At 51.6% G+C, this 277,282-nt stretch overlaps 7 protein-coding genes across 12 annotated transcripts; 2 read left to right on the forward strand and 5 right to left on the reverse strand.

Moving 5' to 3' along the window:
• Window positions 1-572: 572 nt before the first annotated feature.
• Window positions 573-18,893, reverse strand: GPAT4 (glycerol-3-phosphate acyltransferase 4). 4 transcript variants are annotated; one of them, XM_050910134.1, is made up of 14 exons: window positions 8,923-9,172; window positions 8,718-8,820; window positions 7,924-8,563; window positions 5,066-5,135; window positions 4,431-4,728; window positions 4,174-4,248; window positions 3,640-3,729; window positions 3,428-3,521; window positions 2,818-2,933; window positions 2,532-2,587; window positions 2,109-2,194; window positions 1,743-1,871; window positions 1,582-1,661; window positions 573-954 (listed from the first exon to the last, which is right to left on the reverse strand). In XM_050910134.1, the coding sequence occupies exons 3-14, from the start codon at window positions 8,086-8,088 to the stop codon at window positions 846-848; spliced, it is 1,368 nt and encodes a 455-aa protein (XP_050766091.1). In that variant the 5' UTR covers window positions 8,089-8,563; window positions 8,718-8,820; window positions 8,923-9,172; the 3' UTR covers window positions 573-845. The 4 variants fall into 4 exon arrangements, 3 of the variants coding, with proteins under 3 accessions (XP_050766091.1, XP_050766093.1, XP_050766090.1); XR_007767647.1 differs by adding an exon at window positions 1,071-1,270 and having other exon boundaries at window positions 891-954; window positions 7,924-8,820; XM_050910136.1 differs by lacking the exons at window positions 8,718-8,820; window positions 8,923-9,172 and adding an exon at window positions 18,874-18,893.
• On the reverse strand, window positions 11,085-12,560 carry LOC127025263 (protein phosphatase 1 regulatory subunit 3C-B-like). The gene has a single exon (XM_050910137.1). It carries the CDS (start codon window positions 12,558-12,560, stop codon window positions 11,694-11,696), a length of 867 nt encoding a protein of 288 aa, XP_050766094.1. The 3' UTR covers window positions 11,085-11,693.
• GINS4 (GINS complex subunit 4) lies at window positions 17,508-21,383 on the reverse strand. The gene is made up of 8 exons (XM_050910138.1): window positions 21,285-21,383; window positions 20,964-21,050; window positions 20,535-20,648; window positions 19,950-20,047; window positions 19,531-19,619; window positions 19,088-19,178; window positions 18,874-18,979; window positions 17,508-17,541 (listed from the first exon to the last, which is right to left on the reverse strand). Exons 1-7 carry the CDS (start codon window positions 21,381-21,383, stop codon window positions 18,883-18,885), a joined length of 675 nt encoding a protein of 224 aa, XP_050766095.1. The 3' UTR covers window positions 17,508-17,541; window positions 18,874-18,882.
• Window positions 21,384-21,809: 426 nt separating this feature from the next.
• Window positions 21,810-29,107, reverse strand: GOLGA7 (golgin A7). 2 transcript variants are annotated; one of them, XM_050910353.1, is made up of 5 exons: window positions 28,977-29,107; window positions 27,397-27,549; window positions 26,939-27,040; window positions 25,693-25,756; window positions 21,810-23,095 (listed from the first exon to the last, which is right to left on the reverse strand). In XM_050910353.1, exons 1-4 carry the CDS (start codon window positions 29,085-29,087, stop codon window positions 25,709-25,711), a joined length of 414 nt encoding a protein of 137 aa, XP_050766310.1. In that variant the 5' UTR covers window positions 29,088-29,107; the 3' UTR covers window positions 21,810-23,095; window positions 25,693-25,708. The 2 variants fall into 2 exon arrangements, with proteins under 2 accessions (XP_050766310.1, XP_050766309.1); XM_050910352.1 differs by having other exon boundaries at window positions 21,810-23,098.
• A 23,950-nt stretch (window positions 29,108-53,057) lies between these two features.
• SFRP1 (secreted frizzled related protein 1) lies at window positions 53,058-72,405 on the forward strand. The gene is made up of 3 exons (XM_050910208.1): window positions 53,058-53,592; window positions 60,076-60,153; window positions 70,188-72,405. Exons 1-3 carry the CDS (start codon window positions 53,058-53,060, stop codon window positions 70,508-70,510), a joined length of 936 nt encoding a protein of 311 aa, XP_050766165.1. The 3' UTR covers window positions 70,511-72,405.
• Window positions 72,406-77,312: 4,907 nt separating this feature from the next.
• ZMAT4 (zinc finger matrin-type 4) lies at window positions 77,313-190,475 on the forward strand. 2 transcript variants are annotated; one of them, XM_050910211.1, is made up of 7 exons: window positions 77,313-77,365; window positions 139,805-139,906; window positions 154,999-155,088; window positions 163,416-163,572; window positions 172,106-172,333; window positions 181,577-181,673; window positions 190,039-190,475. In XM_050910211.1, the coding sequence occupies exons 2-7, from the start codon at window positions 139,805-139,807 to the stop codon at window positions 190,052-190,054; spliced, it is 690 nt and encodes a 229-aa protein (XP_050766168.1). In that variant the 5' UTR covers window positions 77,313-77,365; the 3' UTR covers window positions 190,055-190,475. The 2 variants fall into 2 exon arrangements, with proteins under 2 accessions (XP_050766168.1, XP_050766167.1); XM_050910210.1 differs by lacking the exon at window positions 77,313-77,365 and adding an exon at window positions 111,902-111,971.
• A 71,830-nt stretch (window positions 190,476-262,305) lies between these two features.
• Window positions 262,306-263,513, reverse strand: TCIM (transcriptional and immune response regulator). Its single transcript, XM_050910212.1, has one exon. It carries the CDS (start codon window positions 263,511-263,513, stop codon window positions 263,193-263,195), a length of 321 nt encoding a protein of 106 aa, XP_050766169.1. The 3' UTR covers window positions 262,306-263,192.
• Window positions 263,514-277,282: the final 13,769 nt, after the last annotated feature.

The following is a 277,282-nucleotide window of genomic DNA, read 5'->3' on the forward strand; positions in this document are numbered from 1 at the left end:
TATATATGTGCATGTTGGTGCATAACAAGATCAGATCCCACTGTTTCCCTCAGGAGACATTTGAAAGGGGATCTCCTGCCACAGCCATGGAGATTCAGACTCTCCTACCCACCCGGGGCTCCCACCGTAGCACATAAGGATTCTTCAAGAGCCCCACCTGCCACACCAGTGACAACTGCCTGGCAGCTTGCAGTTCCAGGGGACAGAGGGAGGCTTCCAAGGAGGATGATCCTCACCGCTTGAGGAACCCCAGCAAAGAGGCTGTTACTCAGATGCTGGAGAAGCAATGGTCTGGGTCAGGCTATGACCGGAGGGTGGCGAAAGGAAAAGGAAAGGTTTCTCCTTCTGGAAGTAAACCTGGAAATGGCCGGAGAGACCACATACTGCTCCTAAGGGGTTTATGCTGCAGACGTGAGAGGCACAGGCTCATGAAGACTCCCTTGGTTGTCAAGGCAGCTAATTTCAGTGCAGCTCACCAGTTTCTGTGCTGTGGGAGACTTGTGACTGACACACATGCACATCAACACACCAGTCCTCCCCCTGGGCCTGTAAACACCATATGGAAGCACATGACACCATAAGTGTTTCATTTAATATTGCCCCTGCAAGGGGCTTCACTGTAACAGTAACAAGAAGGCATCTTTGCCAAGAGCTGCCCAGGGCCTAAAGACTCTAGGCAGTAATAGTGCCTCTGGGAAAGAACAGCCAGAGGATGAAGGAGCAAGTCCAAGCAGCTCTGGAGTAGCCAAAGTCCAAAGATTCGGAGCTGCTTCAGACAAGCCCTGGCTCGTGCTGGAGGCAGAGGGCTCTGGCCAGGCCCAGTAACAGTGCTGGAGGCAGAGGGCTCAGGAGCGGCTCCGGTCTTCATGGTTGCCTACAATCATTTTGCTGTAGAGTTTCTGTTGCTCCTCCTTGAACGTGTCTTTCACCTTCTCCCTCTTCAGTCCTCCATCCCTGGGGAGAGAGTCATATCATCAGAGGAGCCGCAGGCGTGCCCTGTCTGAAACTTCAGTTGGGGCTGCTCAGAGCAGGTCAGAGCTCCCGCAACAGCCAGACAGCTACACTTGTACCTTACGTTGCCAGGGCACACTGCAGACCAACTGTCCCCAAGGGGAGTTACTTTCACACCTTGCTCTGCCAGGAGCTGCACCCATGGCCCCGCACTGTGCTCAACATGGCAGCTCTGTCAGAAGGGTGAGCTGCTCTGATACCACTACAGTAGACTGCCTCCAGAGTCCCTCTGCCTCCCAGGCTCTGAAGATCTCAGTGCCTGAAAAAGGAAGTTCCCAAGCTCAACCCACTTTGCTGAGCAGCATCAAGTCAGAATCAGGGCATCCCAGTGCAAGCTGGAATGACAGAATGAAGCCCTGGTGCCCAACACACACAGCAGAAGCAAAGACTTTGGTCCCTGCTACAGAAGAGCAGTTTTGGAGGTCACAGGCAAGATGTAGCTCCGTTTCTCCATAGGCCTACTCTGCCCAACGCAAGACACAAACTTGGCTCTACAGCCCACGAGCACGTACCAGGACCCAGGAACACGGAACCCTGGCACCAGGAAGAGAAAAGCCTGCCTGGACTCACCAGAGCAGATCCACAAGGCCCCCCTGCCTGGCAATGGCTGACTTCACTCGATTGGCAAACTGGACAGCGTCCTCTTCAGGCTGTGGCAAAATAACACTGTTCAGCAGGAGCAAAGGGCCAAACAGGGGGCAGATCAGACAGGCCAGGTCCACCTTACTTACCTGCCTGGTCATTGGGGGCAGGTACCAGACACTGCAGACAATGGCCCAGCTGGTCATCATCCTAAGGAGGTAGGTTACCATGCCATACTTGCTGCTGTTCCAAAAGGCATCTCCAAACTGCGGGTCATACTACAGAGGCAGAAGAGCTCATGAAAGTCAGGCAGTGGTTGCACCCTCCCTGAGGTTCCAAGTTCCACCCCAAGCCCAGCCATAAGCCAGCCCTCCCAGAGCACTACACGGAGCGACCTCAGTTTCCCCATGCCCTCGGATGGGGCTGTTGACCCAGCAGTGCCAAGACTGGGCTGCCAAGACGAAGCTCTCACCCAGAGGGCTACTTGTGCTGTAAGAACGTTTGCCTTCTCATACCTTGATGGCTACAGGGTAAACCGTGGCTCCAATTTCAAAGCTCCCCTTTTTGAACATCATCACAGATGTGTTGTTGATGCAGGTTCCTGTAAGATGCAAGCACAATCTTCTCACCTTGACTTTGGAAGTCAGTTCAGAAGTCTAAGCTATACACCTAAGGGCTAGGCCACAGGCACCCAGCAACTGCCTCCTAACGCTCACTCCAAACCCTGTTCTCTGTGGGCATAGGATGTGTCACCGGGACATCATATATCTGACTTCCACACTCTGGGTTCAGTCAGCTCTAAAGATACAATGTCCCCTTTGTCTCAGTGAAGGGTCTCAAGGCCCTTGGCTGCATAAGGTGGCAAGGAACAGAGATGCGGTGCTGTCCCAATGTGCCCTCTCCACGAGGTGCTTGTCTGGCCTTGCTCCACAACTCACCTTCTGGAAAGATAAGAATAGGCAGCTTGCTCTTGTCCTGGACATGCTCTGTGAGCCTAAACAGAAGAGTGTCACCCATTAGCACAGGGCACAGAAGCTATCACCAGCAATCCACACAGCATACAGTCCTTATCCTGCAGTCACTGGGGACTATCTGGGTGCCAGCAACAGTGGCACAGTCTCCTGACACCCACGAGGCAAGGCAGCGTCCTCACCCGAGGGGAGTGGGCAGCCCCCCGCCCTTCCCAGCCTCCAGACCCCCCCCAGCAGCTAGCAGTTGTCACACCTTTTGGCGACGAGGTGACGATCTTTGACCTCAGAGCGTTCAAACCAGACGTGGGGGCAAGCCTTCACCATGGCTCTCTGTATCACACCCATGAGCCCTCCGTGGATCTGACCCACCTGAACAGGGCAAGAAGACACAAGTTACAAGACCTGGGGACACATGAAGGCCAAGGCAGCTCCTAGCTTCACAGCCAAGTCGAGGTTCATCTTTCTAGCCCTGCCCTGGAAAGGCTGAGAGGAAAAGTCCCAGGCTCTGACTGGAAGGACAGACGTAGCAAGCCCCAAGCGCTTTCCACATGGCAGGAGGTCCAGCTGGGGAAGTGCTTTGCTCTTCCATGGATAGCAAAGCCCAGAGCTCTACTTGGAAAGCAGTGCCCAGAGACCCCTGGTGCTCCGAGTCTCAGGCCAAGCTTGCTGGAAAGCCATGCACAACAGGGTATCTGTGCACAGTGTCTGAGAGCGCCCTGCAATGTCATGCAGGGGAAAGTAGTTCTGCACGCTCAAAAGCCTCTTGCTGCCTACTCTTTGTCCCACGCAATATGCTTGCTGCTCCCACCATGCATGCGGCCAGGCCCTGGCAGGCAGAGCTGGGGCTGGGGTGCAGACCTTACCATCGCGTAGTAGCCATCGCTGGCCAGGATGATCACATCAATGGGAGATGTGTGATTGGCCACGCAGATGCCTCCATTTCGAGGTCTGTTTTCTCTAAATGCGAAACAAAGGTACAGATGAGGAGAGAGGAACGAAGCGTGAGGCCTGCAAGAGGCACGGCATGGAGCAGCTAGCGGGAAGGGACACCCGGCAGCAGACAGTGCCTCCTTACCGGTCGTGGTAGGTGATGATGGCTGTGAGGGCACGCACGCAGATCCGGTAACACATCAGGTGGACATGCTTGCTCAGGAACTCCTTACACCTGCAGCCCAGGACAGAGACCATCACCCCCCAGTTCTACAATCTCCCCTCTAACGGTGGCACTCAGCCCGGCTGCCCCAGGCCATGAGATCCAACCGAGACTTCACATCCCTCCCACAGAAACACGCCTCGTCCTGGGCTTTGCCGCCAGCTTATGACCACTGATTCTTAACTCATGAGAACCAAACTTTGGCCTTTGCTCTCTTCTGTTATTATTCCTTTCAGAGCCCAGGGCTGAGCGCTCTGCCACGGGCTTAGGGCTCACATCTAGGCCCTTTGTTTAAAATTACAGGGTGTCTGTTTCTGAGAGGCTACGGATGCCAGGACCACCTGCCTTGTCTGCGGCAGGCAGAACAGATACGCCTTGCAGCAAAACTTCAGGATCATCAGGTCTCAAACTGCACAGGGGGCTCCCCATCCCCTCTTCCCTCAAAGACGAACTCACCTTCCATTTGGCAAATATCCCACCACTGTAGTACCAGTCACCAATAAGCTGATGCCAGTAAACGCCAGGGCTATCCTGCAGAAAGAGGGAAGCTACACGCTAGCAAAACCAGGCCACAGGCCCTACTCGTCAAGTAGCCTGTCTCTCCTGATCATGTTGAACAGGGTCCATGAGGCTTGGAGACCAGTTGCACTTGCTGCAGTGGGAACAGGCCATCAGCACCATCTTGGCAGGCAGGTTCGCACAGCAGCACTCACCTGAGGGGCAGAAGGAAGCAGTAGCGGATGAGCACACCCAGTCCCCAGAGTACAGTGAGGCGCAGGCTGATATACTGGAAGTTGTAGTTGGTCCTGCTGAGCAGGTTCCAGGACTCCAGCTCTTCAGCTGAGAACCTCTTGGTCACTTCATCATCCATGATGGTCTCAATGCCTTTGCGGCAGAAATAGAAGATATCTGAGAGCTCAAACTCAGGGGTGTCCAGGGCTTTGCCGCTGCCGCTCCGGCGGATCTCCTTGATCTCCTCTTCCAGTGATGTTGGCTCCTTTGCAATGATACCTGCAACATGCCGCAGGCAGCTCTGAGCAAAGTGCGACTTGCCCACTCAAAGACATCTGAGAGCCAGGGCCCTTACTCGCCCGCCCTCCACAGGGCCCCTTTCCTTTCTCCAGTCCAGACAGCCATAAACCAGTCCTCCCAACTATCTAGAAATGAAGCACTCCCTGGGTGCTTCCTTCCCCTTCCTCACGAAATGGACGTCTCCATAGCTCCCTCCAATCCATCTACATGGAAAAGGCTTCCCAACATACCTCAGCTGCTCAGAGACACCACATTTACCCCATCTCCCAAAAAGAATTTTGAACTTCATATGTACCCATGCGGGGCAGGACCTTACCATTGACATAGGGCTTGTATAACGGATGGTTCTTCTCCTTGGCACCACGCTCTATTCTCAGTGTCGCCCACTGCAAGAGACACACGTGACAAGTGAGATTCGCAAGGCCTGTAGGTCCACTTCATACTACCCCTGTTTTACAGTCGACCTCCAGGGAAGACCATGGTTAAGGGGAGAAGATGGGGCTAAAGCAGAAGGCTTCCGTACAGAACTGAAAGAGCGAGTGATGAACACAACTGAACCGAGGTGGAAGCAGAGACTGGCCTGGCAGGAACATTTTTACAGCAGAGATCTGCCTGCAATGGGACAAGAGGACTGACGGGGAGGTGACACGCACAGGCACAGGACAGCCATGATGTGCACACATTGGTGTGCCATTCTGCACAGCAGAGCCCCAGCGGGAAGCAGGGAGTGCCAGAGGGAAGAAGAGTGCTCAGTGGTGAGATGGCACCAGGCTTTCTGCAGCCTCCGTGTCCTGTAGGCTCTGTTGCACCTGGCACGCGGTTGCCACTGCACAGCTTCTGGGTGGCCCGTGCATCCTGCTGGGGTGGCCTGCATCACAGCGCAGGAAGCTGATCACGGGACTGGTGCTATTTTTCAACCCTGATTTCTTCCAAGCTCAAAGCAGAGACTGTTTTCAGGCTGCTGCTAAAAACATCAGGCTGATGACGGGACGGGATCCTTCCCTCCCCGATTCAGCTAACAGCTGCTGCTGCTTCTCAGCTCACCAGTCAGTCCAAAACAGCAGCAGCAAGCACCCTCAGACAGCTCTCTGGCAGCTGGCTGCCAAATCCCATGCCCAGACTACCTGTTATCCACAGAAGTCTCCCTCAGCTAATTCTCAAGGGCACCAGCTGCAGGCTGGATTTCTGGCCAGTCTTCCTGCCTGCCCTCCAAGTAACCCTTCTCAGCCTCACGCTCTTCTGCATTACACAGGCCTGGGAGAACAAGCTTCTAAAGGAGGACTTGTGTACAACATGCGTATTGCTCCAGGCTAGCTGCTCCGTCAGGGATCTGTGAAGAAGGGGAAGCTGCTGGGAACTCCTGGCATCCCGGTCTCAGCCCATGACAGCATCAGATCAGGAGGCAGCAATGTGGGAATGCTAATTGCATATGGAGTGTCCAGCTCATCTAGCAGCCTCCTCTGCCAGCAGAAGGAACTGCAGGATTGCAGAAGATTGTCTAGACACTGCCATCGCAGAAGTCAGAAGAGGAGCTCTGACCCAGGAGGAGCTGGGCAGCCTATGGAGAAGGCGTTCCTCATGAGCCCAGCACGTCTCTATCCCGACTGCGGTGGCTGAAAACCCAGACTCCCACCTGGGAAGCACCATGCAGGTCTCCCTCACCACCAACAGAGATGTGCAGCCACCACCCCAGGCCCCGCAGCTCTGGCTGTGTCCCACAAGTTGCCAGACTCGAGGGCTGCCCCTTCGGGCTAGGTTCGCAACACTGGCCTCTAGAGCTGGGAAAATCTTTCGGGTAAATAACGCTCCCCAAAAATAGAATTCTGCATGACCAAACCTAGTGAGTGAATTTTCCACCAAATCTGTGAGCAGTTGTGCCAGAGTGCTCCTCTCTTCCACCACAAAGGTTCTTTGATAAAAGCTGAAATAGACTTCAAAATCTTTTCAGAAAAAGTTTCAAAATTTAACACCAAAATAGGCGTTGAGATTAAACGTTCCTGAATTGGAGAAAGAAAAAAAAAATAAGAACAAGGTGAAAAGTTCCATTTCAGATAAACCAAACTTATTAATTTCTTCTCCCAGTTCAGTCACTAAATTCGAAGTCGGATCTTCAGACATCTGTGTTAACGAAGCACCTCACAAAGCCCAGGGTCTTCCCATTCACACCTCAGGCTTTTGGAAGGACTCAAGAGTTTAAAGAGCTGAACATCGCAAGCTCCAGGGCTGCCTTCCCAAGCCAGCCAATACAGAGATACTCCTGGGGAAGACCAGCCCTGTTCAAACAGCAGTAGCTGTACCATAAAACCTTTAGCAGCTTGAACTCCACATTCAAGAGCCTAAAACCTCCCTATCAAGCACAGGGCATCCCTCTTCCTTTTGCTTGGGCTGCCAGGGTAGGGTGGTGTAGGCTTTATCTACCAGAAGTTTGGCAAAAATTCCACCACGCCAGGGACTTGCTTCAAGGAGAGGTGTTGGCTGTGAGACAGCCCATAAAATTAGTCTGCCAAAGGCAGGCAAGGGAACAGCGTGACCCCAAGCTGGAAAATTCCACTTGGCCTCTCTGTGCCAAGAGGGTCAGCAAGGGCTGCTGGTCGTCCTCAGAGGTTGCAGGTCCAGACATGGCTGCTGGGCTCAGCAGACAAGCAGGCAGCACTCTGGGACAGAAGGATGTTGAGAGCTCTGGGTTCTGGCCACAGACCACTCAGGGCTTGCAGTACAGAAAGTCCTCCTGGAGAGGAGCAGCCTGCTGACTGCAGCTTTGTCCCTCCCCATCACACTCTACGCTCCTTTCGGCTTCTTTCCACATCAAACTGTAACAGCACTCTGCCTTGCCTGGGACATTAACCCATCCAAGCACACACCTCCTCTCAGCACGTCTACAGATCCTACTGCACTACTGCATACTTACGGGCCACGCTATCCCACTACTCTACTTGAAGACTTACTGGATTAATTACGGGGAAAAAACAGCCCCCGGACAGAGGTCTAGTAAACTGTGTTTGGCTGAGATGACCCAAATGGGTCATCTGGCACCAGCACATGGCACCAACAAACCAACCTCCCACCCCAGTCATATGCAATGCTCTGCTGAGGGGCAAAAGCCTCTCTTCCCAGCGCGACCATGCTTGACAAGACCCCTGTAAACACACAGAAAATTCGGAAAACATGACTTACCTGAAAAATCTTTAATAAAGTTTTCATGTAAACCTTGCGGATGCCAAAGGAGACTCCAAAAATTGCTGGCACAATGATGAAAACCAGAAGCAGAGTGAAGAGGACAGTTATGGAAATCCCCAAGAGATTAACAACTAGGCTGTCAAAGGGGAGCAGGAGGAACATGGTGAAGGGCCCAGGCAAGGCTGGTGCCCTGCAGCCAGATAGAAGGGCTGCCCGCAGCGACTAACCAGTCCTCCTGTTACTCAGCAACAGTCTCACACACGCACTGAGTCCACAGCCTGCTCACAGACCCCATTCCAAAGTTCACATCCTTTTTGGGCTCTGCGAGAGAGGGAACGCAAGAGGATCAGGGAGAGCAGCTGGGAAAACAAGCAAACAGTCTGCCAGGAGCCCAGGTGAGTTCCGACAGCGTGGGCTGAGGAGCTCAAAGAAGATGGAACACGCACACAGGTTCCTCCATGGGTGTGCAGTGGGCACTGCAGTGACACAACGGCGTGAATGGATATCCTCCCAAGGCGCCGCTGAGCAAGTCCTGCTGTGGGGCAGCTTGTGAAGAAACTGGCAGCAGAATCCCCTTCTGGCTGCTGAGAGCATGCAGAGTCTCTTCACAGTGACAAGGTGGAGTCCATCCCTGAGCCTGCATTGGAGGAGATTGAGGGAGTTGGCACTTGCAGGAGCCTACCGTATGTGGAGCTATTATTGTTCTTTCCGTGAGGACACAGGCACTAGCGCAGATCCTTGCATGACGCCTGGAACAAGTTTAATTCCAGAGGCCCCTGGCATCCACTCACGCTGAAGGGTTGTTACAGACACGAATGAAGCCTGTGTCCCTGGAAAGCTCTTCAAACAGCGAGTTGGCTTCTTGGCAGACGAGGCACTCACATGCCACCAGCACTAGCGGAGGAAAGAGAAACCAAAGTCAGGCAAGTCACGCAGCTCAGAGAGACGTCACCTCAGAGAGGGTGGCAGGAGGCCAGGGACAGTGGGCTCTGAAACCTGGAAGGCAGCGCTTGGGCTGAAGTCGCATCACTCAGAGCAGCTCCTGAGACACAGCAGACTCGGACTGGCACTCCAGCTACTGCCTGGCACTCACAGACTTGGGAATCATCCCCTGCTGCCACTCGTCCTGTATTTTCATACCATCCACACCTCAGAGCGAGCAGACTCGTTCAGAACCACGCCTAGAGCACAGGACACTGCAATCAGGTCCCAAGTACCGGAAAGGAGCCGATGCAGTGACAGAAAACCCTTCCTCATGACAAAGATCTTATTGCCTCTCTCATTTCAGAGGCATCCGAGAGCACTGAGCTAGCCAGGTACCCAGATTCCTGGGAAGGCATCACTTCCTCTGCTCCCATACACACATCTCGCCCCTGGTCACACAGGGCAGCTTTACAAACAGTTCAGGACAGGAAGTCAGCCCAAGGGGAGAATTATCGCTGATGATTAGCCAAAGTGGAACTTGTTGGGGCACGGGAACCAGTCAAAGGTCAAACACCCAGCACTACAGCCCTTCCGGGGAGGATGCCCTCCGCAGCACGGGTATGCACGAGGCCAACCAAGGCTAGTAAAAAGAGACGGGTCTGCTGGGGGGAGACTTCCCTCCGGATACCACCTTCACCTGGCTACAGAGCGTCAACCTGAGGATGGGATTTAACAGGTACCCGACAAGCACACAGGAGCAGAGGAGAGTCTGGGAAGATCCTCTTGCTCCCCTGTACAGTGTGTTCCAGCTCCTGGCTTAGCACTGCTATACCAGTAATGCTAAGAATATTGTCAGTGCTTCAAAGGAACACGCATACCTGCATAAACCATGTCCTGGGAGAGGCAGCTCTACAGCCACGCGTGTAACTGCCCATTATGCCAGAGCTGTCACTCACCAGAACCAGGACTCATGCCGGCAAACTGGTCAGACCGGCCACCTGAGCTGGCAGCCGCTGCCCTAACAGGGGCTCAGTTATTGCATTCCCTCACTGTGGCACCCAGCTGCCGCCCGTCAGGGCAGGCCACGCAGCAGGCAGCACGCATGGCCAGCAGCCACGTGCGATGAGCCCTGGGCGAGCGCAGGCAGCCCTGCCTGCTGGCTGCAACCTCTGGGGCTCACGCCAGGACGGTGCTGCCGATGCCCCCGGGCTGGCAGGACGCCTCTCCGGCCCCCAGGGCGGCCGCAGAGGCGGGCTGCCGGCGCCGCGGCCCGGCAGGCACGGCAATCGCTTCCCGCGCCGGCTGCCTCTGGGCCGCAGCCTCAGGTTCCGCACCCGGCGGCGGCGGGCGGCCCCCGTCCACCGGGCCCCAGATACGCGTTACAGCCCCCCGGGGCCGGGCGCGGTGCGGCTGCGGCGAGGCCGGGGGCAGCGGCAGGCGTCGTCCTCCGCTTCATTCGCCGGGAGCGCGGCGCGGCGCACCGCACCGGGACACGGCCCACGAGCGCAGCGAATCACGGCGGGGCCGGGGCTCGGCCCGGCGACCTTCGGCCTCGGCGTGCGCGCGCCAGGCAGCGGGCGCTCCGCGGGGAGCGCGGGGGGAGCTCCCGCCGGCGGCCCGCCGTGCCGGGCGGGGACGGCGGGCTCCGCTCCTCCGCCCCGGGCCGAGCGGCGGCGGCGGCGGCACCGGCGGCCGGGCCGCGGCACCAGCGGGCGGGGCGCTGCGGCGCAGCCGCGCGGTGGGCCGGGCCGGATCACACCCGGCGCGGGGGGGCGCTGCGGCGCGGCCCGCACCACGGCGGGGAGGCCGCGCTCCCCGAGGCGGGCGCCGGTTAACGGTCCGCGGCCGAGCCGGGCCCCGCCCAGGCGCCCCGACCCCGCCGGGCGCAGCGGGGGGGGGACGGCACCGCAGCCCGAGGCCCGTGCGGGGAGGCGGGGAAGAGGGGGGCCGCCGCGTCGGGCCGGGCCGGACCGAACCGGGCCGGTTACGCACTCACCTGCCGCCACTGCCGCCGGGCCCCGGCTCCGCCCCCGCCACGTGCCGTGCGCGCCCCCGCCCCGCGCTGCGTGCGCTGACGTCAGCACGCCGCCCGCGGGGCCGCGCCCGCAGGAGCGCACCGCCGCCCGCAAAGGGTCCCCGCCACCGCCCCGCGCCCGCCCGGCCCGGCCCGGCCCCGCCCCCGCCCCCCCCCCCCGCCGGCAGAGGCAGAGGCAGGACTCGCGAAGCGCCGTCACTTTATTAACTCCCCGTTACAGCACCAGCAACCGGAGGCGCCCCCGCCGCCCCGGCAGCCTGCGCGCTCGGTGACCCCCGCCCCGAGCTCTCCTCGGGACCGCGGCTCGGGGAGCGCCCGCAGCGGGAGGCCGGCCCCGCCGGTGGCTGCTGCCACGCCGCTGTCGCAGCCCGGGAGCGCGAGCTCTGCCGAGACCCCAGGCGCCGCGGGGGTGCGCGCCCCCTCCCCAGCAGCTCCATACAAGGCACTTGGGCAGCACCAGGACCCCCGCAGCTCAGGCGGCCGGCTCCCACCCGAGGCGGCCGACAGGCACCGACGCGGTCCCTGGGCCACGGCCGCTCCGTTGTCACTCCCCTACTCTCGCAGCAGCGTTGCCTCGAGACCCTACGGGCAGGAGTTACACCAAGTGCCGCTTCCAGCCTCTATGGCAGGAGCCAGCAGCGAAGAAGCTTCCGCAGAGACGGGCAGCTGCTCGCACAGCAGCAGGCCAGACACACGGAGGAGCTAACAAAGCTGCGAGCAGCATCTTCTGCAGCTGACCCCTCCCCAGAGACCCTTGTACCACAGTCGGGACATGGAAGGGACCTACACCTCTCCACACGCTGCTTTCCTACCAATAAGGAGCCTGGGTCTCTGAGCGCTGCCAGGTCTGCAGGTGAGAAAGGACCAGGGCAGCCGCCCGAGAGGTGCCAAGATGCTCCCAGGCCGCACTGGCACCCTTCACGGCATGGGAGGGAGGGCGGATCACGCCCACATGGCAGATCTTGTAGTTCCTCCCATGGTTGTTGTCCCAGTGGGTCTTCTGTCCGCACTGGAAGGAGATGCAGAACTCTGTGGCCCTGCGGGAGACAGATGGCTTGGGTAGGGCAAGCTCAAAAGAGAAGATGTCTGTGTCGGCCGAGCCGTATGTGCTATGCATGTACTGGCAGGAGATGTCCCGGAAGCTCTTCCAGCCATCGAAGGTGATGCGGACCATCACTTTCTTCTCGTACTCGATGTTTCTGACCTTCACTGTCCCTGACAGGGCACGGTCCTGGATCAGGCAGTTCTCCAGGCAGACAAGGTTGCTGTGTAGGCGGCTGCGGAATGTCATGTAGTCCGCAGAGGGCTGTGGGAAGTCCAGCACGTACCTGCACACTTCTGGGCGCGAGTCCCACAGCCTAGGTCGGAAGCAGGCAAGGTCAGACAGGGCATGCTGCAAGTCACAGAGGTCCTCCTCAATCTTTGAGAAGAAGCGGACAGCCGTCAGCGAGAGCCCCTTCATGTCAGCAAACACGACTCTCTTCTTCTTCTGGCCCTTGGAGCTCTTGGTACTATCTCGCCGCTCGGGCTCGGGTTCTGCGCTCAGCTTCTGGTTGAGACAGGATCGGAGGGGTTTGCGCCCCCGGTTGCCCCGCAGCTCCTCATACGAGTTCAGCAGCTTGCGGATGGGGGGCGAGTGGCTCAGGCAGAGCCGCACGGCCAGGTCCACGGGCATGGCTGGGGGGGCGACGGCCCTCACGCCGTACACCTGGAAGAGCCTAGAGGCGAAGAGGGGGTCAGGCGGCGTGCCCCCGGCTGCCGGGCCTCCAGCCGCGGCGAGCGCCCCCCCTTCCCTCCGCCCGCCCCCGCCCCGCGCTCACTCGCCGCAGCTCATCGCGTCCCGCCCGCTCCGCTCCCGCTGCCGGCGGCTCCGCGCTCTCAATGGAGCCGTGGGAGCGCCGGCGGCCGGGACACCCCGCGGCCGCGGCGGCAGCCAATCAGCGCCGGAGACACGCCCCCAGCGGCCAATAGGGGCTGGGGGCTGCCCCGCCCCGACGGGCTGAGCGCGCGCCCCCGGGCCTCCCCCGCCCCGTCGGCGCCCACCGCAGCCGGGCTGGGCCCGCTGGCCCCGCACCTCGCCAGGCACCGGGGGGGGGGAGCGGCGCTGACCCCACGTTGTGCCGCAAGGGAGCCCCCTCGGGCCGGGCCGATTGGCGAGGGCCGGACCGGAGAAGCCGCCGAGGGAAGCGGGCACAGAGAGCGAGCCGGGTAGCGGAGACCATCCTCTGCCCGCCGGGTCACGCTCCTGGCTGCAGCCTTCTCCTCGGGAGCCCAGCTTCCTGCCGCTGAGCTCAGCTGTGAGGTGGGCCAACAAAAAGCTCCTAATGCCAGAAAAACGTGAGTGCTTTTGGAAGGTCAACATTTACCGAGCTACCACCGCCCGGAGGAAGCCACAGGAAGAAGAGAGGCGTGTTCCTCTCACATCATCTTCAGTGGTGCGAGGTCTGAACCGTTTTTATGCATCCCTTTTCAGGTGCTTGTCCGAAGACAGCTACTTCCAGGGTATCAAAGCACAAAGAACATCCCAGACTCCAGGCTTGTCCTCTATCAAAAGTGAATCTAACTCAGAAGTTTCTTACCCCAGCTCCTTGCCCCAAAAAAGAAATTCACTCACACCTGAGCAGGCAAGAGACACTGTGGTGTCCCTGACATCTATATTCAAAATCACCTTCACTGTTTAGCTCACATGTGACTCCTTGACAGAAAAGACTGTCACCTAAATCAGATCACCCCTGCCCTGTACTACCTGGAGCTAATCTCTCCAGAGCTGTCTAGCCATTTATGTTAAGCAGCCCTGACTGTTCCTGCTGACAGCACAGATTTTCATCAGCTCATGACACAACCTACCTACCAGTATTTATACACGGCTTTCCATTGCCACTGTGTCCGAATGTCTCCAGCACAACGCAAGACACCTCTCGCAGGACGGCCAGGAGAAGTGAGCTTGAACCCAGTGCTCGGCTGGCAAAAATCTGCAGTTCAGCCCCGGCCTCAGTCAGCAAAAACATGAGAAAAAGCAGCAAGAGAGTCAAAGCGGCACCGTCCCCGAGAAGGACGTGTGGCACTCGCGTCACTGCTGGCCAGACGCTCCTGCCTGGGGAGGAGCAGGACAGCGGTCTTTGTGGGTGAGCGGGAGCCAGATGCACTCGTCTGGCTGGGCCTGCAGGAGCTGGAGGTGTCTGCTCTTGGCCAGTGCCGCTGGGTGCCAGCCCCCAGCATCGGAACAGATCCGTCTGCTGGGCCTAGGCCGGACCTCCTGCTGTCAGCACGCAGCCGACGCTGCGGCAGAAGCCTCGAGCTGAAGCCCTGGCTGGTGACCGTGCTCAGGCCCGAGCTGGAAGCAGCGCTCCCCATTTCTGAGGCCAGCCTCGGAGACAGGCAGCGCCACATCCTTCCACAGAGGTCAGCTGCAGGACCAGCTACCGCATACTCACCCCTACAAGGTTTAACTGTGGCTGCAACTGCCCAGGTTACAAACCCAAGCGACGTCTCCCGAGGTCATGACAGCAAACTGCCCCCCCTTTTCTCTGAACTAAGGGCTCTTGCTCATGGTCTCGCAAGTTGTCTGCTTTTGAACCTCTGAATACTTGAAACTTTTTCCCGCAGAATTTCCAGTTGTTTCCCCACTGTGTAGGAAAGTTTGTGTAGGTAGTTATTGCTACTAAGGAATAATCATCCTCACTGAATCACATGTTATTTATTTGAGATCATTTTCCTGTAGATACCCAGGAAAAAAGAAATAGGACCACCTTTGGATTACTTTTCCTAGACGGGACTTTCAGAGGAACAACTCCCTTGATACCAGCTCTAACGCAGATATTTCTCAATTCTGGGAAAGCTGCTGTCACCCAGAAGCACAGCAGCCTACAGCCAGGGTTAACCAGGGCAGTGGAAGAAAAAGCCCACAGAAAAATACCAGGGACAGGCTTTCCACACTCCACATTTCACACACGACTGGGGCCCAAGGGAAGACAGTCCCCCTGTGCACTGTTGCGATGGGTGGCATACTAGACGACTCCGCATGCTCACAAGCACAGATGCCCTCCAGCACATACAATGCAGGCGATGAGTCAATTTTCAGCAGTTGCTTCCCAAGAACCATCCTTTCATCACATCCTCTCAGGCTGACTGCGTTTCCCCCCACTTCAGTGACTTGGCGGAGTCAACACAGACATGAAAGAGTCTTCCTAGCAATGAAACCACTTGCCCCACCTTTATCCTGCACTCAGGAGAGCAGATCCGGCCCAGGCTGGGAAATCACAGCTCACCATCAGCGCCCTCCTTGCGACCTCCTTCACCATCCACCTCCTTCGCGTTTAGAGCTAATCACTCAGTAAACCCAAGCTATCTTCACCTTGGAGGGAGCAGAGAACAGGGGATGTATTTGAGCCCAAGCTTTACAGCAGACCCCATGGAAGCTGGAAAAGCTGCTCTCACTCTGCACATTCTCTTCCAGAGGGGCAGATTAAGGTGGATAGACTGCTGGGTCTTCTCCTCCATCTAAAAGTACAAGCCAAAAGCATCACTTCCTCGTAAAGTTGCAGACACTTCCCCTTGCCCCAACACAGACAGAACAGAGGCACAGCGTTAGCAGTAAGGCAGTATCCAGTCCCAGAAGTGTCCCAGCGTTTAGTCATGGAAGGACACAAAAAGCAGACAGCAGCATTTCAGGTATGCCAAAACTGAACCTCACTATGAGCCTGACTGGTTTCAGCCCACTAGCCATCTTCAAGAATCCTGCACAGCCTGTGATGACGTTGCCATATGCCAGCTGTCAGACTCCAGAGAGGAGCTGCACTGAAGGCACTCTGGAAACAACCAGATCCAGTTAAGATTCAGCTGCTAGAAGAGGACAGGCACCCCTTAGGCTCACATTGCTGCAGCCACGTGAGATGCAGTGGTGAGGCAAGGACTAGCTGTCTGGACAATTGTTCAGTCGAACTTAATAGGGCCAAGGAGAAAGTCTTCCAGACGTGCCACCTAGACATTCTCCAAGCAGCTCTTCTACAGCATGTTTCTGCAGCAGCGGATTAACAACGACTTTGGCTGGGAGCTTCAGTCACCTCTGTGAAGCTGCCTGGGCTGTAGATACGGGCAGGGCACAATCCACAGCCCTTCCTGGGGAGCTGTGCAGAGGTATGTGCTACTGATTCCTAAGGATTAAACCCAGCCTCCTCTTAACATCTATACTTAAAAGAATCTTCTTTACCTAAATGGATTCATTAGGAACTCTATAAACCACACACGCAAAGCTACTCACACTACAAGACGCGCTGTGTCACCCCCTGCCTGGCAGAGGAAGGGGAGTGTCAGAGGAGCACCAGGCTGTTCCTCACACAGACCACCATGCAGGGAAGACCCTACCCTGAAGGAACATGAGCCACTGTCTATCCATGCACCTGACAAGGCACTGAGTTGAGGTAGCACAGGACACCCTGGCTTCTCCTCCAACTAGAAGAGGCATGCACGGGTCGACAGGGCCAGAGGAGCTTTTCCTCTGCATGACCAGCACAAAGGAATTGCTTGTCCCCCTTGCCCCAGCAGCTGTTTCAGCAGAAGGGAGTTTGACAGTTTCTACCCTCACAACCGCAATCAGAAGCTGCACTAGAACCCCTCACTCTGTGGAGGGAGGGTTTTCAGATCACGCATAGCAGAAAGCTGCTTTCTCCTGAGCCCATGATTACAGTTGTTCTGTTTTAATGAAACTGGCCACCGTCTTCAATAAGGCATCCCAGCAGCTACACACTGAAGCCTTCCAGAAAATGCCCTCTGACTCGTCACTTTGCATTTGTTCTATTGATCCAAGTCTTCCTGCACATGGAGCTGAATGCTCTGCTGCAGAAATCAAATACAGAGCGCTGGCATGATAGGAAGCAGCACGAGTAACACACAAAGCGTAGAAGGTGATGCAAAACCAAGACTCCTATTCTCGTGCTGCAGCAAGAGACCGTTCTGGGAAAGCTCTGCCAGCCTCATGCTCCAATATCTTTCTAAAAAACATGAAGGCACCACAAACCCCACAAGCTTACAAAATTCCTCAGAGCTCTTCCACAGTGCTCAACTGCTGACCATGCAGACCATCCTGTACAAGGGCCCGACTTGCTCTGGAGTTCACTGACCAAGGCAGCCTTGAGCTTGAGGATTAGCTCTAATAGTGGTGCAATCTCCCTGAAGTCAGCCAGTCCAAAGAAGCAGGCTGGAAAAGGCTGGAAAAGCAGCAAGGCCTCTCACCCCCCTTGCTGGACTTGATCAACATGCAGAATTTCAAGAGGTGAAATAGCAGCACTTAAACCCTCTGTGCAGGACCTGCTCTGGTGCTGGCCTTATGCAAAGTCTGTGCGTGTAGCAGAACTGCAGACTGAAACACACATTTTACACAGACAGTATAAAGACTCAATGGCTCTGGCACAAACACCCTGAGCACAAACCAGTTGCTCTGGTTAAGAAGAGGTTTGTGACAAACCTGCAAATGCTGTCTGCCATTCCAAAGCTTTGATCGTGATTGCACCATTCACAATCTGATCAGAGAAAACACAGCTCCCCATGGCTGCTGGAGGCACTCACTCCTTGGCCCAGGGCAAGAAATGCCATTATCAGCACAAGGTCCGAGTAGCAATTCCAAATCCAGGCCTACTCTGCAGGCAAACCTCAGGTACCTGTAATGGCAAGGGTGGATATTTTACAAGGGTAGTGCTATTCTTGCCAAAATGCGAGCAAAAAGCAGCATAACTCCTCTCTGGCCACATTAGAAGGGGCTGTACTGACTGACACAACTGTGTCCACACTGGGACACAGGCTGCATAGGCAGAACAAAGCTTGTGCAGCCTGCCTTCCCCAAAGGCAGGGCCTTTCCAAGGAAGGACAGACTTGCTGTTTGGCCCGCATAACAATGCTACAAGGGAGAAACTCCAGGCAAGTAGAAACCCTGAATTCCTAAGCCCATGGCCATCTCCCAGCTCATATTGTCAGAAAGACAAAGGGAACAAACTTGGTAAACTCTTCACCCTCCCTTCCCACTGCAGGTAACGAGCTGGTGCTAAGCACCCCACACGGGACCCTATGGCTCTCCCCTGCTTGCCCGTGACATTCCCTTTGCTCTGAGCTGCAGTTTCCATCTTTAACATGTTCCCAATCGCTCCTGCTCCTTCTGCAAGAACCAAGATCTGCTCTGCCAGCAAGTATCTTTATACGTGGTGTTTTTTTGTTCAATGGATCATGCGGCAAAGATGGTGCAGAAGTATTCCCCCAGTTCACCTCAGAGCAATTGGCCCCTTGCACAACATCCAGGGTTGCGCAGATCAAAGCTGATGGGGCAAGGTGGAGTTTACATAGCTGGTTGCCACACCATTCGGTCAGTCAGTTTCCACCCAATAGCCTAATTTAAAGAACAGTGCTAAACTGGAACAGGAACAAACACACAGCTGCAGGTTTAAAAAGAGAGCACCCTGCTATTTACAAAGGCTGTATTCGCCTTTGAGGATAGATGCGCTCTGTCCACATCTGCTGTCAAACCAGCCTGGGATCTGGAGAGGCAGTAGCTACACTCGTCCCTCCCTTGGGACTCCAAGGGGACTGTGGCAAGGCTGCTGCAAAGCCTTGCTGGAGGGAGCGCTGTGACACAGACTGCCCTCGCTCAGGAGCACCAGAGAAAGGAGTCTGGCTGTATTCCAGGCACGTCATAAGCAATTAGGAGTTTGATAAGCTGTGGGGGCAACAAGCCCCTCTGCATCAGCAGAGGAAAAGATGTCCTGCTGGTTTACTTGCACGCTTTCAGGGGTACCCCTTCCAACAGCGCTGCTGCCCTGCCCAGCCATGCCACCTCCGAAGGGGACACGGCCCGGGCGGCCCGGCCCCCCCACGGCCCGCGCCGCCGCCCCCACCCCCGCTCCGCCCCGGCGCCCCCTGCCGGCCGCGCCCCGCCCCGGCGGCCGCGGAGGGTCGCGGCAGCTGCCCCCGCGGCATCACCCCGGTCCCGGCCCTGCACTTACCGGTCGCCCTCAGATGAGCTGCACCGCTCCCGAGGCCACCAGCGGGGCGATGGTCTTGTACCGGATCAGATGCTGCGAGCCCTCCTCCAGGTCGATGGTGTACTCTCTGCCAGAGACAGGCGCGAAGTTAAGCTGCCTCTCCTGTTTCGCTGTAACCCCGCCGCTTTTGTGACACTAACGTTTACGTGCACCGCGTGGGGAAGCACCCACCTACCTCTGCTCATCCGTCTCTGGCTCGACCAGGATGTTCTCCTGCCGCTCCAACACCCTCAGGAACACAAAGGAGTCCAGGTTGGGCTTCGGAACTGCAGACAACGGATTCAGAGCACAAGCTCAGCGCTCGCTTATGTTCCTCTGCAGGGCACGAGGGGTACAAGGGACAGCAAAGGGAACACTAGACACTTCTGATCAGCTGTAGCGTGCACTGCCTCAACGTAAGACAAGACTCGATGACGGAGGCCAGCACGATCCTCTGACAGCAGCACCGAGCCACGTACCGCACAGCAGAGCTGTGTTACGACACTGTCATCACATCATCTTTGCTTCTACTGAGTGCCAGCTGGAGGACGGGCCCTTAACATTTCATGCTCCCCAGAGCTTTCCCCACACCCCTGCTGCTGTAATTTCCAGATTACCCTGGAGTCTGGATGAACTCACCTGATTTTAGGAGAGACACTTTCTGCAGGTTGGGCGGCATGTGTTTTAGGGCCGTGTTTTTCAGGTAAGTCTCTGTGTTGGCCATGTACCTGAAACAAATCATTGGAGCATTTACTGGTTTAATCAAATACAAATTTGCAGGGAGAGTATTGACTCAAAATGCCAGCAACGGACATCTCCTGGTCCCACAGGCATGGCCAGAGACAAGGCTAATGGATTGCCCTGGTAACTGGCTCAGAGTTACCAGAGTTACTTTATTTCAGCTCTTTCCTTGTCCATAAGGAAACCTCCTGGTAAAACCCGTGATTCTTACTGCAAACCTGTCTAAGGCTAATGGTCTCAAGAACCGTTCAGCATAACACACAGGCGAGTTCTATAATCTATAAAAAGGGAGGGAGATGCATCCAAAACATACTCACTCTTTAGCAAAAGCAAACTCCTCTGGTGATAGAATGGAAGGCTCCCCTTCGGCTCGAGACTTCTCCTTCTCCAGGACATGGGGGAAAAACTTCTCTATCTGATATTGGAACAAAATCCCAAAGACTGAAACAGACCTCTCCCGGTAGTTCAGTGCCTACAATCCCCACTCCCCGGAGGCTTCCCCTGCAAGCAGTGGTCCCACTGCTGTACAGGTGTATGCAGCAGCCGCAGGCCTGCCCAAATACCTGCTCCTGAATTAATAGCGATATGGTCAGCTGGGGTCTCCAAGCTGCACAGCCGTATGTGTATGTGGCAGGACCCAGTCAGAACATGCAAGCATTCAATTGTGCCATCCTGGGCTTAGATGAGGCAAGAAAACACTCACAGCAATGCTGTGATCCTCATTCATCACAACAGAAAAGCGTGTCCAAGGAATGAATTCCTTTGGGTTGCACTTCAGAGGACACAGAGAGAGCGAGCGCGCTTTAACTAAGTGCCCTGCTGAAGCAGGAAGCTTTGTATGGGTAAAAATCACTCCTGAAGTCACCCTTTTTCATCCCCTGGGCAGTACAAGCAAGTATTACCTTCACAAGCCTACATCGCAAGTAGCTGCTGAGCACATAACGGATCCTTTCAATCTCCATGCGGTGAACGCTGACCTTCAAGTCTCCTCTCTTTGCCCGTTTCAGGTTTGCCTCCTGCAAGGAAAGGCAAAGAGAAATTAAATGGCTGAAATGTCGAACAACAAGAAACAGAAAGGAACACGGGTTTTGTACATAGGGCCCACAAAAACAGACCGCAGCTGCTTTTGGTGACACAAAGCACGCTATTTCCTTGTATCCCCCAGTCCCCTCTCCAAGACAAGCTCAAAGAAGGTACTCAGAACAGCCTTATCTCAGGGACAGAGGAGCAGACAAACCTGGCAATGCCAGAGGGACCCAAGCATGTATCTGCCAGGCCAAGCAACCAGGGCCTGCCTGCCTGTACCACCACCTTAGCCCAGCAGAACCTACCATATGGTCCAGCTGCTCCACAACACACTCAATGATCTCAGGTTTGCTCTCCAGCAGCTCTGGAGCAAACTTCTCATTCAGCCAGGCCTGAAAGAAGGCACACCACAAGTAGAAGCGAGGAATGCACCTGCTATACGCCCCAGCCCCAGAGAGGCCAGAAACTCAGCCCTCCCCACCTCCTCCGGCGAGCCGAGGGGCCCGGTCTCCAGCCGCCCCACATCTCCCCCAGAGAGGCCACGGCCCAGCTTTCAGTCACCCCCCCAGATCTCCCCAGGGAGCCCAGGGGCCCGGCCCTCAGCCGCTCTCCCCAGCCCACAGTACCTGCTCCAGGCTGCGGATGAGCTGCGCCGGGGTGAGCACCAGTTCCTCACTGCCCCCATCCGAGTCCCCCTCCGTCCCCTCACCGCTCGCTGCCGCCATCCCGCCACAGCCTCCCGCCAACAGCTACGGCCTTCCGCGCATGCACGGCCCGCCCCACTGCGCAGGCGCCCAGCCCCGTCCGAAGCCGCCCCACTGCGCAGGCGCCCGGCACCACCTCGGTTGCCCCCCGCACTGCGCAGGCGCCCGGCGCGGCCCAGGCGAGCCCCACTGCGCAGGCGCCCCACCCCCGAGAAAATGGCGGGGGTCTGGAAAGTAGCGGCAGAGCTCTGCTCGGTCAGGGGCCGTGAAAGGCTGCTGAAAAACAAAGCTGTGTTAGAAGCGGACAAAACGGCCGCGGCTTAGAAATGATCTTGAAATGATGCTAGCTCTGTTTGTTCACAACCAAGACCCTGCTACTGTAGGAGTTAAAATCTCCCCCATAGTGCTACTGTGTGCAAAGCAGTGCTATCAAATATGACACAGACACAGTTTAAGAAAAAATTTACTAATCCATTAGTACTTCTGCCAGTATTGCAACAGATGTGAAAGGCAAACACTGTTACAGTTTAGAAAAAACAAGTTTTATACAATTAAAATATTAAATCTCAAAAGAAAAAAAAAAAAATCAGTGGCTGAGTAATAAGCCTGGAATTTCAGATCCAGTATTAGCACCTACAGTACCACCAAATGCCAAAACACTCGATCTGTTCCGCATAAGTCTTCTCCTTTTCTAAATGCTTGAATTCCTTCTACAATTGGACAATGACGCTCAGAACCTAAACCAGGACATCCTTGCTTTGATAAGGGAAAAGGATATAAGAGAAAAATATTAAGCCAGCTTGGTTTGTAGGAACTTTACTTTTGCAGGTATTGCTGAGGAATGTTGATGCATGGGGGATACTAAATAACGCACAGTTCTACTTTTCAATAGTGTGCCAGCAGACAGAATTAAGAAACCATCTTACACAACATCTAACAGTTTGTCAAATCAATGTTTTCCTATAAATTATATATAATAAATCCATAAAGAAACCGTTTTACACTTCACATATTAATCAGAGTAGGGTAGGAATTGTTATGTTTATTGGTTCAGCATCCATTTTATTGTACTTACTGTTTTATGAATGAATAGGCCCCCTCTTCTGGTGAAGACTGACAGATGCAATAACAGCACAGATACAGTAGTAGAAAAAACACCAGTATTAAAGTCTGGCTATTCCTCCCCCTTCTAGGAACAACCAAAACATTAAAACAAGTAACACTTTGCCTTCTGGTTTTCCACGAGAATCAGCACAGGAAACGTAAAACGCTCGTTGCCTTGAGTCACTTCTCGCCAGGCAGAGGCACTGTGTATCCCCTCACGCCAATACTGAACTGGAGGGAAGGCCTCGTTTCTGGAAAATTCCCAACTCTGACTTGTAGCTTTCCAAAGCCCGATTGATGTACAGAAGGGTTTAAGAACTAGGGAGGAACAGCACTGCACTTACGTGACTAAAACTAGACTTCCGTTGGGCTAAGTGCCCCGTTTCTTTCAGAAGAGTACGCAGCTTTACCACTTCTGCTTTTTCTTGAAAAAAACTAAAAAGTGATCTCATTGCTTAAAAGTTTGCCACAAAATGGATGCTGACCAGCTAGGTCACCCCACGTGGAGCAGTTTTAGGAAGTTAGTCCTTGTAGTAGATGGCACTGTGGATCTGGCAGCAGAGAAAGGAATGATGCTCTAAAGTAGGAGGTAGGGGAACTTTGATACAGCAAGTCCACTGTTGAGCTATCTGCTAGAAAAGAAGTTTCATATTATTAGAAACTATTACTAAATAAAACCAACAAAACCCTACACAAACCTTTACAGGGCTATATTTTGTTATCTAGGAGGTATGTAGCAGGAAAGGTAGGGTTACCACGTGCTGTGGTGAGGGTAGCAGGAACAGAAGCCAATGCTCTGTTTTTCATTTGTGTAACAGGAAATAAAGACCTTTACTTCTCTGTTTCTTCCTGCACAACAGGCATAAATATTTCCAATCTCTTTTCTGCGCACATTGCCAACAACCTAGACTTGGACTACCATCCCAGGATCTGCAGAGTACCTAAGACAAGGGAGCCAGTTCAAATTTGAGCTTTTCAAAAGCAAAGCTTAATGAAGTTCAATAGGTACTCTGGAAACCCAGGGATAGTAATTTTGCAGTTCTATACTGCATGCAATTAGCATGATCCTTTATTTTAGCCTCTCTCTTTCAAGTACTCTGAGCACTCTTTTCACTTTGTGACTCTGCCACGCAGTATCACGAAAACTAAGTGCCTTTCAGCAACTTTTTCCAGTTAAAGCTACCAAAGCTAGAGGTTGCTGGGCAATCTTAGCTGAAAGCATCATGAGTAAAGATACCAAAGTGAGAACTGGAACAGCATCCAGCTGAAAAACTGCAATAAGACGTTTCTGTGTGCTAAAATACACTCAGGGACAGAGTCGTGCAAAGATTTTTCCACTTAAAACTATTGGGTAGGATAAGATCTCAAATGCAGTAGCAGATCTCAGAGTTCCTCTAAATTTACACAGATGTTGCAGAGACCATTAGAAGTCCTAAGATATGCCACCTATTGCTAACCAGAGTCGTATCCTCTACCACTATACAGGATAAAGAGACAGTCCACATTTTGTAGAGCCCATGTAGGCTGCATTCATGAACAGATCATCCAGGACAGTGTGCAGGCTCCAAATGACTAGGAGGAGACAAATACCTAATAAAGCTCCAGTTCCAGATCAGGCTTACTTGGGTACTCATACTGCTTTCAAAACAGATGTTTATTGACCACAAATATTTGCATTTCATCAAACTATCCAGAACTTTGTGACACAAGTCTGTCTTAATTTTAGACATTTCAGTTGTTTGAACACTGACAGAACTAGCCTTTATGTAATTGCTCAAAACCCACATCACCTAGGAAAACATTCTGCAGTAATTGCTGTGAAATGAGTCATGACAAATGGCTTGTGCCAAATATATGCAGATGCAGTCGATAAAACACAAACTTATTCCAACAGCAGAACACAAGTGCCATGCAATACAACAGATTCCCAAGTGCTAATAACCAGATAAAGGAGGATATTTTGAGACAGAATTGGCATCTACAAGCGATGCCAAGTTACAAGCCAGAGTTGTTTAGAAACAGGTATGCATCAGCAAGAATCTTCACCGTTTTGCTTTACCAGAACTTGTCATGGTTTGCTCCAACTTCTAGTAGATTAATCTGGTTTATATGCACTGTAAATATGGGTCAATCATAAACAGACTACCAAAAGAGAAATCTAGAGACATGTAGCAGAGGCAGGTTAGAAAAAGCACTGAAAGAATTCAGTAATACTACCAAGTATAGTAACTTGCATTTTCCCTTTAGGCTGTGTAAGATTTCACTCTTAGAATATGCCATATTCTAAGATTCAGGACAGCAGGTAAGATATTCTGTATTTCTACAGTATCTTATCAAATGTTTCTGAGCAGAAGAGGTTTCGAAGAACCCCACCACTTGGCACATGAAACCAAAGTGTCACCCCAGGCAACAGTAGTTCACTGTTCAGTCCCTTCTGGACCAGAAAAGCTGCCATTCAACAGTATATAGAAGTGAATCTTCTATACACTTAGAACCAAGAAGGTAAAATGTAATTACTCACATTGATTTGTTCAGGATTCTGGGGCTAATAATACTGACTTCTAGGCAAAATACAAGGGGATCCTTAACATGCTGTGGTTGTGACCTTGATTTCACAAGTGCTCGAAACACGGAAGCTCTTAAAACAGACCCTGGTCTGAGGTACCACAGAAAATGTTCGAAAGGAAAAGCTGTATCTTTCACAGCAGTATAGGAAGAGCAGATGCTAGTTTAGCACCATCAATGATTCTTCTTGAATATTTCTCTCATGCTATTAGTATGAAAACTGTTCGGAAATCCAAAGTAAGCATTTAAATAGTGACCTGGTTTGAAGTCTAGATTTAAGGGTCAGTCTTAAGTTTGTCTGCTCAGAACCTTATGACAGAAAGACTTCATGAGAATAAAGAAGATTCTTTTATCTACAGAATAGAGAACAATTTTGGACATAATACAGCACAAGTTCGGTTTATGCATATTTACACAACCAAGAGCTGAATTTCTCTAAAGATAAATCTGTTATCATCTGATCTGTATTAAAATTCAGTGGCATAATGCCAAGTATTGATATTTCAACTTATTCAGAAAAGCTAGTCCACACAAGATTCATGTGAACAGCCTTTGATCACATACAGTGGTGGGATAAATATTCTGTCTCAGGATGACAGAATCTACCCCTCTGAGCACAGGAAACAGGTTGAGATTGATCTAGTATAAGGTTAAGATGTACCTGAGACTCCACAGTTTTATCTTCCGCTGGTCATACCTCTGTCTTCATAAATGGTAATTTCAATCTGCACAGAAAAGCTGTTAGGGAAACATACTACAAAAAGATTATGAAAACATAACAAAAAAAAAGGTGGAAAAACATTAAGATATTAGAACCTTTGATCTTTCTGCTTCATACCTGCTGTTTCAAGGCTAGTTTCAGAGCTACAAAGCAAACGGAACGGTACACACAAGAGATGCCCTCTCAGGTCAGAGCAGTGGTCTATCCAGCCCAGGACTGTTCTGACAACAAGAACACAAGATGCTGTGCACGGAAGGTTTGTCAGCCTTGCCACCTTCTGTTAAATTTCAGGAAAGGCTACGCACTAGACAAAAGTTAACACTTCTACAGTTCAGCTACTAAGTCACTAAGCAAACTGAAAATCCTTTTACTCAAGTTGAGTGTTTTTTTTCCAGGAGGTGTATGCACAGAAAAATGCGAAAAACATACTGAGAATAATGAAGTCATGTAGGTGACAGCTATAAGCTATTTAGACAAACACACAGATAACCCAACTGCAAGGAATTAGCCTTAGCATGCATTTAATTGGCATTCTATGTTTCAAGTTGCTCCGGTTTCAATATTCTCAAAAAATGATACGTGTTACTCATTCTACCCCTACATTTGCTGTGTGAGGTCTTTACAACTACCAAGGTAGTAACTAGATAAAATGCCTGCAGTGCGGTTCAAGAGTTGAAGAAAAAAGGTTGAAATAAGCCGTGCTAGAACCAAGACCAAGTGCTGAGCTGGTATCAACTTACAGTGATGTCATATGGTGAAATCTTCACCAGAACCTGAGCTGAGGGGTGCAAATTAAACAACAGCCATCTCTTGCTTTCACATCATCAATTTCTATCCTACCGAGTTGGTCACTTTTTTCCAATTGGACAAACTGCATTTTTAGAGGTCACTGAAATAGAGAAAGCATCTAAAGCGTTGGAAGTACTCTGCTTAAACATATTGCATTTTCAAGGAAGGCTCAAAGGAGGGATTCCAATACTGCATTTTCATTGTCTTTCAATGTGACAAATCTGAATATACTAAAATCTGACTAGAGAACAGTACACAACGGAGAGCAACAAGACTAATCACGTATTCTGCCATGTCACAGACCAAGTATGACCAGAGGGTTCCACACTGAGATAAACAGGTAGCACATCATAGATGGACAAACCGGGAGACAATCTAAGAAACGACAGAAGGATACAACTCTTAGTCCTCTTTCAATGGGGTCTGTCAGAAGGAGGCCCTGAGGAGCATAGATCTTCTCGTTCTGTTCCTGAATGAACTTGGCAATTTTCTTTAGAACCTGGTAACAGAACAGCACAGAAGTCACAGTTCCTTCATCGTGTTTCCCTACATTAGAGTCAGAGCCCCAGGAATATAATAGATATAGCAACGTCAGGAGAAAATAGCGCACAACTAGAGATAGAACTTCCGTGACTCCTCTGAAGTACAAGCAATCGTTATGTTACTCAAACCGACTAATATAGACAAGTCTGTCTGATGTATATGTGATATCACTCTGCGGTAAGATCCAGAGTCTATATGGAATTTGTACGACAATGGTGCAAGTCACAGAAAACCTACCAAGAAATAAGTCTTTGACTGCAGTCTATGAGACATACTGCCTTCCAAGTAACAAGGTAAACAAAAGAAGTGCACCTTTTCATAATGCGTTTCCATGCACAAGAAGATGGTATAGGCAGTCAGACAGGCGAGACACCCTTCAAGGTAAGATTGGCCCCCAAGTTTTTCAGCTTCTGCATAGAGGTTATTCAGTGTTCGGACAGTCTCTTCAAACTGCTGCCTATCAATCTGCAAGAGAAGTCAAGTTTAGCTGTTATACTCTGCACATTTCAGAACTCACCGATATCTTCAGATATCTACCTTCATCTACTGCTTATTTGCACTTCCACACTTTGCAGCCACTGTGTTTACAGCCAAAGTCGGAAGGACACTGAGTTACAGACCTGTAGTTCTTTGTTAAATATCTGCCAAGTGACTAGACCAAGTCTGAATCCCAACACAATGTGAACACAAAACAATTGAGAGTAACATAACTAAACCAATGTGCAATTCAATTGGGGGAAAAAAAAAAAGCTTAATTCACAGGCAAAGAGATCTGCCAGATTAAAAAGGGCAGTTAGGGAGTGGATTGACAGAGCTAACTCTTAATATCAATAATGCCTCGCTGCTGCTGCAGTGCTGGTCAAACAAGCTCTCAACAAAACAATACAAAACAAAACAAACAAGGAAGAGAAGAAAAGCACAGTGAGAAAAACAAAAGGCATTAGCAAGAAGTGTTTGTTTTGCTATCAGTTGAAGATATTCCATCTGACAGCACAGAACAAAATGAAAGTACTTGAGACAGTACTTGTGAGGCTACTGAACAGGCTCAGCAGAACTGGCTGGACTCCACAAGAGAGGACACTGTTAATGCATGACAGTACAACAACGCACGCTTTATTCTCGCAGACATAATGAACACATTCTATTTTACTGCTACAAAAGACAGCTGCCTTCCTCAGGACTGAAGAAAGCACAAAACACCAGCATTTCATAAACACTGAAGAGAAGCGTTTTTTAACTATTTTTCACGTGGCTTTTCACTGCAAATTAAAAGTATTTGCTTACCGCAATTGATCAAAAATGCCATTTGGACAACAAACAACGCTTTTGTGCCAAAAAATAAACAATATCCAAAGCAGGATATGCCTTGAAACTTTGAAATCATGCCTCTCTCACACTGTGCACATGGCTGTAACAAAAAGAGAGGATTAGAAAGCGCTAGCCGCCTTAAACTTAAAGACAGATAGGAGACCTTAGCTTAGCACCCTTGGGGCGCGCCGGAGGGAGAACTGTTCCCAGGACTGCGACGGGGGGGGGGGGGGGGGGGGGGGAGCAATCCCACCTCCCTCCTACACCTAAAAGGACGGCGTTAGGTAAAGGCGCGGAGGTTTGCGCAGGCGAGCCCGTGCTCCGGGAAGACGCAGGACGGGCTGGCGGCCACGCGAGTCTGTCAGGTCACGCGTGAGCGCCACCCGGGCGCCAGCCGGTCCCTGCCCGCACGCCCTTACAGCCGTTCGCGGGGTCCAGCCCTTCCCCGCCGCCCAGCGGGCTCCACAGCGCCGCTCCCGCCGCGCACAGCGCCAGCTGCGAGCCCCAGCGGCCGCGGCGAGGCGGGCGGCGGGGGCCGGGGCCGGGCTGCCCGCAGGGCTCGGAGCGGGCGCGCCCCGCCTTACCCTGTTCTCCAGCTCGGCCGGGAACTTGCTCTGGAACTGGCACCGCGTCCCGCCGCTGTAGTCGCGCTGGATGAACACCTTGCCCGACACGGGCGCCTGCTGCGGCCTCATCGCGCCGCCGCCGCCGCCGCCGCCACTCGCGGCCGCCGCCGCCCACACCGCGCCGCGCCGCTCGCTCCGCTCCGCCGGGCGCCGCCGCTCACTTACGGCTGTCGCAAAAGCGTCGGGACGACTCCGGGCTGGGGAAAGGGCGGAAGTGCCGCCTGGCGCACGCGCCGCCACCTCCCCGACACGCCGGGAGCGGCAGTGCGCAGGCGCAGCTCCGCGAGGAAGCGCAGCGGCAGGTTCTGCGCATGTGTGCGCACCGCCTGCGTCCCATTGGCTGCGTGGCGACTCCCCCTCCCATCCCAGGCACGGTTACCCCTCGTGCACACCGCGTGGTACAGCCCGCATGACGGCCCCCCCCCCCCCCCCCAACACATGGTACAGCCCTGACCCCCGTACAGACACGGTACAGTCCTACACCCACCCCACCCCCCCCCCGCACACAGACATGGCACAGCCCTGTCCCGCGCCGCGCCCCGGCCTGCCGGTCCCTGCGGTGCGGGCGGGGGGGCCCTGGCTGCGGGGGGGGCGGCTCCGGGGGGGGGGGCGCTGCCGGGGGCTGCCGGGGGCTGCCCGCGCTTCTGCAGGCCCCGCCGCGCCGCCTCCCCCGCCGCTCGTCCGGGAGCTTGCGGCCCCGGTCCCGCGGTCTCCCCGTGCTACCCACGGCGTCGGCCGCGGCAGCGCCCGCCGGCAGCACGGCGGTGGAGCTGGCACTCGGGCTGTCCGGCAGCCTGCGGAAATGCTCGCTCCGCCGGCCTTTACTGCCCCAGGTGTTAATTTCACGATGTTTTCTTAGGAATTGGAGCCAGCGGGAACAGAGCGGCATTCACGCCAGCTTTATCCCGAGCTGATTTTGCTGATAAACATGCGATCATTTCCAGGCCCATTAACCTTTGACCTCGGGAGTCCTGCTTCTGCAAGGCATACGCAAGGTCAAAGATCGTTTAGTTTAAGGAAAACCTGAAAACCATTCTTGCCAAAACCAGGCGAGCAGCAAGGGAAATTACTGACGACCTCAAACCAGAATTTCGTGCCTTCTCCCCTGTTCGGGGTACGTCGTGAGACGTGGGCCTGTGTGCAGCCGAGCTGGGTGGCTCTGGTGCTGATCCCTGCGCCCCGCAGAGGCAGCCTGCCGCCCCGAGCCCGTGTTGTCCCCAGCCCTGCCGGCACCGGGCACGGGCGGCTGAGGGGGTCCCTGCTGGGCGGCGCTTGGCTGGGGCTCGGGGAGGTGTCTGCGGGGCTGTACAGGAGCCGGCACGTAACCTGGGCCTCCAGGCCCAACGCCGTTTTGGGGTGACGTCCTGCCCCGTGGGGCTCACCGTGGAGTTTCGCTGCCGCCTCCCGTTTGTCTCGGTGTAACGCTCTGCGGAGCTGCTTTGTCCTTCTGCCTGGGGACTGCACGGGACGGGGCTGGACTCGTGGATCCAAGGTGCTGAGCCGCAAGACGAGGACTCCGTGAGCAGCACCCCTCTGCTGAGGTCTTTTCCCTTTGTGTGTGGAGGATTGCGTTGCTGAGCAGCCTCAGAGCTGCAGCGATGGGCTTGGAACAGCACTGTACGTTTTCCAGAGGCTTTGGGAGCCCAGCGGGGTATGTTGTGGGCAGCAGGACGTGAGATTTGCAAAGCGATAGTTTAGTTTGAAAATTCTTTAGACAGTGGGAAAATTCACATGCTGCAGCTGAATGGCCTCTGGATCTAATGACATTATTTAAAAACATTTTAAATGAACAAAAACATAAGGCGAAGGTGAACCTCCGTGGGAGGTGGAATGCTTCTGTTCAGTATAACAAGTGCCATGGCCTCCACAAAACCCCTGAAAAATGACAGCACCCTTTCAGCTAATTCAGAAACCAGGGGAACTGGAGAATGATACAACTAATTGAAGATTTCTGAGGTCTCTATGGCAAGCTGTACCCACGGGATTAAAAAAAAAGCAGACGCTAATTATGGGCACAATTACTGAGCCTGGGCTTCAGCACAGTCCTCAGCGAGTATTTTCTGAGGTCACACAGAGCTCAGGTCACACTAGGAGCAAGCCTTTCTGCAAAAGCCATCAGTGAGTTGTTTAGCGTATGTCTGCGTTAATTAATGAAGTACTTCCACGGAAGTACTGCAGGAGCTTGAGGTCCAGTGGCAGCAAAGACTTACAGACACACCATCAGCCAGAACTGGGAAACATGCCTTGGTTGGATCCTCCCTGTGTAATCCTTGTTCCTAATGCTGTGACTTGCGCATATGAAGCTGATCTCTTGCCTTCAGCATTCCTGAGAGTCTTTTTCTCATCTGGAAGTTGTGAAATCATAGATGATCAGAAGATACTGTTCCAAGGTTCAGAAGTTAGCTAATCAGTGACATGTTTATTTAAACAATTATTGGAAACCATCACTTGGTGAACAAAAAGTAAAGGGAAGCAAAGCATTTGGGACATTCAGTTTCGTTATTTGCTTACTGCAGCTGCTCCTTCTCACTCTGCTGAAGCTTCCACTTAGAAGATGATATACAGGAGAAGAGTTCCCAGGCGTCCCGAGGGGGAATGAACTCAAGTGCAGACACGCTGGCTTGGGCCACGCTCCGTCTCTGCCGGGTCAGTGTCAGAGCCGACTGGAGGGCCTGACCTGCTTCCCATGAACCCGGGCACCGAGGCTGCTGTGCTGGACGGGGAGGCGTCCCCAGACCTCAGCGAGGCTCACGGAGGGAGGGCACGCTGCCAGGCCGTGTGCCACGGCTGTGCGGGAGCTGCCGGGACGCTGTGCGCAGAGGGAGCGGGGCTGCTGGGCTCGCCGGCTGCAGGACCGGGGGCGTGCGGCCGAGCCAGGCTGCGGAGCATCCCCAGCGAGCTGCTCGCACGCTGCTGTGCTGGCGTTTGTCCGCCTCTCCATGGACACAAACTCCTTTGCTGCCTCGGCAGGCATTACCTGAAAACTGTCTCGCTTCAAATCATAGTGGGACTTGTAGAGTGCCAGTGGGCGTGAGAGTCCTGCCTTTCTGTAGCCAAAGCCGCAGGGGAAGAAGGGGATGCACATGGGTGTCCTCCTTTGCCCAAGCACCGAAAAGAAACCAGTGCCTGTGTTCTCCCTCGCTGAGCAGCACAGCTTTCACCCGTCACTCTGCGGTGAAGTCTCTGGGTCACAGGCTCACCGTCTGTGCCCTTCATGCCCTTGCTGCAGTTTGTACAGATTACTACTTCTCCCTAAACCTCTTTTCTCTTGCGAGAGGATGACAGAGTTCCCAGCCCTGGAACACTGACCCTGAGCGAAGCGAGAAAGCTGCAAACCCTGGGGATCTCTCAGCTCGCAGGCTGTCTCAGTCCTCGCGTGGCTTTGCCCCAGTGCTCCCGCTGTCCGGCTGCCTTGGGGCTGGCATGTAAGGAAGAGGAGAGCCAAGGTCTCTCTGATGTCCAGGGCTCATAAGCCACAGCACTGCTCTGCCTGCTCTTTCTCACAGCAGTGCTACGGGCTGTTGAGCGCGACAGAGGTGTCCCTGTGCCGGTAAGGGACGGGGCACACCTCCAGAGAGCGAAGCTTTTGGGTACAGCAGGGGACTAAGGCCTGGGAGAAAAGACATCATTTTACTGGTTAAATCGGTCTTACGTTTTACCTCCAAAACTCTTGCTGTCTCAGTTGATGGGAGCTCTGTTAATAATTCTCAGTGTGGGCCTGAAATTATTATAAATTGGGAAATAAATAAAAAATGATGTTTCAAAACTTGCTTGTGAGCCCCTCTTGAGCACGTGTGTGTGAGAGACGCATTCGGAGGCAACCCAGCCTGTACGGGTCCTGCAGCGGAGCAGGCGTGGAGCATGTTCTGAACTGATGTGAGCCAAGATTTTATTAGGAGTTGCTGGTGCACTTGTTGGCACATCTGCAAATGTACACGGAGCCGAGTGCCACAAATGCAAAAATGAGTTGACCCACCTCTCTCGAGGAAATGCTCTGTCTTCATTAGTTCTTGGCATCACCCTGTTTAAAGCACTTCCTGTTTTTTTCTGAATCTTTTTCATTCTTGCTGAGAAAAGGATTATGAAATTTTACAATGCAGTAATAAACTATTATTATTTATTAAATAAGAAGGCCTTGTAAAAAATAGAAGGAGAATTCAATCCAGATGCTATCTATTGCAAGGGCATTTGAAATTCCAGATGTTGATAGTAAAATGTGGTCCCTAATTCATGCTCTTAGAGACAGAAAATGCTCCTGGCTGGGTAACCTGGCCCTGCTTAGTGCGGCTGTGTGTTGTTCCACAGGCCAGCCTGTGTTTAGAAGCAGCCGCAGTATCTAACTGTAGGGTTCAACTTTATTCCTTTGCTGAACATACTTTTCTGCATTTTTATGGCTAAGAGCGAGATTATAAGCACATCAAATCAATGTTGTACGTGTCTTATGAAGGTAATAAACCAACGGCTTGCAGAACTGGGCAGCCCTGTACGCAGCAGAGCAAAGGGCTCAGGAGCCCGCGGGTGCAGGCACTTGCACAGATGTCTGTGGCCAGTGTCGGAAGAAGAGTAACGGCAGCGTATTCGGGGCTCTTCTGTCCCCCGCCATTCACCGCTTGTTTCCTTTTGCACCTCAAGCAAGCCGCCTTCTCGAGGTGCCATTTCATGTTTGGTACTACTGCTAGAGCTCTGGCAGCCGGAGGGATGCTGATGCCTTGTCAGTCCCAGACCAGCTGAAACGTCTCTCCCCCCCCTGGTGTGAGATGGCCTTTCCTGGCTCGGGGCCACAGACCTCAACACTGCTGTGGGAGGAAAATCATTTGATCATATTTACCTTCAGTGACGATGGCCTCTCAGCTCTGCAACTGTTTGGAAAAGTTTGACCTAGCCCAGATTTTTGTCTGTGGCTTTATCTCTAGCTGTAGGTAAAGCTGATGTAAATCACCCCAGGAGTAAGGGCTGAACGTCCCCAGGAAGCACAGACTTGCTAAAGACAGGGGAAGGCAGGTACCGTGGTGCAGGTGGTTGCAGTGCGTGGCTGTTGCAGGCGCCTGGCTGATGAGAAAAGATTAGCGTGGAGCATTGGCAGTGCCAGATCAACAGGTCAGAGGCGTTTTGATGGTGTGGGGAAACAACAGATAATAGGTCTCCCTGGGTGGGGAGGCTACGGAGATCCCAGACGTCAGACTTGGACTAACCAGGACTAACTTTATTTCCTGTCAACACAGATGGGTTTTGTCCTTACTCTGTGTCCCCCAGTGCCACCCCTGAATAGAGACTGCAGCCATTCCCCGATGTGCAGGGAACTGACAGCTTCCCCGGACATCTTCTGGTTTTTCATACCTGCCAGAAAACGCTTTGTCTTTGTGCAGGATTTGTGTGAACTGGTTACAAATTTGGACACGTAGTAATGGTAAATCTCAGGTTAGTGAGTTCAGCTTTTGCCTGCAGGACCATGGCACCTCAGCTTGTATTCATTGTTTAAAAATACAACACAGCAGTGGCAGAAAGCGTGTTGCAACACAAGGTGAGTATGTGCCAGGCTTTCTTACATTCATCAGGAGGCAGTGCTGTAAATGGCCTTGAGCTATCGTCCTCATCCCTTCTAGGAGGATAAACCTCTGAACACCCCTGGCCAGGGGAGGAGGGAGCAGGAGGGGACTGTGCTTTGGCCATGTGCTGGGAGCTGGGTTTGCAATGCTGGGGTTTCAAGAGAAGAGCAGACAGTTCAGACTTTCTGTGGACATCCCCTTGGGAGCTTCATTTCCTTCAAACTCCCCAAAATGCAGATGCTGTTGCTAAACTCGGTGCTGGAAGTATCAGGGGAGCTGGATGCCTGAGTGCTTCCACATTAGGTGCATAATAGCTGTACAATTAGCAAGGTCCGGAGCAGCCCTCCCAAGGTCCATGGGAGACCCACCACCGTCGCACTCCGAGCGAGACATATTGAGCCCGGACCCGGTGTACGCGGATCCCGTTGCAGCATGTCTCCCCTCCTGCCGGCAGCTCTCTGGGTACGGCACAGCCACAGTCTGATTTCAGGGCAGAGTTCCTACCGAGATGGACTTCTCCGCACAGTAATTGGAAAATGCTAATGCCTAATGCCCACCCTCCAGGGAATCCCTCTTCAAAGCCCTCATGGGGCTGCGGCACTGACTCCTCTGGGGGAGCTGCAGCTCCACAGGGGAATCACCCTCCTAAAGATCACACAGAGTGTCTTTTAAGTGGAAATGACTGTTTTTTCACAATTAGGTGGAGCAGAAATAATTAAGCAGGGCCACAGCCATTGTTATCTTGTACCTGATTGCCAGAGTTCAGTCTGGCAGGGATTACTTCATTGTGCTCTTCTGCTAGTTTTTCATTTTCTTTTGCTAAAAAGATCATAATGTTTGCTCCTCCCATCACAAGGGATGTAGAAATCTGTTTTCAGAGGAGCCGCTCTTGCACCCCAAGTCAGTCTGTGGAGTTTGTGGGCAAATAAATCCCAGGAGTGGCTGCTAGGCTAAAAAGAGAATACACAGAGGGGTGGCAGACTGGGCTTGTGGGTGTGTGGGTGTGTGTGGAAAGGAAGCAGCACAACACCATTTTAAAGATACCTTTTTCTGTTTGCATTTAACCTTTGTCTTTTTGCTCTTGAAGTGGAAACTGCGCTAATTCTTCTGCGAGGCTGGGAAGGCTACTGGGAGAGGATGCATCCAGCAAGGGTGGATATCGCCATCCCTCTCTGGTCATATGCTGAGCACGGCTTGAGAGAGCTGGGGGGCCCAGCCTGGGAGTTTCTAAGACTTCCATGAACCCTACGTTTTTAGCATTTGCAATTTCCCTTTGCACATTGGCCGAGCCGGGCTGCTTCATTCACATCACACCAGAGCCTGGTGCAGCATTGTCCTTCCTCTGCAAGAGGACTTTTGATGGCCAAGACGAATTCAATGCCAGTGGAGCAGCAAGAAACATTAACCCTTAATCCTCAGCTAGGGGAGCCACTGAACAGTAAGAGGACCCTGGTCGGGGTGGCAGGACTCCCCGTTGCCAGGGAGGGGTCTACAGCTTCCCCCTTGGCTGCCCATGTGTGAGGACTGGGACAGCCCAGGCTGCACGGTCCCAGGCCTGGGGACATGTTTTCCAGATCTGCTGCCCCACCAGTGTCCAGCACCAGCTGCCTCAGAGGGGTGCAAGGTGCAGCTGGTGATGGACTACCTCTACTGTAAGCAAGGAAGAAGAACCCAGGCTTGTCTTTCTAGCAAAGCAATTCTGGGTTTGGATTTCGATTTCAGCCTTCCCCGGGGGAGGAGGGATGGATTCTGTTATGCCTGGCTAAGAGTTGGCACAAGGGCTTGCAGGTGTCAGGATAGCATGGCGGATTTGGATTTGTGAGGCTGCAAGTTACCCCTCTACCACGGTCTGTAAGTATTTACAGGGGGAGCAGGTTTCCGATAAAAACAGACAAAAATGTATATATACTGAGGTCAGCTAGAAGCAGAAGCTAGATGAACTCAGGCTTTAATGGAAGGGTGATTAACTGTCAAAACAGCTTGCTGGTGGCCGGCAAGCATTCTCCATCACCCCTTGTCTCCGTGTTTCCAAGCCGAGAGGCTGTAAGTGGTGGGTTGGTGCAGGAGCCCTGTGTGGGCTCTCTGATCTGCAAGGGTTCAACATCCTTACATCCCATCCGGTGCTGAGATTGACGAATCATTTGTTGTCCCCTGCCAACCGCACCACAATTCAACAAGGAAGAAATAAACACAAGAATGATTTATTTAGTTTAGTTTTTACAGAATATAATAAGCAGCCTCCATGTCATGCTCTGGACAAAAGCAGCAATTTTGCAACAATATAATACGATAAACAGTGCTGTCACTGTCCCAAACACACACTCCAGGAACACATCTGTGCCGGCTGGCTCCCTGGAAGGTCTCCCGGGCCTGTGCCCAGCCTGGTGGAGGCCAGGCTTCGCCACAAGCCAGGGAAGGGACACCTTCGAAGGATGCCCTGGTTGCTCAGGCGTCACCTCCAGGAGAGGTACTTGCCATTCTCAAAGGTTGCCAGAAGTCGGCTGGCCGCAGCCATAGCCAGCTGGGCCCCGGGAGGCTTTTGGCAGCTTTCCGGAGGAGCTGGGCACCCCAGCCTCCCCTTGCCCAGGCACTCTTTCTTGTGCTAAGCAGTTTGCAGATGTGATAATGACATTCCTAATTTGCTTAGGGAAGAGATAAAGAGGGGAAAAAATAGAAAAGAAAGAAACCTGGCTAAGTGGTGGGCTGCCCTAGGAACGTGGATATTCCACCGCTGCTGATCTTGCCTAAACCTCCTGCCCCCCACCCCCTCCCACAGGAACAGCCTGAACTAATTAACCCTCTAGCACTCCATAATGAAGGCTAATAAACACCTAATGGGTTTGCTTGAACAAACAACCTCCGCACAGACCATAGGAAACCCCCAGTCTGGTGGCGTGGCATGGCGTGGTGCGGGGGAAGACCGGGGAGTGCAGGGCTGGGGCTGCCCCCGGCTCTCCCCTCCTGCACACCTGAGCCCCAGATCCCCCAGCCCGGTCCCGCTGCGCCGGGGCTGCTCCACAGCCTGGCCCCCACCACCAGCCGGGCTGCTCCCGCACCACAGAGGGTTCTTGCTGTGCAAACTGTCAGTCGAGAGTGCTACCAGCCCTGCAGACCTGCAGTTGCTCCTCTTGCCAGCCTTGCCCGGTCAGGGTTTCCCTTGCGTACCTCCCTACTGCCTGTGGCTTTCTGCAGACTTTGTCCTTCCCCGCTCGCCGCCGCCAGCCGCGGGGCTCCGTCCCCTCGCGGTGGGGAGACCTGTGCTCTGCGGGGCACTGCCAGCCGGCTGGGCCCCAGCCAGCTCTTCTCCAAAAGCCACGCAGCTTTGTTGGCAGGGCGCTGTGCTTGCAGCAGGACTTTTGCTCCTAGCACGAGCGGGGTTCTGCGCTGTGCAGACCTTCCCTGCTCTGCCCCGACCAGGAGCTGTTGGGGACAAGCTGCAGGCAGGCTGCAGGGCTGCGTATTCCAGCGAGCACGGCGTTGTGCAAACTGCAGAAACCCCGTGATGCCGTCAGGTGTTGTCCCTTCTTTGGGGACCCGGGTTGTAAGCGTGGTGAAAACAAATTGGGCTCATTCTTCCTGCGAACGCTGTGATCAGCATCTTGGCCTGTGCGTCGCAATACGTCCACAGTCTGTTGAGCTGGGTTTGTACAGTATTATGAACCCAAGCTCTGAAGGAAATGCACTCAGAAATATTCTGCTTAAAATACTGTACCAGATGGACTGTGTTTTCCTAACCTTTAGCTGGTTCCAATGTGCAAACAGTTAAGATCATAATGTTAACATTTTCTCAGATGTTTTATGTGCATATAAAATATTCTCAAAGAATGTGCTTTTGAATGCAAGGTTTTATCCAATTACAATTTTACTGGAGTTTATAAAAACATAAAAATATGTTTTCAGGGTGTCTGAGATGCTGCTGGCCTTCGTAGTAAACTCTGAAGCCCTTGCAGTGGAATATAATTGCTACTACATGGGAGATGTCTCTGGAATTTTTATGATTAGGTAAATGTGCTAATTCTGCAGTCCTGTATCTGGTCACCTCTGAAAACAGTTAACATATTAATAATAAATATGTTCCATCTCTGCACCAAAACCTTCTTTTGCTTTCTGTCGGGGGCTAAAGGCTTGGTTTCTGCAGACATGAATGGATTTGAATCAGATACTAAAAATACAACTTAAGAGCTCAGGGCAGCTCTTCAATGGAGTAAGTTGCTTTAGCTTATCTCCCAGCAAGTGTAAGAATAGATCTCTCTCATCCTGCATGGCGACTTCAGCCTCTTGTAGGCAGGCTTCCAGAGATGTTAAGTGAGAATATATTTCTTCCCTGGCTTAACTGAAAACCTGAATCAAGAAAGGAGATAAATGGAATTTAATGGATGCTCATTTAAAGACATCTACTGTTGTGCTTTTGGAATAGAAAAGATGGCAAACACTATAATCACTGGGAATTTTCTAGGTTTGCCATGTGAACATGAAAGCTAAGCATGGAAATGCTGATCATGTAATCTGTCCTCTTCTGAAAGATCCATGTATTGCGTTACAGCATTTTATGATTCCATGTGTAAGTAGTTCATAATTTTAACAGGCTTATTCCTATTTAAAGATGGTGAATTAGAATAAGCCTGTTAAAATTATATAGCAAGCGTACATGCAATCATAAAGAAAGGCAGTAAATTACTCAGTTAAAGAGGGAGAACCAGGCTCTGTCTCCAAGCTGCACGCCATCAGCCGACCCGAAGTGGCTCAGCCCCTTCCAACAAAACCACGGTGCTTTCGAGGGCTGCACCTTTGGGAACCATCCTTGCCTGCACCGCTGCTGCAAACAGCAGGAAGGGAAACCCTGTCTTGCGCTTGTACCGAACCCAGGCCTTTCAGCCCAGACACCCCATGAAGGTCATGCAGCGGTGTATTTGCAAGTTGGGAAACTTAAACAGTCGTGTTAGCTCGCACACCTCCAAGGAAAACAGCGATGCATAAAGCCAGGGGGTCTGGAAAGCCTACATGCCCGTACCTCCGTCTTGTGGCGGTGTTTGTCATGGACTGCCCACCCTCAGCCCCCCAGTGCCGCAGCGATTGCTTCAAGGCCACCCAAACAGGGCGGCAGCTTATTCCCTGCGCTGGGGAGAGGTCAGGGAGCTGGCGGAGGCAAAGTGCCTCGGGGGAGCGTGCAGAGGTCAGCGAAGCAAACCCACGCAGCCCCCCAGCCCCGCTCGGGTCCCCAGAGCCGCGGGGGTGCCCCCAGCCCCGCTGGCAGGAGCCCCCGGCCCCGCTCCGGGAGGTTTCCCATGGGACGGGTGGGTGGTGCGGGCAGCAAGGCTCCCGCCCCGGCGCTGCCTGGGGAAGGTAATTTGAACCGGTACCGGTGGGTATCTCGCTCAGTGTTTACAAAGGAAAAACGAGCGCAAAGAACAGGATTGTATTTGTTATTTGTAAGTCAAACCAGCTGTGATCTGAAGGCTGCAGATCCTGCCTCCGAGAAACGCCGAACGTCACTGCTGCCTGCAGACGCTTTTCTCCTTGCGTCACCGCAGGCTGGGCTTCCCTCGCTCTAACCCCCAGGTGCCCGTTTGCGGGGCATCGCCGGACCCCGGCGGGAGCGCTGCTGCGGGGAGCCCCGCACGCTGCAGTGCTGCTGCGGGGAGCCGGCGGTACCTGCTCCGGGAGCAGCTCCGAGAAAGGGGAGGCTGCCAGGGCCTGTTTGCAGATGAGCTGGGACCCCAGAAGCCCAAGGCTCAGGAAAGCCTGGCTGACTCGGGCGCTGACCCTAACCCTGCTGCAGCAGGGATCTCTCTGGGAAGAGCCAGTGATACGTGCTGGCTCCTCGGCCAAGAGTGCCTGGGTGCTCCCGGGCACCCTCTGCAGCCGCTCTGATGTGTGGGGTGCTCACGGCGAAGGTCCTGCGTGCCGCGGGGCTGCACGGTCCTGCTCCTCTCCTGCTGAGAGCCGCGGGCAAAGCTGAGATGCTGGAGGGCCACCGAGTCCTTGCTGTTAATGAGCACAGAGTTTTCCTGCCTGATGTGACCGAATGCAGAAACTTGGGGCTCGTGGAGGAGACAGAAGGACTTTGAAACAAAGAGTCTTTCAGGCCACCTAATGCAGTATAGATCGAAGAGGACAAATCGAATTTACAGGCATAGCTTAGATTGGGAGATATGCTTGCAAAGCCAATTTGTTTCATTTTATAGGCTTGAAAGATTCTAAGTCAGGGCTCCCTGTATGGTTTGAATTAGGTTTGGATAGTGGTATTCTGGAAAGCTAGATCTGGAGAGGTTTTCACTCAGGGCGTTTGTAATCGAGTAGGGGCCATCTAGCATTTCTGCAATGCTTTCAAATAAAGTATTTCATGTCTGCCCAAAAACCAAGCTTCCGCGTGGTTAAGAAAATGATGAATACCTGAAAATGGAGGTATCTCTCTCATATTAAATATTTAGGAATAAGATTCCACACGTGTATCAACAGAGAAAGTGGGAATTTCAAACGGTGCTGGTTTAAAAAGAAAAAAAAAAAAGAAGGAAGCTGTAATGGTTTTGTTTCTCTACCAGTTTGTGCTATTAACAAGGTTATCAGTTTTATTGTCTGTGACTGTGCAAAACATAAAAGCCGTAGGGAGCTGCTGTGTGAAACCTCAGCAGTGGAAAAAAGCTTTATCGGGCAGACTGCAGGCTCCCCCAGGCCGTATGAAGGGTGCAGCCACTTTATTCTGTTTTAGCTGCTCCTGTCTCTGTGCAATGCAGCCACTGTCCAAGAATCAGACCCTCTACCAGTTCATACAGCAAAAATACAGCGTGGCAGTGCAACGCACCACAAGCTTTTCAGTTTCGGCCCTGCTCCCTTACATTCCTCGCACCTTGGGGTGACTCTCCCAGCTCCGCTGCTGTCATGGTTCTGGCACTTCACTGCTCCCGGGGAACGGGGCCGCTGCTCTGCCCGTGCAGCCTGTGGATCCCCGGCATGCTCCGTCCCGCGGGACCCGCTGCATCCGATGCGTTGGCATGAGCCACGTGCAGACCTGGTGGCGGCTCGCGATCATTTGGTTTCCACCATCTCCCCCGAGTCCCTCTTAGCCGTGGCAGCGTTCCCTCCTCCCGTCGCCTGTGAGGAAGGACAGTCCCGGAGCATTCGTGAGGGGCCACAGCATTTTGGTGGTGGTCTGAACAGGGGCTTGACCGCAGGGCTTGGAGCCGGCGGGTCCATGTCCTGACAGCGTCAGTCCTGGCTCAGGCGAACCCACTGAGATGCTCCCAGCACCCTTCCCCGAGCCAGGACTGCCTGCGCGCTCCATCTCATGCTGCTCGGCCACGCGACTCGAGCAACCAGCATCTTCCTCCTGGGCTGGTGGGAATCCATTGCACCCTTTCTCCAACGTGAGGAGCCACCATGGCTCCCAAGCCCGAGAGCTCTGGGATGCATTTTGTGCCCTGCAAGCCGAAAGCAGCAAGAAGACCATTTCAGCAGAGGGATAAGCCCCTGGCTCCCACTGCTGAGCTCAGCTGCCAGAAAAGTTCCCCGGGAAGTAGCACAATCTTTGTTTGGTCATTAAAGCAGAAAAAGAGAGAGGGAATCTTAGGAAATGCTTGAAACGATTAGGTGATCTTAACTCTAAGGAGCTAAACAAATGCAAAGCAATTCCCCCCCCAGCCCCTCGTGCTGCTGTAGAATGTAATCTCATTTCTAAACACACAATTACAGAAAATAAAAAGAAAAGAAAAGAATAATTAATTTCTGCTTCCTCATGCAAATCCTCTGACCAATCATTTAGGGATCAGGGGCAATTCAGCTTCTTGTGCAAATTCCAAACTGAAGGCCTGAAAAAAGCAAGTGAATGGATTTACTTTTCTAAGAACCAGAATTAACAAAGGTTCCATTTTCCATGGTTATGTGCCTGGCCAGACAGCCCTTGCTGACAAGCTCTCAAAAAACATGTGTTGGCCTGTTGAAAAGGCCCCAGTGTTGACTGACAGACAATTGAAGTGACAAATTGTTTCATTGTACTTGGCAGGGAGAGCGCTGTATTAGATAATTATGGCGAGGAGGGAAGCGACAGGTCACAGGTCAGAAGACACGTCTGACCCTGTTTTCTGAAAGCCCTGAAAGGAGCCCACGCCCGGGAGAGCAGCGTGACGCTGCCGGCGGTTTCTCTTTCCGTTGTGATGATTAAGAGCTAACGAAGATGGAGTGGGGACGGGCTTGCTCCCTGCTCGCCCTGGTCCTGGCTCCCGGGAAGCGGGTGCCAGGGTTCGGCAGCAGCTGGGTGCCATGTGCCGGCACGCGGTGCCACGAAGGCGAGCTCTCCCGCGGCACCCGCTGCCCCTCACCAGCTCCAGCGGTGCCCGATGCAGCGCCCGGCTGCTTTTGGCAGGGCAGACGGCTGCTGCTGCCCGAGCGTGCAGGGCTGCGGCGGTGCAGTCCCGGCGATGGCTCTGTCTGACTGCAGTGAAGGTGGGCGGTGGTCCCCGGCACAGCGCTGGGCGTGCTTTGGGGTCGGCACAGGTGAAAAGATGAGGATCCCACAGGAAAACAGAAAGCAAAGCGTAAACGGCTGAAACAGGCTGAGGAACGTGGTCCTCAGCTATGCAGTCTCACCGGTGCACCTCAGCCCCTTCGCTTTGGACCAGTGGTTTTAGCATTTTGAGGTGCAGCATCTCCCTAGGCAGGCATCACTGCAGTCAGCAAAGGCTGCAGCTGAAATGCCATTAACATCCCTTTAAATGAGGGCTAACAGCTACCTCAGTCTGTGCAGAGCAGATCTGCGCCTGGAGCTCCCGAGCTCTGCCTGGTGCCAGCCTGGCCGGCAGCATCAGCCACGGCCTGTGCAAACACGGTGGCTGCACAAGCGCCTTTTAGGCAGCACCAGACCCATTCGCAGCAGACAACCCGTGAGCATCTCAGCAGCTCCATGTTTTGAATTGGCAGCAAAATGCACAACGTCCAGCCCTGAATTCTGTCCCAGGTAGGTCTCGCTCGGGCACAGACACCTTCCTCCTCCAGCCCGTAGAGCTCAGCCTGCAAACACCAGCAGGACTAACCCATGCTCACTGGGGCCTGTTTTTTTGCTGGCTGCAACAGGGTACAACTAATAATTATTGAAGCCTCTCTCCCACCATAGAAATAAAATATGGCATGGAATCACAGCACAGCTACTCCATTGAGAGCACTGCTCAACTGAGTAATACCAATAATTCAAAACAGATGAGCCAAAGGCTCGAACACTATAGACTTAGTATCCCGATCTGCCCTGACCCCTGGAACTCGCTGAAAGTTACCTTGAGACTCGCCAGAGCTCTTTGTAACTTCTGTGAGGGTTATTTATTGCAAAGTCATAAATATTTGTTATGGATTTTCTCCATCAATCTACAAAATGAATTAGGTTAGAAAAAATTTATGTACTTGGAATTTGGGCATGTGTTTCTCAGGCAGGGGAGAAAAAGTAGGATCTCCATTGTGCAGAGGACGGGCTGCTGCACAGCTTTGGGCTCTGCTGCCTGCGTTAATTAATTCCCTTCCGCAAACGGTTTAAAATGCACAGTACAGTTGAGAAGGGGGGGAGGGAGGGAAGAGGTTCTTCTTTAAATCTCTCTTAAAATCTTCCATAAAATTATTTATGGGGGAAGGAAAAGTCTACTTCCCTCTCCTCCCTCCCGGATGCCCTGCCAGCCCATTAAAAACCTGAAATTCAGGGGCTGTTGTGCCCCAGGAAATCAACATCAAGCCAATGTCTCCCAGTCTCCCTCAGAAGCTGGCATCAGCACCAGCTGGGTGCAATAGGGATGGAGGGAGAGTGCCCAGCCTCTTCCCTTCCCACCCGAAGGCACAGCTGCCTCGGGGCAGAGCCACCCCATTTTCCCACCCCTTACAGAGAGGACGCGGGAGCAGGGCTGTTCCTGCCCTGCAGGCACTTTTCTGGTGAATTAAAAAGTTTTTATTCAGGAAGGCGCTTAAGCAAGACCTTAACTTCAAGGATGCTCCGAGGTTCCCTGGTGCGGCAGGATTTAGGCACTGGTGGACGTTGCACCCGGGTGGCTGAGCGGGGTCAGGGCGGGAAGCGGGGCAGGTCCCGTGGCTCTGCCCCGGGGAAGCGGGGGTCAGCAGGGTGGAAGGAGAGCATGGGTGCAGGGGGGGTGACCCAGGCGGTCCTTCGTCCTCGTGCTCCCACCTGGCTGCAGCGAGCAGCTGAAAGCATCGCACCCTCCCGGGGCGGCTCCTCCGCCTCCCGGGCCTGGCGCAGTCACCAGTGCTGCAGGATCCTTCTTACCAGCTTCAAACGGCACAAAGGATCTGCCCTGTTTTGTGGTGCCTGGTGTTTCTGCACTGCCATCCCTGCAGCCCTTGAGATTCTGGGTTTGCAACAAAATGGCAGGCTACCACGTATCAGAGCAGCTTTTTCATGTGCTAATGTGAAGTGAAATACATTTTTTTTCTCTTCAGGACTCAGGGGCTGTGTTTCTTAAAAGCCCGCTGTGAGGGCAGGATCCTGCACCTCCTTTTCAACTGCTGCAAAGTGACTGCACAGGACCTGGCAGCCTGTGTGTCCCTATGGCGATTCACACATGGACGGCAAGTCCTGCTCTCCCATGTCTGTCTGTCCAGCCACCCAAAAGCTCTTGAAAAGGTTTGCATGAATGAGCTGATCTAGCTTTGTCTCTGCTCCCGTGGTTTGCCCTTTACCCTTTGGCCTTTGCCCAGCTCCGTGGCCAGGGGAGTGAGGGTTTGGCCACAGATCACTGCACAGCTGGCCAGATGCTCTCACAGAAGCACAATGAGCCGTGGCGGGGGCTCGCAGCTCCTCCCGCTCCCTGGCCCCGGGCACTGGCATGCTTGGTAAAACACCAAACACAGCATTTTTCTCCCGCTGCAAGGAAGACTTCAGTGCGGGTCCTGTGCGTGGGCTGCACGCAATGCCGCCCCAGTGCCAGGGGAGATGGATGCTGCTTCCCACCGCATTCTTGGCGCTGCGCCCCATCTCCATCCTGCTTTTCTTCCACTGTGCCTGCGCTGATGCAGCAAACCCGAGGCTCTGCCAGCCCTGGCTTTCACTCCTTGGTGTGAGCTCTTGGTGCTGGGGTGGATCTGGCAGCTCTCAGCCAGTGTGGGGGGACAGTGCCTGTGCTGCTGGTGCAGCTTGGCTCTGACGGGACATTTGTGTGTGCTGCTCGGCTGACGTGCGGCTGCAGGCAGAGAAGAGCTGTCCTCTTAGGTCTGGCTTCATCTAGGACCTTTATCTTGCCTGCTGGTGAGGCTCCGGGGTCTCGGTCTGCCTGCAGTGTCTCCAGTTGCAGGATTACTCTCTTGATGCTTTTCACGTCCTCCTTGCCCCGCTGAGCTATGCCCACCAGCCCAGCCAGAAGCTGGCTGGGGCACTGGCCAGTGCCGAGGAGCTGAGCGCGTCCTGTGTGTGAGCACCGGTAAACGCCTGCCATCTGGCTGGCTTGCTGGAAGGCAGCCGACAGGCTGGCGAAGGCACTCCTGATTGCCTTCTCTGCTCTCATGCATATCCCTAGGAGGAAACAGCCTTCTCTCTCATTTCTTGCCCATTGTGTAGCTAGCTGGGACTCTGTCCTGTGCAGGTGATACCACTTTCGCTGCTTGTCGGTAACGTATAGATCAGCTGGGTGTGCCAAAGACCTCCGTGGTTTTTTTTGTGTAGGTGTGTGTCCAATGGCATCTAGATCACAGCGACAACCCAGGCTACACATATAAATCTGGGTATGTGCACGGCTGCTTGCTCGGGCACGTGCACACACGCCTGCCTGCGGGCTTGGCAGATGCCACAGAAAACAGGGTCTGGAGCAGATGATTCTGTGCTGGGTAACATAGTGGAAAAAGTTGACAGAGGGAGCATGACACCAGGAGCTATTTGTTCAATCAATGATTTACCAGATGTGTACACTGTACTAAAGGCTTGTAAACATACTTTAATGGCCAGCTGTAAATCCAGGCAGTAGCAGTGCCAGTTTCATCTCCATTGGACGTGTTTTAGGAACAGCAGTGTAAGGGCTCTGAATCACTTTGTTATAGGCTCTGTCAGCTCTGCAATTGTGCATGTAAATCAAAGAACCAATGTCCTTAGGTCAAAATTATTTGAATGTCAGGAAAGGTTTTATGACCAGCAGCTTTTCCTTTTCTGGGTTCCCTGCAGTTTCTTGTCTTCCACAAACGGCATCTCCAGAACATTGGGTTTCCGTCCCAGTGCCCCAAGTGCGTGGCTGTGTTTTCACTGACTATGTTGGAAGTCTCTTTTGTTAATCACTGAAGCAAAGCGTCATTAGTGAGAAGTGCAGAGTGTACACAAAGAGGAACTTGCCAAATTACTAATAAGCAGAAACTCCATCCATCTTAATGAGACAGGGTTAAGAAAATAGCAACCTAGAATATACACAATGGAGCCTTTCCACGCTATTTATTTATTCATGTTAGAAAGTAGTTCAGAACTCCATCTCTGGTGCTGCTTGGAGATTGTCGCATGGTTTCCAAACCACAGGCTGCTTATGCTCTTACAAATCATTAAGCATGAGAAAGATAAATAAATAAGTGGACGGATGGCTCAAAAAATTATTAGAGGGAAGATAAATATCTGGCCTCCAAACGAAACAACAACACAACAAAACGCTGGTTCCAGGCTCTCTTCACTGCTGAGCAAGTCAAGTTTGCACCGGGCAGCAGATGAAGAGAGCGCAGGGCTGGAAATCGTCCCTGCAGGTTGGGGAAGGGATGCCGCGCGGTGCCAGTCGCGCGGTGCCAGTCAGGCAGCGCCTGGCACGGGCAGCCGGCACTCCTGGGGTGCTGCTGTGCCGCCAGCTCCAGGCTTGTGCTCTGGACACCTGCACCAGAGCCATCTGCACTTTGTTACACAGCACAGAGGAGGGCTGGGAAGAAGCAGAGAGCGGCTTTCATTTGGGGAAAGCCAGGGGAAAATTACAAACCCATTTGTTTTCTGGTTTTTCTTATGGAGGGTCCAAAGAAGAACTCCCAGAAAGCCCAGCCAACAGCCTTGGAGGCCAAGAGACCCGGTGAGCTCTCAGACCTCCCAGATAATTCACAGACTTGCCCGGTGATGGATGTGGGTGCATGTTAAGGAGCCTGTGGTTCCCTTGGGGTTTGGTCTGCCAGGTCTGCAGGACCAGAGGAAGAGCTGTGATGGGCTGGTCCCTCTGTGATTCCTGCTGATGTTGCAGGTTTCAGCCGCTGGAGAGGACCCCCCCATGTGCACCACTGCGGGGAGCTGCTGCCCAACTGCCGTGCGCAGAGCAGATCTCGGCGATCTCTGGTGATTTCGGGGTGCGGTGGGTTGGTTCCTTGGAGAGAGGATTGCCACAGAGCGAGAAGCGTGAGGAGACGTTTCCTCGTGGTGGGCAGGTCTCCAGCTCCCTTCCTTTGGGGTCCTCACCAAAGCAGCCAAGGGACCCTGTGTGCTCCGTCACCACGGGGCTGCTCCTGGGCTGAGGCCCCCATCACGTCGGCCCGGCAGTGTGATTTATAGCTCCCCGGTGACTTGCAGCCCTTCCCCAGGTTACTCTGGCAACACAGAAGGGGTTTGCACCCACACCGAGGTGCCGGCACACCTGTGCTCCCCAGCCACATTTTTCTTTTGTTGGGTAAGAAATTACTTGCAGTGCATTTCACGCAAGCAGCTCAGCTGCTGGCTACTTTATGAACGCCGGCGCTCGCTGTATGTTATTCAGACAAACTTTATATACGCTGCAGACCCTCTCAGCAGCCTGCACCTGGTCCAGGGCAAAGCTGAGCCTCATAGGGAAGAATGTGCTGTAATGCAGCAAGTTATTACAGGATAAATATTTATAAGCCCCTGTAAATATTTGCCATCAGTTCCCTCCTGGGACTAGGGGCAGACGGTCAGAGTTTCAGCAGTGCTGAAGGCATTAGCTGTTGTAGTTCTTTATATGTTATCTCAGCTAGTAAACCCTTTGTTGATTGTGTTTAGTTATAGCATTTAATGGTGCTAATTTCACCCTAACAGGAGACATCAGCTGGAATTGTTGCATGCCTTGATCCTGGCCCTGCTGTGGGCTGGCTCTTGGTGTAAGCATCCTCTGCAGCCCAGGCGGTGCTGGGCACCAGGCTGGGCAGTGGTACAGGTCACCACAGCTGCAAAACCTCCCCGTGCAGATTCCCGTGTCGTAGGGCGAGGGAGCGTTCCTGGCGGCAGCGGTGTTATTGGAACCTCGGAGCTATCCGCTGAGAAAACCAGAAAACAAACACGGCAAAACTAACATCCTCCTCGGCAGGCTGACCCCGGCAGGGCTATCAGCTCTCAGCTGGCCGAGGGGGTGTCTAATCTAAAGCAAATATTCCCTGGGGGGTGTCCAGGAGCTCTCCTGCTGCAGGAGGTGGTGCGGGAGCCGTGCACCACGGCAGGGGTGGCACGGTGGGCTCCCCGTGTGGGGACGTGGGGGGTGGGCTGCTTCCACCGGTGCTTTCCGTCCCCTCCTCGGCGGGGGCACGGGCACCGAGGGGCAGTGGGAGCCCTGGTGCGGAGCTGCTGGTGGTGGTTTTCGTGTCGCCCCGCTTGGGGCAGGGAGAGCGGATGCCTGTGGCCGGCTGGTCTCATCTCCCCCATCACTGCTGCCTCTGTTGGGGCTGAGACGGGGCTAGCGCAGCGGTGGGAAACCGGGGAAGAAATGCCAGGGCAGGCAAGGCCATGACTCCTCCATGCCCTCAAACGCAGAAGTAAAACAATGGGCCCTGGGCAATAGCGCTTGCCGGATTGTTGCATGGGACTGTTTGGGGGCTCCACTTTGCTGCTCATGCACGAAAGCCAGTCATTTGGCAAAAATCAGCTCAGTTAGCAGGCATTGTTCGTAAAGAGCGCAGGGCTGAATGGGCTCAGGGCTAATATATTCTATTATCCCACGCCTGCCTGTTTTCCCGGGGCGGTGTGGAGGGAAACGCGCATTCCAGTGCCGGGCGGCCGGGGCAGAGCGTGCCCTGCCAGCCCCACGGCGCTGCCCGGCGTGGGCAGTGCAGCCAGGGAGGCCGGGAAGGGGCGGGAGGGCACTGCTGCCAACAGGGGAGGTGGGTGTCGGTGGCACGGGGGCACAGCAGCCTCGAGCCGTCCCTTCGACGCCGAGTGCCCGCCGTGGGTGGATGGGGAGGAGAGCGGCCATGGCGAGCAGAGGAAGCTGCGGTGGAGGGCAGAGCGCGTGGTCCCGCAGGCTGCGGGGATGAACAATAGAGCCAGAAATAAGCATGGTTAATTGGGCTGGGCTTTTCAAAGGGTCGGAGAGGACTGGGGATAGCCGAAATTGTGCATGTTGCAAAGCATCTCATTATTCAATAAGAATATGTTAGCCCCTGTGGGAGAGGCAGCAATAAATGGCTATAAAGCAAAGTTAAATGATGACATTAGAGACTATGCAGAGATTTAAGAAGCAGTGGGCTACATAATTATGAACGGAAATGGCTGCACAGGCTTCACTCAGAAAAGTTAATGCCCAATTTGGAAGAGGTTTGTTGGAAGAGCAGCCCATCTTGGGCAGCTGCTATTTAAGAGGCCTTATACTGTGTATTAAGCAATTTAGTGGTCTAGACCAGAGCTGTTGGCTTTTTTCTTTTTTTTCTTCCTCTTTTTTTTTTTTAAGAAAAAATGGTTTGCTGGGCAATTATATTTCAGTTTACAATTCACTTTTGGATTCCCATACAGGCGCTGCTGCTGTGAATGTGGGTATCAGATACAGCAGAGAGAAGGGAGCCAGCAAAGACCTTCCCTGGGCTGCGTTCAAGAACTCTCCAGGCTTTGAGTGTGGATGGATTTAGCAGCCAAGGCGTGCCATCTTGTAGCTTTCCCGCTTGGCTCAAGAGCACTGAACTGTGGCGGGCAGCCCTTCGAGCTCAGCGGCAACCGTACGGCGTGTCAGGGTTGCAGCCAACCCAGTAATCAGTGTGGGATGCTCCAGGTATGTGGTGGCACACATCTTTGGAGTGACCATGACAGCACATTTACCTTGTTCCATGTGATATTTGCTGAGCTGGGGATAACCAGAATCCTGACTGTAGTTTTATCGCAGTGTTACTGCTGTTGCCTTTGGAGAGCTCCCCAACTTTCGAACAAGAGTTTCCTAAGTCCCCATCTTGCCTGCCTACCTATGATGTTTCTATCACACTACTCAGCCTGGAATAGAAGGATTACAGCACTGCCAAGTAAAACACACCCGTTGCCACTCTGAAAATGGAGAGGCTCTGAGACTTTCTTATGATCTTGTGATTGAAAAAGGAGAGTTACTTGCACAATTTGGTTCTGAGTGCTCCAGATGAGCAGGGGTCACGTTCCGGACCAGAGACTCGTACCTGAGGATGTAACACTTGGATGCAGATAAAGATTCTTGAGAGAAATTCAGTCAAACAGCCCTCGAGCAGATCAGTGCCCTGTTCTGTGTACCACATTATGGCACGCTACTGGGACACTGCAGTATTTTCTACGTTCTCAAAACGAGGTGTTTCAGTGTTTCTAAACTGATTTTGGTAAAAGCAAATTCTAGGCTGTCAGACTTTCCCAAGGGATGAGAAGTCCATTTTGCAGCTGTTTCTTGATGCAAGCAGTGATCAGTGCTTTGCTACCATTTCCAGAGCCCAAGCAGCAGGAGAGGGCCTGCTCCATCCAATTGCCTCTTTCATTCACCATGGCACCTTATGGCGAAGATTTCTCTTGTTTACTGCTGAATTCTCCACTTCATTAGCGGTGCTAACTGGCTTCTCTCTTCTGTTGGCCCTCAGGTGAAAGTGGCTCTTTCACGCTTCCAGGCTGCAGAGCCTCTTCCATTTACCTCTCAATGAGGTGTAGTTCCTGTATTAAATGGCACAAGCTGTTTAAGCAAAAGGCAGCAGCAGTAACGCGAGCTTTGTGTGAGTCCGGAGGAGGGAGCTCAGGAGAGCTCCCTCGGATGTGGACGCGTGGGCACACGGGGGGCAGAGCTGCTCAATGGCCAGACCTTGTGCACATGGGGACTGGGACAGCTCCTTCTGCCTGGCTTGCGCCAAGGGGCACCCTGCTCTGCCCACGGAGCAGCCGTAGGACTGCACGCCTGCACCGGCACCCGGGTAGGTTCATGGCCACCGTCCTCAATGTGTCCAGCTCCTGGCTTTGGAGGGCAGCAAGTCTCTGCAGGCCTTCGGGAGCGCAGCAGCCTGTGCCTGCCCGCTGCGGTGAACAGGGCCGGCCTGTGCTCCTGTCCTGTCTCCCCAGCAGAGCCGTACCATGCCAAGTGTCTCCTGCTTGTCTCCGAGCAGGATGCGCGGCTGTGGCTGCAAGCTGTCAAGTTTGCTGTGGCCTAGCTCCCGCTCTGAGAAGCTGCCGGGAGCAGTCCCTCCACGGAGCTCTGGCCCCGCGGCAGGCAGCGCTGCTGGTCTGCTTTACACGTGCCCTTTTCTTGCAAAGGGTGGTGAGGGACTGGCACTGCTGCTGGGGGAACAGTGGATGCTGCTGTTGCACAGCTTCTGCTTCCCTGGCAGGACTGGAGCCAGGCGCGATACCTCTTTAAGAAACAGACCAACTCTTTCTCTCTCTCCTGGTTTTTTTTTTTTTTTTTTTTTTTTTTTGCAAATACCATAGTTTTTGTTGGAATTTGTCCACAGGGAAATGAGGTCTGCACGGTCCAGTCCAGGTTCTCAGAAACATCTGCAACCTCGGAAAAGCCGCTCAGGAGCGCCTGGGCCTCCCAGAGCTGCCCTGGCTCCGGCCCCCGGGGTGCCAGGCGGCGGCGGGCTCCCTGGCACGGCCCCGCGGGGCTCGGGCCGCCCACGAGAGAAGCAGCCGCGGGGCTACGGGGTGCGCTCAGGCGCCCAAGCCCGGGGGTCTCCCGGTGCCCCCGAGCCCCCGCCGGTCGCCCACGGCACCTTTCCGGCACCCCGTCGGGCCGGGCTCCGCGGCCCCTCTCCCGCCCGCAGCCCGCGCTGCAGGTGGCGCGGGGAAGCGCCCGCTCCGGCGCCGGGGCAAGCCCGGCTGGGCAGGGCCGTCGAGGCCGCGCCGGGCGCCGCGCCGCAGCCTGCGGAGCCGCCGCGGGCCGCCAGCGCCCGCACCGGGCCGCCCGCGGGGCGCGGAGCTGCCGGCCGGCCGCGGAGGCGCGGCGCCGTCGGGGCCCGCCCGGGCGGAGCGGGGCGGGGCGGGGCGGGCCGGGGCGGGGCGGGATTGGCTCCCGGGGCCGCTGATTGACACCGGCGGGCGAGCGCGCCGGAGGGCGGCGCCGTCCTGATTGGCTGCCGGGGGCTCACAAACCCGCGGCGCGGCGCGGCGGGGCCAGACCGGGGCCGGGGCCGGGGCCGGGGCCGGGGCGGCGGCGGCGGGAGCGGGAGCGGGAGCGGGAGCGGGCGGCGCGGCGGCTGCGGGCGTCCGACGGGGGGCTGCCGGCAGCGGGCATCGAGCCGGGGGCAGCGGGTCGGGGCCCCGGGCAGGGGTGGGGGTCCCCGGCGGCGGCCGCCGGCAGCGGGCGCCCGGCGGGAGCGGCGGGCGGCGCCGTCGGGGCCACCGGCGGCGGGCGCGGCGATGGGCAGCGTGCGGGGGCCCCGCGGGGCCGCCCTGCGGGCGCTGGTGTCGCTGGCCGCCGGGCTGCTGGCCTGCGGCGGGGCCAGCGAGTACGACTACGTCAGCTACCAGTCCGACCTGGGCCCCTACCCGGGTGGGCGCTTCTACGCCAAGCCCCACCAGTGCGTGGCCATCCCTGCCGACCTGCGGCTCTGCCACAGCGTGGGCTACGACAAGATGGTGCTGCCCAACCTGCTGGACCACGAGACCATGGCTGAGGTGAAGCACCAGGCGAGCAGCTGGGTGCCGCTGCTCAACAAGAACTGCCACATGGGCACCCAGGTCTTCCTCTGCTCCCTCTTTGCCCCCGTCTGCCTGGACCGGCCAGTCTACCCGTGCCGCTGGCTCTGCGAGGCCGTGCGCGACTCCTGCGAGCCCGTCATGCAGTTCTTTGGCTTCTTCTGGCCTGAGATGCTCAAGTGTGACCAGTTTCCCCAGGATGACGTCTGCATTGCCATGACGGCTCCCAACGCCACCGAGGTCTCCAGGCCCAAAGGTAAGGCGTGACCAGTGCTGCAGCCCTGCTCCTGGTGCTTTTCTGTGAGCTGATGGGGCAGGCATTAGCCCAGGAGGGGCCGCGTGGGACTGAAGGGGGTCTTGCGGCAGGAAGAGGCTCACCTGAACTCTGCTTCTTGGCAGCAGTCCTCCTCCAGCCTCCGAGCCCTCTGCGAGCGCTCCTGTCCCGAGGAAGGCAGGACACCCTGCCAGCTCCTCGCCTCTATGCCGGAGCCGAGCCTGGGGGCAGGTGGTGTGGGGCACGGCGGGTGCGTGGCTGCTCTAATCGCCGTGCAGGCACCAGGGCTGGGCTCCAGCCCCTGATGGACCAGGGCTCCGACCCTCCGTCCTCCAGGTGCTGCACCTCCCTGGCAGCAGTTTCTCTCCCAAGCCCGACTCCTGCAGGGCTGTTCTTGGCAGCAATAGGACGCGTGGTCCCCCACGGCAGAAAGCGCTGCCTGACCAGAGTAAATAGTGACAGTAATCCCGGAGGCGTACCCTGCTTCCCAAGCAGTCCTGGGGCGAGAGGCTGGGCAGCCCGTGGCTGCGCGTGCAGTGGAAGTCGAGCCCTGCCCTCAGGTGGGCTGTGTGCTGGCAAGGGGGCAAGACACTTATCAAGAAACGACTGGGGAAAGTAGACGTGGTTCTTCTTTGTTTCCATTACGTGCAGCAGGTCTGTTTGGTGCCACACTGGCTTGTTTGTGCGAGTTGCAATGAGTCTGGCTTGTTGCTGAAAACTTTTAAAATAAATATCCTGGTGTTGCTTTGGCATTCTGCATTGGAGCGCTTTGGAAGGCTGGCAGGAGGGATATTTGTAGAGGGGGAGTGTATAGCAGAGGGCTATAAAAGAGTGCAATGCCTTCCTCTGTCCGGAGCTTCATTGAAAGGGATGGGCACTCCTGATTTCACAGGGGGATAGTGCAGGCAATTGGGAGGAGCTCAGGGACAGGGGAGCTGCGCGTGAGGCTGAGCGATTGCTGTGGCTTCTGCGCTGTGTCCGGAGCTCATCTGAAGGGAGAGTTGCCCTTTGCAGTGGCCGCTCGCGTGCAGTTACCCTTACAGACAAAGGCTTTATGTTGTGCTTGGCTGGGAGCCCTCGCCCAGCCTGCCAGGGACTGTGCAGTGTTATCCCGCTCATCCCAGCGGGACTCGTAGTTCAGGGAGCCGTTCAGTTACGGGGCAGGAAGGGAGTGCATCCTGCAGCAGAGGGATGGCACTCTGGGGGTGTCCCCAGGAGCCAGTGCAGGGGCATGTGGAGAGCGATGGCTTCGGTGGGACAGGGCAGTTGCTGCGGGCAGGCAGCCTGCCTGGGGGCAGGCAGGGAGGGACACCGGAGCTGTACAGGGAACCTCTGTCGTGTCTCGGCAGTGGCATCCAGAGGCAGGTGGGGTGTGAGGTGTGTGCCCATGCCGGGGGGTCAGGTCTGGCTGCTCTCGCTCCCAGGGACCCAGCCTCTCCCCGCGCGGCGCTGGTGGCAGCGCAGCCACGCTGGCTTCCTCGCCATGGCTTGTGCTTATGATGTGATTGCTGGAGGAAGCTCTTTGTTTTCCAGGAAGGCTCTAAAATCATCTGTCCTGTGTGAACCTAGACCCTTGGTCAAGACCGCAGCCGCGTCCTGTGTTGGGGGTACAAAGGTCGCTTTTATTCCCCAGGGACTTGCAGCCAAGCGTGCTCCTGGGACAGCTGGGTCTGAGCTGCTTGCTGTAGAGCTGCCCCTTCCAAGGTCCAAAACAGAGTTTGAGCTGTTTGCAGGTCATTCATTTTAGAGACATTAATGACCCAAGACCTGGGAACAGTCTTCTAGATGAGCAGCATCTGCTAAGTTTTCCCTTGTGTAGTTTAACAACTAACTTTCTGATCACCTTTCAGACCTGTCTTGACAGCAGTGTTGGGCTGGGACATTACTGCTTTCTTTTGGTGCTGCTAACATGCCCATCAGCACAGTATTTGGGCACCATGCTGTCCTTCACAGGCATCGCTTAAGTGACTTTACTACAAGGAATTACATCAGCTCAGGTTTGAGTCCTTTGCGGATCTATTGCTGGTCCTGTGTGGGGTGCAGAGAGGCCTCATTCTGCACAAGCTTTAGGGTGTATGAACTTGTTCTTCGAGTGAACTGTAAATTGGAGCTGGGTGAATATTGCAAGGAAGTATTGCAGCCACTCAGATAAACCACTGCCTGCTAAATGGCTTCGCAAAACTTATGTCCCAAGTGCTTTTAAATGAGCAATTTGTTTGCAAGGATGCTTACAGAAAGTAAGCCTTTAAAATTGTTGTGCAAATGTGAACTCCCTTCAGCATTCAGTGAGAAAGTATAAGCAGCCATCTTCACATCCCCTGGCTGCTTGAAAGTATTTCAAGAGGAAACTCCTGCACGTGCTGTAGCTGAGCCCCAGCAGCTCCAGAGGTGTCAGGCCGAGCTCCCTGTGCCCGTTGCACTGGCTGGGGCACTTTTCTGTGAGGGGACGAGCAATCTTGCTAGAAAATGCTTCTTCAAGGTGAGAAGGCCAGGCCCCCCGGTAATCTGCTGGGCTGGACCTGCTGCCCTTAGGTGTGCCAGCTTTCATGGCATTAACCCTGGCTTGCAGCAGAGGGATCTGGCGTGTGTTCTACAAATAACCTTTGGTTGGTGAAGCTCCGTGTGCCGCGTATGCCGTATGCTGGGACGCTCTTGCCCCAAACAACTTAGAGCGAACAGAGCAAACTTAACTGTGACCACTGCTGTAATGTAAACCAACACAGCCAGGTCTCCTGTGCTGGTGCTCTTGCTCCGGTGCTTCACAGAAGATCCGCGAGTGGCCTGCAGTGGCGGCAGGGGCTGGACGCAGCGAGGCGCCCGGTGCTTTGTCCGCTGGCTGCTGGCACTGCCACCTCGTGCGAACGAGGGGTGCCTCTGTGTGAGCGTGCTTGTGCTGCTGCGGTTCAGCCCTCGTCCCTGTGTGTGCCGGGTCCTTCCCTCCGCCCGGGCCTCTGCCGCAGGACACCCTGCCCGCAGTTTGTGTGCACTTTCCGTCAGCGCCAGCTTCTGGAGCCCCTTCGGTCTCAGGCACTGGGGTGTGTTTCCTGTTGATTCAAAGAGGGTCAGAACCCAGCAGTGTCCCCCCTTTTCTCTGGGCACTAATAAGAACAAGCCCTTTCAGTATTTTTCCCCATTAACACCTCGAAATTGGAATTTGTTTCTACCTCTCAAAGAGCTGACCTGCTGAATTCCTTTCTCCTTAAGCACGAGGCGGTAAAGCCTGCAGGCCCACAGGATGCATCAGGGGAGTTGCAGATTAATATAGCATTACACATTCCTTCTCCTGCCCCTGGAGTAAGCTGGCTCTGAAGCCAGGCATTAGAAAATGGTCAGCAGGGAAAAAGTGAGCTGGAAGCAGGCTAAGGTTGTGCTTGGAGTAGAGCTGTCAGCTGCAGAAGATGGGCCCCAGCCAAACTGCAGCAGGCGAGGAGGCAGGCGGCTATGCCCGATACTGCGAGCTGTGGCAGCGTGCCGCGGGGTGCAGTCCGGCTGGGTGCATGCCGGCATGGCTGCCTCTGGGCTGCTGCAGTGGGGACTGCCTGAGGCAGGAGGACCTGAATCATGGATGGGCTGCTTGTTGGCTCCTTCAGCCTGGGATTGTGCGGGAAGGGGAAGGTGAGGTGCTGGGCAGTGATGTGGGCTGGAAGACGTTGGCCGTGATGCCTCGGGAGGTGTGGGAGGGCAGGAGGTTTCGGGATAGCTGTGGCTCCGCGGAACAGCAGTTTTCCTGGGGCGTAGAGCTGTGCGGGAGCTGGTCAGGCCCCTGGCATTTGTGTTCCTGACCTTGGCATGATGGGGTGTCCCATAGGAGAGGAGTATTTCCCTTCCCCTTGGCACGGGACAGTGTCCCCTAGCAACCCTGCAGGCATGTCTGTCCTGTGATGGGGCTGTGGGAGGCAGGGCTGGAGGATGCTCCCTGCACGTGGAGCTGCCTGGCACGCAGCTGGGGTGAGCACTGGGTGCCTGCTGCCACTCGCCAGGCCGTGGGGGTCCTCCCGGCACGGGGTGGCATGCCGGGGGCTTTACCCTGGAGCAGGGATGTGGCAGCCTGGCAGCGGGATGCGTGCATGGGTCAGGCTGCTGCTCACACTGCGCTGGACGGCTGGCAGCGCTTGCCCTGCCTGGGCGTCAGCAGAGCCGCAGGGAAGTGTCCTCTCCGTGGCGAGAGGAGCGTTGGCAGGACGTGCCTGCAGCGTGGCTGGCAGACGTGCGCTGTGTCGCCGGTGCGAAGGGCGGCTGACGCGCTGCCCACAAAAGGGGCTGCCCAGGGTGGCTGCAGCAGCTCCAGCCCGTGCGGGACGGCTGCTGGCTCTGGGCCCTCGCTGTAGCGAGGCGGGGGTCCCTGCCATCCTGGGTGTGCCAGAGCATTCCCAGGGGCTGCCGTAGCACAGCTAAAACAAAGCCTGTGTTTTCACCAGGGAACAGTGAGTCTTATTTTCCATTTTTTGATTTTTTTTTTTTCTTTGGTTGCCTGGAAAGCTCATAGGGTGGACACAGCAGTGACTTTCACGTTGTTTGTCTGGCCCGTGTAGGCTCAGCCAGTCTCCTAGCGTGCACTTTGGCTGCTGAGGCACATCAAAGTGCTGTGCGCACTGGGATGTGCGGAGATGAGCTAATACATGGCAGGTACCCCCTCTCATTCCTGAGGGTGGTCCCCAGCACAGTAACTAACTGTTGGCACTGCAGCAGAGACAGACCGCTGGGGCTGTCACCCTCCCGCCAGCATCCCCTCTCCCTCATCATGAGCTCATTAAATGTGTAGCCTGGATGGAAATATTCTGACTGCTGATTTTAAAAATAAAGTGTTGGGGACGTCATCATGTCCCCAAAGGCTGGCTTCTGCCTGTGTCACTCTGAGTTAAGATGGTAAAAGTGGCAATTGCGCATGAGGGTTTTGGAAGAGGAAGTTACCCAGGTGATGGGTGGCTTTCCCAGGTACCGAGGTACCAGGAGTGGGACTGTTAAGTCAGCTGTTGGGTGCTGCGAGGGTTGTGTTGTGACTCGCACATTGGGGCAATTGGAAGGCCAGTTACTCTGCATGTGTGATTAATAAAGACATGGTGCATGACCCCAGGAATTAGCATTTGGCACAGAACAGATTTGGGGGAGCGAGAGGGCGGGAACAAGCCACAGAAAACAAATGTCTTGCCTGAAACCCTGTGGGGCATCTGTGACTGAGGAGACTTGACTCTGTGGTCGGTGCGGGTCGTGGCCGTGCCTCCCTCGCCAGCCGTTCTGGCTCTGCACCCCTCTTGCTGGGAGACCTCTCTGTTTTTTCTGTCCAGCAACGCTGTGGGTTTTGCCGGCCTGGCTGAGGGCTGGACGGGGCGAGCGCAACGTCTGCATGCAGGGACCGGCAGATGTTTCGCTGCAGCGCCGTCCCCAAGAATAACTCCCTTGTGCGGGAAAGAGCCCTCTGTCCTGCTGGACCAGGAACAGAAGCAGCATCTCCCAGCTCAATAAATTTATCTGCCAGTAGCACAAATCTGCGTCTGTGCTGCTGGGTGGTCTCTGCTCCGGCTGGAAACGGGAACCTGGAAGCAGATTTTTATTCTCTGGGTGAAGTGAGCTTTCCTCCCAGGATGGATCCTGATGAAATCTCCTGGGCTGGCATTTCCCAAGAGGAGGATGTCGGCCGCTGCCAGCGGCTGGTGAGCCGAGCCAGCTCTCCTCCACGGGAGCTGCGAGGCTGCCCCACAGGCCCGCGGGGTGTAGCTGCGCCAAAAACAAAAACCAGAAGACGTCCGCTCTCGGGGTTGTGCTGGAGAGGCTTCTGGAGCGGGGCAACGCACGTGAGAGCTGTGTGTGTCCATCACCAACCAGTGCCGGTCTGGGCCAGGGTGGGAGGGAGGGAGGCGAGGGGCTTGCTGTGCGATGCCCGGGCAGCCTGCGGGGTGGTCCCCGGCACTGAGGGGGAACCTGTGCTGAGCTGAGCCGTGCCAGTTTGGAACCCCCCTGCCTGGCTCCAGGGTGGCTCCTGGCCGGGGCAGCCCCTCGGCGCGTGAGCCGTCCCTGGGCACCGTCCTCCTGCCGTGCCGGGGTTTAGGCACCGCGTGCCTGCCTTGGCACGCTACGGGGAGGGAACGTCAGCGGGCTGTGGGCCATGCCCCACGGCGAGCGGCTCCCCTCAGCTGAGTGCCTGGCCCTGAAAACCCCTTTCCTTGCCAGTGCTGTCCTCTTGTTCTTGGCAGCTGCCTGCCCCTGCCTGTGCCCGGCCTTGGGGCCTTTGGCAGCGCTGGAGTGGGGTTGGCAGGAGGCTGCCCACGGCCAGCGCTGCCCTGTGAGCTGGTGGATGGCTCCTGCCCTCCGGCAGGGTGTCGTCCTGTGGGGCTGGGACCTGAGACCCCATGGCAGAGTGCCTGGGCACGAGCCCCCCTCGAAGGCAGCGGTCTGACAGCACGGGCAGCCTAGCTCTATGGTGCTTCTTGAGCTGGCTCCTCACCACCTCTTCTCTCCTCTTGCCAGGAACGACTGTGTGCCCCCCTTGTGACAACGAGATGAAGTCGGAGGCCATCGTGGAGCACCTGTGTGCCAGCGAGTTTGGTAAGGAGGAGCGCTGGCGGCATGGGGAGGCTTCCCTGGGGGGCGCAGGGCAGCGTGGCTCCTGTGTGGGCTGGATCCTGGACCACTGCGTTTCCCTGCCTGCCCTGAGAGCAGTGTGGCCAGCGGTGCGGCCGGTGTGGCCACGTCGCCTGCGGGCAGCCGTGGTCCTTCCCCGAGGCGAGCGTGCCTCTAGATGTCAGTGTCGGCGCGCGGAGGCGGCTGGCAGGACGGGACTGGACGTGTCCAGGACGTGTCCGGCTCCTGCAGCCGAGCGCACCCGGGGACCAGTGCAGCGGGGGCCAGGACAGCGGCGTCCTGGCGGCAGTGCCTGCACTCCTGCATTGCCCCGGCTGCGGTGCTGAGCGTCTCTCCTGCCCCGCCTGGCAAAATGCCACGTGGGACGAGGCCCCCAAGCGCGGGATCGCCCGCCGAAGCAGTGGTGCTGCAGGCTGTGAGGCCCCGCTGCTGCCGTCAGCCCCAGCTGCGAGCAGAGAACCAGATGGTGTTGGTCTGGAGTCTGGGGATGGGGCAGAAGTGGCAGTGCCTGTTCCTTGGGTTTGTAACTTAACCCTGGTGTTCCCGTGCTCTTGTGCGCTTGCAGAAATGATGCGTAGCATGGACCCTTATTCTGCTTGCAATCATGAAGGAGCAAACCGGCTTCCTCCTTCCCCCAGATTGCTTGTACCACTGTGTTTCTTTTTAGCAAAGTTATGCTGCTCTTGTCAAGTCTAGGTGTAAAAAGTCAAAACCAGTCCTTGCCTAGCTAGGGCCAAGCAATGAGCTTAAAAAATGCAGAGCTACTTGAAAGCTATGTCCTAAATATACTATGACTAAGTGAGTCAGCCAATCATAGGTAAACAGAACTTCATTTAAAAAAAAAAAAAAGTATCACAGGGAAAAATATTAGCTTTCTCAGATCAAACCCAGAATTAACTGGTTTTGACATCCTTGCTGGTGTATGTAACTTTCCCGTAAGGTTATTAAAGGCATATTGAACAAGGTGTGCATTCCTCGGGGATTAGCACTTGAATGTGCCCTGTGCCAGAGCGCACTATGCAAACCCAAACCTGCTCTGCATGCTGGTGTATTACCCTTTCTGCTGGAAATGAATTCTCAACTCTCCTGCAGATTTGGTATGCCAAAAGTCCTAAGTTCAGCGCAGACTTTTTCTAACAGGGGAAAGCATCAACAGGAACACCTATGTAATAGTTTCCCAGGAATGCGCGTACTTCTAGCTGGGTCGGGTAACGGCTGCACAAATTTGGCGCGGCAGCCTGGCTGGGGAGCGGGATGTGCTGTTCACCCGACTGTTGGGCTGAGCGCTCGGAGGCGGGTGTGCCGGAGCGCTCTGAGCTCTGCTCCAGGCAGGCATGAGATGAGAGATGAACAGGAGCTGCCCCCTGCCCCACTGCATCCGTGGGGAGAGACTGGAGGGAGCTTCCCAGCTGGCGGGGAGGGAGCGAGCAGCCTCTGGGACCAGAGCACCTGGTTTGGGCAGGGGCTGTGTGCCTGGGTTTGCGGTGACGCAGAGGCATCGCCCCGGTCCAGGGGCTCTGGGCTTGGGGACCTCCATCCCAGAGGAGGAGCGAGGGCACTGGCCGGGTGGCAGCGGCGGCTCCGTTGTCGGTGGGTCGCTGCAGTACCTGTCGCCTCCCCGGAGGCGCGCGAGGAGCAAGCCGAAGTGGCGTCCCGCTGGTGGGCAAGTGCTGGGAAGGAAAATACAAGTTTAACCACATGCTTGTCATCAGCCTCTGCCGCTAAATATCCTCCCCGTGCTCTGGGATAGTTACACAACGGGGAGCAGAGGCCAAACCAGAAGTATTCACGGCCTTGGCGGAGCGGCTTGAGACATTGACTTGCCCACAGAGTAAGTTGGTTATTTGGAAGTTTTGTGGTGACAGCGTCCAGAGGATGGAAATATTTCCTGGCAGGCGGCTCCCTGGGTAGGGCTGCGGCGAGTGGCCCGATATAGTGTTACTGTGCACCACGAGCAGCAGAGGAGCAGCAAGTAGAGGAGACCTCAGCCCCCGTGCCTACCCCCAGTCAATCCAAAACGGCTGTGAAGGTTTTCACAGAAGCCTCCCTCCTGCTGTGGTTCCGAGTGGTGGGGATGGGTCCCTGTTCCCAGGCCAGCCATGCTGGGTCCCAGCACAGAGGGAGAGAAATGGGAGCCAGCTCTGCAGGCTTGGCTCGCCGGGAGGAGCTCCGCTCTGCCGGACAGCAGCTTGCACAAACAAACGTGGCTAGATTTGAACCGGCTCGTGTGATCCCTTGGGATCGCTTTACTTGTAATGTCAGGTATCATAACTGTGTTGGCGCATCCACCTGACTCACCCAGATCACCATGTTTCTCCAGCTTTGTTTAAAGTCGTTTGTTTTCTCTGCCAAAGTAGCGTCTGATGATTTTTCTGACCATTGCAAGGAATTTGGGATCAGTCTTTGTTCTGTGGATCAGCGCAACTCCAACATGTAACTTTATTTTTTAAAAAAGTCAGAGCTCTTGCTGATGCCGATGTTGCTCCCGTTCCTCCTCCTTCCCACTCCTGCTTTCTCTTTTTGTCTCAAAGAGGTTTTTCATTTGAAAATGAGATGACCTCCCTACTGTAGAGAATTCCAAAGGCAGCTGAGCAGGACACAGCTGGTGTCTGCTGTGTGTGAACCATTGCTCTGTCTTCACAATGGAAAGCTGGTCGTGTCTTGGATACACTTTTGTTCCCCTGCTTCTCCCTGTCACCAGACTCAATCATGGTGGGAAGCTCACTTGCATGGGTTTTCAGTGGTGTAGGTTTCATGTAGCTGCATTTGGTGTTTTCTTCCTTCTGTCACTCCTCCCCATCCAGGAGGGTCCTGGGTGCACGTAGTGCTGCCTCCAGATGTGCCCAGTCCGTAGCCAGCTGGGGAGCCGGAGCAAGGGAAGGGATGCGATGCAGGTCTTACCTGTGCCCTACAAGGGAAGGCAGTGCAGGGTGCTCCTGGGGATGTCCCAGCTGTGGAGAGCGGCCAGCGGAGGAGTCATCGACTTCAGGGAGTTTTCTCAAAGCACAGTGCATGGCCCTTGGATCTTTGTTTAGTCTTGGGGGGTTACTGTCATGGGGTGATTTCTCAAGGAGAGCTGTTTATCTGGCACTAAAATAAACTCCCAGCCCTTCAGACTGAGATTTCTCATGCACATCCACCAAGGTAAACACTGGCAGCTGACAGGTTACAGATCCTCATCAAAGCCAGACTTCTACAATAAATGTTTAAACTAACGTGTGCTGCACGGGGCAGCTGTTGGTGGGTCCTGCACTGATTCCCACAGTAACGTGACTGTGGGTTTCACTTACATCCCAGTGGCTCATTACAGACAAGGCTGGAGGAGCGCTTTGCCCATCATTGATGTGTGGCTGTGCCAGGGTGGGAGGTGGCTGCGTAACAGCCCTGGAAGCAATGTCGGTCTCGAGGACAGTGAAGGAAGAGAGCTGCATCCAGTTGTGAACACAGGAAGACTGTAAAGATAAGGGACCTTTCTTCCCTGGCCCAGGAAAGGACCTTGGACAAGACGCTGGGGCTTGGAGGGGTGCCAGGAGACCGCCAGCCTCGTGGGCCAGCAGGACTCTGGGTTTGTGTTCGTTTGAGCGGCGGTGAATGTGGGCTCCTGGGTGCTGGTTTGAGGCAGCTCCGCTCCCTGCTGGGCTGCCGGCAGCTTGGCAGCTCCTGCGAGAGCGGGATGGCTCTGGGGCGGCAGCACGTCTTGCTGTCCACACGGCTCTGGCTGGGGCTCACCACGCGATAGCCGCACGTGGGAATGGCGTGCGTGCTCCCATAACCCCGGCAAAGCCTTGGCACTGTCTGCCTGCTGCTGTGGCCATCCTGCCTGTAGGCAGAGGGGACCTGGGTCGGCACTGCTGGAGGCACTTGGAGATTAGCTTCTCCTTTCTTTATTTCAGCAGCATGCAGGAGCTGCCTCATCTCTTCTCCACCCTAGCTCTCCTTGGAAGCACCAGCCAAGTGCCCCCAGGAAAGGGAGAATGTTTTTGACCCAGCATCTCTGCGTGCAGCTCCCAGCATTGCACCTGGTTTGCTGCCCAGTTATGTGCCATAGCAGCAGTTCCCTGTCCCTGCGGTACGCAGCAAGGTCCTGTTGCACCTTTGGCTGTGCGTGAGTGCTGGTCCACATCTGTCTGTCTGGGTGCCAAGGCTGGGAGCAGGCAGCAGAAGCATCGCCCATGGCTTGGAGCGGGCCTGCGGGAGCACAAAGGGTGCCAGCGAGTGGTGCAGGGACCCTCGCCTGGGGCACAGACCAGCTTGGGGAGCTGGGCCAGGTATGCGTGGGCTAATTGCAGTTTAGATTTTGGTGCAGCTCTGGTGTGCTGGGGGCAGCAATGGATGGAAGATGAAGTGTGAGCTCGCCCTCCTGTGCCCCTGCAGCCGCCTCCCCCAGCCCTCCCTGGGCTGCAGCCAGGGTTTGTTTCTTACTTCTCGTGCAGGCTGGGCTGGCCCTGGAGTTCATTCCTCTCTCTGTTTCTTTTGGTGATTGTATTTATTGTTTCTGCCCTTTCTCTGGGGTCTGAGGGGATCCTGCCGAACGGGCTCTCGCTGCACTGGAGACTGCAGTACAATCAATACATGCTGTTTATTTTTTCCTGTGACTGACAGCTCCTTGCCTGCAGCCTTCTCCTGTTACAGCCCTAATGTGTCTTCTGGCAGGTTTCCTCCTTCTGAGTGATTTCTGAAGGAAGGAGCAATGAGGCTGAAGGAACAGCAGAGCTTTCCCTTCTCTCACGTTCCCTTCCCTCCCCCTGAGGTGCTGGAGTGGGGCCCCTGCCCGTGCAGGCAGGAGAACAGCAGAGATGGTGTCCCGGTCCCAGGCTCCTGTGTGCTGAAAAAGAGGGGTTGGAGGTGCCTGTGGGGCACAGTCATGGGGGGTGCGTGGTGGTGGACAGTGAGCAGGGTGCAGGGGCTCGTGTGTCTCAGCCTGCGGCCGCCCCTGCTACAGCACAGTCCTCGGAGATGCAGAGAGGGTGCCCGAGCCCTGGTGCTGGTGTCGGGGAAGGAGGGTGCTTTGCTCTCCGGTGGCACTAATGCGGTGCTCCCAGTTTGCCTGGGAGACTGGGTTTCCTCTTTCCCCATGCTGGGGGTGGGACTGGAAAGCTGGAACTGTAGGGACATCGATAAGAATTCTTTCAAGTGATGAAACGCGAGTTGTGCTTTGTCAGGCTGGACCCCAACCAGCTCTGCGGGGCCTTTGCTGCTCTTGGAGCTGCTGCTGCCAAGACTAATTTCACTCTGAGTGAGCAAACACTTTCATATACCCTGTTTCGTATTAGTAGAAATAAAAGACGACATTTTTATATCTCCAGCCCTCCCTACTCTCTCTGCATTAGAGATAGCAGAGCTGTGCTACCATCTGATACAAGCCGTTTGTAGTTGGGGCCAAATTTGTGGCTTGGTCTAACGGGGCTGCATCACCCCGGGCCGGGGTCTGACCCTCTGCTAATGGAAGCTGCGGCTGGTGATGGGGCAGCTGCGCATCCAGAGCCTCCGCTGTTCCTCTCACGTGTCCTCCCTGGGCATCCCGGGGTCGGAGCAATCCAGATGGAAGCGCGAGGCAGCTTGGGGCCACAGGAGAGGAGTACCTTGGAGGGGATGAGGCTGCCCATGCTGGCCTTCTCTTCCCGACTCCGATGGTCACTGGTGGCATGGTCCTGCTGGATGACGCCTTGGGAGAAGGAAGGGCTGGTTGATGCTGCAGTGTTGCGTTGGGAGCAAGGACGCTGGGGGAAAGCTGGACGTAGCTGCCGGCTGGTGCATGCAGGCGCTTTGCAGGAGTCTCTGCGCTGTTCAAGGGCGGTGCAGCTACGTCTAATTCTGCTGGCAGCTTGCTGTGGCAGTGGGCAGGGTCTGATGAGAGGGTCCGTGCCTGTGCTGGGCTTTCAGCACTGGCTCTCCTGGCCATGGCAAAATGCTGGCAAGTGGCTCGTGCCTGGGCAGACGTCAGCTTCTTGACGCTGGGGCTGAGCAAGGGCAAGTGTGGGTTTAGTGCCCTGGGAGGATTTCTGCTGTTGTAAACACAACATGGCTGAGAGCTGTTGAGTCCCAAATTAAATCCTGAAATCTGCCTTTGTTGTGTTTTGTTTTTTTTTTTTTCCCTCCCAGCCTGAGTAATGCTTTCACTTCTGTGTTTTCTGGGAAGAGCCTTTGAAGTGGGTGGCTGGACGCTGGCTTGCGCTAGAGGTCTCCTGCCATGACTCGCCCACGAGCAGATGTACCAGCAGTGCTCACAGGGAGGATGTTTTGGGACCATGTATGGCATGAAAGTAAAACCTCTCCCTGTGCTGTGCAGGAGTCCCCCTCTGTCCTGAGCACCGTCAGCCGCATGGCCCCGGGGCGCACTCGCTGCCGGAGGGGAGCGGAGGGGAGAGCCTCCTGCTTGGCCAGTCCCGCATGGTGGGGAGGATTGTCCCTGTGGGCATGGATGTCCCAGAGGGGTGTGCAGCATCCCTGGGGATGCTATTCACCTCCCACCCCAGCACCCAGGGGCTGCAGTCCTGGCACTGTGCTGCGCCAGATCCGGCACTGCGTCTCGGCAGTGCTGGTGATGTCGCAAGCAGAGCTGAGACAATGCCTGGCTGGAAAGGGCTTTCCTGGTTTTATGGGTGGTCCTGGCTGCAGCCAGCCACCAGCGCTGCTGGGACAGCAGAGAACGGGGCTCCTCTGCCATCACCTCTCTTGTGGTATAGCCGGGAGTTGGCTCCTGGTCCCATCAGTGCTCCCGTTCACAGGAAAGTTCATGGTCTCTCTGCAGTCCCCGAGGCTGCCGTCTGTCTACGGGTGCTCACAGCGGAGGGAGCGAGGGCCTTTCCATGTGAGCGCGTCAGCCAGCATCTTCAGGAACATGGTGGATGCTTCGATTAACAGGAGCTTGGGTGAAAGTGGAAGGTGTTGAGAGTATTAGGTGAGGAGATGTGATTGCAATTTAGTGAGGGACCATGGGTTTGATAAGAGGTTGTGCTGGAACGTGTGTGTATCACGTGAGAGCGAAGGGGAAGATGGGCTTGTGGCTGGCGTGCTTCCTCTGCAGCGACGCAGAGCCGCTGCAGCATGCAGGGTGGCGTGGGTCGATGCTGCAGCTGATGCCATGGCCGATGCTGGGGCAGTCCCGCGACCGTGGTGCAGGCAGGCTGCAGCTGCTGGGCTGGGAAGGCTGCACACACTCGTGTGTTATGAATAACCCTCCAGGTCTCTTCCTGGGGTCAGCTTCCTCCTGGCAGCAACGGCTGAAGATTTAGTCTGTGCGAGCAAGCGTGTCCTGGGGTCTCAGAGGCAATTTCGGCTCTTCTCCTGCTTGGCGCTGAGACAGATTTGGTGCGGCGCGGGGGGAGCGGAAAGGCCAGGGCTCCCAGGGAGGAAACTATTTGCTTTGGCAGCTCAGTTGGATCCTGGAGCCAAGACTCAATCCGTCCCGCTCGAGCCTTTCCCCCACTGCCTGCCTGCTGGTGGGGCGGAGGTGTTCCCGGGGCCGGGGGGATGCCAGGCGAGCTGCAGCAGCGTCAAGTCACACAATGGTCCCCCCTTCCAAATCCTTTATGTTTTAGGAAAGCCACAAGCCAAGGGGCTGCCTCCCGCTGTGTGGTGGTGTGCTCTCAGAGCTGGGTGTGCAGCCGGGAACGAACGTGCCCTCAGGCGCAGCTTTTCTGATGTGCGTGGAAAACGCCAGAGCTGTGTGTCCGGCCCCACTGCTGTGCGACGTGCCTTTTGTGCCCGGGAATCTCGCCCAGAAAGCGGGTCTGAGCTTAAGGAATGCGGCCCAAGTAGGGGAGCAAGGCAGGACTGGGGAGCCAGATCACTGGCAGGGCGGTGAAAACTGAGCAGTGATTATAATGCCTTTTGGTTTTTTTTGCTCGTGTGACTGCTCAGTCCACAGCAAGGCAGCCGAAACTTGGTAGTTCTTCAGCCAGGCTGCATTTTACCTGGGTAGCACTGCAAACTCCCTCTGTTGCTGATGACAAGGGCATCATTGCTGGGAGGAGCAGAGTCCTACACAAACTATTTGCACTCCTCATTGGTCTGCCTTGGCGTTATCTGATCTTGGCTCTGTGCGCTGCTTTGCACGAGTGAGGTTTGGATGAGTTTTTAGTTCACGTCTGGATTTATGGTTCACCTGGGCAGCTGCGGTGCTCCCTGAACCTGCATCGCTGGCTTGTGAACAGATAAGTGCTGCTGTGCAGGGAAGGGAGCAGCTGTGAGCTCCCACGGCACAGGATTACCAGACCCTCTTTGTCTTCCATAGACTATGATACTTGGAGTAGAACAGCACCTCCACTAGCTGCCAGATTGTTTTCTTCCTCTAGCAACAAGGATCTAAACTTGCAGTGATCACAGCAAAGCAATTTGCAAACAAGCCATTTTGAAAAACTCTCTTATTACTGGTAGTATACCATTCCTCTTGCACTGGCAACCACTGTGCTTAGTGCAAGAGTTCAAAGTCAGAGCGGATAAAGAAATTGAGGTTCACATTGAGGGATGCTGCTGCCCAGTTAATGTCATGGAGCTTAGAGCTGCCTGAAAACTACTTGCTTCATTTTCCAGATTTGTTGCAAATTGATCTGGTTCAGCATCTTTAGCTCCTTAAAGCTTGAGTCTCTTTAGCTCCTTAAACATCCTGAATTTGGAAAACAGATGGAATGAAAATTTCACTTGGGTTTCCAGTCCTGGATTACTTTCTTGTACAGTAACAGTATAACACGACAGGGCTCTTGGCAAACACAGCAGGCTTTTTTGGCACCCGGGCAGATAAATACCGTTACTCCTGTTGCCAGTGCAGTGGCTGGGAGCATGAGGGTAATACAGAGACTCTGCTGCCTTCTCAGGATTGTCATCGCGCTGTCCTGCTGCCATTCGTGTCTGGAACGGTGAGCAGAACTGCCGTCCAGAAAGCAACGTGTGTTCATTGCTACAAGTTCCAGCAGAGCAAGACTTCAAGGAACAATGCTGCGGGGACCCGTCTCCCTGCCAGAGCCAGAGGCTTCTGCATGCCGTCTGCTGCACACGCTCGGAGAGTCAAATGAGAAGGGACAGCAGACAATTAATCACCTATCCGAGCACTATTTATCTGCAGCTGTGAAGTAAACTCCCAAATGATGGAAATATGTTAGTAATTTTTGGCCATATGTACTGTTCCCCAAAAGTGAGGCAGAGCCAAATGGCACAGAAGTGATACTTTAATGTACAACACATTTTCATCATTTTTCCCATGTATACTAAATTCCTCTTCATGGTCGTGGCAAAGGAACATTAATTTTTTTTAAATTCGGGTTGTGATTAACTCGGGAAAATGCTGAACCCAAAGAGGAAAATATTTTCCATGGAAGTTGTATCAGATTAACTCCCCTTCTCCTGGGGAAGGTGCAGGCGTGTGGCTGCTCCGCACGGCTCTGCCTCCTGTGCATGGGTCCTGTAGACACGGCTGTTTGCCAGGGGGCTTCACTGCTCAAACGTAGAGATGTTCAGTGCTTGGAAACTTGTTTCACAGGCACCGGAGGGCCGGGAGTGACCACAAACAAATGCTTGAGAAGCCAAGGTGACCTTTTAAATGGCCCTTTCAAGAGTCTCTCCATGCATCTAGAGCAGGGAAATCACCTTGTTTACTCAGCTAACGTTTTGCTAGCAAAGAGCGTGGCTGAACAAGCCTCCCTCTCAAATAAAAAGCACCCGGCATGCTTTGCCGGGGGGAAGGGAAACAGAGATGTCCGTGTTTTACCTCGATGCTCTCCCGGGCGCAGGGATGGCTCCGCTTCAGGCGTGAGGGTTTTCATGTCGCGGTCAGCGGGCCAAGTCATTGCTGGGGTGATGCTGCGGAGAGGGGAGCAGGGGGACGTGGGAGCGGCGGTGCGGGTTGCTGGGGGGCTGCGGCTGGGCAGGGCGCTGCTGCCGTCCTGGGGCAGGAGTGCTGGTGCCCCCTCGCCCCCAGCCTCGCTTAGCGAAGGCTTTGTGCCAGCGAAGGCTGCTCAGGAGTCGTCTTGTTTTTCCCCTCCCTCTGGCTTGTTTTTCAGCTCTTAAGATGACCATAAAGGAAGTGAAGAAGGAGAACGGGGACAAGATGATCGTCCCGCGGAAGAGGAAGGCGCTGAAGCTGGGGCCCATCCGGAAGAAGAACCTGAAGAAGCTGGTGCTGTTCCTGAAGAACGGCGCTGACTGTCCCTGCCATCAGCTGGACAACCTCGGCCACTACTTCCTCATCATGGGCCGCCAGGTGAAGACCCAGTACCTGCTGACGGCCATCTACAAGTGGGACAAGAAGAACAAAGAGTTCAAGAAGTTCATGAAGAAGATGAAGTCTCCCGACTGCCCGACGTTTCCGTCCGTCTTCAAGTGATGTGGTGGGCGGCGGGAGAGCCGCCGCCTGGACCTCGCGCAGCCCGGCACGGCGGCTCGGTCTCGCTGCTCTGCAGCAGGGACGCTGGAGCCGAGCCCTCCTGCTCCTCCCTCATGCTCCTTGGAGCTTCCCTCGCTGACCCCAGCTCTCCCACATCCCTGCTGCCGGCATTTGCCTGATGGCCTGGGCATGCAAGCGTGACGCGCGTGCACCAAACAGGCACTGAGGTCACACGCGATTAGCGTCCGCAATATCCAAAGACCTATTGCTGTACGGATATGTACATTCATTTAAATAGCAGCCATCAGGTAAAGAGGGCAAGCAGAGGGGTGTGAAGTTATGTCAAGAGATTACACGCTTGCAGAAAGGACCCTTGTGACCATGTTACTCCTGTCTTCGTGGCTGCAGGATTGCCCTAAATTAATTCCTGTTTGAACCAGAGCCGGCCAATTAGAAAAACATTCCATCCTCACTATAAAAGTTAATAAACGAGTAGTGGAGGACCCGTTACAACCTCTGATAAAACCTCCTAGTAGCTAATTGCCCTCACTGTAAAAAAAATCCCATTGTAGTCTAAACCTGCTTAGTTTAAGCCTTAACCCTGGGGTCCTTGTGATACCTTGATCGGCTGGATCGGGGAGCCCTCCCTTACCAGCATCTCTTGTAAGGTGCCGCCGGGACGCCTGCCCTGCCCTCTGCCATGCCGAGCCGAGCTGGCTGAGCCCCTCGAGCCCGGCGCCATGCTGCTCCTTCTCCAGCCTCTGAGTCTCTCGCGGCCCTGCCCGGTTCAATGGTGCGGCAGCCCTGCCGCGGCTGCGGAGCCAGTGGCAGAGGGGGGCTGCCTCCGGCCTCGCGCGGACCCCCAGCCGCAGCAGCGTTCAGCTGAGCGTCCCCCACCCTCACGCCTCCCGCGTCAGCCTTCCGTGGCAGAGTTCCCGTGCACGTGTGGCCGGTGCTGCTTGTGCCCAGACGTGTAATTCAATTTTAGCCACGTGCAAACGCATTCCGTTTGCTGGCCAGCCCAGCAGCCCGGGACTCCCAGTCAGGGGAGAGCTCGCAGCCAGCTCCTCCAGCTTGTGTCACTCCCTAACTTTACCAGTGATATTTTTATAGTTTCTTCAGGCTGCTGGCAAAACACCAGATTGCAGAAGGCTGAGGACTTGTCGCTATGGAGCGCCACGGGAAATGCATCGTCTCCGTCTTTCCCTCTTTGCAGTCGCTGTGGGACCTATCAGTTTCTAGGTTTTTGTCTGTTTGATGTGACAACTTGGCTTTGTATCATTCTGGGGTTTTTTTCCCCTAATCAAGATGTCGTGTTAGTATGAGGTCAAATAGTTTATGAAAGAAAAGAGTATTGCATCCAAATGATTACATTTATCAACCAAGCTGAAATTCATTATTCAGTTAATTGGACAAGTTCTCTTTTCCGTAGACCTGTATTGCTCCACATTAATTATACTATCCTGCTTCCATTCAGTATTCTCATCAATCACGATTACTCTAAGAGAATGAATATCTTGCGATCTGAGATAATCCTGTTGTATTGCAGTTAAGTGGAATAACAAATCCTCATTTTTGAGGTTTAAAGCAACCCCACTCAAAGCTGGTAAATTAATTATTCTTTCATTGGGAGTGCTGTTTATTCCCCACGTGGGGACAGAGCCACAGACTTGATTGTAGAAGAATTCTGTGAAGAAGCCAAGCACACTGGGGAATGATGTTTCACAGCTAACAGAGAGATGGATTTAGGACGTGAACTCTGTAGAAAGTCCCACTAGGTTGTCTTAGACCACCATTTGTAGTAGTGTTGTTTCTTTGATGCAAAATTAATCATTGTAGATAATGTGCTTTATCAGTGAATTAAAGAAATAAATAAACCATGGGCTTTAACATCACAGATTGATGAGGTGAAATGATGGGGAAGGCTGACAAATCCAGCCTTGTCAGAAACAGGTCATGGCCCAGAGTTGGGTCACGTTGAGCTGAAAGGCCGGTTATCTTGGAGCACCCACAGCGACAGCGCCCGGCGAAGCCCCGCAGGGACCGGGGCAGGGACCCTCTGCCCCCGCTGCCTTTCCTTCCGCAGCCGAGCGGCAACGCGGAAGAGTTGTGCATGAGAGAGAGATGCTTAAACCTTTAGTTGGGCTGGCGTTTTCATGCTATCACCCAGGCTGCTGGTGGGTGTGCTGTCGGCCACCTCTAGAAACCTGCTGTGTAACGGGCTGTTGATTTACTATTTTAAAAATATATATTTCAGCAGGAAGCATAAAGTCAAAGAGCAAACCAGTTCACATGTGCTTAGAGCCACTTTCAGCCCTTGGCAGCCTTCGCTGCTCAGAAAGCCTGCTTTCCACCAGGGGATCTCGAGCCTGAAAGCCTGGATCCTGGCGAAGTGAGCAGGGCAGTGGCCTCTTTTCTTTTGCTGCAGTACAGAGCATGAAACGATGTACGTGAGTTTGTTAATACCGCTAGTGCTTTTTTCCGCACAAGTAGTTCAGAAAAACTAGCAGCAAGAGAGCGCCCACGAGGGATGTGTTTTGCTCTTTGTAACCGTTTCATGCATCGTCTCACGGACTTGGCCCAGCCTGCCGGGGAGCCCGGGCCCGCGTGGCAGACATGGTGCGAGGACTTCGCAATCCTTCAGACTGCGTCCCGGGGCTGAGGAAACCCCACACCTCAGAGCTACCCGTGGGAAGAACAAATTATCACTAATTACCTACTTAAAGCATAATACGATTGTATGTTATTAGTTGCTCTATCAGTTACTTCAAACACCCCTCTGACCCTGTATGTTTGTCCTTGAAAACCTGATCAGAGCTGCTGAGCAGATTGGCACATTGTATTTCAGACATGGTATTTTGGACATTTCCATGTACCTGGAAAGTAATTTTACCATTCTCTTGCCAAACTGCTCTGTGATCTGCCAGCCATTCCTGCGTGGATCCAGCAGGTAGATTGACCGGTCGTCACTCTGCTTCCCCATGCTCTCTTGGTATGTGGAGGCTTTTGATAAAAATAACAGCACTAAAAGAAATGCATTTGATGTAAAATCATGTTGTAGGCAGTTAAGGTATCTTTACATTTTGTTTTAATGTTATTTTAGATAGTTAATTTAGAAAAGTGTGGCAGATAAGAGGGGACTGGTTTTCTGTTTGGAAGTTTTGAGAAAGAGAAAATGTAGAAGACCAGTGAAAATCAGCACTGTAGAGAACAGCCTTCTCTGGGCAGCGAACGAAAGCATGAGGCTTTTCATTACTGTAGCTGGCATGATTTTTTTATTTCTATGAATATTCTTACCTTTTAAAGGCTGACAGATACAATGATTAGCAGTGTGAAGGCTAATGCAGCTCTTAACTCTAGAAAAGAAACCTGGCATGGAAGCACACGCTAAATGTCTGGAAATGGGAGCTTTTTCCCTGTCCTGTCACTTCAGGGGGAGCTTGGTTGCAATGAGAAGGTTTGGTGGGTGATACTGTGAAATCGCCCCCTCATGGAAAGGTGAACGTGGAGTCAGTAGGAGAGAGGCACCGAAACACCAGCGCCGGCACCAGGAGGAGACCCTGCGCACGCTGATGAGCTTGGAGGAAAGTAGGGTCTGGAGTTTGCAGTGTGCATCGCCTGGCCCTGGTGAATGCTCCCTCTGCAGAGGCCCAGATGTGCACTGCATGTTTAGGTGACTGCTGCACTGGCAAAGCCGAAGCAGAGCATTTCCAAGAGAAGAGGCTTTAAGAGAAAACGTCCAGCAAGTTTCACGCTCCCCAGAATACATCTCTGTCTCCTTTAGCAAACATTAATTAGTTAATAGCTGTTGATATGTTGAGGGCGGCAGATAACAAACACATAGATGTCTGCCCAGTGATGCACACTGGCACGCCTTGATGGACGGGCAGGAGCCAGTCTGAGCTCGGGGCTGCGGCTGCTGCCCGGGACCCCTCAAGCCCCCACCACGGCCACAGCGCGCCTCAGTCAGCTCCCCCGAGGGCACTGGAGAACCCCCAGCACCAGTGGGTTTAATTCAGGCCCGCAGTGACAAGCTCGACTCTGCAAAATCGGTGTCAGCTTCCACTTCTCCGATGTGTGTAAAAGTTCAGATACTGTGAAAATGTTCAGTGCTCTTGTTTTTTAACCCACAAATTTCAGCAGTGTGTTCACGTTACATTATTTTAGCAGTTGTTGTTGATGTTATGATTTACATTTATTTTCAAGTCTAATACGTTGGGGTTTTTTAATGCTTTTTCTCCATGTATCAATATTCACTTAACTAAAATTGCTGAATTAATGAATTACAATGTGATTTCCCTACTCGCCCTTTTTATGAAGAGATGTTGTTTTCTAACCTGCATTGGTGCTTTCGAGGGTTGCTGCAGGGTGACTGGTTTGAGGGTGTGCTGGGGTGAGCCAGACCCCAGGAGGCTGTCGGTGGTCCCGCAGGGGTGTGCGTGCTGCCCGCTCACAGCAGCGATGCTCTGGGCGTGACACTGGCGTTATTTGTCACACCAGTGGTAAGATCGAAACTATTGGTCCTGTTCAGGGAAATCTCCATGCGAGCTTTTTGGCATGTTCTGCTCTTGCATTCAGCTCCATTGCCGTTTCAATATAGTATGATTTACACAAGGAAACCTTTGGCCGTTCAGCCTTTCTCGTTATTGTCCTGTTCTCTTTGACTTCATGCCAGTGAAAAGTATCAGGGCCTCGCTCTGCCCAGCGCTAAAGTTTCAGTGTATTGAAGGAAGACTGCCATAGCTTTTCAATAGTAAGATGTTGGGGCAAAGTCTGGTGGTTCTTGAGTTCGCCAGAGTCCACAGACCCAGTGGTGACGGACAGTGCCTGTGGGTGCCCTCCCGGTCCACAGACAACAGGTGACGCTGCCAGAGCCTCCCGTGGTCCTGAGCCTGAGACAGCATCCTGCCGTACGCCGGCAAGTCCATACAGCTGTAACTTTCTGGACATGGGGAAGGGAAGATGCTTTTCATGGGCCAAGCCTCAAACTCCCCCGTGATCCATCCTTGCTGCAGGAGCCAAGACCGGCAGACTTTGTCTTGCGGTGCAGCCTGCTGCTCATCAGGTCTCCGAAGAGATTTGGGGGATGCGAGAGCCGCGCGGGGCAGGTTGTGCAGGGCTGGGATCAAGGGGAGCCCTGCAGTTAAGAACTGTGTTACCACGTGGAGAGTTGGCACATGCCAGCTTTCAGTGCGTTGCTGTCACTGCTGCGCGGCCATGCAGAGTACGGGATTGTGGTGCAGTGGGTTGCGGTGGCTTTGCTTCTCTGGCTGCACCCAGCGCGCTGGGTGATTTCAGTGAAGCACCCAAAAAGGGAGGAAGGCACTTGGGTGACCTGGCGGGGAAGGACTGGGGCTGCTGCGAGCGGGTCGAGGGGAGGCAGGTTCCCACTCTCGCCTAGGGTCCATGCCATGCACAGCTTAGGTAAGAGGGCGCGTCCTCGCCCGAAGGCTGTCTTCCGAAAACAAACGTGGGCAGCCTGGGTAGCGAGTAAAGGACAGCTGTGTTCCTAAATGCTTTGGGGCTTGCAATTTTGCTTTACTTTTTGGGAAAGTGCTTGGCTCCCGGGCTTCTGGGGAGGCGCTGCCAAGCAGGACCAACGTGCCGGAGGAGATAACAGAGGCAGGCGGGGCCAGGAGGGCAGCGAGGGAATAGGTTGACGTGGGCGTGGGGAACAGCCCTGCTTCCCCTAACGCGTCTGGTCTGTACAAATGCACCGGTGGGTATCAGGAATAAAAGAGGCAGAGGGGCTGTTATGCGCTTGGCAGAGCTCTGCTCTGATTTAAGGGCTTTGCTTACCTCATTTACCTCGGAGATGCGAGGAGAACAGCTCAAGCTACATGCAAACTATTTCTTGAAGGGCAAATACTCAAAATATAATTGTGATGGAGTGCGTAGAAGCGCACTGGCCCTGGTAAGGAGCATTGATGTTGTGTAAGCGCCTCAATGCAGGCACAAGCACACGAGCAGAGCAAGAAGACCTTGCTGTCTGTGGGAACCTCTTGCATGAGCACAATGCCTGTTACAGCAGAGCACTACTTGCTTTTCTCACAGTGTATTTTGATGAAGAAATCTGTACTTTATTGTTTTACTTTGTTTTAAACTTGTGGTTGATATAGAAACACATTATGGCTTCTGTTTGCTCTCTTCTGTGACTGGAACAAGAAACCCCTCAATAAAATGCCTTTTTTCTTTGAAAGTTATTTTTATTATTGCCTTTTCTGTATCAATTGCATTACTCATTCCATGTGATGCTGACATCCCAGGGCCCCAGTGCATTGTCTCCTTGTGAGAGACAGCATCTCGCCACTGCTGCCTAGCAAGGGATGATGTAAAAGTTTAAATCTTAGATCCACGGTGTTGGAGACAGAAAAGTCTACTGTCAAATTACTACTGCTGGATTACAGTATTTTATCTATATAGTTGTTCCCCACTAAATATCCCTGTTGTACACCAATTAGCTGAAGCTCATTTTAGCTTACACCAATGCAACGAAAGGAAAGCAGTGAAGCCCTTGTAGCAAACAGTGTTGTCTGCAGGAATTGCATTCCTGTTACCTCCTAGAGAAAGTCTGCCATTGCTGTAGCTGGTCGCAAGGAGAGCAGGCACGCTTCCCAGAAAACTCCCGCCCTCTTCGGCCAGCCAGTCCTGGCTTCAGCTCTCAGGTTATTTTGATCAAAGTAATTTACCCTCCCATCAGGTGCGGAATGGCCGAGGGGTGAATATGTTGCAGCCCAGGCTGGGTCCCAGGTGCATGTGGGAGGTTTGATAGCTTGGGGGAACCAGCAAACTCTCTTTCTACAGCGCTTTCGGCCAGAGAGAGTGGCTGCAGCAGCATTATCATCATGAGAGCAGGTAAGGTCAGCGCCTCGGGTCTGCTGCTTGGGGTCTCCTTTTCCCAGTTCGGAGTTGGCGTCTGGGGTAGTTCAGAAGTTGGGGGTGAAGGCTGGCTGTTTGCTTTGTTCTTTCCTGCTGCTGGCGTTTTACTGCTGGGTCTTCTGTAGTTACTAACCAAAGCATGAGCATCAGGTAGGTTTGAAGAGATGCAGGAAGCTAGTCGATGTTTTACTGAAAATTTACAAACTCAGTTTCTTTACTAGCTTCTAGTAACATCTGTGTAGAAAAGGGAACCGGCAGTTCTTGAAGTATTTTTAGGTCATGTAAAAAGTGAGACTCAGTCAACTGTTGCATGTGGGTACATTTGCTGTCCTTGTATTTGTTGTTTTGCTCTCTGACAAGAAAAGTCTACTGAAACCTGAAACATGATAAGTGTCAACTATGGGGAATGCACCTGAGAGATTGGAGCCATGCTTGTGCAGGGTTGTACGGAGGAGCAAACAAACATTTACTGAAATACGAAAGCATGAGAGGCTGCTTGAGTCAGAAATTGAGTGTCTGCTGAGTTAGCGTTCCCTGGGAGCGGAAGGACTGGTGTTTGTGCAGTTCATGGGTACATTTTACATTATAAATTGTTCAAATACTGATTGTTATAATGAGTTCTAGTTTAAGCTACAAGTATTCGCGTAAATGCTTAGTCTAAACTAAGACATACCTTGTTTTGCTGGGAGACAACCTCCAATTTTGCCTCACTGGGGGCAGTAGGGTGTTCTGAGAGATGGGAACGTGCTGCCTGTGGGATGTGATACTCCGAGTGTATAGTCTTGGATGTACCTGCTGCTTTTTGAAGCTCTGCTGTATAATAAATGGGGGCTGAATTTAATGCATATATTATGTACCCCCTCTCTATGTGAATACTTTCAGGGACGTTATGGCCGTGCAAAGCATGGTGTGTGCTCAGATCCTGCTGAACTCCTGGGGGTGGAAAGAAATGCCTCAAGTTAGGGAAGAGCTTCAGCTCTTTGCTGATCTGCAACTGAAGCCTGAATGCACTTCAGTTTAGGCTTCCGTGCTCGGCAGGAGCAAGGCCTGACTCTGAAACAAGTTTCAGTATTCAAGAAGTCTGAGAATGAGACATCGTGATGCTTGGGTCTTTGCAGGGCACTGGGACTCCCAGCAGTGCATGTATTGTGTCTCTGGGTTGTCCCCCATGGGAAAACTGCTGCTGATTTGGTGAGGGTTGCAGCAGCTAATCTGGGAGGACAAGGACGCTCAGGCTTGCTATTAGCCTGGGCTTGTCTGAAGTATGAATCTTGCATAAAATAAAATATTGTCCTTTTGTGACTCAATTTATCTTCCCAATAATGTTTATCTTGGTTGCTCCAGCATTCCTTCTGTTGAGTACCGCCTGTTAATTGAGTTTCTGGCCTCCAGTTTGTAGTTAAGTTATAAACAAATACAGTTTTCTTTCTTGCTATACAAAAAGTCATCTTGCATCCCTCATTTTTTTATGTTGCTGGCAGTCTGCGTTCTGCTTTGACCGCTGCTGGGAAGTGCAAGGCTGGAAAGAACAGTTGAGCAATTAGGGAGGATTTCCTCTCCTGGAGAAGAGCAGATACCAGCCTGGTGTGTCTGATGTGGAGCTCTCTTAATATTGTGCAGGATGAGGGGGCGATGCACCCCAGCTGCTCCAGGCAGCCTGGTGACAGTGTCTGGAAGGGAAAATGACCCCTGTGTTTACCTGCTCCTCTGTGAGCTGCAGGCTGGTCCCAGTGTGGAGCTGCTGCCCTCTCAGCAGGGCTTAACAGTAATTCACATCAAAGCCCTCTTCCCTTTTGGAGGTCCTCAGCCTTTTCTAGGACACACGCTGGTGTTGCAGCCTGGTGCTGCAAAATGCCGGCTCTCCCTTTTCACACTCCTGACTGAGGATCTAATGACTTCCAGGAGTGGCAGAGAGCTCTGTAGATCGTCTTCACAAACAGGGAAGATGTTTATGCTCTAGTACGGAGATAAACCCCTGCAAAGCAAGAGGTGTCTTTCTGCGTGTGGCCACGCAAAGCATAGACCAGGAGAGACAGACAGAGCATGAACAGGGAGCTTGTAATGACCCGAGATGATGAACAGAGCAAGAATAGGGAGACAAATGGTTCCTTTCCTTTCAGAAACTTTTGTGGAAAAAAGATCCATTAAGAATAGATGGATGCAAAGGTCCCACCTCTGGTTAAGTGAGCCCCCGAGCCGCAGGAGGGCACGTGGATGTGGGAAGTGTTCCTCTGTGCTCCCTCTGCTCCCTTCCCTGCCATCCACTGCTGCACGGCTGGGGACAGGAGGTGGACAAGAAGCCTCCATCCTGACCCGAGCAGCCGTCAGTACCGGTGTCTTGGCCATCACTCATCTCTCCAAGAAGCCAGGAGGAACATGCTTCCTCGGGGGTAGCAGCTGTGTGATGGCTACATCACACTTGGATAGCGGAGGATTTGCGGGCTGTGAGTGAATCCACAGGTAAATCTGCAGGCAGCATCAGCTGAGCCACAACGGGGGCTGGAAACACCAGGAGCTGGGCGCAAGGGCACTGTGGGGTCCTCTAGGTAAGTCTGGGACTGGAGTTGGCTTGTCGTCAGCTCACAGGCAGCTGATCTGGGCTCACCAGCCAGACATCCACCATTCTGTGCAAGTTCCCTATTTAATCAGCTTTTCTGCAAACAGGTAACCCCGATCCTGCAGCAATAATAGCAGAAATAACAGAAACACTAATAACAGAAATAAGCTCCTTCCTTTTGCTGGCAGATGGAGCTGCATTTACAGTGATCACTGCTCTGTGCGGGGTGTGGTGCCCAGGAGGGGGGGGGGGGGGGGAACGACTCCTGAGCCCCCCATGGCTAAAGAGATGGGCCAGGCAGCAAGGGGCTGCTGGGTGAACAGGGGAGGTCTGTTCTGAAATGTTCTCCAAAGCCACAGTGAAACACTCCTTTCCCCCCCAACACCGGTAGCATTGCAAAGAAAATGCTCCACTGTGTTTCAGTAGCTGCTCCTGCTTTCTCACTGAATCACGTTGGATGACCCTTAAAAAGGACACGCACACACATATGTAATTAAAGCCAACCTCCACCCCAAGGCCAGAGCTGTGTTTGGAAACCGTTGTTCCCTGACGCAGAGGCTCTTTTTTCTGTTCCAGCCAAGCAATACTCAGCCAAAGCCTGTGCATGCTGCAGCGGCACTGCCACAGAGAAGGGCCTCCATTAGATCAAGTGGGGAAAAAAGTCTTCCAGCATCTTTAGCAAGTGCTTTTAAAAATCTGTTTTGCAAAGGAACAGACATTTTTTGTTACTATTTCTTCCCCAGCTAATCCCATCTGAGCCTCTAAGCATGCTACCCGTTGGCTAAGCTGCTCCCTTTTGATAGTCCATAGGTGTCCAAGTCATGCTTGAATGCCCTTCTTGGAAGGGGAGTGGGGCAAGCTGGCTGGCTCCTCTGCTCTTGTAAGGCTTCTTGCCTGTGCTGCAGACAGACCCACGTGCAGGGTCTAGGGGCTCTGCAGCACGTGGCTTCCCTAAGCAAAGCCACATCCCGGAGAGCCGCAAGGGAGGGAGTGCAGATCAACCTGTCAGGGTGGCCGGCCGCTCCGCGGAAGCCTCCCAGCCTTTGGAAAATGAGGGCTTTGTTTCGAGACCTTCCCAGCGGAGGCTGGAATCTCCTCTGGACCGGCAGCCTGCCACAAGAATGCTGTCTGCGTGGCGGGAGCGGGGTCTGCTGCGCCCCTGCCATCGGGAGCAGGATGTGCCAGGGACCGCGAGCGCCGGCGGAGGCCTGGCCCCGTCTCCTCTCGGCGCATCAGAGTGATGGATCTGTCTCCGCTCACCAGCACGGGGGCATCAGCGCTCTGCTGCACAGCGGGCTTCGCTCACAGCCTGCCAAGATCCCGAGAGCTGCGAGCAATCGGCAGAGAGTCCCGCTTTTCTGCAGAAATGCGCACAGCCTGGAAATTCGCTGCTGTCTGTAACATTTTTCCTTTAGAGACATCCAGGAGATGTTTGCCAAGCCATTGCTCTAGAAAGGAGGAGGAAGAAAGCCAGGACATGGCTGGAAGGAGCTGTACCTGATAGCAGCCGTCACGGGCTGGGGCTGCTTGCAGTCTTTGGAATCCAGCTCCCCGCTCCCACCCTTGAGGTGCAGGGAACAGCTCTATTTGAGATGCCGTGCAGCTGCTTTGCACACGTTAGACCCAATTTACAGAAGAAAGGTCTGTTGGGGGCAATAGAAAGTAGCATTTGATGATACGGTGGGTGGTGCGTCACACAAGTGGTGTTTGTGGGTGTGCTCTGTCTTGATCCAGTGTGCACCTGGAAAAGATGTTCTGACTTGACTGTCCCAATTGCATTTGTGAGATCTTGTGATTGTTTGAGGATATAATTCCTCGCAACGTGGGCAAAAAGTGAAGTGGCCGTACTGCGACCTGCCTTCTAAATGATAGCCTGTACCCTGATACAGTGCTGTGGCTGAGGCAGGGAATGCATCTCTGATTGCAGGCAGGCATCGCCTACCGAGATAATATCCCTCCCGCAGCTAGGCCAGGCCTGACCTGAGCTTTGGAGGACTGAACTGCTGACCTTTTCTCTGGGCTCTGATCTGTACAAATCCGAGTAAATGGATTTTTATGGCCAGGATGGGCTGTTCTGAGACTGCAGCCCATGTTCTGGGTAGGGGCATGTGCCACAGAGCAGATACTGAAAGGGCACTTTGTGCCACAACGAGGAGTGCTTCACAAGCAGCAATAGGAAGGAGAGATGACAAAACCAGAGATGATTGTCTGGGTGCCTGTGTGCGTGTTCGGGTCCAGTGCTGCTGGTAAGCAGGTGCTCCCCGTGCTGCTCCGAAGCCATCGCCAGGAACCTTAAATGTGAAGGTACTTCGGTACAGTTACTAAAACTGTTCTGCTTTTTCTTTTGCTTAGTTCAGCTTGGGGCACGTTACACTATTAGCAACCTCTGCTTTTGCAGTTCACTACCTCAATCTAACTTTCTCCAAACTCTTGAGTTATTAATGTGGCTGAGAGATTAATTTACTAGGAGGTGTAGTGTTGTGTATAAATAAATTATAGCCCCAGAAGGATGGTGGAGAGTATCTCTGCTGTTACTTGAAAAGAAATGAAGAGATCAGGGCATTTGTCTTTGGCAGGCTAGCGAGCACGTGCACCGTCTCTCATGCACGGTACTCAGAACTACATTAAACCCCACAAATAATGAACTGCAACCCCTTTAGGCAAATGCAAATGTGATGCCTTTAAATCCGTCATCCTCAAGGGTGGATGATCACACCCCGCCCAGACGGTCTCCCTAGTTATTGTACAACAAGAGTAAATAGCAGATTTGGAGAAGGCTGAGCTCGTTCGTGGAAGCTCCGGGTAATTTAACGTGTGGTCGCGTGCGGCCACATGCCTTCTCGCAGGGCTTGTGCGATGGTGATGGCCGTGCTGTCCTTGGCAAGCTGGTGTTGCTGGCTGGCAGGGGACCCTGGGTGGTCGCCAGGCTGCGAGCTGAGCACCCCACTTCTTCTTCTCCATGAAGGATGGGATTTCCTCGATCCCATGGAGATCACCGTGCCATCCCGAGGCTGCTGCGGGAGGGTGAGCGGCTGGGATGGGAACTGCCGACTTGGCGTGCGCAGGCTGCCGGAGCCGAGCGTGGGTTTAACAACCGCGCTCCCAGTCTGGGCCGGCGGGGAGAGGCCAGGGCCCACGAGGGGCTGCTGGTGACTCCGCTCTGCCGAGCCGGCACGCTGTGGCTGCAGGCAGGCCGGGATGGCGTGTTTAAAGTTGCATGTTAAATGGTCTTAATAAAATGTTAATATCAGGCTAAATGTTTATGAAAGTCCCTCCCCTTGAATTAATGCTTGCTGGAGAGCTGAGGCGTAATTATGGGTGATACTACTTTAATTATTAAATATTGTGCTGCCCAGCTGAATTAGTGTAGCCCCTAACGGCCTGCTCCAGAGTGTTTACAATTTCTTCACCGTTTCATATTCTTTCCTCTCACTCACCCTAAATGTTTATTTAATAATCCTGGAAGACCTTTTAAGCTTCCTGGGTTTAACGTTTGCTAAACACCCTGTCACTTCCACTTCTATTGATAATTCCCGGGCTGCTGCAGAACAGCCGGGCTCTGTGCTCTGCCCGAAGGCTGTGCTGCAGAATGGGACAGCCTCCAGCCGCGCATCTCCATCCCCTGGGGCCTCGGAGCCCAGGCATCCACCGGGAACAGAACTAACGGGGAGGCTTGGAGCAGCCAGACCCACCCAGGATGAGCAGCCAGGAGTCGCGCTGCCGGGGTCCGGCAGGCCGGGCTCGGCGGGGAGCACGACCGCCGGTGACAAAGGATCCCGAGGGTGCGCATCGGGGCCGTGCGCCCCTCATCTGCGCTGGGTGACTCGGGGACCCGGCGAGCGTCCCAGGGCAGGAGGAGCCTCTGCCACGCAGGGCGAGCGGCTGCGCCATCCTCGGGCTTGTGTTGCTTTCCCGTCTGGTTTTACGCGTGCTAATACAGGCATCCGAAAGCCAGTATTGCACAGACAGTGTACGTGGAGAGCTAACGTGAGGACTTGTCAGCTGGATAATCTCGCCTTCGTGGTGCATTACCTCAGTCTCCGAGCTCTCCTTGGGCTCTGGCAGTATTAGTTTCAGCAAATTCGTTTTCCTTCACAAAAGCTTTTGGTTACTTTGGGATTAGGGACTGTTTAGAGTTCATTGTTTTCCCGAGCTGCCTTGTTTTGCTGTAATGCTTAGACGCCTGGTCTGCAGGAACGTAATCTCCCTTCTCTTCCAGCCGTTCTGTTCTGTGAAAATCTGTTCTCCGCTTTAGTGCAAATTGTTGATGGGAGATAGCAGCGGGTCTTTCTGCTTCTATTTAACGTGTCAGCAGAGAAAGACATCTGCTTGCAATTACAGGCATGGCCTTGCTGAAGGATTGGCGTGGTAGATTTTATAAGATAATAGGAGATATTTATCAATTCATAATTCCTGGTGTCATACAAAGGAATATATGTCATTTAAAATATTCATTTTTTTTATTTTACAAAATTATAGGATAAACCATGAGATTGATATCAAGGGAAAATGCCTTGTGCTCTGCGAAGAGCGAGTCCTGGGTTTCCCACACAAAAGCCTCTGAGCGAGTGAGGGCTGGTCTGGGGAGCAAGAGGGCTCTGAAGCTGTTCCCTCACTGCCTTCCGCAACGTGCCCAGAGAGGCAAATCCTTTTGGAAATTATTTGCTGCTGACTTTACAGCATGCTCCAAAACATGAAAATTGTCCCCATCACAGTGCTCAAAGCATCAAAATCTCTTAGATGGGGTGAGTGGCTGCAGACGAGCTGCTGTGCACCAGCACCTCTCCCGAGCTGGCGGGGCAGACCCTGCAGCACCCCCGCACGTCCCCGGTGGCTGCGGGAACAGCCGTGGGGCCAAAATGCTCCATTCTTGCTTTCTCCAACCCCAGAGTAACCGGTGCTGGTGGAAGTGATGGATGCCTGCCTGGGGCAGCTCCAGGCAGCGGTGCGAGGGGCTCCCACCCTGCCTGCGTGGTGCGTGTGCCTGGGGAGGGGAGCTTGGGGGACTTGAGACACACTGGGACAGGCTTGCAGTCACAGCACGGGCTACCCTGCAGCACTGGAAGGGGCTTCCCCCCATGCCTGGCTCCTTCCATCCTTTCCATGGTGCAGAGGGAGCTGGGTGGGAGCCTCCTGCCTGGGGCACAGGGAAGGGGCTGCTCCCCTCCCTGATCCCTCCGTCTCCCCTCGAAGGCTGCTCCTGGCAGGGCGTGCTGTCAGCGCAGCTATTCTTGGCCTTCCTCAGCCCATTTGTCAGCCCTCCGGGAGTCTGCTGTAATCTCCTCTGTGATTAAGGGTCTCGGAGCATGTTCAACATCATTAAAGAAACAAGAAAATAATAATAATAATGATCTGTACTCAGGAATGCTCCCGAGTGGAGTCAGAATTGCATTCAATGCCTTTCGGCTAAGAAAGCTATTCATGCTTCAGCCTTAGCAGATTAACAGGGGCCGCATTGCCTGGCTCTGAGAGCTTTCTGTGCTCTCTCCTCCTAGCAGCACCAACTCCTGTTCCCCACTGTATACCCTCTGCTTGGACATGGATCTTCATCTTTGGGGAGAGGTGGAGGGGTGTGTCTGACCGCAGAGATGGCGGGTCTTTTCTGTGAAGGTGGGAGAGAGACAGATACCTGTTGTCAGGAGAGGTCGTGAGGTCCAGGTCCTGGCAGCTGGTCTTCTTGCTGATAGGAGATGCTCTCCCCGCTCACAGCGAGATAACTAACACGGGGCTGAGACCCTCCCCTGGGGCAACTTTTGTGCCCAAAGGATGAGACTCTTCACTGGGAAACTTTGGGGCAAGTGCAAGAGGCAAAAATGCACGGCAGATCTAGAGCGCAGGGGATGCAACCTAGCCATAGTGTGGGCATGAAGTGTGCTGCGCATGGCTGCTGTTGCTCTGTGTCTCGTTACTGGAAACCTCTCCTTTCCTACCTCCTGGCTGGTACCAAAGCCTAGCTCTGCAATGTGTGGGCTGGCGTAACAAAAGGTGTGCTGCAGTGTGCAAGGATTATACGAACAGCTCTTGGCTAGAAGCAGTGTGTACTGTGTGCTGCTGTCAGGTTGTGTTTTTCTATATCCAAAACAAAAGGTCCAGTGGGAGCCTGACTGCAGAAACCTTTGAGTGCCCTGTGCAGACAAATGTGCTGCAGCTCTGCAGCACTGGGTGAAAGCACGGTACAGCTGGGTTTAAAAGCTTGGAAAGGCTGGCTGCTCTTCTGCAAGCAGTTGTTTCTCTGAGTGTGCTGCAGAGATCTGTTGTGCACATCCCCTGCAGTGTGGAAGGGTATCCCTCCTGCCATCCTGTGCTTCTGGTCCCCTGCTTTCCTGGTTGTAGGGCTGGCAAGGGGCTGCAGCTTGGCTTGTTGGCTGCATTTGCAGCACGTTCCCGTCGATGGGAAGGACACCAGATGCTGTGTCTGCAAGTGTGGGCTGGAGAGAGCCAACCGTCAGGCTTGAGGGGTTCCTCGCAGTCCCTTCTCTCACCCTCCAACAGCAGGAGAGGCTGCTCAGCACAGCGGGGTCTGCCTGCTGCATGGTGTTGAGAGATGCCCTGAGAAAGCTCTCGGGGCTGGGGGCAGGTTGGGGTTTCAGAGAGCTGGGTCTGGCGGAGCTAGTGGGGGCTTGGGATTGTTCTGCCAGAGCATCTCGTGTGCTCCAGGGACATGAAACATATCCTGGACTCTTCGGCTAATGGCACTACCAGTGCACGTGTGTGTGAAAGCACGCACACGCTGTCGCTAGCTCCTGTCACCCAGCCCAGGAAAAGCCAGCGAAGCAGCATGTGATTCAGACAGGCTTGAGAACAAAACAAAGAAATGAGAAGGATGGAAAATCCTGGGCTGATTTCTAAAATGCCATGAATTTCTGGGTGCTGCTGAAATGGCCAAATCTTCACTAAGGCAGGGAGAAAATGTATGGCAGGAGATGCAGGCAGAGTCTGTCCCACGACAGAGGACAGCAGCCGTTCAGCTCGGGGCTCCCGTCACTGGTGCACCCACTGGGCCCAGCTGTGTGTGACAGGGGACTGCCAGGCTCCCCGGGCTGGGGACGGGTTTTCTCCTTGCAGAGGAAGAACAGTCTGGTTTCATTTTAAGCTCCCAGATGTTGGTCATGTTACCAACATTTCTTTTTACTGAAGCAAATTCAAAACATCTATTTTTCTTTAAGTTCTGAGACATGAGACATGGGGAAGCTCATTTCTGTACAGCTCCCAACCCAAAACGCGGACCGGCCCTGGCCTGGCAGGGACGTGCCGTGGCATCCTGCTGCGGGGCAGACCATCTTCCCCCGGCTCATGCGCAGGGTCTGCAGGGCTGGGTGCCTCCGGGATGGAGTGGGCAGCCCAGGATGCACACAAACATCTCCGCTGCGACAGCAAGCTCTGGCAGACTGGCTGGCTCTTGCCCCTGCAGTCCATCTGTGGAGGACAGACAGACAGACGTGCCCCCCAGCAGTCCCCTCTGACTGCAGCTCTCCAAATCCCTGTGTGGCTGTGAACCAGGTTGCAAGTCTGGCCCTGCAGCTTGGAGCTTGGCTTGCAAGTGGGGGCCCGGCTGTATCTGGGGGTGTTCCTGCACTGCAGGGTCACCCTGTTGTCCCCCAGCCACCCTTCCGGCAGTACTAGGAGCGGGGTGAGATGCTCTGTGCGGTGGCACTGGTGCGCCATTGATGTAGTCCGCTGTCACTCGTGGCACTGCTCCTGTGGGAATTCACCCTGGTCTCAGTTATAGAGAGGGAAAACGTGCCAAGAGCTCTGGGCTTTGCATCTTTTTGCCATGCTGGGGACGTTGCTGCTCGTAAGGGCATGGGAGAGCCGTGCCGGCGAAGCTTTCGGAGCACCCCTGCAGCGGGGCTGGCTGCCATAGAGGACAAACATCCTTCTTAATCGCTTCAGATTTGGGCGTACGAGAAGCAGCTTCTACATTATAGTGTGAGGTGTGATTTTTGCTTAACTAAGACTTCCTGAGCTGTTTGATCTTGATACCACCAACACAGCGCTGGATCACTTGAGTTTCTTGCTGCTAAGCTGAAAAGTCCCTGAAAAGCAGAGCAGGTTTAATGTTCAAAGGGACCGTGAGCTCTCTCCTGTGCCGCTTACGCCCAAGCGCGCAGCTGGCGGGGCTTCTTTCCTGGCACAGAGTAGCCAGGTTTGGGCAGATTTTCATTTTTTTTATAATTTAAAAGACAGGAAGACTGGAAGCAGAAGCAGACTGTTCCTTGCAAACCCCGGCCCTCGTGGCTCAGCCCCTCGCCTGCTCCTGTAGTGGTTTGTCGGGGCCGTGCCCTGTGCAGGAGTCGGTCGGCAGCTCTGCGGGATGTGGCTGCCAGACTCAGTCTGTTTGCCCTGGAAAGGCAACAAAATGGGGCTGCAGGGCTGTGCGGTCTGGGGTGCACAGCCCCCCAAGCCCTCCCGTCAGAGCGAGGCGGGGGCGTCCGTCTGTCCGGCGAGGACGAGTGCGAGGTCGGGAGGCGATGCGCCCAGGGAAGGCGTGGGCTGGTGGCTTGCTAGTGGTCTCCTGCTGCTTTGGAACATTCGATTATGCAGGATTGAGTTTGATTTCTTGCCCCCTCCTCGGATTTTTAGTAGCTGACAGTTGTTACCAGCGTGAGGTACTAACTTTTTATTTTGAACGCATGAGTTCAGGCTCGTTAATCACTTCCAAATGCCCTCGTCTAAAGGCTATATTGTTTCAGCATTCAGCCACTAATTTTTTGAAATCTCTGAAATAAGACTCTGCTCTTGAACATGTGCTGGAGAGTCGTTCCTTTCCGCTGTATTTTAAAAATATACATGTGGTTTAATTCAACAAGAGGGCTGGAGGGGACATTTTTCCACCAGTTTTTTCCCCCTCTTTTTCTTCAGAGCTGTATCTGCCAAACCACCCGGCGCTGTGCCAACAGCAGCCCCCTGGACGATCCTGAATGCATCTGGGGGTTAAAAAGTGTGTTTCTGGGGAAGCCCAGCATTGCTGCCTTGTGATACAGACCTTGAGGTGCTCCGGGGGCTGTTCACGCTCACCTGCTGGCTAAGGACAACCGCCGCCAGCTCTGGGGTGCAGGTACCAAAGAGAAGAAGGAGAAGGGCCTTCAGACGAGGGTAGGGTTTGCAGCAGCTCGAGAGCACGTGCCACCTTGCAGGCTGTCTGGCTGAAACAGAAACAGCTGGACCAGACCTGGAGCCGTGCTCCCCTCGCATCCCTCGGTGAGGAGGGTTGTCTGTTCCCTCTGTCACTCTGCCAGTGCTGTTGTGCAGAGACAAAGCCGATGCAAGAAAAGACCGAACTCCAGGGCTTCATGATGTGGATGCAGGCTGCTGGTTTTGGAAAGGCAGCAACTGCTGCAAAACTGGAGGAGAAACGGCAGTGCCTTTCTGTATACACTCACGGCTCCGACAGACACTGGAAATCCACTGATATATCAAAGCAATGGGATATTATGATTCAAAAATGTGAAATGCAGGGAGGATTCCTGCCAGGCCTAAAACCCTCAAGGAACTTGGTTGTGTCTGGGCTCGGAGATCCCAAGGAAACACTTATTTCTGCGACTAAACTCGCTTTTATATGCCCTAGCTTTGGTAGGACTCTTGAAAAGATCTGGGTGCTCCACAGGGTCTGGCAGATACAGGAGTTGCTTTAAACCCAGCCATCAGTTGGAGACCTCTGGCTCTAAGCAGAAAGACATTTTTTAATTATTACCACTTGATTTGTAAAGAAGAAAAGCGGGGGGAGGGAGACAGGGAAAAGCTGTTGGTGCAGGATCTAGTGGAAACAGAGCAGGGGAGGGAGGCGGGCATGAGGCCGATGTTGGGTGAGGACCGAGCTGGGGCTGTGTTCTGCCTGGGCAGGCAGAGGTGGTGGCTTTGGCTGGGCAGTGCCCTGGCGATGCAGCCTGGCTCCCTCCCAGCGAGCGTGGCCACTGCCCGTGGGCACCTGAGCTTCATCCCCGTGACGGGGCCGTGTCCCGTGCAGCCCTCGCGGCGCAGCGCAGCTGGGGCCACCGCGGCGTCTGGGCTGAGCCGGGTCTCCTGCGCCTCCGTCCGCAGCCCGAACCACAAGAACCTCTCGCCTCTGCTGGGGAATTGCTGCTGGTGGAAACCCGCTTCTGTCTCAAGCTCTTGGAAGCTCTCGAGCGTGTCTGAGGCTGTTATGTCCTGTGGTTTTGTTGATATTATAAATAGATGTTGTAAATGAACATGAAAGAATTTGTGCTGACCAAGGGTTGTTCTTATTAGAGGTGATGAATGAGGAGGGGCTAATTCCTGCCAGGCCCCGTCCCTTACGTCATGTTGTCCTCCGATGGCCCTTATGCCCTGCGGCATCCCAAGCTCCCTGCAGATGCTGGGATGCTCCCTGCAGACCGGCTGCAGCCGTCGTGGTGGGACTCTCTCCCTGCCCACCTCGAGACCCCTGAGCCTTCCCTGGACACCGCTGGCACTGCCTGCAGATTTGGGTCCCGTGGGGGAACCTGCTCCCTGCAGAGTGAGGTGCTGCAGAAGAGGGGGGTGGGGAGAGGGCTGTCACCCCACCGGGTGCCATGGATGGGTCTGGACCACAAAGAGCGAGGTCTTAGGGTGTGCACAGGCTTTGAGCTTGTCCTGGCTCCCTGAGCCCCAACAAGTGCTGCCCTGCTGCCTTTGCTGGGTCTTATCGGATGGGAACGGTGACAGGACCTGTCAGTGGAGAGCACGTAGCTCAAATGAGCAGGAGCAAGGGGTGGGAAGCAGCCGTGTGGCAGGGCTTCCTCTCGGGAGGAGGGGACGGCTCGGCTGTACATACATGGCACTTTGGTATTAAGACAAAGATGGTTTTCTAAGAAGGAGACTTGTGGTGGAGCCTTTCTATAAAAGCTTCTGAAGTGAAACGTTGCTCAGAGTTTGTGTGGTCTCCCTATCCTTTCCCCTGTCCACAGAAACACAATCTGTGGCCAAAAAACTGCCTCGCAGCCAGCGGGGCTGCGTGAGCCAACCTGCTCCTGGGTTCCCGGCTGGCCGGGCATCGGCACGGCTGTGTGGAGCGGCTCTGCCATCGCTAACCATGAGCAGGGATCGGTGTTATCAGACCACACTGGCAAGTTCTCGTGAGCCTGGGGAAGGGTCTGCAGATGGCATCCCACTGGCACGAGACTGACCCTGTGCATGGGAAGAGAGCTGATGCAGGCTCTGCTGCTCACCGCCTGTCTTTGACCTTTTCAAATTGCATAGATGATGCGGTAATAAGCCAGCGAGGAGACTTTCCAGCAGCAGCACTGACAACTCTCGACTGAGCTCCCAAAGGAATATGTTATTTGTGTTGTCAAAGTCATAAATCCCCCAGGACTCAGATGAGAGCAGAAGCATTAGGATTCTGGGCTGTCTTGTGTATAATCACTGCACTACATTGATTTGTGATTCACTGGCCATAATTATTTCTGTTCAGCATCACTGACCTGTTCACCAAAAAAATATTCTAATGCTTTTTTTAAAACAAGATACAAAGGGAGAAAGTGGAGAGCATGCGTTGATTTGCAGCCAGCCAGCTTCCTACAGTGCCCAAAAGCAACAAATCTAGTTGGTTCATATTGATCTTTTCGTTGGTGATTTCACACAAAATTTTCTGCAATAATTGGCTGGTGACTGGTAGTTCTCCTCCTGTTGTTTGCTCTAAGCAATGTGTGTTCAATGTTTTCTTTCTCCATGGTTTGATCTTGCCCAACTTCGGGCCCTAAAGTCAAGGATCACTGGCATAAATTCTTTTACTCCTAGCAGGTTACAGTTAGAAACAGCTACTCTAGTGACGACATTTCCTACTACACACGGAGCAAACAATCCTTTAGTCATTTCTAAAATGCAATAACCCTGTGCTTCACACTTGATTTTTTTTTTTTTTCTTATAAAATATTATCTGCACCACTTTCTGCTAATGTGTTGAGTGTTTCTGATGACTGTCAGGTTTTGGGGAGGGAGGGTCGTGCTCTTTGTGGTTTGCCCCAGGTCCTTGCAGTAATTTCGTGGTGTTTTGGATGCCCCTGGGGAGCAGCAGAAGGGCGAAAGAGCTGCATGGCCCCGGCAGTGCCCAGGGATCGATGGAGTGGGAATTATTCCGGGGGAGCTACTGGCTGGAGAAGGAAATGGTGCAGGATTGGGGAGTTGGAAACGCGGCCAACAAGGCCTGGCTGGTCTGGGGACAGATGGGCAAGATTAGGCTGAGTGTCGATGAGATGGTGACAAGTCAAATGCAGAGGGGACAGGGGCTGAAAGCCCTGACAAACCCAAATGAGTCGCTGCAGAGCCCAGCTGGGAGGATGAACAGGATTGGGTATGTGCTGAGTGTAGCCAGATCAGGGGCAGTGTGTGCCTGCCTTCTCTCAATGAGGCTATTCATGCCCATTAGAAATATTTCCCAGTTTTTAATTCCCTCATTCCTCATCTGCTCGGAAACTGCCTGGCCCGGGGCATCCTGCTGAAAGCTGGCTCCCGGGGGGCTCAGCGCTGGTGATGGGGCTGCTGCAGACACACAGGGCCATGAGGGATGTGGTGGGGAGCTTAGCAGGGTGTCTGGGGCAAAGAAAGCTGTCCTACCAGCTGCAGAAATAAGCATATCTAAGATGAAAGCTGTCCTGACTTGTTAAATGGGGACAGTGCTGTGTTGGGATTGAAAGTGCCTATCAGCAACAAGTATGTGCAATAACTTACAGAGCAGCGTAAGGCACTGAGTCTCAGGCTTGCAGGGCTGGTCCTGTGCAACGAGAGATCTGTGCTCTGCGTCACGTCTGTGGACCAGGGCTCAGAGGATGGCACTGACTGATGGATGAGATGCCAGCCTGCTTGGCCAGCGCTTCTTTCTGCATGGCCGCTGGCTGCCTGTCAGCTCTTGAAGTCAGGTATTTAGTGCTGGGTGCCCAGCTACACACACAAGGAAACATCTTACTCCTCCTGAACTACAAGGGTTTTCAGTTGCATGGGGCAAAATCTGCTGAAGAGGATGGAGTGCTTCCTTTGGCTTCCTGCAGCAGGGTGGGAACATTAGGAGGAATGGAGGGGCATTAAATGGGCAATTGGGTTCCTACATGCTGATGTGAGTCTCAGGAGTAGCTGAAGCCCTGGCTCTGAGCTGGGCATACAGCTCCACACGGCCTTGTGTAGTACAGCCATCTGAAGACCCATTACATGCCATTGCTGAGAGAGCCTGACATGCTGTTTGCACAGATCATTACACAGCCCAAGGGCTGGGACCTAGATAGCATGTTATCCTGTTGGAAATGCACGGTGTCTTTCCAAAATGCCCAGTTGATGTTTCCCTGTAAATTGCTTTCTGGGCTTAAGCATCTCAGTCCCTCTGTATAGGCAAGTTTCATGCAGATTCCCACAAGCTCTCTGCCATTAGCGTAATCAAAAAGGCTTCCCTTCAGGTACCACGCCTCAAGCGTGTCCTCATGAGCAGCCCTTTCCCAGTCCCTCAGGAACACACACAGTTTTGTACAGGCTGAAAGGAAAGCCAGGAGGGATTCAGCCCAGCCCTTCCAATTTTTTTGCTTTCCCAGCAGACTCTCTGGCTTTGCTTGGCTTGTAGTTGATGCAAATGTCATTGTTTATCTCGATGGGAGGCTAAGCACAAAAGAACTGGTTTAATGTATTTCACTGCAGCTGTCTGGGCTGGTGTGTTGCGCAGACAACGCGTTGTTCCCAAGTCAGCACCTCGGCCTGCAGAGCACACCTGGCTCTCCAGGCTGCTGTCTTGGCATCTCAGCTCAGAGGCTTACTTCAGCTGGCCCGAGGAAGAGACTTTTCAGCCCCTAGGTTTTCCTTGGTAAACGTCTGAGCTGTGCTTGCTTTTCTAATGCACTGGAGATGTTAAACTGATGTGCTTGCTGCTGGTGCCAGGGCTACTAGCTGAGATGCCTGCGTGCTCTCTGCTGATGTGCCCTCCCGAAGTCAGACCTTGCGGGAGGATGCTCCGCTGCCAGTGGCTGTGCTCGGGGCAGAGATGTGCTGTGGCAGAAGATGCAGAGAGAGATGCCAGATAGCTGGACATACCCTCGACTGGGCAGCTGGTGGCACTCTGGCAGCCTTTCCCGGAGAACGCATGTGGCTGTCCTGTTGTCACCCTCCCCAGTTTGGTCAGGAAACTCCCAGTGCCTCAGCTGTTGGAGGCATCTCGTGCAGAAACTCCTTGTTTCCTCTGCTTCCTAAAAGAGGAAACTTCCCCTCCAGCAGGAGGGCTAGGAAAGCTGAACAAAGTCACTCAAAGGTTAAAAGGCAAAAGATGAATTTAAAATATGGAGGATCCAGGATTTTAAGTCAGTTTTCTGAGTCTGGATGTCCTGGTTTGTGTTCTCCAAGCACCTGGATTCAACATATGTGACTAAGCAGGAGCAGAGATGCTCCCACTTTCCCTAAGGTGTTTCTTGGCTCCCAGAAATGCAGTTTAATAGCTTGAGTGCCTGCTGCCAGTGGACTATGCCTGGGATTGAAAGCATGTGCCGGTTTGGTTTTGGTTTTTTTTTTTTTCTCCTTTGAGTTACAGGAGATTCACATGAGCCCCCTTAAAGGTAACTCAAGCAGAGGAGAGAGGAGCTTTTGAGCAGAGTTTTGTGCAGTTGCTCTCATCATGACCAGATTCAGGAGCCAGAATACGCAAATTCCCACTAGCTTTAACCAGAGGAACAATAAACAAGGGGATTAAGTGGTCCTGTGTGGGGACAGCGTGTCAGGCTCCGCGCTTCTGGGGCGCTGTGTAACAGGAGGCAGTTGGAGCGGTTTCAGCTCCGACAACAACGGTAAGCTGCGGAAAAGCAGCGTGTGCTTTGCTGGGGACGTCGGTGAGGGAGCGGGGCCGGCGGGGAGCGGGGCCGGCGATGCCCCGGTTGCCTCCCGCCCGCCGCCGGTGGGAACGCGGTGTCCGTCCGCCCCCCGCCCCGGCCGCCGCAGCCGCGGGAGGCGGGTGCCATCTCACGGTGACGGAGGGGAACGGGCCGGGGAGCGGGCGGGAGGAGCCCCAGCGCACCGAGACCTCCCTTGGGGAGCATCTCCCCTCGTCCCCGGAGGAGGCTCCGCGCCCGCAGGGAAGAGCGCGGTTGTGCTCTGGTTCTGCAGCTGCTCTTCTGATTTCTCTCTTCAGCTGATCCCTCCGTTGCTTCTCGAGAGAAGTCGATGGTCCTGCCTGCACGTCTTCTGCCCGCGTCCCGCCGCAGGGCCGGGACTGTGCCGTCTCTGTCCCATGCCGCTGTGACCGTGTTGATTGGAAATGGTGCTTTCTCTAGCAGACGGAGAGCCAGAATGGCTGCTCCGAGCACAAGCACAGAAAGTGCTGCCCTGAGCCGCAGGCTCTGCATTAACGGTTGCTCTGTCCCTTGAGGATGGAGATGCACCCTACAATGCATCAGGGGATGACTGCAGATGCAATCCCCAGTCGGTCTTCCAGCGAGGAGAGGGCTTGGGTGGACGGCGTTGTTTAGCAGCTGAACTTCTAAATGGCTCAGCAGCAACAATCAGGACTTTAACCATGCAATTTCGAGTCAGCCGAAGGGTTAATAGGAAAATCTCCTCCATATCCATTCCTGCGAAATGACCTCTGCAGAGCCCTCCCAGAGATGCAGCTATCTTGTCTCCATGCTCTCGGAGACAGTACTTATCCTGAGCCTGACAGTTTGCTGCTGTCTCCAGACACTTCCTCGGCAGCTGGTTTTCATTATCATCACTATGTGGTACCTCACCTGCTCTTGCAAACTTGGCACCATAAGCTACTGAGAGATTGAAGGAGTATCACATGGTGTCCCCACCAGGCTGGACAGGAGTTATTGCACTGGGTGTCAGCATGGGAGGCTCTTTCTAATACAGCTCCTCTGTGCATTGCTACGGCTTATGCCAGGTCTAGATTTGGCCCAGTGAACGGCAAACATCCACAGGAAACGCTCCTTTTCCCCTCCTGCAGCACTAGAAGTGCACAGGGTTGTGCAGTTCATTTCTGTGGATTTTTAGAGCGGGCTTGTGCAGCTCAGCTGGCAGGACCCTGCTTGGTCCAAAACAAGGAGACTGGCCGATGGACGTGCACAGCTCCTTCCCTCTGCCCCACTTTGCCGCATGGCTTTCGGGAGCTGGGGACCAAAATAAGCTCCAGCCTGGAGGAGAGGGCCCTTAACCAAGCAGTGCCAGGCGTACCAGGTCCCCTGCTCGTGCACGCTCCCCAGGACCTGCGAATCAGCCTTGTCGGTGCCAGAAGCCTTTCCAGTGATGGTGCGGTGCTGCAGCCACCACTGAGGTCGAACATGGCTGGGGAGGTGGGGACCACAGGGCAGTGGTCAGAAGGCAAAGCTGCCCGTGGCCCATTTTGCAGGCCCAGAGGCCACTTGTTTCCCAGGTGAGCCCATGCAGGAGATGCAGTCCAGAGCCCTGCTCCTTCCTCCCTGCCTGGATGCCGGAGCCGCGAGCTGCTGACGGGGGCACACGATGAATCATCACTGTGATCTCTGCTGCGGAGACGCACAAGTGTTGCGTGTGCAGTGCAGAGAGGCACTGCTGTCTGCTAGCGCCTTTCAAAATGTGTGTTTACACCAACCTGTCAGTTAATAACAGCCTTGAAATAAAGCAAAAGCATCCCAAGGAGAGGAAGGGAAGGACCAATTCAGTGAAGTTCACATTGGTTCCACTCTCTGGAAAAGAAACAAAGCCCCAAGCCACAACCAGTGCACTCGGAGCCTCTCGGTGACAGAATCCAGACCGCATTTGTTTGGGAGCAGAAAACACACTGACAGGTTAAAACAAATATTACAAGAAGGAAACTGCTCATCACAGGCTCTCAGACTGCTGAAGGTTTCTTCCCACTGCTGAGAGCATCCTTCTTTCCTGGAGTCCTAGGCTGGACCAAGCACCTCTTTCCTGGAGACCTTTCCCGTGCACTGCAGGGTCCGCATGGGCTGAGTGCTTCCAAGCTGCATGGGTTCTGCCCTGCTGCAAGGATCTGGCCTGAGCAGCCCCAACTGCATTCTCTGAGCTCTGTCCCAGGGCTACTTTTCTGGTCTTCTTCCCTAGCAAGTCCTGCCAGTCTCGCCTCCACCTGCCAAAGAAGGGTCATTGGTGTGTGTCTCCAGTCAAACTTGGTTTTTTAGCTGCAGAGAGCAGCAAGTGAAGTGGCTTTCCCACCCCCATGCCCAGGGGCTGTAGCTGGAAAGGGCTCTGCTGTCCAAGTGAAAGCTGCATGCAAGCTGAGGGAAAACAGATGGTTTCAAGATCAAGCCCATCATATGAATGAGAAGCCAAACTGCTGATGGATGGGGCAGTGTTTAGCTCAGGCATGGAGCCAAATGTAATGTTGTCCTTCCCAAACTGTAGGGTTGCTGATGACCGAGAACACAAACCCTTGTTCAGGTCCAGAAGAGCTTGGCTGTAAACAGAGCGTGACCTAGCTGGCGCGTGTGCTGCGTCTTTGCATTTCAGCTCTGCTGCAGCATCGTTTCACAGCATAGACTCTTAATGTATATTTACATTGCAGTCAAGTGGTAGCCACTGGTGCTGGCCTGTTTGAGGATGGTTTTAGCTCCCCGGTTATGGCACCATGACTCTCTGTAGGCTGCTACACTCTGTGCTTCCCCCCCCCCCCCCCCCGCCCCGAAAAAAAAAAAAGGCTGAGTTATTGGCCCATGGTGAGATCTTGGTAGCAGCTTTGGGTAGTCTGATGGCAGTGGAGATAGGCCCTCACTTTGTCTTCCTTTAGCCCGAGTCCCACTGCGGCCCCAGCCACCGGCAAAGCATCCTCCTTGGCAGTAGAGCCAAGGGATGGATGAAGGACAGTACTGTAGTCTCCCTGAGACTCGGGATGTGCCTCCAGCACTAGAGTTATTGACTTGGCTCCTGTGGTCAGAAGGACCAATGTGTCTCTAGAAGGAGGCCTGTCACCTCCTGGGATGGGATGCGTTCTGGCTGTTTAGTTTTGGAGGGCTAGCAAAACTTGAGCTGGGACCTGAGCTGTGGCTTTCTGGAGGCTGCCACGACCTTGCTGTCCGGATGCAGCCTCCTGTATTTACAGGCGTCAGAGGGCAAAGCCTCTTGTGTGCTATGCAAACTGAAGGGAGCAGAAGGGGCGGTGTGATTTCAGCAGCCTGCAAACGGGCATTGCAGGCTTTTGCAGGCCAAGGAAAAGGCTGACTGTGTCATGTCTGTTTAAAAAGGCTGAGAAAGGTGCTCAAAGATGCAAATGCAAATAGGCACTTTGACCAGCCAGACCCTTTTGGCCCCAGGCTGCTGATCAGCAGCTGTATTGGTGCACCAAGGCCCTGGCTTATACTGTAGCCTTAAGGAACAGGGAAACTGGCTCTGTTTTGATGAACACCAGACATTGCACTTGGGATATACCATGCAGCAATGAATCCTTCATGCATTGCTGCAGAAAGGCTACTGTGAAGGCACAGAGACAGGAGAGTGATTCCCGGGAGAGAAGAGTAATGGTTTAATTCAATGCAGAGCCTGGCTGTTTTCCCACTGCCCACATGCCAAAGCAATTAGCGGGCACAAGGCTGTTTTCAGCATGTCCCTGACTGTGGCAGAGCATGCGAGAGACATGCGATGTTGATTGGGAGGGAGGTGCCTGAACAGTCAGTGTATCTCCTTTGCAAGAGCAAAGAGAATTGCAGCAGGTTGTAACAGGTCTGGCAGTTACAGTGGTGGAAGCCTTGGGCTGCAACAGAGCTGCGGGGAAGCAGAGGTGGACCGAACCAAGGCTAGCAGAGGACAGCATGCCCTGCCTGCCACACAGCTGCCCTGGCAGCTTCCCCGGTCTCTCTTCGCCGGCCATTGGCAGAGCCAGTCCCTGGTGCATCGCCCCGTCTCTGCCACGCTGCAGACAGTTTGCTCGCAAGGAGCAGAGTGGCTGTGGAGGTGCAGGGCTCTTGCCTTTCCCTCTGCATCAGCCAGCAGCAGCGGCTGCACCTTGCCCTGTGCCGCGAGCTCGGAGTTGGTGGCTGTCCCTGCTCTTTGCTAAAGAGCCTGATGCCAGAAAGAGCCCTGAGCCTGCGTGCCCTGGGAAAACAGGACCTTCTCAAGGCCCTGGGTTGGCAGTGGGGTTGGGATTTGAAATGAGGGCAGAAATGCCACTCCACTGCTGCGCGTGGCCATCCTATGTAGTGACAGACGCTTGGATTAGGCGGCGAGGCTGCAGTGCAGAGCCAGGACTTGTGCTTGCTCAGCAGCGCGCTTCACCCCCAGTCTCACAAAATCTGTAAGAGGAAATTGGATTTAAAATTGTTCTGCCTGACTCCCAGGAGAAGGCCCAGGAGTGGAGGAGGGCTGAGGGAGGGGTCACTCATCACCAGCTCATTAAAGGCAGAAACCCAAAACCCCAGGGAGCACCGTGCTCTGAGACAGCCCTCTGCAACGGGTCATCTGCACAAACTCCTCTGCAGTTGCGATTTGGCAGTTGTGAATGCACACTGTGCTGTGCCCCGAAGTCATGTCCAAATCGGGACGTTTTTATTATTTTTAGCATTACTTACAAAGTATCCCCTATTTTCATCCTGTAGGAGAAAATCCGAGGTGGTATTTACTTTTGGAGATGTAAATGCTTTGTTTCTGTAAGGTCTCTGGGTAGAGTTGTGTTGTATTTTCATTTGCATTTTCCATGTATAAGTCAGTACGTGAGTCATATAGAGAAAATGAGCTTTGTGTTTGAGAGTGTGCATGGCCTGGGGGGAGGAATGTTCCTCACCGCTATTACTGGGGCCTGGATGGGATCAGAGCGGGACTGGCAGCTCCGTGGAGAACCAGCCTGGCAGAGGGGACTGACAGGATGGCTGGGTGCAGCCCGTGCCAGCGGGGCCGTGTCCCGCCGCCTGCTCGGGGCGGGAGGGATGCACCAGGGAAGAGGCAGAGCACATGCACCTGGCAGTTTTCCCTAAGCATCCTCTCCTAGCAGTGTCAGCATCCTGCACCTGCAGGCACGCTGCCCTGGGGAGCCGTTCAGCTGAGGAGTTGCCTCTAGTAAACTGTTTCCCCTTTTCACCAGTGAGCATCATCCCCTTGCTCTGCCCCTATGGTGCAGCTGCTTATTTTCGAAAAGGAAGAGGGAACCAGCCATTTGCACCCTCCCAGCCGCCCTGCATCCCTTCTCCCCACTGTCCCGATTTGCACATCAATGTACTCTCCCTTGTGGGGTGAATTCAGAAAAGTCACATTTGCACTTGAATATCCAAATAACATATGGGCAAGCAGTTGATGTCTCAATCCATTTCCAAGGCTCACTACTATAAGCACTTAACTTTACCCTTGCCCAGATGTGCGTGCATTTTATGTGCTGTGCATAAAAAGGCAGAAATTGCACGGGATGGAATGTGTTGGAATTGGCACTTTGGAAAATGCATGCTCTGATGGAATGTGCTAACATCCAGCTCGCACAGAAGGGCAATTAACTCTATTTATGTTCATGAGACTGAATCTAAAACTGGCTTCAGAAAGCAGCTCACTCACATTAAAGGGCTTTATAATCATTATGCTAAAGTATTTCTTTTGAAAACATTTTCAGTTTCTTAAACAGTTAGGATATTTATAAAATATGGCATCAATTACTACATATTTCTTTATTCACACTGATTATACAACCTATAATTATACTTAAGCCTCTTATTTGTATATCATGGCAGCATTAAGAAAAGCTCTGTGATTTGTCTGCATGTTATTCTTTCCAAATAGCAGAGGGCTGCAGTCTCTCCCCTCCTTGAGAGAATTAACGTGGTTGTGTTGCCCAAACAACAGCACACCAGGTGTCTGCTCCCCCCAGCCAGTTCCTCGCAGAACGTGGAGGCTGAGGCTGACAATTTATCACGACAGGTAACATTCGGCTTTGTGTTGTTTGGGCTCCAAGCGCTGTGTTTACAGCCAGCTTCTCACAATCATTTACTCACAGGAAAACATTTTCCTGGATCCCTTTCGCTTGCTGTAAAACAGTCAGCGTTGGAATAATCAAACTCTCTCACGGTCCATCATTAATAAGGGTAGCGTGGGCTCCCACTGCTGTTAGCCGTGCTGCTGGTGCAGTGCCAGGGACCCTGCGCGCTCCCCTGGGGCTCTGCTCCGTTAGCACCCGTCACAGGGATGGGAGGTGCAGCTGGGGTCCAGCTGCGAGGCAGGGATGGTGAAAGTGTCCTGGCTGCTGAAGCACTGCTGGTGATCGCTTTGAGTCTCCTTGTTGTAAGTGGCTGAAAATAAAGGCCCTGCTTGAATTAGGAAAACTGACCGTGCCCTTTGGAAAGCAGCGTTGGCCTGGTTTGAAATAGCTTGGCTCTTGTCGTGGCTCTTGTTAACTTCTGTTAGGGTTTCACTCAACGTTGAAGTCTTACTGCTTGTACGTAATTCCTTCCTTGAAAACAGCTTATTATAGATGAGACAGATCCCCTTGGCTCCTTCTGAGCCAGAGCAGCTGATTGCACAAGTTCATCTCTGGCCTTGCAGTGACTTGCAGGGGCCTGGGGACATGGTGGTTAAACCCCAGGCTGAGCCCGGGGCTGACTTGAGGGAACTCTCTGCAGTGGGAAACTTGTGAAAAACCTGCTTTCCTGCACTCTGCTCTCTGACAGCAGTTGATGTTTCCTGGCAAGCAGTTTACTGAGTCTCCTTGCAGACTGGGGTCCCGGCAGACTTTTCTTTTTGAGCCACCAAAGGTCCCCACCCTTTTGGGCAGCACAAGCAGGGCATGGAGCTGGACTCTGGAAGAGGAAAAAACTCTGAATGCACAACATAAACAAGAGAGCCCTAATGACTGAACTCGTGGTTTCTTTTTGACAAGGTAAATGGGAGAAGAAAATGAACACTTTGAAAAGGAGAAGCAATTGGTTTTGGAGCATCGTTTGTGACAAGGCGAATGCTCTGGACAAATTTCAGATTGATTCTGTGCAAAGATGGGAGACAAATTGCTCTCTGAAGGACAATCACTTTCCATGCACTAACGTCATACAGCCAGTATGTTTCTGCAGGAGAAAGCACTCACTAAGCCTATTTTCAACTACTGAAATACGGTATCTTCAGAAAGGCCTGGAAATAAGTTTTTGAGTTGTGGAGCTGCAATGTTTGTCATACCCTTCCACAGCCAAATAAATGCTTTGCGCTCTAAGTCTAGTGTCACCTCTCTGCAGACAAGTAGCCAAATCCTCATCTTTTGGGGGTGGGATCCTTGCAATGAGCTCTGGGTTTGGTGGGAGTCTCACTGGCTGCAAGCAAGGTCTGGGAGCCCAGTGTGCGTTGGAGAGGAGGTGGCTCCTAGTTCTTATGGTGCAAGTGGGAGAAAAGTCAGCAGTGGTGAAATTATACTTGGTAGTTGTCAGAAAACATGGGTACTGTACGAGAATCTCCTGGAGTGCTGTTGGGAAATGGTGCGGTTACCAGCTTGCCATATAAAACCTTGTATGAACAAAGTGATTGAGATATGAACTAGCTAAGGAGGAAGGATGGTCCTGTGGGACTGGGCCTTGGTTATTCTAGCTTAATTTCTGATTTGTTACGTGACCATGGGAAAGAACTGCATGCTGAAGGAGAAGAATGCCAAGGCTCTTCTGTACTGCAGTTTCCCAATACCACAGTGGAAAGAGCCCGGTTTGCCTGCACAGACTGAGACCACAAGCCCCAACAGGGACCTGTTTCTGAAGCAAACCCAGGGGCAGAGGGTCCCAAAGATACAGCACCAGCACTGAGCCCTGTTCCCAGGGAGGCTGGTCTGTGAAAGCCTTGCTGAAGCCAGTCGCTGTTGAAGCCTAAGGCTTTACAGCTCGCACCATGTGCTCCTTCCCAGATAGGACAGAAAGTGCAGGGCAGTGGGGAAAATACCCAGTCAAGGATTGACAGCATGTATATTAAAGGGAACTGCCTAGAAATAGTGACGAGCTTTTTCTGAGAGGTACAAAGAAGCCATCATGTGAGAGGAAAGTCTGCTATAATAATTATATGAACCATGCCCATAAATTGTACTAATAAATCTGCAGAGGTCCCTAGCTTGTTTCTAAAACTATGGGAGCAAGTTGGTGTTTAATCAAATGTCGAACAAAGCTCTGGCTGGAAACACTAAAAGGTGTGGCAAGACGCAGCAGATGCTGTGTTCAGTGAGTTCAGAGTATGGGATCGGAGCAGACAGAGGTTTCCGCTCGGATGGACGCTGGTGGGAATCTCTCCCTGTAGATGCGCTGCCCACTGTCACGTTGTTCTGGTTAAGCTAGTACTGTGGTGTATGAGCACATTAATGCCTTTTAAGGGATTTTACCTTTAAGCAAGGACTGTGGAAAGGAGGCAAAGAAATGTCGACTTGGCCTACTTCAGTTCTCACCAGTTTTTCCTATGCATGTGTATGGCACTGTAGGGGTTAAGAGAGCAGAGCACTGAAATTTCAGTGCATAAAGAAACTCCCTTGCAGTGGATGAGGCGTGTACACAGCTTTCCTTGTTACGCTTGACAGATGTGCAACAATAGACAATGAGTCAAAGTGGGGAGCCAGAAAAGAGCTCAGGAAAAAGCTGCTGAGAATTACTGGTGTGGCTGGGAGAGCGAAGCCCTCCTCTAACAGAGCATTGTTCTCCTGGATATAAATCTCAACTGAAATATGAACACCAGGCTTCCAAGGACTTCCCAAAGCTGGAATGGGCATCATCAATAAGCAAGCCCAACGTGCCCTGCACAGAATCCTATTTATCACCTTTATGCTGAGGCGTGAAATCCCCACCCTGCAAGGCTGGGATGACAGACCGACTTCCAACTGGTAGTAAAATCAGGGTCAAGCAACAGGAAGGGCTGGAGGAGGAGGTAGTGTGCTTTTCTTGGTAGAAGCAATGGCCGGGGCGTGTGCCTACAGCTCACAAAGGCCCTGACAAGCACATCCTACACAAAGCTGGTGCAGCAAGGCTGTGAGTCAGGGCTCGGTTAAGTTCACCAGATACTGAGCGTTTTGGGACAGGATTCTCTCGTGTCTGAAAGCACAATGCAGCATCACCTCTAAACCTTCAATGGCGGCTCTGCCCTTTATCTTCGATGTAAAGAGGAGCTGTGCTCAACTCCATTTCTGCTAAGCACTTCCTTCCTGACCAGCCAGTGCCTAATCTTGCTGTGTATGCATCTTTCTCACGCCCTTTGAGGTGTCTATATAACATGCAGGGTCCCCAGGACAGGGGTATTTCTGTAGTTACCCAGGACAATGAAACCATGCCTTGTTTACTTGGATCGCAGTGTCTGCTGAGAGAAGAATGGCAGAGATAAGTACACAAGGTCCTACCCCAACGCAAAGCACACCCTTAGCTGAGGAGGAATTCCCATTTTGTCCCAGTACAGTTCCTGGAATGTATGACTGGAGATGACTGAATAACAAACTAAATGAAAACGGACATTATCTTTGCTCCTTCCCTCACGCTGTAAGAAGCTATGCATTGTGCTTGTTCTCCCAGATGGCTGGTGAAAGTTTTCAGCGGATAAGCCTCGCTCTGTGGCTGTTTACAGTTGGCAGCACAGTGACCGTTCCCAGGTGGCAGTCTGGAATTCGTACTGTGCTGGCAAGTTATAAGCTATTGTTTCTCTCCTTGACAGAATGGCTGTGCAAGTCCCAGCACAGCATGGGCTATGGATTTTCTTGTTCTGTTTATGACTGTAAAGTTTTGCATTGTTTCTGCTGACCTCTGTACCCGAAATACTTTTCCACTCTTGTGAAACTGGTGCTTGCCTTCTTAGAAAATTTGCAAGATCGAGAAGGCTGTACAATGGGAGAATTGAAACCCAGTTTCATTCTTCCACCCTGTTTTTCTTCAGTGGCCCTTCTGTTCCACTCAGTGATGAAATAGGAAGTCTGATAACGGATATATAGCAGGAGCAGACAGATTGCTCCAACTGAGAACTTGACTCGCTTCCAAAATCCCTATAGTCTATTTCCCAAGCCACGTATGATCCTTGAAGCTCCTCATTCTCTGTGATTACACCTCCTCCGTTGTCTATAGTCATCTTGTCTTACCTGGGGCTTCTCCTAAGTGCCCTTGTACTGCTCTTTTGGCTTGTGCTGTGCATGTTTGGTACAGGTTGAGATACTTCTGGAAAGGAAAAGGGCATCTTCTGCTTATCCAGGCAAGCACACAAACGCCCTTCCCCATCTGAACAAGGTCCTTGCCCCTTCAGGCAGAATAGCTTAGCTCTAGCTGGGAACCCAGAGGTCCTGCTCTTTGATAAGCATCTGGTAATACCTGAACTGTTTCCTCAAAGTAAAAGGGACTTAATGGCAGGATACTTGTATCACTTTTGCGCAAATATCAGATTACAGTCTAGAAACCAAATTGCCTGCAATTACGTGACTGAATTAAAGGGAAGACAGACAGCAGCACGTAAAATATGAACGAGGTTCATTGTTTGCCTGCAGATACTAAAATTTCTTCAGTTCAGTCTCAGAAAAGCACTGTTGTGTCTTCCAGAGTGGTACAAAATTTGATCTGCTCCTGCTTTCAGCTTTGGGATGGCGTCCAAAATTAATTCCCTGCAGATCACCTTACTTTATGAGTAAGAGGAGCTCCTCCTGCAGTACCTGTGCTGAGAAAAAACAGGTGGGAATGCTGCTGGAGCTGCACGCCGGGACCAAGAGTGATCCTGGAGCTCGGAGACGCTTCTCCCAGCCTGGCAGGGAGCAGATGCTGGGTTGTGGGTGAGCTGCTAGGGGAATGGGCAGCGTGCAGCTGGTGAACTGCACTAAGGCAGAATGCCCCAAACTCTCAGGTTTACGCTTGACCCTCCAAAATGCAATTTTCCCTGTGTAAGGCATGTAGGAGGAGGAATTCTTTAACAGCAGGAAAGCATATGAGCAGTCAAATGTGGTTTGCCCTTAATTGCACAGCAGCTTTTGACTCGGATCCCCTGTGCAGCTGGGACTTTGATGCTCACACCTCTGGCCAGCACCCCCGACTCTCACAAATCCCACCGGAGAGAGCTGTCTAAGGACTTAAGCAAAGAGACTGGAAACTCGGTTTGTAACTTCTCCTAGTTGGCCGCGTCATCTTGCAAGGCTGCACCGGGGCGTCACGCAGGCACCTGCAGCTGACGCCAGCCTTGCTGCAGCGGCCGCGTCCTGTCTCGGAAGCCGCTCCTGCGGGAGCCGGCGGAGGTCTGGAGGGCGAAGGCGGCCTGCCGCCCCCGGGAGGCTGCGGCCCCGGGGAGGACCGGCGGTCTCCCGTGTCTGCATCTTCCTTTAGGCTGGGGTGCCTCCTGCTGACGGGGCTGCGCCCGCGGGCCTCAGGGCTGGCGCGGCGGGGCTGCCCTTCAGCCGCCCTGGGGGCCCCCCGGCAGGGTCCGGGCAGCCCCCTGCCCCGCCGGAGGCAGCGGGCGCCGCGGGCCCCCCGCCCGGCAGCCGCTGCCCGCGCTGCCCGCCCGCGCCCCTGCCCCGCCGCGCTGCTGGAAACCGCGGTTTCTCCCCAAACCGGCCCGCGCGCGCCGCGGGGTGGCGCGTTTGTCTCGGAAACGCGCGGCGGGAGCGGCCCCCCCCCCCCCCCCCCCCCCCCCCAGCGAGTCCCGCCGCGGGGCGCCGGGCTGGGGGTGCCGGGGTGCGCCCCGTTGTTTTTAGGGTGCTGCTGGTGCAGCCCCGCCCGGGAGGTGAGGGCTGCTTCCGCGGGGAGCTGGGAGGCGTCCTCGTCCCGCTGTGGCAGAGCTCTGGGGCCTCCGAAGGCCCCCTCTCCTCAGCTTGCGGCCTTTTTAAATTTTTGAAGAATTTATTTTTAATTGCAGCTCTTGAGAGAATCTTGGCAAGATTCATTTGCCCTAAACACTGCGTTTTTTAAAGAATAAGTCAAAATGCTGGAAGCAGCTCTTTGCGTGTCCTCTGCCCAGATGATAATGCGTAGAATGATTTATGCTGAGAGCGTCATGATGCTGGTGAGAAATTGCTTTTGAATTTTGCACATCTTCTGCTTTGCAGTATCAGGTGCAGCAGTCAAAAGCTTCCATTCTGGTCCAATTAGGATGGTGCCTCTTTATGGCATAACCAATCTGGACATACAAGCCGCTTCTTTATTCATTTCACTAATTGCTTGTGGCTGTTAAAGATCTTCATACTTAAAAAAAAAAAAAGTAAAAGTCAATCCCCAGAAAATTCAGAAATTGATAAGAGTCTCTATGCTGGAAGGAATGGAGATGAGAAGAATTTTGATTTGTAATTTGTGGTCTAATAAACTAATTAGGAAGGAACAAAAAATAATGGAAGCTTTGCTGCTTTTATTTAACATCTAACAGAAAATCTAAGTTGGTTAATTTTTGCTACGTGGCTTTAAATGCTAATTGCATGGTGACTGCAGACCTCCCCATCGTAACCCAGAGGGGAGGACAGGGCCGGAGTGTCCGCAGTGTGTAGGCACGTGAGAGGGGTGAGGAGTGGTGGCATCTGCCTGGTGCTGGTGTCACGGGGCCTGCCCCGAAGAGCAGGATGCTCAACAGGGAAACCAGGTCCTTTGGGAAAAAGGGAATACTGCAGCCAGGGGCACATCCTGCCCGCAGCCTGGCCAGGCCCAGGAGTGGCTCAAGGCAGTGACTTGGGTGTTTGCTGCGAACCGCGTGAAGGAGTTGCAATCTATATGCTGTTTTATGTTTCAGTCTCCCCTAAAAGTATGAGCAACGACTGGTGCCGTCTGTTTGAGTCTCTGGGTTTCCGCTCTGTGCCATTATGAAAATGAGCTGCGATGGGAGCCCTGAGCTGGGAATGGGGCTGGCGTCCAAGTGGTTTGTGTCTGCAAACACCCGGCCCGTCGGGGCTCTGGGAGCAGCCTCCAAGGATGCCTTGCCTGCGCCTGGGAAGGGCAGAGGATGGCCGGTGGTCCCGCAGCCACCGAGCCGGGGAGCGGGCGGGCGGTGAACAACCTCTGCTGAGCTCATCTGCTGCGGGCAAGTCGAGCGCCCGGCTCCGCTGGAGCCTCTTGCCTTTTCCTGTGACATGAGGGGAAATCACAGTCCATGCCCAAGGCCGCCGCACTGCTGTGGCTGCCGTCCCGCTGCAGCCGGCTTCTTTGGAGCGGTCTCCAGCACCTCCTCAAAGCCAGTCAGGATCAGGCCATCCGCCCCTGTAAAGCTTGACGTGTAGCTGGGGTAACGTGCCTGAGCATCCGTGCTCTGCCGACATCCCTTGGGGCAGCCACGAGCACAGACAAGAAAAAAAGCTTGTGTGGGTATAGTACATCGAATTAAGACCCTGTGAAAAAGGGAGGGCAGCCCCTGAGATGCGTTGTGATTTTGATCTTGATCCTTATTTAGCTCCATGTGTTGTTTCTCCTCACCCCGTCTCTGATATGAATGTGCTCTTCATCTCCTTGGTGGAGAGCAGGCTATCATACCAAAAGTCATTAAGTTATGGGGCCTGCAGCAAGGCTTAATGACAATTTAAATTAGGAACCTGAGTTGTGGCATGGTAACACTAGAGCGAATGCTATAATTAGGAAGGCAGCGATTTCCCTGTGACCTTTTATTTTTAAAGTGTTTTAAATGGCCCAGTCTCGTCTGCAAAGCTCCCTCCCCCTGTTAGAAGTTTCTCTCTAATGTGGGTCATGCCTCTGCTGTTTGCAGGTGGCACAGTACAGAATCTGCATTTTGTTTTTTCAAAGTTAAAGTGTCTTTGAAATATGATTTTTTGCATCTAACACAGAATGTAATAAAAATACTTTAAAGAGCTGCTGATGCCTCGTGGAAAACTGAAAAACATTCTGTTGAGAAACAATTCTGCCGGGCTGTCTTATCTGCTGTTCCCTTTGCTCATTTTTGATAGCAAGGGGCACTATAAATATACATAGTTATACATAAAAATGAGAAACCTTGGCAACCAAACAGAAGGTTAGTTGTTTTCTCGTGTTCATTCACTACGGGCAGGTGGGTGAGGGGAGGCAGAGTTCATCAGTTGGCATTTCATCTTTACAGCTACTGGACTGATGCTGTGGCCGTTTGTTGAGTGTTGGACTGAAAGGGAGTCGTGAACCAGTGGATTATTTTTTCCTAGAGGTATTTGTTAACCCTCTAAAAATAGCGGCAGTGGTTTCTGGGGCACTCTGACAAGGTTGGCAGTGGAACAGAAACGAAGCGACGCTTCGGAGCCGGAGGACAGTAGCTGCCATATGGCGATGGGGGCCGAGCCCCTCTCGGCGGCAGCGGGGCCGGTGACCACGTGCCGCAGCTTCCCGGGGAAGGCGCGAGAAATGCAGTGGTGCGAGGCTGTGGGATGGCTGGCCCTTGCGCTCACTTGCCTTGCAGCCCGAGCAGCGCAGCTCTACCAGGCTGCATTGGTCCTCCCCGGCATCACGCCGGGCTGCTCTTACCCGGCGGTGTCACCCGGAGGGTGCTGGCAGGGCGATGCCCCACAGCAGCCAGGCACGTGGACCGCACAGACCACTTCCCTGTGCCGACAGCCGAAACCCACAGCAGTTCCTTTAACCTGAGCTGCAGGACCTAAGGTATTGCCTCCTGGAACTGACAGAATTGTTATTGCCGTAAATTAGACCCGACAAAAGGCAGGATCTCTGCTGCAAGGAGTGACTTGTATTGTTTCCAAATGACTGGGCGAAATAACTTGCCTGATCCCTTCCCTTCTGACGGCTCTTGCAAATAAATGCTGTTTCAGAAGCCCAGCAGAGTCTGCTGAGCGGTGCTTAGCCTCTAGTACAGTGGATAGAAAACCTCGCTCTTGGAGCCCAGGCAGCGGAGGGAAGCTGGGCTTGTCTGCCCCTGCCACGTTGCTGGGGACCTCCAGATTGAAACTTTCGGTGCTGCAGTTGCTGAACGAAGTGCTCCTTGGCTGTAAAGTTTTCCAGTAATTTTCCCAGGCAAATTATGCACCTGCCATGGCCTCAGGAGAAAACATTTTTTGCCATAGCCATCAACTGTTCAGAAAATGGAGAGTTATGTTGGCACCAAAATACTGTACTCCCCTCTGAAACTGCATCTTGTTCATGCTGTCATAAAATAGGAAAACTGAAAACACAGAAGGTGGACTGAAACTACCATCAGGTGTTGCAAGATGTGCTTTCCTATTATTAGCATTTTTTGAAGTAAGAGCCCTTCTACAGAAATTCTTGTGTGCGCTATTAGCAAGTCATGTGGAAAAGGAACGTTTGGACAAAGGACAACGGGTTTACAGCTTGGGTCTGCGAGGGCTGCCACAAGCTGGTGAAACGTGAGCAGCTGTGTAACGGTACAGGGATCAGTCGTGCTGCGGCCTGGGTAGTGCAGGCATGTGAAAAATGCTCCTTTTCAGTAGGACAAAGCAAGCAGTTGCCTGGTAAATAAGGCAAGCCAATTTAAAATCAAGGGTTAATTGGGAAGCTGATATGAAACAGGCCTTCTGTATACTCGGGAGGAGTGGTACTTTGAGGTGGTACAAATCACAGATGTTTAGTTGAAAATGCAGCTCTGTGACATGCCACCCAAAACTGATAGGATTCCTTTTAGTAACTTGGAGTAGATATGGTTTCCAGATGTGTCTTATTTAATATTAAGGAATACCTCTTTTTTGCTTTGCTGCACTTGTGACTTGATATTCCTTGGAATTATGAAATGACGTACGGTTATGTTCTGCACAGAGCAATCCAGCCATGCACTGGGTGAGTGGGCTCAGACATCTGCACAGTATCATTCCCCTGTCACCAGCTGATGGTGGTATAATTAGAAAAGGCATTAATCCTTGCTCAGCAGTGCTAGAAGCTATTTATAGCAAGGCAGACAAACAGTACCCTGCATATTGGGCTAGGGTGGGTATGGAAATGACTCCTGGTGCCATATGTATTGTGGGGCCCAAATCAGAGTCATTTGCTTCTGGGAGGGAAATTCCCTTTCTGGCCATATCCAGACAGATGCAAACTGTCTACTCTGACCAAGGTATCACCCTCTGGACTTGCCACAGAGGATCACTTCGGACATCCCCTCTAGGCTGTCACCACCCTAGGCTTTGAGGTCCTGGTGGGAGTCCTGTCCTGCCGGTGGCCACAGGGCCCCTCTGCCGCTGGGACCCACCAGCAGCCAATGCAGAGCACAGGGCTGGAGCAGGTCTCAGTCAAGGAACAATAACAAATCGACTCAGCTCTCCTTTTCCTCAGTGTCCCTGGGGAAAGGCATTGAAACCAATCAAAATGGCCCTTCTGATAAATTAGCAGTGACAAATAGTATCTGACAGCCTGTTGTTAATACTTATGTCTTGGGACTGGGCTGGCTGTTTGCTGATACGTGTTCATCTCTTGTCCATGGAGCTGGAGAGCCCTGGTCCACTGGTTTAAATAGTGTTAGACAGCAGCAAGCACCCTTAGCGACTGATACACAGAAGGCAAACTTGGTAAACGCTTGGGCCTGCCTGGGGAGGATAATGGAGCAAGTGTTCGTGTAGCTGCTTGTAAAGCAAGCCGAATGTGCTGTGCCACAGCGACGGAGGTCCAGGCAAGCCTTGTTCAGTGTTGAGAAAACACCAATACTGATAATCTGGTGACAGACACGGCCTTTGCAGCAGTGCAGTGCATGTGGAGCTGATGTCAGGTTTTGCACAGAAGGCTCTGCGGGCAGAGCCCCGTGTTGCGATGTGCTCCCTTCCTAACCAGGTTGCCTCATCTCCCTGCTGCGCCAGCTCTGCTGGTCTGTTGTGGGGTGATCCTCCAGCAGCGCTGCAGCCTGTGTAGGGTAACCAGTTACAGGGTAACTGGGATCCATTTAAGCAATTAGCACCTAGGCTTCCCTCTCCTGTGCAGTCCTGAGCACCCAGGTGCAACCAGGATGACCAGCACAGGCGTGCTGTCAGCTGGGCTTTCTCAGGGAAGGCTCATGTGGGTGCCTGCCCAGCTGGTCTGCATCTCCCATCGCCATGGGCTGCCCTGGCAGACCGCTGATAGCCACTGGCCTCATTTCCCCCAGCCCCAGCTGCTCCTTGTGCTGGCAGTGCTGCAGCAGCAGCGGAGGGCAGGGGAAAACAGAGCGGGGAGTGCAAGCTGGGAGTGCACCTCTATGTCTGTGCTCATGCTTGGGGCTGGTAGCTTGTGCCCAGCTTCCATACACCGTCTCCTCACGCCTGGTCTCAGCCATCAGGGAGTTTTCAGGATGCTTTGGCAGGTAAGGGTTTGTTACTCACCTCTCTTCCCACTCAGGCACTCCTCTGACAGCCGTATCTGTTCCACTCTGTGTGTTATCACTCTCTAACTCTAGATTAATGCTAGTGGTGTGGGCAGAGAGATTGGTCCCCATGTCTCTAAGCCAGAGGAAAAACTGGGGCGTTAGCAATGCTTAGTGAGCTACAGGCTAAGCAAAGCTGTTACAAGCTTCCAAGATGCAGCTCAGCCTGGGCTAAGGTCCACATTTTCCCTGTGCAAGAGCCAATCTTTCTGCCAGGCTTTCCACTTGAGGGGGTCCATCTCCGTGCTGTCTCCCAGCGCCTGGGCTTTGCCCTCTGTGCCAGACCTCGTCTGCCCACTTGATGGCTCCCGGCACAAGGGCAGCTTTTGTGCTCGTCTGCTGTAAGAGGGGGTGGGAGAAACTCCAAACTTTCTGAAGCAGCAAAAAGAGGGTGCAATGAAGGACTGCTGGATGCTATATAGTATGTGAGGCGCCTACAGAACTGGCATAGAGGTAACAATTGCTGGGAAGCGGAGTCTTGCAGGCAGCTGCAGGAGTGGGTGTTGGCGAAGTGCTGGGGGAGCCTGTGATGTTGTGCTGGGGTCAGCTGAGGTGGCAGTGTTCGGAGAAATGCTCCTGTTGTCAAGTTAAACACTTCACTGGGTTTTGCCTAGTGAGGCACAAATTGCATGTCTGTGTGCTGGCAGTCAGACATCAGGGTAACCACAGGGGAAATATGTTTCTGTCTGGGCTCGCTGCATCTTCCAGGATTTGCTGTGAGGATTTCTCAGAAGAGAGCGTAAAATTATTTTAGCCTCTGAGATTAGCGGACCAAGCCTTCACGTCCTCAGGGACAGGACTGAAATTCCTCGCCAAGAGTCCTGGTGGGCACCTGGCTCCCCTCTGCATCATCTGGGGTTCAGCTGCTGGGGCATGCAGCGGGGAGGTGGGAGAGGACCTGTTGAAAATGTGGTGACCGCTGTTTTGTAATTGCGGGAAGTCCCCAGTGCTGGCTTTGGCTGACAAAAGCAGCGCTCAGGCTCTACGCTGTGCCTATGGTTTGCCTGGATGATAAAAGGTGACCTCGGAAATTGCATTTCCAAACATCTTCCCCTCTCTGTGAACGATGGCATTGTTCCCAGTGTTTCAGGCTGGGGCTGCCTGGGGCTCTTTGTTTAAGCTCCCTGGGTGCTGCAATTCTTATGCACAGAGCTAAAGATGCTCTGCCAGAGTCTGAGATCCTGGAAGGTGGCTACAGTTCAGCCTTTTGTTATCCCGAGGATTAAAAACTGCAGTTGAGGATGAGCTAACAAAATCAAAGTAACCTATCTAGGGACATCCCGCAGGCATGTTTAACAGTGTGATGGAGCCAGGGTCAGCCACTAGTTCAGGTTGTTTCAAACAGCATGAGCTGGCAGAAGGGCCCACAAACCTCAGTGAAGAAGCACGTAGTACTTTAAACACGCTTAGCAAACTTTGTTTTGCAAAAAACCTGCTGCTGCCTGCTCTAATTTCACTGCTGAATGTCAGGGAAGGAGAAGTCGAAAGGGCGTCATGCCTCAGAAGAGAATCTGAGCTGTTACCCTCTCAAAGGAGTAGGGACTGCCCAGGTCCAAGGAGGGTTGCTTGCTGCTGCTCTCGGTGCACGGAGGGTGGGCTCCTCGCTGCGCCCGAGGCAGCTGGGCAAGACCACAGGCTGCAGCAGCGCTGCTCTGCCAGGCGAAAGCTGGGGAGCGTCTGCAGGCGCCTGTGGAGCGGCAGGGCAGAGCAGAAAGAGCCTTGTGCGGGGCAGGCGTGTAAAGCATCTGGTCAAGGCACAGGCCTTTCTGATGGGAACTGCAGAGGCTTGTCTGGAGAGCCTGAGTGTGCTGGTCTTGGAGCCTGAGCCTCTTACTGTCATGCCAAGTGGCGTTTTCTCCCAGGGCAGATCCTCTACTGCTGAAGGAGATGGACAAATAGGGGCAGCACAATTAGGGTACCATTTTGCCCTGCTTCAGCTTTGCACCCTGGCCTCGCTAAAAGAGCGGCCTCATACTGCGTGCACGTGGCCGCAGGGTTTGTGAACTCCGATACAAAGCTTTGCTCCAGCCTATGTCTCCTTTCTCCAGATATGCTGAGCAGCTGCCACTCCCTGAGCCAGTGCTGCTTTGTGCTCTGCATCAATCTGCGATCTCTGCTCTAACCGGCAAAGGGAATTAGGTTTGGGAGAGGAGTGGCAGCAGAGCTGGAGGCTGCTCTGGCGAGTGCAGCAGCTTTCACCTGCCTGCAGCCTCCTGCGCTGGTGGCACACCAGGGAGGGGGGAGCGCCAGCAGCTTTGTTTGTCCCACGTCTCATTGGAAACGAGGTCCCAGTTCAGGCAGAGTTTGCTGCAAGGATGTCTCATAAACAACGCGCAGGTGACACTGCCTTTGCCTTCGGTTTCCTCTCCTCTTCACTCCCCCATGCCTGTCAGCTCAGAAAACCGAACGTGGATAACACAGTATAGCCCAAGGGAGGGAAGGGAAATAGCAAACGCCAAGAGGAACAGCAGATGTTGCTGTATTGCACAGTAGAGCATCATCTCTCCTCTCTCCAGAATTCACTCTGAATCCACAGGCTGATGTCCGATTAGTGGCGTTTCAGGGGAAGGCCTGGAAGAATGTCCTTTGCAGTCCCCTGGACAGCGTGGCATTCGCCACCTGTCAATTGTTTTACTGGAATGAGATAGAAAGTAGATTTTTAAAGTGCAAAATGCAGCTACTTCCAGCAATCCCGCCTCTGTCTGACAAGGTGACCTACACCTAGCTAGTCCTGGTTATGATGTGATTGGGCAGATTTTGCAGTGTCCTTTGACATGCTCTGATGTGCAGGCACTGAGCTGTGAATGCACACAGGAGCTGTGCCTGCCTGTGCCTTGTGAAAACACTAAGTACTAATTTTACTTTGCTTATTTCCCTTCCACCCAGTGCCTTTGCCATGCCCCTTGACCTGTGCAGTGACTGCTAATTAAGAAAATGGCTTTGAAGACAGCGGGTTTCTTTTTTTCCTCCCTTGGGGAAAGGGGGGCAAACTGAGCTTTTACACCAAGGGCAGGACTATTGTCCTGCAGGGCCTGGTTCTCATTCATCCTCTGGCCACGTCGTGCCACAAGTTACACTTCCACACTTGCCATAGTGCTAATGTGTGGTCTTAGCACAAAGGAGAACCAAAGCAATGGTGTGTTCTCCTGGGCAGCAAAGCAACATGGAGCTGTGCTTACAGCTGTGACAAAAATCTTGTTTATTTCTGGAGATTTTTATAATTATTCACTAAGCCTCAGGAACTGGATGTTGCAGCAAAGCAGTAGATTAGTAGCAGGCAGTCAGACCCGGTGTTTTGTTGGGGAAAGTCTGGTTTCCATTTTTGTCAGGTCACAAGTCTAGCAGCAGCGCTGGCAGCAGAGCCTGCCCGGTGCCCAGCCCGCCAGCTACGCATGCTCACGTCGGTGCAGAAGGTGCCCTGCCTCGTGGCACTGGGCTTTGGGGTCACCCTCACACCCTCCTGCACGAGGACTGGGGAGCCCCTTGTCCCCTGGCTGGTGAGCAAGATCTGCTTGGAGGTGTTTGGAAGAGCAAGGGGCTCATCTTCTCTGGTGAGAAGGAAGGTGACGGGTGCGGGGTTTATTCAGACACCTCGAGGCCATACCTCTCCCTTCTCCGGGGCTTTTGCGTTTGTGTTGTCCATCTCTTTAGCCTGCTTCAGCACTGCGAAGATCGCTGCAGGACTCCAGGTAATCACACCGGTCTGGAAGCATGAAATGCTATGTAAATGCCAAGTGTTCATTAAGTATGCTTTAGGCTGGACCAGCATGACCACGTTTGACATGCCTAAGCAACTGAGAACATTCAAGAGTTGAATGACTGTTTCTTGTATCTTGAGTGCACTGATGTGGAGAGGAATCCACCTGCAAAGAGGCGTTCCTGTTGCCAGCGCAGAGGCGAATGCAAGGGTGCAAGCTCAAAGCCTCTGGGTACCAGGGCAGGTGTCTTGCATTGTCCTTGCTGCGTCCGTGCACAGCAGGGCCCTGATTCAGCGGGTGCATCGGTCTGTTTGCTGCCCCGGGGCTGGGGGCTCCCGTGCAACTAGACCCGTGCGGTGCCGCAGCTCCGTACTGCACGGGGGCTGTTCCTGTAGCACCGCCGCGGGGGGCTTGGCTCCCTGCGCACCCTGAGGTTCATGCCGATTAATTGCTGACCAGATAACAGTTCTGTATTTAATTGGTGGTTGAAAAATATTTTGCTGAACAGCCCTGTGGGGTGATGGTTACTGTACTATGTGCTTGCTATGGACAGCACTTAGCTCGGCCTTTGGGAGGAAGCAGGGCTGGTGGAAGAGGCAAATTAATCAATGTGACTGCCCACCAGAGTCAAATTAGAGAGAAATGGATTTTTTCTTTTTGGAAGGGAAAAATGTAGTGTTCCCATAAAAATACAAGGAATCTGAAATATTTCATAGCTGTAATGTGCATGAGAGGAAGGGTAAGCTTCCTCTGGGTGAGGAGGTTGGATGGGAAATTAAATTATTCACTTGGCTGCAGGGCTGTCGGTGTCTCCCTGCAAGTGGGGGAAGGTTTGTGCCTCCCTCTTGCGGCAGAGAGTAACTGATGCCCTTTGTGTGCTGGGATTTTTAGCAGGGGCTGTGTATGCTCCTGTCCCGGGCAGCCCTCCGGCAGCGAGGACGTGCAGTGATGGGGTATGAGAGCAAAGAGGTCTCCCAGACAGTGCCCACCGACGGAAACAGGCTGGACCTGGCCTGACTGGGCTGCTCTGAGGGGGAAAAATGCCCTTGCTGGCTCATGCAATGCTGTGTGCATCAGGCTCAGGGTCTGTAAACAGCCGCTGAGGGCTTGCAGCCTGTGCAGGGTCAGGCCGTGCATGCTGGCGAGTGGTCTCCCCGTGCAGGTGGCACGTGAACATCTTGAGAACCCGGCCCGAGATGTCAGTCAGGCTGTTTCCTTCCCAGCCGGCGGCAGCTTGGTGAGTTCACTCATCTGTCTTGATCTCCTGCTTCTCAGAGGCACCGTACGAGGCAGCACAGCCTGTCCAGAGCCTCTCCCAGGAGAAAACGACCCTCGTTTGTGCTCTGCTTTGTTCCGTGGCTGCGGCAAGCTCTCCTTCTTTGGAGAATAAGATGTTAAAGAGCTTTTGAAAATGATCAAACGCTTCAGCTTCACTACTGTGATTAATCAATCACAGCTGCTGCTTTACAGCTCCATGTTTTGATGCGTTTCAGGTTGTTCCAAAGTTAGCCCAGCTCAGGGCCAGTAAACACATTCCTGAGCCCTGGCACGGTGCTGGGATGGAGCAAAAGCTGAATTTTCCAGTGCTGCACTTTGTTCAAAGCCAAGGCTGCCCAAGTCTATCGGGGAGAGCCATGGGGCAGCCTGTTTGTTTGGCACAAAGGAGGGTGGTAACGAATTACTCATTCTTGCCGTTATTTTCTGCAAAAGAGAGTTCTGCTCAGAGGCATTTTTGTCCAGGGTGCCTTGCGTGGGCCCCCCGGAGCTGTGCTGTGCTGGCACACCGAGCCAGCGCCGCGGGGACGCTGCCAGGCTCTTGGGGAGATCTTGGGGAGTGTCTGGGGCTTTGCAGCCCCAGGGAGAGGAAGGGTTCCTGGTCCCCGCATGGTAGGAGCAGCCTCCGCACGGCAGGCGTGTTTTCTCCTGGCCGGCGGGGAGCCGTACAGCCTGCTCCTCCAGGGTTTGGTTATCTCCGTTCATTTCTCTGCCGAGAGTGCAGATCTCGGTCTCTGGACTGGCCTGGGGATTCCCCAGCTGCCTGTGTTTGGGGTGACAGGGTGGTCTGGCCCCGCAGCCATATCCGCAAGGCAGCTGAGTGCCCCTGAAGCTGCCGCTGGATGCTGGCACAGAGCTCCTTCCAGCAACGGTGCAGTGCGTGAACACCCTCGTGTCCCTTTCTGGTGGCTGGGGAACAGGCAGCATCCCAAAATGCTCACCGGGTCAAGGAGCCACAGGCGAACATGAAGAAAGGCAGTTAGCGTTCTGCGACAGACAGGGTGAGTGTGCTAGATGGTGAGAGGGTGCACCTTGAAAAATTTTAAAGGATTTATTAACTTGTAAGTTGTTTCCAACATTTCTTGTGCTGATGCTGCCATTACGAGGGAGCATGGGATGCTCCTGGGAATTATATAATCCTAAAAAAAAAGTGAGGAAGAGATTTAAGAAATATCTCTTCCCTGGATGGCAGCTGCATCATTGCAAATATTGTCTGATCTGCCCTTAGCACTGAAGTATCTGAGGTTCCAGGTGGCAGCTCTAAGGAGCTCGTGTCAATTTTGGAGGCTTAGATGCATGGCTTAAATGCTTCTTAGCAGTTACTTTTTTTACAGCTAAAGAGCCAAGCAGGATCATGAAGCATCACAGCGCAGATAGTTTGTAAAACTGCTGTCAAGCAGATTAAGCTGGAAATGGAAAAATTGCTGGTGAAGTCTTTTCTCTTCTTTTTAATGTTTGTGTGATAGAGGGTGATTTAAAGTCCATTTCACCATCTAGGTGAGGCTCCAGATACCCGATAGCAGAAGTGCAGCAGTGTGGCTCAGCCAGCTGCTTTGCACAAACAAAATCCCTAAGACTGTCCGCGAAGTATATTTAATAGAAACAAATCAAACTAAATAGACTCACTTCTTAAACGTACTGCAGACACCCCCCCCTTAGTGACCATCAGCCATAGCTGACCTGTAAGTGCCTGGAGACCTCTCACCCAGGGTACCAGTCAGATTTTGCTATTATGTTATGTATGCAACATACGCTTTCCAATAAAGTGTGTTGCTTAAGATACAGCACTTTTTATCAGGCTCTGGCAAAGGTGATACCTAGACAGCAGAGCTCTTTTGTGAGAAAAGGGGGAGGCCTGTAATTGCTTTGATTAGCCAAATGTTCGGAAGGGGAATGAAGCATGCTTGGTTTTACCTGGCTTTGGAAGTGAAGGCATAAAGGAGTCTTTCCACATCTCAGCATGTGAGACGAGTATCCCCCAGTTCCTCCAGGGTGCAACCACCTACTGCCTTGAGCTGCAAAGACCTTTGAGATATCTCCCCTCCCCTGCAGAGACCCAGCACCTTCATCCCTGCTGAGAGATGTTATGGGAGCAGAGGGAGGCGGAGCAGAGCCAGATTAACTGCCTTTCCCCTTGTTGTTTGCGTGTGCATCACCTCACAAGGCTTGGAGCACAACCTCTCTCTGCTCCATCATGTCCCCATTTCTTACCTAACGTGCAAGTAGTAAGGCTCATGTGCTGGCAAATGAGGTGCCTGCCGATTCAGCAAAGCTGGGACAGAAACCCTCTGTGGTACCAAGCTGGTCCTCGCCCTCCTTATTTTGTTATAAGCAGAAAGGAGGGCAGTGCGATGACATTGCCTCTGAAGTTTTGCGTTGGCAGAGGGAAGGTGTATGAGATTGTGCTCATCTACACCCTGGTTTTCAGAACTTTCAGTCTGAACTCTGAAGTGGCTTTGCCTGGAGGATATTGTGCACAAAAAATAAGGAAAGTCCGCTCTCTTTCTAGATTCAGCTGTTACTGGATTTCAGAGTGGGGAGATCAGTTTGGTTTAAGCCTGGCTGTGCATTACAGACTCCTGGGCATGTGTGCGTGGTGCTGTATTGTCCCTCATCGCGCATGGTTTGCAGGGGTCTGCATCCCCCCGATTTCTCCTTCCCTTGTTTATTGCCTTTCCCTCCTCTGCTCTGCCTCTGGCCTTCTGCATCCCATCAGTCCTGCCTAAGGGAGGCCGTAACGACCCTTTGGCTGAAGGTGAACCCATCCCATTCCCTTTGGTATCTGCTTTCCTCTGGCCACTGCCCTGAGAAAGCTGTTCCTGCCCTTCATCCCCGTGTGGGGGGCTTGCCTCCGCTGTCCCTCGGTGCTGCGCGTGGCGGGTGCCTGCAGCGCGAGGCGTGCTCGCTCCATAAATCCAGGGTATTAAAATAATCGCATCGTCTGCAAAAGTATGAATCTGGAAGTAAATACGTTCCCCCTGGAGCCTGTGATATCCTTCACAGCCTCTGCCCTGCAAATCAGATTTGCACACCCTTATATTTTCACAGTGAGGAAAATCCCTCTCAGGTGCTCTGATTTAGGCTGCGTCGGGCAGCTCTGCCTTTCCCTGCCCTGCCAAGTCTGCCCAAGACCAGGGCCTGTCTCGGGCCGTGGGAATGGGTCCTGGGGAAGCTCTAGCTGATAGTAGGAGCTGGATGCGGAGGGAGGCTGCTGGGACCAGTGCAGCCTTGCAGAGCACGGCGGAGCCAATCGCTGCTGCTAGGGGTGGAGCTGGAGCGCCAGCGGAGAATCGCCCAGCGCCTTCCCAGCACAGTTGGCCTGGGCTGCTGGAAGAGCTGGTGGGGAGAGGAGAGCCGTGCTCGCAGCTCCAGCGTGCGCCTTCCCTGGCAGCATCGCTGGAGCAGCTCCGCTGTCCTCGGCGCGTCAGCCCGGCCAGCGGCACAAAGGTACCGACCCATCCCTGCCGGCTTGCGTGTTGCTTGTTGCTTGAATCTGTTGATTAGAGTTGGAGGAAACTTTACTGGGAAATCAGAGCTGTTTAATAACAGTGTTTGTGGGAGAGCAGTGGGAGGTGATCTGTTACGCTCGCTGGGATCGGCTGCCAGGTGCGGCGAGGCTGCTGGAGCCGTTTTGGTAATGCAAGCGCTGCTGCGGAGGGGGAGCCCGTGATCGGGGTCCGACCCGGCCCCCGCTGCGGGGGAGCTGGTGCCTGTGCCAGCTGTGCCACCCCCGGACCCGCGGCGGGAGGTCAGAGGTGACCAGCGTATGCTGTGCGAGTGGTCCAGCCCCGCGCCAGGCGTTAGGATATTTTCCCCGTGGAGTTTTTACTGAACGCTGCGTGAGCCGGTGGCCGCAGCCAGGCAGGCCTCTTGGTGTGAGCATCCCCTGAGAGGCAGCCCCTGGGCCGGACAGTCAGTGGAAACTGGGGGTGCTTTTACTGAACGGACTCTGCGCAGGCATCCCCACAGGCCAGCGTGGGAACGGGAGCTCCTAGAGCTGCATGGACGTCTGCAGATGCAGGAAAACAAGCCTATTCTCTCTGTTGTTTGGGAAGTTTGGAGAACTTCCCAAGTCAGCACCGCTTAGAGCGCAAAAGCACGTTTCCAGGGAGGCAGCTGAGCATAGGGGGCTGGGGCTGCCATCCCTGGGGACAGCCCTGACCCGACTCACTGCAGCACCCACGGGAAAGCAGCTGCCAGCCTGTACGGCTGCTCGTTGCCGGCGAAGGGGGATCGGTCTGTGCATCTCCATGGGGCTGGCTGACCCCACGTGTTGCACTGGAGTTGTCCGTAGGCCGAGAGCCTAAGCAAAAGCTGTCCCTTATGCAGCATGAGCGAGGTGACTGCTGTTTTGGGCTGCATGAAAGATCTCTAGTAACTGACCCTTGAGCTGTCTAAATTGCTGGCGATCCGTATCCATTGATTAGTGATACCAGACCTGGGCAGTGCCCCTTCAGTTCCTGATGTTAAACATGCTCCGATTGCTGCCCTTTGGGCAGCCACACGCTCCTTTTGCCCTCCTCTGATGTTGAAGTGACCTTAGCGTGCAGTATTGGGTGAAGAACAAGGTTTGCAAAGCCTTGAGGAGACAGTTAAAAATCACCAGTCTGCATTTTCTGCATGAGATTGTGCTGTTGGCTCTCGCATGAGCACGTGCAATCCATCTGCAAAACAAACAACCGGCTCTGGAATGTAAGAGGTGAGCCCGGGGAAACATGGGGTTGCTGCTGGAGAGGGACAGCTTGGAAAGGGGGGTACTGGACGGAGGGGTTTCAGCTTTGGGGCTCTCATCATTCCACAGGAAAGGGACAGTGACCTGGAGCATCTCCTGCTATTTCTCCTTGCACTGTGCTGTGGGGCGGGGCATGGCAGGGACTTGATAAACAATTTTGTAAGAGGTATTTTAATAAAGGTTCTAGACAGTGACTCATCTACTGTAGGAAGGGACGGGAGGGAGGGGCACCACAGGAGCTTTCTACAGTAAAAATGGGTCTTTCCCCTCGATTTTATCAGAAGCAGGAGGGCAGGAATCCTTTATTACTCCCAGAGCAGCGTAGACCTGTCGATTGTAAACCTCATAATCCCAGTGCCCCTGCACCGGCTCTGGCACCTCCTGCATCCCTTTCCCTGGGGAGGATCCTGCCTTCTGGCCACATCCTGGGGTGGGACTGTTCCAAAATTTGGATTGATTTCCACCTGTCCCAACTGATTTTATCTGATCATTCTTAGTCACTTCTGAGTCACTCCAAATAACGAATCCTTGTCCATACGTAGCAGTTTGCACCCCATTTCTGCATGTACCTGGCCGACTTGGGTGTGCATGTTTCAGAAGTCACTTCATTTGTCTCTGAGTTGCGCTGTCTTAACTTTCCTCCTGCATCCAGCCTTCCTCCCTCAGGCTTTTCTGCCCTGCTTTGCCCTCTCCTGTGCTGAAATAGCCCAGAAGAGGTGGAGTGCTGCTGCGTTTCCACTTCCCCAGGTATGCTATAGAGCCCATACTACACCCCTGACAGGCCTCCCTAGCTATTCACAGCATTGCTCACTAGCCCTTCTTGAAAAGGTGTTGTCTATGTATGGAGATGCTTTCCTGATATTTGCCTGAATCTGGTTTACTTGCTGCTTCCAGTTTGCAAAGGAATTGGTGCAGCCAGTTGATCCTTGCTGACTTAGCACCTTACTCCCAGTGAGCAGCCCAGCTTTCTCTTTCTGGGGGATTTATGGCTCGGTGTACAGCACTGCACCACCTAACTCCCCCTCCTGATTTTGTGCCCAGAGATTTACCCCGGAATGCTGATGGCCAGTCTGGTCCAGCTATGGATTTATCATCCCTCCCTGCAAGGGTTTTGCTGTTCGGGGGAGAAGAAAATCCCCAAGCCCACCAAAAAACAGCCCTCATCCCCCGCATCAGTGATCAAATGTAGGCAATAATAGTGGGGATTTTTTGAGAATTATTCCTTTGCAAGAAGCAACTTTTGACCAAAAGTTGGCATCTTTTTCAGACCCGTGAGTCTCTAATCAGACCTTTTTCATTGCAAGGTATTCTTCAGAGTCGGGAGGGCTCCCAGAAGCCCCTCGGAGATCGCTGCAGGGTCTGAGACGGCCAGGCAAGGCTGGGACTCCTGGGGCTGGTCCTGGCTGATCCTTGCACCGCGTGGCCTGGGCGCTGTCAGATCTGGGTGTCTCGCTTTATCTGGGTTAAGCTCCCAAGGAAAGAGGTGTGACTTGAGATCCAGAACTGGTTTGAGAGAACAGAACTGGGCCAATTTCTAGGCCAAAACGGGGCCACTGGTGTTCCCAAGGGTGGATTTGGGTACAGAAACGGGTGAAGGGCAAGGCTCCCACCTCCCTCCGTTGCACAGGTGCCTTCCCCGGCTGAATGCAGAGGGGGTCATCTCCCTGTCAGCTGCCAAGCAGGTAGCAGGACATATGGAAGCTTTATTATTCCTTACAAAGTGTGAAAAACACCCCTTGCTGAAAAGTACTGGAGTTGCATAGTACAGACGGGGCTGCCCCCAGGAATAGCAGCAGCTTCAGGAAATGAGGAGGAAGGCTTTCCTCCGTGCCATGCCATCTTCTCCTCCGCAGAGAGTGTTTACTGTGTTTGCATCCCCTGAAGGAAGGTTTAACAGAGCCAGGCTTTGCTGTGTCAGTTTTGCAGCTGTGACCTTCAGGCAGCTTGTGGATGAGGCTCGAGAGGCACTGGCTGAATGGGATGGTGCATCTTCGCCCCTTCGTTTCAGTTCTCCTGCAATTTCTTTGGCACTTTGTTGGCACCACACTCAATGTCCCCTGCCCTCCAGGGAAGGATGTGCCAAACGCTCCTTTCCAGACTTGCTGGGGTGGCGGAGAGGCGAGCCCAGGCAGTGCGCAGGTCGTGGGGCACCCGTGCCACCGTGGGCTGCTGAAGGCTCCTTGTGCCTTGCCCAGGGTGCAGCAGAGACCGATGCCCAAAGGGTGTCCTGCTCCTTTCTGCAGCGTACCTCAGCATTTTGGTTAAGTGGGTGCTTATCTATAGGCATATACATGGGTAAGTTTAAAAAGTCAAGAGGAATTAGATACGTATTTTTCTGGGCTGTGGCTTTTGTGGGAGCTGTGTGTAGGAAAACAAAGGGTTTTCCAGGGTCGCTCATGCTCTGCTGTTGGCTTGTGCCTGCTCAGCCTGGCTCTTGCACAAGAGCATTTGGGTCTCTGTGTTTCTGGTCACTTGCAACAGACACAGGCGGTGATTTCTGTTCTCCCTGCCGTTGCGCCTTGTTCTGCTGACAGCTGCATTTCTCCTCAGCTCGGAGGTGTGAACGCTTCTACCTGCCACCACCACCTGCTCCTGCAGAGCAGGAGATGGCATTTTGCAGGGGACTGAGGGGGAGCCATCCATGCCATTCGCTTCTTCATTTATTAATTAGAAAGAAATAAAGTTGCAGAGAGATCAGATTTTTGAGAAAGACCCAGAGTTCCAAAATGCTCCCAGAGGATAGATCCCTAATTGCTCTCTAATTGCATTAGAGTTTAATTTGTTGTTGTTTTTACTGTAATGTTCCCATTTTTCTCGACAGTTTGCTTTGTTCCATTAACTAGAAATGGCTGGAGATGAATATTCTCAATATTAAAACTTGCCTGTTGTGCAATGCTTGACAGCTTTTAGGCCTTTAATGTGCTGGCAGGGGACACGGGTGGCTTAGCCTGCGTTGGCTGTCAGGCTCCGCGTGCAGGGGAATTCACGCATGCGGCGCAGCGTTCGCCCCGTGACAGCGTTTTGCCCGCGTGTGCCAGGTTTGGTCCTGGGAGTTTCTGCGAGGCTTTGCAGATCTGGTGACGCCAAGTCAAGGGCCTGTTGGCCTGTGGGTAAGGTAGGGTCGGTCCCCCCGGGCAGTGTTACTGCAGGCGCCTGTGCAGGTGGTCACTGGCCGTGCAGCGCTGCAGGGCGCCCGGGCGGATGGGACGGCTTGCGGGGTGCTGCCCTCGTGCCGGGCAGATGCGCCGAGCAGAGGACGGGGATGCGGCAGGAGGGAGAGGGTTCACACTGGTTGCGAGGGGCTTGCTCTCGAGCTGGGCGTCGGTTTCGGACGGAGGTGGTGGCTGCAGGTGGGTGCACGGTGGGTGGCGAGGGCTGCCATGGGAGAGCGCCATGTCCCACATGGGCATGTGTGTTGGCTCCAGCCCCGTCTCCCCTTGGCATCTGTGGGATGAGAGGGACATCGGAAGGCAAGTGGTGGTTGCTGTCCTCCTTCCAGGACACGACAAAAAGCTGAGCCGAGCTCGCCCCAGAGCGGCTCACAAGCAGCGGCACTTCAAAGGGCTCGTTTAATCCATTTCTCCAGAGCACAGAGGGGGAGCAGGTCTGGAAATGCAACCGGGAAGCTTCAAAAAGGGCTTTCAGGAGCTTCATTTGGAAAGCGATGGGGGAGAAGAATATTGCTCCTCTTAATTCCAAAGCAGAAATACATTTATTTTGTCTTGTTAAAGGGGAAATGGGGTAGAAGATGTAGTTAAGCTTGGACCTGCTTCTTGCCAATAGATGTTTGTTGGTGAAACAAATCCTCAAGGCGGGAGAGTATAAATAAACCTTTCCAGTATATCAGCCTCTGCACTTGAGGTGTCACCTGTCTCCCCTTTGATCTACTTGCTTATATATCACATACATATTACTTGTCTGTGTATCACACAGGGTACCTGAACAAGGCCCTGACTGCCCATGAGCTGGGTGTGAAGGAGCTGCACGCGTGGCTCTCAAAAAGCGGTATCAACACTAGGAGACGCAGGGAACTGCACTGTGAACTTAAAACTGCTCCTAAATTTGATCCAGCTGCTTAAAAACAGTGGGTGGACTTGGTGGCAAAGTGAGACATTGGTATTTAAAGCTATCTTGAAGGATACAGCCACAGACATGACACCCAGCAGCTAGCTGTGAAGATGAGGCATGCACTGGTTTCAAAATTACATAAAGAAAATGGGAAAAGCTCTGAGCGCTGGATCTGCAGCACCCAGAGTGGCTTGTCAGAAACCCCAGGAACAGGGTGGAATTGAACACCCACTGCTTTTGAAGCCATAAATTAATCGGTTAAACCCCCTGTTGTATGGGATGCCGTGCAAGCTCCTCTATTATTTGAAATATAATAAGCACATGTGAGCTGATGGTATTAGTAAGAGAGGCAGAAACTTGCATGGCCTCTGTGCACGTGGATGCGTGGGTGCAGCGCGGCCAGCCCGAGCCCTGGGCTTCGATCCAGATCGCAGCGTGGAGGTGCTGCCCGTCGTGCCCGTGCCTTGAAACGCGCTGGGGTCCGTGGACGCGCCTGCACGCTCTTGGTGAACAAGCGGGAGACTGGAACGATTAGCGGGATTTTTCCTTCCCACCGTGCAAAAAAATAAGTCGAAGTGTTCATGTGTGGATGCACGTGCCCCCGGCGCGTCCGACAGCCGCGCAGGCTCCGCGGTTGGGTGCCACAGCAGCGGGGTGGCCGCAGATCTGGCATGGTTCTTCACAGCCCGGGCTGCTCCTGTGGCCACGCAGGTGCGTGGGGGGGTGGCCAGAGCCACACCGGGATCACGCCAGACCACGCACGGTGCTCGCGAGTGGCACTTGAGTTCCTGTGGTCAGAGCTGGGCTGAACCCCGGGAGCATTTCACCTGCTCTCAGCCGTAACCGTGCACCACAGGACGCTGGTGTCTTCCACATCCACGCTTACTGCCTCTTTGAGCTTTACAGAGTCTTGGCTTCAGTGACGGCATGTGGCAGAGGGAGCCAGAGTTTAGCTTGACTTAAAATGAAAACTAGTTAATTAATTTTGTGTTTTCCATCCTACAATGTCACTGGTGAAATCGTCATGATAACTGTGGATCCAACTGCTCATTTGAAAATATTGAGTGATTATACAAGTTTATGACAATATTACTTCCTGCCGCCAGAGATGCTTCACGGTACTACTAATTGTAGCAATAATTAATCCGTCTAATTTTCAAGCACGCGGCTGTAGTTCACAGGAGTCTGGCAGGGACAGGAGCCACGCAGAGTGTGGGGACCTGTTATTTTCTCTCTTTAATTGTCAGACGTTTTTACTGCAATTTCAGCTTGCCGTGCTGAGGTGGGGAGGCACCGGGCTGCGGCCCCCCGCACTCTGCGGTGCTGCGCTCACCCGCTCCCAGGGGAGCTGGGGGCTCACGGGGGATCCCCGCGTGCGGGGACCGGGTAGTGCTTGGACAGGGCGTGAAGACAGAGGGACGTGAGGATCTGATTTTTAGTGCACTGCTCCAACACCAGGCAAGAAATGACATTGCAAAGCAGGATGGAATCGAGTTCTCTGTGCCATCTACAGTTGTCTTTGCTAATTCGTATTTGTGAAACTCTTCAGGAGTTTCACAGTCTCTTTCTGCAATGCAGGCTGGTTTGTATGTCAGGCTTTTTCAAATTACCAAGCTCTGTTACGGTTTCAGAGCGAGCTCTGTCGCTGTTTGTGCTGAGGAGGTCATGGGGCTGTTTCATATCATCTCTGCCAGTTGATGCAGATCATGGTGAACCCCGTTACATTCAGTCTTCTCAGGAATAAGTCATGTTTTAATGGGCATTTCATTCTCGTCTGGCTCTGATTGTACCAGGTGATGCTTTACTTTGGGAATTTGGTGTTACCTGATGGATGCTTTCCTGTTTCTCAGAAATCCTCTACCACCAGGTCTTGACCTCTTTGCTTCTGGTAGGCGGTATAGCTGAGACGCCTCCAGTCCGCTTTTTTGGAGAAGTCAGCACCTTTTCAGAAGTTTTGGATCTGTGTGCGCATGATACAAAGGTATTTTCCTGCCCCTACCAAAGCACAGGGATTTTTTTGGTTTTGCAGAACATATGAAAAGCATTTTTCAGCCTTATTTCCTCTCTAGCCAGAAAGGAAGGCTGATGGCCATGACTGAGGGATAACTTACAAACCCCACTTTGAAAACTGATGTAGTATGAAACACATTAACTTGTTTTAATGCCTTTCTATTGCTTCTCGGTACCACAGGGGATGCCCAATAAATACTGTATGAATAGGAGTCCCCAGACTATGCAGAGAGAGGGAGACCTTTCCAAACCCTGGAGTCAGAGCCAGTCTCTGAAAGGAGCAGCCAGTGCCCAGCCTGGAGCATGCCTGACTCCGGCCCTTCTGCAACAGCAGTTTAATTTCTCACTGATGAAAATAGAATAGTTTGCGTTTCTGGAGACCTTTTCACACGCAGAGCTGGAGCGCTACAATGGGCACTGACGAACCATTTCTCATTGCTCATTTGTTGGTAAGGGACAGAATAGTGTTGTGGGTTTTTTTCCCAGAGGGGAAAATGAAGCATGAATTATCTGAGTGGCTTGCTGAAATGCTCCCAAATACAAGGCAGGTCTGACTGAAAAGTCCAGCATGCCTCTGCTCCATGTGGATGAGCATGGGAGATGCTTCTGCTTCTTAGAAGAGAACAAATGCAAACAAAAGAAGGGTTGTGTTTTTTCTTTTTTAAATCAAGGATGGGCAAAGAAAAAGCAAAGGTTGTAGGAGGGATGTAAATGTTTGATGTTTTACTTAAGATAAAGCTCCTTGTTGTTTGCTGTTGCACACAAAGCTAATTGACAGATTACACGATAATATGAAGAAGTTTAATGAAATCTGCTGATACCCTTTAAAGGATGTGGAATTTGGATGTGCAATTAAATTAGGCCAGGGGTTTAGCTGCTCCATGCTAACTAGGGGACTTAGATACAAAGCATTTGCATTCCTGGTGTCTTGTTTCTAAATCATTTCATTGATTACAAAAAGCTCTGCTATAGCAGGGGAGCTGTAGCTGAAGGGAACAGAGTCCATCAATCATTACAAGTAGGGAGGGCTCCTCGCCAGCGCTGCTTGGCTGCCTCGGGGAGACCTGGACTCCTATAAATCCTCACCGGGTGGCACTCAGTGAGGCAGCTCTGGCTGGCAAATATCGGGAGCTTGGATGACAGCGAGGATAACCAGAAGCATCTCTGCTTCTGCTGTCGCTAACTTTGTTAACCTTTGCTGGGCAGGGAGCTTTTAGTGCTGTCGGCAAGCAAGCAGTGACATTAAACTGATTTGGGGTTAGTGCTGTTGAGGCTGAAGCTGGTTTTGGTAAGAGGTGCTTTAGCTTAGCCAGCTAGGCCAGCGTGCAGGCTTTTATCAAGGAATCCAGTATTAAAATAATCCCCCATCAGTGATGGACAGATTTGTTCTCTGAAGGCTTCTTCTAAGCTCGTTGCCACCTTACATGGCTTTGCCTTTTGGGCTTCTGAGCTGAAGCTGATGGGGAATGACAAGCCCTGATTATGCAAAGTACCAGAGGCTACGAGCTGCAGGCACGGGATTCAGCTTGACTCGCTTCCTACTGTTTTGTATGTTATTAGGGAGCCACAGGAAAAAGTAGGTCCTGCTTATCCAAAAATAAATGTGGCGTCCTCATTGTAATTGCAGAGAAAGGCTGTGCGGGAGCTGCTCTCCGGCTTCTCCCCCCGCATCGGCTCCTGCTGCGGTGCAGCCCTGGCACCGACCCGTGGGGCAGGGCAGCAGCAACCCCCCGACTTTCGGAGTGCCCACAGCCTGGCAGCGCGGACCGCGCTCCGGGGAGGCTCGGAGACTATTTATGCGTCTTTTTGTGAGAAACCACCGTTTCCATAGCAACCGTGAGCATCACATGGTAACCCTGGCTCCGCAGCATGCGAGCCCGCAAGGCGCCTTGCTGCACCCCGTGCTCCTGGCCCCACGACGCCCCGATGCCTCGTGGGGTCCTTGGGGAGTGTGGGTCCCCGGAGAGGCTGGGACAGCATGGTGCTCGTGGCTGGGGGCATGGCGAGAGCTGCCAAAAATGCATCCCTGGGTGGCAGGGGCGGGAAGAATTGCGGAGGGGGGAGCAGTGGGACGATTTAAAAGGGGAGGCGAGCAGGAGGGAAAGGAGCGGGTGCCAGGGCTTTGTGCCAGGCTGTGTCGGACCAGGCTTCCTCCTCAGGGTGGGGCTTGGCCAGGGCTTAGTCGAGGGAATCTGTTTCTGCAGGGAGGTGCCAGCAGCAGAGACGTCCCGGGCCAGGGTACCTTGTTTCTTGCCCATACCAGCTCTTGGCATCCCAGTACAAGTGAGTCTCTCCCCTCTGCCATCTGACTACATCAGCCCCAGAGTGCAGCCTCTGCCTGAAGCCTGCATGGGTCTGTTTTAACCCCTTCTTTCAGGAGGTTTCTGGGCCATCCCTGCTGCTAAGGGGCTGAGCTGTGCCACTCGGCCGTGCTGGAGCGAGTGCCAGAGCCCCATCCCAGAAGTGTGCAGGATGCAGAATTGATGCCCTGAGGCATGAAATGTGATTGCTCTTCGTTCGGTTCCTACAAACTTTATTAAAGCAGTCACAATATATCAATCTCCTTTTTAAAATATATTTTTATTCAAGTCAGCACATGTTTGCAATTAAATCCTACCACATGATGTAGTGTGAATAATTAGAATAATTCATGTGTATAACCGGATACATGCATTTGTAGGAAAGGGATGGTGCCACTCTCAAAATTGCAGTGTAGCTCCCTTTAAACTTGGCAGCATCCTTCCTTCATCACCCCCGAGGCAATTCACGACATGGAGGGCTTGCTCTCTGCTGCACGCACAGGTCTTTCCTTTGCTCTCTAAATCTACACGCCTGTAATTTCCTCGGCTCTGCCCTTTGTTCCCACCTCAGACAGGCAGTAGGTCAAAAAGGCACCGGCTGGATTTTACTGCCACGCATAAGCTTGCGTCTCCGCTCCCGTGCCAAGTGGGTGCCGTGCTGTGTGGCGTGGTGCTGGTTAGGGGATGCAGAGCACCCCATGCACCAGGAGCCTTGGCCTTGCTGCTTTTCTGCCTGGAAGGCATCATCCGCCCCTCGTGGCTTCCCTCTGGCAGAGGGCACTGTTTTTCCTGACACGTTCATCAGGTTTTTTTCTTGCTTGGTTCTGCTATTTATAAACGGTACCTCGGTGACGCCTGTGAGGAGGTGGGAACATCTCCCCGCTCTCGAGTCTCGGGGGAATTCAGCGAGACACCCCTGGCGAGATCCTGCTCCCGTGGCTGAATCCCACGCAGAGGAGCATGCAACCGGTCCCTCTTTCTGTGTGCCTGTTCTCGTGGTCCCGTGGGGCATTTCTCACCCCTTGCGTGGAGCAGGGCAGCGCTCTCCCAGCGCGGGGGAATGAGCACCAACGTGGGCGCTCTCCCCTCCACGGCGTGGGAGCTGCGAGGCTCCTTTCAAAAACATCACCTCCACCCATTGAGAGGACACCGTTGCTGTCTGAGTGCCCCTTTCTTAGTCCTGGCAAACATCAAGAAGTAGGTCCCAGCAAAGCAGCAATTTGGCTGCTTACGCTGGGGGAAGTTGTGTGAAGTTGGGCGTTTGGGGTGCTCAGGTTGAGACTCATCTGCACTGAGGCTCCGTCTCCTCTGTGTTGCTCTCCGCAGCCTCTCCTCTGTGTTTTGACACATGCAGCAGACACGTGCAGGATCTCGCCTGCTCCCCAGCTCATGCCACACACAATCTTGTTCTGATTTTCCAGGCTCCAATAAAGTGTGTCAAAATGCATCAAAGGTTGAATGCAGAAGTGAAGCAAATTGACTCTGGAGAGGATTTCAGGAATGGAGGGAGTAGGGAGATGGCAGATAAACCCCAAACCAAACAAGAATTGCAGGGAAGGCGAAGCGTGGCAGAGACGGCAGATGTGCAGCACAGCTGGAGGGACACAGAGCATCTCTGGTTTGGCAGGAGAACAGGAAAAACTGCAAATAGCACACAGATCCTCTGAAGATGTGGCTCGTAGCGATCCCTTTGTGGGCAGGGACACTGCTGCCATCATGTCCGGGATGCAGGATCATGCGGGCTCTGTTACATGGCTCACTGGCGAGGGCCCTGTCCCACCTCTGCTGGGGCTGCAGAGGGAGAGCAAGCAAATTCAGGTGCTGGTACAGGCGGAGGCCGCAGAACCCGTGGCTGCGAATTCAGCCTCTTGCACCAGGCTCAGGGTGGGCTGCACGGGGTCCCGTCGTCACTGTGGGACGGGGCATCCCGTCCTGTCTGCTGCTTGATGTTCTTCCCTGGGGAAAGCCGGCAGTGCAGTGCTGCTCTGAGGAGCTGCCCCATCCCCTGCCCTTTTCTCTTGGTAGCCGGCGGGGCTCTCTGTGCTGGGAGGCTGTTGTGGTCTCCAGCACCCAGAGCATTCCTTTCTCAAGGCGATAAAAGAAGGGGAATTGCACTCGTGGAACAGGCTCAGTCATCCATCATGCTGATAGTGCTGGGAAATAAGGCACTTGAAAAGGCAGTATTTTGCATTTCTTCAGATGCCTTGTTGTAAGCGCAGTGACAGAGTTGCTAAAAGCACATTAATTATTAGTAAAGACTTTTTTTCTTGCAAGACAAATTAAACAACAGAAGAAAACAGGAAGTGTTACACGGGATGTTAATGCATGGGAGAGTGACAGCAGCAAAAGCCACAAATAATTTGTAACATGAAAATCAGGACATTTGATTTTTGGCTTGTTTGCATTTGGCATTCATGCACATGCTCAGTTGCCACTTCTCTAGTGCTCCAATACGGAGGTTTCGGAAGCTGTTAATTCTGGGAAAGGTGATTAAGGCCCCTGAGAGTAAACTGGATAAGGGACCACAATTTTTTTTTCTTTCCTCTTGACTGGAAGAAACCAAGTTGCTGAATTCAGTGCTTTGTCATAGAGCGCTCCTTGTCCTTGACTGTACAATAGGAAAAATGAACCTGTGCAGAAATTCCTGGTGCATCGCAACAAGCAGGTGATCGAACGAGCAGCTCGGTGGCAAGGCTCCGGACAAGGCGTTCGAACCCCCTGCACGGGGCAGCCCCGGCGCAGGGCGAAGCACGCTGGCGTGTGTCCAACACCACGGGTGGGCCAGGCCGAGGGGCTGATGCGCCCCAAGGTCTCAGATACCTGCTGGTTAAATGATGGTGCAAAAGCAGTTTTCTTGTATCAGCTGATGATCTCGGTGTGGCTGCTCTGGGCCCACGCACACGTGGGAGTGAATTTGCCCCAGTGTCGTTGCAGGCAGGGAAGTGGGTCCGAGCTGTCTCGGGGAGAGCAGCCCGGCACAGAGGGTAGCTTGGGGGATGCTCCCCTAAACCTGATAGCAGTGTTTGGGGGTGGGCTGGGGGGGAAATTTGGCACTGAGAAGCAGTGATTTTAAAAAAATGTTTAAAAAGTTCAGTCAGAAAGGCAGAAACGTTGCTGGAAGCAACCAGTGGGAGGCACGGCCAGCGGGGACGGCGGGAAGCAGTTTCCTCCCCGCAGGCGCCGGTGCTTTCGGCGGAGCGCAGTGATGCAGTGCCCAAAGCGGGGCAGACGGGCTCGCCTCTCCTGCTCACGTTTGGATGTGTTGCACAGGTCATTGCCACCTTCTGCTCCGAGTCCTCTGGGTCTGCGGGGCCTTGGCTGGGTGAGGAGGAGGTTGGGTTTGCGGGTCTGCGGTCGCAGTAGCCGAGTCAGCAACTTCTGGGATGTCTGCCTGTAACTTTTATCCTTGTACCTGAGGCATGTGTTGTAAAGTTTAGACGATGGTTACCCAGGGACTTGGCTCTGATCTCAGATTTAGATCCTTCATTTGCTGTCTCCATTTAACACGTCCCCTCCTGAGCTGTTGCTCTAAGTGCCGTGGGATCTGCCGGCGCGGGCGCTTGCAAGCAGCGCAGGAGGAGTGTTTGGAAAAGCTGCAAGCCGTCTGCTTCTGACAACAGGCTGGTTAAATGAGGGATGGTACTGCATTTTCAAACTCCCTACCCTGAAATGACATGAGGTCGTCTGCAGCTTCTCAGGGTTTTCATGGCTTTCTGCTTATTGTTGAATACAGAAATAATTGACAGTGAACAATACTAAGGTTAGTCTGTGAAGTGATATAAAAGGCAAAACTTGGAAATAGAAAAACTGTCTTGTTCATGTTTGTCACGTACTCTGGAACTTTTGCTACCAGTCGTGAATTTCCCGTTATTAAAAGAATCTTTTCCTATTCACTGAGCTCATTGCTCAAAAAAAGGGAGTGATGAACTTGATAACAGGGAGTATACAACAATAAAAATAGAAGTGGCTTGCTGAGGGAAGATTGCTGGGAAGGAGATTACAACAGTATTTATCAGAAACATGATGGGAAGTATTTGCTAGCAGCGACTGCAGATTGTGCTTTTGCTCCTGCATTGTAAGTGAGGACCCCGAGGGCTGTCGCAACAGCAAAGGGCTGCTGCAGCTCGCACGCATCCAGCTGGTGCTCTAGACCGAACTGAGGTCCTGGAGCAGCTTTACTGCCCTGGCTGGGTCTGGGTTGCAAAAGCATTTATTGCAGGTGCACTTCCACTGCTCTCCTTTGTGACAGGTACACATTCGGCACGTGTCTGTGTCCGGTGGGATTCAGCTGGTGCAAAGCATATCCTTAAAAAGGAATTTGGCTTTGAATATGTCTCTGATGTCAATATGTGGATTGCTGTCCTCTAAAATTTAATGCAACTTAGTTAGCATCTTTCTAGCAGTTGCCAAAAACTGGAGTCAGCCCCATCAAATTGATTTTCATTAAGCTGTTATAGTCACTGAAACTGCTGAGAAGAATCATAGCCATATGGCACAAGGTATTTAAAATGAAGTCTCTTCTGACACAGTTTGCCATTCCTGGAGATGCTGAGCTGACATGTGCAGAGGTTACTGATCTGAAGCAGGGACGGGGGCCTCAACACTTGAGTCCCACCACAAGAGGCAATAATAAACCCCACTGAAAGGAGACAAAGTGATCAGTGTTTGTGGTGGAGGCCCCGCTGTTCATGTCCCCACCTGAGGAGGAGGAGACCAAGAGTTTTAGATATTTAGACCTTGGTGTGCAGACCGAGTGCTTCTGCTCAGCTGAATGGTTTGAGTCCAGCTGGCAAGGCTGCGAATCGCACAGTAATTCTTCAACTCTCAGCAAGAAAAGCCTCTGAGAGCGTGCAGGGAACATGTCCCTCCTTGCTCAGCATCTGCGGTTCTTCTCGAGTGTCCTGGAGGCGCGCGGTGCTTTACAGCCACGGACACGCTGAAGGCTGATGGCTGGTGGTGGAGAAAACCCCTCCTTTCCATTCTGCTTTTTGACAAAGACGGGCTGCGTAGTGAGGGTCAGCCAAAGGCTGGTCAGTTCTAGGAGCTGTTAGGCACTTGTAGGCAGGGAGAGTCAGAGTGGAATTAAGTAATTAGAAATATATAAATATTAATTGCTTATGAACTCCCTTTATGACACTTGCAGGCGGAAGAAGTTAATAAATCACTGCTAGGATTGACCCACAAAACGATAATGTAGAGTGTATCTGAGACAAGACAAAAAGAGGGGGGGAAAAGGGAGCTTTTCTGGAGCAGGAGGAGGCACTGTTTTTAGGTCAGGTACCCACACAACAAAGCTGTTTTCTTTTTCCCAGGGCTTCATGTCTAGAGTCTGCGTCTTGCTGCAGAGCGGAGCCCTTGCAGTTATGCACAGATGCCGTCAGCCGGCCACCTGCGGTTGCCTCGCTGCTGGTACAGCATCTCTGTACCAGTCCCGTTGTAGGAAGCAGACAGGTCCTCGTTTTGTTCTTGCATTGTAACAGGGTCTCTGCACAGATACCCAGGGAAATATCAGCCCTGGACCTTTCCTATGGTCTGCATGCAAGACCAGCCAGTGGCACCCTGGGGACCGTGGCAGTGAGAGAGCCTGCTTTAAAACACATGGCGTCGAGAGATGCATGTTCATGCGTTCATTTCGCTTATATTACCTTGACATCCTTTTGATGTACTGCTCTAGCATCTGAGAAAGGAAAATAGAAGAGTACAGAAAAAAATACATTTTAAGAAAAGCAAAGGAACCAGCTAACAGCCACCAAACGTAAAAGCTTTATTCAGAGCCAGCAGGCTGCACCAGCCAAGTTTAAAGTGTCAGTCCTCAGGAAGGTCCCTGGGAAGTAAGGCTGTATGGGGGCTCTCCAGCAGCAGAGAGACAATTAGGAGGCTACTGAGAAGGGGAAGAGACTTTTGCTCTTCTATTGCATTTATGTGGGACAGGTAAAAGTCTGTTTTCTCAAGTCAATAGCTGGTACTCGAGTTTAAACTTATTCTCAGGCTGTCTAGGTTTTAGTGGCAGCTTTGCAAGGGTGATTTGTATAAACGGGTGCTGATAGTGGATTGCCTGTGTGGAAATCTTCCTGGCTAAGGCGAATCTGTTATTTTTGTCAAACCTTTCATAATAAATTTTGCCCAAAGCAGTGATTGTTACCAGAGCTTTCTAATTATTTTAAGTAGCCAAACTTACATATACTTGAATCCTCTCTACAGTTTAGCCTAATATATTAATGAAAAAACATGAAGGAGGCTTTGCTTCCATTTATTCTCCTGTTCTGCCTAATCCCCATCCCTCACTCCTCTGCCTTGCTGTCCTTTTCATCACTGTTAAAAAGCAATGCATTCAAAAACAAGCAGTGAAACCCTCTGCCAGGGTCCTAAGCATGAAGAGGACGCTCAGTTATGTTTCAGCTCTCTGACAAGGGCACTCTGCTGTCCTGCAAGCTTTAGCGATCCTGCGCTTGCTGCGCTTCACAGGGACGTGGAAAGCCTTCAGGGAACCATGATCTGCGGCATTGCTGCTCACTTGTGCATCCAGTGCTTGAAGCCAAGCAGAAAAGACCTGGTCCCTGAACAGCACCGAGGGCGAAGAGGGTCGCCTGGTCCTTCCGCCAGCGGCTCAATGAGAGTGCGGCAACTCAGAGACAACGGTGGGACCTGATGAGCTGCTTGAGGAGGTCAAAGCAACCTGGTGCCTGGCTGTCCTGCTGCAGAGAGTGGGGCGAAGGCAGCCAAGAGCTGCTCCTTGCTGAGATGCTCAAGTGACGGCTGGCCAGAGCAGCACGGTCCCGCCGGTGGGGAGGATGCACCCGGTTCTGAGAGCGGGGCAGGAGAATGGGAGCGAAGCAGCTGTTGCCCCAAGCCATGACTACGGGGTTTGCTGTGGAGGTAAGGGAAGGGACGTGGCAGGAGACAGTTCTTCCTTTGGGAGATGTGCTGGGGGCACCGGGCATGCGTGGCTGAACGCTGGTCCCGTGTGGATTGGGTCAGACTGTGTGCGGTGGTAGGAGAAGGCAGTTGCAGTAAAGAAGAGCCTGAGCCGAAGCGAGCGAGGGACTGAGTCATCCCTTGGTGGGACCCTGCGGGTGCTGGCGTTTCGGTGAGTGCCACTTGTGCTCCCGAGTCAGAGCAGAGTCATTGCCAGGTGCCAGTGCTGGCCGAGAGCTGCCAAGGGCCCGTGGCTGCCCTGAGCGGGGCAGCGGCAGGGCTTGGGTGCTGCGGCTGACGGGGACGAGCTGCGTTGCGGTGAGGACTTACTGTTCGTTAAAACTCTGCTTTCCGTGGCCTTGTACAGCAGGGTGGGACCCGCCAGTGCTCTAGTCACCTGCAGGGACAGCACACTGGGGATGCTCCTGTAGTCTGTAACTGTGCTCTTGATGCGTTCATTACTTGAGGGTCTGCCATTCCAGAGAGACTTTATTAGGTAACTTGAATAGTTATACATGAATCATGCTGTATAACATTCACATTGTCAGCATAATAACTGTACTCACCTGTTGCGATGCATTACATCCTTGTGTAGTAACAATGGCATATAAAACCTAACAGGCAATATTGAGGCTAACAAATCCTATACCTGTATCAGAAGTTACTGCTTAGAGAAAAGACATTAAATCCGGTTCCTGGATAAGCCTGTTTAGCCCCTGCTGCTGTAAAGGGGGGACAGACAACTCCATTCGTATGCACATATGTTAGAGGCAGAATAGACTTGAGATCTGTTATCAGAGCATGAAGGGCTAAGCTAATACTGAGCAGCTTTTGATTTACTCTGATTTTTGCAATGAGAGTTTATACTGTGAGCATTGCAAACTGCATGCAAATGAAGGCGATATTACCTGCCTCTGTCTTGGTTGCTGGATTGAGGTTTAATGAGATTCTTTGGTTTGCCTTGTGTCAATCTGTTGTATTTAAGTGAGATTTCTTCCCTCCGCTTTGTTTTGCCTTTGATGCAATTTTGCAACACTTCTTGTAGTCCTAAAAGGGTCTTTTGGTGTCTTTGAAAGTTTCTCAATGCAGCATTTCTCTAGACGGAGTAAATGACGATTAAACCTAGGCAGATACCAAGAGAAAACAAGCAAGTGTCTTTGCAGAATCAGAGAGCGAGGGCACCAGCAGAGGAGCTCCAAGATTTGTAGCTTTTGTCTGGTAGACCATGAACACCCGAATAAACCTTTTCCTGGAGCTGAGGGCAAGTCGGTCTCTCCAGGCTGGGAGCCTCTGGTGTCGACTCAGCTGCTTGTTTTCATAAAATGTGCAGGGATCTTAATAATCGTGAGACTGCAATACGTTTGGGGGTTCGGTGCAACCACCTCCAGCTCAGCAGCTCTTGCTGCGGGCTGGCAGGCAGACGTGCACAGAAAGCCTCATTCCCCGAGCCCAAGGGAACGGGCACCGTCAGCCCAGGACAGCGTCCAGCGGGGTCTGGGACCTCCCCAGCCGCGAGGCAGAGCGAGTGCTGCCCCGAGCCCTGCTGCACAGCCCAGCAATGACAGGTCTTTCTCCACCTGATTGTTTTTCTGCTAATGAGATCCCGTAACTTGTTCATTTCCATGTTGTTTTTCTTCCCAATCAGTGGAATAAACTCTCTAAAAACTGTATTATCAGTCTTAATTGTGCCCAGGTTTGTTCTGCTTGTGAATTAATAGACTTTATCTTGTCATTAGTCAGAAGGCATCGGCCTCTATTTTCCCTCTTGAATTGCACTGGGGTTTTTTGTTTTTAAATACCCTGTCTGTGAAGCTACTTCTGGTGTTTTCTGGCTCTGCCTGGGTTCAGTCTTTTATAAGCCTCAACCTTCCTGATACGCACCTTGGTTATCAGTTCAGAGTTGGATACCTGTAATTGCTTGCATAACCAGGAAGATGTGAACAGAGAACTAAAGTATTCCTGTGAACTGGATCATTCAGCGAGCTGTTTTTTGTAAGCGCAAGTGCCCTCGTTGGAAGTTGTGGGGAACGCACAAATATTTAAACAGCTGCTTGAGAACAGCACAGCCCAGTAAATCACCCAAGCAATTTCCTTCCATGTCTAAATTGAGAAATATAGCAGAGCACCCTTCCAGCTTAGAAACACCTTACTCCAGGTTGTAATGATGTTTGCGTTTTATAGAAAACTCTTTATCAGCTCTTCTGTATTGTATAACAAACGGTTAAGCGTGTTTCGAGCCATGAGTGATATATGCTATAGCTGGTTATGTACGTGGTATTTCTAGATGTGAAAGGTAATGGAGAAGAACAGCCATTTACAACTGTAGCTCACACGTGAAATATAATTGCAGAGCAGCACAGGAATCTGTGCCGTGTCTGTGGCCGAGGGTGTTCAGCGGGTCGGGTGCTCCTTGGGTGCAGGCGTGTGTCCGGCTGCCCTTGCCGGCAGGCGGGGATGTGGGGCCAGGGGAAACGCCGCTGGTCTCCAGCAGTGCCCGGGAGCTGTTGTAGGGCGAGGACCGAACGCTCGGCGCAGGCTGGTTGTGCATAAACCCGGGGACCCTGAATTGTAGATGTTGGGGATGTGGTGGGGACCGTCCATGTTTCACATTTGCACCTGTGTAAGGCTGGTTTCGTTCCCTCGTGGTGACAAGCACCGCTCGACTCAAGCATTGCTTTGCCCATGTCTCTGTAGGGACCCTCATCAAACATGTCCTGTTCTGCCTGCCTTTTGTAACTGATTCTGCTTGTTGTCTCTTCTCTCTGTCGTGAACAGATGAAATCGTCTGACATCGACCAGGAATTATTCACTGAAAGTTACTGCAAAGTGTGCAGCGCTCAGCTAATATCCGAGTCCCAGCGCGTGGCCCATTATGAGGTAGGATGCTCTTTGGTAACTCTGTTGGTTTGTAACTCCTCCGTTGCTGCCTCTTCCAGCTGCGTGGTTTACAGGGTGGCATCAGCTACTGTATTGCCAGCAAGTAGCTACACCAGCATTTAAAGTTCCTCTCTGAAAACTCAAGATTCAAAAGACTATTTTTACTGGTGGCGTCTTATTCTGTACATGATGTCACTGCAACGTTGTCTGCTGCGTGTCTGTTTTTTTCTTCTGTCTAAATTTGCAAAGTCAGGCTGCAATTTGAACATGACTGAAAGCTAGTTTTCAAAGAAACGTAGTTAGCAAGGAGATCAGTTAAGAGTTCAGCAAAACGAACTCAAGTTTTTATATTAAATGTGCTGCACTATGCTTTGCTGAGTAGGAATCACTGGTTGTGCAGAGAATAGATTAGTATTTGTGAATGTATTTAAGCACTTAAGAGGTAGGCAAGCAATAAACAATTAGAAAGGATATATTATTAGAGACATGTTAGAACAGCAATTAACAGCACTGCGTATCTTCAAAACAAAATTAAATAAATTCCTATTAAACAAGGGAGGAAATTACTGAGGAATATACTGCTGTGAAATCCTTCAAGAAAGGAAACCCACTGCCTGTCCGTGTCTCAGCACCCGCTCCCTGGGGCGTGGGAAACGTGTACCGAGCAGTTCTGCAGCAGCGTGGCATAAACCCTCGTCGAGGTGAGGGGCTGTCTCGGCGTTAACCCGACAGGAGAACAGAAATTTTCTCATTCATGTTCAGATGAAGAGGAGGGTGCAGGATCACTTTGTGCGATGGTTGTGCACAAGGGATTAGAGCGCAGTCAGTCACCCTTTGCGTGGTATTAATTGTGCAGGGAGCAGAGGACCGTCCTCCCCTGGTGATGCCTGGCTGTGCGGCCGGCGATGTGCGGAGGAAGGATGTGTGATACGGTCCAGTCTCTCCTGGAGGACTCCAGGAGAAGAAGTGATGTGTGTGGGGAGCCTGGGGATGAAGGACTTCTGCGCTCACGGGGGCTGTGTGGCTTAGCTGCGTTTTGCCCCTGCTTTTGGATGCACAGAGACTGTCAGTGTCTGCAGTATTTCAACAAAATCAGAATCTGTGCTAAGAGGCCTGGAAGATGAAGTTTCCCCGAACTTTTGCTCTGATTCAAGTGTTTAGCAATGGATATACGGGGGAGACACTTGTCTCAGTGTGGCCAGTGGAGACATACGAGAAGCTTAACCAATGTACAGTATCCAAGGATGCTGTGCTGCATTAATAAACAATGCGAACAATAATGCACATTTACTTGTGAGGCACTTTACATGTCTGTTTTGGTGAATTTCTTAAGACATCTCCTGTAAACGCTCCTCTGGCTGCCCTTGGTGTGCAGCAGAGATCCCTGGCAGCCACTGTGAAGCCTAAGGCTGCAGTTTTAGGGAAACCTTCCAGATCTTGATAATGGGCAATGCGGATGCCAAATTTTGTCTACAGGAGGCAGAAGCATTGCCGCAGAAACAGGAGTAGCGACTGGTGAGCAATGGGGTGCTCAGCCAATCTCTTTTCTTCTGCGCCTGTAATTGTAGGTATGAGCTGAATCATTAATTCATAGCAGATGTTTCTGAAATGTGGAAAACAACACAGTTTTCTGTTGTATGTTTCTAGTGCGAGGTGTTGTGCTCATTTGTCATCCCCTGTGAAATCCCAGCAGACGCTGTAGACGTTCGGCACAATAATGTCATTACCTAACCTTGCCTGCTGGGTTGTGTAACACAAAGCAGAGGGATGGAGAGAGCGAGCCGGGCGGGGGGACCGGCCCAGCCCCGGCCGGGGGTCTCCTCTGGTGGCCCCGCAGGCTGAAGGTGCCTCTGCCCTGCAGCTGTGCCGCGCTTTGCCACGTCCCCGCAGCAGCCTCCGCTCCCGGCAGGGAGGCTCGGCGCTTTGGAGCGTCTGTTCTGGTCACCGCTCTGGAGCGTAACACACACTGTCCTTGCACCCCAGTCCCACGAAACACGCAGTGAGAGGGCTGAAAGTCTGCCCCGAGGCTTTACGGGGAAGGTGGTGCTGGGTGACAGGCATGCCCATGCCAGGCACGGCAGAGCCGTGTCCCGGGTGTTTTCCTCCGTGCAGCCGATGGACGAAGCCTTCAGGCTGCCGGCAGCTTGGTGCAGCATCGAGCCTTGCGGGGGAGGTTCCTGAGTCCGTGTGCTTTGACTGCAAATGTGAACGGAAAACCACTCTGCAGCGCTCCCGACTCCTTCCCGATGCAAGCTGGACGGGGTTTTGAGAGACCTAAGCAAATAACAAGTGACTCACTACAAATTAGGTGAACTTGGCCTCTTTTTCTAGTCAGACATCGGACAAGCAGTATGCGATTTCCCCATGTACATTAATTGTGGAAAATTATTGGAGAATAATTTTTGCAAATAATTCTTGCTCTGACAGCGTTTCATAAGGAGTTTGGTCTGAGCATCTGCCCCGTGAATGGAGAAGGCTGTTCTTTCTGCCAGGCACCTGCTGGTAAGGTGTTTCTCTTCCCTGGCCAGATGAGCAGATCAAGTCTGTGGTCAGAATATTCACTTTTATAACCTCAGGATTCGCAACGTGACTGTTCTTGTGCAAAACTGTGGTGTTGAATGTACCTGAACTCCATCCTGCCTGAGACCGCCAGCCCTTGCTGCAAGCCAATTAGTTGATAGCAGGAATGTAAAATTCACTGTTTCTTCCTCATCAAAAAGTAGCTGGTCACAATTTTCACACCTTCTTCCCCCCCCCCTTTCCCTTTCTCCTTTCTTTTGAAAAGCACTCTATGGTCAAAACCGATTCTTTTCATAGGGAAAATACCAACTTCAGAAGACTACATTTTCTGCAAATAGATTTTCATTTAATCTTCTGAAGCTGCTTTGTTTCAGCTTTTTGATTGAAAAAAATACTGTCAATATCAAAGCACACAATAAAAACACAATGTAAATGAACTTTTTGCACAGAGCAAAACTTTTCATTTTGAATTGACTTGAGCTTTATGGGGAAAAGTGAAACACTGCAAAATAGAGATGCAGCAGTGCATGCAGCTTAATCAAAATAGTTCAGCATTTCCACCCAGCTCGGTGTGCTCGCTGGTGTCGGGAGAGCTGCGTGGGGAAACTTCTTGCGCAGCCTGGATTCCCCCGTGCTCCTGAGCGTTCGTTTCCTCTGGTTTTCTGAAGGAGGGACCAGCCGATGGGGAGCACCCGGGGCTGGGGCCAGCCCAGCTGCCCACAGGCACTGGTGGACCTCGGTGCTGGTGCAGCCCTGGGGGCTGCTGGGGCTTTGGGGCTCTGCCCGTGCCAAGGAGCAGTGTAAAGGGGCGTGCGGAGCAAGCTGAGCAGTGCGCTGAGCACACCGAGCCTCACACTCGGAGCTGGCGAAGGTACCTGCAGAAGGCTGTACTGGAAACCAGCAATTGCAAGCTCCTGGACTGTGCTGGTAATGCATCTTCCTCCATGGCATGGTTTGTTTTGGTCAGCAGCGCCCTTACCCTTACTGAGCCAGAGCTTAGAGAGGAAGGGAATTTATCTGCTGGCTCTCTAGCGCAGCCGAATAAGATCTGCAGCCTTTGTGCCAGGCACTGAAATCTTGGCTCCTTTGTGCATGCAAAATAAGACATTTCTCTGTAACAAAATAGAGGGAAACAGTGTATGAAAGGGGGATGTTTTTGTCTTGCCAAACAGGAATTGTCAGTTCCAATCACTGTCTCGTCTCCTTCTCCAAATCATCAACCAATAACTCTTCTTTTCTTCTGCACTACTTTGCCAGGAACAAAAAATAATTTTACGTCAGTGGCGCAATATTAAGCGGTATTACTTCCAAGAGCAAGTGTAGTGGAAAAATGACAAAACAATCAGAGTGTTTGCAGCATATTTTTGCTTCCAACTTGACATACAGCAAAATACTGCCCTTATTTTATGTGTTTTGTGCAACTGTGTCTCTGGCTTTGTCTGATATGTCTGCTGCGCCTTTGCTGCCAGGTACTGCTCTCCTATCCAGGATTCACCTTAGGGCAGAGCTGATCTGAGTACCTGGCCTTGGGATAGTGACTGGTGATGAAGTTGCAGGTGCCCAAATGAGAAAATGCCTTAACAAGCCTCTGCATACTGTGATGCTGAGTGTCACGGGAGGTTGCTTTAAAGATACTGGTTAGCTTCCACGCAGCGGTAAGTAAGAGACGAGACGGATCTTACTGGTTGTTGTCAATGCCCGAAAGATAGTACGTTTGAATATTTTAATTCTTAAAGCAAATGAATATCTTAACTTGTCCCCTGAAGTACCAGAAAACTCCCTTCCCATTTCTGCTACTGGAATAAAGCATCCAAATATGGACGCCTGATAAAAATCCCTGCTAGGTAATAGCTCGCTGTGCTGCTGTGATGTGCCAAGCGTTCCTCATGTGCATTGGCTCTCCCTTTCCCCCCATGGGAGGAACAGAGAGGAAACGGGATGACTGATTAGATAAAGAATCACAAAAAAGGGCAGAGTGATGCCATACGCTCCAGGCGATTGCTGGCTGCATCAGGCAGGCGGTGGCCAAACGTGCGGTGCTGGCTGGTGAAGGGAGGGTATTTCAAGCCTCCTCTCTTGCTCGCTTGCCCACTGTCAGGTGTGTGGGGACAACTGGCAGACCCCTTCCAGACAGGACGCTTGATCTGCACGAGGTTGGGACCAGGCTCTTCCTGATGCTCCTTATTTGTTGCTGGCATCAGCCAGCTCCTGCGGCATACGTGGAGCAGGGGGATGCCCGGGCTGTGCCACGGCAGCTCCTTCCTCGGCCACCTCCTCCTGGTGCCGTGGGTGGTGGGGAAGGTGGGGAGGGTCGGCTGCGTAGCGAGGGGCACGTCTGCCGGTGCCCTCCTCCTGGGGCACCTTCTGTGCCGGCCGCAGAGACGGGAAGCGTCTCGCAGCCATCGACCGTTTTGCTCTGCTTTGATGGCACAGACAGTGTGTGTCTTTCAAGCACAACTTTGAAATGAAGGGATTGATTTTTTTTGTTTTTAAATGACATCTGTGGGTGGGAGAACCAGAAGGCAGCTACCCAGCGTCTGCACCTTCACACAGAGCCCGGGGAGACGGGAGAGCCTGTCAAAGGGCTGGGATTCAGAGCGTGCGGCTTGTGCTACAGCAGCTCTATCGGGCATCAGGCTCCTGTGACTTTTATCAACAAAGCATCACTATTCCAATGCCATTCACCCCTCAAAGGTATTGCAAAGAAATAACTGAGGGTGCTGCCCTGTGATCAGAAGCTCTTGCAGTTGTGTGGCCGCTCTACCAGCTGCTTAATACACTCGGTAGCGCCTGCTGCCGTCTGCACGGGGAAGAGTGTAGGAGGAATCGGAGAGGGTCAGAGGGCCCCAGCGGTTTGGGAAGTGGCCGGTGCCACAGAGCTTGCTAAACAGGAGGAGAAGAAAAATAAAATGTCCTGTACTTGCTGCAATGCGATTGAAAGTCTGTGCCCCAGAGACGAGTTTTTCCTTTTCTGTATTTCTGCATCTCACCTTCCTCTGGAGTGGGAAGCCTCTTTGCTGCTGGATACTCTCTAGATCACCCATAATTTGACACTTCCTTCCAGCTCTGTCTTTGAGAGAGGTTGTATCAATCATTTTGGTGAGCTGCTCCATAAATTTAAAAAGCTAAGCTTTCTTAGTTAGCTCTGAGTCCTCATCTCTATATAGAAGTGTTCACAGCCATTAGGAAGATGTTACCATTTATTTTCAAGCTTCTCCTTGAAAATCCTGCAGGAAAATTACCAAATATGCAAAGTTGCTCTCAGATTCCACCCTGAGCTGCATATTCATCACCACATTTGCTCCTTAAGCTGCTACAACGCTTTTCTCCATTGTCATCTTTATTGCTTCAGGTGATCAGATAGTACTTTGCTTTTTCATTTAAAATTGAGAAATACACCAGGTCTGTAGGAAGAGAAGCCCAGGAAGGTGTCATGCAAATGTTGGTTCACCTTGTGAGATGAAGGGATGATGCTTAAACGCTTGCGGCGGAGTCTGAGCGGCAGGGGGAGGGCAGAGGCAAAGTGTATTAAAATTCAAATGCAGAGGAAGCTGGGGAGAACAAATAAAGTGCCGTGCCCTTTGGCTCATCTCTGGAGCTGAGTGCTCTTTGGAATTTCTCACCCTGTCTCCGGAGCGGTGTGGGTGAGCGGTATCGACAGCCTCATCAATACTCCTTGTCTGCGCGGGGCTGGAGTGGTGCTCGGGTTAATCTGCTTCCAGTTGGGCCGTCCTTCTCTGGGAAACTGCATAAAATGATGGCTTGTCTGAAGGAATAATAAACATTGTTTACTATTGGCACATTAGCGCCTTAAGGATCAAGATGTGTGTGCTCAGAAAGGCAATCCTGTGTCTGAAATATTAATGCAGTGGAAGAGCACATACTCTATTTAACAAAATAAATGCTGCACTAGAACACAAGGAGCTGGAATATTCTGTGTCTGGTGCCAGCTCCCTGCATGAGATGCTGCAGGCATTTCCACAATGGAGGAGCAGAAAGGACATGCTTCAGCTGGGAATAAAGACTATACAGGGCTCTCGTGTATTAGGGAGTCTGCTGATGTTAGGTGTGTATTATTGAAGGGAATGCAACATTTGCTAGCAATGCTCGCTCTCGTATGTTCTGCTGCTGCTGCTACTTACCTGCTGAGTTTTGGCTTGCTTTGGTGACAGTAACCTGTAAATACTTCAGAGGATGAAGAGATGTCCTACCTGTTGTTCTGTGACCTTCCCCACAACTGCTGAGAATCTGCTCTGCTGTGGTGTACGCATGCTATATAGTTTTTAGTGGCTGCTCAAACGTTACTGTTATTCTGCAGGTTGTGGTGGTGTTTGGTAGGAGAACCTTGGCTTGAGGAGAAAAAAAATCAGGCTAAAGAAAGCTTTTTTTTGTGGTTCAGTTGCAAAGGTGATGAAGGTGCTGTTCTGTTTTGTGTGTGTGCACACAGACCTTCTGCAGATTGCCTTGGTACCCAGTTCATGTCGTGCTAACAGCAGCAATTAAAAAATGTTGAGGTAAATGTGGCAACACATTGTATATGAAGGAGATACGTGGATGTCAGTGTTTTATGGTGAGGTGCTCGTGCTGCCTCTTATCTCTTCTACAGTAAGTATAGACTCACCAGGGCAGCATTAGCTGCTGGATCACAGTGTGCTTCAGCAAACCAATGTAGATTAAATGTTACTTTACAAGGCTCCATGTTACTACTCTGTTGTCAACATTAATGGCTAAACATTATTTTTAATGCACTCCCAGTGTCAAAATCTATCGCTAAATAGCAGCAACAGCAGAGCAGATAAAGCCCTATCACACAGCTCCCTTCCAAGGTACCTCTCTGCAGAGTCCTGTTTCTGGCTAAAAATAGCTGAAGTTCAAAGGTACTTTCACAGCAGTAGTAGAACGCACCGGGGATGAGACCCTGGGGTTAGCAGTAACGGAGAGGCACAAGGGATGTCACATTAAGCCTATGTGGAATAAAAGCAATGAAACGTTGCTCTGTTACCCAAGACGGGCCCGCCCCGGCCAAGCCGTCCCCAGCAGAAGTCCCGGCAGCTCTCACTTTCCCGCAGCAGCCCATTTCTGCTCCCGATGCACAGGAGGGCACCTGTTTGTCCCAGGCATTCACTCTTGCTTTTCTTTAATATTTTAAACTCACACCCTGTGTTTGGATTTGGGTTCCAGGTGTTTGAAAGCAGAGTCTTTAGTTATCGTCGTGTGTTATGACAAAACCCGCCCACGCGCCGCGCTGGGGCTGAGCGGGCTCTCAGAAGTGACTGGCACTGACGCGCTTTAAAAGTGATTTGTTTCAGACTCGTAAAGATAGAATGGGAGCAACGGCGATGCTGCCAGTGCGTGCTGCTCTGCAGAGTCGGTGCTGGGCGACTTGTGTGCGGAGGAAACATTATGTTTGTGTTAACTCTTCTGTTTCCCACTTGATACCAGGATGGTAGTTCTGTACCAGCAGTGAAGGTCATCCACACCTCAAGCATCGGCACCCAACGGCAGAGTGGCCTGAGCTGAGAAACCTGAGCTGCAGCTGCTTGACACTAGTTGGCTGCAGGTAAACAGCAAGGGTTTAGCTTGCTGTGTGAAGCACGTTTCAGAGGTTCCCACCCCACTCGCTCCATCCCCCTTCCCTTGGCACGTTCACAGGGAGGTGCACTGCCTTGAAAAAATCCCTAAACACCACCGGAGAAGTAAATTCATGGTTGCATTAGTCTAGGTGTAAGATCCACCTGCAGAAGAAATGCGAGGATGTGAAGTGAGAAGGGACTTCCAGTGCATTTGGGGAGGAACAGAAGCCTGCGGGTGATCCCGGGTGCTGGGAGGCAGGTCTGCGGGGCATCGGCATCCTGCAAGCCGGGTGCTGAGCCCTGCTGCTTGTGTGCTGCTCCGGCAACGGGCTGTAAAGAGAGTTATTTTCCTCTCCATAGGGTACACAGCAGTGTTGTAGGACAAGAGATACTTTGACTACAGTCAAATCAATATAGGAAGCGGTAAAGTTAAAGATCACATAGCTGAAACGGTGATTCCTGAGACAGAAAATTCATACCTTGCTGTTCTGGAGGTCTGCAGGTATCTGTCACGCCAGGAGCTGCAGAGCCGAGCCTGGATCCGTCTGGATCGGCAGTTGTGAGAGGGCAGGGCTGGGTGCTGGGGGTGGTGCTCCCGCCGTGGGAGATACCCTGTAGGTACCCGTGGTGCCCGTCCATGCAGGTACCAGTGCCATCCACCTGGTTTGTCTGTGTGATGGGGACTGCACCAAGGGGAAAAAAAAAACAAAGGTGGTCTTTTGTTTTCCCTTGAACAAGTGCAGTTTAGAAACCCTTTTCTCAAGGGCCTCCTGGGCTGGCTGCCTGAGCCCTCTCCAGCTCTTTGCAGCTCTAATATGTCAAGCGCAGCAGGAGGGAGGTGGACGGGAGAGGGTGTTTCTGAGCTCTCCTGGAGGAAACGCGTTTCATGCGGCCATGGAGCTCTGAGCTCACGCTGGAAAGGAGGATCTAGTGGGTAAGATTTTTCTCTTATGAAGGTGACTGAAGCAACAACAATGTTGATTATAATTAAAGTTGTCAGGCTTGGACTGGACACTTCGACCCCATGCGACTGCAGAGCTGCAGATGCAGCAGCCCCTTATCCCCTGCGAGTCGCTGCCTTTGGGTGCAGCAGGTCGCTGCGATTTGTTTTACTTGGAGCTTCTGAAGTGTTGTTTTTGCATTTTTTTAAATCGCAGTGATCAAGATTTGGGAGAAGCTGCTGGGGCCTGTGAAATGCTCCCGGCCATGCAGAACATCTCGGGAGGCTGTTGGTGACCCTGGTGAGGGGATCCGCACTCAGAGTCGGCTTGGCGAGCAGGGAGAAATGATCACAGATTTAGAGAAGCTGAAGTGAGCTAGTGGTTGCTTGGCTGAATAGATCATCAGTAATTGCCTTTATGTGTAAGCAAATCAATGTCCAAACCAGTAATATGTCTACCTGCTGCTTTGAAGAAGCCAGTTTCACGGGGGTGAAAATTCAGCTGTGTGCAGTTGGGAATTACGGACACGTATCTGTGTGCCCAGAAAGTCACAAGCATGAGCGGACGCTTTTTAAAAAATTACCTCACAGAGGAAAAAGGGGAAGTGGATAGAAATGACCATAAATTATAAATGACGCTTTGCAAAAATCACAAAGGGAGAAAAAAGACATTGGCACCCAGCAGCGTCTGGAATAACAGCCGGGAGTTTGTCTCTGCGGCGAACAACGGGGATCTCGACAATAGTGTTTGCTGGTCGTGGGGGTAGAAGAGGCAAAAAAGGGAAGGCGTTTGCTGAAAATACTTCTGTCCTCTATTTAAAAAAAAAGCAGAGGATGTTGTTATATCACAGAATGAGGAATAAAGTGGCTCTGTTCCAGTAGAAATTTGGAACTTTGTTAGGCAGCGATTATGAAATCTAGAATGTTGTTTTTTGAGTCAGCAGGTCCAGTAATTTGCAAGCAAGTGCTTGAAAAGAGCTGGCCATGCGCTCTGCATCGTCACTGCTGATCCTTCATGGGACTTGGAAAGTGGAGGAAGTTTCTAGGAGGAAGGTGAGCGCGGAGCCAGGCACGGCAGCACTGGGGGAGCAGCACAGGGAGCGGAGCCCTCCCAGCTTGGCATGGCTCCTGAGCAAAGCAGGCTCTGGAAAGGGACTCGAGTGCGTAGCTTCAGGAGGACAATGTAATTGGTATTCTGCATGAGGTTTAGAGAACTGGGTCTAGCCAAAATAACTTTATCTCTTTTGATGAGATTACAAGTAGGGCCAATACAGATAATAAAGTTGGTGTAATCATATGACTGCATGTTTCATGGCAATTTAATTAAGAAACTGCCAGCATACAAAAAAATCAACACAGTACACACTCAAAGGATTAAAATCCAACCAACAGGCTTCTGAAAAAGAATTTATTGCAAACTAAGAGAAGCCACAGCCATTTGGGCTGCCATTACAGTTCCTTTCTTCATGTCCCGCCTGTGTGTCTCTGCCTGTGCTCGGCATGGCCGCGTGTCCCTCGTGCGGTGGGTCTCTGGTCTTTGGCTGGAGAACAGGGCACAGAGGAGGGAGAGCAGGAGAGGAAAGGCAGATCGACCGAAAACATGATGCTGCCAGCAGAGGAGTGAACTAGCAGATGATGAAGGGAGCTATGGGGAATAGAGAAATTAGATCAGATGCAAGCGCAGTGTGAGAAAGCAGCAGAAACAGTTGATTTGAACCTGGCGAGGTGGTTGGGGGTATGGGAAGAAGTCCCTCGCAAGATGGTGAAATGTTTTAGACTGTCAGGTCAGCTTAAATCAGTGGTGCAAAGTGGGAGCAGATCCCGGGGCCAGCGCAGGCAGCTGAGCTCCAGCTGACAGGAGGGCTCCCCGCATCCCCCAGGCAGGCTGCGGGGAGGGAGGGATCTCTGAGCGTCTGTGCAGCCCAGCAAACCCCGGGCTAAAGCCTGCACCGGGGACTTCTGGCCCTGTAAAGGGAGGAGACGTGTCTCAGCCCTCCCCAGGGACATTACTACTGTTGGTAAATTTACAGAGAAGCTGTTAAGTTATGATGGTGGGGAGCAAACCCTCCATAAGCCAGGGCGAGCAGGGCTGCTGAGTCTGAAACCAGCTCGTCCATGGCTCCCAGGGTCCTGCCAGCTGCCACTGCTCCCACAGAGACGTAATTGTCTCCTCTCACCGCGCTGCTGCTTGCTCTGGGCAGAAGTGTGCTGCAAAACTTGATTTATGCAAAATCAAATTGCATTTCATAGCACAATTTAGCTCTGCTTTGCCCTTTTATGTTTTAGGGTTGAATTGCTGGGACTCTGCTGCCTCTGCCACAATACTCTGTATTGAAATAGATTTGATATAGATAGAAATGATCCGTTTATTTCCTTTTATTGATGAGCCTTCTTACAATAGCACAGGAGCTTGCAATGCAGAAGTCTGCAGTTGCTATGTGAAAACCGGCTCTTTCTAAGCTTCCCCCCACTCCCCGCGTAGAGAGGGTTGTTTTTAAAGCATATAGTATTAAGTTAGACTTCTTGCCTTCTAAAGGAGCTGTTTCCAGACACTAGAGACAGAGAATTTAAGTGAAAATGCCTTTGGCCTAACACTTTGTGAAGCTACAAAAGAAATATTCACAGGCACAGAAATACTCTCTTAGTGCACCCTAAGATAAAATTGTGGTGGCTAGTGATGAACAGGCAGGTATCTCCGAAGGCAGTGTTCTTGTTCCAGACAGTGGATTTACAGATGTGTCAAGGTTTTGTCTTTTCTGAGGCTTGTACACGTGGTGAGACAGATCAAAATGGGAGCTGGATGTGCCCTGATCCCACTTTATCCCGGTTTCCTGACTCCTGTACGTGGTTCTTCCTTTGGCCCCTTTTTCCCTGTGTATCTGTAATAACTTGGATGGCGGTTGCTAGCAGATGCTCAGCTGGCCAAGCCAGCCCCTGCTGCGAGCTGTGCTGCAGGGACCTGCTCTGCCTGGGCTGGAGGGCTGGGTGGCCGGCGGGGAGGCAGCGATGCTCTTGCCGTGCTCGCTGCCGTGTCTCCGCTGTTCTCAGACGTCCTCCTGGTGCTGCGTCCTCCAGAGCTCCTTCAAACACGCGGGACCTCCGAACAGGATGGCGGAGCCCGGCTGGAGCTCAGGAGCGCGGCGAGTCCCTCCTGCATGGCAGCGGTGCCGGCAGGGGCTGTGCCACCCCTGCCCTGGCACTTGCCCTTCTCGCGCCTCAGAGCTGCAGATTTCAAGTGGCTTTGTGGAGGGGGAAAGATAACCCGCAGGGCTGTTTGCGAGCAGCACGCTAAGAATAATCACTTCGCTCTTGCCGTGGTGTTAGGATGATAAATACACATGTAAATGTAGAAAATACCAGAGATAAAATGGGTGACAAATGGGCTGCGCTACTGCCGCTCCCTGAGAGGGAATGAGATGCTCACTACGTACTTGCAAAGGCCAGGGATGATTTTAAGCTCCGCTTTTATAACCGTAGGATAATAAGGCTGCATAAGGAGCCATGTAGCTTTAAATTATGCCAAACATAAGTTATTTCTTTACCTTAGCATTCATAAATCCAAACAAATGCATAAATAAAGGTGAGAGGTGTTTTACAGAAGGCTGAAACTTCGCTGCCTTTTAATGCTGACATTTGGACATCATTTATGGCACAGCTGAGTGCCACGGAAAAGAGCACTAAAAATGATTACTGTTAAAATCTTGCCTTTTCATCTTACAAAAAACCAACAAAAAACCCACAAACTTTTTAACCTCTAAATTCGGCAGGCTATGGTTGTGTGCGAGTAGGCATTGTGAAGTGCTGGATTAACTCACCCGAGGGAAGAGCCTCGTGACTGTGGGAAGGATGATTTGAGGCTGGCTGGCTGCTCCAAGGGGTGTAAATGTTCAGTAAAGGAATTCAGCTGAAAAGCTCTGGCCACGTCGCCTTTATTGTGCATTTGACTCTCCTCTATCCATAGCGTGTGCTGCGAGGGACCACGGTGGCTTGCCCTGTCCCCTGCCCTGTGCGAAGGGGCCAGCCGTCGCCTGCCTCCCCGCGCTCTGCCCGGGGCAGGGACTTCCCGGCGTGCAAATCTTCACGCGTGAAACCAGCTGAGCATCCCTTCAGGCAGAAAGTAGGAGCGCTGCCAACCTCTGAGACTGACTTCGCACATCTGTCCTCTGCATTTCAAACATTTATTTTGTCATTTCTTAATTACGCCATCGCTGTCTGGACTGCTAATCACTGATAGCTGAAGCTTCTGGTGTTTCCTGTGCTTAGCTCTGACTACAGCAGGTCACATTTTCTAAATGCATGCAGGAAGACAAGTTAGGGAAAGATATTTGACATTATTTGTCTTGACTGATTTGCTCCATTAAAAAAAATTATTGCATAGTCACATTTATGCATACAAATATAGCTCTCTGCAAATTTAGCTCCAAGTTCACACCACAGGAAAAAGAACGTTCCAGAACATGCTAATGATAATTTAATATTTTAAAATTGCAAATCTGCGTTCTGAAATTATAATATTATGGTGCCATTGTTCTGTGAGGCAATCAGAAATGGAGATTCAGAGAAAACATTTGCATAATAATAGCTGCTGTGCATGTCTGGGCTCTGGATGCAGGTATTTAGTAGTTGCAGTCTTTTCCCCCCCTTACATCTACTGGAAGACAAGAGCTGGCTGTAAGTTAGTGTTTTGAAGGTTTATGTCTGTGCTGCTGCTGCAGAAGCTTTTAAATCTTCCTTTACGTTTTGCAAATCACAAGGATTGCTTTGTCTGTTGATGCTGGCATGACCAGGACATCTCTCCGTCCCTCCTTATCCTCACCTGCTGGTAAGCTCTGGTCATGCCTGAAGGCAGCGTGAAACCTGCCCTTGCTGCCCAGTGTGTCCCTCACGGGCCGAGTCTCCTCCAGGCATTCCTCAGCTCTTCCTGATCCCTCTACGAAAATAGAGGTCCCCTGAAAACTTTCCTGTGGTATAAATAATGTTTGAAAAGCGTGTGCCCACTCGGTGCCTTTCTCGGGAGAAAGTACAAGAAGTACCTGGTCCGCTTTGCCGTGGGAAGCCAGCCCTCTGGCTGAACGGGGGCTGCTGACTGGAATTCGGTATGAAGGAGCAGAGCGGGTTTTGGGACTGGTGACCACCACCGATGCTGAAAGCACGGTCTGCATCCGTCCTCGGTGGTGGTGGAGGGTGATGCTGGGCAGGACTCGGGAAAGCGGAGCGACCTCAGAGCGGTGCCCGGGCTCCTGGGGCTGGTTTCTGCAGCAGCAAACATCAGGTCAGGCCTGGGCTTTCCCCTGCTGGCACTGCTTAACCCGGAGCACAAACCCTCCCATTTTCATGGTGTTCAACTGCCCTTAGAAATGCTTGAGAGAGGAGAAGGGGCTCAGGCTTGGGATCCACGTAGTCCTTATGCCCTCTCTGCAGGGCCAGCACCAGCTGTGTATGAGGAAAGCATTAGATTTCATAATGCACAATTATCTGATAATTTACCCATGGGAGAAATTTCTTTCAAACCTTTGGCAGGTATCAGTGGGCTTATTTCCTAGAGAGTGAGGTTTTATACCCCTTATATATTTTATTCTTTTGTAAGTGTAGGAACTGTGGATTTTTGTTTGTGTGTGTGCATCTGATCCCTCGTGATGCCATCCTGTCTCCGTCTGAAGCTAAATAACCCTGATCTTTTCAATCTCTCCTGCTATGGAAATTGTCTGATAACAAATGTTGCTCTTCTCTCTCTGCCTTTATTCTCGCTGTATCTTCAAGGGGCTGCAGGCAGCAGGACTTAGCAGAGAGCGGCGAGGGTGGACCATTTCTCCTGCTAATGGCAGGTGTCATAACCATTCCACAGTTCGTTTCAGCTGGGTGGAGAGCTCTGTGAACCCTCCTGAAATGCAAATGTTCCTCACCTGGGTCTTTCCCCCTTTTCTCCTCCCGTACTGGATACATATATCAAGGGGATGTGAAATCTTATTGCAGATTGGTGTTGTATGCAAGCAATAGAGCCTCTTGCTTTTTGTAACTTCATTTCTTGCTTTTTCTTTTCTATTTTTTTTTTTTTCCAGAGTCGGAAACATGCCAGCAAAGTTCGCCTCTATTATATGCTTCATCCCATAGATGGAGGCTGTCCAGCTAAAAAGCTCCGGTCAGAAAACGTGGGTATAATTTCAGTCCGTGTTTACTCATCTGCTTTGTGAATCATTGACTCTGTGCTACGACATTTTTTCTGTTACAGCCACAGGTGATCAGGTACCCAGAGGTAACGTTTAGATTAGCTGAAATGCTAAGTAACTGGAAATAATTTTCAATAAGCTATACAAGAAATATCATGTGCATCAGCAACAGTAATTGCATTTTTAGTTATTCACATGTTCTTTCATAGGAAAAAAATAAACTGAATAAATGCTGGATATTTGCTATCAGCATAAGTGCAGTGGCTAGTTTTTTTGCTGGTGAGCTGCTGTGCGCAGGTGAGGCAGGGCAACGGCTGCCGGAGGCTTGCGCCTTCGGGTGGTTGGGATAATAGCAAAGGCTGCTCTGCAGCGGCTCTGGCAGGGGCTTTGGAGTCACGCTGCTTGAAGCAGCGCTCCGGTCGCTTCCAGACACGTTCACCCAACTTCCAGTATGCGACTCCGTTCCCAAGGGCGAGGGTCACTGGGCAGAGGGCAGGGCTTGCCGCCTGGCCAGCGTTTGGGGAGCAGTGCGGTGCGGCGGTGCCGCGTACGGAGCTGTTGGATGTACACCCGGCGTGGTGGTGCCGCGTACGGAGCTGTTAGATGTACACCCGGCGCGGCGGTGCCGTGCCCTCCTGCCTGCGGGAGGTCAGGGGATGCCTGCGGTGTCATCGCCGCATTGTGGCTGAAAACCCCCGAGAGCCCCCGGGGTGAGCGGAGAGGTCACCAGAGAGCAGAGTCACCTCTGGAGGTCTCTTCTGACCCGATTTTTTTCTGAGAGTCGATGAAAACGGAGTGCTGGATCCGAAAGGCTCCTCACAAGGTTTGTGGTCAGTCTGCAGTTTTAAAAAATGGCAATTGGGTTCCTCAGTTGCACTCAAATAAACAAACAAATGTGAGGAAATTGGACCCGCTCGTAGTCATTTGTCAGGCAATAAAAGGAGACTAAATTTATAAGGGACTGATTCACAGTGAATTATTCATTCAGCCCTTTCCCATACTCTGGGGCTGGCGTGAGAGCTGTTGATGAGGTTCCCAGCAGATAGCATCCAAACCGTTTCAGATCTATGGGAGTGTGACTGTGGCCTAATGCTATCAATATTTAGTGAGATATCTTCTAATTAAAGGGAGAAGCATGCAAGTTTTGCCAAGTGGAACTTTTATGTTGCACACAGGGTAATTGCAGATGCAATCTACCCCTTAACAACAGAATCTCACAGTATTTTTATTGAGTTATTAACTACCCAGTGTGAAAGGTACAGTGGACATGCACATATAGACTTGGAACATGGTCCTCTAATGAGCTTCATTACATCTAACAAGAAGCCACATAGCTTCATGTATACCTTAGCACAAGGATGTGGTGGACAGAGAACCAAATGGACCTCAAATAAGTCAAAGCTGAGCTACTTCCCATTTCTTTTGTGAAAGGCAACAGTGAGAAGGAATGTAATTCTATGTTTGCTGATGCTTGATTGTGCCAAGGGCAGCCCTTAGTGGGGGATGAATTAACAAGTCCTTATGCACTAGGTGAATGACAGGCTACACAAGACCTAAATTCTAAAATTATTTAGATTATAAAAATATAGCAGGGAAAATCTGCCAACATTTACAGCTCAAAGTAGGCCTATTGCTGATCAGATATTATCCAAGCCTTTGCATTTAAAGAGAACAGAAATATTTAGGACACCTCTAATGCTGCATGATAACATCATTGCCACGTACAGAGTGCAGCTGCATTGCCCAATTCAGGGATCCAGCAGTGTTAGTCAAGCCATGGCACACTGACTTTAATGAGTATTAGAAACAATCTGTGAAAACCAATTAAATTTCTGGGTAGAAGCATCTGCAACTAAAAAGGGAATATTAGCCTTTTTTTGGTCAAAAACTGCACTGGGACATGACTCTGTCGTTTGATTTTGTATCCTTTTGACCACAAAACTAAACACCTTGTCTTTCTTCGAAATGGAAATAGGAAGGAGAAGCTGCTGCAGTTGTAGATACTCAATGCAATAGGCTTAGAAACAGCGTTTGCTACCTGACCTTTCAGTGAGGCGAAGGGTAGTGTTTGCTGTTGTTTGAGGACTATAAAAATACTCAGCATTCCCAAAACACCCGTTATCCTTTCATAGTAAGAAGTAGGAGGCTTATACAATTAGTCTTGCACTGGATAACAACTCAGTTGTTGGGCTGTTCATTATTGTTTTAATTTTTTGTGGGGGAGGGGAAAAACCTCATGTCTTTGGTGTACTGAGGGATTGTTGACCTTTCATTTTAAATTTCCACTTAACATTTCAGCTGAAAGTAATCTGAAAAGGTTGCAGCCTGTGTCAGGGCCCTGCTGAAATTAGGAGTCATATCCTCAAGTCCCAGGACAGATGAATCAGTTTTAATCAGCCTTTTCTCACTACCTTTAAAAATAGGACCCATATTTATGATCAGGACAGATGTGATGAAAATTTCTGATGTGCTATGAAACACATTTTTTGGGATGGGAGAAAAGCCTTCAATTTCTTTCTAGCCCTATTTGTACTATAAGATAGTAAATTGGTATGACCAGCATTGTCTTCCTTAAAAAAGAAAGGGGTCATAACAGCAAGGATAAATCATTTGAGGGAAGATAGCAGGATATTAGATTTTGTTGCTGAGGGTAATGCATGTCCTGCAAGGCGGTGCTGGAGATGGTTAAGCCAAGAGCTGTGCCCCTCTGAGGCACAAACGGTGCCGGTGGCTGCCTTGGGAGGCACCCTTGTTCCCAAACAGCAAGGAAATCACAGCTTTTATAGCTTCTGGTGCAAAATTTACTGCATGCTATAACTTAAATCTTCAGCAATTACACTGAAACGAAGATGAAATGTCTGGTTTTAGGGCCAACGTTCTTACTGTGTGTTTTGTACCTGATCAGAGGTTTTCAACACAAAAGGTCAGGTATTGGTTTCAATGAAAGAAATTAGTGATGGAAGACTTGAATTTATTCTCCAACAGAAGGCTGGGACTGGCCGCGAGCTGCTGTTGCTGTGACGGTCTCTCTGCCCGGGGCGGTGCCGTGGGGGATGCCCCGTCCCGGACCCGGGGCAGAGCCTGCGGGCAGCTCTGCTGCGTGCCCCGCCGTGCGCTCTGCTCCCCTCTTCTCCAGGGCTTCGTCCTGCGGGGTTTTAAATACCCAGTGAGCCACAGCTGAGCGGTGGAAGCCGGGGTCTCCGGCTGAGGAGTCACCCCCGTCCTCACCAAGCTGCCCGTGGCTCTGTCCCTGCCAGAGCGGGGACCGTGGGACGCGTGCTTACCTTGTCAAACACACCCCTTACTTAACTTAGGGCTGGCTTTTCTTCAGAGAACATACAGGTCCTAAGATGCTCTGAGACTGAATGAGCGTTTCAGATTTAGATAGCTGCAAACTGGTACTTGCTCTTTGCTTGTACCACGAGAGAAACAGGCTCCAAAATGGAAGTCGTCTAAATTTCACACAGTGTTACAGAAAATAGCTCTTTAGCAGCAACACCTTCTTCATGTGCAGAAAATTAACTCCAATTTAAAAGATACTTTGCAGTGCCTTGAGTGCTATGTTTTATAATGCTATATTTCAAGGGTTTGTATAATCTTTTCTTCTTAGTAAAACCTAGGAAATGAAGACAGCAGATTTGTATCTGTGGAATAAAAATCCTTACTTTTCCTGAGGATTGCTTAAGGAACATCCAGCAAAGGACTGCAACTGCCTGGTCCTGTGTGAGGATTATGCCTTTTAGCAGCTTGTTAACAGGCATCTGAGTAACTGAAGTTAATTCTGTTGGATGTACGAGACTTGCTTTGAAGTTTATAATATTACAAAAAGAAGCCCTATAAATTAGGCTGGCTCGGCATGGCGGCGGAGCGGGGGGAAGACGAGCGATATCAGCATTGGGAAACGGATGCTTTATCTCTGAGGCCACGGTGTGTTTCGTTGTGCTTCAGTTTATGCGAGGCCATTTGCCCCTGTCAGTGCTGCATCTCTGCAAAGGTTAGTGAGAAGGGATCGTCTGGAGAAGATCGCAAAAACATATGGTAGAAATATTCCTTGCACATTGGCTGGCTTTATACAGCACGAGGTTAGAGAGTTGCTTGTGTGGGTTTTATGGAAACTAAATTGAGATGTTAGTGCGTATTTACTGCTGCTGCTTTAGACTGAGCTGGGTGCGGGAGCAAGGGAAGCGGCGAGGAGAGATGGATGAATGCACACGTGGGTGCAGAGCATCCCTGGAGAGCGGGCGTCTGCGCCGAGCAGGCTGCGGGTCGGCCGAGCCCTGTGCCCCAGCTCGGGCTGGGCTCACCTGGCAGCGCTCTCCCGGGCATCCTGATCAACAAGCCATGTTGTTTTACCAGCTGGCTGCACAATCCTGTCAACACGGTGTCATTCAACGGGTGACAAAAGACACGCGGATCGGGTTCCTCCCAGCCCAGCTGGTTACAGGTAAAACAGCCGCTGACAAATGAGACGGCGTAATTACCCTTCAGGGCTGGATCCAGCCTCGAGCGCCTGGTGGCTTGGTGCAGGGAGTTTGGGTGGTGGAGGAGGGAAGGGAGGCAATTCTGCTGACGAATGCTGCAGACTTGGGCAAATGCTTACTTTACACTTGAGTCCAAACATCTCCTGCATCCTGCTAACAAAGAGCAGCATTTAGCGTATGAAAAATGGCTGGCTGTTAGAGAGCGAAGGTCTGTTGTGTTTTGTGCAGAGGCTGGGACTTTCAGACTGACCAAGAAACTGGGGACACCCCTCTCCTGCAGGCATGTGCCGGTCTGGTGGCCAAATCCCCATCCAGGCTTCGAGGTGCTCGCCCAGAGAAGTGGGTGAACTTGGATAAGCTGCGCAGCAAACTGTGGATCCGTGTAAATGGGACCTTGGGCTCTAAATGAGGTGTCTGAGGGGTGTTTGAGGGGGTTTAAAATTTTTTTAAATTTTTTTTTTTTTTTTTAAACTGCAGTCTATCTGTGAAAGTAGGTTGTAAAGGAAAAAATGTCACTGAAGAGCAGACTAGGCAGAGGAAGAGACCCTGGTGCATAAACACCGAAGTGTATCAGCTTTTCAAACGAACTCTGTTGGAGGCTCTTTATATGTTACCACTACTGATGATCAATAGAGTCTGGGAATTTTTTAGTCTGCTCTTAACTTTCAAGTGATTTGCCTTTGAAGACATAAAATATCTTGAGAGAAACCTATTTAAAAGAAGTGCAAATTACACTCAGAACAGTACTTATCACCTCTTGAGATTTCTCCCTAAGGTTTAAGTTGATTTATAGTTAACAACAACAAAAAAGTGATGAAAATCGGTCCTTTTTCTAATTGTGCTTATTTTGGGGGAGAAAATGACGTTAAATAGTGGGTCGAGTGTCAACTGTATGGTCGGTTCGCTCTCCCAAGTATTGCAGAGCCCCTCTATCCAGGGCTTGCCGTGCGGCCACGGTGCTGCTGGCTCAGCCTCGGCGGGTTCCCCTGGTGCCCGTGTGCCCGGTGCTCTGGGGCTGCTGCCCACCGCCGCCGAGGACGCCGCGTTGCCACGGGGTCAGGCGCTGCCGGAGAAGCCTGCCGCTGGCGGGTAGGTCAGGGTGTGCTGGTGGCTGCGGCTGCATTAGCCTGGGCTCGGGCTGTGTTGCGGTGGGAGGACGGCAGGGGTGGGTGCTGGTGCTGGAGCTGTTTCACCCGTTTGTTTACATGGGGAAGTTGAAGAGCTGGGCCCTTCGTTCTGTGTCTGAATATGAGCATGACGTTTGCAAAAGGGAGCTGGCTTTCGGTAGCCCTCTGACTTTCCCTTGGCCTCTGCTGTCCCTTCAGCAGTGCCATCGTTTCCAGCTGTGCAACGTGCTTTGTGTGCACAGGGGTGCAGTCCCGCGGGGCAGCCAGCACGAGACCAGTTGTGTGCCCCCACGAGTGCCTGAATCTTTGCACGGGGATGAACTGCAGAATGCATTTACAGCTTGTTGCGAAGTTGTTGTGAAATGAAGATTGCGGCTTCTAAAGCAGACTATTTTCTGTTTTGACTGTATACCAGCAGTTGGAATGCTTGCTTTAAAAAAAAAAGACCAAAACAAACAAAAAAAAACCCAAACAAAAAAACCCAAAAGAGTGCATGACTGTCTCCAGATGGCTTGTCACTGGAGGGAGTTTTGCTGTGGCACAAGGGCCAGATCTGACCATCTTGTCCAGGGAATGAGCAGGGATGCTAACTACCTGCACGCAGCAGGTCATTTCCCAGCTTTAGAAAGGTCTTGCTCTGCACAGAGGAGTATTTTCAGAAGAGATGATTTATAAATTGTGCTCAGTGGCCAGCACAACATACTGAGATCTTTGGAAAAGCGAGACCACATATATATGGCCCTAAATGTGATTCCCATTTCCTTTGTGGAATGGATTGAATAAATAATTGTGACTAATGGTGGAAACGTGCTTTTCCCCCTGCTTGTTCATTGTTTGTACCCTTGTGTCTGTGGAAGCTGTTTGTTCGTAAACACTTGCTGGCAGCAGCAGTTATGTTTTGCTGACAGACGTTCAGCCCAGGGGCTGTTTGTGAGCTCTTCTCCCAAGCCCTCCCTGGCTGCTCAGCTCCTCCCTGCCGGGCAGGGGTGCCTGGGTGCCTCCGTGCCTCCCCTCAGCCTCCGCCTCCCCCAGCGCAGGGGGCCGAACCCCCCGTCGGAGCGGGGAGAAATCCCGGCAGACATGTCTGTGCGTGGGAAGTGGTGGTGCCTCCAGCCCGGGTGCTGGGAGGCATTGGGGGCTAATGCTGGGATGCTCGGTGCCCTCCCGGGGTAGCGGGTGCCTGGGTGAGACACGGGGCAGTGCCGGGAGCTGCTGCAGGATCCAGGACGTACGGTGGCACGGGCAGCAACGCGGCTTCTGCCGCAGTGGGAACAGGCAGCCTGGAGCTACAACAACTCTTCCTCATGGGGTTGCTTAGAGTAGAAGGTCTAAGCTCAGCCACACAGCTGGGCAGAGGCATGCTGGCTGTTATTCTTACAAGAATAACCATAATGAAGGTTGGAGACAATATTCTCATTAAATCAAGGTTTACTTGTAAAATAAAGATGCAGCGATTAGTAACTGTGAAGGATGGCCCGTACTTGTATTGCTGCAGCCATGAGAGCCTCTTGCTGGTGCTGAAATACTGAATGGTGACATTCCTAACTTCTTAAAATTTCCAGTCACCTCTTCGCTGACACCTAGGATCTTTGCACCAAGGTGCTTTGTTGCGCAGATCCTCAAACAGGGCTACGGGCTGCAGCTCTGAGTTTGCTTTAGGCAACGTCAGTTTCTGGGATGTGTTTTTTAGTGTTGTGCAAAGTGTCCTCGAATTTTATGATTGCTTTTTTTCATCTGGCAGTGTTCAAGAGCCCAAAATCCATCTCTAGGAAAGGAGCAGAACATAAACGTGGTTTTTAGGTGTTTTGCTCTTTTTTCCTTTTGTGCAAACCCTGCAGCAAGCGGTTTTTCCTGTCTTTACTACGTGCCATCAGGCTGCTCTTGCCTTCAGGTTTATCTTGTTAGCAGCTGGTAGGAAATTATTGCTGCGAGGTATGAGTGTGGTTCCTCTGCACAGGCTAGCAGACAGGCAGCCCAGGATGGCCAGGCGCCTCGTGGGGCTCCTGCCCGGTGGAGCAGACACTTGGGCTGCAGAGGGGGTGCAGCCAGGGCTCCCTGCCCCTCCAGCCGATCTCCTCCTTGGTGTCAGTCTCTGCACGAGGTGGGGGATAAGGGGGTCTCCCCCCAGGGCTCAAGAACAGCAGAGCAAAGGCAGAGGGGCAGGAGGCATCTGGGGCTGATGTGCGATCCTGCTTGGGGGATCCGCATGAGTCCCACTGGTTCATTTGCTTCTCCCACCTGCAGAGAGGGCTGCCCCCCCAGCCCCGTCCCCCCTGGCTGCTTTGGGGTCTCTCACAGAAGTGTGGCAGGAGGAAGCGCCGGTGTCTGGTCGCAGGGAAAGCACCAGATCTGTACGACTTCCTCAGCCAGAGAACAGGAATGAAGGCTAAAGGAAGGCAGGCTGGTGGACACGACAGGTGAGCCTCATGGCTGCGGGCAACACGAAGCAACAGGATGAGCTCCCAGCGCGCGAATGAGAGCGGAGGCGCTGGGGGCTCAGGAGCGCCCGGGGGTCGGAGGCATCCACAGGCTGAGCAGGGCTGGGACCAGGCAGGAGCGAGTCTGGGGGAGACAAGGAAGGGAAACCCCTTGGAAACCATGGCCTTGGTGTAACAACCTGGATTCCTCTCTTCTTTCTCCGTGACTGTGCTTGGTGGGCTTATACACCTCTTTTTTTGTCTGTGTTTTTGTCTCCACCCAGGGCAGTGATGGTGACTCAGTGGATAAGAACAAATGCTGCACACTATGTAACATGTCCTTTACCTCAGCAGTGGTGGCTGAATCGCATTACCAAGGGAAAATCCATGCCAAAAGGTTAAAACTGTTGCTAGGTGAACAACCAGCATTAAAGGCCACAGGTAGGTCCAGAGGCAGCGAGCCGGAGCAGGAGGGTCCGGCGCGGGGCGGAGCGGGCTCGCTGTGCCGAGGCACGGCCAAGGCGCCGGCTCGGTGCCGATGCGGGAGAAAATGGATAGCTGAGCGATGGAGGCCAGCAGAAGTAGCTATTCATTTGTGTTGCTGTCGTAACAACCTTTAAAAATTGCTGATGCTCATTGTTGTCTGCTTTGTTCACATAGATTAGTGGTTTATCAGCCAGGGCTGGCCTTTGTATGAGAGTCCTATCTCTGGCTCCATGCTTCTGAAATGTTTTGCTTGGTGGAAGACAATGTCTCCTCTGGGCACGAATAGCCAAGCCTCGCTTTAATTATCAGAAGTTATTCGACAGCTCAGCTAACATGTTTAATAAACCTTTCGTGTTACTGTACAGAACAGAATATCATTTGCTTTTACCTTAGAGGGAAATCTAGTCTTTAAAAACTGTTGGATCGATTGTCTTTTGATTTTTGCCCAGATGGGTATTCATGCTTTCCTCCACAGTGATTCCAATAATGCAAGCCTATTAACTTTCACATTTAAAAAGTCAAATGTTGGAATCGGATAATTTAACCATCTTATTGTTTGCTTAACCATAAAGTCCCTGCAAACCGCTAATATACTGTGAAACAAAACTTCCTCTGTGGTTGTTGGGCCAGAGGATACTCGAACAAAGTATTCTGCCTGGTTAGCATGAAGAATAACTGGGCTGTGGTCCTGCAGACAGATGTATTTCAGTATTACTACCAGTGGCGCTTCCTTCAGAACAGAATGTAAATTTAGCTGTGCATTTTACATCCTGCCTAACACAATATGCATAAATCCTAGATGTGATTAAGTAAGGGGGGGTTGGCTCTGTGTCTGTGTGTGTGTTGCTTTTTTAGCTTTACAGACTGTAGATGCTGATGCATAGAATATAATTTGTCCTTCACCAGGATTGGCTTGGGAAATGTTATCCCCTTTGCCTGAGGGAACACAGGGAATCGCTTTAGGTGGTGGCTTACTTGTTTTAGCTAACGAGTGCGCTCTCAGAAGGCTTGTTAAGTGAAGGTGCAGCAGAGTTCACGAGTCGCTGAGGTGCATCTGAAAACTGCCCGGTGCTTTGGGTACCGGGTGTGAATCCCGCAGGAGGCGAGGGTGCAGCCGCGGGTGGCAGGGGGTGCTGGCAGCTCCTGACCATCCCCGCAGCGAGCCAGGAGGACGGATCTAACATGAACTAACGTGATAATTTGCAGCTGACTCACTCTAGGACTCCTCAGGCTGCTCTCTGCAGCTGGCAAGTAATTACAAGGGCACCGAGAGAAGTAGTGTACTCGTTTATGGTATTTAATTGTCCAGTGCTTGCATTAGTGCTCGGAACCCCATCCCTCGTGTGCAGCATTCCAGTCATTTCTCCGCCAGCACCAAAGGACCTGCCACAAAACCTAGTATTTCTGGTTAAATCCAGGTGAGTTTCTGAGGGTCACAGGGGTGCTGGATTTCAGGGAATAGCGCATGGACCGATTCCCACGTAAGTCGATGATTCGGATTCACCTGCCAGCGGGGAAAGAGTCACTGTTTTCACCTCCAGGACCGTTGTTGCAGGCAGGACCCCCCACAGGTCTGGTGCTGTTCGGGCAGGTCAGAGGGAGCAGCCGGGAGCCCGGGGTCTGCCTGCCGAGCTGGAGCCATGCGAAGGCAGACGGACAAACTGTGGGCAGTGGTTCTCGATCGATGGCAGGGGAGAATTGATCTTGGCCCAGGAGGTGCCGGCAGAGATCTCGGCCTCTGGTGAACCAATGCTTCTGTTAATGAAATCGGAGATGTGCATGGACTGGCAATAGGTAGATGAGAACCAGTTGTACCCTCTCCTTTGTTAGAGACCTCTCTGAAGCGATGCCGAGGCTGACTTACTGTGGGGTCTGTGCAACACCATGCAGTGACCAGCCCTGCCACGCTGCCCATGGATACAGAGGCTGTAGGGCCCTGTCAAGGCAGGGCTTTCCAAGAGCTGCAACTTTACGTTGTGTTTTTGTCTAATTTTTTAATCATCTGGATGAGCCTCGCAGAGGCTCTAAGTGAGCTGCACCGCATGCTCCCAGAGTAATGGGCTCTTCAGCTGTCGTAATCACTAGGAAAGAGTAACTCAAGGACTCATCAGCTCTTCCAGACACTTGATCTGGAAGATGAAGCTGAGCTGCAGGAATACATTAATAAGCACCTCCCCGCTCTCCAGTAGTTCTCAGAAATGTGCCCTTTGGACACAGCATGTTCTGGGCTTCCTACAGACTCGCCCAGCATTTTCCCACTGGATTTTTGTCCCAGTCCTTCATGGCTGGCACCGGGGAGCTTTTAGTCTCTCGGACAGAGCTTCAGAGGCTCCGGTGCTCACGCGTCCTGGGAGCTGACCACGCACAGCCCTGAGCGTGCTGGATGCTGCCAGGGAGGAGCATCCTGTCCCCGGGGGCTTCACACGTGTCTGTGACAACAGCGTGGCCTGGCTGCGGGGCTGCACGTGGCTGTGCAGGGTTTGAGTGGTGGCTGTGCTGTTTTCGATAGGAGAATTTATTACCTAGCCATTTTTCTTCCCCAGCTCCGTGGAAGGGCACTCCAGAGGCTCTTGCACGTTGTCCTTAAAGCCCTGACTGCCAGAAGGCCTGTCAACGTTTCAGCGTCAGCTTTGACACCCCGGTGATGGAGGCTGGAAGTGCTGGTCATGGAGCTGTTCTTTGCTCTGGCCCCCTGTAATTAAAGGGCTCTTGGATGTGCTCCATCCCGGAGCCCCCTCTGACAGTGCTGGAGCCGCGGGACAGGGACGTGGCATTTTCCACATCACCTTGTGGGGGGATGAGTCGTGCTTTGTTTTCCCTTTGATTTTCATAAGGGAGATAAATAACATTTAATGTAAGATTAATCTGCTCAGAAGTAAGCTGCTAACTTGCAGCAATTAAGAGGTATTGATAATCAGTGTGTCGCTGCTGAGGGATCCAGCCCCTCCTGATGTTCTGGGGACCTGGAAGTTGAGCCCAATGAGCGAGGAGCGGGTGCTGGCGACTCGGGAGGCACGAGCTCATGCTTGCAGTGTAGTTGGTTAGCATCTTTAAAAGAGATCAAGCTGCTATTCTGATCATAACACGGTAATCCTTCAGATGGTTAAATGGGTTGAATGTTTTATTTGGTGTTTCCCTAAGCTCTTAAGAGTAAAGTATTTTTTAACTTTCATGTGTGATCAAAAAAAGTGAGACTCTATACAAATATTTGAACTCGTAATCTTTTAATTAACAAAAAAAAGCTTAAAATGTTTTCAGAATTCACGAAGTGCTCTTATTATGGCTGAGATTAAACACAGTTAATCTGAAAAGGTATTTTAGTGGCAATAGGCAAGTAAAAAAGAGGTAATAACCTCCAGATTTCAATGTCTGATCTTCAGCCTTGCACAAAAATTTATTCTGCTACCATAAATTGTTGTGTTGGCCATTTGCTTAATTAGTGGATCTGCGTGTAAAGGTAGGAAAAATTTGTGAAATTCTTTGCACAACTGTCTTTGCAGGAGTCATTTTGTTCACACAGACGTACAGTTACCTCTGTGGAGCATAACATCTCTTTAAATTGCACAGTAACAAAATGAATTTAGGGGACAAAATGAAGACTAATGAATGCAGTTGAAACTGCAGGGGAAATTTAGGAAGAATTCTTGAGCTGTTGGAGGAGCAGAATTTTCCAGTAAAAAAAAAATGCATTGAAAAATATGTAATACTCTCAGCAAGGGTGCAAAATTTGAAAAATGTCTGCAACTGGAGTTCTGTTCCTGGTCATGGTTCCTGGAGGCAGCGGCTCTGAACACGCTGTGCTGCAAGGCTGCTGTGGGACCTGGAGCCACTGCTGGTGGCCAGAAATTCCCTGAGGCTTCACCTCTGCAGAGCAGCTCCTCTCCAAATACCAGCGCCCTGCGGCTTTATCCTGGACTCGCGTCCGCTTCCAGCAGGAAAGCGGCAGAGGGAAGGATTTCTGCAGATACCTCCTCTGCTGCTGACATCCAACGTGAGTCTGAGTGCTGAGCATTCTTCCCTGCAAGCAGCGTAGTGCCAGAGCACTGCTTAATATTGTACCTGAGAGCAGCTCGGGGGCTTCCCAATGAGTTTCATGCCGCAAGGTGAAATGTTTATCTCAACTCTGCTGAATTGGTAAAGAACAGACTTCCCTTTCGTCACCATGGAGGTTACATCAATCCTAAACTCTGAGCAACCTGTGCTCTGCATAGCATATAAAGTGGTGCAAGACATTAGCGTGCATCCTGCTCTGTGCCCTGACAGTTCTGTTCCCCCCCATTCCTACCAGATAGTCCAGATGCACTTTCTGATCCCATGAAGCTGCAGCAGCCATCGCCTGCCTTCGGGAGGGCTCGGGTCTGTTTTGCAGATGCATGTGGACGCATTCTGCCTCCAAACAGACCGCTGCTTGATATTCTGGGTTTTCTCTCTCGCCAATCCCATAGAAAATTACATCTATTCTCAGTTCCCTTACGGAGTTACACCTTCCCTTTCAATTTTATCATCTTAATGAAATACAGATCTCTCATTTCTCTGCTGGTGCTTTCAGGAGAGGGAGAACTGCCTTAACAGTTGGGCTTTTCACAATGGGAAAGCGATCTCTCATCACTACAGCGAAATATTTGTGATCTTTTCCGTTGCTCCTGCTGTACAAGGTTGTAGCCCTCAGAGGCTTTATGTCACCACTATTGCTGATGAATTTCTCTAGTCATGTCCAACATCTTCTGTCAGCTTGCATCCAGTCATCACTATGAGTTATAAAACAAAGAACTGGGGGGGAAATAGCTGCTGCCTTCATTGATCAAAGTGCAGGCATCGTTTCAGGAAGGTGGAAATTGGCCCTTCAGCACCGGCAGCGCCGCACGGCTGATGTGATGGCTTTGGGGGGTGCCGGGGCTGGTGTGCTGCCAGCAGGAGAAGTTACCTTGGCTTTTTTACCTCCTTGTTCTGTAATTCCTAGTGCGGGGTTTGCGTTTCAGATGTGCTGAAGGGGACAGAGTAAATGGCTTTCAGGTTTGGGTGCGAGGATCCGTCCAGCAGCAGCTGGAGTCTACCTTAGTCCCAGATTTGTCTTCTGAAGAAAACTGAATTTCTCCAGTGCCCTGTTGTCGTGGCTCTCAGTTACTTTCTCATTCTCATGCTTAGTTCCTGGACAGTGGCAATGATGAAAAGCTGGGTGCCATTTAAATACAGCTATGAATAAAAAGCTTTCCATGCAAGAAATAAGTCAAACATTAGTTCATTGCCAGAGTGCTAAAGTGTTTCTAACTTTATATTTTGCTTCTTGCAGCAAAGTAAGACTTTCTCACTTCCCTCCCACAGCAAAAGGGAATGTAAGGCAGACTGTCATGAGCTATTTAGCATTTTGAAATACTTGAAATAGTCAAACTAGCAGCTTTTATGTTTGTGTTTTAGATGGAGAAACACTTTTAACATTTGACGTTTTGTGAGTGTTTATTATTAATTTTTGTGTCACTGCTCGGGGAATGATGATATTTTCTGTTCTGTAGTAGTTATGTAGTGCATATCAAAATGATAAATCCACATTTGTGGCGAAGTCAACTTTCATCTGTTTCTCTTCAGGAGGATTTGGAAGACACGGGATGTTTTCATTAATTGCCAGGCTGGGTTCAGCCCACCTTAGGACTGGTGGTAGTTGTAAATGGAACCTGAGGAATGTGGCTTTACAAGAAAATATTTTGTATTGTGAGTGCCAGGAGGAAATCCCTGCCATGCGGGAGCACCCGTGTGATGTGGGCAGGGGGTCTCTGCCGTGGGGGCTGCAGCCCACAGGGCCAGGGAGAGCCAGGCGTGGTGGTGGGCTCGGAGCAGGGCTGGGGTGGGTATGGGGGGCCTCTGGTGCAATCCCCCGAAGCAGGGGTGCCTGTCCCACTGACAGCCTCCTTTCTGCACTGCATTTGGGTGAGCACAAGCCACCAACCTCATCAAGAGAGGCTGGGACACGCAGCGACAAGGCTGCTGGTCCGGGTGATGGCTGAGCAGCAGAGGATGCTTCAGTCGTATTTCTTTAGTGAGCAGGAGATATAACTCCTGCAGACACCACCAGCTCTGTGAACTTCAGCCTCCCTGGTCCCCCTCTGGCAGCAGCTAACATATAAACAAGGAGAAAGCTGACCAAAGATCTGATAGATTTAACTTTTATAGCCTGGGGCCTGCAGAGCAGCAAGTCAAATATATCGCAGAGTTCCTGGACTGCAGTAATAACTGGTTGTTTATAATGGTCCAGATGCCCAAACATCTCTGCAGCCCAGTCCCGGTGCCTCGCCCGTGCCCCGGAGCTGCTCAGCCCTGTCCCCGGGCAGCGGCAGAGGGCTGGGACCCCGCGGCATCGCCGGGGCTGTGCGCAGTCCCCGCACAGGGCAGCTCCTGGCCCCGACACCCTCCTGCAGGAAGGCTCCTCGGGGAGTGCCTGCGGGTGGTCGCAAAAATACGCGAGCAACAGGCAAGCTACGCTTGCTTGCTTGCTTTCATGAGTCAAGCATATGCAAAGTCTGCATGCTCTTAGTTTGGACAGGCAATATTGCTGTTTCCTAGTTTTCTTCTTCATCACCGTGCGTTGGCCCCTGGCTCTGCTCTTTGGTGTACTTGCACTGTTATTTATGTTGTGTGCACCTCGGAGGGGCTGGGGCTGTGTCTCTTGTGCTGGAACCGCAGGTGTTAGAAAAGATATTTTTAGGAGCAAAATACAGCCGGGTCCTTCCTGAGCCGTGCCTGCTGCCCACCAGCTCTGTCGGGAGCAGTTTTTCGGGAGGCAGCGCAGCCGCTGCCGACCTCGGCTGCCTGGGCAGAGCCGAGACGTGTCTGAGCACAGCCCCGGCACTGCAAGGGGCATCAGGGGCCCAAGGCAAAGGAAGAAGGTTTTCTTTGTTGGCGTTGTGCTTGGTTTCTAACTAGGCTAGTTCAATGGAGGGCGGGCAGAGATTAGGCAGTGGAATCCTCTGGTGGGGTGAAATGAATCCAAACGAGCGGGCGGGCGGTTCGCGAGACAGCTGAACGAGGAGAAGAAATATCTTCTGCAGGAGCCAGTTGTGTAATCACTTTATTAACTAATCCTCGAAAGAGCTCGTTTCGCCCGTGCTGTGCAGAGCACTGGTGGCAGCAGCAGAAGCGAGGGAGCTCTTCTCCAGGTGCCTGGCGAGGAGGGCGATGGGGCCTCAACCAACCGTCCAGGCCATGAAACTGATACCTTGGCAGTTGTCATCAAAAACAATAGAAGCTTATAAACCCCTGGAAATTGATAAGGTTGTAAGTAATGTTATATGTAAGATACAGTTTCCCTGGGCAAAGTTAAGAGACATCCCTTCCTGAGCAGGTCAGCAGAAGATTTATAACAATATTAACTTTCTTGAGCCGTGGAGTCAATCACAGTGGGCTTCAGTCGTAATTATACGTCTAAATATATCCCTGTTTTGCTCACTGCTGCCATTCCCAGTGTCAGACACCGAGGTGGGATCGTCACTTGCCAACCCGTGCTCCGATCAGGGCTCAGCTGGAATAGCACGGAGCCCCTTGATCAAAGGAGAGCGATCGAGCTCCTCCTCACCACCTTAAAATTTTCCTATTCTTGTATCACAGCGTGAGTCGTTTGTTAATTATTTAGATAGCAGACTTTTCATCTGGAAAAGAAAAGAAAAGGAAAACGATATAAAAGGGAATTTTTGAATGAGGTATGATAATTAAGTGCTAGTCATATATTTTTGTATTGCAATGTTATCTGAACTTTATTTTACTTTAAACTGTTTTTCTATGGCTTTGTGACTTATATTGTACAAAGTAGGAAAACTGTGGCAAACAAGGTGCAGCTCCATTATGTAAAGACTAATCACCCATTTTTCTCTGAAGTTGTTTGGGGATCATGTTTGTGTTCCCAGATGGCCTCTTGGTGAATCTGAAGGGAAATAGGGTTAAATTAAGATCGTGGGTTGCTGGTACCTGTCAGTTCACAGCGTGAAGATATTTGAATGAGGGGACTGACTATTGATTTTTTTTTTTTTTTAATCTGTGACAATTTACAATTACTACAGCTTTCCCTATTCTTTCTGAGACCAAATAAATTGAAAAATAAATATGCTGAGATAATGATAAGTCTGTCTCTCTATCTTGAGAAGTAAATGGCTTTTCATGTTTTGTTTATTCTCCACTGGCAATTTTTCCTGGAAGTAGCAATTTAAGCAGGATAAGTTTAGTCACAACAGTGATAAGACATGTAACTGCAATGAGAGCATCCTCCTTTCCCAGCTAGTGAAATGCAGATAGTTGAGGAACAGTCCTGTGCTATCCTTTCATGCTGCTGCTTTTATGAGAAATGGTAGATTTCTGAGCAGTATCATCCAAAATATCCAGTGGGACCCTGTAGCTGCTGCTTATTATTCCCTGTGTCTAATGTGGGATCTGCCTCAGGGTCTGCTGTTACTCAGACAGCAACACTAGCCTGGAAAAGCTCATGTCTGAACGTTTCCTTTTACAGAAACCACTCTGAGTTCCCTAAAGCAGCCGCACACGGGTAGTCCCGCAGCGGTACCGGCGCCGCATCAGCGGAGAGACTCAGACCGGTACTGCCAGCTCTGCGCAGCCTGGTTCAACAACCCCATGATGGCTCAGCAGCACTACGATGGCAAAAAGCACAAGAAGAACGCGGCCAGGGCCGACCTCCTGGAGCAGCTGGGGAAGACGCTGGACCTGGGAGAGCTGAGAGGTGAGAGCACCGGTATGCGGAGAGCAAAGACCTGCTCCCCGTGGGATCTCGTGACTGCAGCGACACTGCCCTTGCCGTGGTCACTGTTCCTCTGGTCAAGTGGTGCAGGGGAGCCCATGGTGCTCCTACTGCTTTATGAGGTTCCCGCTACTGTAAAAACATCCTCTCCTCTAAGATGACAGCCTGCAGTTTTAGCAGCATCCTTTAAAAGTTGTTTCATAGGTATTTCTTTTGGCTCTTCCTAAAATAGTCCATTCCGTTAGCACGCACTTCTATCCTCGAGCAAATGTGGACTATCCCTGTGAGCTGAGAGAGGAGAACACGTTAGAGCGCTCAGCCCCGCAGGGAAATGGGGACAGGGATGTTTGTTGCTGGAGGCAGAGCACTCCCTACATCTCCCTGATGGAGAGCGGGGCATTAGCTGTCTTCTGTAATTTAATTAGTGCTTGTAAAACACTGCAATGGCCCTGGGTCAGCAGCAGAAAAGAGGAACCGAGCATTTGCTATGGGTATGTTAAACACAAGATTTCCGTGTTTCCACTGAAGGGAGAGCAGCCGTCCATCTGTCTGTCTGTCCGTCCATCCTGGCCCTGCCAGGAGGTCAAGCCATGGGTGCTCCTGGCTCTGTGGGTGCTGGCACCTGCGGGGTCCCTGTGGGGGCTGCGCCCCGGCATGACCCATCTTTGGGCCTTGCACCCCTCCTGGAGGGAGCCCCCCTCATGCGGAGCCGCAGCCTGGCCGGTAGCCGCAGCTGCCAGAGCCCCTGAGCATCCCCGGTCCCTCCCGGTCGCAGCCGCTGCCTGGCACCGATGAAGGACCGGCTCCGTCACACTGTGCCTGTTGGTGGAGATGTGCTAATTTATACCGGCTGAGGATGCAGCTAAGACTGAATTCTGAACAAAGCGCCTCTTTAATATAGAGGTGTAATTACAGGAGGAGAGGTACGAGCCTCCTGTTGAAAGTTTTCTCTGTGGTCTTGATTATAATCCTGTATGCACACAATGTATTTGGCTGAAGTAGGCTGAGGAAAAAGTGCAGGTTTGATTTTCAAAACCATGCGGGAGAGGAAGTCTGGTTTGCCAGCAAGATATTGCATTAACATTTTAAAATACCTTTTTTTTTTTCCTTGCTAGATGAAATAATTTTCCTTTAAATACTAATGACTATGCAGTATATTGTGCATTTCTTGATCTCAAATAAACCTTGTAATGATTATCCAGATCCTTGTGTGCTACCTAGTGTGACTCACAATGCCATAAATGATTCATGTGGCTGAGTCACTGCCCGCTGTTGAAAATATGCGGGGAAATAAAACCTGGGACAATAACATGGAAGTGCTTAGTACTTTGAACTGTGCCAAGCTCAAGAGTGGCTGAGGATGTCATTAACTGTAAATAAATCAATTGTGAAGTGGTTTATTCATTTAGCTTGTGCCTAGGAGAGTTGAAATTGGAGGGCTTTACATACTCATCAGCCCATGTTGGTTTTTAGCTTTATGGTGGTTCTGTGCATGGTTGGGATTTGCAGCTGAATCTAGTGTGGTCCTGCCAGCGTCCATCGATTGCAGGAGAGGGGGACTGCAGGGCTGTGCCGTGGCTGTACACATCCCCAGGTACAGGGGGAGGCCAGCTTTGGTCCTCTGGTTGGGCTCTCCCAGGCTGTTGTTTCAGAGTCTGCAGTTCACGGGTGTCCAGTGCTTTCTGACGCCGACGAGCTGCACAGTCAGACTCAGTGAGCCAAGGAAGATGTCCTTGAGCCTGCTGATGGTGTCCTGCAGAGCTTGCCTCTCCTGCTGGAATAGCAGTACGGCTGGCTAATCCTCTTTTTCACAGTTTTTTTTTTAACTAGGGGGTGTGATATGCTCTCCTGTATGCGTTTACCTGTGAGGCTAGAGCAGGTCTCTATGGATGTAGAAGGCAGATCTCTGCAATAGCCAACATGGAATGAGATCTGCCTTCTGTCCGAGAAAATAGCCTTATGTTGGCAGATAAAGTCATATCTGACTTCAAGAGAAATGATAACAGTGGCAGTTCAGAGATACCCAGTGGCGGTCTGTCCCAGGTTGTCAGTGAAATCTTGTCTGCCCATTGCTTTCGATGTCCGGTGGGTTTGGTGTTCGGCAGTACATGGTAGGGGTTATAGCCATCTGCTCTCCCTGCTCTGCGCTTGTTTTGGTATCTCGGTATTCGCTAGAATGCAAACTCATTTCCTTTCCACGCTATTCCTGGTGGCTTCTCCCATCACAACTTAAATATTAATTCTATTTTGACTACTGTGGGAGACAAACATTTGATGCATTGTGTGAGCCTGGAACAAGCAGTGTCAGTTGAAGTACAACATTTCAGCAGCCTTTGATGTTTTGGTAATGGCTATAATAAAATATTTATTGATAAATATGAGTGTGTATTTAGGGAAATAAGAATAGAGATATATTTTTGGACAACTGATATTTATAGGAAACAAAAGCATTGATTCTTCTCGCCAAGTGCTCATCCTGCAATTTTGAAGTCTTATTTTCTTCTCAGAAATGAGAAAGAGGAGGGGGAAAAAAAGGGAAAAGAAACCTCACTAACAGCACCGTTTCTGTGGTCTGTATTGAGCCAAAGCTGCAGTACAAGCGAGTGCACGGTCACACAGTTCACGTGCTTTGGCCGAGTGGAGGGCGCTTTGTGGGTGATGCGGCAGTGCACGCCGCTGCTCTGGGCAGGCTCCAGCGCGGTCTCTCCGAGCAGCGTCGTGCGGCTTTCCAGCCTTGCCGGCAGAGCCGGTCCAGGACCCCCTGCTCCGAGGGCTGGCCTGGAAACCCCTCTGCTCTTACTTGTTAGGAGAGCGTGTGGACATACCCTGAAAGAGGAAGAAATTAGGAGTTTTCTTCCTGCAGAGCTGCCTCCTCTGGCTGCCGCCGTGCCCCAGTCGATCCCGGAGTGGATCATAAAAAGACAGAACTGGTGGGTATGGTACCAAGCCCTGAATTCTGGGCTCTTCCCCCAACAGCTTGCGCCTGTTCAGCAACACGGAGCAGAAGCTGCTCCGTTGGAGGCACCGGCGCGGCTCCGTCTGGCAGCTCTTGCCTTCCCACAGCCTGCGCCAGGCAGAAAGAGAATTGCGGTTTTGCTCCATCAGGTCCCATTTCACCAGTTTTACTTCACGTCTGGCATTATCCATCGCTGAGCTGTCTTTCGTTCCTCCTCTGACGCAGGTGGGCTCTGCAGGGGCAGAGGCCTCGCAACAGAGACTGGCAGATCTCATTCACGGGGAATTTAATTAATAACGGACTCTGCTTATTGCTGGTGCTGAGCCAAGACCCCACAGCAAAATGCTCTCTCTCCGAAGGCTGGTGCAGTGTTTGAAAGTCTGGGCTCTGTTACGTGGATTCAGTGTGCCCTTTCCCTCTCCCTTTCTTTCCTCTATGTACACCTTTGAATGAACAAAATGAGCAGAAGATTTAACGTGCAGACAGACCCTCCTTCATCTCGTCAGTGCCTATAACCTGCGCTTCAGCGCCTTTTTGCATGACAACAAACAACTTGCCAAGGTACCTTGGGCTCTCTTTGATGCCTGCCAGTAAAACTTGAATTTTACGTAGCGATGGAGACAGATTCAGGGCCAGCCTTGTGTACCTGGAGCTGATTAGATGGGATCCTGTAAATCGCAGGAACGTGGGTCTTCTTCCTGGGGCACTTGGTCCCTGGTGAACAAGAAAAGCACCAGAAACTGGTGCCCCTCAAGGGGATTACACTGTGAATGCCTAAAATAAAATACAGCAGCCTCTGCAGTAAAGCAGGATCGGGACGGCTGCACAGGGCTGTTGTCACCTGAAGCCTTTGTATTTTCAGGTAAATTGTCATAGTTGCAGATGGTATCTTGCAAAATCAGGCAAAGAGCTCAGTTTCATTTTCCTTCTCTGCTCATAATTTCTTTGTATGCCTTATAAATACTTTTCGTTCTGTGCTGTCACTTTTGGTTAGTAAAAAGCGATTTAACAAGTACTCCCCTGGAATGTCTTTTAATGCATTTTATGCAGAATGACATTAATGACTTTACTTGTTAATATTTTATTTAATGGATATAGGAGCGCATTCAATTTTACATGAATGCATGTCATGATGCAGGGGAGGGAATGCTGATGTGTCGTGAGGATGCAGAAGTAGATGTGAATACAGACAGAGCACAGCATTTCCTAGCACGGGCTGCTCTGGTTGGGACCACCTTCATATTGCAGACTGCCTGCTGTGCTAATGCTCGACTCCAGCACACTTTGGTTGGGTGTATTTTATGAAACCATAGTTTCGGCCAAGTTGGCAGCTTTGGTGAGCTCCAGTGAGATCAAATACTGTTAATTTTGATACTCTGGAGGTGATTGTTGCCTGTGGTTTCATCCTGCAGTTCATCTGAGGCTAGTTTCCTTTCTCTGTGTCTCGTTTCGGTGGAGTTCGTGTCACACTCAAGACTTTTCCTGTACAAGTCCGTCTCAGGATGCCGGATTTCAGCTGAGAGGTCCCGCAGCCCTTGTCCTGCCGCAGGAACAACGATCCCGGGCGCAGGGGCACGAGGCGAGCAGGAGCGCGTCTGCTCCGGGGCAGCGCGGTGTTGGGGAGCACGGTGCGGCTTCTGGCATCTTCCCAACCGGCCGGTCCAGCCCCGGCAATGTTTGCGTCCATCTAAAACGTAGCCGTGTGCGCTAGCAGCCGTGTGATTCTGCTGAGCACAAGCGAGTTCACAGAATCGGCCCGTTCTGCGGCCGCATTTTCCAGCCGATGGAAAGAGCTGCTGCGGCGGAGCAGCGCTGAGTCCCCCCAGTGCTGGATGCGGGGAGGGGGGACAGGATTCCCCCTCGTTCATCATCATGAGCAGCCTTGACATGCTGGTGGAAAAAAATCAGTGTCCCCAGTTAGGAACTGTAATCGCTGATGGTGTTTCCTTCTACACAAGTAATTAAGATTCAATAAGGCTGCTGTTAATGTATGCTGTTAAATTAGCTGCTGAGCATTAGAACCTTATTACCTTAATTTAAAGTATTACCAGTTTCTTACTTCCCCAGTCCTGATCTCTGCCGTGCGGCGATCGTGGCATGGTCCGAGGGCTCAGTCTGCAGCAGGGTGCTAACGCACTGCCCGTGTCAGCCATGCACTGCCTTCCCCGTCCTTTCCCCTGTGTTGTGGCACGAATGTACGTGGTTTCTGGCACCTATTGGCTTAATAAAGGAAACAGGAGCTATGGACAGAGGGTTTGACTATAAAACCATTGCTGCTGCATCAAGAATAAATTCAGTAAGGAGAGCATCCGTAAGCACATTTGCAGTTTGATTTTTTTGTTCCATGCCGCAGCACGACACATAAAAATATAGGTGACTATTTAAATACTTCTGTATTATCGCTTGCTTGCTATTTTCAAGTACTCATCTGAATATTTTTGAAATATTTTTTAAAGAAGGTGTTTAACTTTATGTTGGGCCAAATTCCTAGGTGAAAGATGTAAGAGGCGCTTGAGAAAAGTGGGACTGTTAGTATAGCTAGTGTCTGAAGTTCAAAAAAAGACAAGTGATTTTTTGGGAGTCTGTAGGTACAGCTGGGGAATGGTAAGTGTGTATATAGCCCATGCAGTTAATTATGGTAAACTGATCAAATTTGAGACTGCCATACATCACTTGTTCTAATGAATTGTTTTAACAATTTCTGCAGAGAAACAATATTGTAGAAAGTCAAAAGAGACTATTACATGGTACATTAAAACTGTTCCTACAGAACACAGCAGCCCGTGCTAAGAATCCCACAACTCTGGTATTTTTAAGCGGATCCCTTCAATTAAGCTTGAAACGTTCTGTTCAGATCTTCGTGGAAGTGAATCAGTGCAAAGCAGAAACACGACCGCAGAGACTCTAAAATTTGCAATTCACTTTTTTTCTAGGAGGACAGGACAGAAATTACTTTAGCATCAATGGTTTACTGTAATGCCAATGTACGTGTAATGTCAGCGATGCTAATGCAGTCTGTGATGCCAAGGGAATTATTAGGATGTTAAAATACAAAAGAGAGGAGAATAGAAGAAACCACTCTCTGACAATCAGCAGAGTAAGGGAGACAACAGAATCAGGGTCTGGAAACGCTTAGGCTGCATTTATATGCTTAATTCATGTCAGGTTTTGCCCTACATACCAGGAGTAAGAGCCCTCAGATTGCTCTCCCTCTCAGGGATGTCCAGAAGGGAAACAGGCGTTTAATGTACATTCAGCCGCACTCTGCTCCCTTCTGCAATATCTGGTTTTGTTGTTGCCATAGTTCCTAAAAGAGGCTTCTCGTTTCTCCCACAAAAAATAGATGTTGAACCCAGCTAGTGGTCCGTCTCTTGGCCCAGGTCACTTCCTTATGGAAGGAGAAAGAAATTAAAAAAAAAAAAAAAGAAACGAATTGAATCTGCTTTTGCAGCTTTTGCAGGTGTGGAGGAATTTCCCCGGCAGCATCGTGTTCTTCTGAGATTGCAAAAGTCATTGAGGAATGTTTTGGGTGAAAACCTGTCTAGAAAGGCAAAATAGAACATTAGTGTATAAATAATTACTTGATCTATCACGTGCTAGGCAGGCTAATATCCTCTCCAGAGGGAGGGAGGAGTGCACTAGGGCACTAAGAATAAATGCCTCAGAAATGGACCAAACTGTGCATTTTTCCAGGAAATCTAAACTGACACGAATCAAATATAGTGTCAGCCATTTTCAGCAGCCACTGGGCAGCATGCTGTCTTGGGAAAAGGCCTTTTCTCCTTCACCTCTAATTCTGATTGCTGCCTGTCTGCTGGGTTCCTATTTTTAGGTTTTCAGCTTTTCAGAGATGGCAAAGTCTTGGTTTCCTTGTCCTGCTGAGAACTGAAAATACTCTCAGCCTTAAGTCATTAAATTATAATTTTCAGATGCAAGCTGTTAAATGAGGAAGAAATAATTTTCCTATTTAGTACAATAGATAGTGTTGAGAAAAGCGTTTTTTGTATCTCTCTGGGCATCTCAGGCGACTGTTTTTCTCAGGCAACTCTGTACGGCAGTTGCATCCATAACCCTGACCTTCTTCCCCCTTCCCTGAGACCCACCCAGGACAATTCACTTTATTAGAAGGTCTGAAATAACATTGAGTGGAAAGGATGGTATCGGAAGAAAAGCCATAATAACTGTCCCAGTCTGAGTATCAATCTCCAGTAAAAAACTGAACTTTGGTAGCAATGTAAAAGCTATTACAATTTTTAAATGAGCAATTTTTATTGTATCCATAAATCATCTCCTGTCTTGCCTTTTTTACCTTACATGACAATTAGTTGAACACGGTTTGGAGACATTTCTGAGTTGCATACAGAGAAAGGTGTCTCTTCTCTTATTATCGTGCTCTCGTCGGCAGTGCCTGCCGTTATAATCCTGCAAAGTCTCCTATTCATGTTCTGTGCATGCACGCTCTTTGGGTGAATAAATGTCTTGTCTGCAGTGGATGTCTCAGAGACGTGAAGTTTGAGCTTAGCTGAATAAGCGAAGCACAGGCTGATTTTGTTGGGTTTAGTTCTTCAGCTCGGATGTTTTCCAGTGAATGTGCCGAGAGATGGTTTCTGTGACTTTGCTTATAAATCACTTCGCGGCTTCTGTTTGAGATGTGCATGAATCTGCTTAATTGCCTGGTTTTTTTTTCTTCCCTGCAATCTGTGCCCAGAGGCAGAGCAGTGAATTAGGAAAGAGATGCTGTTTAAACCAAGCACTTTTCCTGCGCGGGGAGCCATGGGTGCTGCTCCTCGGGGTGAGGGGGGTGTGTGCGTGTGTCTTCCGTGTGTCCAGCGGCCCCTTCTGAGGGTTCAGCTTTTGCCCTCTCATGACCCAGGGAGCGGTACAGGCCATAGTCCCCATTTCTGTTGCTCTGGGGGTGTTTGCATGGTTTGGTTCAGTGCTGCTGACGCCATTTGTCTCCTTTTTGCTAGCAGGAGATAAACCTTGCATGCATATGACCTGTGCGCTTCTCCGGAGTCCAGCACAGTCACCTGCCCTGTCTGCGCCTGCATTAACTTGCTCAGCCAACTGCACTGCTGCACTTAGATCGTGTTCTCTGCAATTTACATCGCAATAAAGTAAGATGCAGTATATTTACTTAGAAAATCACTTGTAACTGTGGCAATCAAATAAACAATGAAATGGAAAGTAGCAGAGGCAGCCAAGAGATTTGTTAGAAGGTAAAAAGCAAACAAACAAAACAAACCCCCCCAAACTCCCACAAAACAAAAACAACAACAAAATTTCATAGTGTTTCTACTGCGATGAACCCACTGAGATGTTATTTCTAGTTCAGTGGTACTCAGTTGGCCAGCAGCAAGAACAACAGCTTTATAAATAGTTGTTTGTTATTGTATCTGTGAAGGGCTAAAATTAGCAGAGCAAGGGCTGCTTTGCGGTCAGGGGCTGTAGACAGGTATTGCAGCCAAGAGTAAATCCGTCAGGCAAACGAGCTCTGCCTTCCAGCTTTTGGATGGCCACCTGGTACCCGCGCCAGGCTTCCAGCTTTGACCTTCAGACGAAGGCTGCCGAGTCACCGGCTCTTGGAGATCAGCGGCTGCATTCCGCAAACACAGCCATTCACTTCGATGGACAAATCAGAGTGGATCCCTTTGGGGAAAAAAAGGTTCCTAAGTGATCTGGCTCCTAAATACACTGATGAGGAATTGCCCTGAATTGTGATCGCTTACAAAAAACCAGAGGAATAAATGGGGCCTCGTGTGCTCATTAGTCTGAGTCCAATGATGCTTTGTGAGAAAGTCACAGGAGAGGGATGCCGGTGCTGATGAACTGCGGGGACCATGGTCTCCAGGAGGGATTTGCCTTTGAACCCTGCTTCGTTCTGCTCGGTCTATGCCTCTTAAAAATATTCCTTTAGGCTTCACTCTTCACTAATGCTTGGATGCTCTGGCCTGGAAAGTAAATAGATGGGTTACTGTAAAGAGAAATGTCTGGGAAACTGGAAATGAAATTTGAGATCTGAGTGTCTTCTAATTAATTAGAAGTTTGCTGGGGGGCAAGGGATAATGCTCCCCCCCCCCCCCCTTTCTTCAGCCATTTTCACTCATTTGTACTTTCCAGCTGCCATTTTGATTCTGAATAGTCTGTAGCCCAGGCACGAAGATGTTTTTCCTCCCAGTGCAGCCCTGAGCTTGCCCTCAGCCTACACCGAAATGCACGGCTGGTGCTGAGGGCAGTGCACAATTAATGACTCTGGGTTTTCTTCGCAGGCCTGAAGCGCAGCTACACGTGCAACATCTGCAACGTCACCCTGAACTCGATAGAGCAGTACCACGCGCACCTGAAGGGCTCCAAACATCAGACCAAGTGGGTATCTTCGTGCTTTTCCCGGTGGCCTCCTGTCTGTCTGTGTCTGCCTAGATGAATATATATATATATATATAAAAAAAATAATGCTTTACACTCCGATAACCCTCTCATCTGAGGAGCTCTGGGTTTTGCAAACACAGATACCGGAGGCACCTCCAGCTTGAGAAATGCAGGGCTGAGCTCGGATGGGCTTCCCGGAGTCCCACCGAAGCGGAGAGTGCTGTTTGCTCTTAATTTCCTGCCAGTCACGGCATGCCCCAGCGAAACCTGCTGTCAGCTCCTCGCGCGTTCCACACAGCCTGCTGCATTTCGCTGCTGGAGGTTTGTCCTGGTTTCCTGGGTTTCTGCCTGCGGGCTCTGGGACAGTCCTGCAGGCTCGGCTGGGGCTGGAGAGTCGTGAGCCTGCAGATGTCCCGGGGACAGGGGCTCCTGCCTGGGGAGCTGAAGTGTGTTAAGGGGCTGTCCTGCTTTCCTGAACACCTTCCTTCTCTCCTGCAGACCCCTCCTCTAGCCCCCTTTCTCAGGACCCCCCCCCCGCCACGGCTATCATTCCACACGTCCTCAGGGGACACCCCTCGTCCTCAGCTTGTCCTTCATAGATTATCGGCTCTTGGGCAGGAGCACTCCTTTGTTCTGCTCGCGACAGCGCTGTATGCGTTTACAGCACAGAGTACCTTATAGCTTTGCACATCTCTTCCCTGTGTCCTCGGCCAGGATATAGGTTTGCTGTCCCTCCCCACTCAAACATGTCAGAGGATGCTGGGGAACCCAAATATCTGCCCATCCTCTCCTCAAGCTGAGCAGTGCCTGCTGGTTTGGGACGGATGAAGAAGAAATGGGCAGCAGTGACCCAAGACGTTAACGATGTCGGGTCCTGATGCCACAAGCATTCGTGCTTAATGATACCGAGTTTGCAGCTTCTTTCATGTGTTAAACCTCAGAACAGGCACTGGGAGCGTAATGGGATTAGGTGTTTCCAAGTGAAAATATTTTTGCTGTGATTTAGAGCAATTATGTATTACCCAACTTTGAGACTTGGAGGGAGTCTGCTCTGTCAATTAGTACAAATTATTAAAATGAAGTGATAAAGATACATGGTACCAGAGAGTAGATTAATGAACTAATCTCTCTTAATACACTTACATGTGAGCTTTGGGAACCGTTTCAGGACGAAGCACTCAGGACTGCCCAGATTAGAAGAGCGATATAAAAGGTGTCATTAGTTACTGAAATACTTCAGGTAGCTTTACGGGCAGTCTGAAAGATGAGGCAGGATGATCAGAACCAGCAATAAGTACTAATGTCTAATTTTGCTTAAGCTACCAAAGGATAAACACAGACCTTCCCCAGCTGATGTTAGACCTTTGAAGATTCCTGGTATTATTCACGTTAGCTCTGTCCTATTTATTCATGGAGCATTTGAATGTCTTCCAAATGCTACCCTTCCTGGACCTGAGCATGTAGTCATATTCAGGATCTCAATTAGTGGAAGGAACTGATGTGTCAGACTTGCTAATGAGGTGGTGTTCTCCCTCCCCCTCTTTGCAGAGGATGGGTGGAGTGGAAGGGGAGGCAGTTGTTGAGTGGCTGTAGTGATCCAGCACACCTCCCAGTCTAGATGTTTTGTCTAGAGAAGAGGGCTGGGGTCAGGCGAGTGAGACGTGGTTTTAGGCTGTGCCACGAGCAATCTGGGACCTTCAGTAAGTCCTTTACTTCCCTCCCTTTCTCTTTTAGCACATCTCACTGATGGTGTATCCCTGCTCCACCAGGTTACGTGCGCAGCATGCAGGACAGTGCCAACGGGGTCGGTGTCTGGGCCCAGTGCAACAAATCCCCACTGCTGGAAAATAGAGCTGACAGCTCTTCCCAGCAGAAACCGGGAATGAGAGCAGCTGTGATGTGCTGCCCCAGCACAGAGCTGTAATTTATCCTTCCCCTGCCAGTCCTTCTGAGTTGGTATTATTATTGCTGTTGTTGCTGCTGGTATGATTGCAAAGGATAAAGGAGTTCATTTCAAATCAGAGCAGCCTCACGGACAGGAAGAGATGTGCAGAAAAGGTGCGCTACTTCTTTTCAGTATCGAGAGGGTGCCTCGCATCCTCTCTTTTATACCCACACCTTCTGCTTTTGTTGTTCAGTCACCTGCAATTAGCAGAGTGTCATCTCCACACTTAGACAGTTCTGCAGAAAGTTAATTCCTTCTGCATCTATTGCTTTCCCAAATGTTTTCTTCCAACTTACTCTGACAAAAATTGCAAAGCTAAGGATCTTTCTGCTTCATCTCTTGTTCTGTAGCTGGAGTAGGAGCCTAACAGGGGCTGTATTCACTGCAGAGCTCGGGATTGAAGGGAGTATCTGGGTAAAGAATCAGCAGGAGTTGAGACAATAATTCACATTCATTTATTGCTGCCCATCGAGGAGAAGACCCTCAACTCCCCGACTGAGCGTGCATGGCAGGAGGCCAGGCTGTAGGATGGGGAAACTGGGAATCCCGTTCCGTGGTGGGAGGGATTGCTGCTGTTCGGCAGAAGAACCTCCCGCAGTTGCTCAAACTCACGAGAGCGACTCTTCCAGAGCAGAAGCACCAGGGAACCAGGGGGGTGGTGATAAAGCACCAGGGCGCAGACAAACACTGCCCTGAACACACGGGGCAGTCGGGAAGGAAGCAGCACACAGTGTGGGGAGGGCTGGGTTTGGTTTACGGGGGCTCCCGGTGTCCCAGCCCATCTCACTGGGACGCCAGCAAGCCAAATGGTATTGCACTGTTGTAGCGTCAAGGCTCGGTGGAAGTCGCGGTCGTTCCCAGAGCTTTCTGGAGCTCTGAAAGCACGTGAATTATTGATAGGAAGGCCCATTTCTCTTTCATCTCTGTGAGGATCAAGCCAGCCTGTGCAGGGAACCCCAGAGTGGCGCAGAGGCCTGCAGGACTCCCACTTCTTTTTTAAGGACCTTCTTCTTCTGCAGATTAATATTCTTATCAGTCTTTCTAAATTTAGTTTCTTATCATTTATTCATAATGACTTAAATCTGGTCCCAAGAGATTTTCACGGGCATTCAGTACAAGAGGAAACAAAGTAATAAATTCAAAAGAAAGTATGTTACAAATGTAATAATGGAATGCCAATTAGAGACATTCGTCTGACCAATTTCTATGGGAAATTGCTCTGATTATTCTATTTCCTTCATCCATTGTTCATTCTTACACAATTTTCTTTGAGGCTAAGTATCCGAGCACAGCACAGATCTGTCCAGCGCCTATAGGAAAGTGCAGAAGCATGGGAGACAATAGATTGGCAGCTTGGGTTTGTGCACAACAAAAGCTTTTCCCACCCTGTAATTAGTATGTAACCAGATTTTACTCTCCTTGTTTAAAGCTGCTTTTGCAGCTTCATTGTCCTCTGTATGGGACTGAGGGAATGAGTTACCCATATCTTTTATCCTGAATCAGTTCTTCCCCCATAGTCTAAGGGGTCTGTCACAGCCACGTGCACTGCTAAATGTGGCTGGACCCAGAGATGCAGCCCCAGAATGAGTCGGGGGGGTTCTCATGACCGTAGCTCTTCTATTTGCCATGTACACAGAGATGGCCTTGTATGCGGTGTTTGTACAGAGCCGGCTGCACAGGTTGAGCGCTTGTGATAATAGCAGGTAGCAAAAGAATTCAGGAAGGTAAAGCAGTTCATACAGCTCATGTTCCTGACTACAGAAGTAATTTATAGTACAGACAAAGATGAAGAAATCTTCATTTCTAGTGCCGTAAATGAACACATCGTGAAAAGTTACTCTACATCGTGTCTTGACTATTGTACGAGTGACTGAAGGGACACGTGCCCTCAGCTCAGCCCTGTTTCCAACACAAAGGGATGTGCAGGGCAGCAGAAACACAACAGACTTTGACAGGGCTGCGTCTAGGTTTTTGTAGCTTTCTACAAGCGATTACCTCTTCTATACAAAGAAAGTTAATTTTGAAATCCAGACCTGGTACTTCTGCCGAGTTTCTGCTGCCGCTTTGTCCCAGAGCAAGGCTGGGTCATCGCAGCACCTTGGCTCTCAAGTGCAGGGTGAAGCAAATGCAAATGTGCTCTGCATTGGGGTGCCAGGTGACGAAGCCGTCCCTCCTGCATACCTTGGCGAGTGTTTTGCCCACTGGTTTTTGCTGTTCTCGTTATTGTTGGTTAGTGTCAAGACTGTCCTCTTCCTTATAACTCAGTCTGAAGCCAGTGGATTGCAGTTGCCAAGGCAACAAAACATTTTATGTAGCTGTCATACTTCATATAATTAAAAAAAAAAAAAAAGGAGGAGCAGTTTGTAAAGGAAAGGGATTTTGTTCTGGGACAGGTTAGCAGGGAAGGTGATCGCAGGCTGGAAGCTGGTAGCGCCCAAAAAATACCGGACAGATGAGTGTTCTGAAAAGCTGCTTTAGGAGAGAAGAACTTTTATGAGGAATGAGTCAAGCTGTGGATATTTATTATAGTTCTTGAGAGCCCTCCAGAGAGCAACACACAACCGAGCCACTGCTAGAGTTGCTTTAAATAACCCACCATATAGCAGCCCTTGAACTACTGCTTAGCAGGGCATGTTATTTGGACCTCCATCACTTCTCAGCGCAGGCACTGAGGGTGCTGGAGCTCCGTTAGCAAAGCAGGCATGCCAGGCTGTGTACCCTGCAGCTGACCTGTTCTTCCTTTGGGGGTGTCTGGCAGGGAGAGCTGAGCTGTTTGTTTATGGGAATTTCAGGGGCTCGCCTGAATGCTCCTGACTGAAGTTGTTTGACCAAAAGATGGGGGAAATGGGGGGCGGGAGGGGGGAAGCTGGAAGTGTCTTGGCTGGTATTTTGGTGTTGAATAAAAGATGCAGGAGGAGGTAGCTAATATTGAGCTAGTCCTTATCCCTCTGGCCAATGAATATGCAAAGCAAGATAATGTCTACTAGCTCCCATTTTTTCTCCAGGGTGCATGTACGTTAAGCTGTGTATTTGAAAATAAAGGAAAAATGCATCCTTTTTTTAACCTATCATAAAGTCAGGAATTGGGGCGAGTCAGATACAGGAGAATATTTCTTTTAAGGCATCACAAATCTGGCATCCAGTCTGTTTACGTGAAGGGTCAGGCAGTGTTCATCATCGCTCTGATGGGAACGTGCATTCACACAGAGCAGCTGAGCAAGGGCTGCTTTTAAATGTGCTAGGAAAGTAGAGCTCCAGCTCGGGGCTCTGATAAGCGACGCTGGTGGCTGCACGCACACGCGCCGGCACAGAAGCAGGTTTTGAAATGTGGCTGGACTCTGGAACATCTGCAGCGAGGAGGAGCACTAAACCTTTAATTAGGGATTTATGAACTGTGTAGAGATGATTAAGTCATTGTTTGACTTGCTTTCCAGAAATAGATGTGGGGTTTTTTTAATCTCCCCTTCTCCCTTCCTCCTCCCCGCAATGAGCAGAAGAGCCGCAGAATGACCAGCAAGGTGCAAGGCAGGCAGCGGTGCCAGTGCCCGCTTTGGCTGGACCGCGGTCAGCACCAGCAGCTCCGTTTCTATGGGGACCGGTGGCAGCCGAAACACCAGTGGCAGCTGAAACACCGGCTCATGAGGAGCTGCAGGAAGGAGGACACGTTCTTGCTGAAATATTGGGAGAGAATCACATGCCAGCCTTGCTCCTTACTGCTTGCTATAGGCTGAAAGAAACAAAACTTCCCTCTTTTCTGGCTTATGTAAACTGTAAAGATGAAAAATCACTGCTAAAAGTGATTTGCAACAAAAACCAGAGAATTCAAGTCCTGGGTAGTTGTGAAAGAAGCCAGAGGATATTCAAATTCTGGGGTCAAAGAAACGCTCGTGCAGAATATTAACTTAGGGCTTTGCAAAAAGCACTTGCCTCCTTTAATTAGCATGCGTGGGCACTGGGATTGGGGACAGGGTGCTGTGTTCATCGCTGCGTCCAGGAGAAAATAGCTGTGTTTGGGGAAGATGCACCGGAGGGCCTGGTTCCAGGTCTGAAGTAGCTCCTCAGGGGCTTGTGGATGAAAGGACCAAAGATGCTGTTGGGAGAGTACCAGAGCCCAGACCCACATTTGATGTAAGTGCCATCTCTGGGCTGGTTGCAAATATATCAAATGCTATAACAATGTGCCGGATAGCGAGAGCTGTGAGCTATCCTCCACCGTTCTGGCTGTCAGTGATCGCAGGCTGAGATCCAGCCCTAGTAATTAAGAGTCTAACTGTATGGGGATAATGATTCCCACTTCCATAAAGAAGAATTTTATCTTCTCGCCTTTATTTGTCTCTTTGATCAGCCAGACCTCTCTGCCACATCTAGAGCTCACAAATGTATTCTGGGGTTTATAACCTCTCATTTACACATTCATAGATGCTAATACATGTCTAGTTTTCCCTTATCAAACTTATGCTTTCTGATTAATTTTAAGATTTTTGCAGAGAGGGGACCTGATCCTGCAGCTATCGTTGGGGTAAAATCAATTCAGCCTACCAAAGGAGTGCAGTATTCAGTCAAAATGAATTCCTAGGGGTTGAGAATGGTCACGTCTAGTTTGGAAGGTGTGCTCTGAAGACCCTTCTGCTCAGCCCTTCACCTAGTCATTGGGTTGCACCCTGTGAAAGCCCAGATGATTAATGGCCTGCTGAGGAGCAAATGACAGCAGGCTTGGTGCCTGTGCAGGGTTTTTTCTTTTTTTTTTTTTTTTTTTTTTTCCCTCTGATTGAGAACACAGATGTCTAATTGGAATAGGGTCTTTATTAACATAAGCTGCTTGGCTATTCAGAAATCGGAGCTAATCAAAATATTGTAAATATCGTGCCTGGAGAAATGTCACCCTTCACCGTGATTGCATTTCCATATTTTTTTCAGTCTATGTAAGAAAGCGTAAACAAACATTTACAGCCTGCTGTGGCTGAAACGTGTTCCTGGTTGCGGTATCTGATGTAGCAAACGTGGGCGCAGGAGGAGCGGTGAAGGCAGGGCAGTGCCGTTCCCCCGGCCCCGGGCGGGCGCTGCGAGGGCTGGTCCTGGGCGTTCGTTCGCTGGATGGGTGCTCTGCCCGTCCTCCTCGGGCACCCTTCGCGGCTGTCCCTGCTCTGGGGGCTTTGGAAGTTTATTACATGCCAAAAAGCAGGAGATGGGACTAGAGGAAGGCTTTGGTGGTTCCTGGCTTGACTTCGTTTGTGTCAGATTTCATGCAAAACGTTATTTCTGTTTCCCCTGGACTTTTCCAGCCCCATCCCCGGTGCTGGGAAGTTGAGCTCCCTCCTGCACATCCTCACCCAGAATGAATGCACTCTTTGATATAAGATTTCCAATAAAGTTCAGGAAATTATAGTAAATACTTGAGTTGTGCCGTGTACTTTACAACCAAGCCAAATGATTTTTTTCTTACCTTGATGACTGCAACTTTTATTGGTAGCAGTAACAATTTTCATGTGCTTTCTGTAACGTATAGTGGCTGATGCCTAAAATATAAAGAAGCCTTTAGAGTGATAATAACTCCAGAAGATGAATAGTTATAAAAGATAGATGGAATTGAAAGGCATTTTAATTTGTCATTATTTCAGTTCCAGAGAGCAGCTGAATAATTACACTGCCTATGAAGAGAGAGTGTGTAATACTTTCTCTCATTATAGGATTGAATTGTCTCCCTTCCCTTTTAATATAAGTGAAAATAAAGGTGTATCTGATATCTTCTGTTTTGATCATAATTTGAAAGCCCCAGAATGGCTCGTGCAACTTTGTTTCATGGTGTCGGGTGTACGGATTAATTACTTTAATGTAAAGTATAAACATTGGACTGATTTCTCAAAGTGTAAACCTGAGACTGCCAACGCTTGCTGAATGAGAAATTCCTTGTCAGCCAAAAATGCGTTGGGTCACGAACAAGGCCAATTTTGCAGGGTTTGGTAGGTCTTAAACAAATTTAAATTGAGGATGTAAAGCAAGTACGCTTTTTTCAAACTGTTACAGCAATTTTCTTTCATAAAATACAAAACTGTCCTTAAATTTGCAAATATGTTTTAGGTAGAAAGAGCTTGCTTTTATATTTTTTTAGAATTGAAGTCTCCTCATTGCTCACGTAAAAAATTTCTTTAGTCATTACGAGAAAAGTTGCAGGTTTGCCGCAGTACCGGTTCGCCTGGGATCTGCCTTTAGTGCTGGATCTTGCTGGAGCTTCGGCCGCTAAAAGCGGCGGCGGGGGTGAGCACCGTCTGCTGGGGAAGGGCAGCGAGATGCTCCTGGGGCTGCCTGGGCAAGGGTGCAGGCAGACGCCTGGGCAGACCTCGGGAGGTGCACGGAAACCGGCTCCGAACCAGGAACGGCAGGGCAGAGAGTGACTTCTGCTTCGTTTCTGTCTTGCAGCCTGAAGAACCAGTAGTAGTTCGTCAGTCGAGACAAGGAAAACCACCGAGGCTTCTTCTGCGGAGAGGAACTGGTCAGCAAGCAGAGGATGCTTTCTTGGACAATGATCCTGTGTGGATTCAATAATTAACATGTAACTAACCTTCACTTTGGACAAATACATGGATTTTTTTTTTTTTTTTATTTTGTGGTGAGTTAAAATATTTCAATGGATTTTTTTACCCTTTCAAGATAATATTTATTCAGCACAGAGTCTAGAGTATGATAACTATCCTGTAAATACAGCACTTAATCATCACTCATCTTCAGAGACAGTGGAAACAAAATATTTTACTTTTTCATATTTATTCTTAGATTTCTCCCAAGAGTATAAAATTATTCTATTACATTATCCATGATAGTGATGTAATCAGTCTTCAATCAGAAATAAACATACTTTCTTCACCTTCTCCAGCATGGTTTGTGTCAACACATAAAGAGCAGCAAAAAATGAATCATGGGGATTGTATAACGGATGAATTTTTTCCTTTCCTATTTGTCTTCAGAGAAACAAATGGTTCACTGAGCAAAGAAAACTAAAATGAAAGCTAAAAAAATCCTTTTCCTGCCAGTAAGATTCCTACAGGCTAGACGGAAGCCGTTCGCTTTATCGACTTTGCTGATGTAAACCCAAAGCCAGACGTTCCTCTGCCCGCCTGCCGTTCCTGGGAGCAGGCAGCCCTCCAGGAGAGCTGCGGGAAGGACGGTGGGACCGGACTGGCGGCAGCGGCTGAGCTTGCCGGGCTGTCCGCGCGGGTAGCACCGGCTGCGAGCATGTTACCTGTGCACCCATAGGGAGACGGTGGAGAGGCGGCGGGGACCGGCGATGGGGACGGTGGAGAGGCGGCGTGCGGAGGCTGGTTTCAGGACACCGAGGCCGACCGTCGTGCGTCCCCGGAGCTGTGCGGCAGGCGCTGGGCCGGGACCTGTGGCCACTGTAGGACAAGCCCTCGCGAGCATCTGGGCGTTACCAGCGCTGCTGCACCGGTGAGTTTTGCACTAGGGCAGAAACGCTCCATGCCCTGGGACGGAGGGTCCGGCGCTCCAGGAGCCGCGCCGGCGGCAGACCTCCGCCGAGGCACCGGCCGGCACCGCACGGCCTCCCCGGCTGCTCGCTGTCAGAGCCCCTCGCTGCTGAGCCGCAGCTCTCCTGCCGAGCTCTGGCACTTCCCTGCTGCGTGGGAAGCGGGTTTGGGCCGAAGGCTTTCCCTGCGTCAGAAAACTCTGTATGTTGCAGCTGTATTTGCACCGTGAGAGGCGAAGCGTTCAGCAGGGTCAGGTCTGCAGGGAGCGTTAGAGACCCTCCAGGCGCTGGGTGTCTCTGGCAGCCCCTCCAGCCAGGGTCCCACGGCCCATGCAGGACCCCTGTCCGACAGCTCCGCAGCCGGGGGCCCCATGGCTGGGACTGCGGCTTGGGGGGGTCCTTGCTCACAGGGAGGAAAAAACTCAAAGGATTTGAAGGGAGAGCCTTAACTGTCCAAGAGGAACGCTGTTTGTGCAGACCCCAGCCGGGTCCCTGTCTGCAGCAGTTTGGTGCTCGTCTATAGGGAAGGTGTTTATTCCTCACTGGCTTTGGGGGGAGCGGAAACAAAAGTAACTCTATCCACTGGAAAGTGGGAGCTCACAAGGATTTTAGTTTTTCTACTGCAGTCAGCACAAAGAGACCAGGTTTCTTACCTAACCCGCTGCAATGTGAAGAGCTGCAATAAACAAGATCCAGTTTCACGTAGGTACTACAAGCAATGCAAAACAAACCTCGCTGTGCCCTGTTACACAAACTCGGTGAGTGCACTTTGCATGCAGAGAACCTGTCTTGTGAATGCTGCTAGAGATTAAGCACCACCTTTTTAAAGAGCAATCTCGTTGTTTTATGTATGTGTAGTAGCACAATTCTTCCGAGACTGTGGCCATTTCCCTGCTTCTGCATCTCTGAAATAACAGGCTTTGACATTTCCTTTTTGTGCACACTCGGCTAGAGGTTCTCTTGTGTCTTTGGAAGGGAGCAGTGATGTGTACGGATCCATCAGTTCATTTACCAGGAATCCCAGCGAAGGTGCAAATCCACTTCTCCAGCATCTCAAGGAAGAGCAGTGACCTGCTGCTCCTGGCTCTGCACCGGGGAAACTTAATTTAATCCACAGCTCATGACCATGGCCTGCAGGTTTGTGAATTTTCTGCCAAGTGAACAAATCGTACATAGATGATTAATCTGTGTCCTCCATCCGCTTCTCTGCGCCTTAATAAAGTAAAGCAAAGTGTATTGCTCTGCATTTTGGTATTGAGTAGCACTGTATGTTTCAGATGAGAGATGTTTGGGCACATCACTTGGAAGACTGCAGTTGTGATGCAAGTGTCATTTCATATGTTCACAGAATTATTACTATTCTTGTATATTTGTAATATGGTAGCCCATAAGATATCAGGCTCTGTAGCAGAGGGTGCTGTAGGCGCTGCTCAGTAACCTTGATCTGTCTCACTTCGAGGGAAGCAACACCCAAAGGGTTTGTACGGCAGAGCAGTCTTGAGCGGCAGACGTGCATGTGAAATCCAGGCAGCTTCACTGTGAGCCTATGCTGAACCATATTTTGGGGAAAGGCAATATTTAAAGTCATTAAGTCACAAGGCAGCACACGCTAAGAAGTAATTGTCCTGAAGCCAGTGCTGGTACCTGTAGGACTCTGTCAGTACAAGCAATTCTACTTGTAAATGAGCCTGTGGGATGAAGTGGGAGCAGGCTTTTTGTGGAGGGGACCTTGTGATGCCAGAGGAAGAAAAATAGTCTTAATCTGCTGCTGACAGCGTTCTGGTTTTCATATCTTTCCCTACCATGGGAAGAAGTTCATCTTCTGTGGCCGGCTGGAGCGGCGCACGGGCTGCAGGCAGCTGCGGGGTGTTCCTGCTGCAGCTCCGTGGCACGCGCCGCAGGGAGCCGTGTCATGGAAAGCTGCTTTGGCTTTCCTTCGCCATGATAATATTGTGTAACTGGCTTCTTAATTACCATCTCATCTGGGACTCTGAAATCCCTCACTACCTCGCTGCTAGGGTCACCCTTTTAATGAAAACAAACTATTTTTGTCGGTGGAAAGGATTCTTTTACCTTGCAAAGGCAATTAAAAGCCCAAACTGAACAGATTTATTTTTAAAAGACTCTTCCCAAATCTTCAGGAGAGAAGAGGAATAATTCTCCTAAATAAGGAGGAAGATCAATAATAAATGTTGCTCCACGGAAGCCCATGTTAGGTTGCCTGCCAGCAGTGAAGACTAAATAGACCCCTTCTAGCCTAAGAAGAAATGAGACTCCTGTGATTTGGGTTTGGGTTTTTTTTGCCATAACGTATGAAATCTGTTGGCAAATATACTTAATAGGCAATGTTCAGTGCTTTATCTTCACTTGGCATTTAATCAAAGGGACACGCTACATCTGTGTAATAGCTGGGCTAATTGACTTGACAGAACAGAGCAGTCCTATATTGGTCATCTTCGTATTTGGTGAAATGAATATGAGTATCATCACGTGTGATGACAGAGGTTACAATGTGGGGCAAAGTCCCTAACTCGTATGTTTGAGCTGCAACAGGTAGGAGACAGACACGAAACTCACATGGAATTTTAAAGTTTGCTTAATTCTATCTGCTTTGAAAATCTTTCCTGTTGTGTTTTGTTTGTGCTTACTTTAGTTCACCTTAAGTGGTGTAGGGAAAGAGAGAGAAGCACCAGTCCTATTCAAAGTTAGCATTTAATGGTTTTAAAACTCTCCCTGCTGACATTCGCGGTGAGCAGTGGCAGTTTGTGGCCCAGGGGACACTTACAGAGCTTTGGCTACGTAACCTGTCAGAGCAGCAGGCACAGACTCAGACCAGTGCTGAGGTTTGTTTCAAATAGATGTACAGGATGCTGTTACATACTTGAAGAATATCTTCTGCTTGCAAAAGGGACAAATGAAGTAAGTTACGAATGCTTCTAGTGTACAGTCTGTCTGGAAGTGATTTTTCCCTTCACCTTGCTCCCTTATATTGCTGGCGGGGAGAGTGGGAACCCATGGAGCTCATCACAAACCCTTGTCCCTTCAGTGCTCTCACCTCTTCACTAACTCTTGCTGACTTCATGTTATGTGTTTAAAAAATGTTTTATATACAAGTGGGGTAACTTGTGTGCCTCTCTGTGCATATGCTCACATACGCAATACTTGCATTGGTTTTACGTATACAACATGCAGTTGTGTTAGTGGCTCCTGCACCTACAGCTTTCTCCTGTTTGCAAGCTCATGGCAGAGGGGAGGTGCCTGCAAAATGGAGTTAGCCTCTGCACTGTGCTCCAGGTCTGTACTTTGCAGTGCAGCAGCCAGCACCAGCCTTGCTAAGAGGATCTAAACAGAGAGAAGGAACCAAGTCAGAAGAGAGACCTTTGCTTTTCCGCATCCCAGCTCCGCTCATCGGGAGCCTGGGCCCCGGCTGGGCTGCGGGGTGTGCTTGTGCCTTCAATCTTGCAAAGGGAAGGGTCAGAGGCACTGCAGAATCTAATTGTTTACTCTCTGGGGACAGTAAAAGATACCGAAGAAGCTCTATATGATTAATTTGTGCTCTTGCATCAATGCCTTTCATGTGTGGAGGAGAATGGGTTGTTCACAGATGAGTAAGCATCTCCTTAGGTTTCATAGCTGTGGGGCTATTTCATTTATTGTGTTTTGGGTAATAACATAAGATGCCAGTGTTTCTGAAGCTAAACTGCCTGTTTACAGAGTGAATGATTTACGGAAATAGGGCACATCATTCATGCGTGTACAGCCTGACTTTTTTGAGCCTCCTTCCCCCAAAATTCTTCCTTTCTGAAGCCTATGCGCCTTCCTCCAAGCTGCACCCAGGGTGCTGCAGAGGTGATTTTGTCAGGAGAGAAAAAAAAAAAAAATCTTCTAACTTGTGTGCTCAAGTAATCACTACAAGCTAATTGCAGCAAATTAATTACAGCACAAACACAATTTCTTTCCCTAGGCAGGTGTGCAGACAGCTCTGATGCTGCTGCAGTGAGCTGGGTTGAACTCAGCCTCCGATACCCAGCCCGTACAGGTCTCTTTGCCCTTCTCCCTGGCTGTCTGGCTTGACCTGGAGTTGGTGGCTTGCTTGGTCTAAGAGAATGACTAAAGACAGAGGACCTGTCTCTAATTCAGAAAAATCTAGATTTTTATGCCACTCTGGCAGCTTTCGGGTAGATGGCTTGTCCCGTGACACTGCAGGGGTGATGCAAAGACGTACGTGTGCAAGAGCAGGAAGGTCAGCGCTGCAGACGAGATTGCCACGTCCCACGCCACCCGGCCCTCGTGAGCAAGAGGCACGTGAGGCAAGAATGAGGTGCCCCGTCACATCCCCCTGCTCTGTCCTGTTTCAAACGGGAGTAACTAGAGCAGCGCAATATTTGCATTTGTTGCCAATATTGTCCTGGTCCAGTCAATCAGGCTTTGGTCCCTAAATCCTTCTAATCTCTTGCTTTTCCTAAGTTCATTAGGCCTTCAAAGCAAGACATAAAAAGACAAATCTCCTAGTGGTAAGTCAGTGATCCCTGCAGAAATGCCTCCAGATTGCATGATCTTCTCTGATGTCGAGACTAGTACACCACCCCAGGCTTAAACACTGTGTGCAGATATATTAGAGAGCTTTGAAAATGGATGCAGTGCAACCATTGCATCCCCCAAGGTTACTTTAAATTGAAGGGTGAAAACATTTGCATGTATCTTCTTCATTAAAAAAACCCCAAAACATACTCTGCATTTTTCATGCAGAACATCTATACATTACAGGATTTAATATTGTCTGTTGTGGCCAAACATTTTCCCAGCTTAAAATTCTGTGCAAGATATTCTGTAAAGAAAGTAAATCTCAATAATTAAGTGTCAGTCTGGTTGTGTCTTGCCACACACACACTTCTAAGGAGCAGTGCTAACTGGAATACCGCTGGCACTGGGAGACATCTGGAAATGTGATTATTAACACCAAAACTGTAATCTTTTAGACATGTTTCATTAGAGTTTTGTAGCACATACTAATACAGTTCTTCAGGCTCTGGTGCAAATACATTAGCGTCTCGCCTCCCAAAACATAATCTAACTTTCTGTAGTGTTTTATGCTGAGACATAATACAGCACAAATAATACATGTTTTTAACGGGCTTCTTGTGCTAAGGCGATAGAGCTCTATGGCAACAGTGTAGTGTGTAAAGTCACTCTACCCTGACACACGCTACTTAATACAAAGAAATTAATCACGGGAGAAGAATGCTCCTAGTACGTAAGTGCTACTTTCTTTGTTAAGTTCGTATTGCATCAACTTAATTAGCAAGTCCTGACCTTTAAAACCACCTTCCATAATCTTCAAATTATGTATGTGAAAGTCTGTATTCCTCCTCCTGGCTGTGCTAGCAGCTTTCTGCACTTGTCTGGATTCATTTGATCTCCTCAAGCATATGAACAACTGGAAGTCCTCTCCCACCAGTGAGAGCCTATTGGGAATCTCCAGATCTGTTGCAGATCTGCGAGATAGGGAGGACCCAGTTTGGTGGTTAAACATTCAGGATCTCAAGAGAGAGAAAGCAAATATCCATTAACATTGCAAAGTGTTCCCCACTTAAATTACTGCACTGAGCTCAATTGCAAGACTTTAGGATAAATTTTCTAGTCTAATTTCTATTTCCAGTGTCAAAATAGGGATAACGGAGCTGGTCCTGTTGACCCGGTGATGTTTATCTTTGCTAAGTGTGTTGTTCTGGCTTTAAGGAGCTGGGTCAGGAGACAGCTGCAGAACTCTCCAAGCCAGAGCAATGTATTGCACTTTATACCGCTTTTGTACATATTACTTGTACCCTAAGTCACAGGAGATCTAAAGCAAACTCTATAAAATTCCTTCTCTATATCATATCCTCATTTTCCCAGCACCTTTGTGCATCTCACAATCCTGCCAGTACTACTCAAAATCATCTCTGAGTGCAGCTGGCTTGTACTCTTGCCAGGACCTCATTTCATATCCTTCAACAGAGGGGCTGCAGACCAGGGTTTTGCTAAAGGCACGGGGCAGAACACGAGCAGCTGATGCTGAACAGTTATCCTGAACATCTCTCCATGATAGTCTTGTCCTCTTTCACCCACCTTTGATGTGGTGACCACAGATGCCAAGCCTTAGAAGTAAAACACATTAATGCCATGCCATCTTTGATGGGGCTATTATCACACGCGGTCTTGTGAAGGAGCGTGCTTAATGTCATTGTACAACATGCTTGTGAGAGCCCCAAATGCACCAGGGTCCTTAATCGCCCCAGACAGCCTCATGTGGACCCCCCCCCCCATCCCCAGCCCATTGGTCCTGGAGCTGCATTTAAGCTCCGTCTGTCCCCCCAGCCCTTCCTTGAGCCGACTGCTGGGAGCTGCAAGAGCCAGGCTGCTCCCCAGGAAAGACAAGGAGGGAGCCGCAGGCACCCAGCTGCGCAGGAGGGACGGCGGCGTCACCAGCAGAGCGGGTACCCGAGCAGGGCTGGTGGCTGCAGCAGGTCCTGCCAGCAGGACCTGAGCTTAAATGCAGAGCTGGGTGAATTTTTATCAGTCTCTGTAGGAAGCCCGGACAGGAGGACTCTATTTGCAGATGCTTTCCTGGAGGCTTTGCTGATGCTGGTGCAGCAGTGACAGTAACAGCTCGCTTGCCTCAATGGTGTGGGCTGGCTTTGCCATGCCAGTGCTTGAAAGTTTAAGCAGCATCCCCTCCGTGGGCCACTGCTCGCTAATCGAGCCGTGTAGTGTGCTCACGGGTCTTTGACAATAGCCTTTGTCTAATATGTTTTTAATCAGTGTGTGCATTTCGATTTGCATATTAATAGCAAGGAGATGTTATTATACGCTGCTGTTGATGAGATAGTTGTCAAGCCGATCTTTCCAGTCTGAGGACAGAAAGAAACTGCATCTATTGTATAAAAAATGAAATTGCGGAAAACACATGTTTGGGGTCTACCATTCTCTGCCTCTGTCTATCTTTGCCTTTATTTTTCTCTTAATAGCTCATATGGATGCATTCATTAATCTTTTTTTTTTTTTCCTTAGAACAAGGATCATTTAACAGGAGAGTGAGACAGGATTTTGTGCCTGTTATGACAGCTCCAAGCTAGCCTAAATATCACATTTTTGCTGGGCATTTTTGACTTGTAAAATGGCAAAAGGTTGACCCAGTCTAGGAGTCTGTTTATTGCAGCTGACCTCAGCAGAATAATTAAAATGCCAGTAATGAACAATGGCACTGCTTGCTCTCCAGGTTTTGGCATTTCACAGCTGCCGTAGCCGTTGGCTCCATCAGCCCGGTGCCAGTGACGGGGACGCAGCGGTGGAGCCGTCTCTCGCGGTCCATACGGCAGCAGCGGTGCCCGGGGGCACTTGGGGGGTGGATGGAGCACGGCACTGAGCAACGCTGCGTGCATGGCTGCTTCTCAGCAGAGGTGTGCAGGGAGGAGCGTGACAAGCGAGGGCTCGTGGAATGGCTCAGAACAAGCCCTGCGTACAAATTCCTCATGCTGACAGCTTTCTCTACACCTTCACTATGTAAGATTGCAGAAGAAGCAATGCTCTTTGCCCCTTTCCTCAGCCCGAGGACCTGGGACATGTTTTGATGTGTGACTAGGTGACTTAGGAGCTGAGCTCCATGGGCTTCCAACTCGCATCCCCTGCTGTCTGTGCTTAATCCCAAATCACCCCCATGGCTTTTCTGCAGATCACAGCATGAGGAGATTGTTTATCTGGTTTTCTTTCTGCGTTTCCTATCCCCTTCCTTGACTCTTCCCTGCTGTTTCAGATACACAGACCTTCAGCACAGCCACTTCCCAGGGCTCTCCCCACTTTCAGCTTTGGGAGCTGATTTTCTGTGCTCTGGTTTTGTGCTCCACCTTCCCTCCCCCGTGTCTCAGCAGGAAAATGGTCTGGAGGCAAAAAGCCAAGACTGAAAGGAGAGAGATGAAAAGACAAATTAAAGAAATGGGAAACGGGGGAAAAAAACCCATCCAGAGGAAAAAGCACATCCTCACCAGCCTGGCTCCACTAATTGCTGTCGTAATTCCCTGCCAGAGAATGGGGCTGGAGGAGAAGCAAACCCTCTTGGCCAGCGAGGGTGGGTGGTGGGGAGTGTGCTGAGTGCTGCTGGGGAGATAGCTGGGAGCGGCTTTAAGTCAAGTTCAGGTCTAGCATCACTAAATTTTAAGCGTGCTCTCCTAATCTGGGATCAAAGGACACAGACAGTAAAGAGCATTTGGAAGGGAGAACAGGGAGGTATATATATATTTTTTCTCCATTCTCCTCTGTCAACAAAGCTGCCCTTGCTGATCCTGATGAGGAGCAAGGCGGGAGCACCAAGCTCCTGCAGCAGGAAACAAGGTGCCCCTGCTCCTACCTCCTATTGCTCTGGAAAGAGCAGAGCAGAAGATGGGGAAAGCCACTGTCAGTCCTCTCTGGAGCATCCCCGTTTGCTGTGCAAAACGACAGCAGCAGGCGTGTGACTGGAGACCAGAATAGGCACCGCTCGTGTAAATGGTACATAAATATTGAGTGACAATATTTTGAAAGAGGAACATCTTGGCGATCTGTGAGCGGGGAGGCAGCGCAGAATTAGGGGTTTCCAATCACACCAGCTCCAGAAGAAAAGCGCGGCTGCTGATCTGAAATCAGTCTGCAGCTTCTGCAGCCACCCACTGCAGACTGTGTGGGACAAAAGGAACAGTATGAGGTAGAAAAAAAGCCTGTGAGCATTTGCTATAAAGAAAGTGGCTGGAGGAATGAGACCAAGCAAAGGTGTGGGATGGATGTTTCATTCCAGAGCTTCAATCCCTTTATATAATCATAGTTGTTATCATAGTAAATGTAAATAACTGAATGAGTTCAAATTTAGTATTTGACAACACTGGCTCTTTGTGAGTACACACTGAATTCTTGTGGAAAGCCTTTATTTCATCAGACAATCTAACAATATTTTAAACAATCCTTCAGGCATTTACTTAGGCCCATATTTTTCGATTTTTCTCACTCCTGGAAATGAGGCCTATAGTGTCCAAAGCATAAAGCCTCCTACAAGTTCATGTGTTAAGAAATTGCTTAAATCCAAAAATGTGGCAATTTGGCAGCTTGCCTCTTACGCATCGCTATAGCCTGTAACAATAGCAATAATGTTATGGTGAAAATACAAAAAAGCTGTTTTGCACCTTGTCAGCCCAAGGCAACAAATAGCCAGGCTAACCTTAATTTATTTTTTGTAGGATGTGGCAGCCCTCAGCCCTCGCTGGCATCTGAGACAGGCGTCAGAGCCACGACCCACCTCACCTGGCTGAGGAAGCATCCTTTCTAATTAGCACCGGTGGCGGGCTCTTACCCTGGCAGGGGAGCAGACCGTGCGGCACCGTGTGGCACGGTCGCTGGTGGAGGCTTGCCTTGGGTCCCAGTCTGATGGCAACTTCAGTCTCCATCCAGATTCCCACTCTGTGCCCCCGTGGGCGCTGGAAGCGGGACCCTCGCCACGTGAGGCAGGGGGGAGGTAGAGCAGCCCTGCCACGTCAGCCAGGGCGTCTGCAAAGCCTGCTCCTGCAGCATCTCCTGATGCCGGAGTACAACAGACCCCGTGCTGTCTGTCTGTCCTGGCTGTGCCCTGTGCTCTGCTGGGGTAGGGGCTGCTCCCTTTGCTGGAGCAAAATGCCCATCCCACCATGGTCTCCAGGCTCTGTGCAGGTGGGCTGTGGTGGAAAAATGCTGCTCTGTGAGGCGACATGAACACCTTGGGGCTGGAAAGGGGTTCTTCAAAGGCCTGGAGATAGCTGGTATTCAGAAATAGATCAGAACAAGCCTTTCTATCCAGAAAGGAAGAAATAGTGAAAAGCCAGTTCAGAATAGCATCTTCTGTAAAGTCCCACTCGCACATACTTTTTAATGAGACCAGTGCTGGTCTTAACAGACAAAAACGACCTCAATTCACTCACAGCTCTGTGCTATTGATTCAATAGCTTCTCTTAATGAGGAAATTATTATCTTTGTTAGGGAATGTGGAATCTAGCAGGTGCACAGTATTAAATAATGAAAAAGCAACTTTGCTAGTGCCAGGAATATGGTGGTGCGGTGCCAGGGATGAGTGGGGCCCTCAGATGGACTCTGTGAGGAAGCTTCCTTTATGTTTGGCCTTGCAGAGCATGAAGACTGAGATGCTTGTGCCACTGGGCATTTCGGTTTAGGCTGCCAGGAGGGGGGCCTCTTGTTTGAATAGGTACCACTGTGGATTCTTCCTTGAGCCTGCCCTTGAAAGCAGTGTGAGGCACAGACTGCTCAAGTCTCTGCCTTCCGCTGTTTCTGCAGGTTTAAGCAGCAGGCACCTTTAGAGAGGTCTGGCCTGAGTCCAGCTTAGATCATGCATCTCTAAATCACCAGGAGTGCTGTCTCGATTGCTTCCCCCCCATATGAGTCACTTCCTAATACAGATTTTTAGTTCATTAGTGCGGTGACACATTGACATGAATCTCAGTAAAAAGGCAATGCTAATTTAAAAAAAAAACCCAAACAATTCCCCCCCCCCCCAAATTCTCAGGTTCGTTTTTGCCTTGGCTCAGGCAGAGGGAAGGGCCGATGTTCTGCAAAATTCCGTCCGGATCCCGGGTGGAGCTTGGCGCTGCCAAACGGCTGCTGTACCCTGAGCCCAGGGGCTCCTGCCCAGACTGGTCACGGGAGGGAGTTCTCCTGGTAGAGGTTCATTGCATTAGGCTGCAGTTGCTCAAGCCGTCAGCTGGTGCTCGCTGTGTCAAGCCCTGAGGACTGTATGTGTGTTGGTGCCGCACTGACTTCAGGATCCATCGTCTGGAACAAGACCGAAAGGTGACTGAACGACCATCATGTTTTGCTTTAGCACTGATGGAATTAGGTGGTGATTTGTGGTATGTTACTCCACTGAGTCCAATTGGAAAAGGCAAAGTAAAAGGGAGGACAAGTATGCTTTCTCAGCTGGCAAGAGCTAAACCAAAGCAACTTGTGGAGGAAACCAAAATCACCACTGAGCTAAAGCCTTACAGAATAGAGCTAAAAGGTGAGATGACGTGCTCTTTTCTAGTGATTTTACTCAGTAGGCAGTGAAGCACAGTTGATGAGCAGGGCAGCATAAATCAGCGAAGTCTCTGATACAGCCCAGCATGCACTGATGTGACCTGGAAAGCTTCTTAAGCCAAGCTATTAAATCATTTGCATGAGAAAAGCAGACAAGCCCTGCTTTACCAGCATGAACCAGCACTTTGGTAAAACTCATCTTTATGTTGAATGTTGTCCTGAACATTACATCTATGGCCGCTTACCAGTAAGTGCCTACAAGCTCTGAAAACAAGAAGGCAAAATCACAGACTTTCTGCTCTTGTGACCAAAAGCCTGTTTATTTCCTTCTCCAAATACCCTGGCTTCAGCCTTTCCCCAACACTTCTTGGGTAGGACCCTGCTGATGTTTTCTCGGAGTGAGCTCTGTGGAGGGCCGGGCCGGACAGCCCGAGCAGCCCTCTGTGCTCACCGGTGAGATGCTGCCATGGCCCTGCTGAGCCGACACAAAGCCACCGCTGGTCCCCGGGGCAGGGACAGGGAACTGGTCCAGAGCCCTTCCCCAGCACATCCACACGTGCTGCGAACGCCCTGCAGGACAGTAACAGCGAGTAATATTTTGCACTTGTATAACACTTTTCTTTTGAAGGATGCTGGTGAATGAAGGTGTCCCAGGCTCACAGCTGTCACTCCCACCACAAAAACCACACTCAGCAATAACACAGGCTGCCCAGGGAGCTGGTGGAGTCTCCACCCTTGGAGATACTCAAAAGCCCTCTGGGCAGCCGGCTTTAGGTGGCCCTGCTTGAGCAGGGGGTGGATGAGATGACTCCAGAGGTCCCTTCCAACCTCAACCAGTCTGTGGCCTGGCAGAGCTGGGACTGGGTTGAGGAAGCCCTGCCGGCTTCTGCGTTGGGGTGAGGTTTCTTTTGGTTTGTTTAGGAGGACAGTACACTAATAAAATACTGCTTGATCCAAAGACATTGCCCACAGGATCTCTGTTATTTCACGCTTGACTTTGGCTGCGGGAACTGCCCCAGTCATTTTTGGTACCGCTTTTGGAGAAGGGCAGCGATATAATCAAATGCAGTGCGGTGAGTGCAGCAGAAGTGAAACAATGACAGCATTAGATGCTGAGCATTTCTTTCTGGGACTCCTACGTAAAGCCTTCAGAGCCTGGACTACGCGGCCCCACAAGGGCTGGTTATTGGTGGGACGGAGCCGGGTCCCTGCAGGCAGCCCTGCCGCGGGGTGGGAGCAGCCCCCACTCCTCACCTGCCTGGCACCGATGGTGCTGCCTGCTGCTGCATCCCGGGGCTCAGCCGGGCGCGGGATGGTGATGGCCAGCGGCAGGAAAGGCACCAGCTGGTGATTATTCACGCCTGTGGCACTGCGCTCGGCTTGGGAATAGGCTGCTACGCAGAAAGCCTGCTCCTCCCGCTAATTAAAAACACTGCGTGCATTTCTGCGGCAGGGATGGTTCCAAAGACCCAGCTGCCTCTTACGAGCTCCGGGTCAGATCTATCCGTGCTCTCACACTAGCTCAACTGGTGACCGGCTAGAAGTGACCCTGTGACGGATGCAGAGCAAACAGCCTCTGCAGCAGAGCACAGAAATAAACCCAGCACAAGCCTTCCCGCGGCCAGACGCCAGCCCGTCCCTGCGACACAGCGAGGTGGGTCGGTGCTGGCTGGCAGATACGCAGCTGCCTTTGGGACGCAGGTTTCTACTTACCGATTTCTTTCTGGCTATAATCATAGCAATAGTGATGTCTGTTAGAGTTCCTGTTGACTTTCACCCTCATAATCAGTTCTATGTAATTTAGTATTAGTGTTGTAGTAGTGATGATCTAAGGATATAGGCTAATTAAAGTTTATAGTGAAATGTACTGCTTTTTTATTAGAGTATCCAATATAGTTAGAAAACGGACAAGCTTTAGGGCACACAGATTCTTCTTTGGGTCTGAAATAGGAACAACAAGCTTTAAGCTAGATGCAGACTGGAAAAAATTTCAGCTTCAGTTTAACGTAATTATGGCAACAAATTAGACAGTTTGGAGGAAAAAGGTAGTAAGTACCTCTAAAATTAAGAATTATAAACCTCATGTATTATTTCAAATTTGGGAGCTTTAAATAGTGTTACAATCATCACCTAATTTCACAGGATTTGAAATAAATTTATTGTTTTGCATTAGACAGAAAATTGGAACTGTCACTTGACAGATGTGACGTGCACATGTTGTGGTTTGTGTTTAGGGGGTTTTGTACAATCCTCTCTGTTGCCATCCAGCATTGTGCGTTTTGTACATGAGAATGCCCAACCTGGTAATTTCTGTTCTGAGAACAGGTTATTTGTGTATGTACCATTTCTAAAGTGAGCACAATCATAGACATGTATTTCAAAAGGAATGTTAAAAATAAATAATTTGAAATCTGTGCTATATAGTTGGATTTTTTTTTTTTTTTTTTGAGGATTTATTTCAGTTGCATCTTTTTTCTGCCAGCCAAACGTTCACCTCGGAGATGCTCTGGGGCGGTGGGATGCCCATTTGGTTCACACAGATACCTTGTAGCCACCAGCCTTTCCCTCTCCCACCCGCACCTCTCTGATGTTTCCTCTGTGCTTAAAGTGGAAACTCCACTTGCATCACCTGCATCTGTCGCAGCTCTGCAGGGAATACGTGATGGGAGAATGGAGAAAGCCCTGCCCGTGGGATTTACATCTGGCAGAGGAATGGTCCATACCCCTTACAGTCGGGTGCTGTCACGCCCGAGGAGACCCGTCGTGCTCCGGGCGACATCGCACAGCGTTCCCTGCACAGGGCTGGGGTCTGAGAGCCGGGAGCAGTGCCTGGGATGGGAGGTGCAGGTCCAGTGGCAGGGGGATGACCAGTGCTAACTGGGGCTGGCGTCTCCCTGACTGGCCCAGACGGTTTCATCCACCAGCTCCAGGTCCATTCACCAGCTGAGACCCCTTCCCTGGGCACCCTCCGCGCTCGGTTCAGTTTTGCATTCACACCCACTCTGTGAATGCTCCTCGCCTCCTGCCAGAACAGCAAAACAAAGCCGTGCCGTTCCCTCTGAACAATGCAATGCTAGCACAGGCCAAAAGAAAAGGAATTTGGAAAAGCACATTAATCTTGCAGCCCCGGTTCACCCACTAATAAGGGACACCCAGCCCAGGCTCAAGTACAACCCATTCCGGCCAACAGCATCTTCATTTGGACCTGCTCACCCTGCTGGGGTTTTAACATTCAGGCCTTATCACGGGGTCCCTTTCACCATTTTAATGAACCCAGCAGCCGTTTGGAGGGCTAGAAGATGAAAACCATGACTAGATTACCCCGGGTGCTTCCTGCGTGGGCTGCTTACTGAGGCACTGCCGGGGCACCATCAGTGCCAGGACCATGACCCCAGCATCGTGCTGCTGGTTTCTGCAGTGCGAGGGTCCGCCCAACTCGCTAACTACTGCAGCATCGATCCTAGCGAGTACCTGTTGCTCCCCCAACATGTTGTATTTCAGGGTTTTTTTTTAACCTCCAGAGAGAACAGTGGCTCTGTGGGAACATCGGATGCGGCAGCAGCTGAGGTCTGCGGTGTCAGGGAGCCGCTTTCAGCCACGGCTGCAGCCGCAGCCTCGGCTTCTCTGTGGGGAGCGGGAGCAGTGGCTCCTACCAGCTGCAAGACCCTGCGTAGGGCTCGGCAGTGCCGTGGCACGGGCAAGCCCCCGCCGAGGCGCAGCGCTGCGCGGGGAGTCACCGTCTGGCGAGGGCAGAGCCCACGGCAGCTTTCCACTGGGAGGAGAGACGGGAAAGCAGTGCTGGGAATAACAAGTGGAGCTCAGGAAACAATCCATCACCCTGCCAGTGCAGAGGGCACCGTGGCAAACGCACTGAGACAGCAACCCGTCTGCCCAGCCCTGCCTCCCCTCTATTTGCCGGTAGCCTCAGTATATTCATGGTGAGCAATAAAGTAATATTTTAAATTCAAAACCGATGGCTCTGACCCATTTCTCTTTGCATAGCAACACCAGGCTGTCAGTCCCAGGAGGGTCATTTGGAAAGGCCTCAGAGAAATTTAGCAGCGTTTTCTCTTGGAAGTTGATCTGCAGAACAGCTCCGGAGCCATTCCCCTGTTGGCGGGCTTCAATATATGTGTTTTAAATAGTCAGCTGCTCTGTGATTTTAATGTAAAGCACAAGTATTCTATTTAATTACACATGCGGTTAAAGAATATGTACAACTTGCAGAGGGATGCTCCGTGGCTCCTCTGCACCTTAACAGGTCACCAGGGTGTTGCTCTCCTGCTCGCTGAGCAATAAGCAGGCAGTGACTTCAGTGCTGCCTGGTCTGTGCGAGCTCGCAAGCAGATCAGGCAGCACGAGCAGCGCCCTTGGGGATGGTGCTAGTCCCCGGAGGCGAGCCACTCTCCCTGGCACAGCGTCCATGGGGAGCCCAGGCACAGGCGCTGCCGGCTCGCGGGCACCCGCGCGCGGTCCTGCCCGGTGGCAGATGGCCCAGTGGCTTCAGGTGACCTGGACACTGGGACGTGGTGCAGCTCCCCGGGGCTGGCACCAGCGGGAATCAGGGAGCTGGTGATTTACGATAGAAATAAAGGGGACCTGTCTCCAAAACCTTGTCACCTGCTGTGCACCACTTCAGCAACTCTGCTTTATTACGCAGTCAGTATCCAAGTTCCTATTATGATTATTAACATAAATATTAATGGTCTACGGAGAAACAGAATGTCAAGGGCATTTCAGCAGAAGAGTACTGGGACCCAGAGAGAGGAGAGGGGAGAGGTGGCGTCTGTAGGTAGGGCTATAAAGAGCGAGAGCCTGTGTAAGGTCAGCTGTGCAAAGGGAGGAAAAGCAAAGAGGAAAGAGTCACGGTTAGGACAGTAAATCTGAAAGAGCCATGGAGCAAAAGGGCAAGGCTTTAGAACAAAAAAAGCCTGGGAGGTGGGAAGGGCTCTGCATGCTTCCAGTACAGCAGGCACAAATGCAGGAGCTGCCGAGGGCAGCACCAGGACAGCAGCAGCCAGAGGGAAAAGCAGTCGGGAGGGTGTGGGGGGGATCATCTAACACCTACTTAGGCAGAGTAGGGACTGAGCCCTGGATTTTGTCGAGAGGTAGCGGCAACCCTGCATCTGAGGCACACCCAGGTCAGCTAGGCTTTTTTGCATCAAAACCACTTGGATGAAATTTTTGCAATGGTAGAAGAGGGTGGCTGCACTTCTCAGCACAAGCCAAGGCTCCTCTGCAGCTAACTGAGCTCTTGCACCCCGGGGACGCGGGCTCTCTAGCTGGCTGCCCCATGAACCGACTGCCTTGCAACAAGGCACAGCATCCTCATGCTCCCGGTGTGCCTGGAGAGGCTGTACTGGGGGAGAAAAACCAGCCAGGTCCCTGCCCTGACCACCCCGGCGGCTGGTATCCTGCCTGCGGCCTTTCCAGCCAGCCCAGCTGTCCTGGCACCACTGGGACCATCGTTTGCAAGAAACGAGTGGCTAGATGGAAAAAAGACATGTGGTTTCAGCATCTGTTTTTCTGCAAAGTCACCTTAAAGTGTGAGAGGTCTGGTGGGGCTGCGGGCAGCCATCAGGCAGTGCTGCCTGCGGATGGAGAAGATGCTGAGCTCCCTGAGGCAGCAGCTGGTGACCGCTGAGCCTGCGCGCCGCGTGCCTTGCCATGCACCTCGCCATGTGCCTTGCTGTGTGCCTCGCCACGTGCCTTGCCATGCACCTTGCCACGTGCCTCGCTGTGTGCCTCGCCACGTGCCTTGCCATGCACCTTGCCACGTGCCTCGCTGTGTGCCGTCTCAGACACACTGGCTCCCATTGCTTTTATTTTCAATGTTGTTTGATCACCTGCAATATCCGCAGCTGGGACTGTGCAGTGGAAATACAATTTCCAGATACCGCAAGAGGTGTTTTCACCTGCTCACACCGTTTGTGCTGGTGCAAGGCAAGATGTGATGGATCTCAGCTCCCACATACACCACTGGTTTTCAGAAACAGCTTTGACACTCAGCAGCCAAAGAGCTGGTACAGAAAAGGACACAAGACTTAAGTCATTTGGCCTTTTTGGAAAGATTTATTCCTGTGACAGAGTGCAGATGACGCACCTCCATCTGTGTCACTGACGAGCCCCATGCCCCGGCACGGCATTTCTGTGGGCTGGGTGTGCTATTATTTCTGATGCTGTATCAGGCAGGCAGTCTGGGCCATTAAATATCCCCTGGCTCTTCTCCCCTCAAACTTTACCTCATTTTTCTTGGCCAGGTGATTCTTCCTGCAGTTTCAATTGGACATTGCATGTTTTTTCACTTGCTGACTTTCCTTTCTCATTTCCTCATACAGCAGCAATGGCCACACATCAGGACCTGCTACAAACCCCAGCAGGCAGTGTAGGTGGCTTTGTAATGACAGGCACTGTGGAAATTCAGCATATTGTTGCTAGTGCTTTCACCCATGTGACACGGATGCTGGAGGTCACGGTCCCTGAAACTTCAGCGATGCGTGGGACTGGCTAATGGGGACGGCTTTTTGCCTGATCCGCCGCAGAACTGTTTAACTCATTGCTATCCTGCAGTCTTGCAGCTTCGCTGCTCTTGCTTCTCCTCTGCAATGTCTACCCAGTATGACCTTGGCTACTGCAAAACCATTTGTCAATCAGTAAAGCAGAGATAGTGGTTTTATGCTTCGTACATATTAGCTTTAGTGACTTCTGTAAAGAAAATACTGGCCATAGAATGAATCCAGAGTGCAAAATGTGCTGGTTTTTACTTGTCTGTGCTAGTGTTTATCCATGCCTCAACCAAAAATAGCAGATTTTGTAGATACTTAGTATTTTCCTCTTCATCAGCTCATAACATTAATGTTCCTGGTTGTCTAGCAGAGATTGTCTGATCTGCAGAACAGTTTCTGCTACCCTTGGCAGCTGTGCTTAGTTTTCATTTTGCACGGTGATGGCTGTGTGTTGCTCACAGGCAAAGCCAGGTTTCTGCTTGTTAGTGGGTCCTGAGGAGGGAGTGCCCACACCTTTGAGCTCCACTGGCCCCAGATGAGCCAGGCTCATTACCATCAGCATGGAGCATGCCCATAGAGCTGCTGGGCAGGCACCCAGCCCTCAAGGCTGGCGGGAGGGTCTCTGGCTCTTGGCATGGCTGTGTGTGGAGCAGGGAGCCTGGCAGTGCTGCAGAAGGTAATGCAGAGCTGCTTGGGAGCATGCAGAGATGGCAGTGACGTGCTGTGGGGACAGTCCTGGCCCCAGCTCAGCCAGCTGCCCCAGAGCATCAGGAGCTTTGGACCTGGGTTCCTCTGCTGGGAAGATGCATCCAGCTCTGGGGCTGCAGGGAGCAACTGGTGCCTCCCCGGGAGGAGAGAGCAGGCTGTGCATGGCCGGGGAGGGTAAGCAAGACCCTGCAGAGAGGAGAGCCAGAGCCCATGATGTGCGGAGGGGTGAAAGACTGTGCTTAGAGCAGCTGAGCATGGAGAGTCCTAAAGCTGTGGCCTTGGAGGCTCCTTCCCACCTGCACCTCTGGGGTGCAGTGGCCTGGGAAGAGCGGGTGACCAACAAGCTCTGTCTCCAGAGCTTGCTGAGCCTGAGCAGAGCATTCCCTTGGGAGGAAGCAGTGGCTGCAGACCCCCTCCTACAGGGATGGGGACCCCCACCTGCTGGCACACCTCCATCTCACAGTTTGCCAGGAGCTCAGCTCTGGGAGGTGGCAGAGGGACCATCTCGTCCAGCTCTGTGACAGCCCCTGGCTGCTCACCCTCATGGGCACCAGCAATGCTGCTGGGGGGACCTGGCTCACCCCAGGCGAGACCCTGGGGCTCTGGGTGAGGATGACTGGCAAGAGGGCCCAGGCAGTTCTTGATCTGCTGGGACAGGGGAGACCCCTGGCTAGGAGAGGTCCCAGACAAACTATTTTCTTAAAAGCACGTTCATCGCCATTGTCAGCGCAGGCAGACGGTGCTGCAGGACCCCTGTGGGGCAGTGGCCCAGGTCCAGTTCACAGCGCTGCATCTCCTGGGACGGATGTGCTGTCTCTGTCAACGCGGGCTGTCGAGCTGCCAGCGGCAGCCTTGGCACCGAGCTAAACGAGCTGGCATTGCCGTTTCAGGGGTTTATTAATAAGCCAGCGGTACATAACTTTGTTGCGAGACCTGCAATCATTCTGCGCTTGGTACAAGTTGAGCTGTAAATAGCTCTTCGAGTGGTGACTCCCAGGTCGGTGTATTAAATTCCAGGTGCTGCAGCCAAATGCTTTTAGGGCTGGAAGCACCGCCTGACCTGGACCTGAGCAATTGGGGCTGCGTGGTGCTGCGGCTCAGCGCGTACCTGACCGGAATACACTGATGGAGCTGGAGATGGGATCGGATCGTGGTGAGGTGGGCAGTGAGAGGCACCAGAGACCTGCTGGGGAGAGCAGGGGGGAGAGCAGGGGGGACAGAAGCCTGGAGGTCCTGGGCAGATACGGACACAAGGGCTGTGACTGTACTTGAGCAGATGAGGCCTGGTGAGTAATTGAAGCTCCTTTTTTTTTTTTTTTTTTTTTGCTGTTGCTGTTTTTCTTATGATTCTAAAGTCCACAAGCAACTTGCGCTTGAGCTGGCTTACAATTCAGGATTTCTCAGCAACGTTCACTATTCAGTTTATTCAGGGACTTGCTGCACAAAAGTTGCAATCGTTGGTGTTACTTAGGATTGTTAGCAGAGGGCCAGAATGTTTTGTATCCTTCAGAAGAAGCTAACTGCTAAATGGGCAGGTGCTGGGCAGGGCATACGGTAGCTCTGCCAGGTCGGGTGAGGGTGCTGCACAGGGCATCGGGTGAGAGCAGCTGCAAGTGCCAGCAAGCCCAGGGCTGCGGTGAGCGTTGGCCACGTAAACCAGCCTCGTGGCATCCTTGTCGGGTGGCTTCAGCATAGTGGTGCTGAAATAAAATCACGTGTGAATGGGGGAAGGAGGAAAGCTGGTCCTGGTTGCAGACAGGACGTGGTGAGAGTGGTGGCCTTGGCCCTGTAGTGCGGATGGGACACTGGGTGATGCGAAGAAAAAAAGAAAAGTGCCTGAAGCCCACGGTCTGTCTGTGCTTTGGTTGCTGTCTGTGGAGGTGCTAATGATGTTGCCCAGGTGCCTGGGCAGCCTTTGGTTTGTGGGTTAGTGCTTGGGATAGATGTAAAGGCAGAACAGAGGTCTCTCCATTCCTCAAGAGTGGCTTTTCTTGGTCTGTGCGCTAGCTGGCTGTACCTCGTGAGAGTGCACCCGTTCATATGACCACTGTAGAGTGCCCAAGATTCGGGCAGTCTCATTGCAAAGAATAAACCACACAGGCAGATGCTTTCCAAGCTGCGAGCCACATTAGAAGCTTTTGCTTTAAAACTGAAAATTATTTTGCATGTTTAACATTACTATAATAGTTGCAACGGTGTTTACAATCCCAATCAGCCAAAATCTCTGCCAGAAATGTTGTAAGTGGCAGTTTTATAAAGTCAGTTTCTGCTTTCATTACAGGAGAGAGAAACACAGGGTTCACAAGGGATTGCTGCAATGGTCATAGCTGGGAGAACAAATGCTCATTAACTTGCTTATGTCCCCTGAGCGTGCAGAACAGATTGTCTGCCAGGCACTTGTAGGCTCTAGTTGGCACAGGCAATTCTGCTGGGCTTGTGCTGGAAAGACACAGAATAAGCCCTTTGGAAACTCCTGTACGGAGCATTTATTAATTTGTCTGTCTTCACCATCAGTAAATGTGCTGCAGAACCTCAGACAGGCACTGCGGCTCAGCCACGAGAGCGCAGTTGATAGCACCATGAGTTAATTAAGGAAGAATTACAGAATGGCTAGGGAAATCCTATTGCAAAAAAAGGCAGAATACCTGATTACTTCTCGTCTCTCCCAGCTCCTGCAGGTTAGTCTGTTCTGTGGGTGGCTCCTAACCCTAACCTGTGGAGTGAGCTGGGCTGCTGGGCTCCTGCTCTTTACTCAGAGCAATGCTCGCCAGTTGCTATACCACAGTAACACACTGGAGCCTCCCGATGCTTCCAATCGCCTCTCAAGAGGGAAGGCATGAGGGTGGATTGAGCTTGGACTGAAGGTTGGAGAAACTGGACTCTTTTCTCTGCATCTGACCAGCTTAGTGTGTAGTGATGTGAGAAATAGAAAGGAGTTTCACATCTGCAGTTGGTGTGAGGGGAGATGGTGCAGATGGCTGAGCTGAAATTGCAGAGTCCTTGGAGTGGAAACAGGGTGTTGGGACACGCAGCAGGACAAGCAGAGATCCCACCTCAGCGAGCACAGGTAGAGAAACACCTGCGAGCGGGACGAAAATCATACCAGAGAGGCTGAGCCTCACTATCCTGCCCTGGGGTGCAGCTTATCCCTCTCTAACAACTGGGAATAACATCCATGTGGTAGAAGTGGGGTTTTAGAAATACACCAGGATTCTGTCCCACAGTCTGAAGCAGCAACTTTGCAACAGCTTTAGCCTTGGCCAAATAAAATCAAATACCTCTTTTGATTGTAAGATACAGGACTGGTTAGCTGGAACTATCCATTCTGCCTTGCAGCGATGTTCCCCAGTGTTAATTACCTCCTGCAAAAAATGAAACCAGGGATATTTGTGTAACAAGTCAGGTGAGAGCAATGCAGCAAATTTATAAAGGTTACAGTGGCAGCCCTGGAAGGAGGCTGTGTCTGGGAGGTTCATCCAGCCACCTCTGGCAGGCAAGCACTGGGATGCAGCGGAGCTGCACAGTGCTCTGGGCATGGCTGTCCTGTGCATGGGCTGCAGCGAGGTCGTGGTACAGATCTGCAGGGCAGCCCTGTGCTACCCGCTGTGCAGGCACAATCAAAAGGCTGGGGCTCACAGGGCTGCAGGGTCATCAAATCCGTGTTCCTTAATGCATGTTGTCTGAAATGGCCTTAAATTTGCAATGACAGAAACTACACAACCTCTCCAGAGAGTCTGTTACAGGGTTGCTTTGTTCTTTCCCTTAAAATGCTGTTTTCCCCATGTCTAACCTGTGCTGTCTTTGCTGTAAATTGAATCTATTCTCTCTCCAAGATGCACATGGAGGGTGGATGTATTTTTTGCTTCGTCCTTTTATGTATTTGAGGATTTAGCATGTCTCCTCTGTCTTCCCTTCTCCAGACTGAACATTCCCATTCAGTACAAGACAATCAGTGCAATCAGATGGGCGCAGATCTAAGGTGTGCGACTCCGTCAGTTTGAATGTATTACTCTGCTCCCTGGGGTGACGGGCAGGTGACGTGATGAGCTGAAAAGGTCCAATGCTGCATCTTTCTGTAATGTGTCCGCACATGCATTTTGCAGGAAAAATAAGTATCTTAAATGGCAAACCTGCACATGTTTCAAATATCCTCCTTGCAGCTAGTTTTCTGTGTCTGTCTCCTTCTGGCCTCTTCTCTGCAATTAGAAGTGCTTTGCTGAGATGTCTTTAATGTTTGCTAAATTATCGCATTTGTTTTCCTTCTGAAATGGATCTGTTTGCCAACACACACCGCTTGTTGCTCCACAGTAGCAGGGGCTCTTGCTTTTGGCGCAGTTTTTTTCAATTATGTTTGTTTTTTTACAGAAGTGGATTTCTAGCAGTATTTCCTGCATATGGATAGTGTCTCCAATGCTGTATGAACTCAGAATATGTATTTGATTAGATGCACGAACTGGAAGTTGCTGGTTGCTTTTTCATTTGAGCTGAGCTGGGGTGTGAGAAAGTGACATTAATGCTTACTGGTTTCTAAGCACCAAAGTTTGCAAATCTACTGTTTAAAACTCGTCCACGCAGCAAAATGAGTTTTTGCAACCTGGTTTGGTCTGTGCCCCTGCAATCCATTAAAACTAATGCTCCCTGTCCCCCCTTAACTTCCAAATGTATTTATCCTGCTGTGCAGAAAGCTGCTGCCTTTTGTTTTACTCTTATCAAGTCTGGTGCCTCCTTTACAGACAAGTGGTCTGAAACTAAGCCCATATGGGTGCTGGCAGTGCAGCTGCCCCCGCTGAGCAGGGAGTCGGGAGGAAAGGAAAAGTGTGTGTTTTAACAAATGCTCCATGTCACAAGCAGAAACCAAGTCAGTTTGTCTCAAGAAGCTCCCTGTGGCTTAAGCACATATTAATGGCAGCAAAAAAACCCAACCAACCCTGAGATCTGTTACCAGAGTGCAAATCCCGGTGACACTTCTCAGGGGTGCCCGTGCTGCAGTGCTCGCTGTGCCCCCATGTTCCCCGCCACCCAGGGAGCTCCCGTGCTGCTGAGCCCTCCTAGTCTGATCCACCACGAGAGCCCCAGCCCTGGGACCCACCAGCTCCAGGGCTGTGCCAGCACCACGCACCGTGCCCGACAGGGACATAGCTGCCGAATGCAGACAGCCACATTTGGAGAAAGAGCAAAGGACAAACGCTGAGTTTGAGGAAAAGAGAGGGAGGTTATTGCGTTAGGGAGATGTAATAAAATGGGGAAGCAGGGAGAGAAGGGGAGAGGCAGTGTGGAAAGCGAATGGCAATAAACCACTTCTGGTGAAATGCAATAATAACACTTTGCAGTTATCTGGTGTCTTTCACCTCAGGCTCTCGGAGCTCCTTAGAAATATTAGCTAATTAAACCTCCTGTGTTAATTAACCACACTTTGCTAGATGAGAGCCTAGTTTGGAGAGCAGCTGTCTGTTCTCCAGACGCTGCCAACGGCCTCATCATTGCACTTTCTTGCGGTGAGGAAGACCCGGATGGGAGGATGCGGCCGTGTCCCGGTGTGGTGGTGCCTCCTGCTCTCACCTCGTCAGCACAAGGGCAGAGGTGCTGGGACGGGCGGCTGGGGCTTGATTGCCTGGTCAGCCTCTTTCTGTCTGGATGGAGCAGATATACCAAACTGCCCGTCTGCATTTCCTGGGTTCCTCCCGTTTGGCCCCGTAGCAGCTTTGTTAATGCAGGAAAAACATGAAAAATAGGCAAAGGACGTGTTCAGCATGAGCTTGTTGACAGCAGTGTAAACCAAAAGTGGAGCAGATCCCTGAAGGCTGGGAAGGAGCTGGGATAACGTCAGGCCCCGGGCTGTGGTGATGAGCTGCAGAGCTGTTGGTGCAGCACTGGCCGTGGGAAACCTCGAGGGCAAGTCAAGGACGACACAAGGAAGCAGCCGTTTGAGGAATGCCAGCTCTGCCTCCAGCCGGCTCCCTGCCCCTTAGTGCTCCCCGCAGTGCTTATTCCAGGAGGTTTGGGACCTCTGAGCCTTCCCTTTGCTGTCGAGACCTTCTCCCGGAGAAGCTGGGGGGTCCTGTGTGGCTCAGCCCAGCCGGAGCGTGGGAAGAGCCCCGCGGTTGGACGGGGGCATCCCTCCAGGTGATCGCTTTGTCAGTGCGGAGAAGTCCCAAGTTAATGCTTTGAAGATATTTAGTGAGAGCAAAATTGGATAGGAGCAAGGGACTGGAGCGGGTGATTAGAAGGTCATTTGTATGAGATTATTCTCAGTCTGTGCGCGGTGACTTATTTCTGTCCGCAAGGTCTAAGTTTGGGGGGACATATATTATTGATATAGCAAGAATGGGTGTCTTCCCTCCTGGTTTTGTTATGAAAATACCTTCTATTCATAGCTCTGCAGAAAGTGTGATATACTTTATCTGAAGGTACAATCAGAATTTTTTAAATATTCCAGAGCTGTAGCAAGCGGGGACTGCGGTGGTTAATATTCAGGGCCACAAGCCTCCAAGGTTTTGGGTCACAATCACTGCTTCAAGTATGAGGTGAGAGCTGAAGTCCTGAGCCAAGAGTGCCGAGACAGGCAGGCACAGCTCACGGCTGTCCCTCAAGGCACCCCAGCCAGGCTAGAAAGTGTCCTCCTGCGCCGGGCTTCCTGATGGAGGGGTGATGGGATTTCACCAAATGCCTGCTCACACTCTGCCGGGAACTGCTGGCTTGCAAAGGTGTCCGGGATGGGGGCAAAGCAAATGAAGGCAGTGTGTTTATAGGCTTGGTTAGCTGGCTCTCCTTTCCACTTTGCTCTAGAAGTCAGTGGCTGAGGCAGCGGGTGCAAGAACGGGGTGAGGTATGTGCTTAATGGAAGGAGATGAATTATGGTGCTGTTGTCAGTCTATGAGCCACTGTGGAGCCTCCCTCTGAGGACATCAGCGGCTGGGGAGTGGGCTGGGGAGCCGGAGGAAGAGCGGCTGGTGGGGATGGAGAAAGGGCCATTTGCATGGGAGGCGCACACACCAGCGGCAGTAATACATGGGAAAAGCAAACACTAATCAGAAATCAATCTCTCACCAAGCAAGGCGGTAGAAAGTAACAAGAGACAACCTGAAGTAAGAAGTATTTGGTGTTTTACACTAAGCTCTCTGTAGGTTTATTTTTCTACTGCAGAAATTTGAGGCAAGAATGAGAGTCGAAGATCCCTTGGGAAATAGCAGTAGGTTATTTATTCACAGTTGATATTTATTCATTATCTGTCATGAAGGTGTTCATTTCTGTAGCCTGGAAATATATTCCTTTCTCTTGACCACTAATGAACTCCAACAGGTACCTATTGCTGCCCACACAGCTGGGATGCGCGGTGCTGCAATACATGTTCTTACAACAGCCGGTGAAGGCTGCTTGCCGTGCCGCTAGACGCTGCAAAACCTCTCGGCGGGCGTGAGTTTGCTCAGCGCTGCTGCTCCTTGTCGGTGCTGTCGGCAGAGCCTTCCTCACACCTCCTCTTCCTGGAGACCGGGGAGGGTGCTGGGGTAAATGTCTCCTTGCTGCCCCCGGTCCCCCCCGTGGCGTGGAGCCCCGCAGCGCCCGGCTCAGAGCCCCGCTCTCCTCCAGGGGCCAGGGCTGAGCTGCAGCCAGGCAGAGCGGTTCCTGATGGCTTCCCTTGTTCAGTGTCAGTGAAGTCATGGAGCAGAATTCCAGGGAAAGTACCCTAAAATCATTAATTTGAATTCTTCCCAGCTCAGGGTTTTCACCATTGCATCTCAGGTAAAACAATGTGATCCGTGAGCTCTGCAATAGTCTGCAGTTTTCATTTTGCCTCCAGTGATGGCGTGACCTCATTTTGAAAGGTCTGAATAACTCATGTTTGGCCCCTGGATATGACACAGAATGATACTCCTTCCCTCTTTATTATATCTTCGGCAATAATTATTCTTCCTCTCCAAACATAGCATTTTCTTCTTTATGAGAATTTGTTCTCATTCTCATTTCCATTCTGAAAGTGCTGGTTTGTGTTTTATTTTTAATTGAAAGGCTGGAGGGCAAATGCAATTAAACTGTGGTGCGTGAACTGTAACTTGTAATATGTTTTAAAAAAAAAAAATCACTTTGCCATTCACAAATGTCTTGCTTTCTGATCTGGACTCCATCATAAGTCCAAGTTTCAGTTCTTGTGATCAGACCAAATCACAGAGGACTGGGGGGGAAATAGATGGAATGTGTTTGTGTTATTGAAGGGAAACAAAGCTCTGTTGTGCAGAGGTACAGCTCTGATCTGCAGTCTGTGGCAGTGGTATGATGCTCCCGGGACAGCCGCCTGCAGAAGCATCCACGCGATGTGCACGTGGCCTCGTGGTGGGGGCCAGGCTGGGACCCCAGGAGCGGTCCCTGCCCAGCCTGGGCTCTGCAGGACAGAAATCTGCTGCGGCTGCAGGCTGGGGACAGGTCCTGCGTGCCCCTGCCCTCGCCCCGGCTCCGGCCAGCACTCGGCAGAGCTGCTTGGGGCAGAGGGAGGAGTTCTGGATCCCAGTTAGCCAAGAGCTGACATCGGGTAATAAGGCAGCATTCATCATCGCTCCTCGTGGTTTCACGGGATGTTTTGACAGGGGAGCCCAGCTCTGTGCGAGCATGGAGCTGCTCCCTCTTGCATTGGCACCAAGGGTTATAAAGATAAATGTGCTATCATCGCCACCGCTGCTAAGGGCTCATTCTCTGTTCTCTTCGCTAAATGCATTGACTAATAAGTGTTTCAGAAGTTACTCTTTAGAGCAACTGGCATTGTTTTCAAAATAGTAAAAGGATTTCAATTAAAGCTGAGAGACCTTGGAGATTCCCCTCCCTTGGGCCAGCTCTGGCAGCTTCCGTATTAGTTGTCAAATCATTATAATTATGGATTTGGAGGGTGTTTAACTGCTCTGTTACTGGTAAGCCCCAGCTGCAGGGACCAAGACCCTTCCACTAACACTGTCCCCTGTCCTGGCGACCCTGGGGAGAAATTGCTCCTGACCGGCAGCGAGAAACCTTTCGGAGTAATGCTCTGCGTGCAAGAAGTGATGGCAACGGTCTGCTTCGAGCCAGTCTGTCTAGTCACTGTTTGTGCCTTCTTGCAAAGGGGGAGGCCCGTTGCTTCTCGGAGGGAGTCACACGCCACCTGAAATGTCCGTGTTGGCCACAGACGAGTGCCTCTTGGAATAAACCTCTCCAAGGCTGCCTGTGCTCTCCCATGCAGACCGTGCGTGCTCGTGCAGTGCGAGGGAGGCAGCTGGGGAGGATGGAGTGACCTGCTGTTATTGCTAATAGATAGGATCAATAATATGAAACGTATCATCCTTCTTCATTTTCTCATCATGTTGAAATCAATACCTTGCCTTGCGCAGAGGCTGCTGCTGAAGGCCGAGCTCATTTGTTATTGCACACCTCCTCCTGAGTTTACACCAAATGTTACATTTCTCTCATGTAAAAAATGGGCCACATGTCAGTGTTGCTGATAGCATCTTGGGCTCGGTAACCTCAGAGCAACTGCACCAAAATTATTCTGTAGGAGCGTCTGCATGCATTAGTGATTTATCCAACAAATCGTGCGCTCTCCCGTGATGACTCAGTCTGGTTGTTTGTCACTGTGGAAAGTGAGAAAAGTATGGCTGCTTCACCGAAATAGTGCGTTTCCATGAAAAAAGTGTGAAAGGGGGAGACATATTTAAATAATAGTTGTTGAGGAATAAAAGCTCAGTAAGTGCTGGAAAAAGTGTATCCATTTAAGTTATTGCATCAAATTCTTGCTCAGCAGAATATACGAGATCTAGTGGGGAAGTTTCTTGTGGGAGTCAGGGCTATGTGGGTCTGTGTCTGTCAGGGACTAAAACGAGAGATCCAGCTTGCTTAGCATCTTATTTAACATCTTATTTGGCTCAGCAGTAGGGTGCCAGCCCCAAAAACTGGCAACATCTGGGCACTTATAGAATGGAAAACATAAATTGGCTGTGCCCTTTCCGTAGTGCCCTCTAGCCTTGTGTGAATGCTCTCCTGGTGTCCTTGCTGCTGCCTGAGCCCTCATCACCTTCTGTTTAACTGAATTTAGCCCCTTTATAGGTTACTAATGGGAAAAGTTTATTTGTTAAAGTCGATATACTTTAAAGCAGGAAAACAAATTTGTCCATGGTCCCCTTAAATGAAGAAGATGAAAACTGCTTGTCACTTGGCTGGGTCGTTACGGGATTTTAACACTGGAAGCTTCAGCTCTTTTATTAGCAGCAACTTGTTCACTGCTTGAATTACTCTTCAGATGCACTGCTTCTCCAGGAACAGACTCCTGCATTCCTGTCTGTCTCCCCATCACTCTCTCGTCTGCTTGCAGATGAGTTTATTCCCTGGAGAGATGTCTTCTGGGCTACGGACGAGGCACAAAACAGGGAGACAAAGAAATGTCTTGTCCATCACTTGTCTTCCCTGCTCGTGCTTTGTGTGAGAGGAGGCCAGGACGTGCATCTCCAATGAGCGCATCCCAGGCCTGATCTCAGGAGGGTTTGCTCCTGATGGTTTCCAGAGCCTCCTGTCTGTAGAGGTGCAGTGCTGGCCGGTCAAATTCTGACACGTTTAGACACAGTTAATTACCAATTCTATAAAATTGTCTGCATCAAAGGTTTAAGAATTGTACTTATTTGATAAGGAGTCACTTGTAATACCTTGTTACTTTCCCAGTTCTAATTATGCTTATCGGTCCATGCTGATAATTAGCATGGCGTGCAAGGCGAGTACTGGTGCGGTGCCCAGGGAGCAGATGGAAATCTCTCGCTATTAAGGCTGGAGAGACATGCCAGAGACAGCACGGTGACAGCCAGGTGATAGTGCAGTCACGTGCCGGGGACGCGTTCCACGCTGTCCCCAGCACGGCCGTGGAGGACGCGTTCCGGGGTGGGTCACACTTCCACGCGGAGCCCCGAGGCAGCGCAGAGGAGCAGCCTCACCAGCAGCCTGCATCTGCTCTGTGTCCGAGATCCCTGGCAGGCAGACGTGGAGCGAGCGGCCCGTCGGCCCGGGCTGCCTCGTTAATTGTGCAGAAGGAACAGCCGTCCAAGGGCTCATTACTGCTCAAAGCTAAATGTCAGTCCCTTGCATTAACACAGCCTTTTTCTAATTCCATTAAGTTATGAAAAGGTTTAAGGGCAAGTTTCAAGAGCTTTTATAGCCATAAGATCTTGAGACCATTCAAGCCATCATCCAGTGTAGCTGCTTCTAAGGGTGTCCAGCGTGGTCCCTCATCTGCCCCCCTTTCTCCTGGGGAAACGCTCAATAAGATATCTATACGTATGGGTATAGAAGATCTATACTACAGCAGATGTGCTGCCTTGCTGCAGTCTGCAGAAGGGTGGTGCAGGTGAAAGGCAAAATTGCAGGAAGCTAATAAACTGCACCGTTTACCAACCCATTAAACACATTTTTAAAGCATGACTTAGCTATGCAACCGACAGAAAACAAGGTACAAGGAAATACAGCCTGAAACAACTGCCCTATTGCCATTCTAGGTGCAGCTATTAAAAAGTTGAGGTGCTATTACTTGCCAGTGTATGATTTTATCTTCCTGGAATATGCTGCTTTTTGCAAGTTTTTCTAATGTTTATTAGATGTCCTTTTTTACTTACTTAAAGTTCACAGCATTTAAAAAATATGTTTGAGTAGATTAAAAATAACACAAAATGTCACCTGTCTCCAGGCTGTGGGAAAGACTTCAGTTAGTAGGAAAATTGCCCTGTCCATCCTGCTGATGCCAGACTCTGCTCCTGCTGTAGTTCATGCCATTTCATTTTTTTAATTAATGGCTTATTGAAATTAAAATATTGTGTTTGCATGTGTTGTCACTATCAGTTAAGTAAGAAGTGGCTCACCTTTCAGAATTCTTCTAGTTCTCCACGGGGCAACCACAGAAGTAAATTCCAAATAATAGGTGTATGAAAAAGATACCCTCGCAACCATATACTGAAATCCTTCCAAGAAAACGGCTTTAGAGCTAAAAACTTCAAGAAGTCATCTAGGAAAACCAGAGTAGCTTCCCTGGATGGACAGTTCACATTTTCGTGTAGTAAACGAAATGATAATCTCAGAAGAGATGTGTTTAAAGTTAGAAGCACGCTTTTGTCTGTGGTAGTTTCTTTAAGATCTGAAAGAAAACCTTAAAGGTTTACATGGAGACCTACACTTAGCCTGCAGTGTAGTGATATAAAAGATACATATTCATTTAACAGGCAACATAGTTCCTCCTGTCATTCCTAATAAATGACTTCTCATTGTGGGCTACCAGTCTGTTGTTCACCATCAGGAAAATATATATATTCACAGCATTTATTGTGCTGTCCTCCTAAACACACAAAAGGGGTAGTTAAAAGTAAATGCTTCCAGCATTGTGCTCTACAACATCGTTACATTACCTACAAAGCATGTGGTTTTACCAGCAGGATTTCTACCTGTTTGAAGTAGGAAAGTATTACAAAAAAATCTTAAACAAAAAAGCCAGTCAGAGGCAAAGAAATCTTTGGAGTATTATCCTATTATGTCTAATACCAGAAAGATCAAAATTTCCCAGCTAGGAGGAGTACGATGATCTGTTGTAACTCGTGCTTTCTCTTGCCAGTGCAATTTCAGTTGTGCGAGAGCGAGGAGGGGGAGCAGTCAGCTCCCCGCTGGCACCAGCTCCCCTCCAGAGGCAACCGCTTCCCACGAGTGAGCGGGAGAGTGGGTGCCAGGGGCTGCGGGAGGGCGCTTGCAGAGGCCGGGTGTTCGTAAGGCTTGACAAGCAAAGAGCCAGCTCTGCAGGAGCGAACACCAACTGTTAAAGTACCGCCGGTGTTACAGGGGTGCCTGGCAGCCCTGGAGGATCCCCCTCCTGCTCTGCCGGGGCACCCCTCGGCTCCCGACGAAGCGGGGCAGCTCCTTCTGTGTAAACGTTCCCGCGCACCAGAAGTAGCACGCTCAGAGCTGCTTCTGTGCGAAAATCCTAGGGTTGGTCAAACAGCATCCTCCTTCCCAGCTCTGCCCTGGCTTGGGCTGCTGCGGAGCGCTTCTCAGTGCCTGGGGGTTGCCCTGGATGCTGGCGCTGGGCTTGGCAGAGCCCGGGCCTTGTGGTGTCAGCACAAGTTTTAGCAGAAAACAAATGTAAAGCATTGTGTTGGGATGGTCTGCATGTGGCAGATATGTCCCAGCACAGGAACTGGGGATTAGTAATTTCTAATTGTGAATTGCTATCCCTACTACTTCATTATTTATATGCAATTGATGGGTTGTAATGCTGCAAAATTACTCCAAGTATACCAGCACCTGTGCTTTGTTCGCTGTGAAATACTGCTTTCCATTTCTGGATGGCACCTACTTATTCAAGTTTGTGTTCAATAAATGCCTGACATATATGTGAAGGGAAACAAAACATTAATAACACTCTCTGTTTTGTCCTTACAGAAATGAATTATGTGAATACTTATTGTTAACAAACTACAGGAAAATGATAGGTATGTGAGCCAGAGAGAAGCAAATTATACAGGCAGAACTGTTCACTTGCATTCATTAAATGTCTCCAGCATCATTGACACAGGGCTTGACCAGAATATAAATTGATAAACAAGCCACTGCTCTAAATTCAGTTTTAAACCGTAGCATGTACCATATCTTTGTGATTGGTTTTGGATGGATGGGTGCTCGCCCCAGCCGGGGCAGGAGCCTCAGCCTCCGTCAGGCACAGTGTGTGTGGCTGCCTCGGAGCAACCCCGATGGCTGCACAGCCCAGGCGCTCCTGCCCTTGCGTACGTACTCAGTTGTTCGTAGCACAAACCTAAAAATAAATATCTGCCAGTGGCTGAAAGGATGAAGAACTTCTCCTGGGTCTCCAGAGTTTGGCTGGCGAAATCCTCTACCCATCCCAGTTTGCTCTGCACCGAGCAGCCTCCCGAGCGCTCAGGTTGTGCTCTCTGAATACCCCAAATACCACAGGTTTTATGCTAATCACAACAAACAGGAGTAGTCCTTGAGATGGACCATCCATCCCACTGCCAATGGCTCCTGAGAATATGCTAATTTGTCACTTAATATCTGTGAATGCTAATGCACCATTAGCCAGGCTCCTGCTTCTGTCATAGCAGTCGAGTTCAGCACAGAGGCAAAGATAAAGTGTTGGTCTACGAGCTGCGTCTCAAGAGAACTGTTGTAGTAAATTCAGTTATATTTTCTTGTCCAGATTAAATGCAAATAACCTTCCTAGTGCTGCAGATCTTGATTATAAACTTCTCTTGCAACCCCTTTTGACTGAACTGTGTTTTACTGTCCCAAAATCTGGAATTTACCACTTGCTTTTTCAAACCTCTTGCTGCTGTGTTTACATAAGTAATATCACCCTTACAGGGCTAAGTACTTAGATGCCAAAGATAACAGATTTTGATTATCACCACTAAAGATTTTAACAGCCTCAGCTTATTATATATGCAGCTCTGCAGCTAGAGATAAACTAGGAAGAAGAACCTGTTGAGACCCAAACGATTTTCAAATGCACTACTGGGTTAAGTCCCTGTTTGCTTCTGCCAGGACATGACATCTTGCTGCAGAAGTGAATAACGAGAGAGTGCAAACGTCAGGTCTTTGGCTTCCCGGATAACGGAGTGCTACACACGCTTGTGGTGCAGTCGCTGTGTCCCTCGTTGTGGAGACCCCTGCTAGCTATGTGCCCAGGGAGGGGTTAATTAGCAAAGTGATGGGCACAAAATGACAAGTGGGATGGGAAAAAGGAGATCCTTTTCCAGGCTCAGTCTCTCAGCAGAGTCTTGGTGGACAAGGCCAGTTGATCTCTGGTTGATCGCTGATGTCCCGCCCTGGTTTTGGTCTGGGTTCGCTGCAGGCAGTGTACGTGCGTTTTGCTGGCGTTGTGCCGCCGGTGCACGGCGAGGTCGCTGGCGTTGCAGCTACGGCCGCAGGGGCTGCTTTGCTCGGTGCTCTGCGCACGCTGCCCTTCCCCAGTGCACGCCTGTGCCATGCGATAGCCGTGTTGGAAACCGCTTGTTGATGAGTACACGGCAAAGGCTAGTTCCCACAAGAAAGCATTGCATCCCAGATTATTGCACGGTGTTTGAGTGTGTGACTTGCTAAAGGTATTGAAGCTTTTTACTCTGCTGCTGGCATTAGGACTTTATACCCCTTACAATTACCTGCTAGCATTGTGTTTCAAAAAACAAGCCCCCAAAACCCTCAGCCAAAAAAAAAATTCTCATTGAAAAACGTGACAACTAAGTACACAAGGAGAAGCAGAGACAATAAAATCCAGGCTGTAAAGACTCGGTGATGCCTTATCACAGGGTTGCAGACTGGAGTAGGAAATGGACTGAAATAAATATGTGGAAGATAGAAGAGTCACAAAATGGGAGTAGGAGAGGAGCCGTGCACAACCTGGGCTCCTGCCAGAGTGCAGGAAACAAATAAGTACGAATTGAATGAGCTCAGTACCCACAAATGTGGCCAAGCTCTCAAATTCGCTCAGTTCCTACTCGCGGTCGGTTGCTCAGAAGAGCAGAGATCAGCCAGGCTGAGTGCTCCCACAAATCTGGGCACTCGGCTGCAGAAAGCCACGCTTGCTCTCCCTTGGACGCCTTGTGCGGAGGCCGTCAGCAGCCCCGCTCTGCTCCTCATCGCCTCGTCCTGCCCCTCGAGGCCGGGCAGCGCTGGCGGGGATGGGGATGTCTGTGCAGGTGCCTGGATAGCATAGCATGGGACAGCCCCAGGATCCCTCCCCTCCCGTGCACCGTTTGCTGTCGCTGTGTCCAATGGAGCCGTCCTCGGTGCCGTTTGCTCGACGCTGATCCCGGCCAGCAACCGGAGAGGTCCCTGAGGACGGGAGTTGTGCGTTTTGCCATGCCCTGAGCGAGCAGCTGGGGACTAAATTCATTTGTTCCTGAATAAAGGCCATTTCTGAGGGAGCAAAATGTCTAGGGAGGGAAGCACTGCTGACCTAGTGCATGGTGCTGATTTCTGAGCCAGTTCAGTCTCATTAATGTATTTCTTCCCTCATTATTAGCCTTTCTTATCGTGACTCAGGGCAGATGTATTATCAACAAACAGCAAAGCCCCTATAGGGCCTGTGGGCTGAAATTGGTGTTCTCCCGCTGGCGATGCAGCTTTGCTGGAGCGGGGTCTGCGGGGGGTCTCCTTGGGATCGGGAGCTGCCTGAGCTCAGCTGCAGCCGCCGGGGAAAAGGGCTTGGAGGGAAGGATGTGCTGGAAAGCGACTCACACTGTCAGGTTTGGAGTCAAACAGAATAAAACTGATAGCTTTTAAAAATTCATGGTTGTGTTAATGCACTCAGTCAAGTGTAATTAAATGTAGAGAGACTCAACAGTTTCATGTAAATACTTTGTAGGAGCCTGTCAATCTTCGAGGGAAATGAACACCCACCCCCCCACCCACCCCCCCAACAAATGAACCAACCTTTAAAATCTTTAGCATCACCTCTTTCAAGAGCAGAGACGAAGGCTGTGGAGAAGCATCTGAAGGTCTCTTCTGCGCCTGGCACAGACGTATTTCCAGAGGAGACGCGTTAGCTGTTAGTACGGGTGGCTGAGGGAAAACTCTTCACATCTTCAGTTGTACATACCTTAGTGCTGCAGCACAGACTGGCAAATTTGGGGCTGTAAAAAAGCAGAATTAGCGATCAGAGCGTGTCCTGGGCTTTAAATGCCAGCAGATGCTGTGCCTGGCATTCAGCTTCACCCACCAAGAATTTCTCCTGCGCCTGCCTTGTCCTTCAGGAGCTGCTGGCCTGCGCTTTGCTGTGCCCAGACCTGTCTGCTCTGGGGTCCTTCGCCTAACTGAAAATAGTTGTCCCAGTTTTAAAATCTGAAAAAAAACCCCAAAACAAAAAGGGGAGCAAACACTGCATGCACAACTAAGCAATGGATGGCTGTGTCTTGAAAATGAGCATCTCCACAGAAGAGGTTTTCTCCAACAAATTGCACTTAATTACTGGTAAGTAGTGGAAACCAGGTGTGTGCAAAGGGTACGGAACCCCAGCGAAACCCCACCTGAGGCCCCGGCCCGCTGCCTGCACTGCAGTGTGGGTCAGGCAGCGTTTGGTTTCTGGCAGCTCGTGAGGGCAGGACGCTGCCCTGTCCCACTCCGTGCTCGCTGTCCCCGTGTCTCTGCATCGTGCGTGTCAAGGGCTGCAGTGCATCCTCCTGTTCCTGCAGATTGACTCAGATGTCTTGAGGTGTTTACTCAACAGGCGTGTTTCTGTGGAAAATCAGTCCAGGACCAGCAGGATGCCACCCCAAGTGCCTTCACATGGCTCCGTCCGCAGCAGGGCACTTCTGGAGGTATTTCTCCTAAGTTTCTTCCTAGGAACTCTTTTGTGGTCAGCAGCAGAATCGGGAAAATCATCTAAAGCAGAGCAAGAAAGGGAGGAGCAGACAGTGCTGGTATCTGACAGAGCTCATGTTTTCCCATTTGTGGTCTTTCCTTCTCTTTCATTTGCTCAGCTGAATTCTAACCTTCTCACAACAGTTGTTGAATATCACTGTAAACTTAATTTATTCCTTTGTGAAGTTAAAGTAAATATGACTGAAAGAAAAATACGTGCTGTACCTGCTGTAAGACTAATGACATGTCCCCCAATTATCTTCAGTCGTGATATAGCTATAATCAAATTTAGAGAGAAGCTGTGTTGCTCAGTGCAGTTGACAAGGATGCAGTGAATTAGAATTTATGCCTGCCTTTTACATTAACTTAGCAACAATCCATGGCCCTGGCAGCGATGTGCTTACCCAGCCTCGGCACGAGGCTCGTTAACACACCAGAAGCAGTGTCAGGCACTGCCAGAGCCCACTCTGCCCCTCACCTTGGAAGTGCCCAATTGCTAATCCTTCGTCCCCAGTGCTGCTCCTCCCAGCTTGGCCCTGTAAATCCCTAGAAGTGGGTGGGAAGTGGGGCCGAGCTTCCAGGCGCCTTCTCCCTGCCTGGCCGTAGTGCTCTGCTGAGCCATTGCGTTGCACCAGGGTGAGACGCCCGTTGCCGACAGCTCCTGGGAAGCAGAAGAGCTTCTGTCAGGCTTCAAAGCAAGTAAAGCACCTGAGGTTTTTTTATTTTTTAACTTTAGCACAAATGGGTGTCTGTGCAGGGGACTCATTTCGGGTGTCAGTTTTCTCAAAAAAAATCTCACCGCCTTCCTGTTGTCCTGGGTGTGGCGGGACCCAGACTGATGGGACACACCGCAGCGGGGAGGTGTTATTCAGGAACAGTGAAGGAACCTGGTATTTCAATATCGCCAGTACCTTATGTGATGCTATTGGGTTTTCACAGTCAATCTAATAGCAGCGTTCAAAATAATTGCTGTAGAGGAAAAATGTGCCTTATCACAGGGAGCAACGCTTTGACAATGAAAGCATTTCAGAGCATATTTTTAAGACAGAAAAAAAATCAATCTAAATCTTATGCTTTTTTCATCATATGCCTTGAGCTCTGAAAAGCGGGGAAAAGGGATCAGCATTTTTGTGGTGCTCCTCCATGACCAGCCAGTCTTTAGCAGGGAAACAAACTCAGCAGACAGGCAGATTCAATGGATCCCACTAGCACATGCACTTGCAGGAGAGGGAGAGTAAAACCTTTCATCTGGACAGTAAAATGAAGCAGTTCCTGCATTGAAAAATAGCTGCAGGCATCTGCAGCCCGTTCCTGCTGGCCATGGGGCGAGCGGGAGGTTTGCAGAGCAGTAACCGTACCTGGGTAAAATGGGAAGCACGAATGTGCAGTAACAGCCTCGTGTTTCAGGCACAATTATATTCATTACTAGCAGAAAGATGGTGACTCTTTACTTAATGACCTGCCTACCTCTTCTGCCTCTCCTTAGCTCAAAAGAGGGATTATTGATACTTTAAAAAGTTTAGTTACACTGCCCCGGTGCTGTGCTCGGAGGTCTGTGCGCTCCCCGAGCGCTGCAGGGGCGGCAGGAGGGCAGGCGGCAGCAGATGCACCATGCAGGCGCTGCGATGCAGCACAGCAGTTTTGCCTCTCCTTGGTGCCCGTTTGGGAAAGTCAAACGTTTATGTATAACCTAAAAGAAAAGCCATTCTGCTAGCGTGAGCTACTTGGTAATAAAACGTGGAAAGGCACTGCAGCCAATAAAAGTAAATTAATAACTAGAGACAACAAAACCCCGCTTCACTGACTGGCATAAGGCAATCCTTTGCTGAAGGCAGGAAAATGTGACAGTTTATGAGGAGACAGGTCAAGTCCAAGAGGAATGGGCCACAGCATTTTGTGGGATATTTGTGACTAAGATCTTTTTTTCCTAAACCTGTGTGGTTTGTTCCCTCTGTGCCACAGGCAGAGCTGTAAAGCAGCATCCTGCTGAGACAGGGCACGCCAGGACTAGGAAAAGGGGTTTTGGAGGCTGTCAGTCCAGGCTTTGGGAGACAGCCCCTCGGCTTTGCAGCCCGGGGTACCCCTGCTTCTCCCCCCAAGCGCCGATGTCTCGCAAAGCCCGAGAAATCACCCCGAGATGCTGATCTGGGACTGCTCAGGCAATGCTGACCATGCAAGCAATCCTGCTGCCCGCAGCGTGGTGCCGAGTGCTGGGGTCCGTGCCAGAAGCTGCCCTTGTCTCCAGCTAAATCCCCAGTACACGTCGAGCAGCAGCACCGTGGAGCGGAGGGAGAGCCGCCGCGAACAGAGGCAAAGCTCGTCCCCGAGAGGGAGCACCCTCGGGTGGTCCGGCACCTCCTGCCCGCTGCCGGCGCGGGTCTGACTCACACCTGCCCTTTCGGTTGCACTGCTCATGCAGCACAAATTAGGAGGCTTAATTATTTCAATAGAGGTTAATTACATTAGTCACTGCAGCAAATCTCCAGTTCATGCCATGCTTTCCACTTCATTTAATTCATTACTCCCTGTGAAATTCAGTAGATTTCTGCATAGAATTGCTCATTTATATCACATATGTCCATCTCAACAGCAATCCTCCACATCTACTCCTTCTCTTTCTTTTGTTTTTCTTCCTCTAAGTGTTCATGGCTGGCAGTGACAAAGTGGTTTGATGGGAGCAGGTCAGAGCAGGCTGGGACATCCTCCAAAATAAGGCAGTGGGTAGAACAGCGCTGTACTCAGCTTGCCAACAGACTCTCGCCCTGGGAGGGGCAGGCTGTGGCCCCCAGACACCGTATGTACCCTGTGCTGTAGCTAAGCAGACTGATTCTGGATGTTGTAAATCATCCCCTTCCCTTGTTGCATCCTTGCTCAAAACCCAGACTTACAGATGCGTGTCGTCTCCCCGCCTGCGAAGTGGGGTGGCCATGCCATGCAGGTCTTCGTCCACGAGCCCGCTCTCTCCTGACTTCCCCGTGTACAAGAAGACAGTCCATCATGGGAAGAATTAGCTGGTTGTGCACCCCTTGCAATGATTCTTAAAGAGCAGTTCCTCACAGCTTAATGTATTTCTGTAATAGTAATAAATGGCAGTGCTAAAGCTCTTGGATGTTATTTAATTACTTTTACTGTGCCTTCCATACTCAGCAGAGATATATCTTAATATCTGAAGGATTAATACAAAGGCATGCTTTAAACAGAAATTCAAACTCAATACAGAACAACAAGGATCTGAAAATAAACACAGATTTTAAAAATTGCCCAGATGAAATTGCAGTGCAACAGGCACACAGGGCTCCTGTTGAAAGCAAGCTGAGGCATTGCTCTCATCGGCCAGAAGCCTCAACTCTGACCTGGCTAATGCTGGATTGCACATTTAATCCTCTGGAGACACACTGACATTGGGAAGGGCATTCGCCAAGCTGCACCAAAGGCTCAAAATGACTATGCAATGCTTATCCCTGAATTACTGTTAAATTGGTGCACACTATCATTTGTTCAAGCACATTTATCATACCCTGTGCTGAGCACGGAGTTTAATATTTGACCACTCTCAAAGTGCTCATAGCAAACCTATTTTGGATGTATGATAAAGGAAAAGTGAAAAGGGTGCTGGAAAAGGCATGTTTGCCTTTAGAAGGGTTGCCAAAGTCCAGGGAACAGAAGCTCTCTGTGTTACAGCCTGGCTCCATTTCTCCTCTTTCTTTTTTGTTTTTAACCTTAGTTCATTCCTTTATCATTGCACCCAGGGGGGGTTCATCGTTCCTGTGTCTCCTAATCCTCCAGCACCCCTGCATACGGCATGTCGATGGCAGTCCTGTGAAACACGGCCAGGCACAGCTTTCCTTGCAAGAACGGCTGTATGGCATTCGTCAGGCAGGGCTCCCGGTAATGCCGCAAACACCAGGCAACTTAATTCCTCAGTACAGCAATCGGTCCTGCCAAGGGGTGCAGAATAATTTGGCTGGAGCAGCCACTTTCTGCTGGGTCACCTGTGTGTGTCCATGCGGTCAGCACTCCAGCGGGACCTATAAGAGCTCACGAATAAATGCTCTTTCTGACTCAGCATTTTGTATAGGAAAGGGAAATAAGCCCAGAGCTGGGATGAGACCCCCATCAGCATCCTCCTTCAAGTCCAGAAAATGGACGTGGTGACTCCCACTCCCCCGAAGGGAGGCTGAGAGTCTGGGAAACAGGTCCCTGCTGCAGGAATGCCCGGTGCGGGGAGGGCAGCAGCATCCCCCATAGTACGTGAACTGAAGCTGCATTTTACCTCCCTTCTCTAACAGGACTGTTAACAGACCGTAACACTGAAATTCAGCCCAGTTCATTAGTACTACCTTCCGTCCGTCAGCATTCATCTACCTTATTTGTTTGTCTCTTCAATTGTTAGCACGGATGATTGTTTGCATAATTACGCAAAACGATCTCTGTTCTTTCAAGAAGCTGCAAGAGTAAAATGCAATTGCCTGCACTACCAGCATCGTCAGACCCACTTAATCTAGGGCTGCCTCTGCTTCCCTGCTGGAGGAAGCCGTTAGCCTGGACGCTGGAGCGGCGGGTGGGTGAGAGTCCTCAGAAATTCCAGCTCTGAAGGACTGGAGGTAAGAGGCACAGGGTCTGTCCTGCAGTGCTTTGCATTTCACCTGCTTGTGCAGAGCCCTGCTTCAGCAGAGTGGTTATGAACACCACCTGCCCTGAGCTGGGGTAACGTACCGAGCGGCAGGAAAGCTGCCCACGTAGGGCTTTATACCCATTTTTTCTCAGGTACACGTGTGAGCTATAATCAGGTGTGGGAATGAACCACCAGGCTCCTGAGGAGGTTTTGGAGACAGTAATTGTCCCCTCTGAGCCCCAGTGGCCTCTCTCTATTTCAGCCTGATGCCACTGAATGGCTGGAAATGATGGTAAATTAATGTTGTCATTGCTAATTATTGATGGGGGGGAGGTTTATGCAGTCATGTAGCCCAAGTGTCCAAATGATGTCTGCTGACGTGTGCAAGGGCGAAGTGAGACATTTTCCACCTGTTCAGCTATTTTGCAGCTTGGTGGGATATTTCCTATTTTTAACTGCAGCTGCAGTTGAAGGAATAAACTTGTAAAGTCAAACATAAGGTAACAACCAGAGGAAGTAATTTTTTAGATGCAGATCTGTCTGACTTTGATTTAGTGCATGGTGAAGATTTTCTTTAGCATAATGATACTTCTTAGGGTGCATGATAAAAACCTGCAGTAATGGACAGACACTGTTCTCAGTTATCAGTCTCATCATTAGCATTTTGCTATCATTAACCTTCACAGGATAAATTGCCTGCTTATAAAAAAGATATTTCTTTGTTGGGCATTAGCAGGTCTTGTTCTGGATAGGGATGTGGAAATCAGTCTACAGAGTTTTGCAAACATGAACGTGAACTATGTGTGGTTCTGAGATTGGAGGTCAGGCCACTGTAAATCAGGGAAATTATCCCAGCCTCCTGAATTGAGGCTTAGGGATTTAAAGATATTCATGGGTGTTCGCTTTGGCGGGGAAACAGTCAACCTCGTGGTCTTCAGGTGGAGGGACTGACCTACTCCATGAGCCTGCCCGGCAGTCGCTGCAGTCAGAGGCTCCCGTCGGCTGCCACGAGGGTGGGAAGCGGCTCTTGCTGTTTGCAGGTAAGGCTCTGACCTCTCTCCTCTCCTTTCTTACATTTTAGCACTTCTCCTCTGGCCAAGGTTTTAGAGATGCTGCTTGTGCATTTTCCGTCCGCGCATGCATCCCCTGCTGCCGCTGGTGTCCTGCTTGATGTGCTGCGGGACCAGGAGCTCAGCCAGGGTGCTCGCCGGGATGCCAGCCTTGGCTGGGAGTGCTGGAGGGGCACACGAAACACTTCAGCTGCCAGAAAATTAGATACACATTTATTTGGGAATCTGTAGTACACAAAGCACTTTAATAACCATATTCATCTAAAGGCTACATCAGTAGAAATAGTACTGCCTGTTCCCTGTTGAATGCCAGTTAGTGGGGAATGCTGTTATTAACATTTAGCAGGAGCTACAGGTCACCTTGATATAATCGAGCTAACACACATTTTATTGGCTGTTTAATTAGATTTACCATAGGGAAGATGCCACGTAAGGAGGCTGCGTTTCTGCTTTCAGTGCTCGAGATGGTGGCTGGATTAAATAAAAATGCAGATAAAAGACTGTAAGTAATAGGCAAAGGTGAGCTTTTTTTTCCCCTGTTCCATATAATTTTTCAGTCTGGTTTGAGTGGATGTGTCTGCCGTTGCCCTGCGCAAGCGCGGCCCCTCCTCGCAGGGCCGGGTAGCTGCTCACACGCCCACGGGACAATGCTGTTTTCTGACTGCAACAAAATCTGGGGTACTCCTCAACGGGTGATTTGCTTTTAGGTGACCCGATCTTTTAGCACCTTGCTGTGAGGCTCTTATTAAATCGCTTGTCAGGAGCCTGCCCCTGTGCCGTAAACAGGTTTGTAGCAGAAGGAATGGAATCCGTCTGGTTTCCAGCGGCAATTTCCAAACGTTACAGCAAACTGGTGCCTGCATTAGAGAACAAATAGCTCATGTCCATCTCCCATCAATTTTGATACCTTCATGAGGCTATGGGAGACTCCGAGGAGCATTTTGTAAAACTGCCAGTTGCTCCTTCATAGAAAATAAAACATTGAAACATATTGCTGTAAAAGATATGACACTTCTCTCAATGGATTTATTAAGAATACCCCTAGAGCAAAGAGTTATAAAATCTGATCAAGTCAGCAGTTCTGGCTGTGTAATTGATATCCGTTATTTCCTATTGACTGCTGTGCGGGACTTCATTTTCTCTAGCATCAACAAATTCCTCTTCTGCGTACTACAGAACTACCAGGGGGTTCAGCAGAAAACAAAGCTGATCAGCGAACGCAGAGCACAAATCCCAGGAGAGTGCCACGGCATTTTTCCTCAATTGCTTCCCATAAATACACACCTTTATCCTAATCTACACTGTTTCACAAATTATTCCATTTGCATAGGGCAGTTTTACGAATATGCTGTGGCTTTGCTGAAGAACAGAGACTGGGTGACAGTTTCATTTCCCAGATGATACAATTTCTTCTCATCTGCTTCATTTTATGGCAATTTTATGTGTTTTACCGAAGTAGGATTATTATAGTAATGATTTTACTGAAACAAAATGGAAAAAAGCTGTCCCCACAAAATGCAACATATCAGTTTGTTTTCGTACCAACTCTCCAGCCAGCAACCCAGCCTCTCGCCGGGAAGCGGGAGCAGGACGGCTGCCACGTCTCGGGTCTAGCCCAGCGCAGAGCTGGCACTAACCCTGCACAGCGTCAGGTTGATCTTACGTCAGAGCAACCCCAGCTTGTTACAGGGCCGCGGTGTAGCTCGGTGTCCGTCTGTCCTGAGCCTTTGTCTGTCACCTGGCAGGACTAGAAGGGCAGATCACTTCTCAACGCTCTCACAGGTGATTTAGGTATTTGATTTATTTTTGGTGGATCTTAGAGCAATGGAGAATAACTGAGAGACTGATAGTAACTGTCCCAACATTGTCAAATATTTGTAATAAGTAGCTGCATATTCCAGGTCTAAAAGCATATTTGTCTTCCCTCCTCTGCCGAGCAGGTATTTGTTGCTGGTAATCGCTCATCTTGTGGGAGAGAGTGAGATAAAGTAGTAGGGGAAAGAAAGAAACAGCATTGTCTGTGTGGTCTGGAGTCATTAAGACACAGAGACCACGGTATAGCTACTGGTGCAGGGCATGCTGCTGGAAATCAAGGCTTTCCGGGGCGTCCCAGGGGTGTTGGCTGTCCCGGGGGGCTGACAGCCGCTCCCGGGTTGTTCCCCGCTGGCAGGACTCCTTCTGCCCTGGGGAGGCCAAATGCAAGGAGGGGTTTGCAGTCTACGTTCAAAGTCCCATACTAAACCCCAGACTGTTCCGGTATGGGGGTTTTTGGGCCATTTGTTGCTCAATCAATTCATGTCAAGTGGCAGCATCACGAAGCGTCGGTCCCTTTGAATCGCAGCGTGCCCGTTCATCGTGCTTTTTCAAGTCCTGTTCCTCAGGAGGAAGGAGATTTGCAGCACCAGACAGAAATCCCGTCGGTGGAGAGCAGGGAGGGTCGTGCTGCACCGCATGGTTCAGACCCCCCAAACGCGGCTCTCCTCCACTCCCTGCAGCGCTGCCCAGCTCTCGGCCAGGCTGGCAGCGTGGCCACGCCAGCCTTCTCCTGCCTTCCCCCTTCACGGGACAGTGTGAGGCAAACCAGTCATTTGTCCCTCTTATCATTTAAAGCTTTTCTATGCTGTTGACCTCCTGCCCCTTCCTCCTGCAAATCATTTGCTTTTCCAGATGCTTCAGTATTAACTTGTACCATTTTAGTTCTTTTTTTTTTTTTTGCTCCTTATCTCACCTCAGGAAGGAGAGGGATTACCTCATTCCCACTGCCTCAGAAATAAATCCTCATTATGGATTTGTACCTGGGGAGGAAGAAACTGATTTCCACTCCCAGCCAGTTCTGAACAGATATTTGAAGGTAATTGTTCAGTCCAGGGACATTTCACTTGTCTAATAACCATAAAGAGTGCTTTTATTAGCACTGTGTTTGAGGTTGGGACTATTTAGAAGATATTTATGGGGAAGATATTATTGCAGAAAACTAGAACATGGACATCAGATTTATGTTTTTATTTCGAGGTGGAGCAAAGGGGAAGGCTCTAACATCCATTAAATGTTTGAGTGCTGGTGTGGGGCTCAACCCCGGTTCGGGCGAAGCACGGGTGGGGGGGTGCTGCCCTGCGTTGCCGTGGGTGCAGCTGCCTCCTCGCAGCGCTCGCTGCCGGTGATGCTCGCGTGCCCTCGGCGAGGTGTGCTGGGGCTCGGCAGTGCAGCTCCTGCAGCCAGAGCTGGAGGGACCCCAGAGGTGGAGTTCGCTATTCGGGAGCAGGAGGCAGCACAGGATGGGGGTCCCTGTTCACGTTCACGTGGACCATCTAATAGGCAGTAAAAAGCCTGGAGGTGGGAAATTCCAGTTTTCTGTTACCTGTCTTTTGGGATGCAGGCTCAAATGGGGATCAGAAGCAACTGCTTGTTCTGCAGTGCGCTTAGTGCAATACAGTGCTCTCGTACTGTCAGGACGGTTTGATCCTTTGTACAAAACCCTTCTGCACATCCACCCCCTCCCGGCACACACGCGTTTTCAGGATTGTCTCAGATTTGTCAAAAGTAATCTCCTGAGATGGCTAAAACCCAGCAGGGGTGAGTAGCTGTTATCTCATGCTGTAGTTGTGAAAACTCTGATGTGCGCTCGCAGACTTTAATAGTGTTTTTATTCAGGATCCAGAAGGCACCTACCTCTAGATTCTGTCTCCCTAAACACGCTGGAATACATAAGGCTGAAATGATGGTGTGGTGAGGCCCTTTTTTCCTTGGCTAATTGCTGCAGGACAAAATAAGGGCCAGAATAAAATGTGGTCATCTGCTAAATGGCTCCTGCGCCTGACTGTCAGGCTGTTTACTGCAGCCGACAATATATTGACTGTCGCAGCTTTTGAATGCTCCAGCTCTGGTGAAAATCATGCAGTGACTTCTCTGGGCTTTAATAGACCTGGTTCAAAGCTTCTCTCGCATAGCCAGCAGTGATTGACTACCTGAAAATAAACAAAGAACAACCAATGAGAACTTTCTAGAAGAGCAGTTACTTGGTCCAGTTTTGCAAATTTACCCTGAGATACATTGAGGTGTTTTTGCTTCTGCAGATGAGCAGAGATGCTCGACAGAAGTCAACAGTACTGAGGCTCTGGGACACTGGGACTCAAGATCCTGTGCCTTTTGCTTTGTGTTTGTGCCCTGTACTGCTCTGCTGCCAACTTTGGAGGTAGCAAGGACCCCTCACCCTCCCGTTTAGTATCCAGCTGCTGGTAAAATTTTTATGAAAGGTCCTTAATTATTCATGAAGAATGACATCTCCGTTACACAACTCATCTCACAGGTAGAGTACAATTCTTTAGTACTTGATGCTCCAGGATAATGGGCTCTTCTCATGCTGTGAGCCTTCTTCCCAACCTCTGATCTCACCTATAGAAGACGGGAGGATTTGTTTGTACAGGTCATGACACAGACAAGTCCAAAGCCATCCAGCTGAGCGGGTGCTCCTGGTTCAAACCCGAGTAACCCAGAGATACCCTAGGCTCCCTCAGGAGATGGCATTCAGGGTGGATGCGGGGCAGCTCTGACACCCCAGCTCACTTCCCAAAGGGCTGCTGACCACCAGCCATCCCGAGGGCTGTGCTTCCCTGGTCCGTCCTCCCCAGCCAGGATTTAATGCTCCTCCCTGCCCATCCCGCTGTGCTCGGAGCCATCCGACTCGCAGCAGGATGCAGCAGCTCTCTAACGCAGCCGGGCTGCATTTAGGATCCTCCCTGTTAATGCTGAGGGTGGAGATGTTGCAGCCTGCTTACCTTACGTGGATCTCCTGTGATCCTAGGGAAATCGGGAAAGTGTAAATCAGACCGAAGTGCCAAAACCAAAAGCAGCAGAGGAGCCTGGGCAGTGCTGGAAGCCCACAGCAGCCTGTTGAGCCAAGGTGCTCGAGCCACTGAAAAACCCTTTCCATGTCTGTAACCCCTGGGGACTTGGGAGCTGGGATTGAGAAGTGTACCGTGTGCTTGTGCGGTAATTAGCTGCTCTGTCTCACATGGATTGATTTCAGGAGCTCGCGTCTTGTGCAGCCAGTCTTGTTGAACATTTTCTGTTGCTGCCTGATACTGCTCCTCATATGGGCCCTGAGCAGGGAGGGTAATTAAATAAATGTTGGAGCTGTCAGTGAGATACGCATTTCTGCTGCTCTCACAGGTGGATCTCCAGACGCTGCACATGTCCTGGGGCTGATCATTAAAGGTGAACATTCTCCACTGCTGAATTGGGGCGAAGGAGCTGGAGCTATGGGAAGAGCTGGGAAGAGCGTTCCCCGTTCAGTGTCTTCACTCCAAAGCTCCTTGGCTCCATCCACCCCACGCCTGTCTGGGGCGCGTGGCTGATGCAGGGCTTGGCCGTCCTTTGCTGGTGTTTGCTCTGAGAAGGCCCAGGACCCTCGTCAGCGCGCTCGAGCTGTTTCTGCAAGTGGCAGGTCCCGGGGTGCGACCAGGCAGAGCAGCCCTGTCCTGCGGCTGCACCAGACCGGGCTGCCAGGGTCTTCCAGTGGGACCAGTGCAGGGACGTGACTGTCACACCCCTCAGTGCCCCAACTCCGAAACCAATGTAAAGAGGCGCTCCCCTCGCCCCGTGTTTTCGGCAGGCTTTACGAAATGCCAGCACAGCAAACGCTTTCTCCCATCAGATCTCATCACTGGCCAGCAGATGAAGGCAGTCTCTGCTCGGACTTAATTTCCCGTGCAGCACATATGGTCCATGGAGATGCAACTGCAGGAAGAAGCAGCCCAGGCATCAGCTGCGCTTCAGCCCTGATCCACAGCCGCTGGTAAGTCCATGGGCTGTCTGACAGCAGACGGGAAAGGTAACGAAGAGAAGCAGTTACCTTCAGTATGTTTAATTCCCTGGACTTTTTTTAGAGGTCCAGAAATGGAAAAAGAGTAGAAAAGCACTGCCCCGCAGCACCGCAGCTCCGACACAGTCCATGTACTGCGGCGATGGCACTGTGAATATGTCCTCGGGCTCTTAAAAGCCTGTGCAATCGCCTCTGGACCTAAACAGTTGTGACTTTATGTTGTCCAAAGTCTGTATAACTTTGTCATTTTCTAATAGCCCATGCATAAGAAAAGCAAGCACTAGGAAGCTGTAAAGCTGGATGTTTTAAAGGTAAACTGAATCCCAGTCATGGTTTCCTTCCCATGGAGCAGTTTTAGATATAAAGAAGGTGATAGATTAAATTATGTTTGACTGACAGATTTAAATTGGGACTTCTTTCTGCAGCCTCCACATCCGTGCTCTAAATAGGAGGCCAGGGATTAGGGCCATTAAATTACTTAGTTTATTGGAAAAATAAAATATCAGGAACAGATGAAGATGAAAAGAGAGAGAAATGCAAACTGAAAGAGTGTTAAAAAATGATTAAGGTAAGGTAGCAAATGAAATAGAATAGCACTAAAACTGGATGACATATAAGAAATTCTCTCAAAGTGGCATCGCTGAGGAGTTGCTTGGGCTGTTAAAACACAGAACTGCGAAGTTAGAGACAGATGAGCTTGATATTGCCAAGAGACTGAAACGGTTCTTCAGCCACCAGTGGTGCTGAAGGTCATGCCCTGGGGCAAGGTGCAATTAAAAAAGAAGAGAAACAAACTGCTTTGGGGTATTAGAAGTGTCACAAATTGCATAGCTTTTACAATTACACAGTGCAAAGAAACAGCTTGCCCGGCAGCTCCAGGAAAAGCAGCCCCCCTTGGCTGGGTGGTAATCCTTCAGAAGAGCGTGCTGCAGAGACACCCGCACAGCTCGTCTGTCTTCGGTCACTACGGGCAGACTTGTTTCACTGCTGGCGAACATGCCTTCAAGGAAAACTCAAAAAACTAAAAGTTTTGAAAATTATCTTAATGCCAGGGTAATCATGCTAGAAGGATGCTTCAGGGCTAGGTCCCCTCCACTTCGCTTCCTGACGACCCCTTTGTGGTCTTCTCTGTGGGATGCTCTGGGCACCATCACTCTTCTGAAGAGAGTCTCTGTCCCAGGGCTGCACTGCGGCACAGCTTGCTGGAGCACTGCACACTGCTTCGTACCCCCACGCTCCCCGGTACCCAGGCCAGACAGCCCTCTGCCAGTGGGGATGGGAGAGGGATGGAGGAAATTAAATGCAGGCCGTGGCTGGAGTTGAACCTCCAGCTGTCCTCGTTGCAGTTTGAAGGCAGTAATTGCTCCTCCTTTCCAGGTCCATGCACCAGTCCCCGGGAACGTGCCCCCAACAACTGGAGCTTGCAAGGTTGTTGTTACTGGCCCTGGTCCTGCCTCCCTGCTTAGCAGTTCCCACGCACCTCCCCCAAATCCAAGCAGAGGTAGGTTTCTGTCTGCTGGCTTTGAATAACTTCTTTTAACCTCTCTGAGTCTTTGCATCTGTATTGCCTCCCTCAGTCTTTCCAGTAATTACATACAAGGCCATGGAAAGAGATCTAATTCTGCCATCTCCTTTGAATCCTGGAAACTGCCTCTTATGGTACCCTTGAGTCTCTTTAAAGGAAACAAATTAAAATGCTGCAGCCCAGATGATTGCAGGTAAAGCCATACCCCCGAGGACCTTGCATTTTCCAGATAGCCCTCTATATGGCTAGTGAAACATTTCCAGGAGATTGATTTCATATCGGGTCTGGGGAAATTCCGCAGCTCCACGATAATCTATCACTGCCTGCCCAGAGAGGAGTGATGAATTCTTTGTCTTCTTCTTGAGCATCCGTTGTGATTGCAGGAGGAGCAGCAGTGCAAACTGTTTTCCCTGCACATGAAAAAAAGCTAGACTTAGGTCAAAGGAGCAGCTTTCAGACTCTCCTTCCCCTCCTGTCATGATTCATTTGAGTCAGGCTGCTCCCCCAGCAGCTCCTTTCCCATTGTGCACTTACAGCTGCAATGTTTGGCAGAAATTATTGCCTGCTTTCTTTTCAGCCTTTGCTTTAGATTCGTTGTTATGATAGGTGGTTAATTCTCTAGAATAGCAGCGTGTGTCCACTCGAGTGATATTTGTACGTCCTTGCTGACACATGCAGCTTGACTTGATGAATGTCACTGTCCTCACAAGCAAAATGTCTTCGGGTAACCACAAGGCTTGTGCACCGTCCCAGGGCGATGCTTCCCAGGGGAGATCTCCTCCTCCTCCTCCTCCTGCTCTCAGCAGGGCAGGCTGTCAGGATCGCTCACAGCCAGGTGCCCAGGAGGGGCAGGGACTGTAGGGAACAGGTAGGTGCCACCCGATGACAGCATCGGTCTGCGGGTGTGCGGCAGAGGGACAACTCCTCTGCCACCGCCTGAGGAGGTGCGGGATGCAGATCCAGCCTTTGGACCTGGTTTAAAGTGGTTTAATGACATCTCAGCGCAAAGGGGAGAGTTTGGATAAAGGGTGTAAGAGAACGTATGCTCTTGCGTTAAATCACCACTCTGGGTCCTGTTGCCATTGGCAGCCTGAGGGATATTTTGCATAGATGCTAAAACATATTGTAAATTAGGAAAACAAAACAGAAACCAAACCAAAACACCATATTGTGCTAAGATCATTTCTCTTGATACCAGAAAGGCTTCTCAGAATGAACCACCTCATTCATGTTTACCCTTGTTGGTTTTTTTTTTTATTTGAAGAAATGATCGTATTTCTGCTTTTCTATAAAAATAGCTATTGTCATTAATAATAGCTTTGCAGTCTTGCCTTGCTGCCTGCAGAGGTCAGCAGTCCCAGGCAGAGCCCCAGCAGGATGCGGGCAGCCCTGCTCCAGGAGAAGATGCCCGTCCCAGGCCAGGAAGAGCAGAAGGCACCGAGCCGGGCCCCGCCGAGCCGGGGTGGGTGAGCCGTGCGCCGAAGCTGTGGGGAGCGGGAAGTGCACCGGCCCACGCAGGTTTACCCAGGTGTGACTTGCTCAGACCTCCCTGCCAGTGAAGCCGTGGGGAAGGAAGGTGCATCTTCTGCGTGCTCGGGCATCACCAGAGACGTGCAAGGGCCTCTTGCCGGGGTGCTCGGATGCGTCCTGCACCCGGGCTCTTCACCCGGGGCTCTCCCCGCCGAGGCCAGTCAGGCTGCAGCAGTTGAGCGTGGCTTGGACAAGTCCTTCCTGAGCCTCCCCGCGCCGTTCCCATGTGTCTTTAAAGTTCAGCCCGTGCACCGGCGTAACAGCTGAGCACCGTGTCGAATGCCAGAGCAGAAACACGCAGGGAGAGCACGAGCGGGTCTGGCGGGCGGTGTCGCAGAGCCCGGCAATGAGCAACCGTGGCAGCATCCCACCGGGAAGGGCTGTTTAATCTTGAAGATTATTGATCCTTTTGCCAGGTTTCAGAGTAGCTTTTCGCAGTCTCAGTTAGTGCAGGTGTTCCAGTAATTGTGGCAAGCTGGCAAAGGAAAGAAACATTTCATGATCCTTCAACTTGTTAAATTTGAAACTTGAAAAGGCTCACGCAGAAACCTCAGCAACCCCAGGTAAGTTTTCTTCAGCCAGCTTTGTTATTTCTCTACAGAGAAAGCGAGCTTAAGGAAGGATGAATCCAGTCCATAATTACTTAATTCCAGTCCATAATTACTGAAGTAAGCTGCAAAAGTTAGCTGGAGAGAGCATTCTGGCTTGCGTTAAAAGGAGAAAATTGCAGCTATTTGCCCTTTTTGATCTGTTATACGAGTGTATGCAAAGAGGGCCTGACAAAGAGGAGGTGAGGGTTCGCTGCGTCGTCACCCCAGGAGGTGCAGCAGAGGCTGCCTGGCGTGGAGGACGGCAGCGACTGAGACGGTACCGTCACCAAGAGGAGTGTGGGAGCCGAGCGCCGCACGGGACGGGACAGACTCGTTCAGCAGCTAGTGGTAAGACGGCTCTAACTTCAAAGGCTAATGCTGCAGGGAAAGGAAGCCCTGGCTAACTATTCAGCACCTTCACACTTTCAGTTATTTTTGCTGCTTCTAATGCAACTGGTCTAAGATTTCCCAAAAGACCCGTAGGAAAACCGGGGAACATCAGATGTGACATTCTGGACTTCTCATATGAAAAGCAAATGGGGAAAAAAAATAGAATAAAATAAAGCATCAGAGGGACTTCTGGTTTTACTCCATACGTTTAAAGGAGAATAAAGAGACACAAAATCATGTGCAGGTCAATTTTATACAAAACATCAAAGAGGGTTGGGAGCGACTGCTCACGGAGATTGCCAGCACAGGGGAGCAGGAGCCCGGGAGTGATTTCAAAGGGCAGCCACCCAGGGAGCGCAACAAAAATACTGGGGACGTTCCTGTGAGGAGTGTCCATGTGCTCACGCACGAGTGAGAAACCTGTGCAGTGTCGGGGGAGCAGCTCTGATCTCCGGGAGCAGTCGTTCCTGCGGTGGGAACCGACCGCACAGCCCCAGGCTCTGCCGGTCCGCAGAGGGGATGGCACAAGCCATCGTAAGCCCTGTACTTAGTAAGCATTGAGCTCCTGCACCTAGCTACTGTAAGTCTTTGTAATAGTCTGGTCACGAGCCTGATGGACATGTGCCGCAAGAGGCAACTGTTTTGTAACATAATGTAAAAATAATGTAAAAAAAGTAAAATAATAAACCTTTTGTACTGGTAAATCTCTGAAATTTTCTTAAATTCAGACTGGGTTTTGGGGTGAACCACAGAAAAAGTCAATCATGAGGCAGACCAAGGACTTGAGTCTGGCTTCCCACATGGTGAGTGAATTATTTTGTACCAGGGCACTGTGATGCTGAAGTGTGGTTTGTGACCACACTCATTTTTCGAATGAAGAGCAATAAAGGGTCACAGAGAACAGAACCATCTCCTGAAGTGCTCAAACTTTTCTGATTTTCCTACTAGCACTACTCAGTAAGTCTGTATTGGGTAAAGATTTTATTTTTCTTATAATAATTTTTATTTTTATGTGGATTTTTTCTGATTTTTGAGGGGAAGATGCTTAAAATTTAATTGGGAGGAGGGATGTTAGTGCAATGAATGTTTCCTTCACAGTTTCTTTCTTTCTTTTAGCAGTTCTCGCTAGGGTGCAATCCCAGTTCAGCCTTCAAGCCCCTATAAACCCACGCGGTCCAGCTCCACCTGGGGGCAGATGGTCAAAAAGCTCCGGTGTCCTCCAGCTCCAGCTCCAGCTCCAGCTCCAGCTCCAGCTCCACGCGTGGCCGGAGCTCGGCGGGGAACGCCACCGGGCGATGCGTGGTTGGGGTTGGGGGAGAACCGAGGCGCGGAGGGAGGCTGAGCGTGATCACTGTTGATAGCGATGGGCTCAGAGTTCTACTCTTTGTGACAAATGAGGCTGACTGCAGAGGACGCTTATCATACGCTGAGATTTCTGCAGAGTTTAAGCAGAAGGATGTGCAGGTATGTTTCTGCCTGGGCCACCCCAGCACAGTCTCACTTTGTTTTGCTGGGAGACATCTCGAGCTGCTTTGCTCATGGTGGTCTCCTGTGCCGGTGGGTGGGTGGGAGCCCACCAGTGTGGGATCCGCTGCGGATCCAGCTGCGGTGGTGGGTGCCGCAGGCGCCCGGGAAGGGAAAGGCCACCCGAAATGCACACAGACGTCGTGACCCACCCCTGGGGGTCCCCGGCCACCGCTCTCTGTGGCAACGCGAGCAGCTCTGCAATTAAAGGCCACCTCCTGCTGATAGCTTCTTAATGGGGAATGGTTGAGGCAAATTATAAAATTAAAAGAAGTAGGGTGAGAATACAATTAAAAGCAGTGTCTCTGAACTGGAACTGCTTTGCCATGTATTGAACATGCCTAAACCTAGTCATGGTTGAGTGGAACTATTCCACTCAGCATTGGATTAACTCATCAGCAGAGCACCCAGAATCTGATTTAATTTAAAAGACTACAAAATTATATTTCTCTGCTGATTTTCCAGGTGGCAGGATTAGATGTGGAGCTTTTAGTTTTCCACTACTTCCTTTTAACTTAATTTGACAGAAATGGCTTTCAGTACAAGACAGTATTTGATGGGTACTGCATCGGGAATAATGAAAACGTCAGACAAATGGCAAAGCATAATTGGGGGAGCTTGTTTTCCTCTATCTGGAAATGCACTGGGTTTGATAAACCACAAAGAACGAGTTTCCTGGAAGAGCATAAACCAGGGAAATTCACAGCTGTCATGGGACGTTCGATGCTCCGCCAGAGTAGCACCTCTTTCTGGGGAAAAAAGGGAAGACCAAGAGTTGCAGCAGCATCTGGCAGATTCGATGTTCGCTGGCCATCGTGAGGACACAGGAAGGGTTTTTTGCATGGTTGCACGGGTATGGCCACGGGCATCGCGGCTGCAGGGGAAGGAAGGGTGGTGGCCAGGGAGAGGGGCAGCCGCAGGGATGCCCTGCTGCGGTGTGCAGGAATGGGAGCTGCCCTTCCTCCCGGCTTTGCTGATTAAGGAGCTCCTTTTTTTGGCAGTTTGATCTGGAATTAAAATATGGCTGGGAGGGAGACCTGGGGGCAGGCGAGCAGCTTGTTCCCAGCTGGCTCAGCACTTTCCTGTTTGCAATTCCACCTACCAGAGCTCAAAAAAGGCTCCCCCGAAGGCAGCCCGGTGCCGGGCTGGCAGCCTCTGATGGCCCTCGATGCCCGGCAGCCCCTCAGCCGGAGCGCAGCGTGGGCAACCCTGCTTATCCCACTGGGAAGGCAGCAGGGCTCCCGGTGTGCATCCCGCCGGAGCGGTGTTGGAGCAGAGGCACAGGCAGGCGAAGGCTGTGCCCAGGCTGATTTGGAAGCAGTTGTCTGAGTGTTGAAGCAAATGGGCTTTTTTGGCAAATGGTTTTCCCTTCTGCGTTCGGTTCTCAGTGGTAGTTTAAGCATCTACATGTACAGAGGGGAACGTGAATGAAATACAAGCTCTGTGCAGGTATTCACAGTAAACCTGGTCAGGGGATGGAAACACCCCACCAGCCCTGTTTTCTCACCCCCAGACAGCTCCTAGCTTGCTCATGCCACAGGCTCCTTGGGCACATCAGACCTTACCCAGAAATCTATTTATCAGGTAACAGTAAATACAAACATATGAAAATCACCGGCTGCCAGAATACAACCTGCAGGCAGAATAAAAGGCAATATTCATGGCACCTATTCTCTTTTAGGAAGTCATTTCTCCTCTCCCTTCCAGGTCTTTCCCAAAGGCACAGCTCCCCCGGGAATGCACGGCCCCAGGGAGGGCATTTGCAAACGCCCACATGCTGCGGCATCAGCATCGCTGCTGCCCGGCGCAGACTCCAGCTGTGCACATCAGGGGACTGATCCTGACACTGGCAGGAGGAGGCAGTGATGGAGGGCCAGGATCTGTCTGGGACTCCAGGACCCAGAAAGGACGCTCAGGTTTTGGCTCTCCCTACAAGCTCTTTTGGAGCTCCAGGATTTGGATGAGGCCCTACGGGGACTTTAAGGCAGCCTGTTTGTATAGGACTCTGCCTTCCTTGCTGTAAAGCTGATTTCCCTGAAGCCCTTTAAAAAGGGGGTTCTCCTTGCACAGGGACATGATCCTCATGGGTGCTGCTTGCTGCCCAGGACATGCTGTGCGGACTGTTTGTGATACAGCTTGTGGTCAGCGGGGACCCGTGGGGACCCACGGGGACCCAGAGCCCCCCGGCACAGCCTGAACCAACCCAGCCATTTCCAGAGCCGCCGATCCCTCCTGGAGGGGCATGGAGCGGGCAGGAGGGATGGACCGAAGGGTAAAGGGTGTCATTGCAGGGTTCTCTATGTGCTGGGGTGGAAGAAAGGCTGGGAGGGTCTTGCTGGAGACCAGCTCCTTGATAGACGTCAGCCTCCCGTGAGGAGCAGGAGGCTCTCGCCCTTTGTAAGGGGGAAGCTGGAGCAGAAGAAGGTTTGGCAGAGTCTTGGAAGAGGCAAGGAGGTGAGGGTAGCCCTGGAGTAGGGTCTTGCTCTTTTCTGTCCCTAAAACCTCTGGGTTTGCTTTCGTCCCTTTGGGTAGAGGCTGCCTGGCTCAGAGCCCTGGCATGGTTGTTTTGGCTGGTGATTTGGCTGGGTGTTTGTGGGGGTCCTGGAGGCTTCCAGGGCTTCTTCCCTTCTCTAGGGATTTTCAACCTGACCTCCAAACTACAGGGGCTTGGGGGAAGTGTCTGCCCCGGGGCAGGGACCAGTGCAGCGCCAGACGGTTTAAAGGCCGAGTTACTTGACGGCTCTTGTTAGCCTTCTCCCCAAGTCATGCACCCCTCCCACTGCTGGCATGATGACGCTCCTCTTTGCTCTGGGAGAGGAAGGGACAGACCCAGGTTAATTGACCCCTGTGCACAACTCCCATCGCTCTCCTCTTGGTCTTTACTGCCAGGCCCAAGCAGAATGGTTTGGCTGGGAAATGATCTGTAAATTTGCAAGCAATGTGCTTATGAGAGGCAGGTTTCTAATGACTCCCCAAACTGAGATTTTCTCCCTGTAAATGCAACTAGGTTTCAGTGTCCCTGATTAGCTTCTTGTGATGAATTCCATCTGCCTGCCTCGGATCAACAAAGACCTAAAAAAACTGAGCACCAGACATGCAGCCTACTGTTTTCATGCTGAGTTTTGTTCATTATAGGAAATCACTTACAAAACAGGAAGCTCTTCCTTGTTCCACTCAATTTCTTGGGCTTATTTGCCATGAAATGTCACCTTCTCAGATGAAAGGATGGGATTTATCACAATTAAGGGAGGCTTTGACATGTCCCTTTAAGTGAATCAAGGGTGCTTTTAATTCTGAATCTGTGCAGGATTTTGTTGATGCAACATGGGTCCCTTGCAATTTATAACACTCATAAAACCTGCACATTCTTGGGGAGTGGTTGCATAATTTTTGTTGCTTCCAGCAGTGCTCGCTGCAGAGAGCCGGCTGGCCTTTAGCCTGTGGAAGGTAATGAAGCATATTTACGATGAGTGACTGTACACACGCTGACAGCACTGCACAGGGTTGGTTGCTGGGCATCGGATATCAGTGTGGCATAATTGCTGGGAGGGCACGCAATAAACTGGGGCAATCGCAAACAAACAAGTGCGTGACGGGCTAAGTGCTGAATGAGTTAACCTCTGCTGCGGAGAATAAAGTGTATTGCAATGTGCCTGGCTGCTGGTTTGGCCCTGTTCCTCCGTGGTGCTCCCAGAGAAACCCCGGTGCAGGTTAAGTTGCTGCTCCCCGCACAGCACCCACCCCTGACCCCCTCCCCCCTGAGACAAACGGGGGAGACGTCCCCCAACACACAAGCCCTGACAGCGGGGTGCTGGGGTGAAACCGGTCCCCAAAAAGTACTGAAGCACCGTTCCAGGCTGGGGAGTGTGATCCAGCAAAGAGCCCACCACAGACCTCGGGGAGACATTTCCTACTGCGGGGGGCTTTGGCTGAATGCTACAGCGGTTTTTACTGCTGCTTGCTGTCATTCTTTGGGGTGCCTACTGTGTGCACCCTGGGGAGAAGATGGGGGTGGGAGAAACTGGTGTCGAGCAGGGAAAGCTGAGGAAGAGATTAATAAAAGCACAGATGTCACTTTTAAAGAATAACTAGGGTTACAGCTGGCCTGGAGCGGCTATGGCCGGCGATGCTGGCAGCAACCCAGGGCGATGCTGGCAGCAATCGAGGGTGCTGGTGGGCTCCGGGGCTCCACCAGCCCGGGGCAGGGCTGGGCTCCCAGGGTAGTGCCAGCACTGCCGGCCGCTAGCCGATCATTGCTCTCCTCGGTTCATGCCGAGTGCTGTGGTAGCTCACACGCTTAGGTTTGGCTTCCCAGTCTTTGTGCTAGCTGTTCTGATAGATGTCGTTTCTCAAAGTGGAAAAACCAAAGCTAGCATGAGAATAAACAAAGAAATGTACCCGCTCCAGGTGACTGTAAACTCCCTGCTAGCACCAAAGGTAACAGCGACAAGCTGAGATAATGTCTCTGCAAACTGTTCCTTCTGCCTGAAATCTCTTTTTGACGGGTTACATGTCTGCAGAGGGGACTTGAGTAACTCCGTCGAATTGCTGGGGCTGAGACCAGCGCACAGTCACTGTGAAACACCCGGGGCTTGGCTCCTGCTGAACACGATCCCCTCTCGTACCGCGCGTCAGAGAACGAACTTTGGCTGCGCTGTGCCTTGGCAAGGATGTGGTGGGTGAAGCTGCCGAAAGGGCACTGGGACGCGTTCCCGGGCTGTCGCTGCCTTTAGATGTGTGCGGCTGATTTATAGTTGCACTGATATCATATATATTTTAGAAAAAATCAAAAGGGTTATTAGGAAAGAAAGGGTCTGTGTCTCCTTCCATAGGAATGCAAAGAGAGAACTCCTGTGCTGGGTCATTGATTGATTGAGCATTTTCCTATATATTTTGGTTTTTTACAGTCATGATATACAAAACACCCCATTTGTGTCACAGGCCTTGTCAGTCACCCACTTTGCTAGAGAGCTTTTTTTGGCTGTTATGTGAGATGCAGAGGAGATGAGTCTGTGAAACACAGGTTTGCTCCCGATGCTGGTGGCAGCAATAGCAGAGTCCAGGCACAGTGCTGGGGGGCAGGCGGTGGAGGTGGGCTCCCAGCTCTCAGCAGCGCTCCTCCAGCGCGTCTGCACAGCCGCTCTCCCTGCCCTGTGACTAATGTGTGCTTGTTCGCCAGCTCTGCCCTTCCCCTCTAACAATTCTCGTTGCGCAGCCGAAAGCTGCCTCACCGGTCCTGTAGCCCTGGATCAATGTCCAAGGTGCGGCAGCAGCATTTGTACCTGCATCTTGCCAGCTTCTTTGCAAAACATTTGACGTGGCCGTACGTTACTCCAAAGCCCGTGTCTGTAGCTGTGTGGGTTGCAGCCCCTCGCTGGGGCACTGGCTATGATGCTTTTTCTGTGGCACGCCCGGACTCTTCAGCAAAGGGTATTGTATGAAACACCCTACAAAAAATGTGTTGCATTTGCTATTGCCATAGCACAAGTAGGAAACTCGGACCATGTTGCGGAAGTTGGTGGGTCTCTGGGGTGAAGCATTTATCCCAAATCCCCCTGCCCTGGAAACCTTTTGGCATGTATAAACTTTACAGAGCCAGTAGCCCTTGGTGGGAGTTAGTGGGACCAGTAAGCGTGTCCAGGCTAGTCATGCCCACCTTACTCTGGTGTTGTCATCTGGCCCAAAGTAATTTGGAAATCATCAGTGCTACTAGCAGATATGTTTTTTGATGAAGTTAGAGTAACAGCCTGTGATTAATGGTGGACCAGTTGCTCGCTTGCTGCTGAGCCTGGCAGGGTCTGCCACCTCGCAAGGTGAAGGGTTCTGCAGCAGCAGGTTTTAATGGACTGAAAATAACTGCTTCTACTCATCTCTGAAGGCAAACTGTTATTCCAGCACTGAGTACAGATATCTCAGAGCTTTCCTCCTGAGGACATGGCTGTGTTTTTCAAACATCGGCTGCAACTGCAGCTGGTGCCTTTACAAGGCAGACGCACCGAAGCAGGGAGCAGAGGATTTTCCCTCACCCCTCAATCCTGCCTGCACCTCTGGTGCAAGCCCCGATGGCAGGAGGAAGGTTTGCCTGTGTTGGGAGATGCCTCCTCCAGGCTGTGCATTTACCCGGAGAGCTGAGGGTGCGGGGAGGGTGCTCAGCCCTGCCTGGTACAGCGTGGTGTGCGATAAGGAGATGGGCATCTGTTGCATCCTGCTGCGTCCAGCCCTGCAAAACCCCGCTGTGTCCCCAGAAGGGACCTGGAGGCAGTGGCTGGGGTGCGGAGTGTCTCGGGAAGGCAGGCTGAGGGCAGCATCGGGAGTACAGCTCATCTCCAGGTTTTCTTTTTACATAAGTTATGTAATTTACGTTTCCTTCCATCCTGCCCAGCAAATGAGTTGCGTACGTGCTTGGATTGCTAGCATGCATTGCAAGTCTTCAGGCCCCCCCTCGGTGAGTGAGCAGCCCTGCTTGGCACCGGGGCGCTGGGCTCAGCCATGAGCTTTTGTGTTGTCGCTGGGATCCTTCCCATTCAGTGGGGACGAATCGGGCAGTGTCGGTGTGCAAGGCTGAGACCTCACAGCTCATCACTGTGATGGTTGCAGTCTGCATCAAATGCAGCCTAGAGAAATGCTATTCGCAGGAATTTTTGTATTAAGGTTTGTTTCTACTCAAGCATAAATTCCACCATGGCAATACAAAGCCACAGCATTGAGTAAAACCCCCGGGACGGTGAGGTGCAGCGTGTGTCCCACTAGCATACTCTTTCTCTCAATGCTGTCTCCACACTCTGCAGCAGCATCATGTTGCTGAGCTAAAAGATCATAACAATAACTAAGGATAAAACCCCCTTTGGCTTATAAGCCTCTTTCTCACATTGCTGCTGAGTTGCTGTGGCTTCAGATGCCAAGCTGAAGTATTTAGCATTGCCAGACCAAAGGCAAGGCTGTAACTGTGGGTTTTAGTTACTTGGTTATGTTACGTCAGACTTTTAAGCTGGTTTTATTCCAGCTCGAGCAGTTCTCCAGCCACAGGAGGGCGGCACTGCCGCAAGCTGTAAAAAAGCTGTTTCCAGCTTGCCCAAACGGCTGGTTTGGTTAGGAAATAATACTGCTTAACAGGAAGAAAGGGGAATCCTCAAATACCCATCCACAGTACTCAGGATGCACACGCAGGCTGCTTTGCACAGGCCATGCTTCTGAAGAGCATCGCCCAGCCCAGCTGATCCCTTTCGGCCCCACTCCCCAGCTTCTGCTGCCGCGTTCGGGGTTGCTCCGGAGAGTTTCACAGCGCGGGCATGAGCTGCTGAGCCCAGTGCTATTGCCAGGCAGGCAGCGGAGAGGAGGGAATTAACTGGGTCTGAAATGAACGGAACATGCTCAGCTGCCTTTGGGCTCAGCAAGGTGGCCAGATGCGGCTCCTGCAGAGCCAGGGGTGTCGGAGACCCCGGCAGCGGGACGAGCGCGGGCGGTGGGTGCCTGCAGCGCACGGGGGCACGGGAGGAGGTGTGCGTGGGGCTGTACTGTGGGGGAGACCGCCGTGCTGGGGCTGGGCCCCCCGACCTCCCCAGTGTGCAGAGGTGCAGGGCACCCTGCTGCAGACTCGGGGCCCTCCAGAGCTGCTGCAGGGGCTGTTGGTGTTACAGCACCCAGAGGCTGGCCCCACTGACCCAGATGCGTGGAGGCGAATACCTTCAAATGATGCACTTGATCTAGAAAGGAGTTACTGCTTTCACACTCTCTCCTCTGTCCTGCCCGTGGGAGTCTGTTGCACACAGAGTATTATCTACCTCCTTTGGCCTGGCTTCCAGAGACCCAGGACTTTCTCCAGTCCTGCAGAGACATGTGTGACTACCCATGCTCAAGGATTAAAATCTAAAACTACTATTATTAGGAATTTGTTAGGTAAGGGACAGCAAAACCTCAGGATCTGATCCTGGATTTAGGCTTGGTCCCATGCCCAATACTTGAATTACAAACTCAAACAGGAGGGTGCGAGGCAGGTAGAGCTGTAGGTGTTCCCCCCAACTGCAATAGCGGGGACCTCCGGCAAACCCGAGCATCCACTTCGGGCAGCCCCAAAAGCACAGGCAGCGTGACAGCGGCGGCATTCCCGGACTGATAATCAGTGTGCAAACAGCAAATTGCCTGTATTAGCACCACGGCTTGTAACAGCAGAGCATCCACAGCTCAGCAGGTTGATCTCCTGTTAGAATATTAAAACTTCCCTGCAGGGACTCTGGGAACCAGTGATGAGCCCGATGCAGAGGTTTACCAGGTTATCCCAAGGTGACTTCTGTTTACTGGCAGAGCAGTCCCCAGCAGCAAACCGGGAGACGCTCGCAGCCTTTCCTCTCCTCAGCAGGCTGCGTGGGCTGCGTTAGGAGTATGAATCCAGGGGAAAATGTTAATTAGTTTTCAAACCAAGATTTATCCCACTAAATCAGTTTTTGAGTATCAAAGGAAGGTCAAAACCCCATGAAGTGATCTAGCAGAAGAGAGCCGTTTCCTCTGAAGGCTGAAGGGGCTGGAAAGCCAATGGGATTTAGGGGCAGCTATTTCTGGGACCTTTCCATGATCAAAGTTTGCTGCAGGGGACCTGGGACACTCTGACGTAACGCACTATTCATATGCAAAAAGTATTTTCAGTTTTAAATATCTCTTGTGGAGGGGGAAAGATTTAAATTGCTGCCTGTTTTGGTTGCGTGTTTACAGCAGCTTGAAAAATAATTGAAAGAGAAAACTAGCGCAAGTGTGGGTGTGGAGATCCTGGGGGTTTGAGAAGCTGGGTCTTGCTCTCTGGCAGTGGATTGCTCTGTGGTGCAGCTATCGTGGTGGTGGCAGGGGCTCGAGGGTGCCCCAGCAGCGGCAGAGGAGCCCACAGGGATGGGCTTAAAGGCATTCACGCACAGTGCTCCTGCTTTACGTAAAGAGCGTAAATGATAAATGATACAAATGATATGAAACTCTGGAATTGCTGGGCAGGGGCTGTCGTGCTCTGCAGCCCTCAGTACTCAGCTGATGTTTAACCTGAATTCCCACTCAGGTTAATGGGACTTTGCCTGTGTAAGGGGTGTGTAAGGGTAAGTCCAGGCCAGTATAGATTCAGTGATGTTTTCCTCAGCTAAAGATCATTTTGGTTTGCTTAGCCAAAGCTCAGTCAGCAACAGAGCAAGGGCATTATCTTCCAAGAAGGCTTGTTTGGTTCGTTTCAATGAGATGTTTCTGAGAAAGATCCCTGCAACAGCTCAGTCACGAGGGTTGCGGCGGCGAGGTGAAGAACACCCATGCCCGTGGAAGCGTGGCCGTCGCACGAGGACGGCAGCAGAGCCCCAGCTGCCTGGCCCTGCATCTCCCGGGGCCGGGGACTCGCACGGGAACAGCCGGGAGAGCAGGAGGCGTCTGCAGGGCACGGGGGCTCCAGCCCGTCCCTCTCTGTCCTCCAGAGCGACGGCTCAAGGTTAAACTAAGGACTGGCATAAAGCGTCAAGGGGCAGCATTTGGGACTTGATAAACTGAACTAGCCAAACCCTGAAAAAGCAAGTACAAAATTGGCATTACTTTATTAGCTTTCCCCTGGCATTGATACCTGCGGACTTTTATCTGAAGCTGTGTGGGAAGAGATCATGCTGCAAATATAACTCCCATAGGATGGGACTTTGAGTAATCAGTTTAAAAGGCCTGTATTTGAGAAGTTTCTGAAGAAGGACCCAAACATGCTGATTACACAATGGATTCTGGAGAATAGTGTTGCAACAGAGATTAACATGATTAGAGAACTGAGAGGAGCACTTGACCTAAAATAGTACACAAAAGGATGAAATTTTTAATTTTGTAGTAAGCAAAACCTGCTATGCATAGCTGAAAGCAGAAGGGAGGTTAAACCCAGCCTGTAAGCCAGCCTTTGCAGGTATGCAACATCATTCGGCACTGGGAAGCTATTAAAATATATTAGGATACTGTTTCAAGTACTTGACTTAGCTTTAATATCTTATAAAAAATAGTTTACATTATTCAAAATGAAAGGGTCTCAAAAGTAACAGCAAAGCTAAATTTCGGTCTGTAACAGCCGACCTCAGATCGCCCCTGGGTTTTGTGCCAAAATAACCTGGGTTTCTGTGAGGCGACTCTGGACTCTGCTCTGCCCTGCGACGGGGCGGGTGCATGGGGCTCTGTGCATTAATTGCAGGGAAAGAGCAATAATTCCCCCCTTAAAGCCAGGAATAGCGGCTTCCTCGTCCCCCACGCTGGGGGACTGGGATCAGGCTGGAGGTGGTGGAAGGTTTTCCAAGCCGGTGCTGCCACATGCTGCCCGCTGCAGCCGGCACCCGGAGCCACTCCACGCTGCCGGGAATTAATGGGGCTCTTCATTTAGCTCAATTACTGGGCATCCACCTGAGAAGCTGTAAAGAATAGAACAGTAAATCTTACAATCAAATATTAAATTATACCTAATTTATTTACTTATGGCAAACTGTAAGCCCTGCAATCAAGCGTGTAAAGGTTTATAACACAAGCACTCCTGGGAGCAGGGGGACGTGCCTGGCAGCCGGGAGGGGTTTACTGAGGCTTGGCCCGAGGAGGGGCACAGACAAGGATTAACCGCCGTAAACCCGGGGTCTCCCAGCTGCAGAGACCAAAACAGCGCAGCCCCTCCGTGCAGCCCCTCCGTGCAGCCCCTCCGTGCAGCCTCAGCCGGGCAGACGAGCAGTGGGCAGCTTGCCCTCCACTGAGGAGTTTTGCTTAGGCTTATCTGCTCCCAGCCATGGTGTGGGAGAAGGGAGCTTGTCGAGCCTCCCCTCAGCCCTCCAAAGCCATCCCCGCGCTCGTGCTTGGCTGCTAGTGGCCTGCCTAAAAATCAGAGGCACTGGCTGTGCCTGATCCTGACCCGTGGCCAGCGAAACTGGCTGTAATCCTGCGTGAGCTCTGAGAGCCGAGTCCTGGGGCTGCGTTGGTGCATGCCCACGCAAAGCCTGGGTGCTGGCACGTCCTCTCTGAAGCAGAATAAACCTTCTGCATCCCGTCACCCATGCTGCACCGTGCAGGCTCCCACATCTGCAGTGCGGCTGCCGCGCGCCTGAAAGGCAGCGTGGTCTTGAGTTGCACTCCATTGCATGCTTGCTCTTCTTTATCACGTACATGGCTTTGCAGGGCATGTCATCAGGCTGAATAGATGGCTGATATGAATTGCTATAAGAAAAATATAGGGGGAAAAATGTAAAAGATTTAGCTTTAATGGAGAGGAAATAAATGGGTATCAGTTCATGCAGGCAAATGGAAACCGGCTGTTAAAATGTCCCAATCTGAGTATTAATTGCTTAGATGCGTGTTGCTTCATGAGGACACCCTTTCTAGCAGGGACCAAGCTAGCTGGGACACACTACTGCTGCAAGCGAGCGTGGTTGGGAATGGCTGTTGAGGGGTGGCACCCAGCAACACCGAGTGAAACAGGGAGGGGGCCTGCAATGCCACAGCAAGCAGCAATGTACCTATAGGTTTTTGTCTGTAAGGATCTTGGGGGAGTTGGTTCAAGGTAACACAGGTCATTTTTTTTCTCTCTCTCTCACCTGCTGATAATTAATTTCAGAAGGCAGATAATGTTTTATCTGCTTTTTTAAAAAAAAGCTATTTTATTTTTCAGCCAGTTAGCCAGGGAAAACCTGGTCCTTGACTTTGATAAATGTCTCTCCACCATCATAATGCATTTTTGCATACTTTTTATTGCAGCTAAAACACTCAGTATTTAGGAAGAGGCTTATTATTTGAATCAGGATAAAAACAGCATATGTTTGGCAGTGCTTTCTGCAGAATATATTCAAGGTTTTTACTTCTGTACAAAATCCTTCGTGTCGCCTGGATTTTTTCCATGGACTTCACTCGGGTCAAGATTTCGATATGCCTTTGAATTGTAGGTTTGTCCTTGAACTCTCTGGCAGCCCTGTGCAGTCACTCTGCAAATGGGCTCAGAAAATGACACTCGGGCGAGGGCGGTTGGATGTAAATCAGAGCCTCCCAAAAAGTTTGGCAGAGGCAAAGGGTCTGATGGCTCGCCAGCACATTTGTGAAATGATAAATTGTGTCTCGTATTTTACAGTTCAGAGAGAGGGAGAGAAAAAAATGCGTCTGGATTAGAACTTTTTTACCATTCAGGATGGCAGGTGAATTTTAAATAGAAACCCAGTTGGAGAATATGTCCAATCTGGGAAGCATAATTTGACAATTTTCTCTTTATTTTGATTATGCAATGTCAAAGCAGAAACAGTAGCAGGTGGGGAAAGTACCTTGAGTTGTGTCAAGGTATTGTGAGATGTTTGTATGCCAGTTTTTGCCTACTTCCTTGAGGCATATACTTTGCAAAGACAATGGAAATCCACTTTTTCTTCTGCATGGACATTTAAAAAAAATGGAATTGTTCTCCAATGTTGTGGGAGAGCAGCAGGAACGGAGCAGGAGAAATTGGTGCAGTCGCCTGGTCGGGTGCATTTCCCAGGAGGGTGCTGTGCGCCGCGGGAGGCTGGAGCCCTGCCCGGACTGCGGTGCCACGGAAGCCGGCCCGTGAGCCGCGGTGCCAGGACCTGCTCCTGCTCGCAGGCACTGGAGCACCGAGCCGAAGCGTGGCTGGTGCCTGCGAAAGGGACGTCCCCTCCCTAGGCAAGGGCCAGTGCATCTCTGCTACCCCAGGCATGTGGGACATCTCCGACTGCTGGGATGAGGATAGACCGCTGGTCGGTGCGGGGCTGGGGCAGCCCAGCGACCCCAAGCACCGCTGAACCCCCACCCTCGGAGCAGATCCTGGAAAGGGCTCTGCCTTGTGGTGGGCAGGCTAGGGGACCTTCCACGTTCCCCCTGAAAAGCCTCACTGCTGCATCTTCTCAGCCTCTTCCGAGCATTCATGCCATTTCTTGCTACCGTGGGGAATATCTTCCCCCAGAGTGATGGGGTCCTGGCCCAGGGGGCACGGCCGGAGGCGGACCCCGGCTTGGTCCAGCAGCGCGGCACCCCGTGGGAGGGAGGCAGGAAGCAGGCAGGGCTCGGCAGGACCAGCACAGCTGCCTGTTGTGCAGGCAGCGCTGAGGAGCTGCTCCACATTGTTTCCACCCGGGTGTTTTGGGAACCGGTCACTTTAGCGTGAGTCAGTGAGCCCCCCTGGCCCGGGGCCCGTGCTCATCATTCGGAGGAAGCGGGTTTTCCACGGAGGAGGATGCGGTGCTGAGTCCCAACTGTTGCCTCCACTCGCGCTGATGATGCTCCCTGTGCGTGGGCGCCCGGAGGAGCCGGAGTCCGGGAGGTGACGGCTCGCTGGCTCAGCTCTGATTCACTGCCCAGACCCCCCGCCCGCCGGGGAGGCATGCGCCATGAAAACCTCCTGGCATGCGAGGGAGCCCACGGGCCACCTCCCTGCCAGCCCTCCCGGCTCCAAACCCCTCTGTGCCCTCCTGGAGAGCCCTCGTGAGCCCCCTGTGCAGAGCAGAGGTGCAGAGCAACATCATGGAGTAACTAATCCTGTGAGAGATGGCATTTAGGTTTTGATGCTTTAGAAATGTCTCGGTACCTTGACATCCCTTGTAAGCGGTGGCCTCTGAAGTGCTTACTGTTGGATAGGGATGACTTCACTGCTTACCACAGCAGAGAGCATCATCGTGCCGTGCCACGTGCCCCAATTCGGTGTACAGCTCAATGGAAATAAGTTTTTTTTTTCCGGGCTGTGTATTAAGATTCTCGTCATAGCCTAACTTTTATTTTTTATCAAAGATATATGGCAACTGTGCCATCTCCTGTTGGCTACAGCATTTCGGAGGCTTTTCTTCTCATAAATAGCCTTGTCTATCACTTCAAAGTGACACTGTAGTGTCATTTTGCTGCATGTGAGGCATTTGTGCTTTGAAACCCCAGACCAGCTCTTTTCCATGAAAACCACACTAACCCAACCATAAATCTCACCGCTTTATAGCTCTTCACTCACATTTAACACGCTTTATAGCGGAGGTTTTCCTTTTGCAGCCACAGATGAAATACGCTTCATCTGTGCCTTTTTTTATGAGCACGTGGTACCGCCCTGCGCTGATGCCGAGCCGGGTTTGCCTGCCTGGGCACGGCTGCGCTCGCACTCCTCCTTGTCTGGGGGAGGCTGGATGGGTCCGGCTGCCCGCAGAGCCCCCTCCATCCCAGCCACTCTCTATCCCTGTGTCTTTCCAGGCTCTCCTGGGAGGGGGGGGTTTCCCCTGAGCCCTTCGTGGGCGGGCGGTGTGCGGTGGTACTGCACCGAAGCCGGTCAGGTCTGGCACCGGCTAGGCGTTGTTCCTGCTGAAGTTTATCCGTGCAAGCAGAACAGTCTTTTTTCTTCCCGCTCACCGCCTGTCGCTCCCGAGCAGAGCTGCTGCCAGCCTCTGATTTCTCCCCTCGTCCTGTCTGGGGGTGGGTGGGCAGGTCGGGGAGGGGGTGGCTTTTGCCTTGCCCTGGGCCAGCAGACGCCTCATGCTCAGGTGCTTGCCCGTGAGTACTGGCTTCCCTGGGTGCACCCAGGGTGCTGAACAGCCTGTTTGCCAAGGAGAGTCTGTACCTCCGGGCGAAACAGATGTGCAGTTCAGCTGAACAGTCAATTTTTAACTTGCCCCATTGCTCAATGGTATGGAAGGGAAACTTGCCCGGGAGGTGTTGCCGTTGACCGGAGCACCCTGTTCCTCCACACAGAAACACTGCCTGCCATCTGAGCTCTGGCCCAGCTCCGCTTTGGACTCTGCTCATGTTGTGTGTATTTGATTTCACCAGAAATTAGAAGGTCACAGTACTGAGTGTTCAGACACTGGGGAACGTCCCCATCTCCTTCTGAACACAGTGGACAGGCTGAGTTGGACTGTTGACTTGTTCCAACCCCATCTTCTCATCATCAGGACGGTTGCAAGAGTAGTTCTTTGGAGAGATGGGGATGGGTGTTTGATGGGGGGACAGATCATGGGACCTCTGTGCTGCCTGCTGTAACTGACCCCCCCTTTGCTCTGGGCTGTTTCTTTCCGGCACCCTGCGAGCTGCTTCCCACCTTCCCCAGTCTGTCAAACCAGAGTTTGTGCAAAAAAGGCTTCTGCTTGTTTTCTGTCCTGGCTTTCTGTGGCTTCTCCCCAGCTGCCTGCAGCGGGGAGCCCACTGGCACACTCCTGGGCACAGCTGCTCGAGCTGGGGGTGCACGGCTGCCCCCTCCGCTGTACTCCTGTCTATGGCAGAGCATTAGAAAAGCTAGATAAAATTAGCTATTCAGACGCATGTTCCTCAGGATGCAGGGACAGAGGGACAGCCAGTACAGCCAGTTTGACACATGGAGAAGAATTAATGGAAACGCCCGGCTCCTGGAGGGAGGAAATTCCTTGAACAGCCTTTTCCTCTGTTTGTTGCGTGGGGAGGCTGACAATGGGCCCTGCGTCTGGCCGGAGCGCTGCCGGGCTGCCTCATGAATGCAGCACGCGCGCGCCAACAGACACCGAGTCTGCGGCACCGAGCGCTCAGGAAGGGCCTGGCACAATCGGGTGACCTGCCCTCCTGCACCTCTTCTGCATGGATCGTGTCAGGATCACGGAGCAAAGCACGATGCAGGCACCGGTACCACCGGTGTTTTGCTCCGCCGTACCCCTGCAAGCACGCGGGCTGCTGCGACCGCCGGATCACCGGGGTCGGGTCCGGGTGCTCTGAGCCGTCCGTTGTGCAGCCGTGGAGGGCAGCAGCAGAGAAGGCAGCACCATGAGTGTGAGGGACCTGCAATGGTTGGACGTTTGTACCTCAAACTCTCGTTGATAAATGTTTCATAACAATTAATTGCAATTTTTCCTGAGCCTGCTGTGAGATGCGCTGCTGTTCACGAAGCACAAACCTGACAAAACAGCATACAGGCTGTGACCAAGGAAAATTGCCTTTTTCCACTGTAAAAATCCAATAAACACATAACTTTTTTGTAAGCGGCCTTTATTTATCAGGGATGCCACTTAGGCCAATAATTTAAATGTAATGAGACAAGAGGGACTATAAAGTCCCTAAGTCACAGGATCTTGTCAATCATGTTATGCAAATGTTTGTAAGCAGGAATGTCTGGGCAATCGTAGGACGTGCCAGCAGCAAATGCTTCAATCAGTGTTGCTTTCACTCTGCTGCAGTCGTGGCTTCCTTCAGATTCGCTTTCTACATGGAAAGAAAGTTGGCAGATGATGCATCGGGCTCCCCTGATCGTTGGTGGCATTGGGCTAGAGGTGGATACGGGGAATCGGAGGGACCGTACCATAAGTCAGGGTGCTGCTGTCCCGATGCGGGTGTGTGCCGCAGGCCAGGCATGGGGACGTCTCCTGCATCCAGGGGATATGGGCGGCTGCAGCCCTGCACGGGACTGTCACCCCCTTGCAGACCCGTGCCTCATGGTGGGCAGGTTCTGGGTGCGTGCTTTAATTGTGGTTATGTGTGAGGGGCCACGGCTCCTGGTGTGGACGGTAAGGGCAGAGAGCCCAGCTGCCTCGCCGGCCCCCGCAGCAGGCTGTGCACTGCGCCCGGCAGAGGCTGTGCCCGTGTCTCGCGGCGCCGGCACCCTTGTGCGTGTCCTGCTGTCGGCCCCCGCTTCCCAAACCGCACGGGGTGCCAAAGCATCAGTCCTTCCCTTGGCACGCCTCGGCCCGTTCGGAGCTGGGTGCGTGGTTTGGTATTGGGTGCCAAGAGAGTGGCGAGGCTGTGACAAACCCACAGCTGGCCCTGGCACAGGAGGTGCGTTGTGGAAAGCTCGATGGTCCGGGGCAGGGGAGAGGGGGGCGAGCAAAGCCCCAGCAGCAGAGTCGGGGAAGTGGAAAGCAGCAGGACAGCATAAAGCTAATTTGGTACCCACGGGGGGGTGGGGTCTGAGAGCATCCTCTTGCAGCAGGGTTGTCAGGGTCCCATCGTATAAAACCCCCCAGAGGCAGATGGATTTGGTGGCTGCATTGCCCCCCTGGTTTCTATTTTGCGTGCTTGTCACACAAGAAATGGCTCTGATGGGAAAACACTGCATCCCAAACGCCTGGAGCGGCTGGGTGGAGGCAGCAGGAGGGGACGTGCGGCAGTGTCCTGGGCTGCGGGCGGCCGCTGAACGGCCCTGTTTGGCCATCTTTGGAAACAGCCCGTTTCCAGTTTGTGTCACTATGGATGGTTTTGTGGGGATGTGTCATGAGTGGGTGAAACAGCTGCAGCTGAGCGTAGGACACTGCACTGGAACAGGTCGAATGCCGGAAAACCGGCAACTGCCTCTGGAGCAAATCCCACTCTGAAGCAGATTTTTCTGAGCAAGGGCAGTTCTGAAAAGCCTTTGGAGGCTCTTTCAAAAGGGTCCATCCCAAACCAGGCGTGACCCCAGCTCTCTCTAGTCTTCCTGGGAGGAGGGACCACCATGCATCACCCCTCCCCTGCCCCAGCGAGGTCTCTGAGCCGATGCTGAGCGTGGGAGTGACGGGAGCACAGGGCAGGAGCGCCTGGAGGTGCTCTCCTGCTGCCGTCCCAGCCTCCTGCCCTCCAGGCTGTGGTGAAGGCTGCAGCCACTTCTTCCATCTCCCTATTTTGGGAGGCTGGTGCTGCACCACGCAGCCCCGGGGATGCTCGGGGGAGCTGGTGCTGCTCTGCACACTGGGCATTGCATTCCCCAACCTGGTGCTCTTGGGGACTGCTTGGATATGCTTCACCACGCTATAAAAAATTACAATTATCCAGTCTATTAAGTAATTTAAAGGATTATTTCTAGTCCCCCTGACTTATAGGCAATTTGGAGTTTTTACTGTAGGCAAAAAAACTGTAGCTGGTCTATCATTCTTCTGAATTGTTTTATCTTTGTTTCTCTAAGCAGAGTCATGGGAATGTTTTTTTCTAAACCAGCAGGTTATTAGAGGACATACTTATAAATAACTAGTCTTGGCTATTTTTAAGTATTTTCAACATAGTCTATCATGATAGTATGGCATAACCTGCAGAAAAACCAAGTCCAATTCCGCTGCCAAAGCATTCATAACTCACTTCTGTTTCTTTGGATGATGGAAAGCCAAGTCCGAGTTCTCCGTCTGCTTTGCAGGAATGCCAAGAGCCCGATGAACCGCACCGCTCGCTGTGGCTCAGAACTGGTCATTTTCTAAACCGATTTTTCTGTTACACTATTGCAAAAGATGTAATTCTCCTTTACTACATAGGGGAAACTAACAGTTGAGTTTGATTTACAACAAAATTTGGTGAGGTCTTTCTGGGAATGCCAGAGTCACCACAGCAACCGTGGGTCAAACTCTGGTGCTGCTGGACTGGATGGCGGGACTGCAGGGAATGCAGGGGCGACTGCAGGGAATGCAGGGGCTGCTGCAGGGAATGCAGGGGCTGCTGCAGGCCCTAAGAACACGCTGCCAAATCGACACTTGGGGAATTAAGGAGAGGTGCAGGCAGTCTGCTCCTAAAACCGAATCTATATGAAATGACCAAAAAAGTACAACCCCACTCCTCCAGGAGAACTGAGCATTTCAGACAAGAGAATTTATATTTACTTCATAATTTATTAAATTTCAGATCACCATATGCAATAAATTATAGTCGCTATAATAATGTTGTCATAAAATATTACCATGAAGTACTTGTCTAGTAACTATTGTAATCTATACAAATAAGAACTGTAGTTATGATATTTAGATTTTTAGTATTAATGGGAAGTGAACAAAATATTAAGGAACTTCACAGTAAATTCAGGGAAATATGTCATTATTATTGCTTTTGTGCAAACAATTTATACTGCACACATACAGCTTGAGAAAGAAAAGGTACAGTTGCGTAGTGTGTCTCTAGAGCAAATGCATTCCCTGAAGGTTGAACTTACTGCACCCATACGGTGCGCTTACATGCATTTTAACAAATGCAAAGTGATCCATGATCAGTAGCTGATCCGTCTCTAGAACCTCCCTCCCAGCCCACACCAGGGAGGCTTAGCAAGGGCTCAGACCTTAAGGAAACAAGTTTGAAAAGGCAAAGCACACAGGTGAAGTCAGTAAACACCGAGTCCGTCAGAAGGTCTCGAGTCGCGCCCAGGCGTGCGGGGTCCCCCCACGGCTCGGTCCCACGGCCGCCCGGAGCAGCCTGCCCGCCTCCCGCCGGGAGCTGCCCTCCCTCTGGGAGCCTCTGGCCGCCACGCTGCCGTCCGCACCGACACTGCCGTCTGTGCCAATGCTGCTGTCCACACCGATGCTGCCGTCCACACCGATGCTGCTGTCGGCGCCGCGGTTTGCTGCGTGTGCGGTGGGGCTGCAGCCCTGCGGGCGGTCTGTCAGGTCCCCTGTCCCGCCAGCAGCTCGCGGGGCAGCGGAGCGTGCCGTGTGTGGTCGGAGGTCACAAACAGTCCTGTCCCGAAATGTTCTCCTCCATTTCTGCTCCCTTCGCCAGCTCAGTGAACTTTAATGGAGTATTTCCGAAATGTCAAGAACTGGAGCAGCTTGTCCTTTCGCCTCTGCTTTAGCGCCATTAGTGCTCTCGTTTTCTCCTCCAAGTCCTGGTCGGTGGCGAGGATTATCTTGGCTCTTTCCTCTGCCTTCTTGTCTCCGGAGTTTTTGAAGAGTTTCTGTAGGGACTCTTCGTTGATGCTTTCAAAGATGTTGGCCACGGCTTTCTTGCGCAGGGCTGTGTCAAAGCGGTAGCCGTGGACCGAGGGGCTCACTCGCAGGGATGTGGACATGGCTGGAGTTTTGTAGCTTCTCTTTGCTTTCATCTATGTGGGGTGCTGCTGGGTTTGCCCTCGGGTCCAGTCAGAGAGATCTGTGCTGTGCTGGCTCCCAGGACTGGTATTTAAAGGCAGTCTGGAGAAAAAGCCAGAGGGCTCAAGTTACAGTGATGAGATCACGCTGATGTCAACGCTCAATAGTCATAGGCGGGTTTAACAGTTAAGTTGCCAACTTTCCTCTGCCGTGCAGTCAAGACGAAAAGTTTTCTGTTTCTGAGATGGGGATGGTTTTTCTTTGACCCACTGCAGAACAGGCTTCATGCAGCTTCAAACATCGCTGTGGACTTTGAGCTAGTACAGCTCAAACTCTGCTCCTGGCCTTCTGTTGCATGCAGAAAAGCTCTGCATTCAGAATATATAATATAATAAACAGTTAAAACTCCAGGTGGGAACCATTGCAATACTAGTAAGAGGTGCTAGCTGCGAGCCTGTGCATGCAGACGTGCACTTGTCTATGTCTCAGTCAGACAGAAGTACAGCAACACAGCAAAACCTGCTCAGGTCTGGGCATGGGATGCTTTCTGCTGCTTCCCAGATGATACACCTCATGTTTAGCACTCACAAAGGTGTATTTTCTAAGCGGCAAGCGGTTTACCAAAGGCAGCCGATCCATAACGTCCTCTGAGGTGACTTCCCCGGGATGTTATGCCCCACAGCTGCCCAGCCGCCCATGGCAATGCTCGCAGCAGGGCAGCAGGTGAAATCTCTCTGCCCCACCGTGCATGCTGTGCTGCAGCAACAGCACCGAGCAGTTTGTTGTTCTGCTCCTGCCTCCAGTGTTCTTTTTCTTTAGTTTCCAGCTCACTGGTGCAGTTCCTCTGCTCCAGAAGAGTTTGTGCTCTCCACCCCACCCTCGGCCAACGCCAGGCCCTTGAGCTGGGAGGACTTGCTCTTAGTCATATGGCTTAGTTTTAGGTAGTCATGCGAGGAGCAGGGAGTTGGACTCGAGGAGCAGGGAGTTGGACTCGATGATCCTTATGGGTCCCTTCCAACTCAAGATATTCTATGACTCTGTGGCTCCCTCTCGCTGAGGATGTGGACTGGGCACGGCTGCCTGCGAGGGGCCAGCCCTGACCACTGGAGTGTCCTGCTGGGCTTAGAAATCTGGTATTATTGAGCACAACTAAATCTGGCCCAGAATGGCAGTGGGTTCAAAAGTCACTGGAGGCCAGGGAGCCAGAGGTAAGTCTATTTTGGCTAATGGCTTAAAAGTGGCCGGATGCTGCAGAGGCACTGTTTGGAAAATTAGCGGCTTGTTTACTGGTTATGTTGATGACCCCTATTACTCATCCGTACTGAAGAAATCCAGAAACAGCCTCTGTCCCCACGCCAGTTTGACCGGCAGCCCCAGGGGGTTTCCCTTGTTTACCGGAGAGCTGTGGAGGTGATCTCTGACCGCACTGATGAGCAGATCCAAAGTAACATCGCCCAGTTGCTTGTCATTCACATTCCCTTTCAAACTTCTGTTCCTTCGGACAGGGCGAGGGGATGTGTCTGACCGCAGCCCCGGCAAACCCCCTCTCCTGTGGCCAGCGGGAGCCATGGGAGAGGTAAGAGCACCTGAAGTCCACGTGCCAGGCGTTCGTGCCCACACAGAGCAGAGAACGGGGCTGACTGTGAGCTGTTGCTCACCAGGCAATGCGCAGAGCGGGGCAGGCTGCTGCCTGGCCCCTGGAATGACTGGCAGTCCCAGCTCCATCCAGGCGCCTGTGAACTCCCAGCTGGCCCGGGTTGGCCAGGCTTTTATCTTTAGGAGAGGGAGTGGGCTGCATTTCAGTGTTTAACCACTTTCCTATCTGGGACTTAGGGAATCATCCGTAAGTGCTGGGCACGCCCTGGCACAGCCCTGCGCCCTGCGTTCACCCACATCCCGCCGGAGGATGGCCTTTCCCTGCGGCTGCCGGGACTTTGCTCCGCGCCGTTGTTACCGGCATGAGCTCTCCCTGCACGTGCCTGCCATTTTTTTCCACCGGTTCTGCATTGCTGTCATTGTGCGGGTTACTTTTTACGAGTCTGTCCGAATTTCTTTTGTATGTGCTAGCTGTTACGTGCTTTAGTGTATAAACAACTACTTTGCAAAACCCTGCGATTCTCCTTCTGCCAGAAAGACTTAAAAGCCTCTCACTTTGCTGTAGTCTTGCTGAATTTGTGAGAATTACACATCAGCCGCTGTTTGCTCAACATTTGCAGGGCTGGTAAATCCACCCTGAAAATAGGATCTTTTTGATGTGGCTGGCTCCTGGGTCTCTGTCTGTGAAAGAGCCTCATGTTTTATAGACTCCCGTTAACATGAAATACGAGGGGGGAGCAGTAGGAACAGGGGCCACGCTCGTCACTGGTCGCCTCATGCTCAGGTGCAAAGTGCTGCCTGGAGCGCTGCATGGGGGGAAACCTGCCTGTAAAAAGTGTTTGGCTGAAATGCTAAATGTACTGTGCTTCGCTGGACAGATAATACACTTTCAAAGTACTTGGGACAAAAAATAGTGCCAGATCAGCTGTGATCTCGTGGCTGTAGAAAACGAGCCCTTCTTTTGCAAGGCACGGTTTCCCCTAGTCGAAAACAAGAGCTGAGGCACGTCAACATATGCCTGGTTTTCACCGCTCTTATTGCACATGGAATCATTCTGCAGGTATTTGCAGAGACATGGCTGAGAGAATAAATTAGCAATATTTGTGGAAGATACAAGCTCAGAAAAGTATCTGCCATGGAAACCGAGGATAAAGCTGATGCTTTAGGAGTAAGACATCAGAAAGCTGCCAAGATGAAGCATGCGTTTTCTTGTGAGCTCATCTTGCACTGAGCAGTAACAAATGTCTTTGCCCCTTCAAGCTTCTCTGCCCACTTTGTATAAATTTAGTTGTGTTCAACTCTGACTGAGAGATGAAGCATGCCTCATCTGTTTTTTCAGTAATTTTTGTTTATATCGGTCTTTTAATACTGCTTTCCCAGTAATGCCTAGGAGGAATTATTCATGTGTTGGGTTGGAGCGAAACTTCAGACAAGATGCGATTTCTATCATAGCTCTCCTGCTATTATTGTATAATTGCTTTGTGAAATGCAAATGCTCCGTTTCACACATTAATGGCAGGATTAATTCCTATCCCCACTGTCTCTGCAGAGCAGCTCAGCCACATCCCTAATTGCGCTCTGCTTCTCACGATGTGATGGGCTTGGAGCGCTCCAGCCGCGGGGGCTCTTCTGTCGGGGGACGGGCAGGTTTGTGCCCAGCTTTAGGGTGCGGGGGAGCCCTTCTGGGGCATCTGGCAGCGCAGCTTGCCCAGCGCCCCACAGGCATCTCATCCCAGGTCGTGGCCATGGAAGTTTTGAAGCTGAAGCGCTTACGATTTATTGTAGGTTGAACCAAGCCTCCAGGTCTCGCAATCAGAGCAAGCAGTTGCCAGAGGGAAAGATTCGGGAAGGATGGTGACTCAGCGGCCAGGTCTGCGCTCCGCTGGCAATGCAAAGCGTGTTTTAATAGACCTGGAGGCATCTCCAGCTCAGAGCTGCGAATTGCCAGAGGATCCCGGCTGCACTGTTGTAGGAGAGGGGCAGATAAAGCAGGGTGTTCACCGGGTCAAAAGCCACTGCGGGGGCTCCTGGAAAGCCCCCAGCCCCTGCAAGGAGCCGGCAGCCCCCAGAGCAGGAGGTGGAGGGAAGGCCAGGGCTGCCCTTGGTGGCAGGGGTAGCTGGAGCAGCCCGTGCCTTTCCCGCAAACTCTTGCAGAGAACTTAGTCTGCATTTATGTAACCGTCCAAAATCACTCCAAAGAAGGTAATCTGGGATGCCTTTGCATTTTGCTAGGGCATGTTTTGCATAGCTTTCCTTTCACTAGCCTGCCTAAGCCTGCACGGCTTGTAATATCACGTTGGCATTGAAAGATGCAGCAGTCCCCTAGGAGAGCATCGGTGCTGCAGAGACCTTCCCAGCCATATGCAAAATATTCAGAAACTGAGCCTTTGGAAGGGCATCTCGAAGGCTTTGGAACAGGAGAGGAAAGTTAAATTATTGCCTTAAAATATATGTGTGTGCTTTGTCTTTAGCTCATTCAGTGGAAAATCTAAGAATCTGAAATGCCCAGGAGCCTCAGGCCATCTCTTCTCTTCCCATCGTTTCCCTCGCTACGTGGGCTCGGCCTCTGGCTCACTCACAGCCTTGGCTTCTTCCGCTGGCCGTGCAGGCTGGAGAATCCCTGCCCTTCTCCGGAACCAGAAGTGCCTTTCCTTATGTTTGCTCTCTGCTGGGAAACGTATCTGAGATGGAGTGCTCTGCATCAGACACAGCTGCGGGATGGCTGTAAGGTCAAAGAGGAGCCGGTTCATCGTGTTCCTCGTGGAATCCAAATTCCTGGGAATTTGTCAGACATCCAGGTCATGCAAATGGCAGTGCCTGCGCTGGCTCTCCAACCTGCCTCCAGCTTCTTCCCACTGTGGCTCGTGTGCCTCTTTCTGTACAGCACAGGCTCCACCTGGGTTTTTCTGTTTGTTTGGTTGGTGGTTGGGTTTTTCTGTGGTTGTTGTTTCTTTAAAAGAGCATCTGGGAACACTTGTCCCAGATCTCACGGCAGGACGCCGTGCCCTTTGCTTACAAAACCTGAGAGCTTAACTTGGCCGCGTGTGTTCCCTGTGACTTGTCCTGTGGTCCCCAATTCAGATGTGCGGTACGACGGGATGTATTTTAACGGCAGTTCTGCTGCAGCTCAGTTGCTGGAAAGTAAAGACATTTCTCAGACAACCCTGCTCACACAGCTGCCTGCCTCAAAAACAGAAAAAAAGCTATTGGTTTTCAGACAACAGAAGACACGATTAAGCTGGTTAAATTCCATCGGAAAAGTTTTTAATAGGGAAAAAGATTTGCATCGTGTCTATTTAATACTTTTCTTTATCCTACCTGTGAAAAATAAATTAGATGCTGGCTTCTGGGCTGCTAGCACAGGTGTTGTTAAATCAGGCGAAGTCTGCACGGCATTAATTCTGCACTCCAGCCTCCGGCAGCCGAGGCAAGCAAGAGTATTTTTTATTAATGTCTGTCAGTCAGCTGCAGCCGACGGCTCTCGGTGGCTCTCCGTAGGCTCCCTCCACCCCGTGCCTCGTCTCCTTTGCCGGTAACCTGTGCGTCTGTTCTGCTGCCACGTGGGAAAACCAGCAGCTGCCAGCAACAGCCGAGCTGGTCCCACAGCTGGTGTGATGGGGATCTCGGCAGCTCTCTCGCCATTTTAAGGGCAGCACAGGCTGCTGACAAGTTAAAGAAAATAACAAGTTTTCATGGTGTTGATGCAGTAAGAGGAGTCGGTAGAAAGTGTCAGGGGTGCAGAGTGAGAACATAGCCTTGCCCCTCGCCGATCCTGCTGCGGCTTTCTGGCAGCGGTGTCCCTGCGGGCAGGTCCGTCCCTGGTCGGTGACACCAAGGGTGCAGGTGGGACCGGCTTGAGCGAGGGGGACTGTGGCCTCGGAGCTTTGCAGAACAGCGCCGTCCTGCACGGGCCCAAGGAACACGCTGAAGCTGCCTGGCTGTGTGAACGCTGCCGGTCAGCCACGGGAGCCGAGCATCGCTCTGTGCAGGGAGACCATATAAGAGTAAAGTTTGTGGTATTACTGATAATGAATGTCTCCTCATTTCTCATAAATTCTCTGCTAAATGTACGATCACCGAGTTAATAATGCAGTGCAGGACATAATGAATAGCCAGTTACAGTAAGTAAATCATGCCTGTTAAGAAACAGAACAGAAACAGAAACTTCTGGCACTTTTAGAAGGCAGAACCCTTTTAAAGAAGCCCTGCATTCGGCAAAGCTGAGCTGAGGACACGTCGACTTCTGGCATGAAATGCTTGCTGTCACGGGGGGCTGGAGAGGCTGGGCATGGGGAGGGGAGGCTGGCTGTGTAAGGCAGCCACGGGTAGCTTCTCCTGTTGCTTGAGGCTTCCCAAAGCCGTCTTGCAAAGGGAAACTCTAGCTGTGGTGCTCCCCACTTGTAGTGGGAGATAATTACTAGAGAGGCTGGTGGCAGATTGCCAGCCAGAGCATGTGGTACAGCTGAAAGCCTTGCTAAAAACAGAAAAGCCATGTCTAGGGGGGATGCAGGCAGTAGCAGGCAAACGATGCACTCCGAGCGTGCAGGCAGGTAGAAGTGAGCAGGTTTGCCGGCGGCCCAGCCGGTCACTGGAGGGGGCTGGGGTGACCCCGCACCCGGGCAGCTTCTGCGGTCAGCACCGGGCTGCTCCGTGAGGTGGGTGCCATGTGCCGGCAGGACCAGCGTCCTGAAATGGCACCTACCCATCGCGTGTGCAGACCAGCGCACCATGTCCTGCTTTTTCCATGGGAGTCAGGGAAAGTATTTTAATATCCTGACTTCAGCATCTTCCTCCCGGGTCAGCAAGACTGAGCATGGCAATGACAGTGTAGACTTTCAAGCACGAACAACCTTTTTCTTTCTCTGCTGAATTTCCTGTTTGATCTTCCTGAAGGTCCCCAAGTACCCCTCGCTAGAGAAGGGTGAAGGCAGAGCCGTCTCCAGTTGTCAGACAGCTCATTGTCTGGTGCCGAGGGGACGGGCTCACGGGAAATCCTGCCTTGGGGCTGGGACGCGGGGCTGGCTCGGGTCATTGTCGCAGCCCAGCCCACGGACGACAGTACCAGACACACGTACCGGCGCTCAAGTGCCCCCCTCATCAGGGCTCTAAGCTCTGCCGAGCCGCTTCCTCTGCTGCAAAAGGGGTGGCAGACAGGATGCATGCCTTTGTACTGCTCCGGCTTCTGGGGGCCCTCGGTGCCCCCCATCGCTCCCGGAGCCGCAGAGGCTGCAGCCAAAAGGGCTTTGTACAGGGGTTGGTGCCGCATCTGGAGCCAGATGTGCGAAATGGCATGGCACAGCCTCCCGCGGGGCTCGGGGAGCGGGATGCTGAAGCGGTCAGGGTGGAGGCAGAACGGGGGCAATGCGCAGCAGTGAGGCAACGTAGGGGTCTAGGGGGGCGTTAAGCTGCTGATCTGGGGTACCTGGTAAGGGATGTGACGGTGCAGAGGAGATTCTGGGCTTGGCAGCGGGTCACCAAAGGCTCGGGGCTGGTGGGTCTCCCTGGGGCCGTGACACAGGGGAGAGCCTGGGGTGGCCTCTGTGCAATGTTGCGACTCTGCAAGCAGTCCAGCGTGGCTGGGAAACAAACAGAGGGACCGTGCCGGGATGCAAGAGAGTTAGTTCAAATGGCAAGGCACCTTCACTCCAGTGCGCTCAGCCTGAAATCTGCAGGTTTTGATCTGCATCTGCTGCTTATTCGCCTGCTTTCAGTGAATTGCTGGGTAGCAATAAGGCTATTTCCCAACTCTGGGGCATGGGCAGTGACCGACCTCTCACACTTTTGAGGCAGTTTTCAGTTCTGATTTGCAAAATGCAGTGCTGGTTTGTGATCCAACCAGAAGCAAATTAAAGAGCATTTCCCCTGGTGAGGAAAGAAGCACCCACTTTGTGCAGCGGGAGCTGAGCCGGGTCCTGGTTCAGAGGGACAGGCTTTGCTAGCAGAAAACCCGCAAATTTAGTTTTCAGTTCCTTAATCTCGTGGCGAAGCAAAACGGGCACATGGCAGAGGTAGCTCCTGTCCTGGCTGCGTTTTGGGGAAGAGCAGTGTGTATTTGGTAGCAGCGTGCAGTCGAGGTTTGGGGACATGTAGCTGAGTAACGCTGGGAGAAGGAAACTGATAATCAGAGCTGAGGGAAACACCCAGCCTGCGCCTATGGAGATTTATCAGGAAATCAACCGATACGTAAATTGTGTGGGAGATTAGCTTGAAATTGTGGTGTTATCAGCCTCGTAGTTCATTCCTCCAGTAACAAAAGAGTTCCTCAGAGAAAACAGATGGTGTTTGCCTCCCATCACCCTCTCTCGTGGCCTGACAGCTTTCACTTTGTAGCTGCTAGAAAAGCAATTTCTGCGATCCTCCTCCCGTCACCGCTGCCATCACCGGGGCGGCACTGCAGCCCGAATCCTCTGCAGGGCCCTGCCTTTACCCTCCCTATGGCGGCAGCGGCCAGCCGAATTGCAGGGGCTGGTGGTTGCACACAGTTTTTTGGGGAGTGATTTTTGCATGCTGAGGCCCAGCTGCAGGCCCCCCCAGGGTGCACCCGGGGCTGGCCGTGCCCCTGCCGCTTTGGGGGGACGGGAGCTGTGCTGCACAGGTGTCGCACAGGTTTGCACGGGTGTCGCACGGATTTGCACGGGTGTTGCACGGGTTTGAGACCCCCGCAGCTGCCGGAGCCAGGCTCGGGCTGTTCCCAGGACCGTTGCGGCTGTTCATGGGGTTATGGCAGGTTACTGAACTTCTGCCAGTGGTTGTTTTCCCCAGCAAATTGCAATCGGCAGTGCACGTCAGCTCCCGCTCCGAAGAGCAATAGCAGGGCTGTAAAGCCTATCTCCGGGACAGAGGTGAGGCTGGCAGTTTCGGGCGCCGGGCTGGCATTGCCTGCCCCAGCTGAGGTCCGTGCCGGGCAGAGCCGGGGCTGGGGAGACTCCTGCGATCCCTGGATCATTGAGAGAGTATTGGGGCACGGACCTGCTCCGTACGGCCACAGAGTGGGAAACCCTCCAAGGCTTTCTGAGCAGCAGCTCACTGACAGTCTCTGCTCACAGACTTGTTTAGCTCTTGCAGTGATGCCTTCTAGATGTTTCTCAACAATCACGTTGCCTAATTGTTATAATTTAAGTGACTGATGCCTTGTTTACAAGGGAGCCTTGTCTTTGTTCTCGAGATCTGCCCTTGAATCCCTGTCAAGTGTCAGCGCTGGTTTATGGGTATTTCGGTCTGTCTCCATCGGGTTATTTATGCAGGCAGTTCAAACAAAAAAGAACAGGTTTAGAACTGCAAGTTTATTTCAGCTCTGTGTAGGAGGGGAGGAAAGAGGAGAGAGATGATGCTGTGTGGATGTATATAGGTATGGTAAAAAGTGTTTTGCAGCCCTTCTGACAGAGACCTGGCTGATCAGCAAACTGCTAATTGAGAGTATGAGCCGTGACTACTCCTGCTTCGGCTCTGATCCATCAGAGGTTCGGTGTCAAACTAGAAACCAGCCCGGTTTGCAGTTTGTGCTCTGAAGTTGTCGGCATCTGCCTGGGAGAAGTAAATCACATTTGTCTTTATGCCTGCCTGTGGGAGAGAAATCTGCCCGTCATGAGGGTCCGTCTGAGACTCATTGAGCGAAGCGGGAGCCGGCACCGATACCAGCCCCCCCTCCGCCTTGGGGAAGATGCCGGGGGAGAGAAAGGCCTCTGAGCTGCGTATTAGGTCTTATAAGCCTGACCGCTTAGCTACAAATCTTCGTGTAGGTTATGCTTTATATTTAATAGGTGAAATTGTTGCACATATGCACTGCAGAGTCCTTACTGCAGGTCACAGAGCTGCAAAGCCTGGTCCAAATCGTGCAGACAAGCGTGGTGACTGGTTTCTTACTGGGGCTGGAGTGCTGGGGCTGCTCACACGGCAGCGCTGGGCTCAGCCGGAGGCTGTTAACTTCTCTGCGTTCAGAGTCGCTGCTTTGTGGCCTCGGTGCGGCTGGATCAGCACAGCGAGCCGGCTGGTCAATACGCAAGGTGTTTTAGAGGTGGATGGGAGAGCCCTGATGCTGCTTCCAGCCGTGTTCCCTTTCCCTCTTTTCTCTCTTACATAAGAAACCCTGAAAGACAAATGAACCAAAACAAGGATTTTTCAGTCTTGCTGACATCCTGCCTGGCCTGGCATCGGAGCCGTGTGTGACACGGCCTTCCACAGCCCCCGCCACAGCGGCTGACGGCTGCAGCGTGTAATTAATGTGCCGAAACACCAGCGTGGAGCTGCGTGCTTTTTCCATAATCGATGAAAGGGCCATTTAGATGGAGAGTGCCAGGTAAAACAGCTCTCGTGTGGGTTGTCTGCTGCTGATCTGAATGCACCTGAGTGCCTGGATTGCTCCGAGCTGCTCGCTTTTGCTCCGCGAAAGCATCCAGAAGGAAAAGCTGAGCAATGCCCTGTGTTTTTGGGAGCCACGCAGGTGAGGGCTGGAAGGACAGTGCAGGTTCTGCCCCTGCAGTGGGCAGGGAAAAGGGGAAAGGGAAATTCAAGGTTTCAAGGTTTGGGTATTATCATGTGTGGGGGCGGTCGCTGCTGCTCCTTAAATCACAAGTTGCTGTTTGAATGGTGCACGCTGAGCCCGCGAGCGGCCGAGCTTTAGGCAGCTTCGTGCAGGAGGGGCTGGGGGAGCCGGGGATGCTGCGGGGCCAGCGGGGATGCATCAGGAGCGCCGCGCATGCTGCTCTGACGTGAGACACAAATGAAAATAAAATATGTTGTCTATCAGTAAACAGTGTTGAGCGTGACGTCAAGCTAACGAGGCCAGTGAGCTCGTCTCCAGAATCCTCTCCATGCAGAAAGCTGAGTCAGTTCCAGCCACAATGAGGTTTGTGGAAGGAGCGTTTCCCAACGCTGTTTAGGGAAATCTTACGGAGAAAGTAAACAAAATCCAGCAGAGATCTGACCCCAAAAACCGGCCCCTCCACAGGCCTCTCTCATCACGGCAGCGGCTTGGGCAGAGAGGATCCTGGTGCAGCAGAGGGGACGGCACTTGCCCCCCTCGCAGGCAGGGCTGCACCCGCAAACCTCAGGGCAGCCGCGTGCGGGGGACGGGATGGGGCGGGTGGGAGCTGCCCCAAGGAAGGATGCTCGGGGGGGAGACCCACGCCCTTGCTCTCGCGTGCCCCACCGCCCCTTGCCCACGCGCCACCGTCCACCCCCAGAGCTCCAGACCCCATCAGCAAATATGCCCAGCCCCGGCATTGCCGCCACCGCCTGCACGCAGCAGCAACGGCCTCGAGATACTCTCAGGCGCTGTGTTTGGCCAGCACGCGGGTAAACACCAAGTCTCTTGTTCAGCAAATTAATTGGGAAGAAAAAGGATTAATAGCCTTGCTAACCGCTCCTGGCCTTGCAGGGATCGTGTCCTGACTCGCCCCGCCTGCTCGTGGGGCATCCCACTGTGAGCGAGCCGTGCCCTGCGTCTCCTCAGTCAAATAGTTTCCTCGGGGACTTCTTCTCCCCCCAGGGCCATGGGGCTCCTCTCTGTTGAGGAAATGTCTTTGATCAATAGAAATTAAACCAGGAAAATATTTTCCATTTGTGTCAGGATAAAAATGGCTCAAGCCAGGCGTGATTGATAGCCGAAAAAAATTGGAGCAACCCCGGTGCCGTTTCGGAAGGCTTCCTACTGTTCTTGAGTACAGTAAACAGAATATATTTAGCGTGGAGCCCAGCATGAGACAGCCTCTTACTGTAATAATAGCAGTGCCTTGTCTTTTCCTTTTTTTCTGTTTTCTAAGAAATCTGTTTGACAGAGCTCTTGGGAAGCTGGATAGGGATTGCCTCACGGGCCCAGCATGCCTGCCTGGAACGCCAGCGCCTTTGTTTGCCCTTGTTTACCTGGTCTAGCAACCGTGGGCTGCAGTGACTAACTTTGCAAACAGGCGTTGGGGCAGACGCGGCATTTCCTCCGTGTGGCACCGGCAACATGCCACCGCGCAGGCGGTGATTAAACCCTGGCTCCTGGCGTGATCGTTCCCAGCCGTCCACCTTCTTTCCCCCGTTAGACCAAGCATGCGCCCCGTGGCCGGGGCTCGGGTCGGGCCCTTGGGGACGGCACCTCTGCACCACTGCCCAGCAGGTCCGCACGGCAAACGTGGCGCAGCTTTCCTCGTGAGGAAAGGTTTGCAGAAATGGGGTCTGCCCCGACAGTGTCACCCCCTCGAATCCTAAAATGAGAACCCAGTGAAGCTGGAGTAAGAGGCGAGCTAAAGGAAGGGGATGTTGGTTTATTGCAAATCTTTGTGTCAGACACTCCAGCCAGCACCAACTGTTCTAGATACATTCTCTTGGTATTATACATGCAAATAATGGCCGTGATTTATTTATTGGAAAAACCCATATTTCATAACAATGCACTTTCTTCATGGTATTTGTTATTCAGATTACTCTAGCACATCGTCATAAACCAGGAACCCGCTGTGCTCGTCTCTGAGTAAATACAGAAAAAGACAGCCCTGGCCTCAGAGAGCTTGCACTCAAAGCCTGTGGATTTTATCACCTCCCCTCTCAGCTGTGACCGGCCCAGGAGCTGCTCCGGCAGCGGGCGCGCGTCCATGCACGGCCGGGAGAGCCGAGCCGGCTGGGGGGCATGTGCCAGGACGGGGTGCCAGCGTCTGCAGCCGGAGCAGAGGGAGCCCCGGCCGCCCCCACCTGCAGAGGCTTGCTGCCCCGGGGCGCGTGGGGACCCCGTCTCCTCCCCTACTTCGCTGCAGGCGAAAGGATGCCCAGAAGGGGGAATTAAAGCCATCACTGCTGGTTTCTTGTCCCTGAACACACAAGATGTTTCTAGGCCGCAGTCACGATGTATTTGTAATGCTCCCTTAGTCTGTGGAGGCAGGGAAGGTGCACAGCATACCCCTCTCATCTGGGCACGTATGTCCTAGAGACAAGGCTTCTAACCCAGTCCTGTATCCTGCCATGAACTATATTTCTGCTGTACATTTTATGAACAGGAAAGTGATTTCTGCCGTGTCCCAGAAACCCATAAAACCCTGGCTGCCAACAGAGACACTCGAGTTGCTAGCGGAGAGCTCAGCGCAGGGCAATGGGGGCTGCAGCAGCAGCGTGCAGTTACTGCGATGTTCATAACCCTAAAAGGAGGTCAAAGACCTTTGTCAAGACCTGTCTTTGGCTTGTTTCCAAACTGTGCTTGCCCCATGCAAAGCTGTTTTTATTCTAATGCTAATGTTTCAGTCTCTGGTTCCTTCTATTTCCAAACAGCATTAACAGTGCAGTGTTTTATAAACGCTGGCCATACATCGGGGACTTCAGGGCTTGAAATAAAGCCCTTTCCCAAAGGTCCCTCTGGGTGTCCTTCCATCTGGTGACTCGCTTTACGCTGGTGCTCTTTCCCAGCACAGACTGTCCATGGGAAAACATGGCCAGTGTTTGGCGGACACCGGCCACGCTGTCCTTTTAGCTTCCCAGCAGTCAGAAATGTAAGGTGCTGGGAGCTGCAGCCGAGCGAGCGTGTGGCTGTGTGTGACAGCCCCAGGCACGTGTCCCTTGTCGCTTCGCCCCAGCGCCACTGCAGCGCTGGCACTGCATCTGTACAGATCACACGCTGCAGTGACGAGCCAGCAAAAGAGAGGAAAGCATTAGGATTCAGCAACGGAGGCAGCTGCAGGAGGTGATGGAGAGCATGAATGCAGCCTGCGTGGACGGAGTGGAGCTGAGCAGGAGAGGGATCCTCATGCCGTTAGCAGACAGGGTAGAGACGTTTGCCTGCCTGGTCTGAAGCAGGTCTAAAGCTGGTTTAAAGCTAAACCACAGGAGAAACCCAGAGATTTGCTGAAGGTCACACAGGGAGCATAACAAATCCGTTCCTCCCCTGACAGAGGGTTCCTCCAAGGCTTGGGGTGGCATGTCACAGGGACACCTGGGCAAAGAGTATACAAAATTGCATGATGCGGCCGGTAGAACAGGATGATGCAAACTGCAGAACAAAATGTTGGCAAGACATCTGTGGCTGCCTCATGGTGCTGCGTCCGGCGTGTCCCCAGCACAGTGGTGCCGGTGGCCCCGGGCTGGGACAGCCCCATGTTCATCATCTCTGCAGCAATGGCTTTTCAATCTGTTCCTAACTCCCCTTCCATATTAGGCATAATTTAGCAGCTCCTCTCTCCTCCTCCTTCTGTGCTGTAATTAGCACTTTTTGGCTTGA

The sequence above is a fragment of the Gymnogyps californianus genome, chromosome 23 (assembly GCF_018139145.2).
Source record: "Gymnogyps californianus isolate 813 chromosome 23, ASM1813914v2, whole genome shotgun sequence".
NCBI lineage: Eukaryota > Metazoa > Chordata > Aves > Accipitriformes > Cathartidae > Gymnogyps > Gymnogyps californianus.

Coding starts and splice junctions, on each gene's coding strand:
- GINS4 (XM_050910138.1), bottom strand. CDS start 21,383: ATGGCGGCAGCGAGCGGTGAGGGGACGGAGGGGGACTCGGATGGGGGC. Junction 20,649..20,963: donor TGGAGCAGCTGGACCATATG/GTAGGTTCTGCT, acceptor CTTTCCTTGCAG/GAGGCAAACCTGAAACGGGC. Junction 19,620..19,949: donor GAGTTTGCTTTTGCTAAAGA/GTGAGTATGTTT, acceptor GATTTGTTTCAG/GTACATGGCCAACACAGAGA.
- GPAT4 (XM_050910136.1), bottom strand. CDS start 8,088: ATGTTCCTCCTGCTCCCCTTTGACAGCCTAGTTGTTAATCTCTTGGGG. Junction 5,136..7,923: donor CTTTATTAAAGATTTTTCAG/GTAAGTCATGTT, acceptor TGTCTCTTGCAG/TGGGCGACACTGAGAATAGA. Junction 2,588..2,817: donor CGTCACCTCGTCGCCAAAAG/GTGTGACAACTG, acceptor TCTTCTGTTTAG/GCTCACAGAGCATGTCCAGG.
- ZMAT4 (XM_050910210.1), top strand. Junction 163,573..172,105: donor ACCAGCATTAAAGGCCACAG/GTAGGTCCAGAG, acceptor TTCCTTTTACAG/AAACCACTCTGAGTTCCCTA. Junction 172,334..181,576: donor GGACCTGGGAGAGCTGAGAG/GTGAGAGCACCG, acceptor TTTTCTTCGCAG/GCCTGAAGCGCAGCTACACG.
- SFRP1 (XM_050910208.1), top strand. CDS start 53,058: ATGGGCAGCGTGCGGGGGCCCCGCGGGGCCGCCCTGCGGGCGCTGGTG. Junction 53,593..60,075: donor CGAGGTCTCCAGGCCCAAAG/GTAAGGCGTGAC, acceptor TCCTCTTGCCAG/GAACGACTGTGTGCCCCCCT. Junction 60,154..70,187: donor CCTGTGTGCCAGCGAGTTTG/GTAAGGAGGAGC, acceptor CTTGTTTTTCAG/CTCTTAAGATGACCATAAAG.
- TCIM (XM_050910212.1), bottom strand. CDS start 263,513: ATGAAAGCAAAGAGAAGCTACAAAACTCCAGCCATGTCCACATCCCTG.
- LOC127025263 (XM_050910137.1), bottom strand. CDS start 12,560: ATGCCCGTGGACCTGGCCGTGCGGCTCTGCCTGAGCCACTCGCCCCCC.
- GOLGA7 (XM_050910353.1), bottom strand. CDS start 29,087: ATGAGGCCGCAGCAGGCGCCCGTGTCGGGCAAGGTGTTCATCCAGCGC. Junction 27,550..28,976: donor CGGCCGAGCTGGAGAACAGG/GTAAGGCGGGGC, acceptor CTTCTCTTGCAG/ATTGATAGGCAGCAGTTTGA. Junction 25,757..26,938: donor TTGAAAGAGGACTAAGAGTT/GTATCCTTCTGT, acceptor TTTTCTGTGCAG/ATTGAAATTACCATTTATGA.